Source organism: Tursiops truncatus, chromosome 2 (assembly GCF_011762595.2).
Source record: "Tursiops truncatus isolate mTurTru1 chromosome 2, mTurTru1.mat.Y, whole genome shotgun sequence".
Lineage (NCBI taxonomy): Eukaryota > Metazoa > Chordata > Mammalia > Artiodactyla > Delphinidae > Tursiops > Tursiops truncatus.
In genome coordinates this window covers 95022692-95266484 of record NC_047035.1, presented here as the reverse complement: position 1 = coordinate 95266484, position 243793 = coordinate 95022692, and the positions used below count along the sequence as shown (strand labels likewise).

The following is a 243793-nucleotide window of genomic DNA, read 5'->3' as shown; positions in this document are numbered from 1 at the left end:
CCAAGTGGCCTGAGAAGGAGCAGATCTTCCCAGGCCCGTTTCACTTAAATGCAACATGTGGGGAGCAATCTTGGACCATTTGTTTGAAGGATAGCGGAAGCACAAAACAGAAGTTTCTTTGTCCCTGGCACTGAGATTACCACCCCAACTCAGACTCCTGTGTCCACCTTCTATATGAGAAAGAAATAAGCCTTGCCTGAGCCCTTCTTTTAAAAAAAGAAAAAACTGTAGACACCTAACAGAACCCCGAGATACATGAAGTAAATGTGACAAAATTGAAAGGAGAAATTGACAGCTCAGCAATAATAGTTGGAGCCATCAATATCCTGTTCTCAAAAATTAGCAGAACTAGACAGGAAATTAGCAAGAATATGGAAGACTTGAAAATAATATCAAGCACTTTGATCTAACTGACATTTATATAACATTTTACCCATATTCTTTTCAAGCACACACAGATCATTCTTCAGGATAAATTATATGCAAGACAATGAAACAAATCTTAGTACATTTAACAATATTGAAATCACATAAAGTATGTTCTCTGACTACCATGGAGAATGGAATCAAATTAGAAATCAACAGAATCAAATTAGAAAACAACTGAAGGAAATGTGAAAAATATGCAAGTATTTGGAAATTAACTAAGACACTTCTAAATAACAAAGAAGAAATCACAAAGGAAGTTAGTAAATATTCTGAGTTGAAAAAACAAAAATGCAACAAACCAAAGTTTATGGGATGTAGCCAAAGCAGGTTATAGAAGGAAATTGATTGCCTTTATTAGAAAAGAAGACATGTCTGAAATCAATAATTTAAGCTTATATCCTAAGAGCCTGGGAAAAAAGAACAAACTAAACCCAATGCAAGCAGAAGGAAATACTAAAGGTTATAGTGGAGATCAATGAAATGGAAAACAAAAGAGAAAAATTTATGAAATTAATGAAACTGATGAAAAGATTAATAAAATGACAAACTTTTATCCAGATTAACCACACAAAAAGAGAAAAGATAAAAATTACCAAAATCAGGAATGAAAGAGGGAACAACATTTCTGAGCATCATTTCTAGGGTGCAAAATTTAGAGAGGCAGGGTCAGGCAAATACAAGCTCAGTAACTGAGAATGAGTAACCTCCCCCTAGGCACCTCACTTTAGTCCCGGCCCTGCTACAGAGACTCTAACAAAATGTAAAGAATTATAGTAGAATACCATGAATGACTTCACACCAACAAAATAAACAACTTAAATGAAATGGACAAATTCCTAGAAAGTTACAAATTATGAAAACTGACTCAAAAAGATATAAAACTCTGAATATATGTATAAGTAAAAAATTAAATGAGTAATTAATAATCTTATAAAGAAAAGACCAGGCCCAGATGGCTTTATTGGCAACTCTTATCAAATATTTACAGATGAAATAACACCAACCAACTCTGACAGCAAAGGCAAACAAAATACACCACAAGAGAAGAAAACTACAGACCAATACTCCTCATGAAAATAGAGTAAAAAACATTGCGAAAACCAAAATATTGGGCTTCCCTGGTGGCGCAGTGGTTGAGAGTCCGCCTGCCGATGCAGGGAACACGGGTTCGTGCCCTGGTCCGGGAAGATCCCATATGCCGCGGAGCGGCTGGGCCTGTGAGCCATGGCCGCTGAGCCTGCGCTGTCAGGAGCCATGGCCGCTGAGCCTGTGCGTCAGGAGCCTGCACATTCGGAGCCTGTGCTTCGCAACGGGAGAGGCCACAACACTGAGAGGCCCGCGTACCGCAAAAAAAAAAAACAAAAAAAAAAACCAAAACATTACACACTAAATCCAGCAATACATAAACAGGATTACATACCATGATCAAGTGGGGTCTATCCCAGGAATGCAAAGTTGATTTCACATTCAAAAATCAATTAATATAATACACCATATTAATAGAATAGAGGACAAACCCCACATGATCATCTCAATAGATGCAGAAAAAGCATTTAACAAAATCCCATTCAATGTTTTTTAAAAAATCTTATAAACTAGGAATAAGAGGAATTCCATGAATTAGAATACTCGGTGCTACCAAGATGGCAGTTCTCCCCAAATTGAAATACAGATTCAACACAGTCCCTAACGAAATCCCAAGCTGAAATTAAAATTTATATAAAATTTACATGAAAATGCAAAGGACTCAGAATAGTCAAAACAATTTTGAAAAAGGAAAACAAATTTGGAGGAATTACACCTTCCAATTTCAAAGCTTTGACGCTACAGTCATCAAGACAGGCACGCATGGTACTGGCACGTGTTGACATAAAATCTATGGAACAGAAATGAACATCCTGAAATAATGGTCAACTGATTTTTGACAAGGCTGTCAAGGCAATTCAATACAATTCTTTACAATAAGTGATGCCAGAACAATTCAATATCCAAATGTAGAAAGAGATTAATTTAGACCCTTACCTCAATAGCACACACAAAAATTCACCCAAAATGGATCATAATCTTAAATGTTAGAGCTGAAAGTATGAAACTTGTAGAAGAAAATTTTTGTGACTTTAAGCTAGGCAAAGATTTCTTAGATACAATACCCAAAGCATGATCCATAAAAGAAAAAGAATAGATAAATCGGCTTCATCAAAATTTGAAAGTTTGTACTGCAAAAGACACCATGAAGAAAATGGAAAGATAATCTACACAGTGGGGCAAAATATTTGCAAATTATATATCTGATAAAGGATTTGTGACCAAAATATATAAAGAAAGATGGTGGATTCAATGCTTTTATTGACTTTCCTTTCCTCCTGAAATGCCCATAAATGATGATAAACACAATATGAGAAAGAGAACGGAAGAGAAGTGACAACAAATTTTGGAGGATGAAAAACAGACAATTGTTGCTTATTTTCATAAATGACAGGAAGGCTGAACCTAAAGGTGCAAAGGTGGGGAGTCCAGAAGTAGTAGCCTAGTTCACAGAGCAGAAGTCTGAAACACTCGGGAACAGAACTCAGAGACAGCAACACAAAGTGATGTGGGGCTGAAAATAGAACTTCTGTTTAAATAGCAATCGAAGTGGCCTAAAGGCTCGAACAGATATTTCACAAAAGAGAATACCAATATGGTCAACAAAGTGTCATCGTGGAAATGCAAAGTGAAACCACAATGAGATATCACAACACACTCATCAGAAAGGCAAACATTTAAAAAGCTGACATGTCAAGGTTGCTGAGGATATTAAGCAAATGAAAATTTCATATACTGCTGATAGAGGTAGAAATTGATACGAGTTTTGGAAACTCTTTCAATATCTACTAAAGTTGAGCATTGCATACCTTATGATCCAGCAATCCCATTCCTTTTATGTACCCAACAGAAATGCATAGATCTGTGCATATAAAAAGTTCATAGGCCCATATAAAAAAACCCATATAAAAAAGGTTCCTACCAGCATTATTCATAATAGCCACTTTGGGGAGAGGGGTTTTCTTCTTTTAGTTCTTTGGGCTGGCAATTAAAATGAAATAAAGCTGATAAACAGGAAAAAATCAAACTTATTACATGCGCATGGGGAAACCACATATGCATGAAGAATTCCAAAGACAGCAAGGCAAGATGAGGTGTGTATATATTCTGGACTAAGAAGAAGGAGGTGAGAGTATCTGAGACTTCAGAAGGAAGTAAGGTAATTTCAGGAAGATAAAAATAGTTGATGTTTGGTAAATAAATATTTGCTGGCCCATCCAAAGGCAACTGGGCAGTGAGAGGACTTTGAGTAAACAGACCTTGCTAGGTTCCTCCCTGCCTACCACACCTAATTCATACTTTACTATAGTTGTCTATGGTGATAGCTTCTTCCTGGGACAGGCCTCTATCTTAAATTGTTTCAGGCAGCAAGGGTGGGAGTTCAAAGGTTCTTCCGTAGTCTTTTGGGCCCTGCTTCTTTTCAGCTCAAAATAATCCACACGCCAGAGCAGCACATACTGGGGCAGCTTGCCCAGAGCCTCATCACCACAAACCAAAAGAACCCAAATATTTATCAATAAGAGAATGAATAAATAAATTGTAAACTATTTATACAGTGGAATACTGTACGTGACAAAAGATAGCAAACGACAGCTACATGCAACAGCATGGATAAATGTCATGTAAAAAACCAAATGCAAAAAATTACAAACATGATTCCATTTATAAAAACATCCAAAATAGGTAAAACTAACTCGTGGTGATAGAAGTCATAACTTCGGTTATCTTTGAGGGGTAATGGCTAGAAGGGACATTGAAGGTTTGAGGATGTTGAAAATGTTCTGTCTGGGTTGGGTGGTGGTTACTTGAGTGTGTTGCTGTGTTCCATGTATAAGAATACATTGAGCTATACATTTATTATTTGTGCACTTTCTGTATATAATTTTATTCTTCAGTAAAATTTCTATTTAAAGAAAAAAGTAGGGAAATCCTTGGTGGTCCAGTGGTTAGGACTTGGCGCTTTCACCGCCATGGCCCAGGTTCAGTCCCTGGTCAGGGAACTAAAATTCTGCAAGCCATGCAGCATGGCCAAAAAAAATATATTTAAAAAATTTAAAAATAAAGAAAAAAGTAGTTAGACATTTGGATTCCTTTCTTAACTCTGAGGAACCACGCAGCTGTCCCTACCCACTTTATGCCTTTTCCTTTTTTTATGTTATTTTGAAAAATAAGTGTACAAAATTGAATTGACCATAATTCTCTTTTTCTGGCACCTATCGTGGTTGGTCCATGTCAAGCCCTTTTTCATATTTTTGGTTTCCCTTTTTTCTTTATACCCAGTCTCACTTCCTTCAACCTCATGAATATCCACTTTTATATATTTAATGGATGACTTTGCAAGTTATCATCCAACTTTTATTTACACATGCTGATATGCATGGACAACATATAGTATTGCAGTTTTTGTGAGTTTTAAAATATATATGTTCATTGCAGCACTATTTACAATAGCCAGGACATGGAAGCAACCTAAATGTCCACAGACAGATGAATGGATAAAGAAGATGTGGCATATATATACAATGGAATATTACTCAGCCATAAAAAGAAATGAAATTGAGTTATTTGTAGTGAGGTGGATGGACCTAGAGTCTGTCATACAGAGTGAAGTAAGTCAGGAAGAGAAAAACAAATACCATATGCTAATGCATATATATGGAATCTAAAAAATATGGCACTGATGAACCTAGTAGCAGGGCAGGAATAAAGATGCAGATGTAGAGAATGGACTTGAGGACATGGGGACGGGGGAGGAAGGGGAAGCTGGGGCGAAGTGAGAGTAGCATTGACATATATACACTACCAAATGTCAAATAGCTAGTGGGAAGCAACGGCATAGCACAGGGAGATCACCTCAGTGATTTGAGATGACTTAGAAGGGTGGGATGAGGGGGTGGGAGGCAGGCTCAAGAGGGAGGAGATATGGGGACACATGTATGCATACGGCTGATTCACTTTGTTGTACAACAGAAACTAGCACAGCATCGTGAAGCAATTATACTCCAGTAAAGATGTGTAAAAAAGAAAAAATAACAAAAAATACAGATATATATGACTTGTGCTAGACATCTATTCAGCATTGTTTTTTATATCTCTCGGAGTGGTATAGGTAGATCATGTCCATTCCTACCAGCAGCTGTACAGTTTTACATTGTATGTATACACTATTTTACTTATTCATACCCCTTCTGATGGATATTTAAGTGTTTCCAACTCTTTGATATAGAACTGTGTTGTGATGAACATCTACATAATTATCTCTTTGGGTGACTATGTGAGAATTTTTCTGCCTGAGTTTATTTTCAGTAAATATTCTCAAATTGCTCTCTTAAATAGGAGGATCAGTACAGTCAGCCCTCCATATCCACAGATTCTGCAAACACAGATTCAACCACCTCAGATCCAAAACATACACTTCTTAATTCCAGAAATTTCCAAAAAAGCAAAACTTGAATTTCCATGCTTCAGCAACTATTTACATAGCATTTCCATTGTATTAGGTATTATAAGTAATCTAGAGATGATTTAAAATATGCAGAAGGATGTGTGTAGGTTATATGCAAATGCCATGCCATTATATCAATATATTAGGGACTTGAGCATCCAAGGAGTTTGGTATCCTTGGGTGTCCTGGGACCAATCCTCCCCCGAATACCAAGGGATGACTGTATAGTTCCCAACAGCTGTGTGAGCAAAAACGTTCTTGTTTTCTCACATCCTAGGCAGCATATGATGTTGTCCAACCTAAATATTGTTGCCAATATGGATGTGAAGTGATCTCATTGTTTTCATTTTTATTTCTCTACTAATAAAGTTAACATCTCTTTATATGCTAACCAGCCATTTGAATATCCCCATGTGAAAATTGCCTATTCATTTCCTTTGCCAATTGTCCAATATTTAAAACGGGACTTCCTATCTTTTCTTTAACCAATTTACGGTAGTTTCTTATATACTCTAGATTAATATTCTAGATATTAATCACTTGTTTTTTAAATTGCAAATATATTTCCTAATCTGTCGGCTTTCTTTGCAAATGGTGTTCTTCACTGAACAAAACTCTTTCATTTTGATGACCTCAAATCCATCATTTCCTTCTATAGCCGTGCTACGTTGTATCTTAACTCATTCTTTCTTAACCCAACATTTAAAAGATATTACCCCTATATTTTTTCAAGTAATTTCCTCATTTTACTTTTAAGTTTTAATCATGAATCCATCTAGAGTTTATTTTTGAATGTACTGTTTGCCATGCACTTGCTTTTATTTTTATGTTTTTTTCATATAATGGCCCTTCTATTAAATAATCTTTCCCTTCCTCCTCTGGTTCTCCAGGCCACTATATAACGCAGGGTTCTGTTGGTAGATTCCATTCTGTTCCATTATTCATTTTTCCATTCCCATGCCGGTGTCACACTGTTTTAATGGCTTTGTGATATCCCTTAATACACGGTAGGGCTAATCTCTTTGTTCTTTGTTTTGAGCATTGTCTTAATTATACATGGACTTTTATTATTCCGTAAAAAATATAAAATCACTTTACAATTCTCCAAAAGTCCTGCTAGGATTTTTTTAAAAAATTTATTTAATTTATTTTTTGGCTGCATTGGGTCTTTGCTGCTGTGCGCAGGCTATCTCTAGTTGCGGCGAGCCAGTGCTACTCTTCGTTGCAGTGTGCAGGCTTCTCATTGCGGTGGCTTCTCTTTGTTGGCGAGCATGGGCTCTAGGCGCACAGGTTTCAGTGGTTGTGGTACGCAGGCTCAGTAGTTGTGGCTCATGGGCTCTAGAGCGCAGGCTCAGTAGTTGTGGCCCACGGGCTTAGTTGCTCCGCCCCATGTGGGATCTTCCCGGACCAGGGCTCGAACCCATGTCCCCTGCATTGGCAGGCAGATTCCCAACCACTGTGCCACCAGGGAAGTCCCCCTGCTAGGATTTTGATTCCAGTTGTATTAGGCTTATATATTAATTTGGGTACAATTGACACCTGTACAATGTTAAATATTCCCATCCATGAGAATAGCACGTTTCCCCATTTATTCGGGCCTTCTTTTATACCCTTGAAGAGAAACTCAAAACACTTTCTCCACAAAGGCCAAGTGCATTTTTGTTAGTGGACACTTATAGTTTCGTTTATATTTCAAATATCTTATTTTCTAACCAGTTTTTGCTCATACAAAGGAAACTTATTCACTTTAAAATCTGATTTTGAATATAGCCACTTGGCTGAACTCTTTAACAAGTTCTTGTGGCTGATTCTCTTGGATTTTCTATGCAAATAGTTATATCCTCTGCTCTTTCCAATAAGCACGTTGAGACCCTTATAAGGGAGCTAAAACTTGGGTCGGGAACTCCTCGGAACACACCTGCTTCCTCCCTCGAGAGCCAGCGAATCCCGTGACCCGCGGGCTCTTGGCTGAGCGCTCGGCCCCCGCCAGGTGGACCCACTTCGCCGCGGGCACCCGCCCGGAGGAGGGGCGCCGCGCCCGGAGGAGGGGCGCCGCGCCCGCAGCCCCCGCCCCGCCAATCACAGCGAGGCCTCGCCACGGGCCGGGAATGACCAATCCGCGACTTCTCTCCTCCGGGGCCGCCAACGCTCTGCAAAGTTAGTCGGCTTCTGGGAAACTTCTTCCGCAAGATGGCCCAGCGCTGATTTGCGGGACCCGCGGCGACGGTTACCTGCCCCGGGGCCACAGAGCCGCCGGCCCAGCCCCCAAGCCTTGCACCTCCGCAGCCCTCGAGCTGTCCTCTCGCGCCCATGGCGGTGGCCGAGCTGTACACGCAGGTAGGCCGGGTGGCCCGACCTAAGGGAAGGAGCGCGGGAGGGAAGCGGCCGGGCGCTAGTGCTGACTGTACCTGGCGCCCGGGCCACACCTGTGCACCTGGCGCGCTCGCCGCGGGGAGGGGCCGCGGAGACAATGGGAGTCCGGGGAGCGTCGTACCCCCCGCCCCGCCGAGAGCTCGGGTCCCTGTCGGTGGGGATGGCGCCCCCGGGAGCCTGGCTCCCCTCGGGATGGGAAGACCGAGTGCTAGGGGCTGCTTCTCCGGCCAGACCCGAGCTTCCCGGTGTCCAGGAGTTGCGGGTCCGTCCCTTCTCCCGCGCCACAGAGGGAATCAGACTTGCCCACGGAAACTCAGAAACCTCAGACACGGGCGAAGAATAGTCTGTAATCTTACCCCTTCAACAACTCGGCACAGAAGCTCGGACCGCAGTATTCAGGATGCTTTCTAGAATTCCCGGGTCTTCAAAATACCTGCACGTGCACTTAAGTTCATCTGGTGCCTGAAGCTGCGGGTGCTTGGGAGTGTGGCCCAGGCCTTACCCGTAGTAGAAGTTGAGGGCTCCTGGGAATCCAGGGATCCTGCCTCTGTAGTCACAGGCTCTCTACTCACATTTATAAGGTGCTTTACAGCTTATAAAAATACCTTTCACGTACACCCCAAGTCCGGGAATCACTCTAGAGCATTCCTCTGAAACCTCCTCTTCCCGCAAACGAGGGCTCCCCCCCTTCGCTGGGAAGGCCAGGATTCCCACATGGTGCCCAGAACCTTCTGAGATGAGCTTGGTTAATTATTTGGATAAAAAGTGTGAAAGTGGGGCTTCCCTGGTGGCGCAGTGGTTGAGAGTCCGCCTGCCGATGCAGGGGACACGGGTTCGTGCCCCGGTCCGGGAAGATCCCACATGCCGCGGAGCGGCTGGGTCCGTGAGCCATGGCCTCTGAGCCTGCGCGGCCGGAGCCTGTGCTTCGCAACGGGAGAGGCCACAACAGTCAGAGGCCCGTGTACCCCAAAAAAAAAAAAAAAAAAAAAAAAAAAAAGTGTGGAAGTGTTGGAAAAAATCCACTCGAATAGCCATAAAGCCAGATACTCCTGTACCCCAGTGGGGGAAATATATGGTACCCAGTATTCAGATAGATGAGACTAGAATTCATCCACTTCCCCTGACAAGTGCACTAGCTTTATAATAAAGAGACACTTTTGCTGTAGATATAAACCATGGCTGTAAATAATTTGTTTCAATGGTTTAAGTAAGCATTTTTTCTTCTACTTTGTTTAATTAGTTAACAGTACACATACAAACTAACCAAACAGTATTTCCCCCTCTATTAACTAGAGTTCTAAATGGCAGTGGTAGAATAGTTTTACCAGTGAGAATGTGAGACATCAAATATCCAGCAGTGCTTCTTAGATCTTCAGCTTACTGGAGCTAAAAAAAAATTCTTGAAAAGAGCCAGAAGAAGCCTTGATGGCCATCTCTACCCACTTTGTGTCCAAGTAAGCACCTGTGTCCAGGCACCTCCCTTCCCAGTGGTCGATCAGCCTCCACTTTGTCAGTTCCAGAGGTGGGAAGCTCCCCCATTTGTGTAGCTACCTGTTTAGGTTTTAGGGAACTTCTTTGTTAAAGAGTTCTTCCTTAAACTGACACAAAAATCTTAAGCTCTCTCCCTTGCTTCCCTACCACTCCCTCCCACACTCCCGAGTCTGCAGATCTAGCCATTAGTCTAAGTCAAAGTTTGGGACGGGGGAACCTTGGCCACAGTGAACCCACAGGAGTGTTCTGTTTCCCTGCACAATCTTAGCCACATAATGTTTTAAAACAACCTGAAACCCATTGCTGCACTCAGAGGCAAGTAGTCACCCTGTAGCAGGGTGATGGGTGGGCTGTCCATTCAGGGATCCGTGTGTGGCAGCCAGTTCCTGTGTGACATCCAGACCCACCCTATGATCTGCCCGCTGCCCCACTCACCCACTTTACACTGCTGTTACCTGCCTGGCCCCTGACTAATTTCCCTTCCTGCATTGAAGACAGGCATATTATCTCCCATAAAACATTTGTTTAGCACTTTTTATATATAAAACATTATGCTTGGGGAAGGTTAGAAAAAGAGAATGTAAATGATTAGTCTTGCCTCAGGGAGTTTTCTGATGAGTGAGAAATGAGAAATGTCAAGTAATTCAATCTGCTGAGGCCTGGAAGGCATGGAGGAGCCTGCTGGGGGATGGGGCTTAGCCGGGGAGAGTCGTGGCAGCCAAAGAGTTAGGTCAGGGCTTTATATTCCGTTGAAGATTTTGAATGGGGATGACAGGATCCAGGGTGGTGTAAGTCAGATATGCCAGCGGTGACCATGAGACGCTGTGCCCATGGGAGAGAGGCTGGAGCCAGGTAGCTGAATTCTCAGGTCATCCTAAGTGCATGGGGAAAAAAATTAGGGCTGCAGTGTTAGACATGGAGCATGGAAGGAGCTCGCAGAGAGCATGGAGAGGTAGGTGAGAATGGGAGACGGCACTGGGGCGTGTGAGGAGGAGGGATGACCCAAGGCTGACATGAGGTTAGAGTCTGAAAGATCGAAGCAGGCTGGTGCTGTTGACACAGGGACTTCAGGAGGAGGAGACGTTAGGGAAGTCATGAGGCAAGGTTTGTACCTGCGGGGGTTGATGTGGGGAAGGGGCCTCCAAGGGAGAGTGCCCTGGGTGGTTGGAGGTTGGTATAGAAGATGGGCCAGGAGTTATCCCCATAGGTGGTGATTGAAGCCCAGGCATGAGGGCCTCATCAAGGGAGAGAAGAGGGCTAAGACAGGACACTGGGGATGCATCTGTTCAGGGAGGAAAGGAGGCAGAGGGGCCGCAGATGGAGCCGTCACAGGGAGGGGGACACGGGAGGCCTGGCACGGGAACCACAGGAAGAGAGGTTCTGAGAAAGGGGACACTCCGGAGGAAGTGTGTTGAGAGTAGTTGCTGCCAGTTGAAGTGTGAAACGACCCACCTCTTTTCAAAAGCTCTTTGGCAGCGTGCCTTAGAAACGTTCAGAGCATTTGCTGCTGTTAAGCAGTGCCACTGTTTGAAATCTCTCTGAGAAAAACCGGTCCGGCCATCCTCTAATTGAGCCCCTCTGGAGGCCCCTGCCACTTTCAGACTCACGGACCAGCCGCAAGGCCCCGCCTCTCTATCTTCCCCCGCTGCCTGCCAGCTCCTACCTTGGCTCACCCTCTGCCCAACTTCTTGCCATCCTGCAGTGCATTCCCGCAGTGTCACCACTCTATGTCTGTTCTGCTCACCGGTGCCTGCACCTTTCAGATTCAATGTGAGCAGTGCCTCTTCTTCTTTCCTATTTTTTTAATCAAAGTATAGTTGATTTACAATATTGTGTTATTTTCAGGTATACAGCAAAGTTATTCATATTATTTTCCATGATAGGTTAATACAAGATATTGAATACAGTTCCCTGTGTTATACAGTAAATCCTTTTTGCTTGTCTATCTTATGTATAGTAGTTTGTATCTGTTAATCCCATACTCTTAGTTTATCTCTCCCTCCTCCGCTCCTTTCCCCCTTTGTAACCATAAGTTTGTTTACTATGTGAGTCTATTTCTGTTTTGTATATAGATTCATTTGTATTATTTTTTATATTCTACATATAAATGATATATAATATTTGTCTTTCTCTTACTATGATAATCTCTAGGTCCATCCATGTTGCTGCAAATGGCAATATTTCATTCTTTTTTACTGCTGAGTAATATCTATATCTATATATACACAGTCCATTTTGTGTGAGATATATATATATATATATCTCACATCTTCTTTGTTTGTTGATGGGCACTTTCCATGCCTTGGCTATTGTAACTAGTGCTGCTATGAACATTGGGGTACCTGTATCTTTTCGAATTAGAGTTTTCATCTTTTCTGGATATATGCCCAGGAGTGGGATTGCTGGATCATACGGTAGCTCTGAGGAACCTCCATACTGTTTTCCATAGTGGCTGCGTCAATTTACATTCCCACCAACAGTGTAGGAGGGTTTTTTCCTCCACACCCTCTCCAGCACCTATTAGCTGTAGACTGTTTTCTTTTAATAAATAAATTTGTTTATTTATTTATTTTTGGCTGCGTTGGGTCTTTGTTGCTGCACGCGGTCTTTCTCTAGTTGTGGCGAGAGGGGGCTACTCTTCCTTGTTGTGCGTGGGCTTCTCACTGCAGTGGCTTCTCTTGTTGTGGAGCACGGGCTCTAGGCATGTGGGCTTCAGCAGTTGTGGAGTATGGCCTTAGTTGCTCCGCAGCATGTGGGATCTTCCCGGACCAGGGCTTGAACCCATGTCCCCTGCATTGGCAGGTGGATTCTTAAACACTGTGCCACCAGGGAAGTCCCAGTTGTAGACTTTTAGATGACGGGCATTCTGGTCAGTATGAAGTGGTACCTCGTTATGGTTTTGATTTGCATTTCTCAATTAATTAATAATTATTAATTAATTGCTAGTCATTAGCAATGTCGAGCATCTTTTCATGTGCCCATTGGCCATCGGTTTTTCTTCTTTGGAGAAATGTCTGTTGAGGTCTTCTGCCCATTTTTTGATTGGGTTGTTTGTTTTATATTGAGTTGTGTGAGCTGTTTGTGTATTTTAGATATTAACCCCTTGTCAGTCACATTGTTGAGCAGTGCCTCTTCTGAGAAATCTTTGCAGCCAGCCCCTCCATCCAGGCACTTTTCATGATGACTTGTAACAGCTCCTTAACTCTGTCTCCCCTATTGACCAAGGGTTTCTAGAGAACAGGGAGCAGTAGAGACTCAGTAAATGTTTGATGTGTGCATGCATGAATGAATGAGTTTTTTTGCTTTCAGAAAGAGCTATGGTCATGACGATGACGATGTTGATGATAGTTACTTTTATCTTATAGTCATTGAGTACTTCTTATGTGCCAGATGCCATCCTCAGAACTCTGTGAACTTTATCCGCAGAACGTCTTTCATCTAATCTGAATAAACAATGCCATGTGTTAGTTATTGCTATTCCATTTTTACAGATGGCTCAGGTTAAGTAAGTTGCCTAAGGTTACATAGAAGCGATGAGCTAGGATTAAAACCTATCTTCTTGATACCTCCTACTCTCACCACCTTATTCAACGACCTTATCATCTTCCTTCTCTTCAAGGGATCTGACCTTTCCCCCAACACACAGGGGATTTTTGGAAAGTCCATTCATTTCATAGCTGCCTCCTCCGACATCTGGTTATTTATCAGATTATTCCTTCTAATAACTAAAATGGAACCAACCCCAATGTCCAGGAAGAGGGCTAGAGTTACGTGAATTATATAGAAGAATAGAATAGTATAAAGCCATAAAAAATGCTACTGTGAAGAGTTCATAACAACATGGGAAAATGTTTATGTTACGTGGAAAATGACGGCACAAAAATGCATCTGCTCTGTGATCATAAACATATAAAATATGCAAAGTAAGAAGACCATGTGTATCAATAACAATTCAGCAGTCAGTTCTGTAGCTGCAGAGAAGTCAAGGAGGATGAAGGCTGAGGAAGTGTCATGGGATTTGGCCACCAGGAAGTCCTTGGCATTGCTTCTCTTTTAGTAGAACCGTGCGGGAGAGAGGGGACAGCTGGGCATGGTCACAGGCTGAAGGGATGGAACTGGTGGAGGAATGGAATCTGAAGATTTAAGAAAGGCACCAGGCATGGAATAGCTTCAGAAGGTAATGGTGGACCTGAGGCTGGGTGGCAGGAGTTGAAAGACATGGAGCTCTTTAGAATGAGCTGTGGGCAGGACTGAGAGCTTGAGGAGAGTGATGATACCACCAACTTTTCCTCTTACAGCATCATTCCAGACCCTTCACCATCAAGGCCACCACCCTCTGGGTGAATTTCAGTTCCTTGTGCCCATCTTTGTGGCACTATTCTCTAGATCTGGTCTGCTCAGCCAGAGTACCGTGGAACTCGTGGAGCTGCAGCCTCCTGTGAGCGGCCTCAGTGCAGGCGAGCATTAAGTCAGTGTTCTGTTTGTTTTAAGCAGAGCTGCTACATGCTGCCCCTGGAATGCACATGCACGGTGGCTGGGGCTTAGTCTTGGTTCTGCTAACTGGATGACATTGAGCAAGTTACTTAATTTCTCTTGAGTTTCCACACCCGTAGAATGGATTTAAGTCTTACCAGTCATTGTAAGGATTAAATTACCTGTGTAAAATCCTTAGCACAATATCTGACACATAAGGCTTAATAAAAGTTAGTTGTTTTTTATATTGATGCTATTGTAATACAGTTAATTTTTGGTACCTAACTATTGGACTTCACATTTATTCCTTTTAAATTTTCCGTCTTGTTGTTTAGTGTTTAATGTTCTGCAGCTTGTCAAAACCATTTTGAAGCTTTTAAAAAACCTTTTTGTATCTTGATCATCTTTAGCTGATCATTTTATCTGCATATTTGATACACATGTGTTCTGGTTTTTTATCTAAGATACTGGTGAAAGTGATGAATGGAGGGTGAGGCGGTAGAGCTGTATAGCATGCCTCTAAAGACCTTTCTAATTAACCAGAACTCAGGTTTTAGCCACAGATTCACAAGTCATATTATCCTTCACCCATCTCTTTCTCTTCCTTGTGCTTGAGGAACTCACAAGACATCTTCACAGAAATTCTGTGGAAACTCCGATATGCAAGGTCAAGAGAAATGCAGTCCAGGGCCTCTGTCTAAAATAAGGTCAAAGCTCAGTTTAATAACTTTCCATTTAGCTATTCTAAGCAGCTTTTAGATTTCTATATGACATTAACCACCCTGGAAAATTAGGTTTTTCTATTGTATTATATACGGATAGTTCAAAAGAGTAAAAAAGGGACATAAAGACTAAAATACCAAGTTTATTGGTGCAGACTACTTGGAATTTGAGTTTTTGTTCAGTAGATGTTTTTATGGAGTGCTAGCCGTGGGGAAATCGTTGTATTGAGTTCCAGGGCACAAAGACAAAGCTCTTGAAGCTCACATGCCAGTGGGGGAGATGGGAAGCTACCTGAAAGCTGGGGAGGGAGCAGAGAGCGCTGAAGAGGAAGCATCCAGTCCTGCCTCGGGGCGGGGAGGGTGGTGGGGAAAGTACCGCAGGTGGGAATCCTGAGCTGACTCTTGACTGCTCAGAGCAGTTTGCTCACAGATGGGGAGAGGAGGGATGGCACTGGGGGTGGAAGGAACAGAAGTGCAGAGCAGAGAGCCAGGAAGAGCTTGGCATGTTCTAGAAACTGCTGGTGGTTTGGGTGGCAGCAGGCAGAGGACGGATTGAAAAGAAGGTGAGGCCTGAGTAGGAAAACTGGCCAGGACCGTGGTTCCCAGGCCTGGATGTTCATCAGAATCCATCAGGGGGAACTTTCATCTTGCTGGGCCCCACCCACGGGAATTCTGATTCAGGTGTGGGTAAAGGAATCTGTCTCTCCACGGAAACCGGTACTCAGCCTGGTTGAGGAAGCACTCCGCAGGTTGCGGTACCCATCAAGAGAAGATTGGTGGGCGCAGCACAGGGGGAGCTGATGGATGGCCATGGCATTGCGGGTGGATGGGGCAGACAGGTGAGACCTGTTTACGTATAGGCATCCTAGCACCTGATAACCATTTGATTGTTGGGGGCTCAGGGAAGGAGGGAGAGGGTGTCCAGCGCTGTCCCAGGTTTCTGATGTGACGGGTAGGGAAACTGAGGAGGAAGATTGTGTGTGGGGCAGGCATAATGATCACTCAAGCTTGGGATTTGTGACTGTCAGAGGACATTTAGGGGCTGACGTCTGGGAGACAGTTGGAAATGTGGTCTAGACCCACTGAGAGATCTGGGCTGGAGGCCTCAGTGGTGCACAGGTGCCAGGGCAGTCGTGGGAGCTGCGGGAATGGGTGAAACTCTCCAGAAACAGCCCGTCATGAGGAGAGGCCGGGAGGGATCTAGGGAGACACGGGAGGAGGCTGGGGAGCTGCGAAGGCCTGGAGGAACGAGTGAAGAGAAGAGAGGGAGCGTGGTGTCGCTGCCCTGGCCTGGCTGACGGAGAACGTGGAGACCCCCTTCCAGTCCAGAGAGTGGCTAGGAGAAAACCCCTGTCATCCCATACGCCATGTAAAGTCTCCAAGCCATTTCTGTGGCTGTTGCCGGTAGACCCCTCAAATAGGCGGGAGACATGAGAAGATGCCACTCTGGTTGTATTTGAGCATGTGGGGTGGGTGGGTTTGGCCTGTTCCTGAGGACGTGGCCCTTCCTCTTGAAGCCTTTGCCTCATTCCGGAGCCTTCCCGGACGTGGATGCACCCTGATCTCCCTCCACAGGGGAAGATTCCCAGGACAGGCGTGGGTGGCAGGCCTCGCTGCTCTCCTGGCCCTGCTGCAGGCAGCCCCCGGAGGGCTTGACAAGTGACCTGAGTCAGGAGGCTCCTGCCCCAAGGAAGGAGCCACCCTGGGGAGGTCCTATGACCTCATGTCGTTTGTCCAGACACTGCAGTTAGCTCTCTCTCCGGTTTGAAGCATTGCCTTGTGGGTTGAGGAATGTGAGGCGGAAGGGAGGGACCGAATGGGTGTAACTGAGGTGGAACCAGGTAAACTTGGGCATGTTTACTTACCAGGCTGGGTCTCAGCTGCGGGGCCCTAAATGGCCGACAGCCTTGCCGGCAGAGGCATCAGGCCTGCCGGGGTGTGCGCAGCCTGGAGAATCCGGGGCTGAGGAAGCCATTTGTGTTCACGCCGGAAGAGAAGCAGACTTTTGGTTCCATACGTCCTAATGCATTTAAGGCTACTTTTAGCTGAAACAGACCAGCCTGTGCGCTCTCAAGTAGATGGCTGCAGTTGAGTGTTCAGGATTATTTTCAGAGCCAGACTCATTTAATTAACAAGTGGTTCAAAGAAGGAGTCCCAAGCTCTGGTTACGTGGAGTCCTGGCCTTTGAGATTCTCTGTGTGGTATTTGGTGAGTTATTGACCTCTCTGGGCTTGAGTTTGGGGATCAGGAAAACAAAGGCCTTGGGTTAGCTTAGTGACTCATCACTTCTCAGAGCCTCAGGTTTCCATGGAAGGGCCTGAGAGACCTCAGCTGCAGAACATGGTGGGCTACCACCATTTCATTTGAAGCAAGCTTTGAAAAGAACTTTGACAGCTTGGAGTAGACAATCTCCTGGGACCCTTTCAGCTATAAAATTCTGTAGTGGCCAATTCTTGATAAATGAGATATTCCCAATTATCATAAAAATATTATCCTATAAAAAAGTATTAATGATTTCAGCTTTATGAGGTTCGCAATAAATACTTTCAGGAGCAGACCTGACATGGAAAATAGTAGTCCATGGCAACAAGTGTGTGTGGAGTTTGGGTGTGTGTGTCTGTGTGCTTGTGAGGCTTCTCTCCACCTATTTGCATGGGCGCGTGTCTCTGAGTGTGTCATTGCCCGCCAGGTCATTCTTCCATTTTCTCTCTCTTTCCCTTTCCCTCCCTCTGTCTCTCACAAGTATCACTCATCCCGTGCCACATTTCAGCAAACTTCTGCTCTTAGCTAGCTGTCAAGAATTAAAGCAAACCCAAATAACTTAGGGAGTCGATTGATATTCAACCAATGATATACATATATTTTTTGTTCGATAAGTGAGGCAGCTTATATTAACTAGTAGTTTAATAAATGTGCTCCTCAACCAACTTTGTCCTAGTCTAGTCCTGACACCCCAAACTTTGTTTTATACTTATTCTTTATTTCCTTCAACATCTTATTATGAATATTTAAAGTATACAAAAAAGTTGAAAAAATTCTACGGTGAGTATCTGTCCCACCACCTAGATTCTAGCATGAATATTTTACCATATTTGTTATATCCCATGTCTATCCATCTTTTTATACTTCAGTCCTCAGTCCATCTTATTTTTTGAAGCGTTTTAGGGTAATCGCATACATCAACACATGTCCTCCTAAATAGTAGTATGCGTATTGTTAAGAGTTCCATTGTTGTTTAGTTCTTTTTGTAAAATTTCCAGACAATGAAAGGTACAGATCTTAAGTGTGCGTTCTCTGAGGTTTGGAAAAGGGCTTAACACCTATGTAAGCCAGACCCCTTCAAGGTATAGAATGTTGCCATCGCCCCACAAGATTCCCTCCCCAGACCCTCCTACCCCCAGAGGCAGCTACTGTTCTGATTCTTTTCCCCACGTTGTATTTGTTTTACCTGTTCTAGTACTTCATTTAAAGGACTCATACAGAATGTACTCGTTTGTGTACAGCTTCTTTAACTCAGCCTTTGGAGATTCATTCATGTTCTTGCTTGTATCAGTAGTTGATTCTTCTTATTGGTAAGTAGTATTCCATTGTATGAGTATACTACAGTTTTATGTTTTCTTAATTTACTCTCATATTAGTGGACATAGAGTCTGTTTCTAGTTTTTAGCCATTATGAAGAAAGTTACTATGAACGTTCATGTACAAGTCTTTTTGTGAACATATATTTTGATATTTGCCTTTAAAGATGGCATATTCTGATTATAAAAGTAAAATATGCAAATTATAGAAAGTACATAAAACTATAAAGAAGAAAAGTAAAATGTCATAATTATTGCCCAGAATTTTTTTGTAACTGAAAACTCCTAAAGGTGCGATCTCTCAACCCAAGGGAAGATTTCCTCACAGTGGAAAGGCCCCAGCAGTCCACAAGCCACGTGTTCAGCTGGCTCATATCCGGGTCGTCATTTGGTCATGATGTTTGCCCTCTGAGCTGTTAAGCAGCAGATATTCACAAAGGGCAGTGTCTTGTTTGTGACTATCCCCAGATTCCAGGATGATGCCTGGTGCCAATTCAGTGCCCAGGAACTGTACTCAGAAGGATGGCAGGCACTTAGGCAAAATGCAGCGTTCTTGGGCTTCCCTGGTGGCGCAGTGGTTAAGAATCCACCTGCCAATGCAGGGGACACGGGTTCAAGCCCTGGGCCGGGAAGATCCCACGTGCTGTGGAGCAACTATGCCCGTGTGCCACAACAAGAGAAGCCACCTCAATGAGAAGCCTGCACGCTGCAATGAAGAGTAGCCCCTGCTTGCTGCGAATAGAGAAAGCCCGTGCGAAGACCCAACGCAGCCTAAATAAATAAAATAAATAAGTGCAGCATTCTCTCCTAAAGGCACAAACATTCCCTGCTACAAAAGTTTACACACTCGACAATTACCTTCAGAAGGTCCATTTGTCCCATTGAGGGACAATGCCAGAGGACCAATATTCCTTTGGCCTGTGAATGTAAGGAGGTGGAAAGGAGATGCCACTGTAGGCACCAGCCTGAACTGGGTGCTCATGTCAGCTCTGCTCTTGGAGGACTTGGAGTCCCCGAGGCCAGTTTTCTCTGGGAAATGAGGGTTAGATGCTGCATGGCTTCTTAGGCTTCATCTAGATCTGGGATCCCGAGCTATTAAGCCTTTGGATTCAGGAGCTTTCCTGGGTGCTACTTCATGTCTCCATGTGAGTGCTTCCCAATTCTTGTTCCTTTTGGCCTGGTTATGTCCCAGGACATCAGGGTATCCTGTAGGGGTGCCCCCATTGATAGAAACCACCGATATGTGAGCAGAGAGTTGCAAATATACACATCATGCACATGCAGCTCCAGGTTAAAGATTGGCTGAGTTAGTAGGAAGACCATGATGATTAAGAGGAGATGCCTTTCTTTCTTGGTAATCCACCACTGTGCCAGACGCATACATAAGAGATGCCCAGGTGTTTTTTGTTTTAATTTTTTAGGTTTATTTATTTATATTTATTTATTTATTGGCTGCGTTGGGTCTTCGTCGCCGTGGACGGGCTTTCTCTAGTTGCAGCGAGCAGGGGCTACTCTTTGTTGCAGTGCAACAAAGACTCTCCCTGAGTCTGGTTGTGGCACATGGGCTTAGTTGCTCCTCGGCATGTGGGAATCTTCCCAGACCAGAGCTCGAACCCACGTCCCCTGCACTGGCAGGTGGATTCTTAAACATTGCGTCACCAGGAAAGTCCCAGGAGGTGCCCAGGTGTTGGATGGATGGGATGAATGAATGGGTGAATGAATGAACGAAAGAGTGAATGAACAAACAAACAAATAGATAACCACAGGAGAATATGAAATGTGGGGTTGGGTGAAAGCAAGAGTGGTCAGTGCATGATGCTGCAGCATGCATGCAGGAGAGAGAAGAATGGCTCACGGGGCCCTGTGACAGCTGCAGTATAGAGACGTGGCAGTCACTTTGTGTTTATCTCAAGCTGCATTCAGGTGCCACTGGTGACTTCTGGAGAGTGAGCCTGCCCCCTTCCCAGTGTGTGAGTGTGAATATTAGATGTGTGTCTTGGTCGGCTTGAGCTGCCATAACAACATACCACCTGGGTGCTTAAACAACAGACGTTTATGTTCTCACAGTTCTGGAGGCTGGGCAGTCCAAGATCAAGGTGTTGGCAGGGTTGGTCTGGTGAGGGCTTCTCCCCTTGGGTGCGGACAGCTGTTTTCTCACTGAACTCCCATGGCCTTTCTTCTGTGCATGCAGGTGAAGAGAGAGTGTGCATGCAAGCTCCCTGGTATCTCTTCTTACAAGGACACTAATCTTATCGGATCGGGGCCTTATGACCTCACTTAACCTTAATTGCCTCTTAAAGACCTTATCTCCAAATGTATTCACATTGGGGGTTAGGGCTTCAACATATGAATTTTGAGGGGATAATTCAGTGCATAGCAATGTAGTTCTGCTTAAGGACTTGCACATCAGCCCTGAGCCAGGTGGGACATTGAGCTCGGGACTCCCACATTCCCCACGGTGGGAATCGTTGGCTGCTGACCAGTGTGATAAGACCGTGATAACACTGCTGTAACACTACTTCCACAGTATTTTGCAAAGTGCTGTCAGCTACTCAGTCCAATGTAACCTCCCAGCAAACCTTAAAGTATTGAGTAGGTATTGTTGTGCCCATTTTATAGATGAGAAAAATGAGCACAAGAAGTTAAGTGTCTGGCCCAGAGCCCCATAGTTCATCAGTGGTGAACCACATCCCTCTGCTCCAGCTCTTGTAGACAGTGCTCAGATCTTCCCATTAAGAGACTCACAGATTTCCTTTCCACTCCCAGGCTTTCCTTTTTCAATATGTATTTAAGAGGCTTTGGGAATTCTATTACCTGTGAAATGAAGCAGCTAGGCCTGGTGCATTGCAGATACACTAATGATTACCTCACAAGCAAAAATTAGGTAAAAGTATTCCTAATGAATTTACTGACGTTCGTGGACAGAAAGAAATCTCCCTGAGTCTAATCATCTAACGATTTGTGTTTTGCTTTTAAAGTGCTGAAATTAAGCCTTTCTTATTCTGTTGGTCAGTACAACAGGGTTTGGATTCCTGATCCTGAAGAAGTTTGGAAGTCTGCCGAAATAGCAAAGGACTATAGAGTTGGTGCCAAAGTCCTGCGTCTCCTGCTGGAGGATGGAACGGTGAGGGTCCTCGATCATAACTACCATGATGTATAAAGGAGAAACTGTAGGGTGTGTGTGGGAGGGGAGCACCTTCGGCAGAGGGCATGTGAGGGGGCACCTAACATGGCCAGCTGGTGCTGTGGATCCACCCGTGTGTTTGTACCCCTCCCCACCTCCCTGCCTCCGCCCCCCACTACCCTAATGAAGACATAAAGTGCCCTGCATCAGCTGGGCCTCTCTCTGGAATGAGATGCAGTGGACAGATCTGTGCTCTGTGCTGCCTTTCTGGGGATTCAGCAATGTTGGGAGAATGCTGAAAAATGATTACCATTTTGGTTTTATGGGTCTCAGCACAGAGACTGGGTGAAGATGAGAAACTTGGAGAGGAAGTAGTTTGAGCCCAAGACATAAACTGGTAGAGAAAAACATCAAGATGGGAAGAGGAAGAGATATAGAAGAAGGGAGATAGAAAACAGGAAGGGAGGTCTTCCCTGGTGGCGCAGTGGTTGAGAGTCCGCCTGCCAATGCAGGGAACGCGGGTTCATGCCCTGGGCCGGGAAGATCCCACATGCCGCGGAGTGGCTGGGCCCGTGAGCCATGGCCGCTGAGCCTGCGCGTCCGGAGCCTGTGCTCCGCAACGGGAGAGACCGTAACGGTGAGAGGCCCGTGTACTGAAAAAAAAAAAAAAAAAAAAAACAGGAAGGGAGAGGGAGGTGTGGGAGAATGGAGAGTCAGTCTAAGGATGAATAGAAAGAGGTAAGAATTGGGACCTCCAGGAGGGAGTGTAACAGGGCAGTTGGAGGAGTGATGGGAGATGGGACAAGGGGACAGGAAGCCCAGCTGGGTAGGACATTATGAGGAAGCTCTGTGGTGCCGGTGTGGCAAGGGAGAGGCAAAGAATGACCAGGAGGTTGGGCAGTTGTCCCCATGGTAGAGCGTGCTCGTGAAGAGTTCCTCTCAAAGGCTGGTCATGGCTTTCGATGACCAGTTTCTACAGATTTTATCTCCGCTTTAAGTTTCCATGATGAGTCGTCCTTTCCCCCCATAGCTGTAATGACATCCCACTGGATCCATAGCTAGGCTGACCTTAGGTTTTTAGAATCAAGTATCTGGATGCAGAATTGGACAAAGGATTCATGATCCATCTGGATGTCAGAGTTAGTCCTGGGAATTTCACATGAATATGAAAATGCTGGAATTTCCAAGGCATGGAAATGGTCTCTGCAGAGACAGGACATATTACTGCCAATCAGACTGTCCTGGATTTGGAGTCATCTCCTCAGATCCTGGGAAGGGAGATAAACATAGCAGTTAAGAGCACATCCTCTAGAATCAGACTATCTGAGTTCAAATCCTTCCCAGGCTGTGGCAGACTATCTGGGTTCAGATCCCACTAAGTCTGTGACAGTGAGCCCCTCGGCTTCCTCACATGTCAGATGGAGTTAGTAACAGCATATCACAGGGCGGCTGAAGATCAGATGAGATAATCCCTGGGGGCGTGTGTAAATGCAAGGGGGGAGGCAGAGGAGCTGCTATTTCCATTTAGCCTTTCCCTTCCCATCATAAACTCCTTGGGGGCATTTGTTGAGTATCTCCAGTGCAGTCAAGGTTCTGATTAGGGACCAGATGGCTTTGGGGAGAAAAATCTCAGGGCAGCAGCTGCAGTGGCAGTTTGCTGCTTTAGTAATATGAGCAGGGCTTCTGGAGGCGACATTCCTGGCCCTGAATGAGCTGCTCAGAGGAGGAGGGGGAGAGGCAGGTAAGATGGCAGGTGGCCAGGCTGCCTTTTTTTTTTTTTTTAACATCTTTATTGGAGTATAATTGCTTTACAATGGTGTGTTAGTTTCTGTTGTATAACAAAGTGAATCAGCTGTACATATGCATATATCCCCATATCCCCTCCCTCTTGCGGCTCCCTCCCACCCTCCCTATCCCACCCCTCTAGGTGGTCACAGAGCACCGAGCTGATCTCCCTGTGCTATGTGGCTTCTTCTCACTATTTTACATTTGGTAGTGTATATATGTCCATGCCACTCTCTCACTTCGTCCCAGCTTACCCTTCCCCCTCCCCGTGTCCTCAAGTCCATTCTCTCCATCTGCATCTTTATTCCTGTCCTGCCCCTAGGTTCTTAATAAACTTTTTTCTTTTTTAGGTTCCATATATATGTGTTAACATATGGTATTTGTTTTTCTCTTTCTGACTTACTTCACTCTGTATGACAGAGTCTGGGTCCATCCACCTCACTACAAATAACTCAATCTCGTTTCTTTTTATGGCTGAGTAATATTCCATTGTATATATGTGCCACATCTTCTTTATCCATTCATCTGTTGCTTTTTAACTTAACCCTTTATCTATACCATGAAGGACAAAGCCTGCTTTACGTAAGAAAATATCACCTCTGTTTCCAGCTGTCGATCTCATGTTCTTCACATTCATATTTTCTCCCCTCCCCCGAAGACTGTCTGTTCTATTTGTCTTTCTCTCTCTCTCCTTCTGTTTCTTACACACATAAGACACACACACACACACACACACACACACACACAAAATGGCTGAACTGGAAAAGGAGGTTGTTGATTTAAAACATAATGGAGGGCTTCCCTGGTGGCGCAGTGGTTGAGAGTCCACGTGCCAATGCAGGGGACGCGGGTTCGTGCCCCGATCTGGGAAGATCCCACATGCCGCGGAGCGGCTGCGCCCGTGAGCCATGGCCGCTGAGCCTGTGTGTCTGGAGCCTGTGCTCCGCAGCGGGAGAGGCCGCGGCAGTGAGAGGCCCGCGTGCCGCAAAAAAAACCCCGAAAAACTCAGGGTAAGTATAAATTATGTATGAGCAGCACTTTATCTTCTTCTCGAAAGTGTGTAGGTTAAAAATATCCTGCTTGGGGCAGGTTCATAAATATAATTGCATTGATAATGAGCAGGCAGCTGCTGTGAGGATCCATGCCCAGTTGTCCCGGATTGCCCTGAGCTGCTCTCCTTATGGAAAACAGTCCAACCAGCTAACAAACCAAACCCCTGTCAGTGTTGACCAGGCATCGTGACGCAGGCTTCAGAGTCAGCCAGACCCATATGAACTGTGTGACCTTCAACAAGGAGCTTAACTTCTCTGAACCTGTCTCCTTAGCTCTCATTTAGGGATGTCATGCCCTCCTTAGAAAGCAGGTTTGAGGATCAGATGAAAAACCAGTGCTGAGTCCTTGGCACAGGGCCTGCAGAGTGGGCTCTTGATAAGGGACAGCTGGGTCACTTTGTGCAGCTGGTCCAGGACCAGGTATGGAAAGGAAGGCAGCTTGGGCGGTGGAAGGGAAACAAGCCTGCTGGGTGTCCTTGCTCAAGTCACTTCCCCAAGCTGTGAAGTGAAAGTGAAGGAAGGTAGAACAGGTGGTAATAAGGTCCCTTAATGCTCTGACATCTGCAAGGCCCGCAAGGCATGCTGACCTTGCCTTCATTCTGCTCAGGCAGCTACTTTCGGAATATACATTGGTGAAATCTAGCAGATGACAGGCCATCCTGGGCCAGTTACTCAGCCCAGGGCTGAGAATCATAGAAATACGCAGCCCTGCAGCCCTTGGGAACACAGGTGGCTGCAGACAGGAGTCACCTGTATAGGGGGCCCTCTCACAGAGAGACCATCATCCCACGCAGGCTCCTTTAGACACTTCTCACCACCACGAAAGTCAACTTCCAACAGAGATTCGGCAACCTTAGAGCTTCAAGGGACCTTAGATCATTGAGTCATTTGAGCAACAGAATCCTGTTTCCAAATGAAAACTTTCATGGCACCAGCAGCTAAACCACATGCAAGTAGAGCCCCTGTGGTAGCATTGGGATGGGATGCCCAGGTCCCTGACCATGTAACTTCCCTGCCACGCCTCATTGAGGCCTCTGTAGCTCTGAGGACCCCTGATCTGGTCCAGCCAGGCTTTTTACAGATGAGAGAAGGGAGGGCCAGAGAAGGTGAGTGACACACCCTAGGGCACACAGCCAATACCTTGATCACCTGGCTCCCAAAAGTCAGCCACGAAGATTATTTTCTTGTTGCTATACATAAATTTGTTTTTTTAGAGTGTCAGGGGTCACTCCAAAGTGGGGTAGTTAGGAAAGAGGACAGTGATTCAGCAGAAACACCAAAATACTTTTACTTCCAGAACTTTAATTTCATCTTTGTCCACAGGAGCTGGATTATTCCGTTGATCCAGAATCTCTGCCTCCACTTCGGAATCCTGACATCCTCGTGGGTGAGAATGACCTCACGGCCCTCAGCTATCTCCACGAGCCCGCTGTGCTCCACAATCTCAGAATCCGCTTTGCAGAATCCAAACTCATTTACACCTACAGTGGTAAGGAGAGCAATTCTAGGAGCGCAGGAATGACACTGAAACTTAATGCTCGTTGTCTAGAGCATCCTGATTATGTTTTATATTATGTTTATATTAGAAATGTTGACTCTGTCAAAACGTGTAATCACACCTAAAAATTTGCCCAGGTTTCTATCTAAAAGGTAAACACATCTGATCTTAGAGTTTGTTAGAAAACGAAGTATCTAGGTGGGGAGAGTCTTCAACAAAAACTAAGATTGGACTACCAAGAAAAATATATGTGGTTAAAGCTTGTGTGTGAGTTTCTCATTGGATATGATAAGTTTATTACTTATTTTGGGCAGTGATATTATCATTATGTTTACACTGAGAATTGTAAGAGCCTCTCAGTTTTAGGGCATTGCCATCTGTCATCTCATCTAACCTTCAGAGTAGCCTAGAAATGTAGGTGACCTCGGCAGGGAACTGAGATTCGGAGCATTAAGTGACCTGCCCAAAGTCACACAGGAGATTTAATAAGTGACAGAGCTGCGGTTTCTCAAAAGAACTTGGAGAAAGAGGTGACACTAAGAATCCCATCACTGCGTCTGACATCTTTCCTCAGGAATCATCCTGGTGGCCATGAATCCTTACAAGCAGCTGCCGATATATGGAGATGCCATCATCCACGCCTACAGCGGGCAGAACATGGGCGATATGGACCCGCACATATTTGCTGTGGCAGAAGAGGCATACAAGCAGATGGCCAGGTAGCCCCCCTGCCAGGCAGGGCTTCCTCTTGCTCTCCCAGTGCTTGCTGGGCCTTCGCAGTGGAAGGGAGACATCTGGCCGGGTCTCATTAAAAGTGACCATCAGTCAGACCGGTGGGGGGCTTGGTAGAGCAGACTGACTGTACCAAGCAGCAAATGACTGTTTGCTATATAACTGTCTAAACCAAGTTTCCTGGTTTTGCCCCTTCTAGGTAGTCAGGTCAGTCCTACCAATCTGGGAATAGCCGATGCTTTTCTTGCAGTGTGTTTGGTTGGAAGAAAATTGATTTATTCTTCACTGTGAGATGCTTAAGCATTTTTACCCATCAGTGGCAGCAGACTCTAATGATAGATGAGCACAGGTTTTAGCTGTAGGAGATTGGGGGTTTTATTCTGATTTTGCCACTTGTTTTTTGTATGGCCTGTGAAGTTATTGTTTTGCTAGCAAACAAGGAGGCTTTTATGAAAAGCCTCCTGTGGACCAGGCACTGTGCACACACTCTCACACATCATCTTGAGTGCCCTCACAAGAGCGTGTGATGAGGATGCCTGAGCAGTAGTCAGACGACTGAGATGCGAAGCCATCCACCCAAGGTCACCCAGCAAGAGAAAGGCAGAGCTGGGATTTGTGCTCAGATTTCTAGACTCCACGTGTAATTTCTTTTCCCCGTAACTATCCTATTTTGGCTTCAACATCCTGATCTGTAAAAGGATCTTTGTAGATTCTTACAGTTTGCAAAAGAACTTTCACAGACAGTGGTCTCCTCTGAGTCTTAGAACACCTCTGTGAAGTCTGTTGAACCGCCATCATGCCCTTATTTCACAGATAAAACCTGAGACACAGGACCTGGGTCTGCTACATTTACTTCATAACCCTGGGCACAGCCCTGATCTCCCTCAGCTTCAGGATCCTCATCTGTGAGCTAGATGCTCAGAGAGCACCCATTCCAAGCTCTACTGCTGATAACCAGGAAAAAATAATGGTGGCTTATACAAAGTAGAAATGCATGATTCTCTCCTGCAGAGAAGTCTGATGGGCAGTCCAGGGCTAGCACACCACCTCTACCAAGTCATCAAGGATCAGTGCCTTCCAGCTTCCCAATCCTTGGAGCGGGATCCTTGGCCTCAGGGCCAAGCAAGTACTCAGCCTTCTTTCTGTCTTTTCTAGGCTACAGAGTGTCCCAGGGGAAGGGTGTGCCCCTCCTGGTTAAGGAGCCCTCCCAGAAGCCCCCACAGAGCACTTCTCCTCATAGTTCATTGGTCAGGTCCTACTCACATGACCATGCCTAGCCACAGGGGAGGCTGGGATATGTAGTCTTTCATATACGCAGCAACATGTCCACTAAGAATTGGGGCCTAGTCCCTAAGAAGCAGGGGAGGATGAATGTTGGGTAGAGAATTACTGATTAAAAGCCAGTAACCTGGGACACCCGAACCCCACGTCCTCAGTCTCAGCAGGTGCCCTCCATGCCTCAATGCACCTGTCAGCCCACAGCAGAGTGTGTGACTCCCTCTCTTTTGTAAACACATCAGAGGCTGGGAGCCGAGCCAGGCTCAGAGGACACCAGCTGGACCCGAACCTGCCGTCCCTACTCTGGTGCTGTGACGAATGATGTAAAAGTCTCCCCCCTTTCCTAAGCCCTGCGGGTAGTGTGGAGGCTCATGAGTAGAGGGCAGCCAAGCCCGATGGTACCAGAAAATGAAAGATCCTGGAGGTTCCAAAAAAATTTGCCAGTTACCTTGGCTTCTGCCACAGCAAGGTTCTTTCCAGTGCGAAAACACCCGTGGTTCTGGGATTTACCCTGGCCCCTGCAGGTCTCCAGCGCATCTGCAAGATTAGAGTCTGTGTGGCTCAGAGCCTGACAGGCCAGGACTGCTCCTGGGTGTCAGTAGCATGAGCTCGTTAGAGCTGCAGGACTGAGCCAGGTTCAAGCTTGAAGAGCCAGTTTCCTCTGGAGGTCTGTCTAACTGTAATAGCAGAACCGAACCTAAGGCAGGTTCTTACTGGACTTGCTGATGCTAGACTAGGAGTCCGGAGAGCCCAGCTTTAGTAACCCCAGTCCCACTCCATGCAGCTGAGGGGCGCTGGGAGTGTCGTTCACCTCCTGAGCATCTTAGCTTCCTCACTGAGGCCAGGAGCTGTCTCTCTAAGGTCCTCTCCTGTGTTCACAGGGCGGTTGTGTGTTCTGTGCCTCGCTGAGTCACTGTTCTACTCATCTGTAAAATGGATACACAGTATGTGGCATAGGATTTTTGTGAGGCTTAAATGAGAATCCCGGTAAAGTTTTCACCAAGCACCTGGCACATAAGTGGTGCTAGGACAGCAACTATAATAAGGTTCTGCCATCATGATCTAATGACACAAAAAGTTTAATGCATTTTTTAAGATCTCTAAGTTGTGTAACAGAGCATGTTGGCTTATGGAGCACACGTGTTCCCAAGCACATTTCAAGTAATTGCTCTCCAAATGATGTCTTTAAAATGTTTTTATATTTAAGTGGGGATATACAGAAAGGAGTTGACATAGGCTTGAGACTGCTATCTTTAGAAACCTGCTTGCAGGTTTGACCTGTGGCAAACCTCTGGGAACTTGGATTTCAGGAAGGTTCTCAGCATTTCCTAATTGCTAAGAGTGGCTCACTGCACCTAAACTGTTTGTGTGAACAATGTGGTCCTGCTGAATATCTGCTTTCCTTCTGGGCATCTGGAATTTTGGTGTGTGATAGCAGAGGATGCCTATGTGACCGGCCCCCAGTAAAAACTCTGGACACTGAGTCTCTGTTGAGCTTCCCTGGTAGACAGTGTTTCCCGTGTGTTGTCGTAATTCATTGCTGGAGGAAGTAAGTGCATCCTGTGTGACTCCACTGGGAGAGGACTCTTGGAAGTTTACACCTGGCCTCCTCTGGACTTGGCCCTGTATGCCTTTTCCCATTGCTGATTTGCTTTGTATCCTTCTGGTGTAATAAATCTTAGCCATGAGTGCGAATGTGTGCTGAGTCCTGTGAGTCCTGCTAGTGGATCACTGATCTGGGATTGCTCTTGGGGACTCTCAGCACAGGGGACACAACACGAAACAAAGCTGTGTGTTCAGCAGAATCACAGAGAAAAAGACTAGAAGGAAATTCACTGGTATGTTAAAAACAGTTACTTTCAAGTGATAAAACAAAGTCCCTTCTTCGGGCTTATCTGCATTTTTCTTGATGAGTATATATTGCCTAATAGGAAGAAATGAATATTTTTAAAAATCCTTTTATTTATTTGCTTTAGAAATAATAAAAATCAGTCAATAATTGTAAGCGGGGAGTCGGGTGCTGGAAAGACAGTATCTGCTCGCTATGCCATGAGGTACTTCGCCACTGTCAGCAAGTCCAGCACTAATGCTCGCGTGGAAGACAAGGTTCTGGCGTCGAACCCCATAACTGAGGTGTGTACCTGGTGGGGGTGGGGAGTGGGGACAGAGGCAGAGGCGTGTATGGAGAAGTGGGCTGGTTCGTGTATACAGGCATACCTCGCTTTGCAGATATTGCTTTTTTTCTTTTCTTTTTTAACTAGTCTATCAGTGCATTTTTCCAACAGCATTTGCTCACTTTTGTCTTTGTGTCACGTTTTGGTAACTCTCGCAGTATTTCAAACCCTCCACCAGCAAAAAGATTCTGACTTGCTGAAGGGTCAGATGGTGGTTAGCATTTTTTAGCAATAAAATATTTAAAATTAAGGTGTGTACATTGTTTTTTTTTTAGATATAATGCTGTTTCACTCTCAATAGACCATAGTATAGTGTAAACATAACTTTTGTATGCACTGGGAAACCAGAAAATTCGTGTGACTTGCTTTATTGTGACATTTGCTCTATTGCGGTGGTCTGGAACTAAACCCACCATATCTTCAAGGTATGCCTGTATGTTGTCTTTGCTAACTTGAGTTCCCTTCCTTTAAAAACCAAAGTGAGGGCAGGGAGGGAGCAAGGAAGTCTGTTCTCCGGTGGGATTTGAAGGAGATTGGGGCATAGATTGCTGCTTCCAAGGCCTCTCTCCTCTACATGCTGGGCTAGAAATTCCACCATCAGGATTTCAGGAGTCCCCTGTTTACGTTTATATCCCAGGGGAAATTGCCTCAACCACAGAGACAACTGGTGCACCAAGACCAGTGGTGTTCTCCAGCCAAACCAGCACCAACTTTCATGAGCTGATTGTTAAACATTCAGGAATTCTTTTGCAAGTTATTGTTAAACCTTTGGTAGTTTGAAATCAGTCATGGTGGAAGTATTTACACCTTGCAAATTGGCAAATGTCACATATCCAGGCTGTTCCTCCTCCCCTCCCCGAGGGTGATTCATCAGCACACCACTGACTGGCTCAGATATGTGGGCAAGGCCAACCAACGATAGCACCCAGGGGTAAGGAGACAACCCTCAAGGAAGAAGGGGCATCTGACAGCTCACGAGAGGGCCCAGAGGCCAACTCTGGCTGCCTTGCAAATTGGGAAGGGGATTGATTTGGATTTATTTGGAAGCATAGCAAATAATTAAGAACGTTAGATTCCTAGACCCTTTCTCCCTGTTTTCTTGAATCAGAATCCTCCATGAGTATTTATCAGACCACCTATTTTGTTTAAGCCACTGTGCCGAAATAATACAGGAAGTAATGAAAATAAGGTCCAATCCCCAAGTTTTAAGACTCCTCTAACATAACATATTTTAAATTCGAATAGAAAGATAAATCATGATCCAAGATGGCAGTAAAAAGGTTGTCAGGAAGCACTACCCTGTTAAATGCCCAGTGGATGATATCGTGTGGTTATTTGTTTAGGGTTGGTCTCACCCGCTGTTGTAAGCTCCATGAAGGCAGGACCATGTCTACTTTGGTTTACCTTCGCCTGCCAGTAAATACATGTTGTCCAAAAGCATGATGGCCTGGACAGGAATGCGACGTGTGTGCATAGGAAGGGTACTTCCAGATGGAAGGTGCCCAGGAAGGGAGAGCAGGGTGGGCAAGAGGAGAGACAGAATTCAGTAGCAGAAGTAAAAGGAAAAAATCATGCTCAGTGTGGGAGGGATAGAAGAAGGCAGTTTTTTGGTTGAGTAGAAAGTTCGAGTAGGGAAGTGGTAAGGGATAAGGACAGAAATAAAGGTTGGATGAAGGATGTAGACTTTGAATTGAGCATCTCTAATATTTTAGGCATAGATGAGTTGAGGCACTGTATATTATCTCATTTAATTCTCCCAACTCTGTAAGATGCATACTTCCCCATATTACAGCTAGAGAAATTGAGACTTGGAAAGATGAAATAACTTTTCTAGCATCACACAGATAGTAAAAAAGGAACCTAAGGTCTTGAAACATCAGAACCCGTGTGTTTTCTGATCCCGCTCAGTGTCTACCAGTAAGACTGAGGAGAGCCTTGAGGCGAGACTGAGGAGACCTAAGGATGTGTCTTATTCCCTGCGAGCCCCTGCCTCCCGGCCTCCCTCTATAATCAGACTTTTCCCCAGCATACAGGACTGATTTTACTGTAACTGCTCCAATAATATTGATGCAAAGGTTTTTTTTAATGTTGTTACTATGTTTTGTAGGCTGTTGGAAATGCCAAGACCACCCGCAATGACAACAGCAGTCGGTTTGGGAAATACACAGAAATCAGTTTTGATGAGAGAAATCAAATTATAGGAGCCAACATGAGAACTTACCTGCTGGAGAAATCCAGAGTTGTCTTTCAAGTAAGGATAAAAATATTAAATTTCCTTTTCCCCAACTTTTGTAGTATGGTTCACATTCATATATTCATTAGAAAACCTACATTGTTCTGTGACTTGAAGAATACAGTTTTCCTATATTTCATTTGCAGTTTGGGTTATTTATTTTTCTATTTCTTAAAAATGAAAATTGATGAGTAGGTGCAGTATTAGTGGAATTATATGGTTGAGGGAAAAGTTTATGACTTTCAGTTTTAGGCACGTAAGTCCTTAGCATTTAAAAATCAACTTTATCTTTCTAGAACACAAAGACTACTTGAAATAGCCAAAGCTGTTAGACTGGCTTGTGTATCAGGAAGGGAATGGGATCAGATCTAGAGAGGCGGGGTTTAAGAAAAAGGCTTCTGTCCATAAAATGGAGAAAATTCTCATCATTTTGGCCCAGAAAGAAAGTAACAGTAAACCTTGTATTGCAGGGAGCTTCTTTAAAATTTCACCTGGTACTAACTACATTATTTCCATTTCGTAGAACGTTTCGTTTAATAACATTTTCTCTGTGGTGGTTATTTGGAAGGTGATCTTGGGCCACCAGTTCTCCCTCTGTGAGCCAGTGGAGGCAAGAAGTTGGGTCACAGCAAAAACACACGTAGATGTCCGTGTCCATGAGAGCAGAACTGTCAATCCAGATTAGCCATCTAAGACCCTCTTGTTGAAAACCTCACATTTTCATTTGTAAAGGGCTTGTGTAATTTCAGGGCTTTTCTTTATTTTACAGTCAGAAAATGAGCGAAATTACCACATTTTCTATCAACTTTGTGCATCTGCACAGCAGTCGGAATTTAAACATCTTAAATTGGGTACGTAATGCATGGTGTGTGGAAGAGTCTCTTTTTTACGTAGGAATTTAAATTCTAGGTTAATTTCATCTTCTTATAATATCGTCACTTTAAAAAAAAAAAGTATTCTGTCCAAAAACATAAGATCCTTGGGTTCCAGGGGTGGACTTGATGCATTTAACTAAGGAGATAGATTAGTTAGGGGCAAAGTGAGTCCAGGAATAGGGGACCCCTTCAACTCCAGGGTTCTTCTCAAAATTCCAGAGTGATTGTGGTCCATCCAGCTAGAACTACCTGAAGAAGGCCTTCTGACCACTGGGACTTACTGATCTAAGTCCCCAAACTTTTCTTTTTATCTGAACTTCTTGGATGGTCATTTTTCTAACAGCTATGACATATTTCCGTGTCTTCTGAGACAGAGTACCTCTATCATAATTTGAATTTCCTTGATGACTCAAAATCATTATTAATCATAACCATAATTAATGAGCTATTTGTCGGTTCGTGCAAATGGCCCAACTCCGGTGGTATCTCGGCTCTCCTGTCTTGGTCGTTTGTGCCATGTTGGTAGACAGAATTGTCTAATGTCTCGGAGTTGAATGCACACTCCCTAATCCTGGAGAACTTACTTGCACTTGTAGAATCTAAGTTTCTTCAGATTTCGTATAATGATAATATCCATGCCTTGTCTGCCAAATACAATGTGAAGAGCGAACATGGAAGAGCTTTCTGAAGGCTTCCCTACTATTCAAATATTAGATGCATATATGGTTATTATCTTGACCATAGTGATGTTTTTATAATGGTATATGTTTATCAAAACTTATCAAGTTTTCTACAGTTAATCGTACGTTCAGTAAACCTCAGTAATGCTGTATAAAATTATTAGGTGTGGGAACAAAAACCATGCGCTCTGGAGTCAGGCCGGTGTTTTAATTCTTGCCCTGCGGTCAGCTGTGGGTCCAAGAGCAGGCCATTTCACTTTTCTGAGCCTCAGCTTCTGAGTCAGCAACGTAGAATTCTAAGGAATAAGTGGAAAGACATTTGTAAAGTGCTTAAGATAGCACATTAAGTGTGAACTTTTCTTCTCGCTTCTGATGTACATGTATGTTCAAATTTCTGTGTCACAGATATCACAGCCTTACTTTTGATTTCAGGGAGTGCAGAAGAATTTAATTATACGAGAATGGGGGGCAGTACCATCATTGAGGGCGTGAATGACAGAGCCAACATGATAGAGACTCAGAAGACCTTCACACTGCTGGGTAAGTGAAAGCATCCTATCCCAGGAGTGGCCATTTTCTCCAAAAAGGCTGGGATGCCCAGCATGTATGTGTTCTGAAGACACCTAATAAATTCTGATTTTAGGATGAGCCAATCAAAAACCATATTTGGAGGCCAAGCGGTCAGAAAGGTGCTTTTCCCTTAAAAGATATAGAAATCAACTCTGTGCTCTATGATGACCTAGATGGGTGGGATTGAAGAGGGGGTGAGAGGGAGGGGATATATGTAATACATATAGCTGATTCACATCGTTGTATAGCAGAAACTAACACAACATTGTAAAGCAGCTATACTCCAATAAAAATGAATGAATGAATGAATAAATAAATAATTTTAAAAACCCTATGGCAGGGACTTCCCTGGTGGTCCAGTGGTAAAGAATCCACCTTGCAATGCAGGGGACACAGGGTCAATCCCTAGTCAGGGAACTAAAATCCCACATTCCACCAGGCAACTAAGCCCGTGTGCCACAACTACTGAGCTCATGTGCCTCAACTAGAGAGCCTGAGTGCTGCAAACTACAGAGCCCACATGCTCTGAAGCTGGGCTCCACAACTACAGAGCCCACACACCCTGGAGCCTGCGTGCCACAACTAGAAAAGAGAAAACCTGCACACCACAACTAGAGAGAAGCCCGCATGACGCTATGAAGAGCCCGCTCACCACAACAAAAGATCCCCGATGCCTCAACGAAGATCCTGTGTGCTGCAACTAAGACCCGAGACAGCCAAAAAAATAAATAAATAAAATCCTTAAAAAAAAAGAAACCTTATGGAAGGGGCACCAAATTATAGCAGTAGTCAAAGTATTCTTCACCTCCATGGGCTCACAGTAAAAAAAAGTTTTACTGGGCTTCCTTGGTGGTGCAGTGGTTGAGAGTCCGCCTGCCGATGCAGGGGACATGAGTTCGTGCCCCGGTCTGGGAAGATCCCACATGCTGCGGAGCAGCTAGGCCCGTGAGCCATGGCCGCTGAGCCTGCGCATCTGGAGCCTGTGCTCCGCAACGGGAGAGGCCACAACAGTGAGAGGCCCACGTACCGCAAAAAAAAAAAAAGTTTTACTTAAGAATATTCTTGGGAGGGTGGGATGAATTGGGAGATCGGGATTGACACATATACACTAATATGTATAATAGATAACTAATGAGAACCTGCTGTATAGCACAGGGAACTCCACTGTACAGTAGAAACTAACACAACATTGTAAAACAGCCATACCCCAATTCAAAAAAAAAAGGAAAAAAGAATATCCTTGAAGAAGCAATAAAAATAATTAATTTTATTAAAAAATAAATAAATGATCTTAACTAAGAGTATAACTCTTTGAGGAACAGTGACTTATTGTCAGTGGTTCTGAATACTAGAATGTCAGATCACCTGAGAAGATTTTTTTTTAAAATTCTAATATCTAGATATCACCCCAGACCTACTAAATCTGAATGAGAATATTTGAGGACAATGATATACCTAAAAGAGAGGAAATAATCATGTAGAAGCTTCTCATTCTAATATGTGGACTGTGTGAAAACCTCGAGATAGACCTTTCAAATAAAAAGTGTCTAACTTTGGGCTTCTTCCTTTCCATCAGGAATTTATGAACTAGCATTCAATTTCTACCCTAATCAGTCGTTCTAACAAAACTTCTAATTTTAAAAAGATCAGATCTCTTTTTTGCTACAAAATTTAATTTTGCAAAGTTCACTTAAACTGAACAAAAGAAAATCTTTGTAGAGCAATATGCAGCTCTTAATGTTGCTCCACATGCATGCATTGGACATGGCTATGAGTCCTCTAAGAACAAGAGCTTTATCTTTCTTAAAATGACAATTTATTATTATCTCTTGTGATGCCGGGCTGACTGGGCTCACCTGGGCACTTCTTACTTGGGGATTCTCGTATGATGGTGGCAAGGGCTGGATCAGCTGAGGGCTTCTTCTGTCACATGGGCTGGGATGGCTAGAACTACTGAGGGCTGGGTGGGCATTTCTCTTCCTCCATGTGGCCTTCCTCACAGCATGCCGGTCACATGTGGCTAGCTTCTCCCAGAGCTAGTTCCAACAGGCTCAGGTGGACTCTGCAGGTTTTTTTATGAACCAGCCTCGGAAGCAGTGCAGCATCACTGCTGCTGTGTGCTAATAATCAAAAGCAAGGCATAGGTCCAGCTCAGACCCTTGACCCACGGGGAGAAAACTACACAGGGCATGAACAATGGGAGGGTAATGCATTGGGGGTCATCTTTGGAGAGCAGCCAGCACAGTAGCTGTTGGGGATGTTGTGAGGATTAAGAGGTAACGTCTCTTGGTTTATGAACTGTGGCGTGCTCTATCAGAATGAGAGATCAGTACACATTTAATGAAAGCATGACCTCAAAGTATGAATCACTAAAAAATGTCCTAGGCCAGAGGTTGGCAGATTGCAGCCTGTTTTTGTAAATAAAGTTTTATTGGAACACAGCCACACTCATTTAAGTAGGATCTATGGCCGTTTTCATGCTATGGTGGCAGAGTTGAGTACTTGTGCCATAGACTCTATAGCCTGCAAAGCCTAATAAGGAAACGTTTGCTGACCCTTGTCCTAGGTGATAGAGTGAGCATAGTTGATGGGTTCCTTATAGTTTTCTTGCAATTTGTGAAAAGGTTCGTGGGTGGAGTCATGAAGCTCAGCTTCAACCCCAGTGCGTTTAAACATGGATGTCCCCTGAGGACCCCTGGCCAGGCAAAGAAGTTTGAGCAGGCTTCGGAGGTCTGTTTGCTGCTGTGGAGTAGATTCATGCATGGAATTCACTAACTTTGAGATTGCCATCATCCTGTGACCCCCACAGCCAATAATCTCATGCTGTGTGTTGATTTCATGGTCTCTAAACCTGCGTTGTCCAACACAGTTAAGTACTAGCCACAAGTGACTGTTTACATTAATTAAAATGAAATAAATTTTAAAATTCATTTCTCAGTTGCACTAGACATGTTTCAAATGCTCATAACCATATGTAGCTAAGAGCTGCCATATTGTTCAGCACAGATAAAGAACATTTCATCCCCAAGGAAAGTTCTATCCAATAGCATGTCTCCAACAATGTGAATATCTCGTGTATACTGCTTGTCCCATTGGCTGTGTGCTCTTGTTTGTGTCTCAGTGTTATCATCAAGGGCAGATTGCCCAATACGAATCATACATAGGCTTATAACACATTCGGGCAGATACCTTTTTTAAATGTGATTGCTAAACACGTACTTGTTGGTTGATTTGTCCATTGCTGTGGTTTGCTCTGGAGACAGTTTGGAGAAACAGACAAGGTTAGCAGTGAGGTCATCTAGTTCAGTACACAAATCCACTTCACAACACGCCCAGTAAGCAGACTTCTGGGATCTGCTCAGACTTCTTTGCCTGGTGCAGGGTCATAGGGAACCATCACTTTTATACACCCTGGGGTGAGCTAAGGCAGCTTCATGACTCTGCAGGTCTTTTCACACACTGCAGTGGTCACTGGCAGTACACTGCTTAGCCATGATACACCCGGTGTGTTTGTAACTTTGGCAGGTTCCCTAACCCTTCTATGCCTTAGTTTCCCCCTCTGTAAAATGGGAACAGCACTAGTACTTTATATAGTTGTTGTAAGCATTAGACGAGGTGATATGTAGAAAGTGCGAAGGATAATGCCTGCTGCAGAGCTTCATTTGCTTTCCCTTCTGGCTCTGCTTCTGAGGTACTAAAATGGTTCTGAGACCCAATTCCAGTGTGTGCTGGGGGGGTGGAGGAGGAGGGGAGGGGGGTCCCCACACCAAGCGATTCTCTGGACACCAGCTGGGTGTCCTACAATTCGCCTCAATTCTGACACTATCTACCTGGAGAAAGCCTCAGATCCCACAGGTTGAGGGCTCAGTTCCACAGGACTGCCCCCAGCCCACCCCGCTTCAGATCAGGTTGTCACCTGTGATTGTAACCGAATGGCTGTAAATCACAGGTTCCCACAACCACCTCCTTGGGTTCAATTAATTTGCTAGAGCAGCTCACAGAACTCAGAGAAACATTTTACTTACTAGATCATCAATTTATTATAAAAGGATAGAACTCAGGAACAGTCATTTGGAACAGATACACAGGGGCAACTATGTGGGAAGGAGCACAGAGCTTCCATGCTGTCTGAGTGTGTCACTCTCCACAATCCCCACGCGTTCACCTGGGGGCTTGCAAACCTCGTGCTTTGGGGTTTTTATGGAGACTTCATTACATAGGCACCGTTGATTAAATCATTGGCCGTTGGCAGTTAGTTCAACTTCTAGCCCCTCTCTGCTCCCTGGAGTTTGAGGGGTGAGACTGAAAGTTCCAACTCTCAATCACAGGGTTGTTTCCCCTGGCAACCGGCCCCCATCCTCACATGACCTAGGGGCATTCCAAAATTGCCTCATTAACAAAAGACATCTTAATCTCTCTCAGAAGTTAGGAAGTTCCCCGGGTTTTAGAAGTTCTGTGTGTTAAGAAACTGGATGAAGCCCAAGTATATACTACTTAGTTTAAAACACAATATCACAGGTACTTTAGCTAGCCACAATTTACCCACTGAGGAAGCAGAATGGGGGTGCATTTTGATCAAGAGCTCATTTCCTTTGTTCTTCTGCTGACTCTCATTTAATTCATCCTTTGATCTTTGCCTAGCCATTAAGATCTCTGACAGAAAGAATACTCTGGAAACAGACCTATCCTGGACCTCAGGCTCAAGAAACTTGACCACTATGTTTCTCACTGAAATCTACCTCAGGCCAGTGGCGCTTTTGCAGTGATTTTATCTTACTAAAAGTAATTACTTAAGTGAGGTCTTAAGTTCTTTCTTTGACATCATTGCTTTGCAGTTGTTATTTCACTTTTGTCAGCTTTGGAAAGCATGGGGTAAGTAAGCAATGGATCATACAGAGAGTGGGAGTGCCAGAGCAGATTCCCAAACTTTGTATATTTAGTTGCTTTTCTTCATCACTTACCTGTCATTTATCATGGTGATGCTCAGGGGTTTATTTCTGTTAGAATCGTCTGTCCTTCAAATGTAGGCATTAGCGCGAAATGGAACAGCTGCAGATGCCTGGACTCAGATTGAACTGGAGGCTTCCATGTAATTTTGGTTTGAAATTTTTTTTTAAATTTTTATTGGAGTATAGTTGTTTTACAATATTATGTTAGTTTCTACTATACAGCAAAGTGAATCAGCTATACGTATACATATATCCCCTCTTTTTGGGATTTTCTTCCCATTTAGGTCACCACACAGCACTGAGTAGAGTTCCCTGAGCTATACAGTAGGTTCTCATTAGTTATGTATTTTATACATAGTATCAATAGTGTATATGTGTCAATCCCAATCTCCCAATTCATCTCCCCCCCGCCCTTTCCTCCTTGTATCCATACGTTTGTTCTCTATGTCTGTGTCTCTATTTCCATTTTGTAGATAAGGTTGTCTATACCAATTCGTTCAGATTCCACATGTATGTGTTAATATACGATATTTGTTTTTCTCTTTCTGACTTACTTAATTCTGTATGACAGTCTCTAGATCCATCCATGTCTCTACAAATGACCCAGTTTCATTCCTTTGTATGGCTGAGTAATATTACATTGTATATATGTGCCCCATCTTCTTTATCCATTCCTCTGTTGATGGACATTTAGGTTGCTTCCGTGTCCTGGCTATTGTAAATAGTGCTGCAATGAACATTGGGGTGCATGTGTCTTTTTGAGTTAATGGTTCTCTCTGGGTATATGCTCAGTAGTGGGATTGCTGGGTCATATGGTAGTTCTAGTTTTAGGTTTTTAAGGAACCTCCATACTGTTCTCCATAGTGGCTGTATCAATTTACATTCCCACCAACAGTGCACGAGGGTTCCCTTTTCTCCACACCCTCTCCAGCATTTATTGTTCATAGATTTTTTGGTGATGGCCACTCTGAGTGGTGTGAGGTGATACCTCATTGTAGTTTTGATTTGCATTTCTCTAATAATTAGTGATGTTGAACATCTTTTCATGTGTTTGTTGGCCATCTCTGTGTCTTCGTTGGAGAAATGTCTATTTAGGTCTTCCACCCATATTTTGATTGGGTTTTTTTTTTTTGATATTGAGCTGCATAAGCTGCTTGTATATTTTGGAGATTAATCCTTTGTCAGTTGCTTTGTTTGCAAATCTTTTCTCCCATTCTGAGGGTTGTCTTTTCATCTTGTTTATGGTTTCCTTTGCTGTGCAAAAGCTTTTAAGTTTCATTAGGTCCCATAGGTTTGAAATCTTTTATGACTTTGATTTTGTGTGATCTTAGTAGAGAGAAGTCTCTCCAGGTTTGGAAATTATTTAAGAACGTGACCTAGCTGCTGTTGAGATAGTCCAGATGTCCTCAAGTCAGAAGCAGCAGGTGGCTGCAATGGCTCTTACGGGGCATTTAGGACCTGCTGCTCTTTTGCTGGAGGAGTGGAGGGTCTCCTGTTAACTGAAAAAAGTGCACAACCTAAAAGTTGAGAATTATGTTTTATTTGGAGGACAAAACTGAGGACTTCAGCCTGGCACACAGCCTCTCAGCTAGCTCTGAGGGACTGCTCCCAAGAGGTAAGGGAGGAGCCAGGATATGTAGGAGTTTTAAGTCAGAACATCAAAAGATTACTGTTAATTAAAGAAAACCAGACATCTCAAATTAAGGAATTTAGCACTTTTCTATTTATGGGAAGATACAAGAGTCTGGGTTCATTGAAATCATTCCTTTGATACGCACCTTAGCTATCTAGGACCTGTTTCCTGCTTTTCTCCATCCGGAATCCCCTCAGGGTGCACCATTGTGGGCAGCGATAGTGGCTGATGGTCTGATGGCCACAGCACCCATTGTTTGATGATATGGCAGGCAACATTTTTCATTCACAAGTGATATTCCACATACATTGGTCGGGGTCCCATCGAGGAAACATGGGGCACATTCAAATAGGATAAAAGGAGGAGGGTTTATTTATGAAGGGAGCAACTACAAACTGTGGGGCTAAGGGGGCTCCGAGGAGCAGTAGGGACCTGGAAGCAGCAGCCCTTTCTGTTCAGGCACAGAGCCTGAAGGGAAGGGTGGGGAAAGTCAGCGCTGACTCGGAACAGTAACATTCTGTCAGTTGGCAACACAGCCAGCCTGAGGCAACTTTGCAGGGAAAGAGATGGGGAGATGTACCCAGCACCTGTCTCCTCCTGCTCTCTGATCTCCTGCCAGGGTCCCCACTGGTCAAACCCCACCAGAACCCATTGCCTTGGTCCAAACAGGCCAGTCCCCTGGGGCAGAGAGCAGGGTGCAGAGCTGGAGGGGCAAATGAAATCCTTCCAGCACCCACCATAAAAAGCATCCAGAGAGCTTATGAGCAAAAAAGAAAAAAAAAAAATTAACAAGAAAGCACAGCACACAGAATGAATGAGAGCTGGTTCTCCCAGGAACCCGACATGAAGTCATTACTCAGATACTAATTTTTGTGTTGAACTTCCTAGCAGCCACAGCAAAAGGGAAACCTGGTGGGTTGTACAGCTCACATTGTGTGTCTGCACACGTCAAACTGGAAAGACAGTGAACTGGATTTTCCCCGGGGTCTACTCATTGTTCCCTGTCCCAGCTCTTGGCACTGATGGTACTAGAGTGTCGTGAGAGAATTCAGGTGTTTATCTTACTAATAACTGAGCAAGAGAAGAAATGCAGTGTTCCTAATTTGGGAAAAATTTTGTTTTCAGGTTTCAAGGAAGATTTTCAGATGGATGTTTTTAAGATCCTGGCAGCCATCCTACATCTGGGCAATGTGCAGATCATAGCAGTGGGCAACGAGAGATCGGCAGTCAGTGTAAGATATGTGTTTGCTTCACCCTTCCTGTGTTGGGAGGATCATCAGTAGAAACCTCTCATGGTTACCCTGCTTTTGCATTTTAGCACCAGGCACATTGGGCCTACTGGGGAGACCAGTTTAACAGGAACAAGGAAGGTAGGAGTTTCCATGGGTTACCTTCAAAGAGTAAAGCTTCTTCCCCTTGCAACAGTAGAGAAGGGGAAAATGCATTCTCTGTTTTTCTTTTATTCAACAAATTTTTCCTGAGTGCCTACTCTGTGCCAGACACTGTTATAGGCTCTGGAGAAACAGCAGTGAACAAAACAAGATCAGAAGGCCTTCATGAAGCTTATGATCTGGGGGAAGGAAGTGGAGGAGGGGGAGACACAATAAACAGTTACAGGCTCTGGCAGCTGGCGATAGCCATTAAAAAGGAAAATGAAGCAGAGTAGGGGTGGGGCAGGGCTGTGCCTTTTGTATCTGGCATTCATAGAAAGCATTTCTAATTCCATAAGGAAGTGAATTGTGTCACTTCACACACACGCTTCGAGGAAGAACATTTGAAGTAGAGGGAACAACAGGTGCAAAGGCCCTAAGGCAGGAAGTGTTATTGGAAAAATAGCCAAAAGATTGGTAAATGCAGAAAGGAGTGAGAGAAAGGAGGGGTGGTAGATGAGGCCAGAAAATGGGGGGTAGGCAGGAGGGAAATGTGCAGATCATGCAGGGCCTTAAGGGCACTGGACAGTTTTAGTAGAAAGGACGCCTCCTACCTCCTGACACATGCCTGATTCAAACACCAGTGGTGCTCTCTATGGAAATATATTCCCATGTAAGTTTTGTGACGGATTTCTTTATTTAATGGACGCAAGATAAGTTTATGTGTGTGTCTCTTTAGCAACAAATGTTATATGAGTGGTGATTCTTGCTGGGGTATGTGTTTGCTTATTCTCAACAATATCCATGTAAAGAGGACAGTCACACAGTTAAAAATGTTTCTCTGAAATGCAAAATCTTCTTATCGTTAAAGCTTTGTATTAACATATGTGTCTTAGTCATCTCTGGTTGCCATAACAAAATACCACAGGCTGGGTGGCTTAACAACAGAAACTTATTTTCTCACAGTCCTGAAGGCTGAAGGTCCAAGATCAAGGTGCCAGCATGGTTGAACTCTTGGTGAGGGCCCTCTTCCTAGTTTGCAGACGGCTGCCTTCTTGCTGTGTCCTCACATGGCAGAGAGAGAGAGACAGCAAGCTCTAGTCTCTTTTCTTATAAGGACACTAATCCTATCATGGGGGCCCCATCTGCATGACCTCATCTAAACCTAATTACCTCCTAAAAGCCCCAAATACCATCACATTGGAGGTTAGGGCTTCAACATATGAGTTTTTCATATGACTGAAACAAACATTCAGTCCATAACAATATCTACTTTCATGTCCCCAAAACAACAGATGGGAACAATTGTTAATTTTGTACACCTGGTAATTTCTCAGCTCTGGGACCTGCGGTTTAAGGGGAGAGACCGCTGAGCAGAAATGGAGGGTGTGTTTTTGGCCTGTTGCCCTATGACCAGGAAGTAATTCTCCTCCCTCTCCTCAGATTCCTACATTAAGCGCCCCGCCCCCATCGCCACCAATATCCAGCCCTGACAGAGTCAGTCAGTTCACAAAGGAATGGGAAGTTTGGAGAAAGGTGATGGTAGGCCTGGAATGTGTGTAGGTGTGGTTTTCCCTCTGGATAGTGGCTCATTTACCCCAGAAATGGGCTGCTGCACTTTTTCTTCTGAAACTCCCATGATTTCCACCCAACAAATGCCCTTGCTTTGAACTCTGTCCTGTGAAGTTTGTTGTGAAGGTAGTATTTTGGAGGAGGAGTTAAAATTGATAGACTAAAAATCCTTTGTCTATCAATCTTAGGAGACAGATTCCACAAAAAAGATGTCAAATCTTTGTAGAAAATTATCAGTCCTGTAATTTTCAGTCATTTGCATCAAGAACTTGAAATATTGGGCAAATTCAATCAGATAAAGCCAGCTTACTTTTTATTTTTTTGTTTTTGTTTTTTTGCGGTACGCGAGCCTCTCACTGTTGTGGCCTCTCCCGTTGCGGAGCACAGGCTCCGGACGCGCAGGCTCAACGGCCATGGCTCACGGGCCCAGCCGCTCCGCGGCATGTGGGATCTTCCCGGACCGGGGCACGAACCCGCGTCCCCTGCATCGGCAGGCGGACTCTCAACCGCTGCGACACCAGGGAAGCCTTCTGATGCTTTTTAAGTGCAATCATGTGGTTTTCCCGATTGGCTGAGATGCTGTCTACAGATCAGCCTGCCTCAGAAGTTCCCCTTCCCGAGAGGAATGATGGTGTGCAGTCACATGGGATCACATCTCCTTGCCTAGTGATAAGGACCCCTAGTCCATGCTGTCTGAAGACAAACAGGAGGAGAACTCTCCTTGCCTGCTGGCCAGTGGGGCAGCTCTCCTGCCCAGGCTTGGGAGAGAAATAAGATTCACTTTGTACGTCCAGGAAGAGTCCCCACCACAGCCCTCAAGTTGGCTGGGAAGCTACTTTAGTCCAGGGAGCCCACCATGTTCTCTCTGACAGTGACACCTAGGTACCTCCTGGGCCAGACCCCCCGGGCAAATCCCAACAACACAAGGAGGGACAGGGTGAGTGTAGGCTCTGGCAGGTGGCCTGGATGTGATGCAAAAGGAAGAGAGGTTTCCAGGCTGTGTCCACATGCACAGGAGAGGGGAGAGGATTGCTTCTGTGGCCTAAATCACTACTGACATTCTTTGGCCAGAATGAAAATCCAGGTGGGACCAAGCCCAGGGCTGCCTGGCATCACCACAGCGGTGCCCTGCCAGGTACAGGCTGAGTGCCACTGCAGGTCCTCCTGCTTCACTCCCAGACCTGGCTCTGTGTCCTAAGGCCTGGTCATGCAGAGGCCGAGGGGCCTGGCTGAGTGGGCCAGTGCCGGTTTAGATGGCCCGATGGCCCTGACGGGGCTTGTGTCTTGCTTTTGAAGGAGGACGGCAGTCACCTGGAGGTGTTCTGTGAGCTCCTGGGCCTGGAGAGTGTCAGAGTCGCTCAGTGGCTGTGTAATCGCAAAATCATCACAAACTCCGAGACGGTGGTGAAACCCATGACCAGGTCCCAGGCCATCAACGCCAGGGACGCGCTGGCCAAAAAGATCTACGCTCAGCTGTTTGACTTCATTGTGGAGAGAATTAACCAAGCCTTGCAGTTTTCAGGCAAGCAGCACACTTTTATTGGTGTTTTGGACATTTATGGGTAAGAGTCTCTTCAATGAGCTTGTCTTTCCTCATTTTAATGTCGAATGCCTGTTATTTTTACGTCATTTTGTTCTGGTTGCTCTTTTGTGTTTCACATGATCAGAAAGATGGTGTTCAGGGCTTCCCTGGTGGCGCAGTGGTTGAGAGTCCGCCTGCCGATGCAGGGGACACAGGTTCGGGCCCCCGTCCGGGAAGATCCCACATGCCGCGGAGCGGCTGGGCCCGTGAGCCATGGCTGCTTAGCCTGCGCGTCCGGAGCCTGTGCTCCGCAGCGGGAGAGGCCGCAACAGTGAGACGCCCGCGTACCGCAAAAAAAAAAAAAAAAAAAAAAAGAAAGATGGTGTTCTCTTTTTTTTGCATATATATGGATGTTAAATACAGTCTCCTGGGCTACAGTGTCTTTTTTCTAGGGTATATTAAATAAATTCTAAATCAATAATGACCAACTTCCAGAGCCACATGCCAGCTGCCATGCTGAGTGGTCTCCGTGCACCTTCTTATTCCTCAAACAACCTTATAATTACCCTCGTTTTACAGATGAAACAACTAAGCCTTAGGAAGACACTTTCACAGTTGCTCTGCTGGTAGGAAAACCCAGCACTGTATGAGGCTCTCACCCACTTCTGTTTCCCTATAGAGGCCCTGTGAGGTGTAGCGCCCTGACATACCTTTCCCATTTCATAGGGTGAAAATAACAGCCCCAGCGGTCCTGCACCTTGCCCACATTCACGGGGCCAGAGGTAGACTCAAACCCAGGCCTTTTACCAACCAGCCTCCTCACACCTAAAGTCTTCTTCCATTCTTGGATCATGAGGGTCATGTGTTTGCCCCATTCTCCAAGAATTCTTTTTTTTAATAAATTTATTTATTTATTTATTTTTGGCTGTGTTGGGTCTTCGCTGCTGCACGCGAAGTTGTGGCGAGCGGGGGCCCCTTTCTGTTGCGGTGCACAGGCTTCTCATTGCAGTGGCTTCTCTTGTTGTGGAGCACAGACTCTAGGCGCACAGCCTTCTGTAGTTGTGGCATGTGGGCTCAGTAGCTGTGGCTTGCGGGCTCTAGAGCGCAGGCTCAGTAGTTGTGGCACATGGCCTTAGTTGCTCTGCTGCATGTGGGATCTTCCCTTACCAGGGCTCGAACCCTTGTCCCCTGCATTGGCAGGTGGCTTCTTAACCACTGCGCCACCAGGGAAGTCCCTCCAAGAATTCTAATACATTTGGGGGACCAAGTTCCCACACTGGGGTTTTTTTCTTGCTTCTTTTCATTGCCCAGTCCTGCTTTTCCAGGTCAGACTTGTGCTAAAGACACTTGTAGAACAGCCAGGAAGAGTGACTGAGGCCTGGCCAGCGTGAGGGGAGTTAGCACCCGGGCTTTTGTTTGTTAGCAACTGGCCTTCAGCACCCAACCCCTTCCCTCTCCCAGGACCCACCCTGGTTTCTCAGGGGGAGGAGGGGCAGATGGTCCCAGGGAAGGCATCACGGAGTATTCCACTGAGATTGGGGAGTATCCCCCCACACCCCGAGAAAAGCAGCTCTCCCTGCCCTTCCCATTTGGAGGGGAGAGCTGGCTGGCCTGCTGGGAGGGCAGGCAGAAGGGGCCGCTGAACTTTTACGCATACAGAGAGAAATCGCTTTTCCCACAGCTCTTTAACGTGAGGCTGTGCCTCAGGGGAGTTCCTTGTTTAACTTAGATTCTAAGTTAATACTGTACATATGACTCCCAATTAATGGTATCTGTCAACAGTTATAAATTAGTGATACATTGCTGGGGTAGTCTAGTAAATTATTTACCTTGTCCGTTCAAAAAAAAAGGATTTGAGCAGCCAATAATCATTTAAGCAGACTTCTAAACGGGAATAGCCCTGCTTAACAATAGTCTCTCTCATTGTGGTGGAAATGTGACTGTTATATTTTTTTTATTCTTTTCTGTGTTTTTAAAATAAATAGCCCTTTATTTATTTATTTATTTATTTTTTGCGGTACGCGGGCCTCTCACTGCTGTGGCCTCTCCCGTTGTGGAGCACAGGCTCTGGACGCGCAGGCTCAGCGGCCATGGCTCACGGGCCCAGCCGCTCCGTGGCATGTGGGATCTTCCTGGACCGGGGCACGAACCCGTGTCCCCTGCATCGGCAGGCGGACTCTCAACCACTGCGCCACCAGGGAAGCCCCAGTAGCCCTTTATTTTAAGAATATATTATTTCATTCAAGAACAAATATGCATGTGCCAGGAACTATGTCAGGTGTGATTGTTAAAGAAAGTAGACATGGCTTCTGACCTCTAGGGACTTAAATTTTAGTGGAGGGGGCAGGCAGATACTTAGAGGTTGGGATGATTTCTGGGCAGGGAATAAGTAGATGGATGTGCTGCAGGTTAGCAGGGCAGGAAGAAGGGAGGGGGCAGCTGAGAACAGGGAGCCGTGAGTCAGGAGAATGACAGGGCGGCGTCAGATCCGCAGGCTGATAGACCACTGTCATAAGGAAGTTGAATTTTTGGCTAAGTGGGCAAATCTTTGACAGGAGTAATTGTAAATTTTTAAGAACTTGTTAGAGTAGATCTTAAATTTATATTTTAAAATTAAATTCCTCCTTGGATATTTAAAAAGTAACATGCTCACTGCCACCCATGAATTCATTTCATCCGTCCAAAAAAGTAAGCTCTCCTCTTTAAGTAAGAGTGTTACTGTCTGGGGCGAATCCTTTCACACCTCTCTCCAGTATGCTTATGTCTAGGTGAGCCCTCGTGCATGCACACCTGCAGCTGTTGAGAGAACTGAGCTCAGGGTGACCTGGAAATAAGACAGCCTGAAAAGAAAAGTTACCCTCTGTGAAGGCGATGAAAGCCAAAGCTATGAGCGTTGAGATTTCAGCTTGGAAGAACATGGAGGCCTGTGGTTCCCCAGCCAGTCGGGTATTTATGTTCTCTAGACCCAGAGTTGGAAAGGCCTGGGGCTTGGAGTCAGACCGCAGGGAGTGAGCACGGCACCACACCTGTTGTGTGGCCCCCAGAAAGTCACAGAACCTCTCTGAACCTCAGGTTCGGAGGGGACCTCTCTGGCAGGGTTATTACAAAGGTCAAATGGAAGAAATCGTGAAGATATTTTAAGAACCATAAGGATTGTTCAAATGTGAACAGGAAAACAGTCATTGATGTTCGACATTCCGCCCCTGCCCTAGGAAGTCCAGCTTTTGGCCCCAGCTGCGGGCTGCAGGGCATGATGAGGCCCTTTTGTCTCCCCTCCAGGCCCAGCCGTGGCCTGTCTGCAAGGTCCAGGCTGGCAGAGCCTCTGGACCACCCAGGGCGCGTGTGGAATGGGGCTGTGAGGACTGTGGGTTCTGCTGCTGTTCCAAGTCACCCTGCAGCTGCCCAGAGGACAGTCCGGGCTCTTAACCTCCCCAGGAATTCTAAACTGAGCCAAACGGGCTCAGTCAAGTGAGATTCCCAGGGGACCCATGGCTGAAGCTGGCAGGAACCTCTCGGGATTAGAGCGATTAAGAACTAAGCCTTTAGGGGGCTTCCCTGGTGGCGCAGTGGCTGAGAGTCCGCCTGCCGATGCAGCGGACACAGGTTCATGCCCCGGGCCGGGAAGATCCCACATGCCGCGGAGCCTGCGCGTCCGGAGCCTGTGCTCCGCCACGGGAGAGGCCACAACAGTGAGAGGCCCGCGTACCGCAAAAAAAAAAAAAGAACTAAGGCTTTAGACGCACCAAGAGCTGGGGTCGAATTGCATGTCTGGCACCACATTGCAATGGTCACCATCTCTTCTGACCCTCGTGTGTAACAGTGGGGTCAGGGCAGCTCTTCACTTAGGGCGATGTTGGGTTAAGTGAGGAGATGAGCATTAATGCTAACAGCTAAAGTACTCAGCCTCCTTCTGGCAGGAGCGCTCATCTGGACAGGTGGTGAATTGGGTGCCCCAGTTTTGTTCAGCCCACATCGCAGAGTGGGGTGATTCACATAAAATCAGCGTTCTGGATTCTCTTGAGAATCAGGTGACCTCACATCCTGACCTGCATTAATCCATGGCCACAGCTGGCTGGAGCTGAGTAGTACCTGCCCGTTGGGCAATCCTGGTTATCATGGGCCCCGCACAGTTCCAGCCTGCCCCCCCATTCTGTCATCTACTGGTCTCCTCTCAGCTTGTGAGTTTGCAGCTCCAGAGACAGACACTGAAAGTCTGAAAAAGGAGGTGGGGCTGTCTGCCTTGGACCTAAAGGGGTCTGCTGGGCTATGGGTATTAGATGGCCTTGCCCTTTTCCTCCAAGGACTGTGAAAGCACCCCTTGGGAGGCAAAACCGTGCTGCCTCTGCGTGCAGCAAAGAGTGGGACAACAGGAAGCAGCATTGCTTTTTCACTGGAAACATAAGTGTTACAGTCAGGTCAGCTCACAGCTCAGTCTGACACTGTTTGTCCTCGGACAAATTTTTCAACTTCTCAGTCTTATAAAGTGAGGATAATAGTGCTGATGACAGTGTTATGGTGTGGATTAAATGATATGCCATATTGTACCATGCCTATTTTAATGCCTGCCTCAGGTAGGTGTTTTGTACACACAAGATGCCTTCCTGGGGCAGCCTGGAAAAAGGTGACTTATAAACTGAATGCTAGGATATTTAAACCAGAAGCTTTGAGGCATATTTAAAACTTGCAGAAAACATAGAATACTTTTAAACTGTGAAATCTGTGAAAAAATGCTAACCTATAAATGCATGTATATATCCTTCAAGTTATATCTTAACTTGTTTAAACTGTATTTCAGTTTTGAAACCTTTGATGCGAACAGCTTTGAACAGTTTTGCATCAATTATGCTAATGAAAAGCTGCAACAGCAGTTTAACCTGGTAAGTGACTTTTCTGCCTTCTTGAAACTAGCTCTCAGCCGTGTGTGTGTGTGTGTGTGTGTGTGAGTGTGTGAGTGTGTGTGTGAGTGTGTGAGAGAGAGACAGAGAGACAGACCATGGAGAGAGGCTCAGTCTGGTTCTTTCCCTCTTCAAATCTTGCTGGATCACTCACATGCTGGGTCACTGCACCATCTTGTGGCCGTATCTTGAAACTGCACCTTCCCATCCTATTTCATCTTTGTGGAGCCACTTGCCCACTTCTGTTTCAGTTCATCACCTGCCATTCTTGGACACAGGCCACCCGCCCCGCAGCCAGACCAAACCACTTAGTTTCCTGAAGGCTCCAGTCTTTGTGAGCCTCAGCATCTGCACCTGCTGCTCTCTCTGCCACAACCCACCTGCCCCTGTCCTTTCCCCATCCCTTCATCTTCACCTGGAGAACTCCTGCTTGTCATTTGAAATTCAGCTTCTCCCACACAGCTCATGAGAAGACAGTGTGACATCATGGAGAGCATGGGCTTTTGCTCAAACTGAACTGGGTTTGAGTCTCAGCTCTACCACCTCCTTCCTCTGGGACCTAGGGTTCTCTGAGCCTCATTTTTCTTATTTTGAAAACAGGTCAGTAGTATCTGCCTAATATCCTCGTAAGGAGAAGACCTAACGTTGAATCATACCCAGCAAATGTTTTTTTGCTTTGCTAGTCCTTGCTCCAGAATTAAGTCATGTATAAGCATAAGATTTCACCCTGTTGCGAATTTGTATTGTTAACATTCTCAAGGATTCCCTGGAAGTTTAGCATTTAATAACTGAAACTAAGATTTATTCCAAGTGGGTGTGCAGCATAACTCACCTGAGGTCGAACTGTGTCTGTAGATCCTGCCCCTCCCGGGACGCCAGTGCCGTCTTGGTCCCCGACATACACGTTCACCTCAACCTCAGAATAACATGTGCAAGACACTTCCTGAAAATAGCATGTCAGGGGCTGCAATTCCATTTTTCTCTTTTTTTATTCTGCTTTTCCTCCTCTTCCACTTCATCCTCCTTCTCCCCCGCCCCACTTTATTTTGGGGGGGTGTGGGGTTGAGTCTTATATCAATGTGCAGATCCTCCTGGAAGAGGTAAAACCTTAAAATATCAACATGAAAGCCTTAGTGAGCCCTCTCCTAGCTCCAGTCCCGTAAGTCTGGCCGCTGCTGGACCCCTGCATCTGGGTGGCCTCTGGGAGTTCAGCAGTGACAAAGTGAACCTGCCACCTTCCCTTCCTGGCTCCTTGCCTTCTACGCTCCCTCTTGCGATTAAAGCACCACTGCTGACCCAGTGTCCTGAGCCTCACGTTCATCCCAGCCTCGTTGCTCTTGCTCACCTTCCTTGCACAGTGTCTGGCCTCCACAGAACCCTGGGCTGAATCCTGACGGGGCTTTCTGCCTCCAGTCCTGCCCTCTTCAAAGCCATCCCCACCCCCAAACCAAGTTATCTTTCCAGAACTTAGGTCTCATCGTGAACTCCGTGGATCCTCACTGCCCCTAGGAAAAGGCCACAGGTCTGAGATTCTCTGGGGGTACACAGGGGGCTGATGTGATCTCCCCTCTGCTGTCCTTTGCAGCCCCATCCATTGCCCCCCACCCCCATCACTGTTGTGCTGTCTCTCTGGCCTGTACGGGCGCCGTTCAGTTCTCAACCACCTATTGGGCTTCTGTGCAATTTCCACTGGGATTCTCCTGTGGGCGCCTTTCTCCTCGTAGTCCTTCCCCCTTCTGCCACCTGCAGCCAGGATGAGCCTGAGCCAGCCCTCTGGGAGGCCTCCCTGGTACCCTCGTGGCCCGAACAAGTAATGTACAAAGCTCTCCAAGTTGTTAGCTTCTCATACTGGCCCCAGAGCCAACATTCTCAGGTGGGCTGGTTCCCACCCGGCCAAAGAGGCTGGGTCTGCCTTGGACAGCAGCAGTGGCTGAGCAGGAAGGGGCTCCAGGACCACCCTGAGTGCTAAAGGTGGCAGGCTGGCTCAGGCCTCACACCCCAGGATGTGGGAACCCCCTGCGAGTGGGCTGGAAGATGACAGCTACACCCACGTTAGGACCTCAGCAGCACTGATCGTGGGTAAGGAGGGTGGCGTGCATCTCAGGGTCTTCCATAAACATTCAAGTCAGTCATATAGCTACATTTTCCAAACGTTTATGTCCTGTTCTTCAGAAGCACACTCTAATGTTCTCTTTTACTTTCTATGTTGACTTCCGGATTTCCAGCATGTCTTTAAACTTGAACAAGAAGAGTATATGAAGGAAGATATTCCTTGGACTCTGATAGATTTTTATGACAACCAACCAGTTATTGACCTGATTGAAGCCAAAATGGGTATTTTGGAGTTACTGGATGAAGAATGCTTGGTAACTTTTTAAAATAACTGTTGTTTTCAACTTCTGAGTAGTAATCGATGAGCATATTGCAAAATGGATTTTTTTTAATGTACATGTAAATTCCTGACGTGTTACTATTTGGTTGGATGTTAACACTGAGACAGCAGTCCATAGCAGGAACCCCAGAGGGTCCGGTGAGCCTCCCGCCCTCAGCAGGTGTAGCCCACCCTTGGGTAACATGCATGACCTCTTAGGTCATGTCCAGCAGGGAGGAGCCCTTTGAAGCTGTCGCTAGGTGTATATATAGAGTGGACATGGAAACAACAAGTGACTATACACCAGTTGTTAATGACTAATAGGAACTGAGTTTTCTCTTACTTCCTGATTCCATGAGTCACCCACTGGGAGGTGCAGCTGAAAACTCAACATCATACAATTGACAAAAGAGTCTCTAGAAATTTTCCTATTATTATTACCCTCTGGGAGGAACAACTTCACAGTGAGTCAGCCTAGCAGTGTCCTTTGTCAGGCCACAGGAAAAAATAATCCGTAGGACAGTATTCATTCTTTTGGTTTAAAGGTTATATTTTAACGTTTAAACACACATCTTGTTTCTTTTCCAAAGATTTATTTTTGCCACCCCCAGCCCCAAATGCTTGTAATGTTGAAGACTTACTGGTATTTTCTCCCTAGAATTCTCAACTCCATGGTTCTTCTCAGAGATTAGCCTTTCTGGTGCCACCTACGCTTTAGCCCCTTCAGTGATGTAAGATTAAAAGACAGGCATCAGGGCCAAACATTCTGGACTGATCTACTGGGGGCAGGGTGCAGAGGCCAAGGTAACCTCTAGGAATATTTGTACCCACTCTACAGAGTCATTCCCTATATGGAATATTAGATTCACAGAGTTCAGGCTGAATGTAATTGATAGCTTCACAATCACCAGTATCAAGAACAAGTTTTGCATCTAGCTTAGTTTAAGTAGGTAAGATCTTAGTTCAAGGAGGTAGTTATTAACTAGGCAGTAAGACAAAAGAACAGCTTTCTTCCTGAGGCAGGGGGTGGGGAGGACTACATTTGGGTTCCAATCTTCCCCCATTCGACCAAGAATAAAAATCATGTTCACATAATTTTGGGAGGAAGAAATGTTAAAATACTGCCAATTTTGCAGAAATAAAATCCTTCATTCTTACGTCATTATGTGACCATTTCCTTTTCATCAATAACATTTTGTTCTTCTAAAAGAGCATTGATGGGCTTCCCTGGTGGCGCAGCGGTTGAGAGTCCTTCTGACGATGCAGGGGACACGGGTTCTTGCCCCGGTTTGGGAGGATCCCGCATGCCGTGGAACGGCTGGGCCCGTGAGCCATGACCGCTGAGCCTGCACGTCCGGAGCCTGTGCTCCGCAACGGGAGAGGCCACAACAGTGAGAGGCCCACGTACCGCAAAAAAACAAAAATTAAAAATAAAATAAAAATAAAAGAACGTTGATGTGTCCATTTAAATATCACTGTAAAGAATAAGATCAAAGACAGATTTATGCCTAGAGTTGCATTTGAAACAGGAGCCTCTCATGTAGAGCAGTTCACTCTGAGGTGCAGCTCATCTTGGTTTTTTAGAATTAGCGCTTTTCCTCCCCTCTGTTTTCTTACTTGCTATTTGGTTTGCTTTTCTCTTCCAGTTACCACATGGGACTGATGAAAACTGGCTTCAAAAGCTGTATAATAATTTTGTCAACAAGAACTCTTTGTTTGAAAAGCCCAGAATGTCAAACACATCCTTTATCATCCAGCACTTTGCTGATAAGGTACAGTGAGAGTTTGGAGCAGTGCTGTCTGCCCCTGGCCCACAGCTGTCTCCTGGGAGGAGCAAGCAGGCCAGGGACTTTGCTGGTCAGAACCATCACGCTTAGCACGTAGCTTTGATGAAGGATACCTGTGTGTATGCACGCGCGTGTGAGCGTAACAGTTCTTAATTTGTCTTTATCACAAAATATATGCATTTCAGTCGTACTGCTTTAAAGATAAACGTGTTGCCAATGGACCTCATTTCTGATTTGGGGCTTATTGTGAGTTCATTAATCTTTTATCAGTTTATTTTCTCCGTGATATTGCTATAATCAAGACAGCATAGTTGTTTCCTACATTGAAAGGAATATCTTTTTGTTGACCCTTTCCTTTCTTACTGTCATAATATATTTTTACATTGGTAACAGAGACTGACTCAAGGTGATGGGTTTTCTAAGTGATCTTTATTTTCTTTATATGTCTCCAATTTCTTATGAAAAAAATGTTTAGTAAAAAAAAAATTTTTTTAATCAAATTACAGAAAGCTTAGGAAATGGAAGGAAAAAAAAAGAAAATGTACCACAACCACCTGCCCTAAACATGCTTTCTCATCTTGCTTTCCTTCCTTAAGGAAACTCCTGCCCTCTGTGTTATTGCCGGGTTGGGTGTTACTCCAGTGGCTTGGCCAGCGCCTAGGGATCATGGGGACAGCCTGTGCTTGCCTGTCCTAGAGGCTATTGCTGTGGGTCAGTCTGCTGGTTGTGCCTGAGTGTCCACGGGGGCAGTGGAGGGACAGCCAGACAGACAGCTATAATAACCTCTGTGGGCCAGAGGAGCAGAGTTAAATGTGATCGCCTTTTAGTGCTTGGAGTTTTTCAGATAGGCTCCTGAAGAGACGCACATGAAATGAGTGATGATCTATCAAGTTATATTTTCTAGTTGCTGTCCTTGGAGTTTTTCAGATAGGCTTCTGAAGAGATGCACATGAAATGAGTGATGATCTATCAAGTTATATTTTCTAGTTGCTGTCCTTTATAATTTCACAGTTGTGATCCCAAGGGAAAAAAAAGGATCAGACTTCATGTAAAGCACATATGGGATTTACTTCAAGAGACCCTCTCTATAGTACATGGTGTCTGTACGTTTAATTCTTGTCACCTGGCACTTCCAAGAAGCCCCTCTTAAAAGAACTAACAGTGCAGCATTTTGCATGTACTATGGATGGGTGAAAAGAAACCATACACACTGTAGGGTCCGCTTAGGTTCTCAGTTTCATTAACCAAGGAAATAAAATTGTTTTGAGAGCGAGGCAGCTGTGCTTACATGCAGAAAATCAGCACACTTTGCCATGGTCCCCAGTGCCCCCAACAGAGGCACTCAGGTACCTGCTACCCTGTCCCTGCAAACAGTCTCCTGGGATTGGGAAGGCTCTATATTTGTTATACCTTTGCTCATTTATACTGGTGGCTCACACACCAGCCTGGAAGAATTTATGCAACAGTCCATGTGCTGTACTCACAAGGGCGTGTGTCCAGACAGCCAGCGTTCCTGGTTCATAACCCGAACTGTGCACCAGGAAGGACACTTTCCTACCCAGGGGACAAAGCAGAGTCCTTGCCCTGGGGTCCCTGAACACCCTCTCTGCCTCCATATTCCAGCACCCCTGAAAGCCTGTTTGTTCACAGTTTGTAAATTTTTATTTTTTTATTTATGAAGAATATATATCACATTTTAAAATATATAGTCCAGAGATTTGGCTATTGTAAATAGTGCTGCAGAGGACCTAGGGGTGCATGTATCTTTTTGAATCCGTGTTTTTGTTTTCTTCAGATATATACCCAGGAGTGGAATTGCTGGATCAAATGTTAGTTCTATTTTTGAGGACTCTATACTATTTTCCATAGTAGCTGCACCAATTTACATTCCCACCAATAGTGCAGGAGGGTCCCCTTTTCTCCACACCCTCACCAACACTTGTTATGTGTGGTCTTGTTGACTTTATCCATTCGGACAGGTGTGAGGTGATATCTCATTGTGGTTTTGGTTTGCATTTGCCTGATGATTAATGATGTTGAGCATATTTTCATGTGCCTGTTGGCTATCTGTCTTCTTTGGAAAAATGTTTATTCAAATCCTCTGTCCATTTTTTAATAGGATTGTTTCTCTTTTTGGAGGTGAGTTGTAGGAGTTCTTAATATATTTTGGATATTAATCCCTTATTAGGTATATCATTTGCAAATAACTTCTCATTCAGTAGGTGGCCTTTTCATTTTGTTGATAGTTTCCTTCACTGTGCAAAAGCTTTTTAGTTTGATGCAGTCCCATTTGTTTATTTTTGCTTTCGTTTCCCTTGCCTGAGGAGACATTTACAAAAAAGTATTACTAAGACTGATGTCAAAGAGCGTACTGCCTGTGTTTTCTTTTAGAAGTTTTATGATTTCAGGTCTTACATTTAACTCTTTAATCCTGTCTGGAAACACGCCCTTGTGAGTACAGCACATGGACTGTTGCATAAATTCTTCCAGGCTGGTGTGTGAGCCACCAGTATAAATGAGCAAAGGTGTAACAAATTTAGAGCCTTCCCAATCCCAGGAGACTGTTTGCAGGGACAGGGTAGCAGGTACCTGAGTGCCTCTGTTGGGGGCACTGGGGACCATGGCAAAGTGTGCTGATTTTCTGCATGTAAGCACAGCTGCCTCGCTCTCAAAACAATTTTATTTCCTTGGTTAATGAAACTGAGAACCTAAGCGGACCCTACAGTGTGTATGGTTTCTTTTCACCCATCCATAGTACACGCAAAATGCTGCACTGTTAGTTCTTTTAAGAGGGGCTTCTTGGAAGTGCCAGGTGACAAGAATTAAACGTACAGACACCATGTACTATAGAGAGGGTCTCTTGAAGTAAATCCCATATGTGCTTTACATGAAGTCTGATCCTTTTTTTCCCCTTGGGATCACAACTGTGAAATTATAAAGGACAGCAACTAGAAAATATAACTTGATATATCATCACTCATTTCATGTGCGTGTCTTCAGGAGCCTATCTGAAAAACTCCAAGCACTAAAAGGCGGTCACATTTAACTCTTTAATATTTATTTATTTACTTATCTGGCTGTGCCAGGTCTTAGTTGTGGCAGGCCGGCTCCTTAGTTGTGGCATGTGAACTGTTAGTTGCAGCATGCATGTGGGATCTAGTTCCCTGACCAGGGATCGAGCCCAGGCGCCCTGCGTTGGGAGCACGGAGTCTTAATCACTGCGCCACCAGGGACGTCCCTGAAATTTATTTTTGTGCGTGGCGTGGGAGTAGTCCAGTTTGATTCTTTTCGTATAGCTGTCTAGTTTTCCTGGTACCACTTATTGAAGAGGCTGTCTTTTCCCCACTATATACTGTTGCCTCCTTTGTCGTAGATTAATTGCCCATAAAAGTGTGGGTTCTTTTCTGGGCTCTCTGTTCTGCTCTGTTGATTTATGTCTGTGTCTTTATGCCAGTACAATACTGTTTTGATGACTGTAGCTTTGTGATTAACCAGAGATTTGAATGTTTAAGCAGCCACCCTGGATATGTTGTTTGAGGGATTTGAGAAGCCTTATGAATCAGAAAGGGCTGCATGGAGGGTTTTTCTAAGCCAAGTTCAATCAGGGCAAACACTGACCCACTCTAAACCTGACTCTAAGGGGTTTGTGGTCCTGGAAGGTTTTGTGATCAGCTGGTCAATTTTTCTTTCCTTTCTACCATATTAATGCTGATTCAGGAAAACATTTCTGTTTGACTCAAAGGACACCACTGAGCTTTACTCTTCCTCCTGGTGGCTTCAAAGGCAAAGGGAGCCCTAAGCCAGGTCTTCTTGTATTAGCTGCACATGTTACAGGGAAAAAACAGTCACCTGGGGCCAGTGGGAACTAATGGGTGAGTGTAGAGTGAGCAGCGGCCAGTGAGAAGTCCAGGCAGCGGGAGAGCCTGGCGCTTTGCATCAGATGACTTATTCCCAGCTTCCTAAGCTTTCTGTAATGGCGTTGCTGTGACAAACAAACTGAATCTCTTTTTAAAACATTGCCTTTGTAGCCCCTTCATTAATCTTTCTTTAAAAAGAAAAGAAACCTGTGGTACTTAGATGCTGTCTGCATTTGCCTCTTTGGAACTAATTCCTTTCTTTGCATAGGTAGAGTATAAATGTGAAGGTTTCCTTGAGAAGAACAGAGACACCGTCTATGACATGCTGGTTGAAATCCTGAGAGCCAGCAAGGTTTGTAAAGTCCTAAGAGGTAGTTAATGTTATTCATTGTGTACTTGACGTGGATCTGGATGTGTATCAGGAAAGAGTGAGAAGTGTGTGTGTGTGTGTGTGTGTGTGTGTGTGTGTGTGTGTGTGTTAACTGTCTTGTAACAGCGAATTGTAGCTCCTGCATACAAAAAATGACTGTTTCGGAACTGGCACTAAAATATGTTTCTAGCTTCTGAAAGCGTGCACATTTCCACTATATGCAAAATCAGAAATCAAATATGTAGATGACAGAGATGAAGGACAGATAATACAATCATTTAAAGAATCATAATTCACATTTTGTTCATTCACTCACTTATAAAGCACTTATCATGTGCCAAGCACTGTCCTAGATTCTGGGGATACAGCAGTGAACAGGGCAGACAGGGTTCCTGCCCTCATGGAGCTCACATCCCAGAGGGAGCAACATACCTTACACATGAAAGCAAGCAATGGTAGGTAGTGCCAAGTAAGTGCTCAAGGAAAACCAAAGCAAGATGGAGTGCTGCTCTGCATATGTGAGCTCCTTGAATCCACGGTTCTGTATGATGAAGTGTCACCGTAAGAGTGACTTCTGGCTTTTTCTTTTCCTCCTTAAACATTTCTTTCCATTTAAGAATTTTAAGAATTCAAATTCTTAAAATTTGAGAAAAAGGATATTTCATACACAGTCCTTCATTTTTTATGAAGATTTGGTTATCATATTTATTTTCCTTCTTTTAGAAGGTCCCCAGTCCTTTGCTGATGCTTAAGTATTTTTTTTTCTCTTTTTTTAAATTTTATTTGATCGCAGTATAATTGCTGTACAATGTTGTGTTAGTTTCTGCTGCACAGTGAAGTGAATCAGCTGTAAGTATATATATATCCCTCCCTCTTGGACTTCCCTCCCCACCCATCCCACCCATCTAGGTCATCACAGAGCACCAGATGCTCAAGAGTTTTGACAATTTCCCAAATGAGCCTGAGCACTTCCCACTAATGGTCATAAGTAAATCACAGGCCATGGCAACTTCAGTTATTAAAATTGATTTATGGCAGAGAATTCAGTGTAGAAATAGCCTGTATCTGTGTACAGAATTAGTTGACGTATTTCACCAATTGTTTACCTGGGATCCAGTCTGGAAGAGGGAGACAGATCGTGGTGAGGCGCAGATGGGTCTCTGCACTAAGCCCACAAGCTGTCAGAGGCCTGGGAGTTTCAGATTCACTTGTTCCACAGGGGCTACAGGATGCATCAGGCAGGAATTCTCCCCCAGAGAAGATTCTCAATGTCTGATTTAAAAGAAGAAAATACAAGATCTTCTCCAAGAGGGAAGATAAGACATTGAAAGAAATAAGTGATGCAAGGTAGAAAGTAGTGAGTGTCTTAAAAGAGGTACAGATCAAAGATTAAGGTAACTCAGAGGAAGTTGGGATTAATTCGCGCTGGGACACCAGGGAAGTTATTGTGAAGGTGGTGGGGCTAGAAAATATTATTATAGCACCTTGAGTAATGGGTAGGGTTTGGATCTGCAGGGATGAGAACATGGGGTTAGGAGGGAGGAAATTCCAAGTGCAGAAGCAACGTGAGCCAAGGCGCAGAGGGAGGAAGAATAAATGCTTCTCCTGTTCTGACACTTGGAGCGATACCCACATACAGACATTCACATGCTTTCCCTTCTGCTCCCATTCCTGGGAAAGAAACCGTCAGTCATCCCGAGTGAGGACGACCCCCCTGTGGAACTGAGATTTGGCCAAGATTGTTCCTTTACCCCCCTACTGGTTTAGACGTGGTTGTTGTGACCATTTCCTTGATTGTTCCAGCTAAGGACTGTGGGTGAATACTTTTGACATTGAAACCCTCTCTGTTCTTCCCAGTTTCATCTCTGTGCCCACTTTTTTCAAGAAAATCCGGTTCCTTCTTCACCTTTCGGTTCAGCGATCACAGTTAAATCTGCAAAGCCAGTCATCAGGCCGAACAACAAGCATTTCCGGAGCACTGTGGGGAGCAAGGTACTGAGAGAGTTTTCTGAGGGCGAGGGGGCTGAGGGCAGGGAGCCAGGGATGGGTGGGACCCGTTCCGGGCCTGGACACGGGCACTGGGTTTCTTCAAATCTGTTAAATATAAATGCAAACGCAAAGAAAAGTAGTAGTTCATCATCATAGTGCCTCGACCTCTAAGGCTACACACATCTGAGCAAACCATATGTTTGCACAGTAACCCGAGTCACTAAAGTCCTTTGCTGTTTGGGAGTATTGGATGGAGAACTGCTCTGTCCACAAGAGCAGGATATGCTGATAAACCCAGTCACCGACTAAAACCTTTCATAACAGGTGTTTATGCATGAAGTTAACTTTTCCTCTTCTTGAGTAACTTATCAAGGTTGGACCTTTTTTTAAAAAAAAACATCTTTATTGGAGTATAATTGCTTTACAGTAAGGTTGGACCTTTTTTTTTTTTTCCTTTTAACCCGGATCTAAGCATTAAATTTCAGCACGATGTTTGTCACCTGACCTTGTTTCCTAGTTCCGCAGCTCTCTGTACTTGCTCATGGAGACCCTCAATGCCACCATGCCCCACTACGTTCGATGCATCAAACCAAATGATGAGCAATTGCCCTTTGAGTAAGTGTTCTTCTGCAACAGAGTGGGGAAGAAACACCGAGGAAACGGTTGCTGTCGTGATGTTGGAGAATTTGCTTGCGATTGTTGTGTTTCTCGGTTTTTAAATGTTCTCGGTTTTTAAATGATTCAAAAGAAGCCTGCCCTCTACATATAATGCTTCTCGGTTTTTAAATGATTCAAAACAAGCCTGCCCTCTACATATAATGTTAGCACAACCCCTCTGGCTAAGCCGTCTCATCTCCGGGATTAAGCAAAAGGGTTAGATTTGAAAGAATTATTCTACAGCTAAAGCTTACGCAACTGAGAAAGCCAGAACATTTTCCCTGATGGTAAGAATTTGTATGTGTTTGCAGGAGAAATGCTGTAGAGGGGTCTGAAGTTTTGTCTTCAAACATGCCATGAGGCCTTACTTAGAGTTGTTGTCTGGGGCCCCAGGGAAAAGGCCCAGACCCACGGTGGAAGTTATAGAGAGCCTCTTAGCTGACTCAAGCTGAGAGGTGTCTAAGGGAGCGGTCCGTCTGGAGGTGGTGACTGTGTCCGTGTGTCCTCAGAGGGTCAGGCCTAAGTCAGAGGGCCACCTGTGGGGTGTCTTATAAAGGGAACTCTGCAACAAGTAGGCGCTGGGACGGGTGAGCTTGGACATTTCTTCCACTCTGGTTGCAAGGCTTCTCGCTGTTGCCTCCCTCAGTCAGAATCAGCTGCTCCTTTCCCCTTGTCCTCAGTGAAGCTTTCTGAACTGTTTCACAGAGGTGCTGTCTTCGTTTGACGTGCAACACGTATTTATTAAGTATCTGCTGGGCTCGGGGATTACACAGGCCGGTCCGCTGCCCAGGAGCTCACGGTTGGGGCAGGTCCGCTACACTGTTCATGGGCCTGTTTATCAACTGCGATGGCTTAACACATGATCAGATCGTCTTCATTCAGGTTTGACTCCAAAAGAATTGTTCAGCAGCTGCGAGCCTGTGGCGTTTTAGAAACCATTCGCATTAGTGCGCAGAGCTACCCTTCTAGGTACGTTGTCAGTTCCTTGTTTCGGGGGGAAAAGTGCCCAGCTTCAGGTCTGTGCTGAGATCCAAGGGAGGGGCTGCCGCGTTTTCGTCAGATATGTTCATAAGGTGTCCCGCTGTGCTGTGGGAAGGCCAGATGAACGAGCACCATGTGAGACAGAGGCCACCGTCCCCACCCTCACACCCCACCCTCATCTCCGCACTAGTGAGGGTCGCCCGCTGCCTCCTCAGTGCCCCTGAGAAAGGGAGCTGGAGGGGGAGACAGCTGTTGGAGCGGAATGTTAACAGGAGGCATCCAGGGAGCAAAACCATCCAGGTGTGCTCAGGTGAGGTTTGTGGGCAGTGGGTCAAAGGTCAGGGTCATTGTCCCCAGAACAGTGGCAGGTAAGCCCTTGGGGTCCACAGGCAGCATGCGTTTCCTCCGGCCCGGCTCCTTAGGTCTGCCTTGACTTTCCAGGTGGACGTACATCGAGTTCTACAGCCGCTTTGGGATCCTCATGACCAAGCAGGAGCTTTCATTCAGCGATAAAAAGGAGGTGTGCAAAGTCATTTTACACAGGCTCATCCAGGTCAGTCCTGCTCTCTCCTGGAACCACGGGCTTGCAGACACTGTCCTCATCTCTGCCTCTGTCTCAGGGCTGTAACTGTGTGAATGGCTAAGCAGAAAGGAAACGTGCCCTGCGCGTCTGTGTGCTAAGGAGATCAGAGCAGACCTACTCATGGGGCATCATCTCCTGACAGCAGGAGTTACCTTGAGGGACCCGAATTCAAGCCCTGGCCTCCACCGCCACCGTGTCCTCCTGTCCTGCTGTGTTCTCTCACAGCCTAGGGAGCTTCTGCGGGCCAGGCTTATGTTACACAGTCAGCTAGACGGTCGCTGAGCCGGGGGTTCCTGGTGTGGCCCTCAGTGTGGACTTAGAGGTTTGCTGAAGCCATGACTTGTGACAGAAAAGAAGTGGGGAAGCAGTTATCATGGCCAGGAAGGGGTTGGTAAAGAGAAGCCAAAGGAAGACAGAAACCAAGCCTTTCCAGGTGCCTCTGCTCTTCTGTGGAAACCACCTATGAAAGGCTGGAGCTCCCCGGCAGCCCAGCCAACAATGCACACACCCCTTCCCACCCCACAGACGGATGCCTCACCCTCAAGTCCGTTTCTTCCCCAGAAAGAAGCTTTAAACAAACAAGGCAAAATATAAACTTCTAGGTCATAATCAGAGCTTTTCTGCTTTATGTCAAAGAGGTGTCAGAATAACAATGTTGGTGGCATGTTTGGATCTCTCAACATCTTTTCCAAGTACTGTAGAAAATATGAAAGATTTTGTTTCTGATTATGTCATTTTTCTCTTCCAGGATTCTAATCAGTACCAGTTTGGTAAAACCAAAATTTTCTTCAGAGCAGGGCAAGTGGCTTATTTAGAGAAACTCCGGTTGGATAAACTGAGGCAGGGTTGTGTTGTGATACAAAAGCACATCCGTGGCTGGCTCCAGAGAAGAAAATTCCTCCGAGAGAGACGAGCGGCCCTGATCATCCAGCAGTACTTCCGGGGTCAGCAAACCGTGAGGTATGTTGGAACCAAGAAGACGTGTGCCATCATTTGGCTTTCTTCGCCGTCCCCTCGGGGGGCGGGGCCTCCTTTCTCCTGGGACCCAGGTGCAGATGCGTCCCCCGAGGTGGCCGTGAGCCTCCAGGTGAGATGGGTGTGTCCTCGGGGGCAGGTGGTGCTGACTGCCTGCTGTCCCCACGTGGCAGAGGTGACAACCAGGACCCTGAAGAGGGGAAGCCCTGATCAGCGTGCTGCTGAAGAGGGTCAGAATTCCTGGTGAGACCAGGTAGAGGGGCTGGGCCGCTGGTTCCTGGGAACCGAAAACACCTAAGGTGATCAAGGTCCAAGTGAAGCCTCAGAGTAAAGACACCCGTGACCAGCCTGCCTTGCAGGTGGTGGGGCAAACCATGCCTGAGGGGACCATGGCAAGGCTCTGCCCGCAGGCACAAAACCCCTGGGTGGGGCTGCCTGAGTGGAGGGCAGTTCCGCCGGCCACGCCCACCCCGCCCCTCCTTGAGTGCTCCCAGGAGGCCATGCTGGCCTGGCCAGCAAGACGGGCATCCCTCCTGGACAGCATTTTGTGGTTCTGTGTCTGCCCTGCCTCCCTCCTTCGCTTGCTCTGAGGGTGGTTGAGGGCGCAGGTGTTTAAGGGTCAGGCTGTGTGGCTCAGCCTCCCTTGTCCCAAGCTTGAGCCTGACCTCCAACAGCATCTGGGCTTCTGCACGTGGCTGACACACCACAGCCTTCATCTCGGCACACCCCAAACTGGACTCGCCATTCCACCACCCTACCCCCACCCCAGCCCACTCTCCTCCCAGGCAACCATCTTACACAGAAACACAGCCAGCCTTGCCCTCCTGAGCCTCTGGTGTCAGTTAATAGCAGCAGTCTCGAGGGCAGGAAACTCCAGAGTTAGCTTCTTCCCCAAACTCGTGCTCCCTTTCCGTTTGGGAATCACCGTGGCCTGGGATTCTGTTCCCCACTTGCCTCTTGTGTCTGTCCCGTTCATTTCATTCCTGCACCCGTGCCCTGGACGAGGCCTTCATCATTGTTTGCCTTTCACTCTACAGCACAGCCCTCCACCTGCTGCCTTTCTCTCCCATCTTCCTAAAGCAGGGCCTGCCCTGCTCCTGCCATGAATGCCTCCAGTGGCCCCTGTTTCCCACAGAAGAGCACTCAGGTTTCAACGTGGTATTCACGTCCCCCCATGGCCTGGATGCAGTTATAAGCATGGAAGCTCTGTGGGGACAGGGACCATACTTGTCTGGTTCCCACTGCATCCATCCGTAAGACCCAGCACAGTGATTGTCACATAGTAGGTGTTCTATTCATATATATATATATATATATATATATATATATATATATATTTTAATAACAAATTGTTCCCATCTATCTTTCTCACCTCACAGACTACCGATTTTCTCCATGTGTCTTACATTCTAGCAATTCCAGACAAATTCCCTTTCTCTGAATATTTCAGGCACGGTTAGGCCTTCATGCCTTCACTGGTCCCTTAGTCTGAAATGCCTTTTCCAAACTTCAATGTCTACAGAAATCCTACTTTTCCATTAAGGCTGGCTGACATCTCAGCTCTTCCCAAGCAGAATGATATTTCAATAAGATCTCTCTTACAGATATTTTAGTAGTTATTTTACTTTTCTTCTTATCCCACTTGACCATTTCTAAGTCCTTCTGTTTCATGAGGTTGCAGACATTGAAGGTAAGAACTTTGTGTTCACCCCCAGTCCTTCAGATAGGTCCTTCGAAAAACTTTTTCCGTAAGGGCCAAATATTTGGGCTTCTGGGGTCATGTGGTTTCTCACGCAGCTGTTAAACTCTGCCTTTGTAACGTGAAATCAGTCATGGGCCATTTGTAATTAATAGTTGCAGCTGCATTCCAGCAAAAGTGGACAATAATAGGTGGGAGGCTGCAGATTTGGCCCCCAGGCCGTAGTTTTCCAACCCCTGATCTAGAGCCTCCAGCGTGATTTCCCACAAGAACGACTAGAGGAATGAGCAGGTGCAGTGCCAAAGCACGGTTGTGTTGTCACGGTCTCTGTGGGTATGTGAGTGACAGTGGGGTGATCGGCCTGAATGTGAAGAGTGTGGCAGTTCCCACGTGGTGCTTCGTTCCTGGAGCAGGTCCACGTTCGGATCAGGGTGGAAAGGAGAGGTAATGACACTGATCTTGAGTAGACGTTAGCATAAACCACTTACAGCGTTTAATGTGTAGATTTGCACAACATTTGAACATGCCTTAGTTAAGAGGTGTTGCACAAGCTTGCCCTCTGGAGTAGGTGTCAATGCCCTGTGGGTAACAGATTTACTCTGCATTCTTTTAAACCAAGGAAAGCTGTTACCGCCACAGCCTTAAAAGAAGCATGGGCAGCCATAATCATTCAGAAGTACTGTCGTGCGTATCTTGTCCGCAGTTTGTACCAACTGATTCGCGTGGCCGCCATCACCATCCAGGCCTACACCCGAGGATTCCTGGCGAGGAGGAGGTATCGAAAGGTGCGGTTTTCTGGGATGTGAATGTCTGTTCGTACATGTCCACCACAGGTGGGATTTGGTTATTGTTTCAAAAGTCTAGGTAGGAGAACATTTGCAAATGATGCTACTGATGAGGGATTGATTTCCAAAATATACAAAAGAACTCGTACAGCTTAATATCAAAAAACCAGCCCAATCAAAAAATGGGCAGAAGACCTAGATCGACATTTCGCCACAGAAGGCATACAGATGGCCAGTAGGCACATGAAAAGATGCTCAACATGGCGAATTATTAGAGAAATGCAAATCAAAACTACAATGAGGTATCACCTCACACCCGTCAGAATGTCCATCATTAAAAAGTCTACAAATAATAAATGCTGTAGAGGATGTGGAGAAAAAAGGAGCCCTCCTACACTGTTTGTGGGAATGTAAATTGGTGCAGCCACTATGGAGAACAGTATGGAGGTTCCTTAAAAAATTAAAAATAGAGTTATCATATGATCCTTCAATCCCACTCCTGGGCATATATCCAGAGAAAACTAATTCGAAAAGATACATGCACCCCTATGTTCATAGCAGTGCTATTTACAGTAGCTAAGCCATTGGAAGCAACTTAAATGTCCATCAGCAGAGGAATGGATAAAGAAGATGTGGGTGTGTGTGTGTGTGTGTGTGTGTGTGTGTATGTATATATATGTATATATACAATGTAATATTACACAGCCATAAAAAAGAATGCAGTAATGCCATTTGCAGCAACATGGATGGGCCTCTAGATTATCATATTAAATGAAGTAAGTCAGAGAAAGACAAATATCATATGACTTCAGTTATATGTGGAGTCTTTAAAAATGATACAAATGAACTTATTTATAAAACAGAAATAGACTCGCAGACACAGAAAACAAACCTAGGGTTAGTTACCAAAGGGGATAGCAGGAGGTGGATAGATAAATTAAGAGTTCGGGATTAACATATACACACTACTATATATAAAATAGATAAACAACAAGAACTTCCTGTATAGCACAGGGAACTATATACTCTATCTTTTAATAACCTATAATGGAAAAAGAATCTGAAAAAGAATATATATATAGGTATAACTGAATCACTTTGCTATACACTTGAAACTAACACAGCATTGTAAATAATTACAATTATTTACAATGTAAATAATTGTCATTTACAATGTAAAAAAGAATCTGAAAAAAGATAGGTAATAGTGCTCTGTGGGTTGATTACAAGAAATTCATATTTTACCCTGTAGGAATATTTTGGTAGTTTTATCTCCCAACATTGGAAGAGTTGATGAGAAAAACAGTAGAGACCCAGTTTGCATTTCACAAAATCTTGTTTTAAAGATGCTGGAGGAACACAAGGCTGTGATCCTTCAGAAGTATGCCCGGGCGTGGCTGGCCAGACGCAGATTCCAAAATATCCGACGATTTGTGCTCAACATTCAGCTTACTTACAGAGTTCAGCGTTTGCAGAAAAAGCTAGAAGACCAGGTAGGTGTTCCCAATGCATCTTTCATATTTACTTTTTCTAACAGATATATTTTGTTCTGGGCCAGTTCCCTAGCTATGCTGTTGACGAAATTATTTTAAGGCAGGACAGGAAAAATTGAACATAAAATTTTCTCTACCATTTGAGCCACAACCTTGTCCCCTTTAGCGTGGGTTGTGCGTCTCCGTTATATGTTAACTAGATCCTCTTAGAAGATGCAGGAAAGCCTACCCACCCCCTCCTCCCCAAAAAAGCAATTTCCTCCTGGTGCCAGCCAGGTAGCTGCTTACGAGATAACTTTCCTTCCTTAATGCTATAAAGGGTCACAGTGATCCACTACTTGTCTTGTTGGACTACGTAAACTGTCAATATATTACTTTGACGTATAGCCCTTTGTCTTAAAAACTTATGTAACTGTGCTTTGACCTCTAACAGGCGGAACAGTGCTCAGAGCTTTCTGAAAGATTGTCTCCTGGGTTATAATCCTCAGGTTGGCTCGAATAAAATACTTTATTTCTTTTTTAAATTGAATATTGATTAATTATTTTTTTTTTTTGTCAACACTGTTAAGATTTATGCCCATGTTAGGACGTTCAAACAGTTTACGTGGACCAACTGAGCTAGGAAACAGAAGCGCACTGTGAAGGGCTGATACATATGGTTGTGTGGGTTGTGCACTGCACAAGGGCACCTGCCCAAGAGAGCAAGTGGGGCTGAAATCCAGTCTGGCTTCACTTGCCAGCCCATGTGTCTTGGTATAAAGCTGTACTGCCTTGAGGCATGGGTGCCTTTTTCTAATTTGCACAAAGATGCTACCTGCATGCCAAGCCATGCTCCCTCAGGGCTGCACTGGCCCAGAGAAGTTGCCGTTTTCTAACTTGCCCAAAGGTCCATGTGGTCTAGCTACAGCCCTGCCAAGTTTGGGGAGATTCCCCATACCATTCCCATTGATAGGAAAAAACTTCATATACCCTCAACCAGTGGGAGAGAGCTGTGGAATATGCAGTGTCCAGTTCTATGAAACATACTCCTGCATCTGTCTCAGATAATAATGAGATTCTCCTACAATAAACTTTAAACTTAGCCCTAGGGGTTGTTGGTGAATGGATGAATGTGCAGACAAGAAACTTTAGGTTTTGATAGTTTCCCCTCCTTGTGCTGTTGTGCAGCAGGCCTGCATGTTATATAGCTTGTGGAGAACAGCATTGAAAAACAGCCCTGGCCAAGTGGGAGCAGGGCCCGTGGGAGTGTCCACACTCCCTGAGCTCCTTTCTAGGTGTTCATGTGCTTAGGGCTGCCATAACAAGCCAGCACAGACTGGGTGCTTAAACAACAGACATTTATTTTCTCACAGTGCTGGAGGCTGAAAGCCCAAGATCAAGGTGTTGGCAGCGTTGGTCTCTTCCGAGGGGTTTCTCCTTGGCTTACACGTGGTCGTCTTCTCCCTGTGTGTGTCTGGGTCCTAATCTGTTCTCATAAGGACAGCAGTCATACTGGATTAGGGCCCGCCTGTATGACCTCGTTTTACCTTAATTACATCTTTAAAGACCCAATCTCTAAATACACTGACGTTCTGAGGTACTGGTGGTTAGCACTTCAACATGTGGATTTGGGGGGATGGAGGGGACACAGCTCAGCCCACCACATTAGGGCTGTCCTGGAGCTCCACGGTTGGACTAAAAGAGCCACCCACTCAGGAAGGCATTTGCCTAACTAGCTCTGCATCCCTATCTTGACTAGGTTGAAGGTGCTCATACATGCCATTGTAATGATAACTGTGGACAGTGTAAAGAAACCTCCGATTTAGATGAGAACTTGGGAGGAGCAAATGGAACAGCTTCTTTATTTGGATAAACCCCTAAGTATAGGATGTTTCTTTCCTCTAGAACAGAGAGAACCATGGGCTGGTGGAAAAGCTGACCAGCCTGGCTGCTCTTCAGGCCGGTGACGTGGAGAAGATTCAGAAACTGGAATCAGAGCTGGACAGAGCAGCCACCCACAGGCAGAATTATGAGGAGAAGGGGAAGAGGTACAAGGCTTCCGTGGAAGAGGTCTGTGCTGGAAGTGACTATGGGCATAGGTTGTGAGTCGTGCCGTGAAAGAGATCACAGTGCAGCATTTTCCCACAGAGTAGACTTCCGCAGAGCAAATCAGATTTTGCCATTGGCTTCCATTACCGAAGAGAGCCTGCATTTTAGGGGAGGAGAGATCTGAGGCCTAGAGTCCGGGTGGGGGCAGAAGAGGAGGCTGATGCTTCAAGAAGCACAATATAAGGTTTCCTCTTCCTTTCCACGTTTGTAAAGTGATGAAAGGCCTGAGAAAGAGCCTTGGTCAGGTGCTTCCCTCCCTTCCAGCATGACCTTGATCTCCTGTCACTTGTCCACCTGGTGTGCATCCTGGAAGCATCGTCCCCGGAGCAGCAGTGCAAAGCATGGGCAGGTTTTCATCTCTGTGGTGTAGTAAAAAGAGCAGTAGACATAAAACCCAGATATCCCAGGCTCAAATCTTCTCTGGGCAACCTTGGACAAGTCACTTACCCTCTGTGAATTTTGGTTTCCTCATATGTAAAATGGGAATAACAAAAAGGGACTGACAGAATTATTGTGAAGATAAAATTGTCAGATAAAATAATTTAACCAAGTGACTGTCACAGAGCCCCGCGAAAGCGTGAACTGCTGTTTTCTAAGCAGGTGGTCTTCATTAGCGTCCGTTCTGCACCTTCTGAAGTGCCACAGCACCCACCGTGGTGGCAGCCTGGAGCCCCAGGGCATCCCTCTGCCCTCCCCACGACCAGATGCCTGGCTGCACCAACACGACTGCTGGCATCCCCCTCACTGCCAGTCACCAGCCATCAGCACCCAGGGGCCCCCATCTGCCAGCGCAGCAGGCACTTTACAAGAGAACTTAGGTCGTGATCACACATCCTTCCTGAGTCTCAAAGTGTGAATCCACTTTATATCATAAATTTCTTATATTAAGTATATAAATACCCTGGCCAAGAAAAAGGCAGAGAAGTTTCCTTGACTTTGGGAAAACCTTGGATTTGGTTCTTTCTCCTTGATTTCAGCCATTTCCGGGCGAGGCTGGGAACTAGTGTCTGTCGAAGTCACATGGAGCCCTTGCACGTGGAGCTAAACACAGCGTCTTGCAGTGGGCTGGTGCCGGCTGTTACCTATGGATGGGAGCCGAGACCAAAAAATACTAATTTAAAAATATACAGGCAGTGGGGACAAAACTCAAAGCGAGGTTTTCAAAAAAGCATTTTTTTCTTCCCTTTGCTAGAAATTGGCAAAGCTTCAGAAGCGTAATTCAGAATTGGAAATACAAAAAGAGCAAATACAGCTGAAGCTTCAAGAGAAGACTGACGAGTTGAAAGGTAAAGCCCAAGGTGATCCGACACACATTCACCCGTTCACAAGTCCAGTCATTCAGGAAATAGGTACTGGGTGGGAACTGAGTTTCAGGCTGGACCAGGAGGCTGTGGCATAATGAGTAAACTTTCACTCCACAGAGAATAACTTTATTTAAAATCGTGGCAACTGTACCCTACAGATTCATCCGGTTTATTTCCATCTTTTGTTGGAGCACAGCCGTCCCTGTCTCAGAACCTCCTGGGCCATTTACAAAGTACCGATGGGTGGGCCATCAGCCTGGAGCTGTGATATCAGAAGACGGGGTGGGGGAGTGTAGTGGGCGGTGGTGGCAGGTATGGTTCAGAGTCTGTTTTTTTTTTTTTTTTTTGCGGTACGCGGGCCTCTCACTGTTGTGGCCTCTCCCGTTGCGGAGCACAGGCTCCGGACGCGCAGGCTCAGCGGCCATGGCTCACGGGCCCAGCTGCTCCGCAGCATGTGGGATCTTCCTGGACCCGGGCACGAACCCGTGTCCCCTGCATCAGCAGGCGGACGCTCAACCACTGCGCCACCAGGGAAACCCCAGAGTCTGTATTTTTTTAAACCTTGTAGTCATCCTGATGCATTGTCCAGGGCAGTGTTGGGATAATGTTTGTGGCTTACCAAGCATCTGCACTCAGATTTCAGCTCTGTCCAGGTTACTTAGTCTAAGTGGTACCCAGGTCCTCTGCCACTGTCCTGGCCCTGAACAAGGGGCCCCGCTTAGCGCTGAGCTACATCAGCCCTGAGCTGTCAGAGGCAGGCCCTTGGGACCAGCAGTAACACTTTCCTTTGGAGTGTGGAGCAGCCATCCTTAGCCTAGCTCTGTCCATCTGTACTTGTCCGACTCAAATTCTAATTGCAAGCCCTTGCTAAGTCCCAGAAAAGGCAGCAGGAACGTGAGCCAAGTGCTTCCTCACCAGGTAGTTTAAATCACCACGCTGGATTATCTGTTGTGTCCAGGAGCTATTCCTTAAGCTCCAGCGTGGGGGCAGGGGCGCAAGGGTTCAGGCCTGGGGATCTAGCACACACCTTAGGCCCAGCTGTTGGGGGATGTGCCAGCATCTGGAGCAGCACTAAGCCCTGGGCTTCGGGTCCGAGTGCAGGAGAAGCACATGTCGGGAGGAGGAAGTAAACATCCTGAGACCTGGCCAGCAGAGCAGGCAGGGTGTTCCGGTGATGCCCAGGATAGGCATGACCTCCTGCTGCACATACTGTGTGCCCTGCACCCTGTCTCTAAGGGCTGATGACGTGGGTGCTGAGGCCCACGTACGTGGCAGTGTTGGACAGGAAGAGGTTAGAGGTCTGGGAGTAAACCTTGAACTCGAATTAGGGAAGGACTTTTTCATTACAATCCATTCCTCTTGAGTGTTTGTTCTTCTTTCTAACTTCTTTAAGTGGAATTTCCCACAAAACATTTTAAATTCCCACACGTATGTCCTGAAAATTATATATTTGACAGCATTGACATGTTTGGGTGGGTAATTTTATAACTCCTTCTAAAAAGTGCCTGGAAGCTTTCACACCCCATGTTTATAAACTGCTTATCCTGTGGGTCTCCCTACACGTGGCAAACTGAGTTTTACGAAAGCACCAACTTCCACTTAACTCTTGTGACGTGGGACTCAAGGATATTATCGAATGCTGTTTCCCCTTTTGGAGATTCCACCTTGGGCAAAATCTCATTGCTTTGGGGAAGAAAGTCCCATTTGGACAGCCTCTTTAGCCCATTTGCAAATAGCCCAAGATGGTAGACACCAGAATTGAAGTCAATTCTGTGAATGAATTAAACACTGAAATTATACCAAATACAGTATCTTCTAAATTAAAGCTTAAGCATTTTCCCTAGTGTTTTCTGGATGACTCATGACATTCTGAAGCAGTCATTTTGATTCAGGGACATTTTACACTGCATTAGACAAACTATTAAACTGTTGGCTTTTTTTTTTTTTTTAAACAAAGTCATGTGGAGGATTACTATTGTCACCTCATCCCTGGGCTCCCCTCTGGGGCAGGACTCAGAAATGAGGTAGAACTCAAGGACGAGGTGTCAGCTAAGCACATATCGGGCTGTCAGGCTTTGATGGGCTGCATCTGTTAATCCTGTGCCCATGCTGAAGGGCACACATTGGGAATGTGGAGCTCTCCTAAGCAGACACTGTCTTGAACCCCAGTGATTGTTTCCCAGTGGTCAGGAGCCCACTTAACCTACACCTTGTGTTGGATTCTTGTATTGTATTTAAATGCAACAGTTGCTTTTTAGACTTCCTCTTCCCCAGATGAAGACAGACACTTTATTATTTTCTTGGTTATCATGAATGAGTGATTCTCCACCAAGGCCCTTTGGTTCCCACCCACCCCCACCCCCCGCCAGGGGACATTTGGCCAAATCTGGAGACATTTTTGGTGTCACAGCTAGAGCAGAGGTGCTACTGACCTCCAGTGGGTAGAAGCCGGGGATGCCAGTCAACATCCTACAATGAGCAGGATGGCCCCCTCTCCACAGCAAAGAATTATCTAGCCCGAAGCATCAGTAGTGCTGAGATTGAGAACCCCTGTCATAAATTGATCATCTTCTTCCCAAAGGGTTTCTGTTTATTTATTTATTTTTATTTTTTTTGCGGTACACGGGCCTCTCACTGTTGTGGCCTCTCCCGTTGCGGAGCACAGGCTCCGGATGCGCAGGCCCAGCGGCCATGGCTCACGGGCCCAGCCGCTCCGCGGCATGTGGGATCTTCCCGGACCGGGGCACGAACCCGTGTCCCCTGCATCGGTAGGCGGACTCTCAACCACTGCACCACCAGGGAAGCCCTGGTTTTTTTTTAATAATAATATTTATTGTCTCAAAGCCAACATATCTATTTGAATAAAGCAAATGGTATTCAGACCAATAAAAGTACTCTGAAACTATTCATAGATTCCAACATAACCAATTTGTGAGGGTTATTATTTTGAAACCCCCTTATCTATTTCTAACTTATAAAAAATGACATTTATACTCTCACCTTAAGTCCCATTAATCATAAATACCACGTGATTATTCTTACATTCTCACTTTCTTAAATGTGCCATGAAACAGTCAAGGCATTGCTTTGCGGACATATTTCAAAGGTATTCATTCTCCTTCACAGAAAAAATGGACAACCTCACCAAGCAGCTCTTTGATGATGTGCAGAAAGAAGAACGACAGAGAATGTATGAAATCTCATTTGTCTTAAAGCCACTGCTTTTTTCCCTCTCTGCTCTTTTCTGTTTTGCGTCTCAGCTTGCAGGTAGCAGATCACAGGTACAGGAGAGCAGGGTGTGAATATTTTTAGGAAGTGAGAGATTGAGCTTTGAGAGAGCTAAGTGCCCAGTGTGCACCTCTCAGACACTGCACAGGTTCTGGAGTTGTGGGCACAGTGGACCTTTATTGCCAAGACAGTGAGAAGTTCAGAGACTGCCACCTTTTCATCTTCCATCAAGTCCAAGGATGAAAATTAGTGCCTCTTAAATAAACCTCCCTTCCTTCCCCTCACCCCCCACATTGTATCTGTAAACTTGACTCTTGTCTCAGGTAGTAATGTGTGTAACCCACCTCACACAAATTAAGACAGGTCCCCATGAGCTTGTACTGTACCAGCCCTGCCTTTCCTGTCTCAGTATCAAATCCTTTGCTAAGGTCTAGAGGCTCCAGTCTGTGCCCCCCTCTCTTAAGAAGTCAACTCACAGGCTTTTAGATCTCCAGGTAGGGATTCATGGCAGGCTGTTGGGGAGAGATGGAACATTCTTGCATATCTCTGTCCAAGGCTAAAAGGCACAGGGCTGCCTGGGTGGCAGGATATACAGCTTCCCTGTGAAGTTAGTTAGCAGAAGAACCTGGGTCTGGATGAAGAGGGCAGGATGCTAAGCAGTTAGGGGAGGGAGTGTCACTGAAAATCTCCAAGAGTTAACAGATACATAGAGTGTTTTATGATCCTACATCTGTTTTGTTTGTTGTTTTTGATGTATCGTTGATTTATAGTATTATATTAGTTTCATGTGTACAACATAGTGATTCAAACTTTTTATACATTGTACTCCATTTATAGTTATAAGATATTAGCTAATATTCCCTGTGTTATATAATATATCCTTTTAGCTTATTTATTTTATACATAGTAGTTTGTACCTCTTAATCCCCTACCCCTTTCTTGCCCCTCCACTTTCCCTCTCCCCACTGATAGCCACTAGTTTGTTCTCTGTGAGTCTGTTTCTGTTTTGCTACATTCGTTCGTTTTATTTTTTAGATTCCACATATAAGTGATAACACACAGTATTTGTCTTTCTCTGTCTGACTTATTTCACTAAGGTATTATACCCCCCAGTTTCATCCATGTTGTTGCAAATGGAAAATTTTCTTTTTTATGGCTGAGTAATATTCCATTGTATACATATGCCACATCTTCTTTATCCATTCATCTGTTGATGGACACTTAGGACACTTCCATATCTTGGCTATTGTAAATAGTGCTGCTGTGAACATTGGGGTGCATGTATCCTTGTGAATTAGTGTTTTCATTTTCTTCGCATATATACCTAGGACTGCAATTGCTGGGCCATACTTACATCAGTTTTTAAATAGGGATAGTTAACTCTTTACCTTGAAAAGTCTGTTTTTCACTGAACTCTAAAATCTAGGATAGAGGAGCTCAGCTATTGGCATCTGCTGGTGTTCTCGGGCCCCTTAGGAGTGATCATTTCAAGCAGGGGCTTGGAGAGCCAGCCTGAGGCCAAGTCATTTTGACCCCTTTGCAGTCCTCATCAGCCCTCACCTGCAGCTCCTTTTGGTCCCTGGTCAGCTGCCTGGGGAAGACTTGGTCCTGTCACAAACCTTGAGAGGCTCAGAGGTGCCACAGTCAGTGGGCATACTTCTGGTCAGTTTAGGCTACACGTCTGAGATTCTCTTTACGTAAGATTTCTGGTTGCAATTTGCTTCTTCAAATGTATTTTCCTGGCCTCTTAGGAGCACTGTAGTTTTTTTTTTTTTTAAGTCTGAAAACAAAGTTTAAAAGCTTGTTAATACCTGTAAGAAGAAATGAAACAAAAACCTATTGGGCGTATGACTCTCTTCCTCAGGATTTTCCTCTTTGTGCTATAAAAGCAAGTCATAAAATGGACTGAGTTGACAGCCCAGCAAGTGGGAAGATGATTTCTTAAACTCACAGAGCGCCTAGGATGGCTTCAATTCCGACTGGGCCCCTGTGAGCTATGTAGGGCTGGTCTAGGCTCTGTATCTCTCTTCGGTTATTTTTCTTGGGCTCAATTGAGCAGTCATCGTACAAGGAATTGGCTTTCTGTGGCCTTTTGGGCACCTGGGTTTGCTGCAGTTTATTCTAAGATGATTGAAGAGCTGAACCCTTTCACATCTTAAATGGCTATTAATTTAGTAACCATTTAACTGGTTTAGGACTAAGTATTAACTTGTTCAGGACTAAGCCAAACTGCTCCAAGGATCCTTGGTTCGAGGCAGGGGACAGGACTTAGCAGAATGTGCCACGGTCTTTTCTGAGTGAAGTGGCCCCTTTAGGGGACCACGTGGGACCGGGGCGGCTTGGGGGATACATGACCCCCAACAAGCATTGAGTCTTTACGTTTAGCCTCCCTCTCCTGCGCGTCCTCGGAGTGACCCCTGTAGAGCCACAGTTCTCTGATCAGAAGGTGTAAGAAGAAGCTGCCTTAACCTAAGGGGACAGAAAGCCGTCTGCTAAACAGAAGACCGTTGTCCTCACAATAGGTCTTAACTTGGCTCTTCCTTTCGGAAGGAAGAGCCTCTTATCTTCCAAATGGTCTGTAGTTCTACTTCAGGGTAAAGCCTTTAGAGACGGTTCAAAATTTTCTTTTGCTGCTTAGACTTCTTGAAAAAAGTTTTGAACTGAAAACGCAAGACTATGAGAAGCAGATCCGGTTTTTGAAAGAAGAAATGAAAGCTCTCAGAGATGAGAAGATGCAACTGCAGCATCAGCTGGAGGGAGAGCGGGTCACCTCTGATGGCCTGAAAGGGGAGGTGGCCCGGCTGAGCAAGCAGGCAAAGGTAGGAGCTGCTCACCCCCCACAAGCTCTTTGGCTGACTCGTCTGACCTGCAGGAGTGGGAGGAACTTCACATCCCTGCAGGGTCAGCTGACAGTACCCATGTGAGGGCAGAAAGCCAAAGGACCCCGATTCCTCCAATTCTTCTAAGTGTAAACTCCCCCGCTGCCTTTGACTTAGCAATACTGTTTTTTTATGTTTTAAAAGTCAGCTTTCTAACTTTGTAAAAATTACATTTACATAAAGTTGTTCAAGTATGTTGACCCAGAGAATACTTCCATATTAAATTATAAATTGATGTGAATCCCTGTTATATAATCCATCATGTTGTATATCTGGTAATACCGGTATTAAAATTAAATGACCATATCAGAATCTTCCATTTTAAAGTGTTATCAGATAATCTACACAAGCAGTGGTCCATGCCTGGACGATCAAGGTTTTAACTAAATTCCTTCCCCATTGGAAAATACAAACCTGTTTGTCCCTCTCTTCTTCAAGGCAGACCATTTTAGTGTAAGGTTGGAAAGCTTTTAAGCTTCCACTAGATATGTGAGACACATGTTAGTAGAAAATTGTTATGATTACACAGATATCCTCTGTAATCATCAAGGAGTACCCGTGCATAGTTTAGAAGATGTGTCATGGAATCGTACCTGGGTTGCCTCTGAATTTCTTAGCAGAACTGCCAATATTCTCTGGGCCCTAGTCTCCTATTATTTGAAAGTAGTAGATTGGACTGTGGAATCTGGAAGGACCACATATGCCTATGAGTCCTGCATTCTTAGCAGCCACATAAGACTGATGTCAATCTGGGAGTCACGTCATCTGGCTGCAGTCTATATCTTGGGAAATCATGTGGCTGCCCTTGGAGTACGGCACCAGTGTTTGTCACTCGTTTCCTTTTTGGTAGCTAAAACTATGATCCACACTTTCCAATGTGGTATATTAAGGAGATTAGTCTGATTTTCAAAGAAAATAAACCCATTGTCATCATGATACATGTTATAATAAGCCTGTAAGTAAATACAGATATGACTTGGAACATTTACTGAAGTGTTACCAGAAGTCGGGCTTGAGGGTGGATAGTCCTGGGTCCCCTGTCAGCTGTCCATGTGACCCTGAACGTGCCATGTAACGCTTATGCAGCTTCAGTTTTCTGATCTATAAAAGGTCATTCTACTCACCTTATAGACCTATTACAAGGATGAGGTCGTGTATGTAAAATGATCAGTAAATGCCAACTTGATCTCCCTTTTCACCCCCTGTGGAAACAAGAGCTTTAACCTTTAAACACTTAGGCTGACTGAGAAAATATTCAGGAAGGGTTACTCACCTCTGAACAGCTCCCATAGCTGCAGAAGACAAACCTGAGCTCACATGTGAATAGAGGCAGAATACAGCCTCTTCCCCACAACCAGAGCTGCCCCTCTTGGACCCGGGTCATGTCCTCACTGCCAACTCCCAGACCTCCAGGGCATGCCCTGCCCCTGCCGCTGGGCCACATCTAAACGTACCTGGAGCCCAGACCCTTGACTTGGCCCACTTCCTTGCAACCAAGATTTCATCGTACAGTGAGAGAGCACTTATCCCCTGTGCTTGATTTCTCGCAGCTCCTTCCCCCTCCCTCCCCTCCCCAAGCTTGCAGTAAGTACTTATTTTTTCCCTTTTTATAGTAGGGAAACTAATTCTATTGCTACAACCAAGTACATCTGGGAAGCACAGTATTTTAGATAGTTAAACAAGGTTTTAAGGCCAAGCCTTATGGGCAGCGATGGTTTAACAAGATTTTAACTGAGAAACTGCACTTAGGACAACTTGCACAGATAAATAATACAGTAATAGTGCTCCCTTTGTCTGATGTAAATCACGATAGCTGTTTTTTCTTCACCTGGTTCCATCATTGCTGGGATTCAGACAATCTCTGAGTTTGAAAAGGAGATAGAGCTACTTCAGACACAGAAGATAGAAGTGGAAAAACATGTGCAGTCCCAGAAACGGGAAATGAGAGGTAACGAAAATATGAGTCACTGAGTCCATTGGGGTGCAGGCTGAAATTATCATAGGTGTTGCTGTTAAGGCAGTGTGTCCTTTGATTGGTCTGAGGCTGGTTAGTTAGTTGGTTGGTTGGATAGCTGGTAAGTTAGTCAGCTGATGAGATGGTTAGCTGGAGAGTCTGAAGGGCTAGAGAACTGGGTCCTTAAAAAGGAAATGGGAAAAGAGAAATTAGGCAAAAATGTCATTTATACCAGTTGTGCCTTTTTCTCTCAGAAAAGGTGTCGGAAATCACCAAACAACTTCTTGAGAGCTACGACACTGAAGATGTAAGAAGCAGGTAATCATTTTTGCATTACCAAGCATTTAAAAAAAGGTAACACATGAAAGAGATGATTTTCTTACCCTCCTCATTGTTGCAGGCTCTCTCCGGAAGATTTGGAACATTTAAATGAGGATGGAGAACTTTGGTTTGCTTATGAAGGACTAAAAAAAGCAACACGGTGAGAAATTTCCTTCAGGTTCTTTGTGATTTTTCAGAGATAATGTACTATTGGAAACTCAAAAGTTTATCTTCCATAGATTTGATAGACAAAAGTAAATTCCTTATAGTAGAATGGTCTAATAATCCCTGGAAATATTTCTTTGAAGATTGAGTAAATTAGTTTAATAATGAAGAACAATCTCTTTGTGGGATAACTGGCCAAGTAATAAAACCCATAACCTGTACAATGAAAACTGACTATATCAAATAAGTTAGCCAGTGTTGCTATAGATATATAAATATGTTTATTTATTTATTTATTTTTGGCTGTGTTGGGTCTTCGTTGCTGTGCACAGGCTTTCTCTAGTTGTGGCGAGCAGGGGCTACTCTTCATTGTGGTGCGCGGGCTTCTCATTGCAGTGGCTTCTCTTGTTACGGAGCACGGGTTCTAGGCACATGGGCTTCCGTAGTTGTGGCACGTGGCCTCAGTAGTTGCGGTGTACGGGCTTAGTTGCTCTGCGGCATGTGAGAACTTCCCGGACCAGGGCTCGAACCCGTGTCCCCTGCATTGGCAGGCGGATTCTTAACCACTGCGCCACCAGGGAAGTCCCTATAGATATGTTTAAATTTAAGGCGTTTGCTTTTTTAAAAATTAGTAAAGTATTTTTAGAGCAGTTTTAGGTTCACAGCAAACCGAACAGAAAGTACAGAGGTTTCTCATATACCTCCTACCCCTACACATGCACAGCCATTATCAACACCTCTCACTAGAGCGTACATCTTTTAAAACTGATGAACCTACGCTGACACATCATTATCACCCAGAGTCAATCATTTACCCTAGGGTTTACTCTTGGTGTTGTACATTCTATGGGTTTTGAAAAATGTATAATAACATGTATCTTTATCATTGTTGCATCACACAGAACGTATTTTTTTAATTATTAGAGTAAAAATAGAATTTTAATAATGTCCAAAATAAAATTTCTTATCATTAACTGCATGTTAACACCACATAACACTTCCTAACCAGCTAGAAGGAGTTTATAATTTTATGTTCCTAATTCCATAGCTTGTAACCTTGTGTACACAAGTAAACTTTCTGTGCTTAGCGCCTGGCTCTTAATTGTGGGTTTTCATAACTGCTGCAGAAGTACACACTCAGAGTCATCAGCAGAATAAAGACTGCAGTTAACTTCTTGACACCTCCTCTAACAGCATTTTGGAGAGCCATCTCCAGTCCCAGAAGGATTGCTACGAAAAGGAGATTGAAGCTCTGAACTCCAAAGTGGTGCATCTAAGTCAGGAAATCAACCACCTGCAGAAATTATTTAGAGAAGAGAATGACATCAATGAAAGTATCCGTCATGAAGTCACCAGGCTAACATCAGAAAACATGGTATGGTCTCAGCTGCGGGCCCCAGTCGTGGCCATTATTCTGGAGATGTTATGCATTAGTGGAGTAAAATTCAGTGTCTCAGCTGTAAAACAGATTACATTTCCCAGGAGTGAAATAGCTGGTTCAGAAGATAAAACTATAAAATTACCCCAGGCTGGAAAGCATTTTAAGAGGGTTTACCATAGGATAGGTCCAGATTCTGTGATGTGTGTGCTCTTAAATCTATCCATTTTAAATCTAGCCCTAACCCCTTGGCAAGTAACAAAAAGCATTAAGGTAAAAAGGTACCTCTTGAGAGGGGTGTGCATTCAGAAGGTCAGTCGCCCTGCTCATGCCCTTCATCTCACTGTTTCAACAGCTTCCTTCTTCCGTGATGCCTGTTCTTCTCCACTGCCATTTGTCTCATCCTTTCTTCTCACTCATGTCTACTGGCATGAAGAAATACCTTAGGAACCTTCTCAACAAAAACAATCCTTTCTTAACCCCACACCCCTTGCAGCCACCACCCCATTTCTCTGGGGGACTTGGCCACACTTCTCCATGCCACCTGGCTGTGATTTCTCCACTCACCTCCCGTTTACTCTGTGGCCACCCCATTCTGTGGGCTGCCTCTCCCGCTAACTGAATCTGCCTGCACAGGGCTGAGCACAGAGGGTTCCTTTCCACCCTCGTCTAAGTCTCTCAGCAGCACTTGGTGATGTTAATGACTCCCTCTCCCTCCTTTCTGTTCTGCTGGCTTCCAGGACACTGTGGTCTCCCAGGCTTCTCATCCCGCCTCGCTGGCTGCTGCTTCTCTCCTTCTTTACTGGTCCCTCTTCCTCCCCCTATAGCCTGGAAGCATTAGGAAGTCTCAGTGCTGTGTCAACACGTGAGCATGTGTGACCCTGGGCACAGCGGACATATGGAACGGTAGTTAAGGACCTGCACGTCTTTGTTTATTCCTTGGGTGATGCTTTAATGAGGAATTTGCAGTGAAATCCAATTGCACAGTCAAACAAGTATTTTTCGTTTGGACTTCAGAGGCACGGGTGTTTTCATAAACTTGCACGATAGAAAAACTCTCCGTACGTGACTAGGGGTGGAAATGATGGACATTTAAACAAATATTAGCTAGACAAAGACAGAGGATTATGAAACATATTGGATCATTCCAGACCTCTGCTAACAGAGCCGTGCACAGCCTGGAATTCAGAGGGCACGGTAGAACCCCTTTGAGATGATTCTCCTGTTTCTAGATGAGGAGATAATGTCTCTGGGCCTGGACCAAAGAGACTGGCTGCCATTCCGTCACATCATCCCTCCCTCAACTCAGCAGAGAATTCCCGTATGCCTTCCCAGATGTATACTTCCTTCTCTCCAGGAGACCTTGGAGATGTGGAGGTTGTAGCTATGTGAGAACTGCTCACCCTGAGCATGCTGGTGTTTCTTGTGACTATATAGGTCTTGAGGTTAAAAAAAAAAAAAAAAATTGCATCAATCCAGTCTATGCTTTGGCTAGCTCTCTTACACAACTATACTAGACGTATGTTCCATGGGGTTAATGACCTAGACAGTTTAGTTTGCTTCTGAGCAGCTCTGAGATTTTAAAGTTTATACGTGAAAGTATTCTAATATTTCTAATTCTTCTCTAAAGATGATCCCAGACTTTAAACAGCAAATTGCAGAACTGGAGAAGCAGAAGCAAGATCTTGAAATCCGCCTGAATGAACAAGCTGAAAACATGAAAGGTAACTGGAACCCTCATGAAGCTGCTTTTAATGGTTTCCCGTATCCAGGAAATGACCAAAAAAATCATCATCAAACTGATTCTCCATGGAGTCAGGCAGGTGACATAAATGTGAGAAGTGGGGGCTTCCCTGGTGGCGCAGTGGTTGAGAGTCCGCCTGCCGATGCAGGGGACACGGGTTCGTGCCCCGGTCCGGGAAGATCCCACATGACGCGGAGCAGCTGGGCCCGTGAGCCATGGCCGCTGAGCCTGTGCGTCCGCAGCCTGTGCTCCGCAACGGGAGAGGCCACAACAGTGAGAGGCCCACGTACTGGGGAAAAAAAAAAAAAAGTGAGAAGTGGGCTGGGTGGACAGTACATTAAGGTTCATGGCATTTAAAGGCGGCAGCTGCTTCCAGGGTCCGTTGATTGTTGGCAAGTAAGAATTCGGGCCCCAGTATTGCTTGATATTCCTATTTTTAAAGAAAAACCAGAAATCCAGGTTTTTATGTGAAATATCACAATTTTTAAATAATGGCTTGAAAAGTTTTTAAACACTGTTCAGACCACATAAAACCTAATCTGTAGCTGGGTACAGTTTAGAACCCCGATAACTGAAAATATGAAAATACGGCCAAACCCAAATCAGAATGCAGTGACATGGCCACCAAAGGACTGACAGTTCTTCTCATTATAGGAAAACTAGAAGAGTTGTCTAATCAGTTGAATCACAATCAGGAAGAGGAAGGAACGCAAAGAAAGTAAGTATCATTGTGCATGTACCTCAGGTTCACGTTCATGTAATGCTTTTCTTTTCTGAAATTGTGGGTGATACCAAAGAAAGGTTATTAAACCAAAAAAGCAAGGTGTTAATTAAGATATATAATTTGTTAGCATTCAAGTGTGAAGAAAAGAAATACTTGTGTACACACACACACACCCTTCTCTGGGAGAGTGTATGAGAAATGAAACAAAACGTTGGGTGCCTGCAGGGAGGGTAACTGGGTGGCTGGCGCATAGGGGAGGGAGGAGACTTACTTTTCACTGTGTAGACTTTTATACCCCTAGAACATTATGCCATACACATGGATTATCTCTTCAGAAAAAATTGATAACATAAGATCGTGTGAAAGAGAACAGTTTCTCTCTCAGCAGACCACTTAGGGTAAGGCTTAAAATCCATGTTGATAGAGAATCTTCATCGATAAACCCCCCAGATTACATCCTGACCAACAGAGGGCCTGATAGAGCCTTGTGAGGAAAATGTTTTGCCACCAGCTTGTTGAGATACTTTTTTAAAAAATGATGGGGTTTTTTGTTTTTTGGGTTTTTTTTTTAACATCTTTATTGGTGTATAATTGCTTTACAATTGTGTGTTAGTTTCTGCTGTATAACGAAGTGAATCAGCTGTATATATACATATATCCTCATATCTCCTCCCTCTTGCTTCTCCCTCCCACCCACCCTATCCCACCCCTTTGTGGTCACAAAGCACCCAGCTGATCTCCCTGTGCTATGTGGCTGCTTCCCACTAGCTATCTGTTTTACATTTGGTAGTGTATATATGTCAATGCTACTCTCTCACTTTGTCCCAGCTTACCCTTCCCCCTCCTCATGTCCTCAAGTCCATTCTCTACATCTATGTCTTTATTCCTGTCCTGCCCCTAGGTTCATCAGAACTATTTTTTTTTAGATTCCATATATATGCGTTAGCATACGGTATTTGTTTTTCTCTTTCTGACTGACTTCACTCTGTATGACAGACTCTAGTTCCATCCACCTCACTACAAATAACTCAGTTTCATTTCTTTGTATGGCTGAGTGATATTCCATTGTATATATGTGCCACATCTTCTTTATCCATTCATCTGTTGATGGACACTTAGGTTGCTTCCATGTCCTGGCTATTGTAAATAGTGCTGCAATGAACATTGTGGTACATGACTCTTTTTGAATTATGGTTTTCTCAGGGTATATGCCCAGTAGTGGGATTGCTGGGTCATATGGTAATTCTATTTTTAGTTTTTTAAGGAACCTCCATTACTGTTCTCCACAGTGGTTGTATCAATTTACATTCACACCAACAGTGCAAGAGGGTTCCCTTTTCTAAAAATGTTTTTGAAGCTATTTTAATTCAATGGTTTTGTAATAAAATATAGATTTACTTATTTATACATAACTCAAGTTAGAATTACAGTTTTAGAGTTTCACACTCATTAGTAAGGTACCATTTTATATCCTAATGTTTTTCCATACCACAAAACATTGCTTATATCAAATAATATTTTTTATAGCTTAGATTAGATTGCAGTTTTGTATGGTAAAAATATTTTGTAAAACTTTATAATCTTCAGAGAAGTCAGTTACCCTGACTTCTTCACTGTGAATTTTTTTTTTTTTTAACATCTTTATTGGGGTATAATTGCTTTACAATGGTGTGTTAGTTTCTGCTTTATAACAAAGTGAATCAGTCATACATAAACATATGTTTTCACTGTGAATTTTATTCACAGTCATTTCTAAGTCATCCTCATCAGATTAAAATTGACTCCCATATTATTATTTAAATCATCGGAGGAATAGATGTCAAATTTGTCATCAGTGTTCCATTCCAATTTAAAAATCCTTGAGATACTTGATTTTAAGAACAGTAAACGGACACTCTATGTCCCACCCAGAGAGCATTTTTCATCATGTGACTTCTTTGGTAGGATTGGGGCCAAATGAGGGCCCAAAACAGTAGGAAAGTGGTGAGCACCATTTCGGAACTCTTTGGATGGGTTTTTCTTCTCTCTCTGATCGCTGGGTTTTGGAGTACCTGTTCCCAGTCTTTTCACAAAGGAGACAATTATCGAGCTTTTGGTCATAAGGGTGTAAGTGGGTAGGGATGTCCTGTGGGAGCAGTCAAAAGGTGTAGGCAGGTGGGGACAAGAACTTCTCATCAGGTTAAGGAGACTGGAGCAGACGTGGACTTTTATACCTCACGAACCCTGGTCTCTTCCTCCCACTTTGAGCACTCCCCTATTCAGGTACCACTTGCTTTACACATGAAGTGGCCAAAGTATTTTGCCATCTTTGGAAATATCACTGCCTGCTGTGACAATGAGAGACACTTCCATGACGGTCAAACTGATACCAAAATTTCCTAATCCTTTTCTCAGAACCATAGGAGCCCCAAATGAAATGTATACCAAAGAGAAAGAGAAGCTGATGGATAAGATTCAAGAAATGCAGGAGGCCAGCGAGCACTCGAGGAAACAATTTGAAACTGAAAGTGAAGTCAAGAGTAGTTTCCGGCAGGAAGCATCTCGCCTCACTGTGGAGCACAGGGTGAGGAGTTTTGTCACTTGTTGTGTGATGCCTGCATATGCAGGCATCACTGAAGGGGGTCAGGCCACCTAAAGCATCCGATGAGCAGCATCTGCCTCCCACTAGAGCAGTCTGTTTCCTTATCTCAAAGGACAGGTGGTCTCTGAGGTTACAGCTGCCTCAGGGGAGCCTGGGGATTGACGAGGGCTGAGAGAGGACGGGTGGTGAGGACCTGAGCACTGTCCCATGGACGGCACCCATCTGAGATGACGACGCCCTGGCCCAGAGCACCTTGAGGGTGATAGGCTGATGTGTGACCTTCTCTGAGCAGAGCTTACCCCAACAAAGGCCTCTGCTTGCTTCTGGGGGTGTGTGCCCTTCCTGCAGTTTTCAGAGTCAAAATGTTCTTCTATGCAATGATCATGATAGTAGATGACTTTTTTTTTTTTTTTTTTTTTTTGCGGTTCGCGGACCTCTCACTGTTGTGGCCTCTCCCGTTGTGGAGCACAGGCTCTGGACGCGCAGGCTCAGCGGCCATGGCTCACGGGCCCAGCCTCTCCGTGGCATGTGGGATCTTCCCGGACCGGGGCACGAACCCGTGTCCCCCACATCGGCAGGCGGACTCTCAACCACTGCGCCACCAGGGAAGCCGATGACTAACTTTTTAACTTGTGAGAATCTTCATCAGATTGTCAATGCCCTTGTCAAAATGATATTTGGCAACTCTGTCAGCTTCCAGCAGTTCTTTTGAAATTTTATTGGTGTGTGAAACCCACAAGAATGAGAAGCACCAAAGTAGCAGACTGGGTGCTTTCCTGGGAGGTGGATGCTCACAGGCCCCTTCCTGGCCTGGCATCCTCCAAGACCATGACCAGGGGAGGGCTCACCCAGGCATTGGTCAGCCTGCACATGTCCACAGGCCCTGCTCCCTGTCGTCAGGGTCCCCCATTTCCTATCTCACAAGAAAAAAACATGATAGGGTAAAATCACATTTTGCCATGTCAGGATTTAACGTTGAAGAGGAATCCACAGAGTTTAACATTTAATAGGAAGTAACACATTCCAGTCAGGGCACCTGGATGATGACCATCTTTTTTGAGGGGGGGTACACCTTTCTCAGAGAATAAGTTCTCAAATCACACTGGATAAGTAACTGCCTGCTAAATGTGAGAGGCTGTCCCACCTTCTGCCGCTGTGTCTGCGTGTGTGTCCCTGGGGTCTCAGCAGGAGCCAGTGGTGAGGGAGAGGGTAGGTGGGTGATCATGTGTGTTGCACATCTTGTCCTGTGTGAGCCTTCACTCAGCTGTGAGCATGTGGGTGTTGTCAATCCCTGAGTTGTGTGGGATTTGTGTGAGTTTGTTTCTGATGCTGCGGGAGGAGTGAGGTCCCACTCAGTGCCCCTCCTCAGGAGCCCCCCACCTCGTGTGTATGGCTCTCCTCCCAGGCAGGGAAGGGCTGGACCTGTTTCTTCCCCAGTGCATGGAGCTGGGGACCAGTCATATCTACGTGTTCATTCTAACACACTATTCCTGAACCAGTCAGTAGCTTCAGTGTTACAAGTGAATAGATGAATATGCAACGAAAGAATATAATTTCTATATCTTAGGTGGCGATTTTGCCCACAAATGAGACTAATAGTGTTATTAGTCACAGAAAAAATAAGTAAATAAAAGGATGTCCAACAGTAGTGGGTAGATTAAGTGATTATGTATCATATGACTTAGCCATTAAAATGACAGTTTGGTATATTATCAGTGACGGAGGGAAATATCTGCAATATAATGAGAGAGAAACATAGGATGTAAAACTTTACATGCAGTATGACCCAATTTTTTACAATGTATATGTGCCATATTAGGGGGAAAAAAAGAATGAAATAAATCAAAATGTGAACAGTGATTTCCTCCAAGTTCTCCAGGATTGATGGGTAACTTTTTTATTATTAGATATATTATAAAATAAGCTGAAATAGGAAGAAACTGTACCCACCTCCCCACTTGTAAGGCCAGATAAAGTTCCTCATGTGTTTAACAGAGACACAGAACTGTAGTGGGGACAGGTGGCCACTGAGTAGACACAGCACAACTTCCCTTGACTCTGAGAGTCACCCGAGAACCCAAGCTGCAGTGACTGACTGCGTGGTAGGCATTGCTGGAGCAGAGAAGCCTGAATCCTTTCTGTGTCAAAGCCCTTGGGATTCAGGAAGAACCTAAACACTCTCTGCCCTTTATAGGAAATATTTATAGGCATCCAAGACTCTCCTGGTTCTTGAGCCAAATTCAGCATAGGCTGGGCCACCCCCTTATCAGGAAGGAGACGCAAAGCCAGGACCCAAATCTCTGAAGTTTCTCCGCCTGCAGCTTCTGACATCCAGAGAGCCCATTTGCACACATGCATATTTTTAAATTCTCTACAATGGGCATTACTTTATTAAGGGAAAATTAGATCAAGTTAACTGTGGTCTATCCGTACAATAGGATATTATTCAGCCACGAAAAGGAGTGAAGTACTGATACCTGCTATAGCATGGATGACCCTTGAAAACATTATGCCAAACATGAAAGGCCACACATGTATGATTCCATGTATATTAAATGTCCAGAACAGGCAAATATGTAGACACAGAAGGTAGATTAGTGGTTGCCAAGGGCTGGAAAGGAATAGGAGGACAAAGGGGTGCCAACTAAAAGTTACATGTTTCTTTCTGATGTGATGAAAATGTTCTGGAATTAGATGATAGTGATGGTTGCACAACTGAGTATACTAAAAACCATTGAGTGTACACTTCAAATGGGTGAACTGTTTGGTATGTGAATTATAGCTCAGTAAAGCTATTATCAAAAAATAGGTTAAGGGGCTTCGTTGGTGGTGCAGTGGTTGAGAATCTGCCTGCCAATGCAGGGGACACAGGTTCGAGCCCTGGTCTGGGAAGATCCCACATGCCGCGGAGGAGCTAGGCCCGTGAGCCACAACTACTGAGCCTGCGCGTCTGGAGCCTGTGCTCCGCAACAAGAGAGGCTGCGATAGTGAGAGGCCCGCGCACCGCGATGAAGAGTGGCCGCGGCTTGCCGCAACTAGAGAATGCCCTCGCACAGAAATGAAGACCCAGCACAGCCAAAAATAAAAAAATAAATTTAAAAATAAATTTTAAAAAATAGGTTAAGATGCTTCTGAGCTCATGTCCTTGTTTCTTTTGATTTCTGTAGGATCTTGAAGAAGTGTTAGACATGAAGGACAGAGTGATTAAAAAGTTACAAGATCAAGTGAAGACTCTAACCAAGACAATTGAAAAAGGTAGGAAAAATAACATTCAGTTTCCTATTTTTTGAACTTTCAGCTAAGGTCCACATGTGTTGACATGTTATTTCCTGATGTGGTCCAAAGAATTTGAAAACCAAAGGAATGGGTCTCAACTGGTGGATTTGGGGCTCAGTGAAGGGCTAATGGAAGGATCCTTCAAGGCAGGAAGATAGCTCACCACCTCTCAGATGATACCAGATATGCTCATGCAATTGTAAGGGACACCCTGGAATGACTACTTTTAACCTCTTTCTCTGTTAGCTCTCTCCTTGTAAAAATGAAACTGTGAAAAAGTTTCAAATTTAATGGCTTTAAAATTTATTTCCTCTCTCAGTGACATGGAATCAATATTCCAGTTTCTATTAGAAAAAAGAAGTAGACAACTAAGAAGCTGGACAGCAGTCCTAAACATGGACTGAACTGCACACTGAGTGTCCTCATGAGCTCCTGGGAAAAGGACCCTCTGCCTTTCTTTCCTTCACCCGCTTCTTTTTTTTTCACATCTTTATTGGAGTACAATTGCCTTACAATGGTGTGTTAGTTTCTGCTGTATAACAAAGTGAATCAGCTATACATATACATATATCCCCATATCCCCTCCCTCTTGTGTCTCCCTCCCACCCTCCCTATCTCACCCTTCTAGGTGGTCACAAAGCACTGAGCTGATCTCCCTGTGCTATGTGGCTGCTGCCCACTAGCTATCTATTTTACATTTGGTAGTGTATATATGTCCATGCTACTCTCTCACTTTGTCCCAGCTTACCCTTCCCCCTCTGCATGTCCTCAAGTCCATTCTCTCCATCTGCATCTTTATTCCTTTCCTGCCCCTAGGTTCTTCAGAACCATTTGTTTTTTCTTTATTAGATTCCATATATATGAGTTAGCACACGGTATTTGTTTTTCTCTTTCTGACTTACTTCACTCTGTATGACAGAATCTACGTCCATCCACCTCACTACAAATAACTCAATTTTATTTCTTTTTATGGCTGAGTAATATTCCATTGTATATATGTGCCACATCTTCTTTGTCCATTCATCTGCTGATGGGCACTTAGGTTGCTTCCATGTCCTGGCTATTGTAAATAGAGCTGCAATGAACATTGTGGTACATGACTTTTTTTTTTTTTTTAACATCTTCATTGGAGTATAATTGCTTTACAATGGTGTGTTAGTTTCTGCTTTATAACAAAGTGAATCAGTTATACATATACATATGTTCCCATATCTCTTCCCTCTTGCATCTCCCTTCCTCCCACCCTCCCTATCCCACCCCCACACCACCGAGCTGATCTCCCCGTGCTATGCGGCTGCTTCCCACTAGCTATCTGTTTTACGTTTGGTAGTGTATATATGTCCATGCCACTCTCTCACTTTGTCACAGCTTACCCTTCCCCCTCCCCATATCCTCAAGTCCATTCTCTAGTAGGTCTGTGTCTTTATTCCCATCTTACCCCTAGGTTCTTCATGACATTTTTTTTTTCTCTTAGATTCCATATATATGTGTTAGCATATGGTATTTTTTTTCCTTTCTGACTTATGTCACTCTGTATGACAGACTCTAGGTCCATCCACCTCACTACAAATATCTCAATTTCATTTCTTTTCATGGCTGAGTAATATTCCATTGTATACGTGGGGCACATCTTCTCTATCCATTCATCCGATGATGGACACCTAGGTTGCCTCCATGTCCTGGCTATTGTAAATAGAGCTGCAGTGAACATTTTGGTACATGACTCTTTGAATTATGGTTTTCTCAGGGTATATGCCCAGTAGTGGGATTGCTGGGTCACATGGTAGTTCTATTTTTAGTTTTTTAAGTACCTCCATACTGATCTCCATAGTGGCTGTATCAATTTACATTCCCACCAACAGTGAAAGAATGTTCCCTTTTCTCCACACCCTCTCCAGCATTTATTGTTTCTAGACTTTCTGATGATGGCCATTCTGACCGGTGTGAGATGATCTCTCATTGTAGTTTTGATTTGCATTTCTCCAATGATTAATGATGTTGAGCATTCTTTCATGTGTTTGTTGGCAATCTGTATATCTTCTTTGGAGAAATGTCTGTTTAGGTCTTCTGCCCATTTTTGGATTGGGTTGTTTGTTTTTTTGTTATTGAGCTGTGTGAGCTGCTTGTAAATTTTGGAGATTAATCCTTTGTCAGTTGCTGCATTTGCAAATATTTTCTCCCATTGTGAGGGTTGTCTTTTGGTCTTGTTTATGGTTTCCTTTGCTGTGCAAAAGCTTTTAAGTTTCATTAGGTCCCATTTGTTTGTTTTTATTTCCATATCTTTAGGAGATGGGTGGAAAAGGATCTTGCTGTGATTTACGTCATAGAGTGTTCTGCCTATGTTTTCCTCTAAGAGTTTGATAGTGTCTGGCCTTACATTTAGGTCTTTAATCCATTTTGAGTTTATTTTTGTGTATGGTGTTAGGGAGTGTCCTAATTTCATTCTTTTACATGTAGCTGTCCAGTTTTGCCAGCACCACTTATTGAAGAGGCTGTCTTTTTTCCATCATGTATTCTTGCCTCCTTTATCAAAAATAAGGTGACAATATGTGCATGGGCTTATCTCTGGGCTTTCTATCCTGTTCCATTGACCTATATTCCTGTTTTTGTGCCAGTACCATACTGTCTTGATTACTGTAACTTTAAGTAGTATAATCTGAAGTCCGGGAGGCTGATTCCTCCAGCTCCGTTTTTCTTTCTCAAGATTGCTTTGGCTATTCAGGATCTTTTGTGTCTCCATACAAATTGTGAGATTTGTTGTTCTAGTTCTGTGAAAAATGCCATTGGTAGTTTGATAGGGATTGCATTGAATCTGTAGATTGCTTTGGGTAGTAGAGTCATTTTCACAGTGTTGATTCTTCCAGTCCAAGAACATGGTATATCTCTCCATCTGTTTCTATCATCTTTAATTTCTTTCATCAGTGTCTTATAATTTTCTGCATACAGGTCTTTTGTCTCCTTAGGTAGGTTTATTCCTAGATATTTTATTATTTTTGTTGCAGTGGTAAATGGGAGTGTTTCCTTAATTTCTCCTTCCGATTTTTCATCATTAGTGTATAGGAATGCAAGAGATTTCATTAATGCATTAATTTTGTATCCTGCTACTTTACCAAATTCATTGATTAGCTCTAGTAGTTTTCTGGTAGCATCTTTAGGATTCTCTATGTATAGTATCATGTCTTCTGCAAACAGTGACAGTTTTACTTCTTCTTTTCTGATTTGGATTCCTTTTATTTCTTTTTCTTCTCTGATTGCTGTGGCTAAAACTTCCAAAACTATGTTGAATAATAGTGGTGAGAGTGGGCAACCTTGTCTTGTTCCTGATCTTAGAGGAAATGGTTTCAGTTTTTCACCATTGAAAATGATGTTGGCTGTGGGTTTGTCACATATGGCATTCATTATGTTGAGGTAAGTTCCCTCTATGCCTGCTTTCTGGAGGGTTTTTATCATAAATGTGTGTTGAATTTTGTTGAAAGGTTTTTCTGCATCTATTGAGATGATCATATAGTTTTTCTCCTTCAATTTTTTAATATGGTTTATCGTATTGATTGATTTGCATATTTTGAATAATCCTTGCATTCCTGGGATAAACCCCACTTGATCATGGTGTATGATCCTTTTAATGTGCTGTTGGATTCTGTTTGCTAGTATTTTGCTGAGAACTTTTGCATCTATGTTCATCAGTGATATTGGCCTGTAGTTTTCTTTCTTTGTGACATCTTTGTCTGGTTTTGGTATCAGAGTGATGGTGGCCTCGTAGAAGGAGTTAGGGAGTGGTCCTCCCTCTGCTATATTTTGGAAGAGTTTGAGAAGGATAGGTGTTAGCTCTTCTCTAAATGTTTGATAGAATTCGCCTGTGAAGCCATCTGGTCCTGGGCTTTTCTTTGTTGGAAGATTTTTAATCACAGTTTCAATTTCAGTGCTTGTGATTGGTCTGTTCATATTTTCTATTTCTTCCTGATTCAGTCTTGGCAGGTTGTGCATTTCTAAGAATTTGTCCGTTTCTTCCAGGTTGTCCATTTTATTGGTATACAGTTGCTTGTAGTAATCTCTCATGATCCTTTGTATTTTTGCAGTGTCAGTTGTTACTTCTGCTTTTTCATTTCTAATTCTATTGATTTGAGTCTTCTCCCTTTTTTCCTTGATGAGTCTAGCTAATGGTTTATCAATTTTGTTTATCTTGTCAAAAAACCAGCTTTTAGTTTATTGATCTTTGCCGTTGTTTCCTTCATTTCTTTTTCATTTATTTCTGATCTGATCTTTATGATTTCTTTCCTTCTGCTAGGTTTGGGGTTTTTTTGTTCTTCTTTTTCTAATTGCTTTAGTTGTAAGGTTGGGTTGTTTATTTGAGATGTTTCTTGTTTCTTAAGGTAGGATTGTATTGCTATAAACTTCCCTCTTAGAACTGCTTTTGCTGCATCCCATAGGTTTTGGATCATTGTGTTTTCATTGTCATTTGTTTCTAGGTATTTTTTGATTTCCTCTTTGACTTCTTCAGTGATCTCTTGGTTATTTAGTAGTTTGTTGTTTAGCCTCCATGTGTTTGTATTTTTTACAGATTTTTTCCCTGTAATTGATAGTCATGGTTGGATAAGATACTTGATACAATTTCAATTTTCTTAAATTTACCGGCGCTTCATTTGTGACCCAAGACATGATCTATCCTGGAGAATGTTCTATGAGCACTTGAGAAGAAAGTGTATTCTGTTGTTTTTGGATGGAATGTCCTATAAATATCAATTAAGTCCATCGTGTTTAATGCATCATTTAAAGCTTGTGTTTCCTTATTTATTTTCATTTTGGATGATCTGTCCATTGGTGAAAGCGGGGTATTGAAGTTCCCTACTATGATTGTGTTACTGTCGATTTCCCCTTTTATGGCTGTTAGCAGTTGCCTTATGTATTGAGGTGCTCCTATGTTGGGTGCATAAATGTTTACAATTGTTATGTCTTCTTCTCTGATTGATCCCTTGATCGTTACGTAGTGTCCTTCTTTGTCTCTTGTAATAGTCTTTGTTTTAAAGTCTATTTTGTCTGATATGAGAATTGCTACTCCAGCTTTCTTTTGCTTTCCATTTGCATGGAATAACTTTTTCCATCCCCTCACTTTCAGTCTGTATGTGTCCCTAGGTCTGAAGTGGGTCTCTTGTAGACAGCATATATATGAGTCCTGTTATTGTATCCATTCAGCCAGTCTTTGTCTTTTGGTTGGTGCATTTAATCCATTTACATTTAAGGTAGTTATCAGTATGTTTGTTCCTATTACCATTTTCTTAATTGTTTTGGGTTTGTTATTTTAGATCTTTTCCTTCTCTTGTGTTTCCTGCCTAGAGAAGTTCCTTTAGCATTTGTTGTAAAGCTGGTTTGGTGGTGATGAATTCTCTTAGCTTTTGCTTGTCTGTAAAGGTTTCAATTTTTCTGTCGAATCTGAATGAGATCCTTGCTGGGTAGAGTAATCTTGGTTGTAGGTTTTTCCCTGTCATCACTTTAAATATGTCATGCCACTCCCTCTGGCTTGCAGAGTTTCTGCTGAAAGATCAGCTGTTAACCTTATGGGGATTCCCTTGTATGTTTTTGTTGTTTTTCCCTTGCTGCTTTTAATATTTTTTCTTTGATGTTAATTTTTGAAAGTTTGATTAATATGTGTCCTAGCATGTTTCTCCTTGGATGTGTCCTGCATGGGACTCTCTGTGCTTCCTGGACTTGATTGACTATTTCCTTTCCCATATTAGGGAAGTTTTCAACTATAATCTCTTCAAATATTTTCTCAGTCCCTTTCTTTTTCTCTTCTTCTTCTGGGACCCCTGTAATTCAAATGATGGTATGTTTGATGTTGTCCCAGAGGTCTCTGAGACTCTCCTCTGTTCTTTTCATTCTTTATTCTGCTCTGCAGCAGTTATTTCCACTATTTTATCTTCCAGGTCACTTATCCATTCTTCTGCCTCAGTTATTCTGCTATTGATTCCTTCTAGAGAATTGTTAATTTCATTTATTGTGTTGTTCATCATTGTTTGCTTTAGTTCTTCTAGGTCCTTGTTAAACATTTCTTGTATTTTCTCCATTCTGTTTCCAAGATTTTGGATCAACTTTACTATCATTACTCTGAATTCTTTTTCAGGTAGACTGCCTGTTTCCTCTTCATTTGTTTGGTCTGGTGGGTTTTTACCTTACTCCTTCATCTGCTGTGTGTTTCTCTGTCTTCTTATTTTGCTTAACTTATTTACTGTGTTTGGGGTCTCCTTTTCACAGACTGCAGGTTCATAGTTCCTGTTGTTTTCGATGTCTGCCCCCAGTGGGTGAGGTTGGTTCAGTGGGTTGTGTAGGCTTCCTGGTGGAAGGGATTGGTGCCTGTGTTATGGTGGATGAGGCTGGATCTTGTCTTTCTGGTGGGCAGGACTGTGTCCAGTGGTATGTTTTAGGGTACCTGAGACCTTATTATGATTTTAGGCAGCCTCTCTGCTATTGGGTGGGGTTGTGTTCCTGTCTTGCTAGTTGTTTGGCATAGGGTGTCCAGCACTGTAGCTTGCTGGTTGTTGAGTGAAGCTGGGTCTTAGCGTTGAGATGGAGATCTCTCGGAGATGTTTCGCCGTTTGATATTACATGGAGACGGGAAGTATCTGGTGGACCAATGTCCTAAACTCGGCTATCCCACCTCAGAGGCACAGGCCTTACACCTGGCTGGAGCACCAAGATGCTGTCAGCCACACGGCTCAGAAGAAAAGGGAGAACAAAAGAAAGAAAGAAAAACAGTTATTAAAATAAAAAATTAAAATAAATTATTAAAAATTTTTTTAAATTAAAAAGTAATTTAAAAAAAAAGAAAGAAAGAAGAGAGCAACCAAACCAAAAAACAAATACAGGGCTTCCCTGGTGGTGCAGTGGTTGAGAGTCTGCCTGCCGATGCAGGGGACACGGGTTCGTGCCCCGGTCCAGGAAGATGCCACATGCGCGGAGCGGCTGGGCTCGTGAGCCATGGCTGCTGAGCCTGCGCGTCCAGAACTTGTGCTGTGCAATGGGAGAGGCCACAACAGTGAGAGGCCCGCGTACTGCAAAAAAAAAAACAAAAAAAAAAAACAAATCCAGCAATGATAACAAGCTCTAAAAACTATACAAAAAAACAAAAACAAAAATGGACAGACAGAATGCTGGGACAAATGGAAAAAGCAAAGCTATACAGACAAAATCACACAAAGAAGCATACACATACACACTCACAAAAAGAGGAAAAGGAAAAAATTTATATATATATCTTTTGGAAAGTCTGAGGTCTTCTGCCAGCATTCAGTAGGTGTTCTGTAGGAGTTGTTCCACATGTAGATGTATTTCTGGTGTATTTGTGGGGAGGAAGGTGATCACGTCTTACTTCTCTACCATCTTGAAGGTCTCTCTCCCTTCACCCGCTTCTGTGTCACTGAACTTTTCTGACTTCTCTCTTCTAACTCCCTTTACTCTTTTGTTCAGTATTGCTTCTTCCTCCCAACCTTTATCACTAAGGCTGTATCTTCAGTTCTCTGTTCTTTTTACTATATTCCTTTCTTTGAAAAGCTCCTTTACTATTATTTATTCAGCTCTCACCTCACATTTAATATGTCCAAAACAAAAATGAGGATCTTTCCGCTTCAATAATTAATGATAAAGGTCAGTCTGCCCTCATGAGGGCAGAGACCATGTCTGTCCTTCCCATTGCCCAGTGGTGTCCCCATTGTTGGAATGAATGAAGGAACTGCCATCGCTACATAAGGACTTCCAAAATCCACCTGCCATTCCTCACTTTTCCTGAGTCCCAGTCCCTTTTTGCCTCTAAGACTACTCCTTCACCTTTCTATTATCACCTCCAACCCAGTGTGTCTAAAGTGGAATACATCAGCTTTCCTTCCTGTATCATGTATCTATCGTCATATAACAAACTATCCCAAAATTTAGCAGGAATAAAGACGCAGATGTAGAGAATGGACTTAAGGACATGGGGAAGGGGAAGGGTAAGCTGGGATGAAGTAAGAGAGTGGCATGGACTTATATATACTACCAAATGTAAAATAGATAGCTAGTGGGAAGCAGCTGCGTAGCACAGGGAGATCATCTCGGTGCTTTGTGACCACCTAGAGGGGTGAGATGGGGGAGGGTGGGAGGGAGATGCAAGAGGGAGGAGATATGGGGTTACATGTATATGTATAGCTGATTCACTTTGTTATACAGAAGAAACTAACACACCATTGTAAAGCAATTATACTCCAATAAAGATGTAAAAAAAAAAAAAAAACACAGTTTCTCAGCCTAAGTGTCCATCATCTGATGAATGGATAAAGAAGATGTGGCACATATATACAATGGCATATTACTCAGCCATAAAAAGAAACGAAATTGAGTTATTTGCAGTGAGGTGGATGGACCTAGAGTCTGTCATACAGAGTGAAGTAAGTCAGAAAGAGAAGGACAAATACCGTATGCTAACACATATATATGGAATCTAAGGAAAAAAAATGTCATGAAGAACCTAGGGGTAAGACAGGAATAAAGACACAGACCTACTAGAGAATGGAGTTGAGGATATGGGGAGGGGGAAGGGTAAGCTGTGAGAAAGTGAGAGAGTGGCATGGACATACATACACTACCAAACGTAAAATAGATAGCTAGTGGGAAGCAGCCACATAGCACAGGGAGATCAGCTCGGTGCTTTGTGACCACCTAGAGGGGTGGGATAGGGAGGGAGATGCAAGAGGGAAGAGATATGGAAACATATGTATATGTATAACTGATTCACTTTGTTATAAAGCAGAAACTAACACACCATTGTAAAGCAATTATACTCCAATGAAGATGTAAAAAAAAAAAAACACAGTTCTGAAGGTCAAGAATCCATAAGTGGCTTAGCTGGGTGGTCCTCGCTCTGAGTTGCAGTGAAGTCATCAGCAGGGATGCAGTCATCTGAAGGCTTAGCTGGGGCTGGAGTGCCTGTCTCCAAGCTCATTCACATGGCTGTCAGGAAGCCAGTACCTTTTGGACACTCCATAGGTGGCACTAGCTCCCAAGGAATATGGTCAGGTACAAGTGACCACACTTAAGAATACCCAAAGTATGATGTTCTTATCATGTATTTCTGCTTCATTTATTGTTCTTCCCAGTCCAGATGCAGTTCAGCAATCAGAGGTTATTCTTAGCATAAGCAGGTTGCTTAGTAAAACAGTTAACATTCTACCTTTATCAGTCTCCAAGGGAACAGAGCTAGTAAGTCAACAGGACAGACTCTCATGCAGTAGAAGAGAGAGTTCTGTTAACTCTTTACCTGGATTATCTTCTTTGTCATCCATCAGAGCCTACTCACTTTTCTTGGCCCAACTGGAGTGCTGCCTCCTTCAAGAAGAATTTTTCAACAGTTCCAACCTACCTATGCGTAAAGTCTTATGTCCCCTGTATTTATTTCCTATGGCTGCCTAACAGATCACCATAAAATTAGTGGCTTAATAAAACACAAGTCTTACAGTTCTAGAGGTCAGAAGTTCAAAATGGTCTTCACAGGGTTAAAGTCAACATGTCAGCAGGGCTTCTGTAGGCTTTAGGGGGAGATTCTGTTCTTGCCTTTTCCTTCTTCTAGAAGCCACCCACTTTTACTGACTTATGGGCTTCCTCCACCATCTTCGAATTCAGCAGCATGGCATCTTTAAAGTCTTTCTGACTCTCTAACCTATGCTTCTGTGTACATCTCCTCCTCCCAGAATGAACATGAATCTTTGGGGACCAGAGGGCAGACTGTGGCCCACCCAGAGATGTCCATGTCCCAATCCCCAGAGCCTGTGAATATGTTACCTTACATGGCAGAAGGGACTTTGCAGATGTGATTAAGTGAAGGGTCTTGAGTTGGGGAGAGTCGCCTGGACTATACAGGTGGATTCAATGTACAATAATCACAAAAGACCTTATAAGAGAGGCAGGAATGACAAGGTGAGAGAAGGTGATATGACAATATAAGCAGAGAGAGAAAGATGTGGTGATAGAAGCAGAGGTCAGGGTGATGTGGCCACAAGCCAAATCATGTGGGCAGCCTCTAGAAGCTGGAAAAGGCAAGAAATGAGTTCTCCCCTAGAGCCTCCAGAAGAAACACAGCTCTGCTGACACTTTGATTTTAGCAGTGTAAGATCTATTTCAGTCTATGACCTCCAGAAATGTGAAACTTTTTTAATTATTTTTTTTAAAAATTGTGCTTTATGCTACTGAGTTTGTGGCACCTTGTGATGGCACATAGGAAGCTAGGCCAGCCACCTTGGGATCATGCAGTTTGGTGTTTTGCACACCACATGTTTTGTGAATCTCCTTTCTTTAACTGTAATGTCAGTGTCCTGAAGGCAAGAGCATCATCTTGGATTGTTTTCATATCCCCACTGTGCTGGATATATACCAGGTGCTCATGAGGATATATACCAGCAGCTGTACTCATTGATATACTCACAGATAAGAATCACTACCAGAAGAAATTCTTCAGGATTTAATAAAGTTTGCATTTATCAGAAAGCCACAGGAGTTCATGGGCAAACCAGCCAGTATGGGATGGAAAGAGACAGAGTAGTCTCATGATAATGCTGGTGAAAGTTGTTTTTGTGTATTTAGTTGATTGTTTGCCTCTGCCTACAGCCAATGATGTGCACCTGTCCTCAGGACCCAAGGAGTACCTTGGAATGCTGGAATACAAGAGAGAAGACGAGGCCAAGCTCATCCAAAACCTCATTCTTGGTAGTGAAACCTGGAACTCTGAATCTTCGCTCTATCTTTGAGAACTTGAGCATCAGCCATTGCTACGATCTTGGGCAGGGGTATTTCCTCTTCTTCCTCCACTGCTTCTTCTCAGCCTCACCACTGTTGACCACGTAATTCTTTGTTTGGGGTGGGGAGGGGCTTTGCACTGTAGAATATTGAGCAGTGTCGTTGGCTTCTATTCTGTAGAAGCCAGTAGCAACCCCTAGCCACGACAATAAGAAATGCCTCCAGACATTGCCAGATGCCCTCTGGGGGTACCTTGCCTTCAGTTGAGAAGCGCTGCCCTAACCTCTTCCCAAGTCTCATCACATGGTCAGGGTAGAAGACACATCTCCTCATCTTTGTGTCTCAGCACAGGAGCCATGGAAAAAGTAATTGTGGTTCCTTTGTTCCATCTGACTTCTGCTGAGAAATTTATTTGCAGGCAGTATGGTGGAGGCTTTCCAGCCACACCTCAGTTACAGGAATCTCCCAGTGGGCATACGCTGGGGTTGGTGGTCTTAGAAACAATCTTACTAGACTGTCTTCACCATGAAAACCACGTGGTTTTCCACGGAAAAGGAGAAAAGCTGCCTCCCTATCAGTGGGTTGTAACATCTCAAAGCAGAAAGCCCATATGTAGCCTTACTCCTCTTGTGCTAATTGACTCCCCTCAGAGGACCTGAGCACCCCTACCCTTTCCTTTCCACCCTCACTGGTGCACAGCTGTGGGGCCTCTTTGTTCCCCTGTCTTAATGCAGGCATGGGGAGGTCTGTGTTTGCTTTTTTTTTTTTTTTTTTTGCGGTACGGGGGCCTCTCACTGTTGTGGCCTCTCCCTTGGTGGAGCACAGGCTCCGGACACGCAGGCTCAGCGGCCATGGCTCACGGGCCCAGCCACTCCGCAGCATGTGGGATCTTCCTGGACCAGGGCACGAACCCGTGTCCCCTGCATCGGCAGGCGGACTCTCAACCACTGCGCCACCAGGGAAGCCCTGTGTTTGCTTATTTTAACTTGTTCTATAAAGTTTCTATCTTCCCTTCATTCCCACTCTGCCTTCCAGCCATTCTCCTCCCCTCAAGACCAGCTGGTCCTCCTCTGCAGGACTGCTGTGTACCTGTTTTCTCTATTCAAGGCAGATGCATGTGGTTGCTGAGGTCATATTCCATCCTCATCATAGAGGCTGAAGTGAGGGTGCATGGAACTGGGGTTCCTCTGTTACCTTGGAGATAAGAAATTCTGTCCTTTATTCAACCTTAGAAAAGAGAAGGTACTTTGCAAATGAGAAGTAAGAGAAGCAGGTGGCACCTGCATGTATATTTTTGCCAAGAAAACCACCAGCCTGAACTCCTCCAAGGGAAAAGACACCCTTATGCATTCAGGCACTGCATCAAGTACAGAAAAGCAGACAACCCCTGCCCCATCATTATAGGTTCCTTATCGGGAGAGCTGATCATCAGCTGTAATCCTCACTGACTCTCTCTGCTCCAGACCTGAAGCCCCGCGGTGTGGTGGTGAACATGATCCCCGGGCTGCCAGCTCACATCCTGTTCATGTGTGTACGCTACGCAGATTCTCTAAATGACGCCAACATGCTCAAGTCCCTCATGAACAGCACCATTAATGGTATCAAGCAGGTGGTTAAGGTAGGAACTACCTTTGACATGGCCCTTGGTATCATGGCTACTTTAGGAACACCTGTGGGAATGACCAGTTGCCTGTACTTTTCCCATCCTTCACCTCCAGTCTTTGGTCAACCACATGATTCCTCAAACCAGTCAGAGGCCCAATCAGGAAAAGAATCCAAGCTGTTAGGAAAAGACAACTTAGGTCAGAGAGCCCTAAGGGTGGGGATCTGCCAGTGGACCCCAAATCCTTACCTGCAAGACTACAGCCTGGTAGCCACCACCCCACCACTTCTGTCCCCCGGGGCTGCAAAGAGGGGCTGGCTGCAAGGAGTAGGTGTCTATCCAGATAACAAGTGTGAATGCCAAGGAATGGGAAGGACTGAAAAATTACTCATCTCTTCCCTTGGCATTTATGTAATTCTCCCTTATAAAACCACAGTATGTACTTTTATTCTCAGCCCAGAAACGAAGATAAGCTATATGTAAGGGACCAGTAAAATATAGATCCATTATTCTTCATTTCCCTTCCAAATGGGAAGTAATGTTTGATTTTGAGATATATGTAATTTTTTTAGTTGGGGAAGTCCTATCTCACTTTTAGTAAAATATGTGTTCTAGAAAAGTCGTGAGCAATTAAATCCTATTTTAAATACTCTAGGAAAAGGGAAGAATAAAAACAGTGAGTGCATCAGGCCATGGATAATTCTTCCCCCTATCCCCCCTCCCACCAAATTTTATACTAAGAATTCATTATTCATCAGGAGTTAGGAGTAGAACACTAACATTGATTTGGTCCTGGGTGCTTTATAGTCACTGTCTTCACAGGAGCTACCATTGTGTTCTTAGAAGAGACTTCCATAAATTCATGTTTTCCCTGTCCGTATTTTCATAAATTGGGTTTTCTCAGGGTACACTTGCATTACGTTCCAGGTCATGGGCACACAGTATTTGCCCCATCGTGCTGCTCTGGAATGTTTAAATACTTAGAAACTGAAAGACACATGGCATGAGGAGTGTAAATCCTTCCTTGCCAGCATCTACCATCTCAGCTTCTTCAGTGGCTTCCCACCCCTCCCCCTCCAGTGCACAGCACATTAAAGCAACCCTCACTTGGTCCACATACCCGCTTGGCCACCGTGCCTTTTTTTTTCACCCCTTGCAATCTGGCTTCTACCTCCATTACTCCACAGAAAGATCACAAGTAATTCCTCTTGCTAAATCCAATGGTATTTTCTTAATTTTTATTCTCTTTAAGTGGACTGAACAGTAGCACCATCTCCTTGAAACGCTCTGACATTGTCTTTCAAATCCCAGGACTTTCCCAGTTTTCCTTTTATCTCTCTGGTCTTTATTACCTCTGCTTCCTTTGCTCATTCCTCTCCTTCCTGCCCCATAAGCGGGGGTGTTCTTGCCAACAGAGTCCTCGATCCTGAGCTCTTGTCTGTCCACCCCTTTCCTTCAAGGAGGACATCCTCCCACCTCTCTCCTGCGGTTTGCTCAGCTGTCCACGTTCCACATCATCTCTGCATCCTTTGAGCTTTTGTAGCACAGTCTATGCCCATCATGTAGGCTGTTGGCGGCCTGTTTAACTGTGTCCTATATATGTCATGTCTGTCTTACCAGTCAGAATGTGAACTTTGGAAGGCAAGGACTGAGACATTTCTCAGGCATTCCTGCAGTGCCTGCTTCAAGCATCATAACAGGTGATATAACCTGTACAGAAATACTTTGCAAACCATAACGTGCTAAATAAATACAAGAGCTTATTTTTATAGTAGAAATTTAATAAAGTCTTTAATGAATAAAAAAGGAATTCTTTTCGGTCAAAAGCCACCAGCTAACCAAACAGGTAAGATATGTCTGTTCTTGGCTCAGAGGTACCAAATCCAGCACCAAAATCCAACTTTGTCTTTTCTTGTTGTTGTTGTTTTTTAAAGGAACATTTAGAAGACTTTGAGATGCTGTCCTTTTGGCTTTCCAATACTTGTCATTTCCTCAATTGCCTGAAGCAGTACAGTGGAGAAGAGGTACGATTGCCTGCCCACTCTGTGTTCTATGCTGATTGCCAGTCTCCTACCTCCTCATGAGCCAGAACTCACCATAGGAGTTAGGAATTGGGATGCCCAGCTCCAGGGGCAGCTTCTGCTCCAGCTGGCTTTCTTACTCCCCCCTTACCCAGGAGACCAGCTTCACATCACCAACTGAATGGAAGTCACAGGCAAAAAGACTTCTAGAAAGAAGTATAGACCTTGAGCATGGTACTAAGCCTCAGTTTTCTTGACTTAAAATTCATGAGGTAGATTCTGTGATTTTTCATTTTCCTTCTGGTTGTAAAATTCTGAAGTTTTTAGTATTATCACTCTAAAATACAGCTGTTAGTTCAACATGCCTGTTTCTTCATAGCTGTTCTCACTATGAGATTCTGATTGTTCCTCCATAATCTGCAAATCCTTTGCCATTCTGACTCTGCTTTCAAGGGGCTGACATCATAAAGAAGCTCTTCACCTCCAAGTACTCACAGAGCAATATTTCATTGACCTAAAATAGCAAAAATAACTTTCAGGGTTTTCACTGCTCTGCAAAATGGTTATACCATTTTATAGTCCTACCAGTAGTATGTAAAGGTTCCAGTGTCTCATACCTTTACCAACAGTAGGTATTGACAGACATTTTATTATTTATTAGTCTCATGGTATAAGATGATACTTTGTTGACTTAAATTGTAATTACTTGATCACTAGTGAGGTCAAGCATCATTTCATGTGCTTACTAGTCAGTTGGGTTGCCTTTTAAATTGCCTACTCACATCTGCTCTCCATTTTCCTTAAGGGTGATTATTTTTCTTATTGATTTGCAGGAGTTCTTTACATATTATGGGTAGATTGTGGCTTATCTTCTACTTTTCCTTATGGAGTCCTTTGTCAGACACAATTTTTGAATTCTGATGTACTTAAACCTATCAGTCCTGTTCTTTTATGATACCTGATTTAATGTCTTTTTCAAGAAATTCTTCCCTACCCTGAGATCATGAAGTTATTCTTTCTTCTAAACTGATAATTCAAATTTAGAGTTCATAATTATGCTTTTATCCAAAATTGGTATGATTATTTATCCCAAGTTGACATGTGAGGTAATGATCTCATATCTTCTTCCATGAGGATAGCCAGTTGTCCCAATGGATAGAAAGTAATATAAAAATAATCCTACTGGTAGTATTGAATAAAAGGAGAAATAAGTAAAGAAAATCCAACCTCTAACCAAAAGGAATATTGGGGGGAGGGGAGAAGACCAGCCCATTTAAGACAGACTGGCATCTGTGAGGCCTTAATGGGAGGCATTATTCAACACCATTTTTAAAAATCCTTTCTTTACCCCCTTCTGCCATGTATACAATGTTCTTGTCCCTGTCTGAGTGGTTTTTAATTACTATATTTTTATTTCTAAAATTTCAATGGTTCTTTTTCACCTCTGCCTTTTATAATGTCCTATTCTTAATGTTTTTTTTCTTTTATCTCTTTGAACATGGTAAACATATTTTATTACTCTGCTTGGTCTGCTAGCACAGACTAGGTGGCCTAAACAACAGAAATTTATTTTCTCATAGTTCTGGAGGATAGAAGCCCAAGATCAGGGTGCAGGCATGGTTGAGAGATCACTTCTGGGCTTGCAGACAGCCACCTTCTCACTATGTAGTCACATGGCCTTTCCTCAGTGCATGGGGTAGAAAGAGAGATTGAGCTCTCTGCTGTCTCCTTCTGTAAGAACACTAATCCTATCAGATCAGGACCCCACCCTATTACTTCATTTAACCTTAGTAACTTCCTTAGAGACCCCATCTCCAAATATAGCCACCCTGGAGGTTAGGGCTTCAATATATAAGTTTGAAGCGGGGGACAAATATTCAGCCCAGAACCCACATTTTAAACTATTTCAGATTGGTCTATACTCTAATTATAAAGTTATGAATCTCATTTATTCACCTACCAACCTCTTACAGAAGTTCATTTCCTTGGGTGCTTTGCAGTTTTTTCTGTGAGCTTCCATGGGAGTTGTTTTCCAATGTAGTGTAGCTCTGGAGGCACATATTTGTCAGGGAAATAAACAGGACAGTAATGTTTACAGTTGACCCATCCTCAATCAACTGTGGATCATGTGGTACTACAGTACATATTTAGTGAAAAAATCTACATGTAAGTAGACCCATGTAGTTCAAACCCATGTCATTTAAGCATCAAGTGTAGTTAGTTATAGAAAATAAATGCTACCACAAACATCGAGAAATCATTTGATATAAATCAGACATTAAGTTTTAAAGTATAGGAGTTATAGTAGAAGCTTATTATAATATCATTAGTAGAGATAGTATTTAAATTTTCTACATGTCTACATTCTAATTTTTTTTTTTACATCTTTATTGGAGTATAATTGCTTTACAATGGTGTGTTAGTTTCTGCTTTATAACAAAGTGAATCAGTTATACATATACATATGTTCCCATATCTCTTCCCTCTTGCATCTCCCTCCCTCCCACGCTCCCTATCCCACCCCTCTAGGTGGTCACAAAGCACCGAGCTGGTCTCCCTGTGCTATGTGGCTGCTTCCCACTAGCTATCGATTTTACGTTTGGTAGTGTATATATGTCCATGCCACTCTCTCACTTTCTCACAGCTTACCCTTCCCCCTCCCCATATCCTCAAGTCCATTCTCTAGTAGGTCTGTGTCTTTATTCCTGTCTTACCCCTAGGTTCTTCATGACATTTTTTTTCTTAAATTCCATATATATGTGTTAGCATACGGTATTTGTCTTTCTCTTTCTGACTTACTTCACTCTGTATGACAGACTCTAGGTCCATCCACCTAATTACAAATAGCTCAATTTCGTTTCTTTTTATGGCTGAGTAATATTCCATTGTATATATGTGCCACATCTTCTTTATCCATTCATCTGATGATGGACACTTACGTTGTTTCCATCTCTGGGCTACTGTAAATAGAGCTGCAATGAATATTTTGGTGCATGACTCTTTTTGAATTATGGTTTTCTCAGGGTATATGCCCAGTAGTGGGATTGCTGGGTCGTATTGTAGTTCTATATGTAGTTTTTTGAGGAACCTCCATACTGTTCTCTATAGTGGCTGTACCAATTCACATTCCCACCAGCAGTGCAAGAGTGTTCCCTTTTCTCCACATCCTCTCCAGCATTTACTGTTTCTAGATTTTTTGATGATGGCCATTCTGACCAGTGTGAGATGATATCTCATTGTAGTTTTGATTTGCATTTCTCTAATGATTGATGATGTTGAGCATTCTTTCATTTGTTTGTTGGCAGTCTGTACATCTTCTTTAGAGAAATGTCTGTTTACATCTTCTGCCCATTTTTGGATTGGTTTGTTTGTTTTTTTGTTATTGAGCTGCATGAGCTGCTTATAAATTTTGGAGATTAATCCTTTGTCAGTTGCTTCATTTGCAAATATTTTCTCCCATTGTGAGGGTTGTCTTTTGGTCTCATTTATGGTTTCTTTTGCTGTGCAAATGCTTTGAAGTTTCATTAGGTCCCATTTGTTTATTTTTGTTTGTGTTTCCATTTCTCTAGGAGGTGGGTCAAAAAGGATCTTGCTGTGATTTATGTTATAGAGTGTTCTGCCTATGTTTTCCTCTAAGAGTTTGATAGTTTCTGGCCTTACATTTAGGTCTTTAATCATTTTGAGCCTATTTTTGTGTATGGTATTAGGGAGCGATCTAATCTCATAATTTTTTTGTGTGTGTGGTACGCGGGCCTCTCACTGTTGTGGCCTCTCCCGTTGCGGAGCACAGACTCCGGACATGCAGGTTCAGTGGCCATGGCTCACGGGCCTAGCTGCTCTGTGGCATGTGGAATCTTCCCGGACTGGGACATGAACCCACGTCCCCTGCATTGGCAGGTGGACTCTCAACCACTGCGCCACCAGGGAAGCCCTAATCTGATACTTTTACATGTACCTGTCCAGTTTTCCCAGCACCACTTATTGAAGAGGCTGTCCTTTCTCCACTGTACATTCCTGACTCCTTTATCAAAGATACGGTGACCATATGTGTGTGGGATTATCTCTGGGCTTTCTATCCTTTTCCATTGATCTATATTTCTTTTCTTTTCTTTTTTTTTTTATTTTGCAGTATGTGGGCCTCTCACTGTTGTGGCCTCTCCCGTTGCGGAGCACAGGCTCCGGATGCGCAGGCTCAGTGTCCATGGCTCACAGGCCCAGCTGCTCCGTGGCATGTGGGTTATCCCTGGACCGGGGCACGAACCCATGTCGCCTGCATTGGCAGGCGGACTCTCAACCACTGCGCCACCAAGGAAGCCCTGATCTATAGTTCTGTGTTTGTGCCAGTACCATACTGTCTTGATTACTGTAGCTTTGTAATATAGTCTGAAGTCAGGGAGCCTGATTCCTCTAGCTCTGTTTTTCGTTCTCAAGATTGCTTTGCCTATTCAGGGTCTTTTGTGTTTCCATACAAATTGTGAAATTTTTTGTTCTAGTTCTGTGAAAAATGCCAGTGGTAGTTTGATAGGGATTGCATTGAATCTGTACATTGCTTTGGGTAGTAGAGTCATTTTCACAATGTTGATTCTTCCAATCCAAGAACATGGTATATCTCTCCATCTGTTTGTATCACCTTTAATTTCTTTCATCAGGGTCTTATAATTTTCGGCATACAGGTCTTTTGTCTCCTTAGGTAGGTTTATACCTAGATATTTTATTCTTCTTGTTGCAATGGTAAATGGGAGTGTTTTCTTGATTTCACTTTCAGATTTTTCATCATTGGTTTATAGGAATGCCAGAGATTTCTATGCATTAATTTTGTATCCTGCTACTTTACCAAATTTATTGATTAGCTCTAGTAGTTTTCTGGTACCATCTTTAGGATTCTCTACGTATAGGATCATGTCATTTGCAAACAGTGACGGCTTTACTTCTTCTTTTCTGATTTGGATTCCTTTTATTTCCTTTTCTTCTCTGATTGCTGTGGCTAAAACTTCCAAAACTATGTTGAATAAGAGTGGTGAGAGTGGTCAACCTTGTCTTGTTCCTGATCTTAGTGGAAATGCTTTCAGTTTTTCACCATTGAGAATGATGTTGGCTCTGGGTGTGTCATATATGGCCTTTATTATGTTGAGGAAAGTTCCCTCTATGCCTACTTTCTGGAGGGTTTTTATCATAAATGGATGTTGAATTTTGTCGAAAGCTTTCTCTGCATTTATTCAGATGATCATATGGTTTTTCTCCTTCAATTTGTTAAAATGGTGTATCACATTTATTGATTTGCATATATTGAAGAATCCTTGCATTCCTGGAACAAACCCCACTTGATCATGGTGTATGATCCTTTTAATGTGCTGTTGGATTCTGTTTGCTAGTATTTTGTTGAGGATTTTTGTATCTATGTTCATCAGTGATATTGACCTGCAGTTTTCTTTCTTTGTGACATCCTTGTCTGGTTTTAGTATCAAGGTGATGGTGGCCTCATAGAATGAGTTAGGGAGTGTTCCTCCCTCTGCTATATTTTGGAAGAGTTTGAGGAGGATAGGTGTTAGCTCTTCTCTAAATGTTTGATAGAATTTGTGTGTGAAGCCATATGGTCCTGGTCTTTTGTTTGTTGGAAGATTTTTAATCACAGTTTCAATTTCAGTGCTTGTGATTGGTCTGTTCATATTTTCTATTTCTTCCTGATTCAGTCTTGGCAGGTTGTGCATTTCTAAGAATTTGTCCGTTTCTTCCAGGTTGTTCATTTTATTGGCATAGAGTTGCTTGTAGTAATCTCTCATAATCTTTTGTATTTCTGCAGTGTCAGTTGTTACTGCTCCTTTTTCATTTCTAATTCTATTGATTTGAGTCTTCTCCCTTTTTTTCTTAATGAGTCTGGCTAATGGTTTATCAATTTGGTTTATCTTCTGAAAGAACCAGCTTTTAGTTTTATTGATCTTTGCTATCATTTCCTTCATTTCTTTTTCATTTATTTCTGATATGATCTTTATGATTTCTTTCCTTCTGCTAACTTTGGGGTTTTTTTGTTCTTCTTTCTCTAATTGCTTTAGGTGCAAGGTTAGGTTGTTTATTCGAGATGTTTCCTGTTTCTTAAGGTAGGATTGTATTGCTATAAACTTCTCTCTTAGAATTGCTTTTGCTGCATCCCATAGGTTTTGGATTGTCGTGTCTCCATTTTCATTTGTTTCTAGGTATTTTTTAATTTCCTCTTTGATTTCTTCAGTGATCACTTCGTTATTAAGTAGTGTATTGTTTAGCCTCCATGTGTTTGTATTTTTTACAGATCATTTCCTGTAATTGATATCTAGTCTCATAGCGTTGTGGTCAGAAAAGATACTTGATACAATTTCAATTTTCTTAAATTTACCAAAGCTTGATTTGTGACCCAAGATATGATCTATCCTGGAGAATGTTCCATGAGCACTTGAGAAAAATGTGTATTCTGTTGTTTTTGTATGGAATGTCCTATAAATATCAATTAAGTCCATCTTGTTTAATGTATCATTTAAAGCTTGTGTTTCCTTATTTATTTTCATTTTGGATGATGTGTCCATTGATGAAAGTGGGGTGTTAAAGTCCCCTACTATGAGTGTGTTACTGTCGATTTCCCCTTTTATGGCTGTTAGTATTTGCCTTATGTATTGAGGTGCTCCTATGTTGGGTTCATAAATACTTACAATTGTTATATCTTCTTCTTGGATCGATCCCTTGATCATTTTGTAGTGTCCTTCTTTGTCTCTTGTAATAGTCTTTATTTTAAAGTCTATTTTGTCTGATATGAGAATTGCTACTCCAGCTTTCTTTTGGTTTCCACTTGCGTGGAATATCTTTTTCCATCCCCTCACTTTCACTCTGTATGTGTCTCTAGGTCTGTAGTGGGTCTCTTGTAGACAGCATATATAGGTCTTCTTTTTGTATCCATTCAGCCAATCTGTGTCTTTTGGTGGGAGCATTTAGTCCATTTACATTTAAGGTAATTATCGATATGTATGTTCTTATTCCCATTTTCTTAATTGTTTTGGGTTCGTTATTGTAGGTCTTCTCCTTCTCTTGTGTTTCTTGCCTAGAGAAGTTCCTTTAGCAGTTGTTGTAAATATGATTTGGTGGTGCTGAACTCTCAGCTTTTGCTTGTCTATAAAGGTTTTAATTTCTCCATCAAATCTGAATGAGATCCTTGCTGGGTAGAGTAATCTTGGCTGCAGGTTTTTCTCCTTCATCACTTTAAATATGTCCTGCCACTCCCTTCTGGCTTGCAGAGTTTCTGCTGAAAGATCAGTTGTTAACCTTATGGGGATTCGCTTGTGTGTTATTTGTTGTTTTTCCCTTGCTGCTTTTAATATATTTTCTTTGTATTTAATTTTTGACAGTTTGATTAATATGTGTCTTGGCATATTTCTCCTTGGATTTATCCTGTATGGGACTCTCTGTGCTTCCTGGACTTGATTAACTATTTCCTTTCACATATTAGGGAAGTTTTCAACTATAATCTCTTCAAATATTTTCTCAGTCCCTTTCTTTTTCCCTTCTTCTTCTGGAACCCCTATAATTCGAATGTTGGTGCGTTTAATGTCATCCCAGAGGTCGCTGAGACTGTCCTCAATTCTTTTCATTCTTCTTTCTTTATTCTGCTCTGTGGTAGTTATTTCCACTATTTTATCTTCCAGGTCACTTATCCGGTCTTCTGCCTCAGTTATTCTGCTATTGATCTCATCTAGAGTATTTTTAATTTCATTTATTGTGTTGTTCACCTCTGTTTGTTTGCTCTTTAATTCTTCTAGGTCCTTGTTAAATGTTTCTTGCATTTTGTCTATTCTATTTCCAAGATTTTGGGTCATCTTTACTATTATTATTCTGAATTCTTTTTCAGGTAGACTGCCTATTTCCTCTTCATTTGTTAGGTCTGGTGGGTTTTTATCTTGCTCCTTCATCTGCTGTGTGTTTTTCTGTCTTCTCATTTTGCTTATGTTACTGTGTTTGGGGTCTCCTTTTTGCAGACTGCAGGTTCGTAGTTCCCGTTTTTTTTGGTGTCTGTCCCCAGTGGCTAAAGTTGGTTCAGTGGGTTGTGTAGGCTTCCTTGTGGAGGGGACTAGTGCCTGTGTTCTGGTGGATGAGGCTGGACCTTGTCTTTCTGGTGGGCAGGTTCACGTCTAGTGGTGTGTTTTGGGGTGTGTGTAGACTTATTATGATTTTAGGCAGCCTCTCTGCTAATGGGTGGGGTTGTGTCCTGTTTTGCTAGTTGTTTGGTATAAGGTGTCCTGCACTGTAGCTTGCTGGTTGTTGAGTGAAGCTGGGTGTTGGTGTTGAGATGGAGATCTCTGGGAGATTTTCGCCGTTTGATATTATGTGGAGCTGGGAGGTCTCTTGTGGACCAGTGTCCTGAAGTTGGCTCTCCCACCTCAGAGGCACAGCACTGACTCCTGGTTACAGCACCAAGAGCCTTTCATCCACACGGCTCAGAATAAAAGGGAGAAAAAGTAGGAAGGAAGGAAGGAAGAAAGGAGGGAGGGAGGGAGGGAGGGAGGAAAGAAAGAAGATAAAATAAAGTAAGATAAAATAAAATAAAGTTATTAAAATAAAAAATAATTATTAAGAAAAAAAATGTTTTTAAAGAAAAAATAATGGACGGATAGTACCTTAGGAAAAAGGTGGAAGCAAAGCTGTACAGACAAAATCTCACACAGAAGCATACACATACACACTCACAAAAAGAGGAAGAGGGGAAATAATCATAAATCTTGCTCTCAAAGTCCACTTCCTCAGTATGGGATGATTCGTTGTCTATTCATGTATTCCACAGATGCAGGGTACATCAAGTTGATTGTGGAGCTTTAATCCGCTGCTCCTGAGGCTGCTGGGAGAGATTTCCCTTTCTCTTCTTTATTCTCACAGCTCCTGGGGCTCAGCTTTGGATTTGGCCCCGCCTCTGCGTGTAGGTTGGCGGAGGGTGTCTGTTCTTCGCTCATACAGGACGGGGTTAGAGGAGCAGCTGATTCGGGGCCTCTGGCTCACTCAGGCCGGGGTGAGGGAGGGGTACGGATGCTGGGCGAGCCTGTGGCGGCCGAGGCCGGCGTGATGTTGAACCAGCCTGAGGCGCGTCATGCGTTCTCCCGGGGAAGTTGTCCCTGGATCCCGGGACCCTGGCAGTGGCGGGCTGCACAGGCTCCCCGGAAGGGGGGTGTGGATAGTGACCTGTGCTCGCACACAGGCTTCTTGGTGGCGTCAGCAGCAGCCTTAGCGTCTCATGCCCGTCTCTGGGGTCCGCGCTTTTAGCCGCGGCTCTCGCCAGTCTCTGGAGCTCCTTTAAGCAGCGCTCTTAATCCCCTCTTCTCGAGCACCAGGAAACAAAGAGGGAAGAAAAAGTCTCTTGCCTCTTCGGCAGGTCCAGACTTTTCCCCGGACTCCCTCCCGGCTAGCCATGGTGCACTAACCCCCTGCAGGCTGTGTTCATGCCGCCAACCCCAGTCCTCTCCCTGCGATCCGACCGAAGCCCGAGCCTCAACTCCCAGCCCCGCCCGCCCTGGCGGGGGAGCAGACAAGCCTCTTGGGCTGGTGAGTGCTGGTCGGCACCGATCCTCTGTGCGGGAATCTCTCCCCGCTTTGCCCTCCGCACCCCTGTTGCTGTGCTCTCCTCCGCGGCTCCAAAGCTTCCCCTCTCCGCCACCCACAGTCTCCCCCCGCGAAGGGGCTTCCTAGTGTGTGGAAACTTTTCCTCCTTCACAGCTCCCTCCCACTGGTGCAGGTCCCGTCCCTATCCTTTGTCTGTTTATTCTTTTTTCTTTTGCCCTACCCAGGTACGTGGGGAGTTTCTTGTCTTTTGGGAGGTCTGAGGTCTTCTGCCAGCGTTCAGTAGGTGTTCTGTAGGAGTTGTTCCACGTGTAGATGTATTTCTGGTGTATCTGTGGGGAGGAAGGTGATCTCCACGTCTTACTCTTCCGCCATCTTCCCCTCGTCCCCCGGTAGGCCTATTCTAATATTTATATTCAAAATTACTTCTAGGAATTCATGAAGAATAACAGTCTACGTCAGAATAAGAATTGTTTGAACAATTTTGACCTTTCAGAATACAGACAGATTCTTAGTGATGTGGCTATACGAATATATCATCAGTTCATTATTATAATGGAAAACAACATTCAACCAATAATAGGTAAGAAAAGAATCGATGACCAGGAAATATTTATAATGACACTGAGACCTTAAAAAAATAAATCTGGTGCACGGCATGTGTAATTGCAAAGAACATAATTTTAAAACAAGAAGATTTACTGATGTAAATGTCCACTTTTTAATTCTTTGATTGCTAAAATGATTACATATATAAAAGTACACAGGTCATAGTTTTCTTTCTGTAAGGGGGATCCATCCTGAAGGGAAAGACTTGGGAGAACTGCTGCTACTTATATGGCTAATCCTGGTTCTTAGCCAAGTATTTTTGAAATTCTAAAGCCTTACTCAAATTCTTGTATACTTTCTTCAATTTTCTGAAATTTAAATACTTCAGGCTTTAAGTAGTTCCAGACCGTGGGTTGTCACGCTAACCAGCTCTCTGTCCTGTGAAGTTGAAAGAAGAGGAGCTGTTGCCCTGCTGTAGGTGACGGTCCATCCCCATCCACCCCTTACATCTTGGTGCTCCCCAACCCTCCATTCTTTTACTTCCTCTATCACAGCTATATCCACACTAACTCGTGTGGAAAATGTCCCACCTCCTGAAACAGACACATGAGAGCAGTGGAAATATTCTCTGGGTGTCCCCACTGTGTGTGCAAGGAAATCTTCCCGTTTTTCTCCATAGTGCCAGGCATGCTGGAGTATGAGAGTCTGCAGGGCATTTCCAGCCTGAAGCCCACAGGCTTCCGGAAGCGGTCATCCAGCATAGATGACACGGATGCCTACACGATGACCTCCATCCTGCAGCAGCTGAGCTACTTTTACAGTACCATGTGCCAGAACGGCCTGGACCCTGAGATCGTGAGGCAGGCAGTGAAGCAGCTCTTCTTCTTGATTGGGGCGGTCACCCTGAACAGCCTCTTCCTGCGCAAGGACATGTGCTCTTGCAGAAAAGGGATGCAGATAAGGTAAGACCCATAAAGCACCACTAATCCTGGAGAGGCTGGCCAGAAAGGATGTTCTTAAAGTCCAAGGCCACACACTCTGCCCTCCCTCCACAAGAGCTGCACTGCTGGAGGGTGTGCAAGATGACTCTTAGAACCTTGGAAATGTCAGCTATCTGATGCCAGGCCCTCTTCCCATCACTCTACCCCACGCTACCTTGACGGTCTGGCAGAATGTCTTCTACTAAGAACTAGTAATTGTGTATTTTAAATTCTGGCCCTCTGTGGTTATCATATACTCAACCAGTATTTATAGACCACCACTTCTGTGACTAGCACTGCTGGTGGGGGACACAGGAAACAGAGGAAAGGGTGATTTGATCCCTGCCATTGAGAAGCTAAATGATGATTCAAAACCACTGTAATTAAGTCACAAACAAGTGGTGGGGGAAGTGCTTCAGAGAGGAGAGATTATCGTGGACAGAAAAGTTAAAGAAGCCTGAAAACTGTGTGTGAGTGATTAAAAATGGGAGAACATTTCAGGCAGGGGAATGAGTGGGCAAAGGCACAGTGGTAGGACGGCGTGAGGACCCGTCCTCAGGCAGGAGTAAATAGCTCCGTCTAGATGAAGCAGAGGTTTGTGTCGGGAACAACAGGTCCGCAGTAGAGTGGTAAGTTGGACCCAGACTGGGAGGGTCTGGAATGCCAGGCCAAGCACTGGGAGTTCATCCTGCGGACATGGTCATCCAGTTTTGAGGTGTGTTGACTTCTCTTTGTCTCTAAACCAAGGAAACACAGACCATTAGCTATTGTTTGAATTAACACTGTCACATTATTAGAAAGCATATAATATGGGATAGATATTTAAGATTTTTATAATATGTGCAGGGATTTGACACCTATAGGTGATAGGAGAACCTGGGATGGTGATGATGGCAGTGATACAATGAAAAGTGACCCCAAAAATTTATTAAGCCAAGAAATAAACAAGGGGCATCCATTACATCTTTTCAGCATTAGAGGTGGACATCCCTACAAATCATTGCGGCAAATTCTCATGATACCAGGTTGTGGTTTTCAGATATGAGGGAGTATTCAGGAGGACTGGGCTTTTTTTCCTGTTCATTGAAAGAGAAAAGACTTCTGTTTATTTCCCGAGCACTGAGCAGATGCCCTGTAGCCCTCTGAGGTAGGATTCAGGCCTATTTAAAGTAAAGCCATAAACCTCATGAGCCATAAACCTCAGTCTTTGCTAAACAACTCTCATTCCACCAGTAGGTCCCCAAGTTGAGTGAACATCTGTCCCCATAGGTGCTCAGTATTTTCTCCTCTCACCAATTGAAAGTGCTGTTAGAGAAGTACTGACTTTCCAGTGTGTTGGTCTGTGTAAGTAGCACATGCATTTAAGAGGCATTCATTCATTCAGATATTGACTCAGCTCCTGCCGTAAACAAGGCGCACCAGGATTTACAGTGACTTTACCATGACAACACAAGCAACACAATAACAAAACATGAACACAAGTGGAAAATCAAAACTACAGAAAGAAAAACATAAACAGTAGACAGAGTAGCTTGAAAACTGGGTCTGGGCTTTCTGACTGCCAGGAGAAAAAGCCAAATGTCATAGCTCTCTGGTCTCATCTGGCTTGGTGAGGCAGACCGGTTCCTGGGAAGATATAAAGATTTTCCTAGTATGTAATTCTTTTTTGTGCCTAGTCATGAATTGTAAAAATATTATCTCATGTGGAACTTTATCTCACCATCTCCACAATAGCATTTTTGCTGCAAATTCCACTGTGGCTGATTTGCCCAGGGATCTTTGATAAGAACCTAGGTAGGGGTCCTGGAGATGGAGACAGTTCTGTTAGGAACCAGAATAATGTGGCCCAACTACAAACATTGCTTGCTGGCCTGAGGGAATCTGGGGGGAGTACGAAAGGCATTGACTTGGGTCTTGAAGGACAAGTAGGATTTCAGCTGACCCAGAACCAGAGGAATGAACACAGGCCTCAGTGAAGGAAAACTGAGGGCAGGGTATGAACAGCCCCCTTTGAAAGGAGCACCAGGAGTGATGAGAGGACCTAGAAAGATGGGTTAGAAAGACAAAGCAGAATGCCAGCATGAGAAATGCATGCTTTAGTCCCTCAGGAGTGGCAGCCACCACAGATTTTTTTTTTTCTTTTTTCAGAAGGCTTTAAACTATGAATTCAGTTTCTTTAATAGTTGAAGGAATATTCAGGTTATATATTGCATCTTGGATGAGTTTTGGTAGTGTTTGGTTTTCAAGGAATTGGTCCACTTCATCAAAGTTGAGTTTATGTGTGTAGAGCTGTTCAGAATATTCCCTTGTTATTCTTTTAATTTCTGCAGAATTTGTAGTGATATCCCCTCTTCCACTCCTCTGTGGGTAATCTGTGACTTCTCTTTTCCTTGGTCAGGCTTGCTAGAGGTGTATCAGTTTGGTTTCACTGATTTTTGTCTTTTTTTTAATTTAATTGATTTCTGTTACTGTCTTTATGATTTCATTCCTTCTGCCTACTTTGCATTTATTTTTCTCTTCTTCTAGGTTCCTAAAGTAGAAGCCTGGATTATTGGCTCTGAGACCTTTCTTTTCTAACATAAGCATTTAATGCTATACATTTCTTTCTAAGCACTACTTTAACTCTATCACACAAATTTTGATATGTTATATTTTCATTTTTGTTCAGTTCAAAATATTTTCTAATTTCCCTCGAGTCTTACTCTTTGACTGACCCATGGATTATTTAGAAGTGTGTTGTTTAATTTCCAAGTGTTTAGAGACTTTCTTGTTACCTTTCTATTATTGATTTTTAGTTTAATTTCATTGTGCTTGAAGAACATACTTTGTCAGTCAAACTCTTAGAAACAGAAGGTAGAATGGTGGTTGCCTGGGGCTGAGGAGAGAGAGAAAAAGGGAGTTGTTGTTCATTCAATGGATGTACAATTTCAGTTTTACAAAGTGAAAATGTTCTGGGAATCTGTTATACAACATGGTGCATATAGTTAACACTACTATACTATACACTTACAGTAGTTCAGATGGTAATTTTAGGTAATGCACTTTCTACCACAATTTTTTAAAAAATCTCAAGGTACATCCAGGTTAACATATACCATAGATTGTGATATTAGAATTACCAACCATCCCACTTTGCCCGAGACTTTCCCAGGTTTATTTTTAAAATACAAACTTATAAATATTTTGGGACTTCCCTGGCAGTCCAGTGGTTAAGTCTTCACACTCCCATTGTAGGGGGTATGTGTTCGATCCCTGGTAGGAGAACTGCTAAGATCCCACTTGCTGCATGGCATGGCCTAAAAAAAAAAAAAGAAAAACTTATAAATATTTTTACATTGAAAAAAACAAACTTTGTATGATTTCAGTTATTTTTAAATTTGTTAATATTTGCTTTTGTGACCCAGGTCTATTTTTGTGAATCTTCTCCATGTAGTGGGTTGAAAATCATGTATATTCTGCTTCTGTTGGGCACAATGTTCTATACATGTAGATCAGACCCAGTTTGTTGAGGGCGTTTTTCATTTCTTCTATATCCTTGCTGATTTTCTGTCTATTAGTTCTACTGATTATTGAGAGGAGTGTTGAAGTCTCCAACTATAAGTATGGAGTTGTCTATTTCTTCTTTCAGTCTGTCAGGTTTTGCTTTATGTATTCTGAAGCTCTGTTTTTAGGTGCATACACACTAAGAATTGTTATGTCTTCTTGGTGAGTTAGCCCTCCTGTCGTTATGTGGGATCTCTCTTTGTCCCTCCCTGGTAATTTTCTCTGCTTTGAAGTCTACTTTGTGTGAAAGTCTACTTTTTATTTGGATCAGTGTTTTCATAGTATATTTTTTTCCATCCTTTTACTTTTGACCTATCTGTATCATATCTGAAGTGAGTTTCTTGTAGTCAGCATATATTTTGGTCCAGTTTTTTGTTTTATTTTTTCATCCAGTCTGACAATCTGTGCTTCTTAATTGGGGTTTTTAGACCATTTAAATTTAATGTAATTATTGGTATACTCAGATTTAAGTCTACCATTTTGTTATTTTTTGTTTGTTCCTTCTGGTTTTTATTTCTCTGATTTCCGGTTTCTGTCTTCTTTTGGGTTCTTTGAACATTTTTGGTACCCCTTTTAAATTTTATCTATTTTTTCACTGTATCTCTTTGTATCTTTTTTAATGGCTGCTGTAGTAATTACAGTATACATACTTACCTTTTTCAGTCATTTTAGAATCAGTATCTTATCACATTAAGTGGAATGTAGAAACCTTACCATTACATAGGCCCCTTTCCCCTCTTCGCTTGTTGTCTTATATATTATATCTACATACATCAAAAACTCTGCCAGACAATGTTATAATTTTTGTTTTAAACCATCCAACATATTTTAAAGGACTTAATAGAAGAATGGTCTATTGTATTTACCCAGGTACTTATCATTTCTGTTATTCCTTCATTTCTAATATTTCAAGTCTCATTTTCCCCCCAAATCTCATTTCGATTTCATTTTCCTTTTGCCTGAGGAAATTATTTTAGTAGTCCTTTTAGAGCAGGTTCACTGATGATAAATTCTCTTAGCTTTCTTTCCTCTGAAAATACCTTCATTTCACCTTCATTCCTAAAGTATATTTTTATAGGCTACCAATGTCTGGGTTGACAGTCCTTTCTCTGATCAGTGTAAAAATGTTCCACTTTTTCTGGCTTCCATGGTTTCTGATGAGAAATGCACAGTCATTTGAATTATTATTTCTCTATAAATAATGCATAGTTTTTCTCTGAGTTCCAAGTTGTTTTTTCTTTGTGTTTAGTTTACCACAGTTTGATTATGATGCATCTGGGTGTGGATTTCTTTGGGTTTAGTCTCTTTGAGCTTCTCTGAACTTCTTGACTTTGTAGGTTTGTGGATCTCACCAAATGTGGCATTTTCAGCCATTTCTTCAAATGTTTTGTCTGCATCACACTTTCTCCTTTCCTTCTGGAATTTCAATGACACAAATGTTAGACCTTTCATTATTTTGTTATCCCTAAAGTTCTGTTCTTTGTACTTTTCAGATTGATAGTCTTTATTGATCCCTTGAAGTTCACTGACTCTTTTCTCTGCCATCTATATTCTGCTATTGAGCCTATTCAGTGAGTTCTTTTGTTTCAGTTATTTTTCAGTTGTAAATTTCCATTTTTTTGAAACAGCTTCTGTTTCTTTTCTGAAGCTTTCTATTTTTTCATGTATTTCAAGATAGTTTGTCCTTACTTTTTGGAGCATTTTTGTGATAGCTTCTTTAAAATCTTTATCATATTATTCTAACATCTGTGTCATCTCAGAGTTGATACTATTAATTGCCTTGTTTAATGTGACTTAAGATTTCCCTGGTTTTCGTATGCCAAGTAATTTTGAATTGTATTCTGGACACTTTTTATTATTATATTATGAGACACTGAGTCTTTAAATCCTATGGAGAATGTTGATACTTTTATCTGATAATCAGCTCACTTGGGTTCAGGCTCTGCAGGTTGTGGTTCCTCTGTCAGTTCTGTCTTCAAAGCCTTTGTAATGCTATTTGGTTTTGTCTTTTTTTTTTTTTTTTTTTTTTTTTTTTTTTGCGGTACACAGGCCTCTCACTGTTGTGGCCTCTCCCATTGCGGAGCACAGTCTCCGGACTTGCAGGCTCAGTGGCCATGGCTCACGGGCCCAGCCGCTCCGCGACATGTGGGATCTTCCCGGACCGGGGCACAAACCCCTGTCCCCTGCATTGGCAGGCGGACTCTTTACCACTGCGCCACCAGGGAAGCCCTGGTTTTGTCTTGTGTGTGACACACAGTGGCCAGACTGAAACTTGGGTGGTGTGCCATCCTATAGTTTAGTCCTCAAAGTTTATGTGTGCTCTTGAGGGTCAGATCCATCCCTGGGCTCAGGGGTGTGTCCAAGAATTCATAAATAAATTTAAGGGTCACTTTCCCAAGCTCCTCCTCTCCACAGTACCCCTGGTACTTTCCAGATACCTGGGGATCCCCTCTTTGGTCCTCCAGACAGAAAACTGGGGCTTCACTTAACTCACTGTGTGGCGTACTTCCAGCAAATGTCCCCACCTGGGGTCAAGTGGTGAGAGGAAGAGCAAGGAGAGTTCACGCCGTCCTCTTGAGCCACAACTCCTCCAACTGAAGAAAGTTCCCCTCTCTCAGTTTTAGTTTCCTACTGGACCCTGTTGCCACAACCATAGGACTGTTTGGGGCTTGCACATGAGAGAATGAAGAAAAAGAAAGGAAAAGGAGAAAAAAGAAAAACAGAATTTCCACCCTCTCTCAGAGCATTAGGACACCCCTTTCCAGCACCGCGAGCCAGAACTAGAGGGCTCCTCCTGGAGCTCTTTGTTGGCACCCATGCCCACTACTGAGTTTCCGGCTGCTTTGAGTTCAGGCCAATGAATAGCAGAGGGAAAGATACTGGTAAACTCATTGTCAGTTTGGAGATACTTCAAATTCTGGTCTTCTCTCCCAGTCCACCTGCTACTGTTTACTTTTCAGAGTCCTCAAATAGCTGTTCCAGGCATTCCATCCAGGTCTTATAGCTGCATTCAGTGGGAGAAACAAAATGGAGTGCTCGCTCCATCTTACCAAGAACCAGAACTCCAGCACAGAGTTTAGAGTGGGAGGATTAACATGCTCACAATTCAGTGGATTCCCATTAGGAATCTATTGTAATAAGAACTAGTGGGACAAAATTGACAATGCAAAAAAAGGGGGCATAACCAGTGCAAGAGATGTTACCTCACACTCATTACATCCCTATAGAATACAGTAATTCAGCATTATTGTCCCAATGTTACAACCCATGGGGAGCTGCTAATCTGGAAGGTCAGAGCTGGAACCGACCTTAGAGATCACCTAGTTCAACACTCAATTTTTTTAAACAGCTTCATTGATATATAATTTACATTCCATAGAGTTCACTCATCTAAAGTGTATATTCAGTGGTTTTTAGTATATTTACAGAGTTATGCAGCCATCACCATAATGTAATTTTAGAACAGTTTTATCACTCCAGAAAGAAACCTTACACCCAATAGCAGCCACTCGTATCCCCTACCCAAGTCCCACTGGGGAGTCCCCTCCCCCTCAACCTAACCAACAACAAATATATTTTCTTACTCTATAGATTTGCGTATTCTGGACATTTTTAAAATAAATGGAATCATAAATATGTTGTCTTTTGTGACTGGCTTCTTTCCCTTAGCATAGTGTTTTCCTAGCTCCCCCCGTGGTAGCATGTGGCAGTACCTCACTCCTTTTTATTGCGGAATAATATCCTATTGTATGGATAGACCACAATTTGTCTATCTATCCATCAACTGGTGGACATTTGGGTTGTTTTCTCTTTTGGGCTATAATGATTAATGGTGCTGTGAACATTTGTGTATGATTTTTTGTGTGGACATGTTTTCAGTTCTCTTTAGTAAGTACCTAGAAGTGGAGTTGCTAGGTCAGAAGGTCGTTTTATGTTTAACATTTTGAGGAACTGCCTAACTGCTTTCCTTAGCAGCTGTACCATTTACATTCCCACTAGCAATGTATGAGTGTTCTCAACACTCTGATTTACCAAGAGAGGTTGAGTAACTCTCCAGGCTCACACAATGGATAGGTGGGATTAAAACCCATGGCTCTTAACTCATAAACCTATGATAATCAGTGACAGAAACAAGAATAAAAACCCCAGTGGACTAAAAGAAAGCCTCTACCAATTGAAAATTTTCTGCCAATTTGGGAAAAGAGATCAAACAATTTTTATACCAATGTAAGTCTTCTCTTCAAATACCACTATGATTTTTTCCTTTAATATATTTTCAAACCTATTATTAAGGGTCCTTTAATAGATTATAAATTATTGTAGTCACTGTCTTTGCTCAGATTTTCTCCAAAGTTTATTGCTGTTATGGCCCCTCACCCTAGACCATCATGATCCTTAGAACCATGGATCGTGAGAGCTGATCATCTGGCCCACCCCCGTCTTGTTACAAATAAAGAAACTGCTGGGCTGTAGTCTTAAGGATCTCAGTGAGCTCTGGTACCATGCTGGGACACACTGGAGGATTCGGCACCCTCCCCTAAAGTGTTCTAAGCAGGTCACCCCTCTTCTCTGCTCCTCTGGCGTTTACTCCAGGTGCAACATCAGCTACTTAGAAGAATGGCTTAAAGATAAGAATTTGCAGAACAGCTTGGCCAGGGAAACCTTGGAAGCTCTCTCTCAGGCAGCCTGGTTGCTTCAGGTCAAGAAGACCACAGACAGCGATGCCAAGGAGATCTACGAACGCTGTACCTCCCTGTCTGCTGTGCAGGTGACCAGGCTTGCTGAGTGTCTCCCTGATCTTCACCCACAGATCATGTAATTGGCATTGCCTTTCCTGGCTTAGCCAGCTGTGGGGTGCATCTGCATCTCTCTGTGCTCTTTGGGGAGCATACGTATCTCCCATGGGCTGCCCTCTTATCTAACGGCATTTATTAAATACTAACTCTAGGCCTTAAAAACATAAAAATGCATATGACACATTCCCTGCCCGGTATACTCACATATGTGTATCTGTGGGGAGAGGGGGTGGGAGCAGGGAAGGAGGCTGGAAATGGGGAATTCTCTTAAGGTCATCTAATTATAGGATGTCCTTGCTGCCTTCTGTGCTGTTCTCAGCTTGTTTTCTCTTTTGGAAAAAAATAACACATGGTTCCTAGAGCCAGATTATAGTCTGAAAGAACCACTTTTGGTTCCCGACTGTTCCCACACCACTGGAACCATTATTTCATGGACAGAGTTGTCCTCTTCTGTGGCCTCAAACCATCTTATGTACTGTTTGCAGATCATAAAGATCCTTAACTCATACACACCTATAGATGACTTCGAGAAAAGAGTGACTCCATCCTTTGTTCGCAAAGTACAGGTGAGATCCTTAAGAATGTGCCTTTTAATTTTTAGTATAAGACAGTGTTGTTTAATTACCATTATAGAAATTCAGGATTAAAGTACATGTACCAAATATACAAAGGAAAGGCACCCAGGAAAAGCAGCAGGAATTCTCCCTGTCAAATTCCCTGTTTTCAGAACCCATTTTCCCCCAGGGTGGGAAGGGAACAAAAACACCAAAACTGTGACTCACATTCTGTGTTCTTCAGCATGTCTTGTTTCTCATCAGTCTTTGAGTATATGCAAGGGAGCAGAGGCTGAATGGAAAGAGAGAACCTGTGTGCCCATTTTTTCTTATTTTAATCCCTGAAGTTTCTTGCCCAATGAACTAGGGCAGCAGTTCTCAAAGTTTGGTTCAAGGGTCCTTGGGGGGGGTGATTCTTGAGATGATTTCAGGGAGTCTGCAAAGTCTGCCTTTTTCCAAATACATACCTGTATGAGGCAGACTTTTCTTCATACATTGCAACCAAAATAACATAGCACTAGAGGTGAATGCAGAAGCAGATACAAGATTCCACCTGTCATATTAAGTCATACATTTAAAAGAGTTACAAAATTATGAAACAATACCACTTCAAACTAGTTTTTTGATTTGTTTTCAAAAATATAGTTTTTCAATAAAAATATGTTAACATGTATTGGGCTTGTTATTTTAATGAATTAATAAATATTTAAAATTATTGTTTTAATTACTAATATGATAGATATCAGTAGTTATAACCACATGCACAAAAGCTGTTTGGCGTCCTTGGTAATTTAAGAGTATAAAGGGGTCCGGAAACCAAAAAGGTTTGCAAACCACTGAACTAAAAAGAAATATTAATGCAATAAAAATTTAATACTGAGCTCCACTCGTGTTTGGTCTTAGAATTATGCCATGAGAATGGTGAGAATAGAAAGTAGATCGATTTATAGTCAGTCCATCCTGTGGGAAATTAACTTCTGAAGTGAAACAGAGCAAGTTGAGTATTGATGAGAGCTGATCTGGAAGACCTGGATAAACCATTTCACCTTGGAGCTGTGCTGTTGAAAAGCCCTTTTGTGTGTTATCTCACATGATTTTGAAAGGAGTTTTTCCCTGGAGATAGAGTTGTTGTGTTTTCCTTGCTCTTGACTTCCAGACAGCCATAAAGCAGAGTGCCCTGGTTTCCTTACTCATTTTTCCTCTGGTTTTCATTTCAGGCTCTCCTCAGTAGCCGAGAGGATTCATCACACCTGATGTTGGATACCAAGTATCTCTTTCAAGTCACATTTCCTTTTACCCCCTCTCCACATGCTCTGGAAATGATCCAGATCCCCAGCAGTTTCAAACTAGGCTTTCTCAATAGATTATAGCAGGAAAAAAGAGAATAAATGCGCTTTTCTTTCAAAAGCTAAATGAAGGTCAGATAGAGGGATGTGGCTTATTAATTGGAACTGGAAATGCTTTGGAATGTGATTTAAGGAAGAAAATAAGAATTCTCCCAAATGGGCCACATCTTCTCTCGCGCGTGGTGATGGTGCTGCCACTGTCATCTTGTAAGAATTAACACACACCAGCTGAGGTTGGAAAGGCCACTGCTACCTTTGGAATCTCAGCCAGCTTTTACTAGAATTCCTGCAAGTCTCGTATTTTCTGCCAGGTGCCTCTTGTCTAGATCTATTTTGTGACAGCGGTCCACCCAGAGGGAGTGAGATCCAGGGACACAGTTTATCCTATGTTTTCTAAAGTTCGTGTGAAGCCCAGATACATTTATGAAGCCACAAATGGGTTCTAGGGCTGAGTCTTCCAAATAATCCCATTTGGCCATGGCGGCCTGTCAGAGTCCTTTCACCCCATGCCTGCCTGATGGGGGCAGAGGTGTTTTACCAACTCTTTTTACTAAGAACGCTCCTGCATAAAAAAATATTTATTTCAGGCCCCTCCAATTTTCAAGAGAATATTCAATCTGAAATGAATCATAGAAGTATTTTTATGTATATATCCATTTAAAACTAATATATCAGGGCTTCCCTGGTGGTGCAGTGGTTGAGAATCTGCCTGCCAATGCAGAGGACACGGGTTCGATCCCTGGTCCAAGAAGAGCCCACATGCCGCAGAGCAACTAAGCCTGTGCGCCACGTCTACTGAGCCTGCGCTCTAGTGCCCGTGAGCCACAACTACTGAGCCCGCGTGCCGCAACTACTGAAGCCCACGCGCCTAGAGCCCGTGCTCCACAACGAGAGAAGCCACCACAATGAGAAGCCCACGCACTGCAACAAAGAGTAGCCCCCGCTCACTGCAACTAGAGAAGGCCCGCGCCTAGCAACAAAGACCCAGCACAGCCAAAAATTAAAAAATACAATAAATAAATTTACTAAAAAACCACGAAAACTAATATATCATTCAAGCTTAATTTCCACGCCAATTTACAATTATCTAATCTCGTCCTCCAGAAGATTTCTTTAAACTTTATCTGCCAGCATATTTGCCATAATTTTTCATTGTTTAATATCTTTCATACAATAACTTAAAAAAATAAGTTTGAAAAGGCAACATAGTTGATTTTCTCTGTCTTATCAGCATTCAAATCTTAAGATCTCATAAGAATAATTGAAGAATTTTGTCAGTTCCTCCTTTTGAGAAATCTGTTTCCCAAGTTTTGTGGGAACTATTACTTGTTCCCCTCAGGTTTTCTCCTTTCTTCCTTTCAGAGCATAAAACATCATTTGATAAGCACTCCTGGCCTGTGGCCTCTTCTGCATCACCCCAAAGTCACAGGTCATAGCTGTGATTCTGTAACATGGGCATGTATCTTAGGAGTGGAAATAATACATGATTATGAAGCAACATCACCCTACTAGTACGTAATGTCTTTTCATATTACAAATGATTGAATTTAGTTCATTTAGATACATTGTATATGAAGAAATAAGAAGTAGAACTTTGTGACATTTTAATCAAAATAAATTACCAAATGAATTGGGTCAGATTCTTTTAATTGCTAGGAGATTACAGTATTTTTAAGTGCACAAGTTTTATGCCTTTCTTTAAGGGTCATACTTGAAGATGCTAGAATCTTTATAGATTCATAATATCTCATAAGGGCTTCCCTGGTGGCGCAGTGGTTGAGAGTCCGCCTGCCGATGCGGGGGACACGGGTTCGTGCCCCGGTCCGGGAGGATCCCACATGCCGCGGAGCGGCTGGGCCCATGAGCCGTGGCCGCTGAGCCTGCGCGTCCGGAGCCTGTGCTCCGCAACGGGAGAGGCCACAACAGTGAGAGGCCCGTGTACCGCAAAAAAAAAAAAAAAGCATCACATAATATCTCATAAAACATATATAAGATTTTTTAGAGAGGAAGTAAATATGCCCTCAGCCCTGGCTCAGGCTCTGTCTGCATGGGGCTCCCAGACTGTGCCAGAATGAGGGGCTACTTGGTGGAGAGCTGGCTGGGTTTTGGTCCACACGGACTGCCTTCTCCATGCCCCTTCCTGGTCTCCCCTATGCCACAAAGAGACCATCACCCTTCCTTTTTGGCACCTGTAACTCAGGGCTCCTGTCTGTCTTACAGCATTTATCCTGGGCTATAAGACAGTAATGCTGGCCATTCCCTCCACTACCCTGTGGGCATCCTGACGTGGCGAGCAGAACTGCAGGGGCAGAGTCCTACTGGAGACGGCAGGGCTCGTGAGGGTTCAGTCCTGGGAAGGAGTAGATCCTGTTTGGAGACGGGGGGACCTGCAGAGCCTGAAAAGTTTATGCATGGAGAAGGGGGCAGGGGAGCCCTCGCCCCACAGTCTTGATCAGCTCTACGAAGCTGAATGTAGCAAGAGTGGCCAAAACAACGAGGTGCTGGTGGGGTGAGGACTGTGAAGAGGCAGGAGCTGCTGATAACCTTCAGTTACAGGTGAATGTCAGGGTTGCTCAGTAAAGTGGAGTCTGAATTTACAGGGGCCAACCCTGCTGAACTCTGCTTCCTGCAAAGGGCAGAGAACTGAGCCCTAGAAACTGGTCAACGGGGGTTCTGAGGGCACCTGGCAGCATGGATGGTCAGAAGGTTCAAGGGGTGAGTGAGTGATGCAAACTGCAGTGCGTGCTTCAGACGTGAACACGGAGCTGCAGGTGGGAAGGAAGGGAGCAGCTGAGCTGTCAAGCCAAGGTAAGGAGATTAGTTAGACGGGATGTAATTGCCTTAGCACTTGGAGCTACAGCTCTAACTTCTCACCGTTCTGCTGGTCGGTTCCATGTGTTGAGTCCCTGGAAGGTATGTATGTGTTAACATTAAATTAGAATACTCAGGCTTCCTTAAATGCTCAGAAAATTGTTCAGGTGTGTACACACCAAGGTGTTGACTGTGGTCTTTCTGTGTGGTAAAGAGTATGGGTGAGGGGTGGTATGGTAGTTAGTCTGTATGTTCTAATTTTTCCACAATACATATGCGTATCTTTTGAAATAGGTGCTTTGTTTTCAAAATATATTTAGTATTGGCATCAGGGGAAAATTAAGCATATTTACAATTATTTAATCTGTTAAAAATTGACCCACATGGGACTTCCCTGGCAGTCCAGTGGCTAAGACTGCACTCCCACTGCAGGGGACACGGGGTTCGATCCCTGGTTGGGGTAAGATCCCACCTGCCTCTCAGTGTGGCCCCCCAAAAAAGAGATATTAAAAAAAACTGACCCACGTAACATTTCACATGTTAACGTAAACCTTGGAGTGCAGCTTATGGAATAGACAGAGGTTTCTGACACTAAACATTACATAATTTTAGTTAAGTCTGTGAGATTCATCCATTTACTGCCATATGTATCGGCAGTTTATTCTTTTTTATTACTTAAACATATCACAATTTATGTATCTAGTGTATATTGATGAACATTTGGGTTTTTCCAGTTTGGGGCTATTATGAATAAATCTGCTATGACATTCTTGTTCATGGGGGATTTTTTGAGGATGTAAGTATGCATTTCTGTTGAGTATATATCAAGGAATAGAATTATATGTATGTGTAGCTATAGTAGGTCCTATCAACCAGTTTTCCAATGTGGTTGTACCCATTTATCCTCCCACCAGCAGAGGAGGTCCAGTGCTTTACATTCTCACCCACGTTTCACATCATCAGTCTTTTTTACTGTTAGGTATTCTGGTGGGTAAGTGGTGGATTCACGGTGTGGTTTTAACTTGCGTTTCTTTGCTGCCTAATGATGTTGAGCACCTCTTTATCTGTTTATTGACCATATGAATATCTGCACTTGTGAAGTGTCCAAGTCTTTTGCGCACTTAAAAAATAACTTGTGTTGAGATATGATTGCACGCAATATAAAACTCTCTATTTTATAGCATACATTTCAGAGGTTTTTAGTATATTCACAAGAATGTACATTATCTAATTGCAGAACATTTCCATCACCCCGAAAAAGAAATCCTGTATTCATTAAGCAGTCACTCCCAACCCCCTCTCCCCCACCTATTGGTAACCTCTAATCTACTTTCTGTCTCTATGGATTTGCCTGTCCCGGACTTATCGTATAAATGGAATCACAATTTGTGGCCTTTTGTGTCTGGCTTATTTCACTTAGCATAAAATTTTCAAGGTTCTTCCATGATATAGCACATATCAGAACTTCATCATTTTTTATTGCCAAAGAAGAGTCTACTGTATGAAGAGACCACATTTTCTTTATCCATACCTCAGTTGATGGATATCTTAGTTGTTTCCACTTTTTGTGTTAAATGCTGCTACAAATATCCGTGTATACATTTTTATGTGAACGTATGATATATCCAGGAGTGAATTTGCTTGGTCATTTGGTAACAGCTCTGTTTAACTTTTTGTGTAACTGCCAAGCTGTCTTCCACAGAGGATGCACCATTTTACATTCCCACCAGCAAAGTCTGAGGGTACTTTTGCCCATTTTTAATTGGATCAATGAAGCATTATTTTTGAAGTGAAAACTGGCGATATCCTATATATCCAACAGTAGGAGGTTGGTTTATTAAATTATGATACTCCATTACTCCATAGGATAAAATAATACTGAAGCTATTACCAAAAAACAGATAGCTCTGTAAGCACTAACACAATAAAGTTAGGTGAAAAAGCAAGTAGCTAACAGCCGCATTTATATAACTAACAAAGCTTTGTCTATGGCATCAGAAAAGTCTGGAAGAATAGCCATCTAACTCAGGGAATTGAGTGCAGGGCAGATAGTGGGGATTTTCACTTTTGATTTTCTATCTTGGCACTGACTTTTTAAAAATAATCATGGGGTTTTGGTGATTTTTTGCAACATCTGTTTAAGTGAAACATTTCAAAGAAATTTTGTGCGTGCCTTAGGGTTAGGGAACTCCTACTGCAAAACAACTTCATGTCAAAACTTGTTAAAATGGGGTATTTTTATCTTTAGCTTGTTAAAATGCCCATTGAAGCATTTGCTCTAGCTTGAAAAATTCCCTCATCATAAAAAGGATTATTGTCAATAAGTACAATAGAATGTACTGAAATTAAATTTAGCCCATGTTATAAATATAAATGAAAAACACTAGGATGTAAAAATATAAACAGTGTACATGATCAGTATGACCCCTGGTCCTAAAAATCTATTCTTGCATATGCCGAAATGTGAAAAGGAGTCTCTCTGGGCAATGGGATTATAGGTGATTGTTTTCTTCCTTATACCTTTCTGATTTTTCCAAACTTTCTACAACAACCATGTATAATGTTTATAGTTTAAAAATACTATAATCTTCCAACTTTAGTTTGTAGCTTGCCCATGTTCAACCAACCAGATCTAAGATGCTAGCCATGTGATATGATTTAAGGTTGATATAACTCAAAATTTGTAGTCTCCATTTAAAAATTGGTGTTTTCCAAGAATATGCAATGACATGCAAAGGCGAAAACACTATTAAGCAAAAAACTAAAGTTCAAAATTGCGTATGGCATGTAATTCCAATTTTTTTAATGTATACACATAGGTGCTTATGAAGATACTAGAAGAAAACATAAAATGCTAAGACAGGTCAGTTATTTGTTAGGACAGGGCATGTAGGTGATTGATTTTCCTTCTTTATGTTCCTCTGTTTCCAATTATTTATAATGAACATGTACAGCTCTTATAATTTGAAAAAAATTTAAAGTTCAGTTTGGGAGAAAAAAATTATCCAGATTTGGAATATTGGCAATTTTTCTTTTCTTTTTAATATTTATTGGAGTATAGTTGGTTTACAATATTATGTTAGTTTCTGCTGTACAGCAAAGTGAATCAGTTATACATATACATATATCCACTCTTTTTTAGATTCTTTTCTCATATATGCCATTACAGAGTATTGAGTAGAGTTCCCTGTGCTATACAGCAGGTTCTTATTAGTTATCTATTTTATATATAGCAGTGTGTATATGTCAGTCCCAATCTCCCAATTTATCCCTTCTCCCCCCTTATCCCCTGGTAACCATAAGTTTGTTTTCTACATCCATGATTCTACTTCTGTTTTGTAAATAAATTCATTTGTACCCCTTTTTTTTAGATTCCACATGTAAGTAATATCATACGATATTTGTCTTTCTGTGTGGCAATTTTTCTACTTCTCTCTTTGTAGGGGTCGATCTCCCATAATTCCTAGTCATCCTTTTATTCCTTCTGCCCTTGTTTCCTCGGGTTCCTCTCGCCTTCCATTCCTGCAGCTGCTACTCTGTCCAGTCATTATTTCCTCTTTCCCAGAACATGATAACAGTCTCTTAACCTAGTTGATTTTCCTGCTGTACTTTGTCTCTCTGACCTACTTCTGAAAGTGCAAATGCTGGAATAATCCACTTGAATGACGTCGCTCCCTTGCTGAATAAATCCACGGCTCACCTTCCTAATGCTATTACTCGGAGTCCTCAGCACGACCCCATGACTGGCCGCCTTAGCAGGTTTGGGCAGTGGGGGGCGGGAGGTGGGCAACATTACTAGGGCCCCGGCACGGGCCAGGCTCGGGTGGGCAGGCCCTTTGCCAGTCTTTAACTCGCCCTTTGGGACAAAGCAGAGCGGCTTGGTGGTCTAGCTCTGTGGTAAACGTTGTGGAGTCCCACTACATACAGATTCAGGCTCCGTCACTGACCTTGATCTCATTTAATCCCTCAGCATTTCCTCTGTGGTAACACGGATGTCCTTCCTCCCTCCCAGGGTGGCTGTGAGAGGTCAGGGACCAGCCCTTCGAGGTGATCAGTAGCTGGTCCCCTCCTGATCTCTCATCCTTAGGAGACTGCCCTCTACTCCTTCGTTCCTCAGAGATCTCAAGAACTCCGCCAGCCGGCCCTTGGCTGTAGGAGTCCACCCCAACTCATGAGCTCCCCATTCTCTCCCCAGCCCCATGGTGACCTCTGGTAGACATTCCCCCTCAGCAGTGTCCCCACTGCCACCTGCCCCACAAATACATCCCTCTCATTTTGGGCTCTTCCAAATGTTCAGACCAGGGCCCCAATATCTTTACACTCAGCGGTTCTCTTCTTTGCCCTTGACATGGCCCACTCTTTGGAACGCTTGTTAAATCGGCTCGGCGACAATGGCTGCTCCCTCCCACCTTTACCCCCTTGGCCTCCCTCTCCAACAGTGGCACCACAACCCCTCAGACCCCAGAGCATTGCTTTAGTTCATGCCTTCATCTCGTCTGAACTGTGGCCATAGGCTCCTCTCTGCTCTTTCCTCATCTCCAGCCTCATCCCCCCCCACCCACCCCCGCTGCTGTGGTGGCGGCTGCTATTGTAGCCACCCACAGGGCAGCATAACATCTGTGGAGCTCTGTATTCCAGCCTGGAGCTAAACGCTTCCTGTGCTGTCCCTCAAAATTCCCCTGGTACCCCTGTGATGGTAGATTCCAAGATACCCATTTGACAGACTAGCAAACAAAGATTCAGAGAGGTGAAGTTACTTACACACACATCCCTTTTTCTTCTCTCCCTCTTTTTCAGCTTCATCTTGGGTAAAAGATGTGTGATCAGACCTTTCTCGTTAACGTATTTGGCTCCTGTGACAAATGTTTCAAACAACGGGCTCTGAGACCAGTTTTCAAGAAATCTCAACAGCTCAGCTACTGTTCACCATGTGCAGAAATTGTAAGTGCTGCTCTTTAAAACTTTAAGTCATTACCTGTCTTGAAACAATGTCTAATGTGAGGGCCCTGTGACAGGTGGGTTGCCAGAGAATCAGTTCACGCACACACACACACACACACACTTGCAGCACACCCAGGCTGGGTGAGACAGTATAGTGTGGGGATTTAGGATGTGGGCTCTGGGCTCTCACTGCCTGGGTTCAACTCCCAGTTATGTTACTTGGAGGCCTTGTACCAATGGACCGCCCCTCTCCCAGGAGGTCTGTTTCCCATCTGTAAAACAACAATAATGGCATCTGTCTCATAGGGTTTTGGGAGAAACAAAAGTGAGTTTATTTGAGAAAATGTTTAAAACAATATTCAGCAGAGGAAGTGCTCAATAAATGTTTTAGCTTGTTATTTTTTAGAGCTAATGCTTTTTTCTTCTGTCTTCTCCTAGTCTGCTTGGCAAGCAAGCAAGCTAAAAGGAACTCTGGTAAATAAAGAGCCGGGGAGCACCTTCCCAAAGGCCCTGTTCCAGCTGTCCTTAGGAACAGCTCTGCAGAAGATTGAACCATATAGGGCCTCAGTATTTAGCAAAATCAGCCTCAAGGAAAAGTGCTCCTTGGGTCTAAGCCTTCAGCGAGGGTAGGCACTGAACACAAAACCTGGCACTTTTCAAAGTACGCACATCAATCCGCACCAGAGATGGCTTTGCGCAGGCTTCAGATCTTGCAGCAGAAATGCCCACAGCCGGGCTGAGGCATTAGGAATATCCTGTCTCAGAGGATTTGCAAAGCCGTGTGGAGCCCCCACCTGGTCACAAGTGGTAAAGCACTCTTCCCCACAAGCTCAGTAGGAAATCCCGATCATGGACACGATGAAAAAACAAAAAACAAAACACATATCTAAGGGAGGAAAGATAACGTTGACATTTTATCCAACTGAAGAGGAAAAACCATATTCATCCTTTTGGTCCCACTGTAACCCCTGGCAGTGATCACATTTTAAAAAATTATTCCTATAAAGCAAATTGCAAGTAAGCAGCCTCAGGTGGCACACAAGCTTTGGTACAGCATAGTAATCCTGATGTCACGGGGTTCAGGCTCAGTGTGATGGGCTTCTACCTGCAGCACATTGTGTTCTAAACTTGGATCTGCAAACTGAGCACATTCAGTTCTTAAAATAAACCTGCTTTTTGATGGCCCTACCATCCTGGAGCAGTGCTATTTATTAATCCAGCTCTTCTCCTTTTGAAACAACTTCCTCTGTGGACAGAAGGAGCCCAGAATCCCAGATGTCAGGTCCTCTATAGCATCACAGATTCTTCCCAGGTCAGAACCCCGCCTGGAGATATTCTCAGAGGATTGTCGCCAACTCTCTCCACCACAAGCACCTGGGGTTCCCAAATATTCAGACAGATTCTTTTGACTGTGCAGACATCTAAATGACTGACAGCTAACTTTTTAATCCAGGTGTTTGGGATTGTGTAGACACAGCCCCCCGTGGACACTTTTCATGGATAGGGGCAACCCTGTAACTCCACCACTGCTGAAACGTAGCAGATCTCAACTTTTCTGACCCCCAGCTTCCTCACTTACAAAAAGCAGTGAACAGCAAACCACAGGAAGGCACTTTGCAAACTTTGCCAGCCATTGAAAAGTTACATGGCCTCATGTCTAGATGGTAAAGTTTCCAGATTGGAGGCTGTTTGGGGGTTATTTTACACAAAGAGCCTTCAGAGGAGGGCACACACCAGTATGAAGCTCCACTCACCCCAGGTCTTCACAAACAGGCAGCCCCTGAGGCAGACACACACATCCCACGGTGGGCAAAGAGGTGCCAGCCTGAGGAGGTGATGAGAGGATGCTGCTCTTCCCAGGTCTTCTGAGATGACCCTTGGGAGGAGTGTCCCCCATGATCCAGTGTCTCATTTAAATTACTTCCTGTGAATTGCTCGAGTGTACCAGGCAGCCTTAATGATAACAACCAGCACAGACTGTATGCCATGCTTCACTCTGAATGCTCTGCGTAGTCACTCCTGATGAGGATCCTATGAGGAAGGTGTTTCTGACACTTTCTGGGAGTGTGAACTAAGCAAATCATTTAACCTTTCTGTGCCTCAGTTTCCTCATTTGTAAGATGGAGGTGACAATAGTACCCATTCAGGGTGACTGTGGTGAGTTATTAATGTAAAGCACTTGGAACCGTGCCTGGCATGAAAAGAGACTGGAAAGAACGGATGCTTGAGTCTGCCACAAAGTCACTAATTTGCTTCCTTGAGGGAACTATAGCAACCCTTCATTCTAAGGTGGAGGAAGCTGCCTCAGAAGTGATGTGTCTGAGATCACTGGGCAGGGGCTCAGAAGCCCCGAGTCTGGGTCCCTGTGTGTCCCTGGCCCCACCACCACTTCCTTCTGCTGCCAGGGACTTAACTCCCGAGTGAATAAAAGAAAGGCAAAACCAAGAACGGGCAAAGACCCCACAGCTTCTCAGAAGCCAGAACTAGCTTTGTATATTTAAGTCAATAAACGAGGAGAGTTTTCATTTCGTTGTAGGGGGAGCATCAGAGCTACCGGGGTCAGACCGGGTACCAGTGGCGCGAGCCAGGCCCCCTTAACCTCTCCTCTCTCGGCAGGCAGAAGCGACCAAGGACGGGAGATGTGTGCGAGGGACTGGGGGAAAGGGGTGTTGCAAGGGCTGTGTCACTGGGACTTCCTCAAGCTCCCAGGAGCCGGGCAGTCCTGGGTTGGGATCCCAGCTTGGCCCTCACTAAGTGCGCGTCCTTCAGCAAGTTACGTATCTCCTCCTAACCTCGGTTTTCCCACCCGCAAAATGGGCAGGACACTCCCTGCGCCCCCGGGTGCTGTGCGCTGCAGCGCTAACTCGGGCCTCGCCTAGGGCACTGCGCAAGGGCTCTGCGCCCGCGGACACGTCCGGGGAAGGGGGGAGGGGATCGGCCGCAGCCGCCCGGCTCTCAGCAGCCGGCGTCAGCGCCGAGGGGCGGGGCGCGCTTGGGGAGACGGCTGGAGCTGCGCCGGTGGCGGCTCGGCGCAAGCTCGCCGGCCCGGCCTCCGCCGCCCGCTGACTCGCATCCCCGCTTCCCTCCCGCCGCGTCCCCGCTCGAAGATGGCAACAGACGGGCTGCACGAGAACGAGACGCTGGCGTCGCTCAAGAGCGAGGCCGAGAGCCTCAAGGGCAAACTGGAGGAGGAGCGGGCCAAGCTGCACGACGTGGAGCGTGAGTGCGGGCCGGGGCGGGGCCGGGGTCTGCGCGCCGGGAGGCGGGCCGGGGAAAGGAGACCGGCTCCGGCTCCCGGGGGGGATAGGGGGAGAGGATGGAGGGGGGCGGCCCGGGCCCGGAGCCAGGCCCGCGCCATCGCCCTGGATGAGGGCCCCGGTGCCCGGGCGCCAAATGAGACGCGGGTAGCGGCCCGAGCCCCCGGACGCGCGGGTGGGGGACCCGAGACGGACGCTCGCGGGCTCCCGGCACCTCGCAGAGCCCCTGCCGGCTAGTGGAAGCCAGCCCGCCTCTGGGCGGGGGCGGCCCCTGGCCGCTGTCCTCCTGACGTTGGATCGTGGGACCAGTTACGGTCATCACCTGCCTGCCTGGGAGACGCAAGCTGATCTCATTCCTGCCCTTCCCCAGCGGAGCGGGGTGGGCGGGGCGGGGGTTGGTTGTCAGCAAGGGCAAGCGCAGCGAGCTCTTGTGGACGCGGCCTAGGGTAAACTCCAGGGTTTTTTGGTAAGCGTTTTACTTTCTCCATCACTGTTGTCTTTTCTCAGTTTTGCTTTTGCAAGGACCCAGACTCTGATATAAAAGCTCACTTTTCCAGTCCGAGAGTGGAGAGCCAGATGGGGGAAGGGAAGCAGAGGAGCTTACCAAATCCAAACATTTAGTTCCTTTAAGGCTGTTTAAGAAGCTTTTGGATGGATGAGGTGTGGTTAGCATAAAACAGCAGTAGCAATCTTAAATAAACTTACATTATTGACCACGACCATAATTCAGAACCGGTCTGTGACTTTTGTGAGGGAACAGTTAAATAGCCAGGTTACATGACTCTTAGTGGGATCAGCTTCCCCTTACTCTGTGGGATGCTTTGTGCTCAGTAGTGCTTGGGCTCAGGCCAGGCTTGGGGAAGCGGCTTCATCTGCTTCCTTTTCAGCCCTGAGGGTGGCAGCTCCCCTTTGCTGAACAGGGCCTCCTCATGCGTGGTGTTCTCAGGCACACCTATACATTGTGATCCTGCTCTTTTGGCACCACCCCTCTACATTCACTTTGGAAAAGAAAGACGGGGTTTATGCTAGGTCCTTTAGCACCTGATTCCTTTCTTTGGAAAAAAAAAAAAAATCACTTGATAGAAGCAGGTGACCTGAATTTCAAATGTGCTGTGCTTTTGTAGGAGGCAGGCTAAGCCCCTATATCATTTAGAAATGTATTCAGCTACAATTAGCTATAAACCCCAAATAAAGTAATTAAGCAAATTGGGAGTTATTTTTCTTAACAAGGACAAGGGTAGGCGATTGTCAGCTTTGGTTCAGCTGCCCGGTGTGCTCTCAGGAACCCATGCTTCTTTTGTCTCCACTACCTCAGAGCACTGGCATTTGCCCCACGATTATAACTGCCACAGCGCCCAGCATCACCTCCGTATCCAGGGCAGGAAGAAGAGGGAATGTGGCACCAGCTTCTGTTTCTCCTTCTCTTCAGGAAGGCAAAAGTTTTTTCAGAAACCTCCTTTCTCCCCAACAGATTTCTGTTTGCACTTCATTGGCCAGAACTAGGTCACATGGCTACAGCAAGGGAGGCTGAGAAAGGGAGAAGTGAGCTGAGTACGCTGCCATCCCCAAACAAAGTTGGGTTCTGTTATCAGAGAAGTAGGGAATGGATAATGGGTCTGCCCCATTTCCCTTTGCAAATTCCTACACTCTGCAGATGATAGTGACGATGCTGCAAGCGTGGTGTTAGTGCCTCGGAGGTAGGTCGTCTGATTTCTCCATTTTACAGACGAGGAAACTGAGGCACAGAGAGGTGAAAGGACTTGCCGAAAGATCCCAGCTAGTAAGTAGTGGACCCAGGATTCCAGCCCAGCGAGTCAGAGCTCCAGCCCATCCTCACTTCAGCTTTTTTGCCAAACGTCTTAGTGCTCAGTGCAGAGGGCATTCTCCAGAAACGCTCTGGAGAGTAAAGGCTGCCCACTGGGATATTTTTCAGGCTTTTCTGTGAATCTGGTAAATTGCCTAAGGCAGAGGGATGGTCAAGATGCAGCTTTTCAACAGGGAACCTCTGTCCTGCAGAGAATGCAGTGCTGTCAGAGGTCAGGGCCAAATTTTGGACCCACAGTGGAAGGATTTATCCCCACCCTCATATGTTAGAATTTTTAAGTAGAAAAGACCAGAAGCCATGTGGTCAGGGTCCCCTTTATTCCCTCTGTATCTTCCGGACCACTTCTCTTCCACTCTCATGTAAAGCCCTTGTTCCTTTGAGGCTCCGAGCATTCAACTGATCTCCCTCTCCATGCTGCTGTCTCCTGACCCCCCAGCCAGGATCCCTCCGTTTTTGAGGACTATGGCACATGGCTCAAGCCTTCCTTTTGACCCTAAGCCCTGTCCTATCCCTGGTGTCTTCAGGATCCACAAGGGTGAACAGGAGAGTCACTCCGTCACAGCCCCCCGGGGTCTTGTAAGCACGCAGCACTGCTTCTCCTCTTGTGACCGCAGTCTCTCCCACAGAGATCTCCATGATCCCTGGGCTCTTCTCTCTTCCAGTCTCTCAGCCTCTTCCTGAGCATGCGCGTTTTTGCATTTTGGTGATGTTAAATCATAGGTTGCCCTGTGGCCCCTACCCTGGTCGGGGAAAGGTCTTCAGGCCGTAGCCAAGGTGACCAAGTCATCCTGGTGCACCTGGGACTCTTGGTTTTAAAATGGAAAGCCTTGCATACTGGGAAGCCTTCAGTCCTGGGCAAACCAGGACAGTTGTTCAGCCTTCTGTTAGCTCTGACTTGCCCAAATTCTTGCTGTAAAAAACTCAACACAACAAAACTACAGAGCATAAACTTGGAGGAAAGAGACCTTAACTGAACTTCAGACTCTCAGTTCTTCAGCTCCCATCCCTTTGACCCTCAAACCAGCATCCATTTTGTTGGACCCTCATTCCCCAGTCAGACCCTGGGCCAACTTTAACTACAGGAAATGGCCTTTATGGGTGGCCTAAGGGGAAGCCAGCCTACATCAAACTCCACAGCCCCAGGCCTCGGGCCCCTGCCCTGCCTTTCCCCTCACTCCTCCAGCATTTCCTGCTTCTCTCCACATGTTTTCCGTCATCACCTTCTGCTTACCTTCTCCCATGGGTAGGTGCTCGCTTGTTGGATTCTCAGGCATTTTAGAACCGTGAGGTGGCAGCTTGTGTTAGTTTCCTATCGCTCTTGTACAAATCTCCATAAACATAGTGTCTTAAAACAACATAAATTTATTCTCTTACAGTTCTGGAGATGAGAGATCTAAAATGGGTCGGAAGGGTTGCATTCCTTCTGAGGCTTTGTGGGAGAGTCCATTCCTTGCTGTTCCCACCTTCTAGAGGTTGCCTGCATGCCTTGGCTTGTGACCCCACCCCACTCCAACCTCGTTTCTGTCATCACATCTCTTTCTTTGACTTTGATCCCCCCTGCCTCCCTCTTATAAGGACCCTTGTAATTACTTACATTGGGCCCACCTGTATAATTCAGACTACTCTTCCCATCTCTAGATCCCTAACTTCATCACATCTTCAAAGCACCTTTTGTCACATAAGGTAACATATTCACAGGTTCTGAGAATTAGGATGTGGACATCTTTGGGGGGGCCTATCACACAGCTCTTGAAACTAGAGGGGTCACCTGCTTCAGCCTCAGTTTTCGGGCACAAGAAGTTTTCTTCCCCTCCCAACAACCCTCTCCCCTTTCCTTGGGGCTGAAGTAGCAGCAGAGATCCAGGGAAGGGTTAAGGGATTTCCCAGAGGTTATGCAGCTACTCTAAGGGCAAATGGGGAGTACAGCTCTCCTTCTCACCATGCTAGACGGTCTCTCAGAAGGCTGAGAGTCACATTAAAATGGAAAAAAAACAGAAACGAAAAACTAAAGCTGTGTGCGTGTGTGTGAAGAGGTGTCAGTATTGAGTAAGAAAAAAAAAGCACCCAACAGTGTGTATGATATAGTCTCATTAGCTTAAACAAGAGCTGCTTGTATATGCATTAAATTTGTGGCAGGAGACACAGGAAGCTTGTTATCTCTAGAGAGGGGAGTGGGGGGATGTAGAGGTACGTTTTACTTTATACACGTGTGCATTTATTGCTTTTATAATAAAAAATGAATACTGAAATGGGAGTCAAGATCCAGAGAAAAGGAGAGAGTTCAGTTTTAAAGAGTTCTTAACTTGAAATTAAAGGGACAAATGATCTGGAAGACAGGCTGAAACCAGACAGCAGGAGGGAGGCCGTGTTCATTTTGGCCGACATACGTGGCAGCCTTGTGGGCCTGTTTGGGGATGACTTCATTCCGGTTCCCAGCTCCTTTGGGGAAGATTCTGTTATTATCTAGGAGCAGAGCAGCTCAAAAAAGATTTGTGTAATGTCTTTAGGTTAAAAATCAGACGAAATATGGGAAACCACAGGATTTATCATCTGATGCTATTCCCTTTTCTTTGTGTTCTAAGTGTAACTTTGTGAACTTGTGGCTAGAGCCTTGGGCTATTCTGACTTTACAGTGTAAGGAGAAATTTAGGAAAACCGTATTTCTGGATTAGTCTGAAGCAAATATGTTGATCCACTTTTTCCACGTTCTAAGGAAATATGCTGCGTGTACTGAGGCTTATAAAAGTGAGTTTCCCAGCAGAGTAATCTGCTTCCGGCTGCTCTTCCATGTGTGGCCTGTGGAGTCAGAAGGAGCAGAAAGCAAACTTGCCTTTCATTTCCCCGCCCCTTCCTCTTGCTAGAAAACTGTCATAATACGCTAACGCCACTGTAGCAGATTCAGAAATACAGGAGAACAAGTCATCCATAACCCCACCACCCAGAGGTAGCCACTTTTAATATTTTGATGTTTTCATGTTTGTGTGTGTATTTATGAGCTTACTTGGGACTTTATAGCTTACGTTTTCATGTCTGTGTATGTATTTATAAGCATACTTGGGATTGTAGTAGGTATAGTTTGAGTTTAGTTTTTTTTTTTGTATGAGTCTAGTTTTAATTTAACCCAATGGATTGAATAGCTCCTCATGTCATTTTACAGTTCTTTTTAATGTCAGTATTTAAAAATTATGATTTGGAACCATATAGTATTCCATCATAAAGGCTATACCATAACTTAACCCTTCCAACTTGTAATTCAGGAATTCAGGCTTTTTTGTCTGTGGCTAATTTATGGTTTTGGGGCAATTCAAAAATCTCTGACAGAGTGAAATAAGTCAGATAGAGAAAAACAAATACCGTATGCTAACACTTATATATGGAATCTAAAAAAAAAAAAGTGCTCATGAAGAACCTAGGGGAAGATGGGAATAAAGATGCAGACCTACTAGAGAATGGACTTGAGGATATGGGGAGGGGGAAGGGTAAGCTGCGACAAAGTGAGAGTGGCATGGACATATATACACTACCAAATGTACTAGTGGGAAGCAGCCACATAGCACAGGGAGATCAGCTAGGTGCTTTGTGACCACCTAGAGGGGTGGGATAGGGAGGGTGGGAGGGAGACGCAAGAGGGAAGAGATATGGGAACATATGTATATGTGTAACTGATTCACTTTGTTATAAAGCAGAAAGTAACACACCATTGTAAAGCAATTATACTCTAATAAAGATGTTAAAAAAAAAATCTCTAACACAAGTGAGGTAATGTGCTTATAAATGTTTTCCTTCCATCCAGGTGTGTGAGGGTTTTGTATACATCCCACCCCATTCTACCTTGGGGTAGAATCAGACAGAATGAGTTTTTTTTTTTTTTTTTTTAATTGACTTTTTCTTTGATAGTCTCTCTTTTTTTTTTTTAACCCCATATTTGTTTATTTATTTATTTTTGGCTGTGTTGGGTCTTCGTTTCTGTGCGAGGGCTTTCTCCAGTTGCGGCGAGCGGGGGCCACTCTTCATCGCGGTGCGCGGGCCTCTCACTATCGCGGCCTCTCTTTTTGCGGAGCACAGGCTCCAGACACGCAGGCTCAGTAGCTGTGGCTCACGGGCCTAGTTGCTCCGCGGCATGTGGGATCCTCCCAGATCAGTGCTCGAACCCATGTCCCCTGCATTAGCAGGCAGATTCTCAACCACTGCGCCACCAGGGAAGCCCCAGAATGAGTTTTTAAAAATTAGCTTTGGATAAGTTTTCTTCCTTGATTCCTTTGATCTTCTACCAAATTGTGGCCATCACAAGACTGTATGTTGGTGCAAAATTTAGTAAGTTATTCAAGATCATTTTTTTTTAATATTTATTTATTTTTGGCTGTGTTGGGTGTTCGCTTCTGTGTGAGGGCTTTCTCCAGTTGTGGCAAGTGGGGGCCACTCTTCATCGCGGTGCGCAGGCCTCTCACTATCACGGCCTCTCTTGTTGCGGAGCACAGGCTCCAGACACGCAGGATCAGTAGTTGTGGCCTACGGGCCTAGTTGCTCCGCGGCATGTGGGATCTTCCCAGACCAGGGATCGAACCCGTGTCCCCTGCATTGGCAGGCAGATTCCGAACCACTGCGCCACCAGGGAAGCCCCCAAGATCATTTTTAAAATAGTTCTGTTTTCGTATTTAAGACCTCTCATATGTCTTTGAACTTGTGTTCTGTATTTACAATCAATTTCACAGTGTTCATTTTCAGGGAAATTTTAGAGCATGTTCATGCTGGGGTCATTTTTTCACGGCCTTATGGAACAACAGGAATGACGCTGTTGCATAATTGCACTTTATGAAGTTACATGGCTTGTGTATTGACCTCCACGTTCTACATTTTACTTTAGGTTCCTGTGTGCACTGATTATAAAATAAATAGCAAAACTATTCCCTGCAAGTTGAGAGGAAGCCACATCTTTTTCTTTTTCTTTTTTTTTTTAATCTACATCTTTATTGGAGTATAATTGCTTTACAATGGTGTGTTAGTTTCTGCTTTATAACAAAGTGAATCAGTTATACTTATACATATGTTCCCATATCTCTTCCCTCTTGCGTCTCCCTCCCTCCCACTCTCCCACCCCTTTAGGTGGTCACAAAGCACCTAGCTGATCTCCCTGTGCTATGCGGCTGCTTCCTACTAGCTATCTATTTTACGTTTGGTAGTGTTTATATGTCCATGCCACTCTCTCACTTTGTCGCAGCTTACCCTTGCCCCTCCCCATATCCTCAAGTCCATTCTCTAGTAGGTCTGTGTCTTTATTCCTGTCTTACCCCTAGGTTCTTCATGACATTTGTTTTTCTTAGATTCCATATATATGTGTTAGCATATGGTATTTGTCTTTCTCTTTCTGACTTACTTCACTCTGTATGACAGACTCTAGGTCCATCCACCTCACTACAAATAACTCAATTTCGTTTCTTTTTATGGCTGAATAATACTCCATTGTATGTATGTGCCACATCTTCTTTATCCACTCATCTCCAAAATTTACAGGCAGCTCATGCAGCTTAATAACAAAAAAACAAACAACTCAATCCAAAAATGGGCAGAAGACCTAAATAGACATTTCTCCAAAGAAGATATACAGACTACCAACAAACACATGAAAGAATGCACAACATCACCCATCATTAGAGAAATGCAAATCAAAACTACAATGAGATATCATCTCACACCGGTCAGAACGGCCGTCATCAAAAAATCTAGAAACAATAAATGCTGGAGAGGGTGTGGAGAAAAGGGAACCCTCTTGCACTGTTGGTGAGAATGTAAATTGGTGAGAATGTAAATTGATACAGCCACTGTGGAGAACAGTATGGAGGTTCCTTAAAAAACTACAAATAGAACTACCATATGACCCAGGAATCCCACTACTGGGCATATACCCTGGGAAGCCACATCTTGATGAAAAGTTCATCTTTGTCTGAAGCCAGTATTACAGGTCATTTCCAAGGCCCCATAGATAAACTCTTCACACCCTCGTTTTACAGAGGAGGGCACAGGCTCAGAGGACACATTTGTTTACCTCTAATTTATAAGTGTGCCCTCCTCTCAGGCCTCATTTTCCTTTCTGAGGAGTGACAGGGCTGGCGCCCTACGTCGGCCTGCACGCTTGCTGTTTGGACCTTGGGAGCCCCGGGGCTCGAGGTGTGCAGAGCAGAAGCGCCTCTGAACCCAGCACCTCGCTCGACTGTTCACCAGCCTGACTTTGCTCTGTCTAGTTTCTAGATTGGGCTTCTAGTAAGATTTTATCTATGAGAGAAAGTAGAAGCAGGCAGGGGGAGGGAGCCTTGTACAACTCAAATAGAAGCTTGAAAACAACTGCTCCACATGACTGCCCGACCCCAGGCCCCGGGCAGGGAGGGTTCAGCCCTGCACACAGGACACCCCGCACAGGGTGCCGGGGGATGATGCTGGGCACTGCTTGTCGAGTTGCTAAGGTTTCTTTTGGCTCTAACTTGGCACCCCTCTCCCTGCCAGGTGGTGGCTGAGCCAGGTGAGGGCGGGTTTCTTGACTCTTGGTCTAAATGACCCATTGCTCTGGCTACATCAGGAAGTGGGAGGGATCCAAGGTTGGGGTGTCTTCTGGACCAGGAAGCCTTTGTCACTGCCTCACCTAGTCCTTGATTTTCTAAAGAATCACAGCCACCTGCCCAGAGTTTACCCCACGATGGGAGGTGTTTATCTGTCCTTAGAGGCCCAAGTCTGTGTGTGCATAAGGTCCTTAGCCTCCCTGAGCCTGTTTTCTTTTTGGTAGAAATGGAGATAAAGCCTGTGACCTCAGACCACGTGTAAAGCTCTCAGCCCAGCACCTGTCACGCGGGAGACACACAGTAAATGATGGATAATGGCAATGGGCATTGAAAGCCTTCAAAAATGTGCTTTCTGTTTAACTCAGCAATGCCCCAAATTGGAATTTATCTAAGGAGGTAATGCAATGCAAGGGTGTCACAGTGGCCCTGGAGCAAAGTAAGTGTCCACTGGTTGGGGATTTTTAGTTAATGGTATATTCATAAGTGGAATGTTCTGCCGTCATTAAAAATGACAGGTAATTACGTTTGACATTTCATGGCCCTTCCATTTCAGAATCTCTCTTTCCTCCAGGTCATGTTGTTTCCAGTGTTTTGGTCCTCAGAGCCCTAGTCCCCACCTGTACATTTTTGATTCCTGGCCAGCCAAATATCATTAAGCACTTTAATTTGCTTTCCCTATTAAACCACAGCACACCCCATGGATCAGGTCATGTCTTCCATTTTACTGAATAACGAACAAAAGTAAATGGTAAGAAACTAATTTCCTGCCTCCCCCTTCCCTACCCCAACTCCTATGCATCCTTCAAAACCAGGTTCCTGTGACGTCTCCTCCAATGGCTGCACCTGCAGCATAGTCAGCCATGTTGCCCTCGGCTCCCCAACACCTCTGTTAGCTACCTTCTCACTACACTGCAGTGGTTACCTGTGTGCTGGCCTGTCCGTGCCCTGCAGACTGTGAGCCCAGTAAGAGCAGGAACTGTCTTCTTCTTTTCTGTACCCAAGCATTTGGCGCATAGGAGGGAAACATCATTCAAGCAGTAGACAGTTACTAGCCTATACTTCCAGCTCTATCCCTCTTCTTGAGTTCCAGCCATGGCTTTCAGTTTCCAGCAACTACCCTACCTGCACATCATTCATAAGAAAGAGTGCTTACCATCTTAATTCCCAACCAGCTCCTTTATTTCTTCTTTTTTAAATTTTATTGGAGTATAGTTGATGTACAATGTTGTGTTAGTTTCAGGTGTACAGCAAAATGATTCAGTTATACATATACATATATTCATTCTTTTTCAGATTCTTTTCTCATATAGGTTATCACAGAATGTTGAGTAGAGTTCCCTGTGCTATACAGTAGGTCCTTGTTGGTTATCTGTCTTATATATAGTAGTGTGTGTATGTTATCCCAAGCTCCTGATTTATCCCTCCCCACCACGTTTCCCCTTTGGTAACCATAAGTTTGTTTTCAATACCTGTAAGTCTGTTTCTGTTTTGTAAATAGGTTCGTTTGTATCATTTTTAAAAATTAGCCTCCACATATGAGTGATAGCATATGATATTTGCCTTTTTCTGACTTACTTCACTTAGTATGATAATCTCTAGGTCCATCCATGTTGCTGCAAATGGCACTATTTCATTCTTTTTTATGGCTGAGTAGTATTCTATTGTATATATGTACCACACCTTTATCCATTCCTCTGTCAGTGGACATTTAGGTTGTTTCCATGTCTTGGCTATTGTAAATAGTGCTGCAGTGCACGTATGGGGGCTGGGTGCACGTATCTTTTTGAATTATGGCTTTCTCCCCAACCAGCTCCTTTCTGAATTGTCCGTTGGGGTTTGAGGCATCATTGTGTTCTCAACCACAGACTCTGGAATCCTCCCCTTATCTGCCCCATTTCCCCGCCCCACCCTCCCATCCAAGAAGCTGCCTTTCTGAACCTTCTCAGAGCTGCCCCACCTCCACCTTTAGTGGGTATAACTCACCTGGGGAGTATGTGGAAATGCAGCATCCTGGCTCCATCCCATGGATTCGGACTCCTTGGATCAGGAAACGAGTGAGGCTCCCACTGCCAGTGCTAGCAAGTTTGCGCTGATAAATTTAGGAGTTGGTTGGTAGCTGAAGCAGAGATGATGGGTTAGGGGTAGAGAGAGGTACAGAAAAAGAAGGGAAAGGGGCTGAAAAGTTAGGTTAGCCCACCAAAACCTGGTGCCTAGGATTGCTGCAGTTGACTGAAATTTAGTAATCACTGAGCATTCCCTTTATCCTTTCAATAAATATTTACTGGGTACCCACTGTGTGCCAAGCTGGAGACTAATAGCTAACATTCATTGAGTGCTCCCTTTGTGCCAGGCTGGGATAGTTGTCCCAACAACCCCATGAGGGAAACGAGGGGGCAGGAAGGTGAGCGGAGGCTCACGGTTGCACAGCTGGTGTGCGACTGCGCGGGACTGTGACCCGGAGCCCGGGCTCCTGACCGCTCTGTTGCAGTGAATGCTCCAAGGAGATCCAACAAGACAGCACTCCATCCTCCTGCCACTTACCTTCTAGTGGAATTTCTTAACAGGCTATCATTCTATTCTAGTAAGTTATTATTATAGAAACCAGCTAGCCGTGTTCATCATTTCTTTCTTTAAAAAAGAAAAAGTTAAATCCTGAAGTCATGGTTCATCAGAAGGCAAAGGAGAGAAGCCACATCTGTTCTGAACCAAGCTCCCACAAGTGAGTTACAGAGCATGTTCCACTCGTTCCCAGTTTTTTTTGGTTTTTGTTTTTACTTTCCGGTGTTTAAAGTTTTTAAAAAAGTCTTTAATTCAGCAGATGTGAGATTTGGCAGATAGAAACAGGATAGAGTAGGTTGGGAGTGAATCTATATATGGGAAGAGAAAATGCAGTGAGAAAAAATAATTAATAGTTGGGATGTGTTCAAATTCTTGCTTTGCAGGGAGGCCCTGTTTTGGTTGGTGAGTCATCTTTTTTTTTTTTTTTTTGGTAAGAGTGACATTAAATGGCTATGATTGTCCTAATGCTGAACTGGGGGAAGCAGCACTAATATTGGTATGAAGTTTCAAAGTAAAATACTAACTAGAATATGCTGACAGCTCTGAGCTGGTATAGGCTTGTATAAAAGGCCTATAAGAAATTAGAAACCTTCAGTCTGTTTTTAAATTGCATTCAATACGTTTTTGTAAAGAATGTTTCCATAAAAGACTAACATGCTGTTGGTGGCAATAAAGAATGCGATGTCTTCGCAAAAGCGATGGCATAATAATTGCACACTCGTGTAGCACTTTATAAAGTTTAGCAAGTACTTTTTACAGCGTGGGTTTTCACAAAAACTTTTAACCTGTTCTCTCATTTTTATTTCATCACAAAGAAATGGGGCAACTAAAAGAAACCAAGACTTCTTGGAGAAATAAATGTCTGCTTCCAGGGCTAGGGCAGGGAGGGAACATGAGCCCGCAAGAAGACGTGCTCCGAGGATGATGGGGACGTGTGGGAAGGTCTCGGGAGCCTGCCTGATAGGGCTCGCACTGAGCAAATCAGGGATGAGTTGGGCATCAAAAGAAATAGTAGTAAAGGATTATAACTTCTTGAATAAAATGAGAATCCATGAGTCCCTACTAAGGTAAACGAATGAATAAATACATTGGGGAAGAAGGAACACTTCTCTTCATATTAGAAAGTCAACTAAACAATGCACAAGGAATGATGGAATTAGAAGTCACCACTTACCAACCATCATAATAATTGGTTCAGGCAAGAATCATGAATGGATGTTAAAAGTAGGGTATTCGGACTTCCCTGGTGGCGTAGTGGTTGAGAGTCCGCCTGCCGATGCAGGGGACACAGGTTCGTGCCCCGGTTCGGGAAGATCCCACATGCCGCGGAGCGGATGGGCCCGTGAGCCATGGCCGCTGGGCCTGCGCATCTGGAGCCTGTGCTCCACAACGGGAGAGGCCAAAACAGTGAGAGGCCCGCATACCGCAAAAAAAAAAAAAAAAAAAAAAAAGTAGGGTATTCAAGTTTGAGGAGTATTGTGATGTTTATATATTCTCAGAGTACATCCCCACAAGGTACTTTTTCATGACAGAAGGCAAAATAGTAACTGTACAGTGGAGAACCCTGGCAGCCGCCACCTTGACCAAATGATCCGAGTAAACATTGCTGGTGATGGGACTAGCGAGCTGCCTCCTGACGGGACAGGTGTTCAGGGCAGGACCTCAGCGCTAGTCTGTGGTGTCCCTGCCAAACGTGCATTACCCAAAGCTAATCTTGAGGAAGCATCAGACAAGCCCAGGTTGGGGAACAAAATAACTAGACAGGAAGGAAAGCGACCAGTGACTGCAACACGTGATCTTAGGTTTTCTTTTGCTATAAAGATATTGTTGGGACAAAGGAGAGCATCTCAATAAGGTCTATAGATTAGACATCGTATTGTTTCAGTGTCAGTTCTCTGACTTTGATAGTCTCCTTGTTTTCAGGAAATACACACTGAAATGTTTAAAGAGAAGGAAGGGAAGAGGGGAGGGAAGAAGGAAGGAAGGATTTCCTGAGAAGGGGCACTGTTGTCACAAGGGTTAAAGCACAGAGTCGGCCCCTTAGCCCAGGCTTCAAATGAGGGAGGTGGGCACTTCCCCAGCGAGCACCAGCAGCTCCCTGGGAAGGCCAGAGCCGGTGCCTTGCCTCTCTCTACCCGTGGTGTTCTGTCTGTGCCAAGACACCACACCTTTCCTGGGGCTGTCCCCCGGCCTAGAATGCCCCCTTCCCTCCTCCCCACCTGCCCAGAAAAAGGCCCAGCTGAGAGATTTAGAGGAAGGAGAAGCAGAGCTGGGGTTAGGAGCCCGGCGCAGCCTCCAACCTGAAAGGGAGTGGCGCCGCACAAGGGGACAGAAGCCACGTGACCCCCACCTCAGTTTCCTCACCTCCACAATGACGGCATGGACTGGACCGTTTCTGGGGCCCTTTCTGCTACTTCGCGTGAACTTGTCTCCCTCTGACAGCCTCTCCAAAAGCCCCCCTAAAAGCTCTCCCTTGACCTCAGGAAAGAGGCTATGTTCCCAGCCCCTGAGAGATTGATTTTTGGAGTGCCTTCCTGAGGTATGTACCTTCTGCAGATCATGTGTTCAGACTTGTGGAATGTTGCGTTGATCTCTGCCCACCCTGTGAGTTTTCAGTAAATCCACAGTGTACTGTTTGGAGGGTCAGTCAATTTGCTCTTTCCTGCAGCATGTGGATTGGGCAATTACCATGTCCCAGACCCGTGCCCGGCATGGGGGGGACCAGTGAGGAAACACAGGGCCTGCTGTTGAGCAGATGGTGCACGTCCTGGCACCTGATAGGACGGTTTCTGTAAAGTCACTTGTCCCTGTGACTGGAAAGTAGTAGGTAAAAGAACCAGAAGCCCCCACTTTGCTCCTGGTCAGTTGTATGAACTCGTATCAGCCGGATAACCTCTGTAAGCCTCAGTCTCTTCACCCATTCAAAGGGAATAGCGATCTCACTCCACTGCCTACCTGCCCGCCTTGCAGAGCTGTGGCCCTTCAGTGGGAGAGTTCTATGGAGAGCTTTGCAGATATGAGGCAGTCCTGTCCTTATTCCCTCAACGTGCATATATGGAAGTGCTTTGAAAAACAGGGTCATTTTTTATTGAAGTATAGTTGATGCACGATATTATATAAGTTATAAATGTAGGGTCTTAAACACAGAGAGAATGACAGCATGTCTCTGCCTTCTCCTGAGCTTGAAAGAGACAGCATCGCGAGGGCAATAGGGTGAAGCGCAGGAGAGTGAAGCGCCGATGGCTTCCCTGTGCCAACTTGTGGCTCAGACCTGGTCCTTGGTCACGGGATTGAGTGTGTCTTGTCCTTGCAGTACACCAGGTGGCCGAGCGCGTGGAGGCCCTGGGGCAGTTTGTCATGAAGACCAGAAGGACCCTCAAAGGCCACGGGAACAAGGTTCTGTGCATGGACTGGTGCAAGGATAAGAGGAGGATCGTGAGCTCCTCGCAGGTACGTCACACCTGTCAGGTGATGGTGGGCACATTTCTGATTGTAAGCTGAAGGGAAAGAGCCGTCCTTTTCAAAAGACCCTCTCCGAATGTTATGTCTCTGCCTGTTCGCCAAAGGACACGAGTTACCCCGGTAAGAATTCTCTGGCGTACTTGAAAACTTCACTAATTTGGGTAGATTTGAAATTAGTAATAACTGAAATATTATAAACTCTATTTTACAAACCATTCAAAAATTTTCTTCCTGAGTACATTTCAAGGTCTTATTTGTAAGTGAAACCATTTTTAAATTAGGGGTTTTTTTCCTCCAAGTGGAGGGCGTAAGTGGTTGAAGTGCCATTGTGGCTTCTTTTAGTTTAAGAGTTTAGCAGTTTTTATGCCTTAAAGAACAAATTTAAACTATGTATTTTGTGAAGTATACTTTTTTCATTCATTTTATATAGCTGACATGGTTTATTTTTACATCTTATGTATTAGTTATTAAACTGCTACATAACAGATTACCCCCAGGTTTAACAACTTACACAGTGAATATTTCATATCTTACATGGTTTCTGAGAGTGAGGAATCAGGAGCAGCTCAGCTGGATAGTTCTGGCTCAGGGTGTCTCACAAGGTTGCAGTCAAGATGTTGGTCAGGGATGCAGTCATTAGACAGTTTGGCTAAGGCAGAAGCTCCCTTCCAAAATGGCTCACTCACATGGCTCTTGGCTAAGGCCTTAGCTCCTCACCATATGGACCTTTCCATCGGGCTGCTCACGACATGGTAGCTGGCCTCCACCAGAGCAGGAGAGGGAGACAAAGGCAGAAGCCGTGCTGTCTTTGATGACCTGGCCTCAGAAGTGACATTCCTTCCCTTCTTCTGCATTCCACTGGTCACACAGACCAACACCGATATAATGAGAGAGGGGCCTGGACAAGGACATGTCTTTCAGGAGGCTAGCTACCACTGCTTAGTGCTTTTTATGTCTATTTTGATGTTACATTCGTTGAACATAAAACCATAAACTGAAGTCATATATTTTTATGGCCAGTTTACCACCCCTCTGACCCCTGCCTCTGCCATTAGTCCAGCTTTTTCAAAGGCAAATTTGGTTTTTATTTATAACCCTTTTAAGTATCAAAACTGTACATATTCTGAATAATCCATGAGTTCTAATATCTCTGTCGGTACTATGTTTGATAGGACATGTGTTATTAATCTCCTGTATTACCTGCAAATCTAGTATATCACGTTGCACTTGCTTTTTTAATGTTCATAAAAAAATTTAATGTATCAGTTATGTATTTAACTGGAAAAAAGAAAAGGTTTTTACCCCTACCGCCCTGTTACAATCATTATTATCTTAGAGCACCTCTTTCTAGACTTTTTTCCAAAGGCTCCTTTTTACAAAGTGGTTGTTGAGATGTACGTGTTGCCACCTAGCCTTTTAGACTTTTTTTTTAATCCTTAAAAGGATGCCATATGTTGGACTTTCTGTCGCTCGTGTACCACTCTTACTAGAGAGGGTGGGAGAGGAGGAGGGATGCTTCAGCACTGCTGACTGACTCCATCCATCCACCTCTACTGCAGAGGGAGTCGGAGAGGTGGGTGGGGGAAGGGAGGAAGGTGGGAAACAGCAGAAGGGCTCTGGAACAGACTTTGAGTGACTCAGAGCAGCCTTTCTCCCTTAAAAGGCAGGAAATTCATCTGCCTGACTGAGTGGGTTGGGGTTTGGGGTGGAGGCACAGTCTCTCCAGGTACGTAGGCCCCTGGTGTCTGTGCTCACGGAGGGACCACATTTAGTTATGAGACTGCTTTTAGCTTCTTGGTTGCCTTTCTCTCTCCAGAGCGCACAGTAGGTGGGCGGTGGAGCCAGGCAGGCGGGCTGTGCGGTGGAGGAAGCCTCTGAAGGGAACGCTGACTTGGGTGATACACTGAGTCTCTACCCCCGGCCCCGCCGCAGCCCTCTGCTCTGTTATCTAATTCACCCACACAGCATGTATGGGCGTTTAGTCAGAAAAATTAGAAGCACAAATGTGCTTAGGAGTGTTAAAAGGCCCCAAACAGCCAACTTTGCCTTTGATCACGGCCTCTCAGCCCCACGCAGCGTGAATATGGAAATCCTCCATCAGGTCAAGTGAAGCAGGCAGCTGTGTCACTTTCATTACTCAGACCTTGCTGGCGCCCCTAAGTGGCATTCACCTCACTCACCAGATCTGGCTCCAAATGGCTTGAGTGATTTAAAAAATCAAGCCTGCGGTGGAGACTGCAGATTCTCCATCCCTGAGGATGTGGGGGGGACCCACGTGCTGAAGGAGGTCGGCTCAGCCGTCCTCCTCCACTGCCAGCGGGAGCCTGGGGGCCCAGACAACCCTCACACCACGTTCTGGGTAGACGACTGCGCTGCAGTCACCGGGGCTTACGTGGGTTTACCTCTGATGGGTTTGTGTTACAAACAGATGGCATCATAGCCCCTCCCCACACCCCCTACTGGGGCTGCAGAGCGGATCGCAGTGAAAGTGGCTGTGTTGTCTGTGGCATCGCCCAGAGCTCACCCTCCACAGGGAGTGCTCTTTGTTTCCGGAACAGCTGCCCACGGGGGCCCCCACCATCATAGGTGTGAGTCCCATGTTGTTTTGCAGGGTGGGTGGGGGTGAGGCTGTGATGTCCCTGAGCACCTGGGGGAGTCAGACTGATGTCAGGCCCACCCAGTTCCCCTCCACAGCTTCCACACAGGGAGGGGGGGCGAAGAGTGGGGTGGGGCTCTTACACGATCCTGCAGGGAACGTGGACTCAGGCGAATGGTGGGGAGGACAGGCTGGGGAGGTGGGGTGGGGGGACCATTAGTTACTGTCAGGCATCTGAAGGTAAATTCAGCTTTACCTTATCCCTGTATAACTTACTGACATTCGGGGTACGATGGTGATGACAGTTTACCAACAATTTGTGCTTGGTTTATAATTGGCATAAAAGAAGTGTCTGAGTGTTGCTTTCTGTCATTGTATCTACACAAGGGATGCAAGGTTGAGAACTAAGATTTGCATCATGCTGGAAAGTGCTGTCGCCACCTACTCGCATTTCTTCAAGGATGGGTTGGAGGGTCTTGATTGTCCAGATACTCGCTCTGGCTTTCCACTTGGCACTGCCCAGCTGGACTTGGCTTTCCATGAGGTTCTCAGCAGTTAACGTATTAGGGCTTGTTGACAATTTTTGAACTGTTTACTCTTTTTTGTTTTTCTTCAAGTGTAGTTGATGTACAATATTATATAAGTTACAGGTGTACAGTATAGTGACTCACAAGTTTTAAAGGTTATGTACTCCATTTATAGTTATTATTAAATATTGGCTGTATTCCCTGTGTTGTACAATATATCCTTGTAGCTTATGTTATACATAACAATTTGTACCTCTTCATCCCCTACCCCTATACTGCCCCTCCCCGCTTCCATCTCCCCAGTGGTGACCTCTAGCTTGTTCAACTGTTTACTTATTTCCTTCCAGGATGGGAAGGTGATCGTGTGGGATTCCTTCACTACTAACAAGGTAAGGCATTGTCCCTGGTGGATTGAGGCACTTCAGAACCCCAGCCCTGTCCTCGTCCTCTCCAAGCACCCCACTACTGGTCGCCCTGCCCTTCAGGAGCCTATTTGGGGGTGCAAACACCATGAAAGCCCACCCGTGTTCGGATGGTTCAGCAGCCCACTGTAGCGTTCATTCCTCTCTTGAGCCGAACCCCTCGCCCAGAGAAGAGCATGCAGGGCGAACACAGAGGGTGCCGATACGGAAACAGGAAAGGGCATGGCCCCGAAACTTGTCGCATTCACACATGCTACTACTAAATTTAGGATTCTTCTTCTGGCTGATGATAAGAGGTACCCAACCCCCAGTTTCCTCTCCCCTCTCTGTCTTCGACTAGACTCCATAGCACGTGGACTTGAGCAAACAGTGGGTGGGGAGCTGAGACCTCAGTGGGATTAAACTGCTCTCCACAGGGATGCCGTGGAGTCTCAGCCCCTTGCAAGTCTGGCATAGGCATGTACTGCTCCAAGCGAGACCTAAGTTTAGACTTGTAATGAAACAGAAAGGCCAGAATCTATGTGTAGGTGCGCTTGCATGCCTGCATCGTGTTGGCATTTGCAGTAACAAGTACTGTATATTCAATATGGACTCCAGTGTTTACTTAGAAAGAAAGTCTTCCTTTTCACTGTATAAAAAAGAAACCTATTATCTGTCTCAAATTGAACAGCGTCCTTATTCCGCATTATTGAACGTGTTCAGTAAGTGTCACAATAGGCAGTTGTTATACAACCTGCTCAAGGGGGCCCAGAACCATCTTGTAGAGCAGAGTCTGGAATGGTCAGGCCCCTGGGGAATAATAAAAATGACAACGTAACAATTTGCAGAGGGCTTTCCTATACATCACTCTGCCTCTCCAGAACTCCTCAGCATCTTCAGGGGTGGGGCTAGGGGGTTGCTTCTGCTTATGCCTTAGCATGGCGTAGAGCACACGCCTCCTGATGTCTGGGGAGCCATTGGGTTACCGCTTGTGGTCCCTGGCAGGGCCATAGTTACCACTTGTCAGCAAGGGGGCCGGGATGCCCTGTGCTGAGAGTGGCCACTCATTCGTGGAAGTAGGTTATTCATGGTGTCTGAAGGGCTACTACTCCGTGAGTGACAAAGAACTTTGACAGGCAGTATCAAGGCCCATGTCTCCCCACAAAAACACAGAGAATTATAACAGGAAAGAAGACCAGCACTTGAATGTACTTTACAAACCATCTAGTCCCATCCTCTCCCTTCCCAGACGGAGAAGGAGAATGAGATAAGACAATGGCCAGCCTGTGTGAGGCTGCACATCTCGCTGGTGTTAGAACCAGGTCCAGGGCCCATGGCTCCCATGGAAATAGGGCCACAGACTCAGAAGTTTTTGAATCATGCCTTAGTTGCTTATATGCGTGCAGGAGAATACGGGTGACTCAGACCCCAGCCAGGAGCCGAGGACTTACACCACCTCCGAATGCTTCCATGTTACAGGTTTCCTTTTCTCCCAGAGCACAACTCTAATCCCCCTCCCCAAGCCCACCCCCATTCCTACCTGCCCAGGAATGGTTTAAGACCCACAGAGGACAGAGGCTCGTGTATACTCACTCACAGGTAAACAAACTTGTAACATACATGTAAAAAGATTCAAGAATACGTTTTTAAAATAGAGGGAATCTGAGTAAATAAGGTGAAACATATACGTATGTGAAATGAAATTCAGACAGATCTTTCAAAGAAAATGAGCCCCAGTATTCATTCAGAACAGCAGGGGGAGTATAACAGTAAGAAAGAAGTAAGACGTGAAGGATATTCTTTTGCTAGTTGAGATTTTTAACTTTTAGAATGTATGACATAAAGTTTGGTTGATTATAGAGGATCTGAGTCTCCTCTTCAGTCTCAGCCCAAACCACTGACCTTTGAGACTAGAAAGTAACTTGGTAGATGCTTCAGTGATTTTACTTGGTAAAAACTGACGTTTGTGTAGAAGTGCCCTCGTTCATTGCGTGCATGGTGTGTGCTGTGTTGCAGGAGCACGCGGTCACGATGCCCTGCACATGGGTGATGGCGTGCGCGTATGCCCCATCGGGATGTGCCATTGCATGCGGGTAAGTATGGGTGACACAGCAGCGTTTCACATGTCCTGTTGGCCATAAAATACTGTTCTATGACCTCTCTCCTGGAGGTCAGGTTAATATCTTTAGTCTCTACTTCCGTCAGAGGTGAGAACTCACAGGATGTGTCCCAAAACCTCCATCACAGATCACAGTGTTAGACTGTCCAGTGGCCAAAACCCCAGGCAAAGACACTCCCAACAGACAGGACATTCCAGGGCCTGAGAGATCACCTCCCAGTAGTGAAGGGCAAAGGCCAGACCTTCCATTAAGTAAGGTTAATTCTTCAGTACTCAGTAGGAATGATAAATACTCTACATTTTTAAAAACCCTCAGGTAATATGTTTCTAATCGGGCATTAATTCTAGCAAATGCATAGCGTTGGATGGGTTATATAAATTTCTCAATATTTGCTATTGAGATATCAGATGTCTAGCACCAAATTACAAAAAGAACACGTTGGGTATATCCTTCTGTGATATATGATGAATATAATAATATAGCACACAATGTCTTCAACAGTAGTTCAGAAAATGATTCTGTAGGCTATTTCTTATTTTAACCCTCACTACATGAAACCCAGTGGAGGGATTTCCAGGAGGACAGGGGGACAGTCAGGGGTGAGAATAATTTTACAAGGCCCAGGTAGACAGCTTTTTTGGTGACACCCGGTGCAGAGAGAGTACAGAGTGGAGGAATGGCTGGCGCCTTAATCTCTTGTCATCTCTGTTTCCCGGGTCCTGGCATGTGGTAGATGGTCAAGGTCTGCATTGGCTGTCTTACAGGCTGATATAAAAACCAAAGTAGAAGTTCAAGGTGTGAATATTTGGGAAAGCACTTTTTAAAATATCAGGAGTCCCATGGATGAGGAGAGAGCAGAAAAACTAAACTGAGAAAGACTGAGTCCTCATCTTAGATAAAAGCACCATCTGCCCTAGTCAGACCATGCCGCGATTCGTTTTCAGTTTCCAGTGATAATCTAACATAGTGTTTCCCAGCTATGGCTTGTGACATCCCTGTAACTCCATTATCACACAGATCCACACCTATGTCATATTCTCTAAATGTCGTTACAGGTGACAAAAGGGTGTTTTTCTCTTCCTCTGGGTCTATCTCTCAGTTGGTTCCAAACTTGAAAGCTGAAACTCTACCAGTATTTACACAATTCCGTTCTCAAAAAAATGTGTCAGTTGATTTTATATACATATATGTGTATTTTTTATTTGAAGCCATATCACCAAGAAGCCTTCATTCAGGTATTGTACACTTGCTATGAGCACCTGTGTGCAAGGCACTGGACTGGGTGTCCTAGGGAAATTCAAAGATGAATAAAACGTAGTACCTGCCTCCAAGAAAGAATAAAAAAATAACAATAATGACCACTTCTTGAGCCTCTATCATGTGTCAAGGGCCATTCTGAACTCTATATTATCTTCACAACAGCCCCTTGTGAAAGGTGAGTGGGATCCACTCCATTTTATAGTTAAGAACACTGAAGCTTAGAGAGGCTAAAAAACATAACAAAGGTCACAGAATGAGTTCGGTACTAAAGCAGAGATGCAATACCAAATGCATCACATTGCAAAACCTTTCTGCTTCTCATAGCAATGCAAATAAACCCAAGTGTGAGTGAGTATCCCGACAGAGCTACAGAAATTACTCTGAAGCTTCAGAATAAGAGAACATGTTTCACCTTGAGAGTCAGGGAAGCCCATAGTCTGAAGCATGCTGGTTCATTGTCACAGCCAAGTGCAAATCATTCCCACTCACACCATCTATAAACATGCTGCCAAAGCTAGTTACTGGTAAGAGACTACCCAAGTCTACACCTGCACCTCCAAGCATTTGGAAAGGCAAAGGGGTCCCCTAGGTTCCCCAGGGCCTCAGAAGGGAATGCCCCTCCTAAATGTCATTCCCCACTAAATGGAAGCAGAGCTCCTTGGAGTAAGACTGATTGTAGGTCTGGGGCAGGAAAAGAGTAAAGTGAGCCTAGGATATTTTCTTGTTCCAGAAAGCAAGGGAACACTCAAGTCATATTAATGGAACCTTATCAAACAGAAACAGGAGCCACTTGAAGGGCCCCCCGCCAACTTTCCAAATTGGGATAATTTTAGCATCACATGGAATAATGGTAGTAATGGATCATAACCCAGTTGAAGAGAAAAAAGAATCCATGGGTGTGCAGTGATACTGGGAGGAGGAGGGATTGGATTTGTCTTTACAGAAAAATATCAGCTGATAAATGCAGAAGGAATTATCAAATTAGAGGATCACCATTTTGTACCATAAAGTAATATTTTATTCAAGCAAGGATAATCATGCTAAAGCCATTGTATGATGGTTGTTGGGAACAGGATATTAACATGACCTAAAGGTGTCACACCACAGATTATTATTACAGGCATACCTTGGAAATATTGCAGGTTTGGTTCCAGACAATTGCAATAGAGCAAATATCACAATGAAGTGCGTCACACAAATTTTTTGGTTTCCTAGTGCATATAAAAGTCAAGTTTACACTATACTATAGTCTAAGTGTGCAGTAGCATTATGTCTAAAAAAAAATGTATATACCTTAATTAAAAAATGCTTTATTGCTGGGCTTCCCTGGTGGCGCAGTGGTGGAGAATCTGCCTGCCGATACAGGGCACATGGGTTCGTGCCCCAGTCCGGGAGGATCCCACATGCCACAGAGTGGCTGGGTCCGTGAGCCATGGCCGCTGAGCCTGTGCGTCCGGAGCCTGTGCTCCGCAACGGGAGAGGCCACAACAGTGAGAGGCCCGCATACTGCAAAGAAAAAAAAAAAGCTTTATTGCTAAAAAATACTAACCATCAACTGAGCCTTCAATGAGTCTTAATCTTTTTGCTGGTGGAGGGTCTTGCCTCAGTGTTGATGGCTGCTGACTGAGCAGGATGGTGGTTGCTGAAGGCTGGGGTGCCTGTGGATATTTCTTAAAGTAAGACAGCAGTGAAATTTGTTTTATCGATTGAGTCTTCCTTTCACAAACAATTTCTCTGTCACATGCAGTGCTGTTTGATAGCATTATAGCCACAGTAGAACTTCTTTCAAAATTGGAGTCCATCCTCGCAAAACTTGCCACTGCTTTATCAACTAAGTCTGTTAATATTCTAAATCCTTTGTTGTCATTTCAACCACCTTCACGGAATAGATTCCATCTTAGGAAACCACCTTCATTGCTCATCCGTAAGAAGCAACTCCTCCTTCGTTCAAGTTTTATCATAAGATCGCAGCAATTCAGTCGCATCTTCAGGCTCCACTGCTCATTCTAGTTCTCTTGCTGTTTTCACCGTATCTGCAGTTACTTCCTCCACTGAAGTCTTGAACCCCTTACTGAAGTCTTAAACCCTTCAAAGTCAGCCACGAGGGTTGAAATCAGCTTCTTCCAAACTCATATTAATGTTGATATTTTGACCTCTTCCGATGAATCACAAATGGTCTTAATGGCATCTAGAATGGGGAATCCTTTCCAAAGGTTTTCAACTTACTCTGCCCAGATCCATCAGAGGAATCCTATCTATGGCAGTTATAGACTTATGAACCGTATTTCTTAAAGAATGACTTGAAAATCAAAATTTCTCTTTGAACCATGGGCTGCAGAATGGATGTTGTGTTAACAGGCATGAGGACAGCATGAATCTTTTGTACATCTCCATTAGAGCTCTTGGGTGACTGGGTGCATTGTCCATGAGCAGTAATATTTTGAAAGGAATCTTTTTTTCTGAGCAGTAGTTCTCAACAGTGGGATTAAAATATTCAGTAAACCGTGTTGTAAACAGATGTGTTGTCACCCAGGCTTCATTGTTCCACTTATAAAGCACAGGCAGAGTAGATTTAGCATAATTCTTAAGGGTCCTAAGATTTGGGGAATGGTAAATGAGCATCGGCTTCAACCTAAAGTCACCAGCTGCATTGACCCCTAACAAGAGAGTCAGCCTGCCTTTTGAAGCTTTGAAGCCAGACGTTGACTTTTCCTCTCTAGCTGTGAAAATCCTGGATAGCATTTTCTTCCAATATAAGGCTCATTTGTCTATATTAAAAATCTGTTGTTTAGTGTACCACCTTCTAATTATCTTAGCTAGATCTTCAGGATAACTTGCTGCAGCTTCTACACCAGCCCTTGCTGCTTCACCTTGCACTCATGTTATGGACAACGGCTTCTTTTCTTAAATCTCATGAACCACCTCTGCTAGCTTCAGACTTTTCTTCTGCAGCTTCCTCACCTCTCTCAGCCGTCATAGAATTGAAGAGAGTCAGGGCCTTGCTCTGGATTAGTCTTTGGCTTAAGGGGATGTTGTGGCCGGTTTCATCTATCCAGACCAGACTAACACTTTCTTCCTTTCAGCAATGAGGCTGTTCTGCTTTCTTACTCGTGTGTTCCCTGGAGCAGCAATTTTAATTTCCTTCAAGAACTTTTCCTTTGCTTTCACAGCCTGGCTGTTTTGCACAAGAGGCCTAGCTTTCAGCCTGTCTTGGCTTTCAGCATGCCTTCCTCACTAAGCTTAATCATTTCTGGCTTTTTATTTAAAGTGAGAGGCATGCAGCTCTTCCTTTCACTTGAATGCTTGGATGCTATTGTAGGGTTATTAATTGGCCTAATTTCAATATTGTTGTGCCTTAGGGAATAGGGAGGCCTGAGGAGAGGGAGAGAGAGAGAAGAACGCCAGTCAGTTGGAGCAGTCAGAACACACACAACATTTATCGGTTAAGTTCACCATCTTACATGGGCATGGTTCATGGTGCCTCAAAACCATTACAATAGTAACAGCAAAGATTACTGATCACAGATCACCATAACAAATATAACAATAATGAAAAAGTTTGAAATATTTGTGAGAATTACCAAAATGTGACAGAGACACAGAGTGAGCAAGTGCTGTTGGAAAACTGACACCAATAGACTTGCTTGATGCCAGGTTGCCACAAGCATTCAATTTGTAAAAATGCAATAAAGCAAAGCGCAATAAAACAAAATATGCTTGTAATTACAAACAAATCACCCTTACCATGGAGAGATCTGGTGGTCCCCACTTTGACCAAGTAATCAAAGTTGGCGTCACCAATCTTGACACAAGAGGCATTGCAAGCCTCTTAAAGTGAAGCAGTAAGAAAGAAATAACACAATATCACCTTTATATATCACATTTATATTATTGTTAAAAATGTTATACTTGAGGGACTTCCCTGGTGGCGCAGTGGTTAAGAATCTGCCTGCCAATGCAGGGGACACGGGTTTGAACCCTGGTCCAGGAAGATCCCACATGCTGCGGAGCAGCTAAGCCCGTGTGCCACAACTACTGAGCCTGTGCTCTAGAGCCTGCGAGCCACAACTACTGAAGCCCGTGTACCACAACTACTGAAGCCCGTACACCTAGAGCCCATGCTCTGCAACGAAGAGAAGCCACTGCAATGAGAAGCCCATGCACTGCAACTAAGAGTAGCCCCCGCTCGCCGCAACTGGAGAAAGCCCATGCGCAGCGATGAAGACCCAACGCAACCAAAAATAAGTAAAATAAAATAAAATTTTAAAAAAATGTTATACTTAAATATAACCATTAAGAAACAACATGACAAATCCAGACTGTGTGACATTCTGTAGGACAACTGACCTAAGTTTTCTCATTATAAACAACCAAAAAAATGTGTCTGTTCTCCATTAAAAGTTCTAAAAAAGATATAAAAACAGAATGTAATGTGTGGATCTAAATGGGCCCTGGATCCTGGAGACAGTTGGGAAAGACTGAATATGGATAGCTTATTAAACGGTGTTTGGAATTTTTGTTTTCGCAGATGTGATAATGAGTTAGTGATTATAGAATATGTTCTTAGTTTTAGGAGATGTAAATTTGCAGATTGAAGTATTTAGATGTAATGTGTCATGTCTGCCACTTGTATTCAGATGGTTCAGAATTTGCTCCCACAAATATGGCAAAATGTTAAGTTAGTGAACGTATGTGAAGAGATCTGGGTGTTCATAGTACTATTTTCTCTTTCAATTTTACTGTACACTTGAAAATCTTCAAAGTAAAAGCTGAGGGAAAGGTTATAGCATATGATACTGCCAAAGGAAAACCATTTGAAAAGTTTGTGTGAATGAGAAAGCATATGAATATTCTACTGCCCTATGTTAACATTTGACACTTCTGTCTTTCCATGCTAGTGGCTTGGATAATAAGTGTTCTGTGTATCCACTGACGTTTGACAAAAATGAAAACATGGCTGCCAAAAAGAAGTCCGTTGCTATGCACACCAACTACCTGTCGGCCTGCAGCTTTACCAACTCTGACATGCAGGTAAATAAGGGGATGCATGATGACGGGCCAGCCTGCTGGGGAGCAGGGTTGGTCGTGGAGAGCTAAAGTGGAGTTGCAGGCGAGGAAGCTGTTCTGGTGTCCCTCTTCACAGGAGGCTGTGTGCACTCCAGTTGACTCTAAGAGGAAGCTCCTGTTGTTTTTCATATATATGTGTATATGTGTGTATATGTATATATGTTTATATGTGTATGTGTGTATGTTTATATATGTGTATATGTGTGTGTACATGTATATATGTTTATATATGTGTGTATACGTGTATGTGTGTGTATGTGTTTATATATGTGTATATGTGTGTGTATACGTGTATATATGTGTGTGTATGTGTATATGTGTGTATACATGTTTATGTGTATATATGTGTGTGTGTATATATGCATTTTTTTTTTTTTTTTTGAGCATGCCACTCAGCTTGTGGGATCTCAATTCCCCTACCAGGGATTGAACCCAGGCCACGGCAGTGAAAGGGCCGAATCCTAACCACTAGACCACCAGGGAATTCCTGGTTATATTATTATTTTTAATAAAATCAGAAATGGGGAAATTCAGGGCTGTTGACTGTTGGCAGAGATGAGATGAACTCCATGCCATATTGAACCTCCTCCTCTAATTGACTTGGTGGGGGTGGGAGTGGGTCAAGGAAACTTCTGGGGTGGTGGAAATTCCTGTCTGGGTCAGAGAGGTGGTTCCAAGGTGCCTCCGTATGTAAACCTTCACAGGGTGCTGACTTTCAGAGTTGTGCACGTGACACGCTTCATCGTACCTATTTTTCACTCCTGTTTTAACACATTCGGAAAGAAAAAGCATCAGAGGGTAAATCTGTGCCCTACTTTGAACAAGCCACAAAGTGGAGACAATCCAGCTTCAACGCTTTGGCCACGTTTTCTCTCACAAGTCCTAAAGCATCCTATCGTGTCTCTGTCACATCTCTCCAGAAAGCCTGCACAGATGCCACCACCCGCATTGCCAGATACCAGGGGTGACTGAATAGCAGGGGAGGCTGGGAGTTCAGAGCAGGAGTGGGGGGTCGTAAACGTGCTGCAGGGGCCACCCTGGAGGATGAGTGTGTTGCCAGTGAGGTGGAGGGGAGCATTGTAGGAGGCAGGTGGCCCGAGAGGTGGGCAGGGCCCGATCACAGGGTGCCCTGAGTGGCGGGGCTGACCCTACAAATGGCAGGGAGCCATTGCTGGGGCTGGGGCAGATTGGGTTTGCTTGAAGGAGGAGACTGAGTCAGATTAAAGGCCACTCTGGCTTCAGCTGACTGACGTCAGCAGCGGGGTTGGGGGTGGCAAGGATAGCGGCAAGGAGACCCGGGGATGGGTAATTGTCTCACTTCTGACGGGAGGGCTGTTCGGACTTAGAGGGCAGCGTTTACACCTGTTTTTCGCAACCAGGAGTCTTGCAGGCCTGTGCAGTAGAGAGTGCTGTTGCCCTGGCTGCTGCAGTGGCCACATCGGATGTCTTTGGGCCTGAGGGGCAGCCAAAGCAACAGAGGATGTTTAGTCTCCTGTTCTGGATGGTGAATCCTGAGCAAGCTTTTATTATTCTCTGTGTTTTGTTTTTCTCACTTGCAAGTGAGGATCGTAGTAAATTCCTCCCTCATGAGGTTTTCTGAGGATTAAATGAGATGATTCATCTCAAATACTTAGTAAATATCAATAAACATTAGCTCTTATTGTTTTGTTATTTATATTAACGCAAAGCTTCATGGGTGATTCAGATGCATAGCCTAGTTTGGGTACCACTGAACTCATGAACTAAGCTTCCTTCCAGCTCTGGGATCTAAGATGAAAAACAGAAACCTCAAAAAGCTGTTATAAGACCTACAGATTCTCTACATTCCAGAATAAATGAGTGACAATGAGTTAGAGGATCTGTTTAGTGCATTTATCATAATGAATGTTTGGTTTATAAAATTTATTTTTACTTACATTGTAATGAAGAGCACAAATATTTAAAATATTTTTTAAATATTAAGAAGTTACTGTTAACTTTTAAAGACTATTCATTTCTTTGACTGAAGAGTATGGTATGGAAAATTCCCATTAAAGAGCTAGACCGAGGGAATCATTTCAGGCAGTCATTTGTTTGGACCTGATGTCCCAAAAAAGATTGGCAATTACTGGCCCCTTTGCAAATGTTAGGACAGGACTGGGGTGGAGCATCCCCTAGTGGGTGTGGCCAGCAGAGATTGGAGGGAATTGTAGCACATCACAAAATACAAGTTCTCAAATTAAGACATGGTCCAAGTCTTGTGTGTTCCTAAGCTGCTCTGACCAGCCTGAGTCCTCTTGTCAGGTGTACAAAGGCCTCTTAAGGGAAGTCGAGGCCAGAGGGAGTCCCATGGGCAGCTGCATGGGCTTTGTAGCCTGGAGGGTCTCCAAATTTGAGAGCTGCCTGCAAGTGGGGGCTTTGAGGAGGGCCTTGGGGCCCACACCCAAGAAGCCTGAGAACTCTGGAACTCAGCCAGCTCTTTCTCCATGGAGGGGCCTCTCCTGGCTGCAAGAAGATCCTAGGCCTCCCAGACTGCTGGCAGGAACACACTCCCGAGACGGTGTGGCCAGCAGGTGCAAGGCCAGGGTGGGAATGGATTCTTTCCTTGTAATATGTCCCCTCCCTGCAAGAAACAGAAGATTCTTTTACAAGTGCTAGGCCTAGCGTGTGAGAGGGAAGGGAAGAGAGGGGGAAGGAGGGAGAGGATGAGAGGAGACCACCAGCACGTGGAAACTAGGGGTGCAGCACAGTCAGTGGGTGCACTGAATGCTGGCAGTCCTTTAAGGCCTACTTCCTGTTTTCTTTCCTCAGCCATCAGTAATCTCCACCCACAGAGGGCTCTGTTGTGGGCACTTACACTGCAAGAGCCCCTTCCCACACTGTCTTATCACCTCGTCCAGCCCCTGTGAGCAGCAGGAAGGTGGGGCGTAGGGAGGCTCTGCTTGCCAGGGCTTAACCTTTGTGGGTCCCCCTATGGCTGCTCAGAACCATGCTGGCTCCAGGGCTCTGCGATACCATCAGCTGGGTCTTTGAGGCCTTGAGCCCTGGATCCCCACTGCCTTTCTCCCAATTGCAGCAGAGCCCAAGCCTCACACACACTGGCAGCAACAAAATTTAAAACCCTAGTTCTGGCCACCATGCCTTTCCCCAGGCACCCCAGTGTTCTTCTTCATTCATGGGCCAGCCTTTGTACTTGAAACTATCCAGAGTCTGCTTGAGGGACAGCTGCACTGACCTCAGACAGATTTTCCTAAAATATACCCTTGATTTGGTCATTCTGCTCAGAAGCTTTCCACAGGTCCCTCTTGCCTACAGGCTAAAGTCCTGACTCCGTACCCAGGCACACCTTTCATTCACTGCACAGGTGCGCCTTCCCCTCAGCTCGCTCTGCTCTCCTCCCCTTCCTTAGTGAGTGGCCAGCTCTCAGTCCTCCTCTGAGATCAGCTCACATGTTGCCAAAGTGGGTTTGGTGTCCCTCTCACAGACCTACCTATATCTCAGCACTTCTCACTCTGTCGTAAGTGATCATTGTCTCGTCTGCCAAGACCATCAGAAACACCTGCCACCCAGCAATGCTAAGTTTATTAGACCTACTGCAGCAAGGGAGAACCCCAACTTGACAGAATCACTATACCGTCTCAAAATGAAGAAACTGGGGAAGGGTCCTTAGAGGGTTTCAGGGTCCAGGGTGAGTGGTCCAACCTCACCATGGTTGCAGACCCTGAATTGCAGTTCTCTGTGGGTCCTGAATAAACCCATCTTTGCTGGAGAAATACCTGGCAGTCTATTTGTTTCAGGTCAACAGCTTGCTCACCAGGACTTGCTTTATAAGACCCTTACCTCGCTGGGCTTACCAACCCTAAGCTATTATGTCATAACTAGTTTTCCACCTTAAAAGACCCACCTTAAAATGGGAGGGCACACACCTTGGCAGCGGTTGTGGAGGAAACCGGCGAGGCTTCCGGAAAGAGCTGGTGAGCAAGCTGCTGCCCCTGCGCTTTTTTTGCCTGCAACCATAGCGAGTGGACCATGGCGAGGCATGTGCAAGTCCCCACACAGCAAGGCAAGGAGAACCGTTTTACAGGGTGGAAAAGGAAGTTGGGAGGATTAAACAGAGTTCATGGCTTTTCTTTTTTTTTTTAATTTATTTATTTTATTTATTCATTTTTGGCTGCATCGGGTCTTCATTGCTGCACGTGGGCTTTCTCTAGTTGTGGTGAGCGGGGGCTACTCTTCATTGTGATGCGTGGGCTTCTCACTGTGGTGGCTTCTCTTGTTGCAGAGCACGGGCTCTAGGCTCGCGGGCTCAGTAGTTGTGACTTGCAGGCTCTAGAGTGCAGGCTCAGTAGTTGTGGCATGTGGGATCTTCCCGGACCAGGGATCGAACCCGTGTTCCCTGCATTGGGAGGTGGATTCTTAACCACTGCGCCACCAGGGAAGCCCGAGTCCATGGCTTTTCATTGGCTGAATCCTTCCCAGGAAAGAAGAGAAGTCTGTCTTCTTCCTGTTGGTCTCTATCATCACAGGACATGAAAGCTCCCCCTTCCGGTCTCCCACTGTATTTAATTGAGGCTTCTGTTTCATTAATTTTTTACAAAGCTGTTAGTCTTGATAAGTAAGCTTAGTTGGTTCACAGTTTTATCTTGCAGGAGCAGTTATTTCCTGGAGCGGGCAGCTAGGTTATTTTTACTTGGTTTCTCAGTATTGTCTAATGCAGCACCGGGAAGTGTGCCTGGCCCTGGAATTGATTAACGTAGGGACAGGGAGTTTGGTGGGTTTCAGTCCTTCCTAACAATCCTGTTAACCAAGTTCCAGGAGAGCAGAGACCAAGACACAGTCTTTCTGCAAACCCTGATGCCTAGCGGAGGGCCTGGACATGGTCAGCACACGGCAGATGCTGGTTGACCCTGTGTGTCTGTCAGCACCACTCAGTGGCCCAGGGAGCCTCTGGGGGATCCAGCTACAGGAGACTGTGTTTAGCAAAATCCTGCTCCAGGTGGGTCCCGGCAAGCAACGTCAGCATCACCTGGGAGTTTGTGGGAAATACAGAATCTCAGGCCCCACCCCAGGCTCTCTATTAGCAGCTGCGTGTGGGGTTGCACATTAATGTCTGGGAAGCACGACGCTGGGCTTGGGTGCTTGTGGGAGCCGCTTGAGGTTCTGTGAAGCAAGCGTTCACAGAGCCCTTCCTACGTGGCAGGCAGGTATAGAGCCCCGCAGGTACCACAGAGAGACCTCTGGATTCCATACTCTGCAGGAGGACAGGCACATAAACAGCTCCAGGACAACGAGGGTGTCAAAAATGAACTGTTTCTTTCTCAGTACCAGAGAAAGAGTTCTGTGCTTGAGTCCAGATTTAGCGGGTGTGTGTGTGTGTGTGTGTGTGTGTGTGTGTGTGTGTGTGTGTGTGTGTGTGTGTGTGTGTGTGTGTGTGTGTAAGGAGCCTCCTCTTCCCTGTGGAACTGTAAGCATCTGCTTGGCTTCCCCTGACAGGGACATTAATGACAGCCACACCCTTCCTGTCCTTTCCTGCGGCAGATCCTGACAGCGAGTGGCGACGGCACGTGTGCCCTGTGGGACGTGGAGAGCGGGCAGCTGTTGCAGAGCTTCCATGGGCACGGGGCCGACGTGCTCTGCTTGGACCTGGCTCCCTCAGAAACCGGGAACACCTTCGTGTCCGGGGTAAAGACCCAAGGAAGATCTCTGGGGGGTCCTTTGTCCACTAGGGAGGCTCATGGTAGCACTTCCTGTTAATCTGTGGGACTAGACTGGACACTTCCCTGGATGGGGCCGAGATTCCTTAAATAAGTAGCAGAGAGTGAGCCTCTGAGACCTTTAGAGACAGTCGCTAGGCACCAGGAGGCTCAGGTGGCAGTGGTGGCGAAGCATCGCTGTGGCGTGATCAGAGCTTTGACACTGGTGGGACACTCTCCCGCCCCACCCCTGCCAGTCGCCAGCCCCTCCCACTCTCGGGCACAGGGAACAGCGTATCTGAAGGCTACGAGTCGGACAGGCAGGCCACCATGGCAGAGGACACCAGATGAGCCAGGACACCTGGGACCCACGTTTGCTACCTGACTCTCCATTTCATCCTCTGTAAATTGGGCATAATAAGGCACGATAGCATTTGCCCCCCACCTTCCCCAGGATATTGTGAGCAGTAGAGGGAAGAGTTTACAGTGTGGTATGCAGAGAGGCAAGTATTTCTATGGACACCTGGGAATAAGAATGGAGAACTGAGGTGGCTGGCCTGACCCCTGGGTCCTGTCTCATCTCGCTCAGGAGACAAGTGATGAGAGAGGACAGAGATGCAAACGCTGTCTAATGATGTTTGCTCCGAGCTGCCCACATCTTAGTCCTGGGCCTCAGGTGAGGGCTGTGAGGCCTCGAGTGGGCAGGGACCCTGATTTTCTTCTTGGGTATTTGGCCCTATCTGTGTACATTTCATTCTTGTGTCTTTGTATAACTGTATTTATCCCTACTCAACGACACTCTTTTTTCAAATTGTTGGTATCATTGTGGACTGTATCGTCTCTTTCAGAGTATGAAACTCCATCTGATTTAGGGTCCAGTAACGATTTGAAGAGACTCGCTGATTCCTTTGTCCACATTCTCAGTAAAGATGCTTGGAGTGCTGAACTCCCACAGCAGGTCTCGCTGAGACATCAGTCGTGGCACCTCATCCACCCTCTCCTCTGAGTTGAAACCAACAACTTGGACACTAATTTTAACCCATGACTCCTTCTGTTTGACCTTTGAGAGTCTAATTATACTGCTCATGCTTGATCACGGAAGGCTCTGCAGGAATTTATCAAAATGCTCCCAGAAGCAAGAGAGTATGTGAAAGCCTAGTGTTCATGATTCTCTGGGTCATGGTAGCAGCCCAGAGAAGGTTCACTTTACAGGTGTTGAGGCAGAAGTCCAGGGAGGTGACTTGCCTGAGCCACCCAGCCGACTGCGGGCAACACCCTGACTAGGCTGCTGGGGTGCAGCTGGCCCAGGGGCTGCCCCACACACCTGAGGCAAAGCTGGGAGGTCCCACCACACCCACTGTCCACCTGCCCTCCTCTCCTCTGGGCTTACAGAGGCAGAGATAAAGAGGAGGGGGAAAGAGAGGGAAAAGTGAAGAGAGATGCCCAGGAGGAAGGAGAGAAGGAGGCTCTGGAGAGTTTGCAGCCCCTCAGAAAGGTGGGAGAGAAGAAAACGTGCTTAAAAGGGGGCTGGGTGCCTTCCCTTGCTCGTCACCCTGACCCCAAGACCTCTCTCTGGCCGCGTGAGGGCTTGTCAGTTGAGGAAAGTGGCCTTAGGTAAAGCTAGTGCCAGAAGAGCATATTGTCAGCCATTTACTAATGGGAACCAAAAGGTCTCTGTGACATAACCAGAACTCATGCCTGTCTGTAGACATTCCTTGCATTGTACATAACTCTGGGTAACTTTCTGTTTGTAGGGATGTGACAAGAAAGCCATGGTGTGGGACATGCGCTCCGGACAGTGCGTGCAGGCCTTCGAAACGCACGAATCTGACATCAACAGTGTCCGGTCAGTGAGTAGAACGTTCACGTTGCTCCTCTGTCCTCCAGTATTCCCCGGCCTGGGCTAGCACTTAGCCTCTAGGCTCAATTTACTTGGCCGAGAGAGGCTTTTCCAGCAATAATGGCTGATTTGTGGTGGGACTGAACAGCACTCCCGATTTCTTGGAGAATTTTAATATAATTGCACTAGGGGCAATGGATAGTATCCTGTCTAGGTCAAGTCAGTGTTTCTCATTCATTCATTCAACAAATGTTGATGAAGTCCTTATCTGCGAGACATTATTCCAGAAACTGGGAGTACTGTTTTGAACAAGACAACATCGCTACTGTCCTACAGAAGACAAAGCACAGATAAACGTGCTGTTTAAGTACTGCTAAGTGCTAAGAGAAAGTAAAACAGGGAACTGTGATAAGATGGGGTATTTTTTTGAATGGTCAGGCCTCTCTGATAAATTGATGTTTAAATTGAGACCAGGATAATGAAGGAGCCAGGCTTGCAAAGAGCCGGGGGGAAGATCAGGGAGGTGAGATGTTCAGGGACCTAACAAAAGGCCAGGTCACGACTAGCGAGTCCTGAGTTGGGGAGGTGGCCAGCGTGATCCATGTTTTGCCTTTGAAAGGTCACTCTGGGTGCTGTATGGAGAATGGATTGTAGGGGAGCAAGAATGGAAGTATGACGGCCAGTTAGAAGGTTGTTGTGTGAGTTTTAGAATGAAATGATGGTGGCTGCAACTAAAGAAGACACACAGGGAGGACAGAAATGTCTAGAATTGTGAAGGATTTGAGATTTTACCCTAGCTGCAAGCTATGAAGTAAGGCTGCCACAGATTCATGGATGCTGCTAGAAGGCATGAGACTCCTGGGTTAGAGATGAAGGATAGTTGGTTACTCATAGTGATGGCAGTAGCTGGGGTATCAGCATCTTTTTGCTGGTTACCTAAGCCCCAATTCTACAGGGTCACATGAAAAGGGCCAAATGACACCTGCCCATGCAAAGGGCTGCATTATAGGAGAAGAACCCTCAGCTCAGGGAACCTGTATCTTTTATAAGGGGCAGTAAGCACTGATACATTTGCTAAGACAGGGAGGGTTGGAGGCAGTGCAGGGAGAAGGCAGTGGTTGCATATGGATTCTGGAGCTCTGTCTTGGGCTAGCTAAGTCTGAGACACTATTATACGACCAAGTGGAAATGTCAAGTAGGTAGCAGGAGCTGTGAACCGGATTCCAAGAGAGAGGTCAGGACTTGACATATATATTTAGAAGCTGGCACTGTCAGGACAGCATTTAAAGTATAATCACGCAAGAATATTTATACTTAGAGGAAAGTACTAGACTTATTCCCCTTAAAAGCCAGAACACAGGGCTTCCCTGGTGGTGCAGTGGTTAAGAATCCACCTGCCAATTCAGGGGACACGGGTTTGAGCCCTGGTCCGGGAAGATCCCACAGGCCGCAGAGCAACTAATCCCGTGCACCACAACTACTGAGCCTGCGCTCTAGAGCCCGTGAGCCACAACTACTGAGCCCGTGTGCCACAACTACTGAAGCCTGCACGCATAGAGCCCGTGCTCTGCAACAAGAGAAGCCACAGCAATGAGAAGCCCTCACACTGCAACCAGAGAAAAGTCCACATGCAGCAGTGAAGACCCAACACAGCCAAAAATAAATAAATAAAATAATAATAATAATAATTTTTAAAAAGCCAGAACACAATAAGAATACTTAATTACCTTAGTGGTAGAAATATTAATGAGAATTTTCTAGCTCTTTGACCTCAAATGTAGGAAAGGAAAACAGGGGAAAAAAAACTATCACTTTTTGCAAATGTGCAGTAATTACCCAGAAAATCCAAGGAAATCAATTGAGAAATTACTACAGATAGTAAATGAGGTTTTTTGTGTTTTTTTTTTTTTTGTGGTACACGGGCCCCCCCACTGTTGTGGCCTCTCCCATTGCAAAGCACAGGCTCCGGACACGCAGGCTCAGCGGCCGTGGCTCACGGGCCCAGCTGCTCCGCAGCATGTGGGATCTTGCTGGACCGGGGCACGAACCCGTGTCCTCTGCATCGGCAGGCGGACTCTCAACCACTGCGCCACCAGGGAAGCCCAGTAAATGAGGTTTTTAAGATACAGGATAGAATATAAAGCCACAAAACTAAACTAAATCCCTATATATTCAGGAAATAACAGCTTAAACATGCACGTTCTCTCACCCATGCTGTTCCCTCTACCCAGAACCCTCTTCTTCTAATATCCACCAGGTCTCTACTTAGGCTGCCCTCTGTCCAGAAGGCCTGATTATTTTTCTTTTTAGATATTTATTTATTTTGGCTGTGCCAGGTCTTAGTTGCAGCACGCGGGATCTTCGTTGCGGCGTGCGGCATGCACACGCGATCTAGTTCCCCGACCAGGGATCGAACCCGGGCCCCCTGCACTGGGAGCGCGGAGTCTTACCTACTGGACCACCAGGGAAGTCCCTGAAGGCCTGATTAGAGGAGAGGATGACTATAACAGTAATAATCATTAGTTATTGCATGCTTTTTATTTGGTACCATGCCACGTTCTTTGTATAATATATATAGTGTCTTATTCAGTCTTTACAGCAGGAAATGTACATTATCCTCCTCACTTTTCAGATGAAGAAACTGAGGCTGGGCCAGGTGAAGGCACTTGCCAGAAGTATCCCATGTAGTGAGTGGTCAGTGCAGACAGCTTCCCGTGGCTCTGTATATCTGATTGCAGTGTCTGTGTTTATAACCACTGTCTTATCCCTTAGCTCTGGCCAAGTCTTGGGAATGGGGTATATGACCAAGGGGAAGCAAGGATACAGGGGACCTGCCTGTGTTCGGTGTCTGGTACAGATATACATATTATCTCATTTACTCCTTGCCAATACTCTGCAAGGCCAGTGTCACTGTCCCCTGTTTACAGAGAAGAAAATTAGGTCAATGGGACCTTCCAGATGAGCCTCCCTTTCTGGCCTCTGTAATGAGTGGTCTGTGTATCCCTAGAAGTCTGGGGGACCAGCATGGGACAGCCTTCCCAGATGGTTCTGATGGGCACCCAGGACCACTCTAAGTGCTTTCTCCCCACACTTTCTCTCTGCAGATACTACCCGAGTGGAGATGCCTTTGCTTCAGGATCAGATGATGCTACGGTATGTTTCTAAGTTATTGAGAGCTTTTCCTATCCAAAGGAGAGATATGCTGACCTAATTTTAGTTTTCAAAAATAACTTTTTTCCTGATTACAGAACTGATGTGACTTCAATAAAGAAAACTTGGGGGAAAACACTAAATTATGTTAATCATTATACCCAAGAAAAATCACAGTTCAGTGAATTCCTTTCTGTCTTTTTAGTTTTTAAACAAAATGCTTTATAATTTGCTTTTTTCACTTAGCAATAGATTGTGAACATTTTCCCATGCCAATACATATTTTTCTCCCACATTATATTTTCTTAATGATTGAATAGTTTTCCACGTTATGGATATGCCATCATTTACTTAACCAGTCTTCAAGTTTTGGGTCATTAGGTTTTTTCCAAGGTTTTTTTTTCCTGTTAAAAACACTGCTATAAGCAAATATTTTTGGTACCTCTCTTATCATTTCCTTAGAATTAATTCTCTGACATGAGCTTGTTGAGTTAAAAATCAGCCTAGTTTTTTTTTTGTTGTTTTTTTGTTTTGTTTTGTTTTTTGCGGTACACGGGCCTCTCACTGTTGTGGCCTCTCCCGTTGCGGAGCACAGGCTCCGGACGCACAGGCTCAGCGGCCATGGCTCACGGGCCCAGCCGCCCCGCGTCATGTGGGATCTTCCCGGACCGGGGCACGAACCCGCGTCCCCTGCATCGGCAGGTGGACTCTCAACTACTGCGCCACCAGGGAAGCCCAAAATCAACCTAGTTTTAAGGCTTTTGATACTAATTGTCAAATTATGTTGACCTATATTTCAGGAGAAAAAAAATATCCTCCTGTGCCCTCAAAATAGCAAATATCTTATTAAATAATGAACTGCACTTTAATTTGCTATCCTGGAAGAAATTACAGGGGAATAGATTGAGGGTTTGATAATCATGAAAATTTAAAACTTCTGTATTTCAAAAAATATTTAACAAAATTTAAGGGCATACATTTGGGAGAATTCAAGAGCTTTCAAAACTTCCCTACCCTTTGATCCAGCCATTGCTATTTCTTGGGAACAATTCTATTCTAAGGATTCTATTTTTTAGCTATTCTAAGGAAAATATCAGAGATGCATATAAAGATTTTTATAGAAGAAGGATCATGGCTTCCCCATAATTTTATTTGTAAAAGAGAAAAATCAGACGTAATCAAACACTTAGCAGGGTATAGCTAAGTAGATTCTGATATATCCACATGAGGAATATAACAACCATATTACTCCTGTTTTTTTTTTAAGATTATTTAATGATATGAGAAAATGCTCATAACATAATGCTAATAGAAGCAATAATGAAACATCCTCCCCATTTAAATCCACACATAAAATAGATTAAGGCTGAAGGGAATAGTCCAGATGTTAGTAAATACCTCTAGGATTGGGGGTGACGTTTATTTCCTTCTTTATGCATTTCTGAGTTTTCCTGAATTTTCTGCAGTGAACACACATTCTTTGTCAGAAAAAAAAAGAGGGCTTTCATTTTTATTTTTGTACCTAAAGAAATCTGTATTTGCTGTTTCTTTGAATCTCCAGTAATCCCTGGAGATTGATAGGAATCGGGATTGAGGGAGAAAATACTAGGAGAGAAAACGAAAGAGGTTTTTCCCTTATCCCTCAAACTACACAAGCCACTGGCACCAGCCTGTAGCTCTGTAGCCATCAATGCACCAAACAGGATCCAGAAACAAGTGCCTCTTTGTCTTCTTTGTCACCCCAGTGTCGCCTCTACGACCTCCGGGCAGACAGGGAGGTTGCCATCTATTCCAAAGAGAGTATCATCTTTGGAGCTTCCAGCGTGGACTTCTCCCTCAGTGGTAAGATTTTATTTCAGAAACTTTCCCAGGACTGTAAAACAGGACTTCAATGAAACCCAGCTCTGCCAAGCTTCCCTCCTAGCTAAACTTCCTGTGGGTCCATGTGCTAAAGAGTCTACTTTTGCACCAGTTTTCCTCCACTGCATTTTTGACAGCCCGCTTTGCCCTGCCTGAAGCAGCTTCCCCAGCCCAGTTCACTCCACGGGAAATGAAGGCTGGGCCCACCTAATGCTCTTCTTCAAAACAATGATGTATCAAAACTGCATCTGTGCCTTTAGGCATTTCCTCTCCAGCCTTCCATTTTCCTTTCACACCTGAAAAGGGACCTTTTTTTCCAGAGGTGGGGGGGGGGGGGAGTGAGCAAGAGTCCCTTTCTTAATTCCCTGAAGCTCATGGCACCTCTGCCCTCACAGCTGGGGAGGCTGCCTGTGAAAGTTAAGGCAGCACTCGTATGCTGGGTCACTGGACCATTCAGTTTTCCCAGACACCCCCCGGTTGTGTAGCTGTGCTTTTGTGCATACATGCTGCTACTGGAACGTCTTTTCCCGTCCTTCTCTGCATTGCAAACTCCTATTCAGTCCTCAAAAGCCAGCTCAAATGTTGCTTTCCCTGTAGTGCCCTTTTTTAAAATTTTTTAATTTAATTTTAATTTATTTATATATTTTTGGTTGCGTTGGGTCTTTGTTGCTGTGCGTGGGCTTTCTCTAGTTGCATCGAGCAGGGGCTACTCTTCATTGCAGTGCGCGGGCTTCTCATTGCGGTGGCTTCTCTTGTTGTGGAGCACGGGCTCTAGGTGCGCGGGCTTCAGTAGTTGTGGCACGCAGGCTCATTAGTCATGGCTTGCAGGCTCTAGAGCGCAGGCTCAGTAGTTGTGGTGCATGGGCTTAGTTGCTCCGCGGCATGTGGGATCTTCCCAGACCAGGGCTCGAGCCCGTGTCCCCTGCATTGGCAGGCGGATTCTTAACCACTGCGCCACCAGGGAAGTCCCCTGTAGTGCCCTTCTTGATCCCCCTTCCTCTATGATCACATAACACTTCACACATAGCTGAGCACTTCCATGACAGCCCTTACCACAGGGTGCTGCAATGATTTATGAGTCAGCCTGCCCACCACCACCCTCCACAGGGGCCAGCAACTGTGCTTTCTCCTCTTTGAAACCCCAGGGCAAAGCACAGTGCCTGGCACATAATGGGCACTAAATCACTGTTTATTAAATGAATGAATGAATGAATGAATGAGTGAGTGCATGAGTGAGAGTCACGAAAAGAAAAACAAGAAGGAAGGAACTGGTTTCATAACCATCATATCCTTCTGCTTTAAGGTCGCCTGCTGTTTGCTGGATACAACGATTATACCATCAACGTCTGGGATGTCCTCAAGGGATCCCGAGTCTCCATCTTGTTTGGACATGAAAACCGTGTTAGTACTCTACGAGTTTCCCCTGATGGGACTGCCTTTTGCTCAGGATCATGGGATCATACCCTCAGAGTAAGAGAGAAGTCTTTCTACTTTCCTGTGTGTGTGAGAGCAGGAGTGATTGGCCTTCCTGAAAGCAGAGGGGTCAGAGTAAGCTAGGATGGGCCTGGGCAGCCAAAATGGAGCTCTACTTTCAATTCTGTAGCCACAGAGAAATGATTTGCCTGGGGAGGTAGTGAGTTCCCCATCGATGCAGCTATTCAAGCAGATACCCTAAAAGTCTGATTCCAGCCTTTGACAAGTCAGATTGCCAGTCTCACCTCCCAGTAGTGCTGGGTTCTTAATCTTTGGTCACAGACCCCTGTGAAGCCCACACAGGGGCTTCAGGAGACCTATGAAGCCCCTGCAATTATATGCTAAATTGTGTGTGTGTGCGCGCGCGTGCGCATTTTTCCAGGAAAAGTGTCCTCATGGCTTTTATTAGATTCTCAAAGAGCTCCATGACTTTGTCAGATGTTGGCTCCCTAGAAATGCCACCAAAGTAACCTGTTCATCAAGCAAAGCTTACCTCACTGTGGAAGATCACAAACTTCACAGTCTTATTAGCATTTCAGAAGGGGAGAGCAAAGGCAGGTATTTATGAGGTTTGGGGAGTCTGGTTGAAGGCAGGTCTTTTGATGGAGGGACTTAATTAGGATTGGACAAATTTGTGGCATAGTTTAAGATTGTTGGACACAGGGTGGGGGGAGGGAGAGAATTTCGAAGACCGTCTTGAAAAGTAGGCGGTCATTTGATGCTGTGTACTGTCGTGAGAAGTGTGTCTTTTCTAAAGAGGGTAATTGAGTAGTCTAGTCTTAGGGTAAATAGATAAAAGGATTTTTGCAAAGTTCCTGAAACAAACAGTAAAGTTATCTGTGGCTTCATCATCCTGGGCAAGAGTTTGCTAAATTAATAAACATGTCAGTGTACCCAGTGAGCTGAATGGGTACAGAGGGTTCTGGTTTTCAATCTAAGAGTTACCTTCCCTAGCAAGAAGGCCACAGATGCCCTTCAGATGATTAACTAAGGGAGAGGGGGAGCCAGGGCCAAAGAAGCCCCTTTGAGTTGCTACGAGTAAAGTGTTATCTTTCTAAGACATGTGAATGCTCTATTTTGGATGTCGTGTGTATGTTTGTGTATAGTAGACTTTGATTTTATCTCTTTAAACTCAGGTTTTACAAGTCATTAACTGAAAACAGACTAAAAATTATCTATTTGTGTCTTTGCAGGTCTGGGCTTAATCATAATTCACATATAGGTACCTGAGAATAGAATTTGAAATCGTCACATGTAAATAGATCTTGCTTCTAGAGGATCTCAGAGTTTATTGCAACTTAGCTTAAGGGAGCAGCTCCATGACTGAAAGTTCAGCAAGCGTCTCCAATATTACTGTTAAAACCACCACCTGGAAAGATCCCAGTGTGAGCCTTTAGCACTATGAGAACACCTTCAAGTACAGTGTTTTTCATTTCAAACACTTTTTAAAATGTATCTGTTTTTAAGGTTATTCTAAACTATCGTCTCAACTCATTCTATCCCCAGTACAGTTCAGCATATAATATATTCTATATTGTTTCCTTGAATCAAATTTATTTTTCGGAGCACTTTAAAAGCTGATTTTTCTCAGTGTACACTGTGACTTTTGGAACGTTCCCCTGCAAGTGCTGACTTTAATGCACTGTGTGAGAAGGACAGTGTTAATTGGTCTTTGATAGAAGAGAATGCCAATTCCAAATGTAATTAGACAGAATCAATTTTTTTAAAGTGTGTTTTTATGGTGAAAGTATCCTTTTCAGCCTTGCGTCCAATTGTATTTTTTCAGATAAAACATTTTCATATGTGTAAACAGTTATAAATGAAGCAGAGATATCATAAAATAGAAGGTTTGATGTGTGAATCTTGTGATTGTGGGATATATCTCTGCATCATGGGGACAGGACGTTTTCTTAGAGGGAAACGCTGAATGTTGTTTGTGACACAAATGCTTCTCAGAGCAACCAAAACCTTTCTGTGTAGGAACACAAGACAGTAAACTCATTTAAAAATCTGTTTGTAGTGTTAGACGTATTAGGATTAGTAGCATCTACTCAGGCTAAAATGAATCTTGTTCATATCAGTTATACTCATCTTTATTGCATTGCAAGTGCAATTACATATACAAATTAATTGATAGGTCTCGAATGATAATGTCTTAGTTTCACTTATATTGAGGAAAAATAGCATAAAATATATCTTGTCTTTATGTGAAATTCAGCAGTTCCTTCTGGAAGGTACCAAGTGTTTTAGTTACAGGATCCCTTATTTTCAGTTCTGTTTTGTTTTAAGGTGTAGAGGCTGATTCTTTGCTTTAGAAAACTCCTCACTCATAAAGATGGCATGCACCACTTAGGGAAACAGAAGGTCATCTCAGACCAAAAATGGTGCCTGGGTGAGGCTTGCCCTGTGGGTGGTCTGGGGTCTGGCAGGCCAGGTTCTCCTGGTGCCCGAGGGCTGTGTGTGCTGAGTCCCCTGGATCCTCGGTCCCCTCTCTTGGCCCTGCTCCAGCCTGAACCTTTTCCTAACGGTAGTTCTGGCTTTGCAGGCCCAGCCGCAGGCTCTGCTGCTTGAAGTTGCCCTTCCAGGGCTGGAGCCACCCGATAGGCCTGGACCCAGTGCCCCTGTAAACCTCAGGGGGCGTGCCAGGCCCACCTGCAAAACAACTTGTTCAGGTATCAAGATGGGCCCAGTCAGTCAAAAATTACCCAAGCCAGCTTTTCAATCAACTCTTTTTAAATAAACATAATGATTATATGCAATCATTTGCCAAGAAAACATTTACCAAGGGTTTTACTACACAACAGGCCCTGGAGTAGAGAGAGAAAATATGAAAGGCTCCTGCTCACCCCCCTACCCCCTCACCCCCCCTCCTCTCGCATCCCCCAGACCTCCACCCCGCCCTACTCACCTTGAGAGCCCAGAGGGAAGGGGGGACGGAGCATGGTCCAGAGGGACAACTTTTCAGCCACCTTCTCCCTCTAGTATAGATTCCAGTCTGAACAGGCGCTCAGGGAAATGGGCACAGGGTCTACCCAGCTCCTGCCAACTGCTGAAGGGCTGGCCCCACAATGTGTCCTGTGACATTCTCAAGCTCTGCTCCCAGAATGTTCCTGAGCTTGTTCCTGGGCTCCTAGTTATGGCATCCCCTTCCCTCTCTCCCACAGACCTTTTTGTGCCTCTGCACTCTGACCTGGGCCTCCCAGAAGTGAAGGAAGGCAGGGCAAAGGAAAAGTTACCCAGACTCTGGGGAAGCAAATTCAAGGTTATATGTTTGGAGAGGTGGGGGAGCATCTTCAGTAAATGTGCAAAATAGGCCCTAACTTTCCAATCAAAAAAGTGACCACAATGTGACCACAAAAGTGACCACATTTCAGCCATAAAAAGAAATGAAATTGAGTTATTTGTAGTGAGGTGGATGGAACTAGAGACTGTCATACAGGGTGAAGTAAGTCAGAAAAAAAAAACAAATACCGTATGCTAACACATACATATGGCATCTTAAAAAAAAATGGTTCTTCTAGGGGCAGGACAGGAATAAAGATGCAGATGTAGAGAATGGACTTGAGGACACGGGGAGGGGGGAGGGGTAAGCTGGGACGAAGTGAGAGAGTGGCATGGACTTATATACGCTACCAAATGTAAAACAGATAGCTAGTGGGAAGCAGCCGCATAGCACAGGGAGATCAGCTCTCGGTACTTTGTGACCACCTAGAGGGGTGGGAGAGAGACGCAAGAGGGAGGGGATATGGGGATATATGTATACGTATAGCTGCTTCACTTTGTTATACAGCAGAAACTAACACACCATTGTAAAGCAATTATACTCCCATAAAGATGTTTTAAAAAATAAATAAAAAATAATTTTTAAAAAAGTGACCTTCAAGGCCCTAAGAAAGTATTCCCTCAAACACTCACCCCCATGGGCAGTTAGCCACCTCCCCTATAAGTATTTACTCTCACAGTGCCTGTTGTTTAGTATTTATTGATGAAATACTTGGTTGGAAATATACTACACCACATGGAGACTGAAGGATAAACCCCAGGTAATAAATTATATTTTGCATATTCAAAATAATGCTGAGTGGAGTGTTTTAATCTGGTTTTCTTTCTTTAGAGGACTTGGAGGCAAAGCTACCAAACGATTGTGGTGAAGGGGCCAAATAGATGTGCCCTGAGGTGTGCATAGCCTTGGACACCCCCTTTCCAGCCAGAGAAGAGAAAGGTTAGGCAGACAAGGGGGTTAAACAAGGAGGTATGTGATGACAGGTGTTTGTGGGAAATACCTGTGAACTGAAACCAAGGCAGCTGCTTTGGAGGGAATGGGCAGCTGGCCTCCCAGAAGTAGGGCCCTGCTGCTGGTCCTGTTCTGGAATGAGCCCAAGGCCAGAGCAGGCACCCAATATCCACTTCCCTCTTCCCACCCTGGACCTCCTCTATACCCTTCCCGGGATTATAAGTGGCTTAAAGGCAGTACAGGTTGTAAGGGCCTTAGCATCCTTGCCTCTCATAGTTGCTTGGCCATCTGGCTAGAAGGTGGTCCTGCTGACACTAGGACTCATCTATAAGAGGGGGACAGCATGGGGACAAAGGATGTGCACCTAGTTTCAGACCCAGCTCTACCACTTTTACAGGATATACAATGTCTAAATTTGTCTCAGCCTTAGTTCCCTCATCTAGGAAATGGGACAGTTCCAAGGTATGTAAAGTACCTTCCCCTCCTCCCTTTCCTGTTTCCTTCCTCTCCTTTCCAACTCCTTTCCCTTCTCCCTCCTTCTCCCCACTCCCTTGCAACATCTCCTCCCTCCTGTCTCTTCTTCTTTTTTTTTTTTTTTGCGGGTACGCGGGCCTCTCACTGCTGTGGCCTCTCCCGTTGCGGAGCACAGGCTCCGGACGCGCAGGCTCAGCGGCCATGGCTCACGGGCCCAGCCGCTGCGCGGCATGTGGGATCTTCCTGGAGCGGGGCACGAACCCGTGTCCCCTGCATCGGCAGGTGGGCTCTCAACCACTGGGCCACCAGGGAAGTGCATCTTCTTGTCTCACCTCTTTCCTTATCCCTGTTCTCCTCCCCCCTCTCCCCCTCTTCTTCTCCCCCTCCTCCCTATATTCCCCTTCCTCTTGTTCATTCCTTTCTCTCCTCTCCCCCCACCCCACATAAGCGATCCCTACTCATGTATCAAATTGGTAATTATCATCAATTAGAGATTCATCTGGGCCAGTGGTTCTCAAAGTTTTCCATCTTAGGATCCCTCTAGACTCTTAAAAATTATTGAGGACCCCAAAGAGCTTTTTGTTTATATGGATTATATCTATCAGTATTTATCATATTAGAAATTCAAACTGAGAAAAATCATAAAACACAAGAATACAGAAGCACATATTCCAGTGATGATGCCTTCACCACACATCAGTAGCCTCTGGAAAACTCCTGAGAAAGTGAGTGTTTTAAAAGCCACACATATTATTATGTAATATGTATTATTATGAAAATAGTTTTGACCTTGGAGGATCCCCTGGAAGGACTCCCAGGGTCAGATCAACTTTGAAAGCAGCTTATCTGGGCTAATGAGCCCTTTTCCAGCCCCTCCCTGTGAGACCTCCCTGGGGCGATTCAGGCCCTTGTAGGGGTTTGGAAGTGGAGGAGGAAGGTAATTGAGAGAGGGGGGCTCAAGCGGAGGCTCTGGGGCAACCATATGTGGCAGAGGAGGGGCCCTGCGGGCACAGAGAGGCAGTGGGAAAGGCAAGAGACCAATGGGGGCTGTGAATCACTGAAAATCTCTAGATATTTTCAGTATTTTAAAAACAAAAACAAAACCAGAAACCATATAAGTAAGGCTCACCAAAAATGTCACATCTTGGTTTTTTGGTTAAAAGTGGGACAAGCGAGCCTGGTAACCCTGGTCAACTCATACTAATAATACAAGCTCCTCTGTAAAGAGCTTTTACTATGTGCCAGGTACTATGCTAAGGCCTTTGCACATACCAACTCATGTAATCCTTGTAACAGCCTATTATGCAGTTTATTGCCTCCATTTCATAGGTGGGGAAATTGAAGTTGGGAGGGCTGAATAACTTGCTCATGGTCGCCCAGCTTCTGAGTGGCAGAGGGGGGATTGTAACCAAATCTGACTACATACTGCATAGGAAATTCTGTGTGGAGGTTAATTTATTCATTTGTTGTTTGATTGCACTGATAACTATTCGAGTTAACCAATGGCAGGGCCAGAGGATCTACCACTTAACCCCCAAGCTACTCCAAATCTAAGAAAAAACTGTGTGCTTGCTGCTAAAATATAATGTCCAAAAAGATAAAATCATGACTCCCTTGAAAATAAAACATGAACATATATCAAAATGTTTATTTAACTGAATAATTAGTTAATAAGGGAATTCATAAGATGTCACAACCAGCTCAGCTTGACGTACAGAGATTTATATTCCCTTCGGGCAAAATTCATTTGGCTCACCATAGAGGAATCGCTGGCACTCGCAGATCAGGCACTCAGTAGTGGCATTAGCCAGCTCAGCCTTTGTAAGGGGAGTTCTGTTGTTGCCACATCCTCGCTCCCTGCTGCATGGCCTCTTCATTCACGGTCCCATGGAGCAAGCACTGTGGCAGCTGTGTAAAGAAGCTCTGCGACCTCCACAGAGCACAGGAGTTTGTCTACCTGATTATTAAGAGTCTTCTCTGCAGTGGCTGCCCTTTGGAGGCGTTGACATGGGAGACGAGTATCTTCATTCTGCCTCTTCAGAGGGGTCCAGCCACATATCTCTGTCCAAGATTTCCTTGTCACCAATCTTCAAGGCCCTGACCATCCAGCCAAACCATCAGCAACTGCCCATGAATCAATGTAGATCTGTACTCTGGCCATCTCTCCCCCCAGACATAGTGTACAGTCATATATCCTGTTTGAATTTCTGCCCACTGGGAGGATTTTCCTTCACCATTGTCTTCACAGTCCCCCATGAGTGGGGCTATAATGCTCCAGCTGTCCACTTTCATGTAATACCAGCATATCATACAGACCCATCTATAATCCAGGCTTGAGTTTTCTCCCTCAGTCAGCTGGTCATAAGCAATCCCCTGAAGGTCATAGGCATGGAACAAGAGAAGAGGCAAACAACAGGAGCTGTGTTGCAGGGGTCTGAGCCGCCTACTCACAATTTACTTGTACATCATGGACCCGCCTGAGTTCAGTCTCTCATATACCATTTCCACTTGATGAAAGGTTGCTGCTGTGCACACCCAACCTTAAAACAAGGCATGTCAGACAACGTCCATATTATGAGGAGAACTCAAGCTGCATGGTCACCTCATTCAGCCTCTATGAAGACCTAGTAGCAAGCCAGAACCTGCTTCTCAGAAGGATAGTCATCTGCAGAAGAGGACGTAGATTTGCTTCACAATCCTAGAGGTCTGCACCGTAACTGTATCGGTGCTTGCCAGAGGCTCCATACAGCTTCTCTGTTTGACACTTCAAGTATCATTGGACTCGCTGGATCATAAAACCCAAGTGATAGAGTAGCTTGTACTGTAGCCTAGACAGCTGTAGAGCCTTCTCTTGTTCTGCTTCCCAATCCACCCGCCTGTAGATGGGTTGAGGTTGCGTATGTTGCCTCCAAAGTGACCTACCAAGGGTTGTGCCTCTTGCTTTTTGTCGGTAATACAAGCTGCAGCAATTCATCTTCCACCCTGACGGGGATATTTTAAAATGCTCCAGACCAATGGACCCTCACAAATTTCACTGCTGGTACAATTCTATGTCAGTCTGTGTCCAGTCAGGAGAAAGAAGCCATAGAGTAACATGAACAGAGAAAGATTAGTATAAGAAGTATTAGAAGAAGTAACGGATTGGCCAGTAAAAAGTGGAGAATTCTAAGCAATATAGGGATGGTAGCTTTAAGAAGCAGCCAAAAGCTGGGTACTCCCGCAACCTCTATTTTGGTGATAATTTAACTGTACTGTGATTGCCTGTTTCTTTGTCCCATCGCTAGACTCTAGGGTCCTTGAGAGCAGGAACCACATGCCTTGTTCTCCATTATATCTCCAGTGCTAAGGGGGAGACCTACCACCCCAAAGACTAGGAGTAAATGAGTGAATGAATGAGTGAATGCAGCCAATATTGGCACTCTAGCAACCTGCAGGAGAATCATCCTGTTTCCTGCTACATATCCCAGACCCAAAGAAAGGTACCTCCCACACACACCTGGATGCTTCAGTCCAATCTGAGAAGATGCTGATAATCCTTTCAAGGGAGCCGCCAGTGGAGGGCTGTGTGTAGCCTTTGTCAACCTTTCCTAAAAAGGAGGCAAAAGTCTAGCTCAACTTCCCAGACTGTCCCCACTGGGTTCTTAGTCCCCAAGCCGAGAGCTAAACAATAACCCCAGAAGAGTCTCACTGTGCCCCTGATTGCTATGTGAACACATGCACACAGCTGGGCCTCGCCTATTGGGGCTGGAACAGGTGTAGATGGGATTCCCATCAAAGGCTCCTCTCCGGACCTGGGAAACAACTGCCCGGGGCGGACCGGGCCGAGCCGAGCCAAAGCGGAGCGGGGAGGGGCGGGGCGGGGCGGGGCGCGGGCGAGCCTATAAAACAGGCCGGGTCAGGCCCCGGCAGAGGTGGAGTCATGGGGGACGCGTTCAGGGAGTGCACAGCTAGGCTGCTGACGGACTACCTGGAGTACTGCGCCAGCGAGCGCGGCACCCCCGTGCGGGCGCCGTCCACGCCCGAGGCCGCCGTGCTGCGCCCGTGGCCGCCTGGAAACAGAAGACCAACCTGCACTTCTTGTCGCAGTACCGCGGCTTCCGCGGGAACCGCGTCGAGCTGGTGGCCTGGATGGCGCAGGAGCTAGTCGCCAACAACCGTGGCGGGCCCAGCTGGGGCCGCGTGGCAGCGCTCGTGACCTTCGCGGGGACGCTGCTGGAGAGGCCGCCGCGGGGGGCCCTTAGGCGGAAGAAGACGGAGAATGAAGACGTTAGCAGAGACTGCCGGTTCCTGGTGGCCTTGCTGTGTGCTCAGCTCTCCGGACGGCACCGCGCCTGACTGATGGCGAACGGCGGCTGGGTGAGCGCGGCGGGCGTGGGGACCCGGGGCGGGTGGGCAGCCCGGGACGCGCCCACGCGGCCGGCGCCCGGAGGGACCCTGCGGCGCCAGCCCCGTGGGGCGTTCGTTTCAGCAGGCCTGGGACATTCGTGGTGAAGTCCGGCTTTCTCCTCTACTGGCGGAGTCAGTCACCAAAACAGGCCTAGCTAGACGGCTCTCATACTAACCCATTCTGAAACAGCAGCGCACGACTTGGGTTTGCACACTTCGGCCTTGTCCTTGACCGCCCTCGGGGTTTTAGGGTGAGCTCATGTTAGGTCTGGATGCTTTGCTTAGGTAGAAATTCCCAAAGTGGCGAAGTCAGCAACGGCGTGGCCTGGGCCAGGTGGGTTCTTTCTCCAACACTTATTAGATGCACCTTTCTCCATAGACCCCCACGGCTCTGCAAGTCAGAGCACACCAGCCTAAAACGTTAGAATGAAAAGGCAGCCCCTTGTCCAGCCCCCCCATCCCTCAGGAAGAGCTGAGGCAGAGGTCTCTGGGGGGTGGGGGGGCGGTGGTTGCGCGGGCACCCCGTGGTGCTGACAACTTGAGGTTCCTTAACTGCCAATTCACTGCACCCAGCCCTCAATGGGGAGATAGCCAGGCGCCCTGGCGCGCAGCTGTAAGCCATTGATCTCTGTGGTCTAGGCTAGAGCGGGAGGCCCTTGCACTGCGGCTTCTAAACTGAGCTCATGATCAGCGAGAGTCTGGCCAGCCTTCAGTAAGAGGGGAGAATGCCTCCTGGGTTCTGAGCGAGACCCCTGCTTCTTTCTTCTCCTCCTTACTGGGGTTGAATCAGCAACCGTGGTGACCCAGGTTATAGAAGAAACACAGCCAAACTATTAAAACCAACAATTAAAAAAAATCTAAGAATCTAGGGAAGACACTGCAGGAAACTTAGCCTCCTGTTTTGCAATTTCCTGGTAGACCTGTATTGATGAATTGGGTTCCATTTGTGGAGGAGAGGTAGTATTTGAATCAACCTTGACCTTGCATGAACAGTTTGAGGTGTTAGCATTAATTCCATTCTTTTGGGATGGGAAGGGATCGGGAGGCGGGGTCTTCAACTATTCAGACCTGTGAACTCTCAGAACGCCACCTGAGCCGTTTTTTCTTAACAAGGCATTTGGCCCCCAAGGGCACTCCGCAATAAAGATGAAATTGATAGGGGCGCATTGTTTTTGTTCTCATCTTTTGGCTAATCACCATTGAGTAAGGAACAATCTTTTAACATCAAGAAGCAGAAATTCCACAAATGAGTAAACTAGACATGCCCACACCTCTCTCAGCTGCAGTTAAAATGCCACAGGCTGGCTTTCATGTCCCGCCCCCCCCCCCCCGGCCATTTTTCTGACTGGAACTGCTTGCTTTATTGTCTCAGGGGATAGCTTTCAATTTAGCGATTTGTCAGTTTCCCAAAATGGCATCAGTTCCTTGCTCAGGAAAGAACATGATATAGTATTCTACCTTCCTCTCGGCTTTTGAAAGAAGTGATTGAAAAGATGAGTATTCTTGCTCTAACTGACAAAGTTGTGTCCCCTACGACCTTCTATCCCCTATGTTAGCCTACTTCTTACAAATACTAACTCGAAGCTTCTTAATTACAAGTTACCTATTACTCAGGATTTCTTTTTTTCTTTTTTTTTTTTTTGCGGTACGCGGGCCTCTCACTGTTGTGGCCTCTCCCGTTGCGGAGCACAGGCTCCGGACGCGCCGCCTCAGCGGCCATGGCTCACGGACCCAGCCGCTCCGCGGCATGTGGGATCTTCCGGACCGGGGCACGAACCCGTGTCTCCTGCATCGGCAGGCGGACTCTCAACCACTGGGCCACCAGGGAAGCCCTAGGATTTCCTTTTTTTACATTTTAAATTCAGGAGTTGTCTTAGTGTTTAATTTAGAACCCCTGGTGCATTTTATTGAGTACAGGTTTTGAGTGTTATGAAGCAATCTAGTTCTCTTCTCCCTCCCCTTATGGGATGGATTTTGTCTCTCCTTCCAACGCTCATTGCCGCCATCTTGGGAAAGACAGCTGGTCTGGGTTTTTCTCTCATACTCTACAGCAATGATCTTAATCTACTTCTGGTCAAAATTATCGTGAGATCTAAAATTCTTAACTCATTTCTACCTGCCGAACTGTGACCAGCCAAGCAAATTTGAGATGTGAAAGAACAAACCAGAGTAAACCACCTCCTGAGATATTTTTACCTGCATTCATATGAGTCCTACAGTGATTCAGCCAGCATTTTAACTCCTGACAAGTACTGAGAGATATTAGGACAAAGGCACAAATGGCTCTTCTTTAAATGGGAGACACGGGTCTAAAGGCTTATTGCTCCAAAGAATTACAGAAGAAACTGCTTTCCATTAAATAGGAAATACGGGGCTATTTGCTACCTTTGGATAAGAGTGGATATGTATCTCTCATTTATCCATGATTTCATGTGCTACTGCTGACTAATTTATCAAGGCACTGTGTCAGGGGTGTAAAATGATACTACAAGTCTTCCCAGTCACAGTTTAGTTTAACAAAGAATGTAATAGTAAATACTTTTTTAAGGAATTCTTTCTAAATCCTTTAAAATATAATTTCTGGGACTTCTAGGTTTTTAGAGTTAATATATTGAAATTTTATTTTTCTGACTTCAATAAATTATTAAATCTTTAAAGTTTTAATTTATGCATCTTTAAAAAAAACAGTTGGGGGCTTCCCTGGTGGCGCAGTGATTGAGAGTCCGCCTGCCAATGCAGGGGACACGGGTTCGCGCCCCGGTCCGGGAAGATCCCACATGTCGCGGAGCGGCTGGGCCCGTGAGCCATGGCCGCTGAGCCTGCGCTTCCGGAGGCTGCGCGTCCGGAGCCTGTGCTCCGCAACGGGAGAGGCCACAACAGTGAGAGGCCCGAGTACCGCAAAAAAACAAACAAAAAAATTTGGTTCCGCTTGGGATTCAATAAGCCTTTATTCTTAGGAGTAACTTAATTGATGACAATTTCCTTTTTATTGTCTCTTTAAATACAACACATACAATTATTTTAAACATTTAATCAATACACAGGCACATAACAAGTCCTTCTCTTTCACCTTCCATTCTGTAGTCAACCCATCGCTTGAAGTAGATGGAGAAAGAAAACTTTGCCCTGTACCTGAGCCCTATGAATTTCAAAGACAAAAAATAGCTTAACAGGAGAGAAACATACAAATCTTATTTGATGTTAATGTTTTTTACAGGGACTTCATAGAAAAGAAGTGAAAACTCAAAGAAGCAGTAAGACTTGGGGTTTACATACCATTTTAACAAAGGGTGATAAATTGTGGAGATATGACTAAACAAAGAAAAGGGGTTTGGGCTTCCACGGGTGGTATATTGTGGGACAGTGACTAGGACTATATGGGGGAAACTAATGGAAGATGAGGATTATTTTAGTAAAATTAATGTAGATTCATCTTGGCATTAACTCCCATCGCCAGTGATAAGAGTGTTCTCCCCTTCCTGGTACAAGAAGGCACCTTTCTCACAGGAAATTTATGCCCTGCTTTTAGGCAGCAGGGGGTCAGAGAGCCCTTCCTATATATATTATTTCTCAGTTGCCTTCAGCTAAAATAATCAGTATGCCAAAGTGGCATATTTGGGGGTAACATGTTCTGATCCCCTTCAGTGGTTAACAGTGAACACAGTTATTCTAGTGCCCGCTGGAATCTGCATTCGTCTGTCCTTCGGAGCCCACACAGACCCAACCAAGCTTGCTAGCAGCCAGGGGCAAAGCACCCGTGAGGACAAGAAGCCAGCCCAGATCTGCTTCAGCAGCATCTTCATGGCCAAAGCTGTTGCCGATGCATTAGATCAAGACTTGGACCAAAAGGAATGGATAAAATGATTCAAGATGGAAGAGGTGATGTGACCATTACAAATGGTGCTACCATTCTGAAACAAACACAAGCATTACATCCAACAGCCAGAATGCCGCGAGAGCTAAGGCTCAAGAGAAAGAAGGAAATGACACCACATCAGTGGTCATCGTTGCTGGCTCTCTCTTTGATTCCTGTACCAGGTTTTTTCAGAAATGGATTCATCATTTCCAGATCACTTTAGAAGGATTTGGAAAGGGTACTGAAATCTTGACATGCCGTGACCTGTGGAAGCGAGTGACAGAGAAGTGTTGTTAAACAGTGCAGCCACTTCACTGAGCTCAGCAGTTGTCTCTCAGTATTCAAGTCTTTCTCTTACCTGAGTGTAAATGCAGGGAGGAAAGTGATTGATCCAGCCACAGCTACTGTTGTAGATCTCAGAATAGTTAAGAAACCTGCTAATGCCCTCCAGGATATAATGCTAAGTGAAATAAATCAGAAAGACAAATACTGTGTGATCTCTCTTACTGGTGGAATCTAAAAATAAAAACAAAAAAACAAGCTCATAGATAGAGCAGGTTGGTGGTTTCCAGAGGTGGGGGTAGAGGGGTGAGAGAAATGGGTGGGTAAACTATTCTTGTTTTTTTGCTTGTTTTTAGTTTAAATAAACTCTTTTTTTTTTTTTTAAAGGAAACTTGGTGGGACAATTGATGATTTTGTGTTGGTGGAAGGGCTGGTTCTCACCCATAAGGTGACCAATTCTGACATATCCAAAGTTGAAAAGATTAAGATTGGGCTTAAAAACAGATCATGATAATCAAACAGTTGATTCTTAAGACATATGCTCTTAGTGATCTTGTATTAAATTTCTGGATCAAAATGAAGATTGTGGTAGTTAAGGACATTGAAAGAGAAAATATTGGAACCAAGCCAATTGCTCATACTAACCAACTTGACTGCTGACATGCTGGGTTTGGCTGAATGAGCTGAGGGGGTCAGTTTACATGGTTCTGGCACACTGCTCAAGATTACAGGCTGTATTATCCCAGGAAAAAGTTATAGCTGTTGTTCCTGGTTCTAACACATTGGTGATTGAAGAAGCCGGGCCCTCAGTTCATGATGCCCTATGTGTTATTCATTGTTTAGTAAAGCAGAGAGCTCTAATTGCAGGAGGTAGTGCTCCAGAGATAGAGTGGGCCCTGTGGTTAACCGGATATTCATGAACATTGAGTGGTATGAAATCCTACTGCGTTCATGCCTTTGCAGATGTTACTACGGAGCTCATTCCATCTACACTAGCTGAAACTGCTGGACTGAATCCCATGTCTACAGTCACAGAACTAAGAAAACCGGCATGCCAAGGAGAAAAACTATAGGCATTAATGTCCAAAAGGATGGTATTTCCAACGTTTTGGAGGAACTGGTTATTCAGCCTTTGTTGGTTTCAGTCAGTGTACTGACTAGCAACTGAAACTGTGTGGCCCTGCAATAAACCTTTCTCTGCTCCAAACTCTGATGTTTCAGTTTGTTTTTCACTGTATGTGGGGCGTATGAACTTGCATTTGGTAACAGTATGAAGTAGGACTCACTTCTTATAAAAGAAGAGTTGGGGTGGGTGTTTCAGCACTGTTTATAGATGGTCCATTTTTTCCCAGCTAATTTGAATGTTTAGTTTGTTGACTTATCTTTTTCTCTACTAATAGCACTGTGTCTCAATTACTATATGTTTATGACATGTTTAAACATCTGGTGTTATAGTCTAATTTACCCCACCATTCTTCTTTCTCAAAAAAAAAAAAAAATCCTTGGCCATTTCTGTGAATTGTTTAAGTTGAATTCTGAAAACCAGTTTATAAAGAATCCATTAAGACATTGCTTTAGGATTTTGAATAGAATGGGATTGGATTATAAATCAATTTGGAAAAAAGTAGTAACTTTACAATATTGTGTCTTCCCTTCTTATTTAGGTCTCTTATGGTTTTCTTCATACAGGTCCTGTGTTTTTGCCAGGAGTATTCCAACTCTTTGAGTTCTTTTGCCACTGGGAATAGAATCTGGAGAGGATGTTTTGCCTTCCCAAAGGGAGCCTGCCTTGAAGAGAAGAGCTCACAGGACAGAGGTCAGAGATTGGGGGTGGGATGGAGCATGGAGAAAAAGTTTTGATGACATGACTGAAATCTCACAGTTTGGCTGAGCCTAAAGCTTGTTGGGGCTCAATAAATTTCCGTTTCTTCTTAAACTGATTTTTTTTTTACTTTTATTTTATACTGGAATATAGTTGATTAACAATGCTGTGTTAGTCTCAGGTGTACAGCAGAGTGATTGTTATATACATGTATCTACTCTTTTTCAAATTATTTTCCCATTTACATTGTTACATAATATTGAGCAGAGTTCCCTGTGCTATACAGTAGGTCCTTTTTGGGTATCTATTTTATATATAGCAGTGTATACATGTCAATCCCAAACTCCCTGATGATCCCTCTCCACCCCCCACCCTTCCCCTCTGGTGACCATTTGCTCTGTAAGTCTGTGAGTCTGTTTCTGTTTTGTAAATAAGTTCATTTGTATCATTTGTAAAAGATTTTTTATATAAGTGATATCATATGATATTTGTCTTTCCCTGTCTGACTTATTTCACTTAGTACAATAATCTCCAGGTCCATCCATGTTGCTGCAAATGGCATTATTTCATTCTTGTTAATGGCTGAGTAATATTCCATTGTTTATATGTACCATATCTTCTTTATCCATTCTGTCAATGGACATTTGGGTTGTCTCCATGTCTTGGCTATTGTAAACATTGCTGCAGTGAACACTGAGGTGCATGAATCCTTTCAAACCATGGTTTTCTCCAGATATATGCCCAGGAGTGGAATTCCTGGATCATATGGTAGCTCTATTTTTAGTTACTTTAAGGAACCTCCGTACTATTCTCCTTAGTAGCTGTACCAATTTACATTCCTACCAATAATGTAGGAGGGTTCCCTTTTCTCCACACCCCCTCCAGCATTTATTGTTTGTAGACTTTTTGATGATGGCCATTCTGACTGGTGTGAGGTGATATCTCATTGTAGTTTTGATTTGCATTTCTCTAATAATTAGCAATGTTGAGCATCCTTTCATGTGCCTGTTGGCCATCTGTGTGTCTTCTTCGGAGAAATATCTATTTAGGTCTTCTACTCATTTTTTGATTGGGTTGTTTGTCTTTTTGATATTGAGCTGCATGAGCTGTTTATAAATTCTGGAGACCAGTCCCTTGTCGGTCACATCACTTGCTAATATTTTCTCCCATTCTGTGGGATGTCTTTTCATTTTGTTTATGGTTTATTTTGATGTGCAAAAGCTTTTGAGTTTAATTAGGTTCCATTTGTTTATTTTTGTTTTTATTTCCATAACTCTGGGAGACGGATCAAAAAAGATGTTGCTGCGATTTGTGTCAAAGTGTTCTGCCTATGTTTTCCTTTAAGAGTTTTATAGTGCCTGGTCTTCAGTTTAGGTCTTTAATCCATTTTGAGTTTATTTTTGTGTATGGTGTTAAAGAGTGTTCTAATTTCTTTTTTTTTTTTTACATGTAGCTGTCCAGTTTTCCCAGCACCATTTATTGAAGAGACTGTATTTCCCTCATTGTAGTCTTGCCTCCTGTGTCATAGATTAATTGACATAGCTGCATGTGTTTATTTCTGGGCTTTCTATCCTGTTCCATTGAACTATATTTCTATTTCTGTGCTAGTACCATAATGTTTTGATGACTATACCTTTGCAGTATAGTCTGAAGTCAGAGCGCCTAATTGCTCCAGCTCCATTTTTGCTTCTCAGGATTGCTTTGGCTATTCAGGGTCTTTTGTGTCACCATACAAATTTTAAGATTTTTTTCTTCTAGTTCTGTGAAAAATGCCATTGGTAATTTGATAGGGATTGCATTGAATCTGTAGAGTGCCCTGGGTAGTATAGTCATTGTGACAATATTGATTCTTTCAATCCAAGAACATGGTATATCTTTCCATCTGTTTGTGTCATCTTCAATTTCTTTCATCAGCATCTTATAGTTTTCAGAGTACAGGTCTTTTGTCTCCTTAGGTAGTTTTATTCCTAGCTATTTTATTCTTTTTGATGTGATGGTAAATGGGATTGTTTCTTTAATTTCTTTTTCTGATCTTTCATTGTTAGTGAATAGAAGTGCAACAGATTTCTTTCCTTTTTTTTTAAACATCTTTATTGGAGTATAATTGCTTTACAATGGTGTGTTAGTTTCTGCTTTATAACAAAGTGAATCAGTTATACATATACATATGTCCCCATATCTCTTCCCTCTTACATCTCCCTCCCTCTCACCCTCCCTATCCCACCCCTCTAGGTGGTCACAAAGCACCGAGCTGATCTCCCTGGGCTATCATCAGTGTCTTATAATTTTCTGCATACAGGTCTTCTGTCTCCTTAGGTAGGTTCATTCCTAGATATTTTATTCTTTTTGTTGCAGTGGTAAATGGGAGTGTTTTCTTGATTTCACTTTCAGATTTTTCATCACTAGTGTATAAGAATGCTGGAGATTTCTGTGCATTAATTTTGTATCCTGCTACTTTACCAAATTCATTGATTGGCTCTAGTTTTCTGGTAGCATCTTTAGGATTCTCTATGTATAGAATCATGTCATCTGCAAATAGTGACAGCTTTACTTCTTCTTTTCAGATTTGGATTCCTTTTATTTCCTTTTCTTCTCTGATTCCTGTGGCTAAAACTTCCAAAACTATGTTGAATAAGAGGGTTGAGAGTGGGCAAACTTGTCTTGGTCCTGATCTTACTGGAAATGCTTTCAATTTTTCACCACTGAGGACGATGTTGGCTGTGGGTTTGTCATATATGGCCTTTATTATGTTGAGGAAAGTTCCCTCTATGCCTACTTTCTGGAGGGTTTTTATCATAAATGGGTGTTGAATTTTGTCGAAAGCTTTCTCTGTACCTATTGAGATGACCATATGGTTTTTCTCCTTCAGTTTGTTAATATGGTGTATCACATTGATAGATTTGCTTATATTGAAGAATCCTTGCATTCCTGGAATAAACCCCACTTGATCGTGGTGTATGATCCTTTTAATGTGCCTATGGATTCTGTTTGCTAGTATTTTGTTGAGGATTTTTGCATCTATGTTCATCAGTGATATTAGCCTGTAGTTTTCTTTCTTTGTGACATCCTTGTGTGGTTTTGGTATCAGGGTGATGGTGGCCTCATAGAATGAGTTTGGGAGTGTTCCTCCCTCTGCTATATTTTGGAAGAGTTTGAGAAGGATAGGTGTTAGCTCTTCTCTAAATGTTTGATAGAATTCGCCTGTGAAGCCATCTGGTCCTGGGCTTTTGTTTGTTGGAAGAATTTTAATCACTTTTTCAATTTCAGAGCTCGTGATTGGTCTGTTATTTTTTTCCTATTTCTTCCTGATTCAGTCTCAGCAGGTTGTGCATTTCTAAGAATTTGTGCATTTCTTCCAGTTGTCCAGTTAATTGGCAAGAGTCGCTTGTAGTAATCTCTCATGATCTTTTGTATTTCTGCAGTGTCAGTTGTTACTTCTCCTTTTCATTTCTAATTCTGTTGATTTGAGTCTCCTCCCTTTTTTCTTCATGAGTTTGGCTAATGGTTATCAATTTTGTTTATCTTCTCAAAGAACCAGCTTTTAGTTTTACTGAATTTTGCTATTGTTTCCTTCATTTCTTTTTCATTTATTTCTGATCTGATCTTTATGATTTCTTTCCTTCTGCTAAATTTGTTTGGTTTTTTTTGTTCTTCTTTCTCTAATTGCTTTAGGTGCAAGGATAGGTTGTTTATTCGAGGTGTTTCTTGTTTCTTAAGGTAGGATTGTATTGCTATAAACTTCCGTCTTAGAACTGCTTTTGCTGCATCCCATAGGTTTTGGGTCATCGTATCTCCATTGTCATTTGTTTGTAGGTATTTTTTTATTTCCTATTTGATTTCTTCAGTGATCACTTCGTTATTAAGTAGTGTATTGTTTAGTCTCCATTAGTTTGTATGTTTTACAGATCTTTTCCTGTAATTGATACCTAGTCTCATAGCATTATGGTTGGAAAAGACACTTGATACGATTTCAGTTTTCTTAAATATACCAAGGCTAGATTTGTGACCCAAGATATGATCTATCCTGGAGAATGTTCCATGAGCACTTGAGAAAAATGTGTATTCTGTTGTTTTTGTATGGAATGTCCTATAAATATCAATTAAGTCCATATTGTTTAATGTATCATTTGCAGCTTGTGTTTCTTTATTTTCATTTTGGATGATCTGTCCATTGGTGAAAGTGGGGTGTTAAAGTCCCTACTATATTGTGTTGCTGTCGATTTACCCTTTTATGGCTGTTAGTATTTGCCTTACGTATTGAAGTGTTCCTATGTTGGGTGCATAAATATTTACAATTGTTATACCTTCTTCTTGGATCGATCCCTTGATTATGTGATGTCCTTCTTTGTCTCTTGTAATACTCTTTATTTTAAAGTCTGTTTTGTCTGATATGAGAATTGCTACTCCAGCTTTCTTCTGATTTCCATTTGCATGGAATATCTTTTTCCATCCCCTCACATTCAGTTTGTATGTGTCCCTGGGTCTGAAGTGGGTCTCTTGTAGACAGCATGTATACGGGTCTTGTTTTTTGTTTTTTTAACATCTTTATTGGAGTATAATTGCTTTACAATGGTGTGTTAGTTTCTGCTTTATAACAAAGTGAATCAGCTATACATAAACATATGTTCCCATATCTCTTCACTCTTGCATCTTCCTCCCTCCCACCTTCCCTATCCCACCCCTCTAGATGGTCACAAAGCACCTAGCTGACCTCCCTGTGCTATGTGGCTGCTTCCCACTAGCTATCTATTTTACGTTTGGTAGTGTTTATATGTCCATGCCACTCTCTCACTTTGTCACAGCTTACCCTTCCCCCTCCCCATATCCTCAACTCCATGCTCTAGTAGGTCTGTGTCTTTATTCCTGTCTTACCCCTAGGTTCTTCATGACATTTTCTTTTTTCTTAGATTCCATATATATATATGTATTAGCATACGGTATTGGTCTTTCTCTTTCTGACTTACTTCACTCTGTATGACAGACTATGTCCATCCACATCATTACAAATAGCTCAATTTCGTTTCTTTTTATGGCTGAGTAATATTCCATTGTATATATATGTGCCACATCTTCTTTATCCGTTCATCTGCTGATGGGCACTTAGGTTGTTTTCATCTCCGGGCTATTGTAAATAGATCTGCAATGAACATTTTGGTACATGACTCTTTGAATTATGGTTTTCTCAGGATATATGCCCAGTGGTGGGATTGCTGGGTCATATGGTAGTTCTATTTGTAGTTTTTTAAGGAACCTCCATACTGTTCTCCATAGTGGGTCTTCCAATTCACATTCCCACTGGCAGTGCAAGAGTGTTCCCTCTTCTCCACACCCTCTTCAGCATTTATTGTTTCTAGATTTTTTGATGATGGCCATTCTGACCGGTGTGAGATGATATCTCATTGTAGTTTTGATTTGCATTTCCCTAATTATTAATGCTGTTGAGCATTCTTTCATGTGTTTGTTGGCAATCTGTATATCTTCTTTGGAGAAATGTGTATTTAGGTTTTCTGCCCATTTTTGGATTGGGTTTTTGTTTTGTTGTTGTTATTGAGCTGCATGAGCAGCTCGTAAAATTTGGAGATTAATCCTTTGTCAGTTGCTTCATTTGCAAATATTTTCTCCCATTCTGAGGGTTGTCTTTGGGTCTTGTTTATGGTTTCCTTTGCTGTGCAAAAGCTTTGAAGGTTCATTAGGTTCCATTTGTTTATTTTTGTTTTTATTTCCATTTCTCTAGCAGGTGAGTCAAAAAGGATCTTGCTGTGATTTATGTCATAGAGTGTTCTGCCTGTGTTTTCCTCTAAGAATTTTATAGTGTCTGGCCTTACATTTAGGTCTTTAATCCATTTTGAGCTTATTTTTGTGTATGGTGTTAGGGATTGATCTAATCTCATACTTTTACATGTACCTGTCCAGTTTTCACAGCACCACTTATTGAAGAGGCTGTCCTTTCTCCACTGTACATTCCTGCCTCCTTTATCAAAGATAAGGTGACCATATGTGCGTGGGTTTATCTCTGGGCTTTGTATTCTGTTCCATTGATCTATATTTCTGTTTTTGTGCCAGTACCATACTGTCTTGATTACTGTAGATTTGTAGTATAGTCTGAAGTCAGGGAGCCTGATTCCTCCAGCTCCGTTTTTCGTTGTCAAGATTGCTTTGTGTTTCCATACAAATTGTGAAAAAAATTTTTCTAGTTCTGTGAAAAATGCCAGTGGTAGTTTGATAAGGATTGCATTGAATCTGTAGATTGCTTTGGGTACTAGAGTCATTTTCACAATGTTGATTCTTCCAATCCAAGAACATGGTATATCTCTCCATCTATTTGCATCATCTTTAATTTCTTTCATAAGTGTCTTATAATTTTCTGCATACAGGTCTTTTGTCTCCTTAGGTAGGTTTACTCCTAGATATTTTATTCTTTTGTTGCAGTGGTAAATGGGAGTGTTTTCTTGATTTCACCTTCAGATTTTTCATCACTACTATATAAGAATGCCGGAGATTTCTGTGCATTAATTTTGTATCCTGCTACTTTACTAAATTCATTGATTAGCTCTAGTAGTTTTCTGGTAGCATCTTAAGGATTCTCTATGTATAGTATCATGTCATCTGCAAACAGTGACAGTTTTACTTCTTCTTTTCAGATTTGGATTCCTTTTATTTCCTTTTCCTCTCTGATTTCTGTGGCTAAACCCTCCAAAACTATGTTGAATAAGAGTGGTGAGAGTGGGCAACCTTGTCTTGTTCCTGATCTTAGTGGAAATGGTTTCCGTTTTTCACCATCGAGGACGATGTTGGCTGTGGGTTTGTCATATATGGCCTTTATTATGTTGAGGAAAGTTCCCTCTATGCCTACTTTCTGCAGGGTTTTTATCATAAATGGGTGTTGAATTTTGTCAAAGTCTTTCTCTGCATCTATTGAGATGACCATATGGTTTTTCTCCTTCAGTTTGTTAATATGGTGTATCACATTGATTGATTTGCGTATATTGAAAAATCCTTGCATTCCTGGAATAAACCCCATTTGATCATGGTGTATGATCCTTTTAATGTGCTGTTGGATTCTGTTTGCGAGTTTTGTTTTGTTTTGTTTTTTGCGGAACGCAGGCCTCTCACTGTTGTGGCCTCTCCCATTGAGGAGCACAGGCTCCGGTCGTGCAGGCTCAGTAGCCGTGGCTCGTGGGCCCAGCTGCTCCACAGCATGTGGGATCTTCCCCGACCGGGGCACGATCCCGTGTCCCGTGCGTCAGTAGGCGGACTCTAAGCCACTGTGCCGCCAGGGAAGCCCCCTGTTTGCTAGTATTTTGTTGAGGATTTTTTAATCTATGTTCATCGGTGATATTGGCCTGTAGTTTTCTTTCTTTGTGACATCCTTGAGTGGTTTTGGTATCAGGGTGATGGTGGCCTTGTAGAATGAGTTTGGGAGTGTTCCTCCCTCTGCTATATTTTGGAAGAGTTTGAGAAGGATAGGTGTTAGCTCTTCTCTAAATGTTTGATAGAATTCGCCTGTGAAGCCATATGGTCCTGGTCTTTTGTTTGTTGGAAGAATTTTAATCACATTTTCAATTTCAGAGCTCGTGATTGGTCTGTTCATATTTTCTATTTCTTCCTGATTCAGTCTTGGCAGGTTGTGCATTTCTAAGAATTTGTCCGTTTCTTCCAGGTTGTTCATTTTATTGGCATAGTGTTGCTTGTAGTAATCTCTCATGATCTTTTGTATTTCTGCAGTGTCAGTTGTTACTTCTCCTTTTTCATTTCTAATTCTGTTGATTTGAGTCTCCTCCCTTTTTTTCTTCATGAATTTGGCTAACGGTTTATCAATTTTGTTTATCTTCTCAAAGAACCAGCTTTTCATTTTACTGAATTTTGCTATCATTTCCTTCATTTCTTTTTCATTTATTTCTGATCTGATCTTTATGATTTTTTTGCTTCTGCTAAATTTGTTTTTTTGTTGTTGTTGTTGTTCTTCTTTCTCTAATTGCTTTAGGTGCAAGGTTAGGTTGTTTATTCGAGATGTTTCCTGTTTCTTAAGGTAGGATTATATTGCTATAAACTTCTCTCTTAGAACTGCTTTTGCTGCATCCCATAGGTTTTGGGTCATCGTATCTCCATTGTCATTTGTTTCTAGGTATTTTTTTTATTTCCTCTTTGATTTCTTCAGTGATCACTTCGTTATTAAGTAGTGTATTGTTTAGCCTCCATGTATTTGTAATTTTTACAGATCTTATCTTGTAATTGATATCTAGTCTTATAGTGTTATGGTCAGAAAAGATACTTGATACAATTTCAGGTTTCTTAAATTTACCAAGGCTTGCTTTGTGACCCTAGATATGATCTATCCTGGACAATGTTCCATGAGCACTTGAGAAAAATGTGTATTCTGTTGTTTCTGGATGGAATGTCCTATGAATATCAATTAAGTCCATATTGTTTAATGTATCATTTAAAGTTTGTGTTTCCTTATTTATTTCATTTTGGATGATCTGTCCATTGGTGAAAATGGGGTGTTAAAGTCCCCTACTATGAATGTGTTACTTTCGATTTCCCTTTTTATGGCTGTTAGTATTTGCCTTATGTATTGAGGTGCTCCTATGTTGGGTGCATAAATATTTACAATTGTTATATCTTCTTCTTGGATCAATCCCTTGATTATTATGTAGTGTCCTTCTTTGTCTCTTCTCATAGTCTTTATTTTAAAGTCTATTTTGTCTGATATGAGAATTGCTACTCCAGCTTTCTTTTGCTTTCCATTTGCATGGAATATCTTTTTCTATCCCCTCACATTCAGTCTGTATGTGGCCCTAGGTCTGAAGTGGGTCTCTTGTAGACAGCATATATATGGGTCTTCTTTTTGTATGCATTCAACCAGTCTGTGTCTTTTGGTGGAAGCATTTAATCCATTTACATTTAAGGTAATTATTGATATGTATGTTCCTATTTCCATTTTCTTAATTGTTTTGGGTTTGTTATTTTAGGTCTTTTCTTTCTCTTGTGTTTCTTGCCTAGAGAAGATCCTTTAGCATTTGTTGTAAAGCTGGTTTGGTGGTGCTGAACTCTCTCAGCTTTTGCTTGTCTGTAAAGGTTTTAATTTCTCCATCAAATCTGAATGAGATCCTTGCTGGGTAGAGTAATCTTGGTTGTAGGTTTTTCTCCTTCATCACTTTAAGTATGTCCTGCCAGTCCGTTCAGGGTTGCAGAGTTTCTTCTGAAAGATCAGCTGTTAACCTAATGGGGATTCCCTTGTGTGTTATTTGTTGTTTTTCCCTTGCTGCTTTTAATATGTTTTCTTTGTATTTAATTTTTGACAGTTTGATTAATATGTGTCTTGGCGTGTTTCTCCTTGGATTTATCCTGTATGGGACTCTGTGCTTCCTGGACTTGATTAACTATTTCCTTTCCCATATTAGGGAAATTTTCAACTATAATCTCTTCAAATATTTTCTCAGTCCCTTTCTTTTTCCCTTCTTCTTCTGGAACCCCTATAATTCGAATGTTGGTGCATTTAATGTTGTCCCAGAGGTCTCTGAGTCTGTCCTTGGTTCTTTTCAGTCTTTTTTCTTTATATTGCTCTGTTTTAGTTATTTCCACTATTCTATCTTCTCCGTTCTTCTGCCTCCGTTATTCTGCTATTGATCCCTTCTTGAGTATTTTTAATTTCATTTATTGTGTTGTTCATTGTTGCTTGTTTCATCTTTAGTTCTTCTAGGTCCTTGTTAAATGTTTCTTGAATTTTCTCTATTCTATTTCCAAGATTTTGCTTCATCTTTACTATCATTATTCTGAATTCTTTTTCAGGTAGACTGCCTATTTCCTCTTCATTTGTTAGGTCTGGTGGGTTTTTATCTTGCTCCTTCATCTGCTGTGTGTTTTTTTGTCTTCTTATTTTGCTTATCTTACTGTGTTTGGGGTCTCCTTTTTGCAGGCTGCAGGTTCATAGTTCCCGTTGTTTTTGGTGTCTGTCCCCAGTGGCTAAAGTTGGTTCAGTGGGTTGTGTAGGCTTCCTGGTGGAGGGGACTAGTGCCTGTGTTCTGGTGGATGAGGCTGGATCTTGTCTTTCTGGTGGGCAGGTCCACGTTTGGTGGTGTGTTTTGGGGTGTCTGGGGACTTATTATGATTTTAGGCAGCCTCTCTGCTAATGGGTGGGGTTGTGTTCCTGTCTTCCTAGTTGATTGGCATAGGGTGTCCAGCACTGTAGCTTGCTGGTCAATGAGTGAAGCTGGGTGTTGGTGTTGAGATGGAGATCTCTGGGAGATTTTCACCGTTTGATATTACGTGGAGCTGGGAGGTCTCTTGTGGACCAGTGTCCTGAAGTTGTCTCTCCCACCTCACAGGCACAGCACTGACTCCTGGCTGCAGCAGCACCAAGAGCGTTTCATCCACACAGCTCAGAATAAAAGGGAAAAAAAGTAGGAAGGGAGGAAGGATAAAAGAAAATAAAATAAAGTAAGGTAAAATAAAGTTATTAAAATAAATAAATAATTAAGAAAAAAAATTTTTTTAAAGTAAAAACAAAAAATGGACGGATAGAACCCTAGGACAAATGGTGAAAGCAAAGCTATACAGACAAAATCTCACACAGAAGCATACACATACACACTCAAAAAGAGAGGAAAAGGGGAGAAAATAATCTCTCTTGCTCCCAAAGTCCACCTCCTCAATTTGGGATGATTCGTTGTCTATTCAGGTATTCCACAGATGCAGGGTACATCAAGTTGATTTTGGAGATTTAATCTGCTGCTCCTGAGGCTGCGGGGAGAGATTTCCCTTTCTCTTCTTTGTTCGCACAGCTTCCTCGGCTTAGCTTTGGATTTGGCCCCGTCTCCGTGTGTAGGTCGCTGGAGGGCGTCTGTTCTTCGCTCATACAGGACGGAGTTAAAGGCGTCACTCATTGGGGGCTCTGGCTCACTCAGCCCGGGGGGAGGGAGGGGTACGGCGTGCTGGGCGAGCCTTTGGCAGCAGTGGCCAGCGTGACTCTGCACCACCCTGAGTCGTGCCGTGCGTTCTCCTGGGGAAGTTGGGCTGCACAGCCTCCCCGGAAGGGAGGTGTGGAGAGTGAACTGTGCTTGCACACAGGCTTCTTGGTGGCGGTAGCAGCAGCCTTAGCGTCTCATGCCCGTCTCTGGGGTGCGTGCTGTTAGCCATGGCTTGCGCCCATCTCTGGAGCTCCTTTTAGCAGCGCTCTTAATCCCCTTTTCTCGCGCATCAGGAAACAAAGAGGGAAGAAGAAGTCTCTTGCCCCTTCGGCAGGTCCAGACTTTTTTCCGGACTCCCTCCCAGCTAGCCGAGGTGCAGTAACCCTTTCAGGCTGTGTTCTCTCACCAGCCTCAGCTCCCAGCTCCACCCTCCCCGGCGGGTGAGCAGACTAGCCTCTCGGGCTGGTGAGTGCTGGTTGGCACCAATCCTCTGTGCCAGAATCTCTCCGCTTTGCCGTCCGCACCCCTGTTGCTGCGCTCTCCTCCGCGGCTCCAAAGCTCCCCTGCTCCACCACCCGCAGTCTCCGCCCGCAAAGGGGCTTCTAATGTGTGGAAACCTTTCCTCCTTCATGGCTCCCTCCCACTGGTGCAGGTCCTGTTCCTATTCTTTTGTCTCTGTTGATTCTTTTTTCTTTTGCCCTACCCAGGTACGTGGGGAGTTTCTTGCCTTTTGGAAGGTCTGAGGTCTTCTGCCAGCGTTCAGTAGGTGTTCTGTAGGAGTTGTTCCACGTATAGATGTATTTCTCATGTATCTCTGGGGAGGAAGGTGATCTCCACGTCTTACTCTTCCGTCATCTTCTCTCAAAACCCTGGATAATATATGTTGACCTATAACTATATCTTACTTGTTTTCAACTGGTACTCATTTAAGTCCAAACACACCTGAGAGATGTACATTTTTTTTTACTCCCCTCCACCACATTTTTTGTTTTTGATGTCGTATTTTACACCATGTTTATCCCTTAACTGTTTACTGTAGTTATAATTGCTTTTACATTTTTTTTGTCTTTTAGTCTTCAGGCTGGCTTCTTGAAGTGGTTGATCCTCAGTCCTTGCTCTATATTTGCCTTTCCTATTGGTATTTTCCCTTTCCTCTGGATTCTTCTTTTCATGTAGAGAGGGCCCTTTAACACTTCTTTAACAGTAGATTTAGTATTGATAAACTCCTTTAGTTTTTCCTTGTTTGTGAAGTTCTTTATCTCTCCTATTCTAAATGATAATTTTGCTGGGTAGAGTATCGTAGGTTGCAGATTTTTCCCTTTCTGCACTTGAATATATCATGCCCCTCCCTTCTGGACTGCAGTGTTTCTGCAGATAAGTCAACTGATAGCCTTCTAGCAGGGGTGGTTCTCTTGTGTATGACTCTTTGTTTTTCTCTTGCTGACTTGAGAATTCTCTTTTTAGCTTTAACTTTTGCCATTTTAATTATGATATACCTTGGTGTGGGTCTGTTTGGATTCATCTTGTTTGGGACCCTCTGTGCTTCCTGTACCTGATATCTATTTCCTTCTTCAGGTTTGGGAAGTTTTCAGCCATAATTTCCTCAAATACATTTTCAATCCCTTCTGTCTCTCTCCTCCTTTTGGGACCCCTATAATGCACGTGTTCGTATGCTTAATGTTTCCCAGAGATCTCTTAAATTGTTTTCATTTTTTTTAATTTTCTTTTTGTTGTTCTGATTGGGTGATTTCCATTATTCTGTCTTCCAGATAATTTATGCATACTTCTGTATCACTTAGTCTGCTATTCATTCCTTCTAGTGTGTTTTTTATTCCAGCTATTGAATTCTTCACTTCTGATTGGGTCTTTTTTATATTTTCCAGTTCCTTGTTAAATTTTTCACTGTGTACATCTATTCTTCTGTCTAATTCAGTTAACATTTTTATTACCAATGCTTTGAATTCTTTATCTGGTAAATTACTTATTTCTGTTTCATTGTTTTTTTCAAGGGTTTTCTCTTGCTCTTTCAATTGAGAGCAATTCCTCTGCCTTTCCATTTTGCTTAACTTTCTCTGCCTCTATGAATTTAGGTGAAACAGTTACCTATTGCATCTTGAAGGGGTGTTATTAAGTGGGAGTGTCCCTGTACAGACTGTGTGTGCCCAATGCCTTTGATGGGAGAGCTGGATTAGACATGGATGCATGCTCCCTCTTTCCTCAGGGTGTGCTGGCAGCTATCACCCTGGTAGGGGGTGGGGCTGGAGATGAAGGGCCTGGAGCTGGAGCTTCGTATAAGGCAGGACTTCCCCTCTGCTCAGTGGCTGTCACCACCCTCTCATGGGCAGGGTCTGATCCCAAGGTGCTGGAGCAGAAGCCCTGAGGGTTGGGCTGACCTGGTTGTGTTCCCTTTAAGTGTGTGTTGTCCCTTCTTCCCAGATGGGGACAGTTGCCCCAGAGCAAGGGAGTGCTGAAGCAAATCGGGCCCATGTGGAGCCACACTGCAGGGCAGGAGGGGCCCACATGGACTCTGAGCATGTATTGGGGGGTAAGCTGTGGAGTAGCAGCACCGTCAGAATCTGGGCTGCTTCTGGTATGCCGCTTGAGTAAGCACCAACAGTGGCCACCGCTGCCCTACCCAGGCTCCACCCCAGGACCAGGTCACCTCTATATCCCACAGTCAAGTCTTCTCCCTGGTGATGGCCACCCGAGATCCAGTGCTGCACCGTGACATGGAATGAATGGCGGGCTGACCATTCACTTGGTTCAGGTTGGGGTGCACACCACCATGGTTTCAGGAAACCCAGAAGCTGCTGGAGAAGATCTCTCTCTGCCCTGCCTCAGGGGCAAGCCAGCACATGTGTGCTCCCCTCAAGTGGAGTCCAGGCTTCCCATAGGCCTTCTATTAGTCCCAGCAGTCCTCCAACCAGCAAAGGAGGCTGTTCTCTTCCTTCTGGTGTAGGACCCCAGGACTGGGATGCTCAATCTGTGGCTCTCATCACTCACTCCCTAGGGTGGGTGTCCACCCATGTAATCTCCCTTTTCCTCTGAGTTCCCTCCCAGGGGCATAGGTCCCTACCCAATTTCTCTTCTTCCCTTCCTACCTGATTACACGTGTATCTTTCTTAACGTCCTTGGTTGTATAGGAGTCCTCCTACCAGTTTCCAGTTAGTTGTTAGTGAGAATTGTTACACATGTAGATGTATTTTTGATGTGTTCATGGGGGAAGGTGAGCTCCACATCCTCTTACTCCACACCGTGATTGATCCCCTGCACATATAATTGATTGTATGTATTTTGCAATGTGTCAGTTATCTAACACTCACCTGATTAGTGTGCTCAGCCTTCATGGATTAAGGCCTATGTCCATGATTATTATTTACAACATCTAAAACTTAGAGTAAACAGTTGTATTAGTCCGCATGGGCTACCATAACAAAATGCCATAGACTAGATGTCTTAACAGAAATTGATTTCTCACAGTTCTGGAGGCTGTAAATCCAAGATCAAGGTGTTGGCAGCATTGGTTTCTCCTGAGGCTCCTCTCCTCGCAGATGGCCATCTCTTCATGTCCTCACATGGACTTCTCTGCACAGGCATCCTTGGTTTCTCCCTTCTCATAATGACACCAGTCTTATTGGATTAAAGCCCCACCCTTATAACCTTATTTACCGCTAATTACCTCTTTAAAGTTCCTATCTCCGAATATAATCACACTGGGGGTGGGGGGTAGGATTTCAATATACAAATTTGTCAATATACCAATTTAGTCCATAACAACTGTCAGTTCCTCATTCCCTTTGAAGCAGGACCCAAGAAGCTCAACCCTCCTAATAGTCTTCCATGGGCAGCCAGAAAGCTCTTTCTTTAAAAGCCGGCCTAATGGTGTCCAGCTTCCCAGCTTTCAGATACAGTTTAGACTATCTAAATTAACCCATAAGTGTCTAAGCCATTGGCATCTTGCTGAGCTCTGACCTTATATCCTGCTATGTACAAGCCACCCACCCAATGCTCTGCCTTTTCCTACCCCTTCTCCACCGTGTTCCTTCTTTATGGAAGTGATTATAACTTGCTACCTTCAGGTTTTATCCTGTGCACTTCCATCTGCTCTCCTATCTGTATCCTTTATGCAGCTGAATCTTACTTGTTGTTCAAGACTCAGCTCAAGTGTCTCCTCTTCTAGAGGCCTCTTTACAGGACACTCTCCTGTACAACATCCTGTCTTGTGTGCATATTTATAGCTCAAACTGTGGCTCTTGGCTTGTCTCACCCCATCTGAACCATAACCTCTTTGAGGGCAGGGACTGTGTCCTACTTATTCCATCTGTACTCCCAGCACTTCACACAGTGCCTGGAATGACACAGAGGAAGAAATCTATGGAACTATTTGAATCGTGATGCAAATCAGATACTGTCATTCCATCTCTTAAGCAAATAGCTCTTTTTGAGGCTGTTGTGGATTCCTGTTCAGATGATCATGGGGGCATCCTTTCTTACTGACTATGCTGCCATATTACTAGCTGGCCCAGGCTTGTAAGCTGTTTTGCTAACGGTCCCCACACAGAACTAGAAAAAGAACAAATTAAGCCCATAAGTAGTAGAAGGAAGGAAATAAAGATCAGAGTGAAAGAAATGGAAACCAGATAAAAAGAGGAAGAATCAACAAAACTAAAAACTAATTCTTTGAAAAGATAGCTAGCCTATATATGTGTTGATTGCTAAAACTTTCCTCTCAGAACCTCTTTGGCTGCATCTCACAAGATCTGATATGTTGTATTTGCATTTTCTTTTGTTAAACAACTTTATTTCAATTGCAATTTCTTTGACCCATTGGTTGTTTAAAAGTGTATTGTTTAGTTTTCACATGTTTGTAGATCTCACTTTCCTCTTGATCTAGATTTCTACTTTTATGCCATTGCGGACAGAAAAGGTAGCTGGTATGCTTTCAGTCTTCTTAGATTTACTAGGATTTGTTCTGTGACCTATCATATGCTCTATGCTGTAGAATGTTTCCTGTGTGCTTGAAAACAATGTGTATCCTGCTTTGGGATGGAATGTTCTATGTATATTTATTAAGTTTATCTGGTCTAATGTGTCCTTTAAGGCCATGTTTCCTTATTGATTTTCTGTCTGGATGATCTACCCTTGATTTAAGCGGGGTGTTAAAGTTCCGTACGATTATTGTGTTACTGTCAGCTTCTCCCTTTATGTCTGTTAATATTTCCTTTATGTATTTGGTGCTCCTATGTTGGGTGTATTTATGTTTATAATTTTTATATGTTCTTGGTGTATTGACCCTTCTGTCATTATTTGTCACTTCTTACCATTTTTTATTTCAAGTCTATTTTGTCTGATATAAATATTCCAGTTGCTTGGAATATCATTTTCTGGCCCTACATTTTGAGCCTCTGTATTAATATGTCTTTGGAGCTGAGATGAGTCGCCTTAGGCAGCATCTAGTTGGGTCATTTTTTTTAATCCATCCAGCCACTCTGTACTTTTTGATTGCTGAGTTCAATCCCTTTATATTTAGGGTGATGTTGATATGTAAGAACTTACTACTGCCATTGAATCTTTTTCCTTCTGGTTATTTTGTCACTCTGTTGTTTTTTATTTTTAATTTTTAAAAAAATTTTTATTGGAGTATAGTTGATTTACAATATTGTGATAGTTTCTGGTGTACAGCAAAGTGAATCAGTTATACATACACATATATACAATCATTTTTAGATTCTTTTCCCATATAGGTCATTACAGAGTATTGAGTAGAGTTCTCTGTGCTATACAGTAGCTACTTATTAGTTACCTAATTTCATATATAGTAGTGTGTATATGTCAATCCCAACCTCCCAATTTATCCCTCCCTCCATTTCCCCACTGGTAACCATAAGTTTGCTTTTTACATCTGTCCCTCTATTTCTGTTTTGTAAGTAAGTTCATTTGTACCATTTTTTAGATTCCACATATAAGTGATACCATACGGTATTTGTCTTTCTCTGACTTACTTCACTTAGTATGATAATCTCTAGTTCCTCCATGTTGCAGCAAATGGTATTATTTCATTCTTATTATGGCTGAGTAGTATTCCATCGTATGTAGGTACCACATCCTCATCCATTTCTCTGTTGATGGATGCTTAGGTTGCTTCCATGTCCTGGCTATTGTGAATAGTGCTGCAGTGAACATTGCATGTATCTTTTCGATTTATGGTTTTCTCAGGATATATGCCCAGCAGTGGGACTGCTGGATCACATGGTACCTCTATTTTTGGTTCTTTAAGGAACCTCCATACTGTTCTGCATAATGGTCATACCAATTTACCTTCCTACCAACAGTGTAGGAGGCTTCCCTTTTCCTCACACCCTCTCCAGCATTTATAGTTTGGAGATTCTTTGATGCTGGACATTCTGACCAGTGTGAGGTGATACCTCATTATGGTTTTGCTTTGCATTTCTCTAATGATTAGTGGTGTTAAGCATCTTGGCATGTGCCTCTTGGCCGTCTGTATGTCTTCTTTGGAGAAATGTCCGTTTAGGTCTTCCAGCCATTTTTTTGCACACACACACACACACACACACACACTGTATTTTATTTTTACAAGAGATAAATAAACTGACACCAAGCATTGTAAATGGATGACCACAACAAAAGCAACAATGATTGCAATTACCAAACATGAAACACACTCATACTATGTCATAATATTGACATTCAGTCCAGTAATCCTCCACTGTAACAGCTCCTTTACTTTGCAGTGAAATTGATTTGTATATTTTTTGCCTCTGAGTCCCTGTGGGATTTTTTTTTTATTATTCAAACAGTCACAAAAATTATAATCATCCTCATCAGTTCACTCAGTCCCATGTAATTAATTTTCTTTTCATCTTGATCTTTTGTTAGCACTTTTATGAATTCATCAGTTTTCCATTAGAGTTCTGAAAATGCTTATTCATTCAGTTCACCAGTATAGTCAGTTACCAGAAACCTGTACGTGTCAGTCTTTTACATGATTTCCTTGAAGATGAGACCCTTTTATAGGAATATTTTTGCAAAAGCATCAGAGTACACCCATAACTCTCTGTAAATGACAAAAGACTTAAAAATGACCACAGTTAAAGATTTGATGAAAGTTCATAATAATGCAATTGACAAGGAAATTTAGTTATTTCTGAGATATACACTTTAAAGTAATAACTAGAATTATGACTTATAACATTTTACCAGAACATATAACATTTTTTGAAATTTCATGTAATGTCTGAAACATTTATATTAACATATTGCCATACAAATAACCCAAAGAAAGTTTAGTATTAGTTGTTTTGTTTGTGTGTTTTTTTATACTGCAGGTTCTTATTAGCCATCAATTTTATACACATCAGCGTATACATGTCAATCCCAATTGCCCAATTCAGCACACCACCATCCCCAGCCCACCGCGGTTTTCCCCGCTTGGTGTCCATGTGTTTGTTCTCTATGTCTCTGTCTCAAATTCTGCCCTGTAAACCGGTTCATCTGTACCATTTTTCTAGGTTCCACATACATGTGTTAATATACAATATTTGTTTTTCTCTTTCTGACTTACTTCACTCTGTATGACAGTCTCTAGGCCCAACCGCATCTCAACAAATGACTCAATTTCGTTCCTTTTTATGGCTGAGTAATATTCCATTGTATATGTGTACCACTTCTTTATCCATTCGTCTGTCGATGGGCATTTAGGTTGCTTCCATGACCCGGCTATTGTAAATATTGCTGCAATGAACATTGGGGTGCATGTGTCTTTTTGAATTATGGTTTTCTCTGGGTATATGCCCAACAGTGGGATTGCTGGATCATATGGTAATTCTATTTTTAGTTTTTTAAGGAACCTCCATACTGTTCTCCACAGTGGCTGTATCAATTTACATTTCCACCAACAGTGCAAGAGGGTTTCTTTACTCCACACCCTCTCCAGCATTTGTTGTTTGTAGATTTTCTAATGATGCCCATTCTGACTGGTGTGAGGTGATAGCTCATTGTAGTTTTGATTAGCGTTTTGCTAATAATTAGTGATGTTGAGCAGCTTTTCATATGCTTCTTGGCCATCTGTGTGTCGTCTTTGGAGAAATTTCTATTTAGGTCTTCTGCCCATTTTTGGATTGGGTTGTTTGTTTCTTTAATATTGAACTGCATGAGCTGTTAATATATTTTGGAGATTAATCCTTTGTCCGTTGATTCGGTTGCAAATATTTTTCCCATTCTGAGGGTTGTCTTTTCGTCTTGTTTATGGTTTCCTTTGCTGTGCAAAAGCTTTTAAGTTTCATTAGGTCCCATTTGTTTATTTTTGTTTTTATTTCCATTACTCTAGGAGGTGGATCAAAAAAGATCTTGCTGTGATTTATGTCAAAGAGTGTTCTTCCTGTGTTTTTCTCTAAGAGTTTTATAGTGTCTGGTCTTACATTTAGGTCTAAAATCCATTTTGAGTTTATTTTTGTGTATGGTGTTAGGGATTGTTCTAATTTCATTCTTTTACATGTAGCTGTCCAGTTTTCCCAGCACCACTTACTGAAGAGACTGTCTTTTCTCCATTGTATATCCTTGCCTCCTTTGTCATAGGTGCGTGGGTTTATCTCTGGGCTTTCTATCTTGTTCCATTGATCTGTGTTTCTGTTTTTGTGCCAGTACCATATTGTCTTGATTGCTGCAGCTTTGTAGTATAGTCTGAAGTCAGGAGTCTGATTCCTCCAGGTCCGTTTTTTTCCCTCAAGACTGCTTTGGCCATTCGGGAACTTTTGTGTCTCCATACAAATTTTAAGATGACTTGATCTAGTTTCGTAAAAAATGCCATTGGGGGCTTTCCTGGTGGCACAGTGGTTGAGAGTCCACCTGCCGATGCAGGGGACACGGGTTCGTGCCCCAGTCTGGGAAGATCCCACATGCCGCGGAGCGGCTGGGCCCATGAGCCATGGCTGCTGAGCCTGTGCATCCGGAGCCTGTGCTCCACAACGGGAGAGGCCACAACAGTGAGAGGCCCGCGTACTGCAAAAAAAAAAAAAAAAAAAATGCCATTGGTAATTTCGTAGGGATTGCATTGAATCTGTAGATTGCTTTGGATAGTATATTCTTTTTCAAAATATTGAGTCTTCCAATCCAGGAACATGGGATATCTCTCCATCTGTTGGTATCATCTTTAATTTCTTTCATCAGTGTCTTATAGTTTTCTGCATACAGGTCTTTTGTTTCCCTAGGTAGGTTTATTCCTAGGTATTTTATTCTTTCTGTTGCTATGGTAAATGGGAGTGTTTTCTTAATTTCACTTTCAGATTTTTCATCATTAGTGTATAGGAATGTGAGAGATTTCTGTGCATTAATTTTGTATCCTGCAACTTTACCAAATTCATTAATTAGCTCTAGTAGTTTTCTGATGGCATTTCTAGGATTCTCTATGTATAGTATCATGTCATCTGCAAACAGTGACAGTTTTACTTCGTCTTTTCCAATTTGTATTCCTTTTATTTAGTTTTTTTCTCTGATTGCTGTGGCTAGGACTTCCAAAACTATGTTGAATAATAGTGGTGCGAGTGGACATCCTTGTCTCATTCCTGATCTTAGAGGAAATGCTTTCAGTTTTTCACCATTGAGAATGATGTTTGCTGTGGGTTTGTCTTTTATGGCCTTTATTATGTTGAGGTAGGTTCCCTCTATGCCCACTTTGTGGAGAGTTTTTATCATAAATGGGTGTTGAATTTTGTCAAAAGCTTTTTCTGCATCTATGGAGTTCATCATATGGTTTTTCTCCTTCAATTTGTTAATATGGTGTATCACATTGATTGATTTCCGTACATTGAAGAATCTTTGTGTCCCTGGGATAAATTCCACTTGATCATGGTGTATGATGCTTTTAATGTGTTGTTGGATTCTGTTTGCTAGTATTTTGTTGAGGATTTTTGCATCTATATTCATCAGTCATATTGGTCTGTAATTTTCTTTTTTTGTAGTACCTTTGTCTGGTGTTGGTATCAGGGTGATGGTGGCCTCATAGAATGAGTTTGGGAGTGTTCCTTCCTCTGCAGTTTTTTGGAAGAGTTTTAGAAGGATAAGTGTTAGCTCTTCTCTAAATGTTGAATAGAATTCACCTGTGAAGCCATCTGGTCCTGGACTTTTGTTTTCTGGAAGATTTTTAATCACAGTATCAATTTCAGTGCTTGTGATTGGTCTGTTCATATTTTCTGTTTCTTCCTGGTTCAGTCTTGGGAAGTTATACCTTTCTAAGAATTTTTCCATTTCTTCCAGGTTGTCCATTTTATTGGCATAGAGTTGCTTGTAGTAGTCTCTTAGGATGCTTTGTATTTCTGCGGTGTCTGTTGTAACTTCTCCTTTTTCTTTTCTAATTTTATTGATTTGAGTCCTCTCCCTCTTTTTCTTGCTGAGTCTGGCTAACGGTTTATCAATTTTATCTTCTCAAAGAACCAGCTTTTAGTTTTATTGATCTTTGCTCTTGTTTTGTTTCTATTTCATTTATTTCTGATCTTTACAATTTCTTTCCTTCTACTAACTTAGCATTTTGTTTGTTCTTCTTTCTCTAGTTCCTTTAGGTGTAAGGTTAGATTCTTTACTTGAGATTTTTCTTGTTTCTTGAGGTAGGCTTGTATAGCTATAAACTTCCCTCTTAGAACTGCTTTTGCTGCATCCCATATGTTTTGCATCGTTGTGTTTTCATTGTCATTTGTCTCTAGGTATTTTTTGATTTCTTCAGTGATCTCTTGGTTGTTTAGCCTCCATGTGTTTGTGTTTTTTACATTTTTTTCCCTGTAATTCATTTCTAATCTCATAGTGTTGTGGTCAGAAAAGATGCTTGATATGATTTCAATATTCTTAAATTAACTGAGGCTTGATTTGTGACCCAAGATGTGATCTATCATGGAGAATGTTCTGTGCACACTTGAGAAGAAAGTGTAATCTGTTTTTGAATGGAATGTCCTGTAAATATCAATTAAATCTGTCTGGTCTATTGTGTCATTTAAAGCTTCTATTTATTTTCATTTTGGATGATCTGTTCATTGGTGTAAATGAGGTGTTAAAGTCCCCCGGTATTATTGTGTTACTGTTGATTTCTTCTTTTATAGCTGTTAGCAGTTGCCTTATGTATTGAGGTGCTCTTATGTTGGGTGTATATATATTTATCATTGTTATATCTTCTTGGATTGAGCCCTTGATCATTATGTAGTGTCCTTCTTTGTCTCTTGTAACATTCTTTATTTTAAAGTCTATTTTATCTGATATGAGTATAGCTACTCCAGCTTTCTTTTGATTTCCATTTGCATGGAATATCTTTTTCCATCCTCTCATTTTCAGTCTGTATGTGTCCCTAGGTCTGAAGTGGGTCTCTGGTAGACAGCATATATATGGGTCTTGTTTTTGTATCCATTCAGGAAGACTGTGTCTTTTGGTTGGAGCATTTAATCCATTCACGTTTCAGGTAATTATCAATATGTTTGTTCCTATGACCATTTTCTTAATTGTTTTGGGTTTGTTTTTGTAGACCCTTTTCTTCTCTTGTGTTTCGCACTTAGAGAAGTTCCTTTTAGCATTTGTTGTAGAGCTGGTTTGGTGGTGCTGAATTCTCTTAGCTTTTGTTTGTAAAGCTTTTGATTTCTCCACCGAAGCTGAATGAGATCCTTGCTGGGTAGAGTAATCTTGGTTGTAGGTTCTTCCCTTTCATCACTTTAAGTAGATCATGCCACTCCCTTCTGGCTTGTAGAATTTCTGCTGAGAAATCAGCTGTTAACCTTATGGGAGTTCCCTTGTATGTTATTGGTCATTTTTCCCTCGCTGCTTTCAATAATTTTTCTTTCTCTTTAATTTTTGCCCATTTGATTACCTTGTGTCTCGGCGTGTTTCTCCTTGGGTTTATCCTGTATGAGACTTGCTGTGCTTCCTGGACTTGGGTGAATATTTCCTTTCCCATGTTAGGGAAATTTTCGACTAATCTCTTCAAATATTTTCTCTGGTCCATTCTCTCTCTCTTCTCCTTTTGAGACCCCTATAATGCAAATGTTGTTGCATTTAATGTTGTCCCAGAGGGTCTCTTAGGCTTTTCATTCCTTTTCATTCTTTTTTCTTTACTCTGTTCCGCAGCAGTGAATTTCACCATTCTGTCTTCCAGGTCACTTTTCCGTTCTTTTGCCTCAGTTATTCTGCTATTGATTTCTCCTAGTGTATTTTTCATTTCAGTTATTGTATTGTTCATCTCTGTTTGTTCTTTAATTCTTCAAACATTTCTTGCGTCTTCTCGATATTTGCCTCCATTCTTTTTCCAAGGTCCTGGATCATATTCACTATCATTATTCTGAACTCTTTTTCTGGAAGGTTGCCTATCTCCACTTCATTTAGTTGTTTTTCTGGGGTTTTATCTTTTTCCCTCATCTAGTACATTGCCCTCTGCCTTTTCATGTTGTCTATCTTTCTCTGAATGTGGTTTTTGTTCTACAGTCTGCAGGATTGTAGTTCTTGCTTCTGCTGTCCGCCCTCTGGTGGACAGGCTATCTAAGCGGCTTGTGTAAGTTTCCTGATGGGAGGGACTGGTGGTGGGTGGAGCTGACTGTTGCTCTGGTGGGCAGAGTTCAGCAAAACTTTAATCCGCTTGACTGTTGATGGGTGGGGTTGGGTTCCCTCCCTGTTCGTTGTTTTGCCTGAGGCAACCGAACACTGGAGCCTACCTGGGCTCTTTGGTGGGGCTAATGACAGACTCTGGGAGGGCTCATGCCAAGGAGTACTTCCCAGAACTTCTGCTGCCAGTGTTCTTGTCCCCACGGTGAACCACAGCACCCCCCCCCGCCCCCGCCTCTGCAGGAGACCCTCCAACACTAGCAGATAGGTATGGTTCAGTCTCCTATGGGGTCACTGCTCCTTCCCCTGGGTCTCAGTGTGCACACTACTTTGTGTGTGCCCTCCAAGAGTGGAGTCTCTGTTTCCCCCAGTCCTGTCGAAGTTCTGCAATCAATTCCCACTAGACTTCAAAGTCTGATTCTCTAGGAATTCCTCCTCCCGTTGCCGGACCCCCAGGTTGGGAAGCGTGACGTGGGGCTCATAACCGTCACTCCAGTGGGTGGACTTCTGTGGTATAAGTGTTCTCCACTCTGTGAGTCACCCACCCAGCAGTTATGGGATTTGATTTTAATGTGATTGCACCCCTCCTACTATCTCATTGTCGCTTTTCCTTTGTCTTTGGATGTGGGGTATCTTTTTTGGTGAGTTCTAGGGTCTTCCTGTAAATGATTGTCCAGCAGCTAGTTGTGATTCTGGTGTTCTCGCAAGAGGGTGTGAGAGCACGTCCTTCTACTCTGCCGTCTTGGTTCCTCCCCTGCTCCATTGGTTTTATTCCTCTGTTTCTACCTTTGTAAGTTTTTGGTTTTCATGATGATTTGCTCATTATCCACTTTTTAAGTATTTTGTGTCTCTGATATACCATGAAGTTTAGAGACATCATCTCATAGATAAATTGCTATCAGCAAAAAAATGACAAATTTATCTTCTTTTTTAAAATTTATTTTTATGAAAGTATAGTTGATTTACAGTGCTGTTAATTTCTGCTGTACAACAGAGTGACTCAGTTATACATATATATACATTCTTGTTTTATATTTGTTTCCATTATGCTTTATCACAGGATATTGAATACAGTTCTGTGTGCTATACCACAGAAACTTGTTGTTTATCTGTTCCATATATAATTGCTTACCTCTGTTAACCCCAAACTCCCAATCTATCACTCTCCCAAACTTCTACACTTTGGCAACCAAGAGTCTGTTCTTTACGTCTGTAGTTCTCTTACTGTTTTGTAGATAGGTTCATTTGTGTAAAATTTTGATTCCACGTATAAGTGATATCATATGGTATTTGTATTTCTCTTTCTGACTTACTTCAGTTAGTATGATAATCTCTCAGTCCACCCATGTTGCAGCGAATGACATTATTTCTTTTTATGGCTGAGTAGTACTCCATAGTTTATATGTACTACATCATCTTTATCCATTCATCTATTAATGGACATTAAGGTTGTTTCCATGTCTTGGCTATTGTGAATAGTACTGCTGTGAACATGGGGTGCATGTATCTTTTTGGATTAGAGTTTTGTCTGGATATATGCCCAGGAGAGAGATTGCTGGATCATATGGTAATTCTGTTTTTAGTTTTCTGAGGGACCTCCATACTGTTTTCCACAGTGGCTGCACTAACTTACATTCCCACCAACAGTGTAGGAGGGTTCCCTTTTCTCCACAATCTCTCCAGCATTTGTTAGTTGTACATTCTTTCATGATGGCCATTCTGACCAGTGTGAGGTGGTACCTTATTGTACTTTGGTTTACATTTCTCTAGTAATTAGCAGTGTTGAGCATCTTTTCATGTGCCTATTGACCATCTGTATTTCTTCTTTGGGGGAATGTTTCTTTAGGTCTTCTGCCCATTTTTCGATTGGGTTATTTGTTTGTCTGTTGCTGAGTTGTATGAGCTGTTTGTATATTTTGGAAATTAAGCCCTTGTTGTTCTTACCATTGGCAAATATTTTCTCCTGTTCTGTAGGTTGTCTTTTTGTTTATTTTTTATAGTTTCCTTTGCTTTGCAAAAGCTTGTAAGTTTGATCAGGTCCCATTTGTGTATTTTTGTTTTTATTGCCTTGGGAGACTGACCTAAGAAAACATTGGTATGATTTATGTTAGACAGTGTTTTGCCTATGATCTCTTCTAGGAGTTTTACAGTGTCATGTCTTTAAGTCTTTCAGCCATTTTGAGTTTACTTTTGTATATGGTGAGAGGGTGTGTTCTAACTTTATGAATTCACATGCAGCTGTCCAATTTTCCCAACACCACTTGCTGAAGAGACTGTCTTTTTCCCCCTGTATATTCTTGCCTCCTTTGTTCAGGATTAGTTGACCATAAGTGTGTGGGTTTATTTGGGGGCCCTCTATTTGATTGATGTAGGTTTCTGTTCTTATGCTGGTACCATGCTGTTTTGATGTCTGTAGCTTTGTAGTATAGTCTGAAGTCAGGAAGCCTGATTCCTTCAGCTCTCTTCTTTTTTTTAAGGTTATTTTGTCTATTTGAGGTCTTTTGTGTTTCCATACAAATGTAAAAATTTTTTGGACTTCCCTGGTGGTCCACTGGTTAAGACTCTGCACTCCCAATGCAGGGGGCCCGGGTTCGATCCCTGGTCAGGGAACTAGATCCTGCATGCTGCAACTAAAAGAGCCTGTATGCCACAACTAAGACCCAGTGCAGCCAAATAAATAATTTTTTAAAAAAACTAAAAATTTTTTTGTTTTAGGTCTATGATAAATGCCCTTGGTATTTTTATACGGATTGCATTGAATCTGTAGATTGCCTTTGAGAGTATGGTCATTTTAACAATATTAATTCTTCCAATATCACAGTGTATCTTTCTTTCATTTATTATTGGCTTCATCGGGTGTCAGTTGCAGCACATGGGCTCTTCATTGAAGCATGTGGGCTCCTCCCTAGTTGTGGTTCCTGGGCTTCTCTCTAGTTGTGGCATGCGGGCTCCTGAGCGCGCGGGCTCAGTAGTTGCAGCGCGCAAGCTCAGTAGTTTTGGCATTTGGGTTAGTTGCTCCATGGCATGTGGGATCTTAGTTCCCCGACCAGGGATCAAACCCACATCCCCTGCATTGGAAGGTGGATTCTTAACCACTGGACCACCAGGGAAGTCTGAAGCACAGTGTATCTTGCCATCTGTTATTGTCATCTTCAGTGTCTTATATTGATAGTTTTCTGAGTTTAGGTCTTTTACCTTTTTTAGGTAGGTTTATTTATAGGTTTTTTATGATGCGGTTTTAAATGGGATTGTTTCCTTGATTTCTCTAATATTTCATTGTTATTATATAGAAATACAACAGATTTCCATATATTAATTTTGTATCATGCAACTTTACTGAATTCATTGATGAGCTCTAGTAGTTTTCTGGTGGTGTATTTAGGATTTTCTATGTATAGTATCTCTCATCTGCAAACAGTGACAGTTTTACTTCTTCCTTTTCAATTTGGATTCCCCTTAATTGTGTCATCTGATTCCTGTGGCTAGTACTTCCAATACTATGTTGAATAAAAGTGGCAAGAGTGGGCATCCTTGTCTTGTTCCTGAGCTTACAGAAAATGCCTTCAGATTTTCACTTTTGAATATGTTGTTAGCTGTGCGCTTGTCATATATGGCCTTTATTTTCCTTCTCTGCCCCCTTTCTAGAGTTTTTATCATAAATTCATGTTGAATTTTCTCAAAAGCTTTCTCTGCATCTATTGAGATGATCATATGGTTTTTATTCTTCAATTTGTTAATGTGGTGTATCACTTTGAAGGATTTGCAGATATTGAAAAATCCTTGCATCCCTGGGATAAATCCTACTTGATCATGGTGTGTAATCCTTCTGATGTATTGTTGGATTCAGTTTGCTCATATTTTGTGAGGATTTTTGCATCTATGTTCACCCGTGATACTGGTTTATAATTTTCATTTTTCTGTGATATCTTTGTCTGAGTTTTTGGTATTAATTTGATCATGGCCTTGTAGAATAGTTTGGAAGCATTCATTTCTCTGCAATTTGGGGGGAATAGTTTGAGAAGGATAGGTGTTAACTCTTCTCTAAATGTTTTGTAGAATTCACCTGTGAAGACATCTGTTCCTGGACTTTTGTTCTGTGGGAGTGTTTTTTTTAATTGGTCTGTTCATATTTTCTATTTCTTCCTGGTTTAGTCTTGGGAGATTGTACATTTCCAGGAATTTCTCCATTTCTTCTGTGTTGTCCAATTTATTGGCATACGGTTATTTGTAGTAGTCTCTTATCCTTTCTATTTCTGTGGTGTCAGTTGTAATGTCTCTTTTTTCATTTCTGATTTTATCGATTTGGGCCCTATTTTTTTCTTGATGAGTCTGGATAAGGTATGTCAATTTTGTTTAGCTTTTTAAAAAAACTCTTAATTTCATTGATTTTTTAAATTTTTTGTCTCTATTTCATTTATTTCTGCTCTGATCTCTACCATGTCTTTCCTTCTCCTAACTTTGGGGTTTATTTTTTCTAGCTCCTTTAGGTGTAAGGTTAGGTTGTTTATTTCAGGTTTTTCGTTTCCTGAGGTAGGCTTGTATTGCTATAAACTTCCCTCTTAGAACTGCTTTTGTTGTTCCCATACAATTTTGGATTGTTGAGGTTTGGTTTTGTTTTCATTTGTGTACAGGTATTTTTAAATTTTCTCTTTGATTTCTTCAGTGATCTATTGGTAGTGTAGTAGTATATTGTATAGCCTCCACATGTTAGTGTTTTTTTTTCTTACGGTTGATTTTTAGTCTAATGCTGTTGTGGTCAGAAAAGATGCTTCATAGAATTTCAATTTCCTTAAATCTACTGATGTTTGCTTTGTGTCCTAGCATGTGATCTATTCTGGAAAATGTTCCATGTACACTTGAAAAGAATGTGTATTCTGCTGTTTTGGGATAGGATGCTCTCTATATATCTATTAAGTTCACCTGATCTTTTAAGGCCAGTGTTTCCTTATTTTCTGTCTAGATGATCTTTCCTTTGATATAATTGGGGTGTTAAAGTCCCCTACTACTATTGTGTTACTGTTGATTTCTCCCTTAGTGTCTGTTAATATTTCCTTTATGAATGCTTCTATGTTGGGTGCATATATATTTACAAATGTTATATCTTCTTGGATTGATCCCTTGATCATTAGGTATTATATAGTGTCTTCTTTGTGTCTTATAACAGTCTTTATTTTAAAGTGTATTTTGCTACCCCCAGCTGTCTTTTGATTTCCAGTTGCATGGAATACCTTTTGCCATCCAACTTTCAGTCTGTGTGTGTCTTTAGATCTGAAGTGAGTTTCTCGTAGGCAGCATATTTATAGGTCTTGATTATTGTATCCATTCAGCCACTCTCTTTTGATTGGAGCATTTAGTCTGTTTACATTTAAAATGACTATTGATGTATATGTTCTTATTGACATTTTGTTAATTGTTTTGGATTTGTTTTTGTAGGCCTTTTTTGTTCCTTTTGTCTTTTGTTCTTGTGATTTTACTATCTTTAGTATTATGTTTGATTCATTTTTCTCCTTTGTGTGTACCTATTATAGATTTTTTTTTTGTGGTACGCGGGCCTCTCACTCTTGCGGCCTCTCCCGTTGCGGAGCACAGGCTCCGGACGCACAGGCTCAGCGGCCATGGCTCACGGGCCCACCCGCTCTGCGGCATGTGGGATCCTCCCGGACCGGGGCACGAACCCATGTCCGCTGCATCAGCAGGCGGACTCTCAACCACTGTGCCACCAGGGAAGCCCCCTATTATAGATTTTTGATTTATGGTTACAGTGAGGTTCACATACAGCTAGCTAGCAGATAGATAGATAGATATGCATGATTGTTTTAAGTTGCTGATCTTTTAATTTTACATGCATTTTAACAACCCTGCATTTGTACTCTCCTCCCCTCACAATTACTGTTTTTGATATAATATTTTACATCTGATTGTTTTGTCTTTCCCTTAACTGCTTAATGTGGATATAGATTATTTTACTACTTTTGTCTTTCAACCTTCCTACTAGCTTTATAAGTGAACAATTTCCTACCTTTACTATATGTTTGCCTTTACCAGTGAGCTTTTTCCGTTTGTAATTTTCATGTTTTCTTGTTGTGGTCTTTTCTTTTTCACTTAGAGGTTCCTTTAACATTTCTTGTAAAGCTGCTTCAGTCATCCTGAACTCTTTTAGCTTTTGCTTGTCATTAAAGCTTTTGATCTCTCCAACAAATCTGAACAAGAACTTTGCTGGGTAGATTATTCTTGTTTTAGGTTTTTCTCTCTCACTACTTTAAATATATCATGTCACTCCCTTCTGGCCTTCAGAGTTTCTGCTGAAGAGTCAGCTGATAGCCTTATGGGAGTGCCCTTGTGTGTAACTTGCTGCTTTTCCCTTGCTGCCTTTAATTTTTGCCATTGTAATTAAAAAGAATATTAAATGTTTCTTGCTGTGTTTCTCTTTGGGTTAATCCTGTATGAGACTCTCTGAGCTTCGTGGGCTTGGATATCTATTTCCTTTCCCAAATTTGGGAAGTTTCCAGCCATTATGTCGTTAAGTATATGCTCAGTCTCTTTCTCTCTTCTCCTTCTGGACCCCCTGTAATGTGAATATTAGTGCACTTAAGTTGTCCCAGAGGTCTCTTAAACCATCTTCATATCTTTTCATTCTTTTTTCTGTTCAGTTTCAGTGATTTCCACTACTGTCCTCCAGCTCACTGATCCACTACTTTGTATCATTTGGTCTACTGTTCATTTCTTCTAGTGTGTTTTTCATTTCAGTTATAGTATTCATCTGTTTTGTTTTTCTTTGTATATGCTCTTTGTTAGAAACATCTACTCTCTCTGTGCATCCATTCTTCTCCCAAGTTCTTTGATCTTTACAATCATGACCCTGAACTCTTTCTTGGGTAGATTGCCTATCTCTACTTCACTTAGTTCTCCTGGAGTTTTTTCTTGTTCCTTTGTTTGCAACATACTCATCTGTTGCCTCATTTTGCCTAATTTGTTCTTTACATTTCCCAGCCTAGGAGAAGTGGCCTTTTGTAAGAGATGTCCTATGCATCCGAGCAGTGCACTCCCCTCTTGCCACCAGAGCTATATGTGCCAGGGGTTCCTAGAGAGCTGTGTGGGGCTTTCTGTCTTGGTAGGCTGACTGTGTGGTCAGTCTGGTTGCCAGCTGCTGGTTGGCAGGACTGGGTCATGAGGCGGCTGACTGTGGAACCCCACAGGTTCTCTAGGCTAATGCTGGGTTACTGGTGGGCAGAGTCAGGGTCCAGGAGACCCCAGGGCTGTTGTCCACCCACGGCATGTGAAGCTGCGTCCTGGGGTCTGGTTGCAGGTCCCAGGGGTCCCAGAACTGGGGTCAAATAGCTGGTGAGTGGGGCCAGTTCCTGACACAATTGGCTGTGGGATCTGGGGTGTTTTGAAGCTTGTGTTGGCCTGCTGGTGGCCAGGGCCCAGCTGGTCCCTGGGCAGAGTCTGGCCTGCTGGGTCTGCAAGCTGCAGGGCTACAGTTTTCTTGCAGCTGGTGTCTGTGCCCTAGAGAGTGGGTCCTGGGGGGCCTCAGCTAGTGCCTGCACACTGGCATGCAGGGCTGGGTCCTGGGCCCTCTCATGGACAGGGCCACATCCAGAGGCAGCTGTGGGCTCAGAGGGTCTTAAGGCAGCCTGTCCACTGGTGGGTGGGACTGTGGTCACACCCAGTTAGTTGCTGGATCTTGGGGCTAGTGAGCTAGAGGGAGGATTCCCAAATGGCACTTGCTAGCACCAGTGTCCACATGGTAGAAGGAGCTCCCAAAGATGGCTACCATCAGTGTCTATGTTTCCAGGATGAGCTGCAGTTGTTTCTTGCCTCAAGGAGACTTTCCAAGATCAGCAGGCTCCTATCAAATTACTGCTTCTCCCTGGGTCCTGGAATGTGTGATATTTTGTGCACACCCTTTAAGAGTGAAGTCTCTCTCATTTCCTACAGACTCTGGGACTCCTGAAAGTAAGCACTGCTGGCCTTCAAACCCACATGCTCTAGGTGCTCATCTTCTTGGTGTAGAATCCCTGGGCTAGAGAGTCCAATATGGAGCTCGGACCTCTCACTCCTTTGGGAGAACCTCTGCAATTGTAATCATTCTCCCTTAGCTCGGTGCTTTGTGACCACCTAGAGGGGTGGGATAGGAATGGTGGGAGGGAAACTGCAAGAGAGAGGGGATATATGTGTACATATAGCTGATTCACTTTGTTATACAGCAAAACTAACACACCATTGTAAAGCAACTGTACCTAAAGATATTAAAAAAAATTGTAATTTTTCTCCCATTTGTGGGTTGCCAACCCATATGTAGGGGACTTGACTATGTTGCGACTCTGCCCCCTCCTAACTGTTGTGGTTCCTTCTTTATATCTTTAGTTATAGAAGACCTTTTTAGCTAGGTTCTTCTTTTTCATTGATGGTTGTTCTGCAGATAGCTATGATTTTGGTGTGCCTGTGAGAGGAGGTGAGCTCAGGGTTTTTTTCCTCCACCATCTTGACTGCTTCCCATTTCCAAAGTCCTATCCTCTGGCTTGCTAATTCTCTTCCATGCGATCTGCTCTATTTCCAGTGTTTTTAATGCAGCCTTCATCTCATTTCCTGTGTGAGTTCCTCAGGTCCAGAATTTGTTTGGTTCTTTAGAACTTCATTCTCTTGGTAAAGTATTCCTTCTGTTCATTAATTTCATTCCTCAGTTCACTGAAAGTTCGTTGAATTTCTTCATGACAACTCTTTTGAATTCTTTATAAGGTAGATCACAGTATTCTGTGTCTTTGGGTTCAGTTGCTGAAAAACTGTGATTTTATTTTTACTTTTGCCGTATTACGACGAGTTTTTCATAGTGTTTGATGAAATGTGCCTCTGCACATTTTCATTTGAAGTAACAAATACCTTTCTTACTTAGGTAAGGCTTTGTTTGCTTTGATTCTAATAAACAGGTTGGCAATAAGAAGCCTTTCTTTTGCTTTCCAGAAGGTGGCAATATAGCACAAGTTTGACTTCCTGGAGCTAAGTTGGGAGCATGTGCATAAAAAAGCTGGTGTTAAAAAAAGAACAAAGGCTGGTGACAGACTGGGGGGTGGGGGGGTATATAATAAACACTTGGAGCTTTGAGTATGCCCATGGCCTGGTAGGGGGATCTTCCACTGGGGGAGCTCCAGCAGTGCACAGGGGGACTTCTTGATTGAATTCCAGGACACATGGCAGGAAACCCATACCTTCGGTTGTCTTTGGCTGCCTTCTTTCCTTTCCATCCTCCTGGTTACAGAGGTCTCTCTTTAGGACTCAGGTGTTGCTACAGAACAATAGAGCCCTCCAGCTGCCACCCACATTGCCAGGCAGACTGTCACCCCTTTCACTTTCCACCTCCTCTGCCAGAGAGACTTGCCACCACCACTGCAACTCCCTTGGCTCTGTGGTCTTCTCCAAGATCCAACCCATCCACTTTCAGATGCACAGGTGGATGCATCTCTTGCGTGTCTTGGTGTGTGTGCAGAGGCACTTTCTGTTACAGATGTCTAATAGTTGAAGGGGAGAGAAAAAAAGTAACAACTGTTGCCACCATGATACTGCCCTCACTCCCAGCCTCACTCTTGTGACCAGCTACCAACATTGCATTGTGCCCTTGAGCACATCCTTTCCTTGTATGTAATTAACACCAGATGGAAATCAAATCTATTCAGAAACCATTTTTACTCATTGGAGTTAATGAGCTAAAAGAATAATACCAGTACTGTTGACAACTGCAAGTCCCCCACAGGCTGCAGTCCTGGAAGTCAGGTGGAGAAAGTGCTTCAAGGAGGAAGGAGAGATCAGCTGTCAAATCACGCTTGATGCATCATGTAGGATGAAGACTGAGAAATGACCACTGGATTTAACAATGTGGAGGTCATTAAGTGGTCTTAAGCAAGTTTGCTGAAAAGGTAAAGGAAAGAAGCCTAATAAAGGAGGTTCAAGAGAATAGGAGGGAAAAAAATCAGTCAGTGAATATACTTCAAGGAGTATCACCATAAAGGGAAGCAAAGCATGTAATAGCTGGAGAGAAAGTGGAATTAAGATGATGTTTTTAACCTTTTCCATGTATATTTTCAAGCATGCACAAGAATAGAGGGAAAAGTAAAATGGACCTATTGATACATGTACTCGTTTCCCAGTTTCAATAGCTATTGATATTTTGACAATCTTGTTTCATCTACAACTTTCTGATTGGAGTATTTTAAAGAATCATTGTTTCACCTCTAATAACTTTAGTATATATATATTTTAGATGAGAACTTAAAAATTATAATCACAGTGACAACATTAACAGTAGTGCCTTAATGGCATAACTCATCTGTGTTTATCTCTTTCCAATAGAAAAGAGAATTTTTTTAAGGGAAAAATAACAGCATGTGTGTATACTGATGGGACTGAGCCAAGAGATGGAAGGAACGAGATGCAGGAACAAGAGGAGATGGGCCCTTATGCCCGGATGGAGGAGTGGCCTTACATAGATGCAGAGTGGTCTCCCTGGTTAGAGGAGAGAAGGACGAGTGTGCACACAGATACACAGCATGGGGGAGATGTGGTGGAGAGAGCATGTGGTGGTTCTATTCAGATGCTTCCATTGTCTCAGTCAAATAAGAAGCAAGATCCTTATCCAGAGTAAGGATGGAAGAGAAGGTGTTGGAGGTTTCAGGAGGAGAAAGTATGTGATAGCAGGAGCTGAGCACTACTTACCCAGAATGGGATCCTTAAGATCATCCTTCTTCCTTTGCAGGAGAAGGCAGGCAAGTCACTTTGCTTGGCCACCATTAAAAAACAATACAAAGGAAGCATCTGAAGTAACTGGTATAGAAGCAAAACTTGATCATTTCCAGGTTCAGGAATTTATCTTTATATCCAAAGCAATCTGAATGCCAAGTCACTGGACATTCTAGTTCTGAAGACTCAGTGTTAATGAGTGGTCCATTTCAAGGCCCAGTGTGGTAGTCACTGTAGAAGTGAAAGAAGTCTGAGCCAGAAAGAGAAATTGCTGTTGTCCCCACCTTCTGTCTTATCCCTGACCTTCTGCTTTCTGATTTGAAACTCTGCATTATCAATTGGGAATTTTTCTCAACTTTTTCAGGGCTAATTGGGAATTTAAAAATTATTCAAACTACAGTATGATCTAAGCTCTCCTCTCTGTATATTCACTCCTGCCTGCTTTCACAGCTATTTATACTAATTAACATTTATTCATTATTCACTCTATGCTTTGTACTCATTTGAGGAAACAGACTTTGAGAGGTTGAATGACTTGCCCAAAGACACATTATAGGTAAGGGGCCAGTTCTTGAACCAAGGTCATATGACTTCCAAGACCTCTATCCCAGCCACAATACTGCACCCACCTGGTTATCACTCAGAGTTTCCCCCACAGCCATTAACACAATGACGTGCTGAAAAGCAAACTAAAATGACTGGCTGGCCCCCTGACCCTGCCTGGTCTAATCTCAGCTCTGCCACTTTTTAATTGAATGACATTGGACAAATTATTTAGCCTTTTGTAACATCTGTTACCTCATTAGTACACTCATTAGTACAGAAAAATACCTATTAATAGATTTACAACATAAGGTTGTTTTGAAGATTGAATTATATGAAACATATAAGGTACTTAGAGCCTGCCACATAACACATACTAACTAAATGTTACCTAAAAAATATTGTTCTTACCACTCATCAGCTTTGGCCAAGCGACTTCACATCTCTAAATATCATGTTCCACTTCCCTGATTTGCTTTGATAGAGTTCTGGGAATCACTGAACCATGTAAGGTATACCTTGGGGGACGATGTTGCTGGTTTTGCCCTATTAGGGAAAATTGAGCGTTCTTATAATTTATCATTCTTTCTCTGACCATACCACAAAACTCCTTTCTCCTTTTCTTGCAGTGACTGCATTTGTTCTGGGAAGCTGTTACATGCTATCTGCCTTTTATGTATTTGGGACAACAGTACAGAGACTTTTTATATTTTTGTTAATGCTAATAAAATAGGCCACACAAAAATGATAAAAACAAAAAAAATAGCATTTTTAGGGTGAGAAGTAAATAATATTTAGTTCTCCAGAGATTAAAAACCTAAAAGACAAGTTCATTAGCATACCATTCTGCCCAGTAGTCAGACAAGCAGGGAGTAGAAGGGCTTTGGGTTCAGGGGTGAGGGGATTCATCTAAAGTCAGTTGCTCTTCTACAACGAGGTATCACCTCACACCAGTCAGTATGGCCATCATTAAAAAGTCTACAGATAGCAAATGCTGGAGAAGATGTGGAGAAAGGGAACCCTCCTACACTGTTGGTGTGAAAGTAAATTGGTGCAGCCACTATGGAGAACAGTATGCAGGTTCCTCAGAAAACTAAAAATAGACTTGCCATATGATCATGCAATCCCACTCCTTGGCATATATCCAGAGAAAACTAATTCAATAAGATACATGCAACCCTGTGTTCATTGCAGCACTATTTACAATAACCAAGACATGGAAGCCAACTAAATGTCCACTGACAGAGGAATGGCTAAAGAACTTGTGGCACATATATACAATGGAATATTACTCAGCCATAAAAAAATAATGCCATTTGCAGCAACAAGCGTGAACCTAGAGATGATACTAAGTGAAGTAAGTCACAAAGAGAAATACCATGTGATATCACTTATATGTGGAATCTCAAATACAACACAAATGAACTTATCTACAAAATGGAAATAGACTCACGCCAAGACACATAGTTATCAAATTGGCAAAACTTAAAGAAAGACAAAGAAAAATTATTGAAAACAACAAGGGAAAAATGACTAATAATACACAAGGGAAATCCCATAAGGTTAACAGCTGATTTCTCATCAGAAACTCTACAAGCCAGAAGGGAGTGGCATGATATACTTAAAGTGATGAAAGGGAAGAACCTACAACCAAGATCAAGGTTCTCATTCAGATTCAATGGAGAAATCAAAAGCTTTACAGACAGGCAAAAGCTAAGAGAATTCAGCACCACCAAACCAGCTCTACAACAAATGCTAAAGGAACTTCTTTAGTGGGAAACACAAGAGAAGAAAAGGACCTGCGAAAACAAACCCAGAACAATTAAGAAAATGGTCATAGGAACATACATATCTATAATTACCTTAAACGTGAATGGATTAAATGCTCCAACCAAAAGATATAGACTGGCTGAATGGATACAAAAACAAGACCCATATATATGCTGTCTACCAGAGACCCACTTCAGACCTAGGGACACATACAGACTGAAAGTGAGGGGATGGAAAAAGATTTCCATGCAAATGGAAATCAAAAGAAAGCTGAAGTAGCTATACTCATATCAGATAAAATAGACTTTAAAATAAAGACTATTAGAAGAGACAAAGAAGGACACTACATAATCAAGGGATCAATCCAAGAAGAAGATATAATGATGATAAATATATATATGCACCCAACATAGGAGCACCTCAATACATAAGGCAACTGCTAACAGCTATAAAAGAAGAAATCAACAGTAACACAATAATACTGGGGGACTGTAACACCTCACTTACATCAATGGACAGCTCATCCAAAATGAAAATAAATAAACAGAAGCTTTAAATGACACAATAGACCAGATAGATTTAACTGATATTTATAGGACATTCTATCCAAAAACAGCAGATTACACTTTTTTCTCAAGTGCACATGGAACATTCTCCAGGATAGATCACATCTTGGGTCACAAATCAAGCCTTGGAAAATTTAAGAATATTGAAATCATATCAAGCATCTTTTCTGACCACAACACTATGAGATTAGAAATGAATTACAGGAAAAAACACAAACACATGGAGGCTAAACAATATGTTACTAAACAACCAAGAGATTACTGAAGAAATCAAAAAATACCTAGAGACAAATGACAATGAAAACACGACGATGCAAAACATATGGGATGCAGCAAAAGCAGTTCTAAGAGGGAAGTTTACAGCTGTACAAGCCTACCTCAAGAAACAAGAAAAATCTCAAGTAAAGAATCTAACCTTACACCTAAAGGAACTAGAGAAAGAACAAACGAAACCCAAAGTTAGCAGAAGGAAAGAAATCAAAGATCAGAGCAGAAATAAATGAAAAAGAAATGAAGGAAATGATAGCAAAGATCAATAAAACTAAAAGCTGGTTCTTTGAGAAGATAAACAAAATTGATAAACCATTAGCCAGACAAGAAAAAAAGGGAGAGGACTCAAATCAATAAAATTAGAAATGAAAAAGAAGTTACGACACCGCAGAAATACAAAGCATCCTAAGAGACTACTACAAGCAACTCTATGCCAATAAAATGAACAACCTGGAAGAAATGGACAAATTCTTAGAAGTGCACAAGCTTCCAAGACTGAACCAGGAAGAAATAGAAAATATGAACAGACCAATCACAAGCACTGAAATTGAAACTGTGATAAAAAATCTTCCAACAAACAAAAGCCCAGGACCAGATGGCTTCACAGGCGAATTCTACCAAACATTTAGAGAGGAGCTAACATCTATCCTTCTCATTCTCTTCCAAAATATAGCAGAGGGAGGAACACTCCCAAACTCATTCTACAAGGCCACCATCACCCTGATACCAAAACCAAAGATACTACAAAAAAGAAAATTACAAACCAATATCACTGATGAATATAGATGCAAAAATCCTCAACAAAATACTAGCAAACAGAATCCAACAGCACATTAAAAGGATCATACACCATGATCAAGTGGGGTTTATCCCAGGAATGCAAGCATTCCTCAATATATGCAAATCCATCAATGTGATACAATATATTAACAAATTGAAGGAGAAAATCCATATTATCATCTGAATAGATGCAGAGAAAGCTTTCAACAAAATTCAACACCCATTTATGATAAAAACCCTGCAGAAAGTAGGCATAGAGGGAACTTTCCTCAACATAGTAAAGGCCATATATGACAAACCCACAGCCAACATCGTCCTCAATGGTGAATCCACTAAGATCAGGAACAAGACAAGGTTACCCACTCTCACCACTATTATTCAATATAGTTTTGGAAGTCCTAGCCATGGCAATCAGAGAAGAATAGGAAATAAAAGGAATCCAAATCAGAAAAGAAGAAGTAAAGCTGTCACTGTTTGCAGATGACACGATACTATACATAGAGAATCCTAAAGATGCTACTAGAAAACTACTAGAGCTATGAATTTGGTAAAGTAACAGGATACAAAATTAATGCACAGAAAATCTCTAGCATTCCTATATACTAATGATGAAAAATCTGAAAGTGAAATTAGGAAAACACTCCCATTTACCACTGCAACAAAAAGAATAAAATATCTAGGAATAAACCTACCTAAGGAGACAAAAGACCTGTATGCAGAAAATTATAAGACACTGATGAAAGAAATTAAATATGATACACACAGATGGAGAGATATACCATGTTCTTGGAGTGGAAGAATCAATATTGTGAAAATGACTCTACTATCCAAAGCAATCTGCAGATTCAATGAAATCCCCATCAAACTACCACTGGCATTTTTCACAGAACTAAAACAAAAAACATTTCACAATTTGTATGGCAATGCAAAAGACCCCAAATAGCCAAAGCAATCTTGAGAAAGAAAAACGGAGCTGGAGGAATCAGGCTCCCTGACTTCAGACTATACTACAAAGCTACAGTAATCAAGACAGTATGGTACTAGCAAGAAACAGAAATATAGATCAGTGGAACAGGATAGAAAGCCCAGAGATAAACCCACACACATATGGTCACCTTATCTTTGATAAAGGAGGCAGAAATGTACAGTGGAGAAATGACAGCCTCTTCAGTAAGTGGTGCTTTGATAACTGGACAGGTATATGTAAAAGTATGAGATTAGATCAATCCCTAACACCATACACAAAAATAAGCTCAAAATGGATTAAAGAACTAAATGTAAGGCCAGACACTATAGAACTCTTAGAGGAAAACATAGGCAGAACACTCTATGACATAAATTATAGCAAGATCCTTTTTGACCCACCTCCTAGAGAAATGGGAATAAAAACAAAAATAAACAAATGGGACCTAATGAAACTTCAAAGCTTTTGCACAACAAAGGAAACCATAAACAAGACCCAAAGGCAACCCTCAGAATGGGAGAAAATATTTGCAAATAAAACAACTGACAAAGGATTAATCTCCAAAATTTACAAGAAGCTCATGCAGCTCAGTATCAAAAAAACAAACAACCCAATCCAAAAATGGGCAGAAGACCTAAATAGACATTTCTCCAAAGAAGATATACAGATGGCCAACAAACACCTGAAAGAATGCTCAACATCATTAATCATTAGAGAAATGCAAATCAAAACTACAATGAGATATCATCTCACACCGGTCAGAATGGCCATCATCAAAAAATCTACAAACAGTAAATGCTGGAGAGGGTGTGGAGAAAAGGGAACCCTCTTGCACTGTTGGTGGGAATGTAAATTGATACAGCCACTATGGAGATTCCTTAAAGAACTAAAAATAGAATTACCATATGACCCAGCAATCCCACTACTTGGCATATATCCAGAGAAAACCATAATTCAAAAAGACACATGCACCCCAGTGTTCATTGCAGCACTATCTACAATAGCCAGGTCATGGAAGCAACCTAAATGCCCATAGACAGACGAATGGATAAAGAAGTTGTGGTGCATATATACAATGGAATATTACTCAGCCATGAAAAAGAACGAAATTGTGTCATTTGTAGTGACGTGGATGGATCTAGATACTATCATACAGAGTGACGTAAGTCAGAAGGAGAAAAACAAATATTGTATATTAACGCATATATGTGGAACCTAGAAAATGGTACAGGTGAACTGGTTTGCGGGGCAGAAATTGAGACACAGATGTAGAGGACAAATGTATGGACACAAGGGCGGAAAGTGGCAGGGGGTGGGGTGGGGGTGGTGGTGTGATGAATTGGGAGACTGGGATTGACATTTATACACTGATGTGTGTAAAATGGATGACTAATAAGAAAATAAACATTAAAAATAAATATATGTACATCATTAAGACTGCTGCTTTCATTATGTATTTTCCAATACCAAAATGTAAAATAAAATGAAAACTGCAGAAAAAACAAAACTATGGAATAATGCCAAGATCAGAAGCAGCAAAGGCATCTAAAGAGGGACTAGTGGGCTTCCCTGGTGGCACAGTGGTTAAGAATCTGCCTGCCAATGCAAGGGACCCGGGTTCCAGCCCTGGCCCAGGAAGATCCCACATGTCACGGAGCAATTAAACCCGTGCGCCACAACCAGAGAAGCCACCGCAATGAGAAGCCTGTGCTCTGCAACAAAGAGTAGCCCCCGCTCACCACAACTAGAGAAAGCCCGTGTGCAGCAATGAATACCCAATGCAGCAAAAAATAAAGAAGAAAGATTCTTAGAAATATAGATATATAAAGAGGGAGTAGTGCCTGAAAGTTGGCTGGGCATTAAATAAGGAGTGAAGCACCAGGGCCAGTTTCAAACCCCCAAACATCTGACTCTAGCTTATTCTCCAGTGGATAAAAGCTTAATTACAGTTTCCTGAAATTAGAGTTCTGGCAAGGGAGCCACCACAGTTAGAACTGAAGCCAGAGGAGCAGCAGAACTGAGGTCACAATACACCTGGGAACCTAGATGTGTAGGCAGGCTATCTGGACCCCTGGCGTGGTTTCTCTTCTCAACCCCACCCTCCAAAAAACCTAAGGCTGACATAAGGTAGAGTTTCCTGGCCCCCGCGATCTCCTAAGGTGGAGTTTCCAAAGCCCCTTCATTCACCAAGGAGGAATTTCCTGGGGCCCCGCACTCTCCTAAGTTTGACTTTCCTGGGCCCACACAATCATCTTAACTACAGTTTACTGGGCTCTCACATCACCTAAGGTGGAGAGTATCCTGACTCCATCAACACTGAAAAAAATAGAGAAACCTCAGATAGAGTCAGGAAACCAGAGGGGGGAACTCTCATGTCCTGTGATGATAACAGAGCCCAACAGGAAGAAGACTTCTTTCCTGGCAAGGACTCAGCCAATGAAAAGCCGTGGACTCTGTTTACTGTAGTCCTCCCAACTTCCTTTTCTCCTCTGTAAGAGCTCTCCTTGCCTTGCTGTGTGGGGACATGCAAGTAGTTCCACATAGTTGCACACCCTGAATTTTAATTTTGTGCAGATCCCGAATAAACCTATTCTTTTGCTGAAGAAATAACTGACAGTCTGTTTTAGTTCAACATCACCAAAAGGTAGTTTGTGGACCCCCACAATAACCTAGAGTGGAATTTCATGAGCCCCCTACAATCACTAAGGTAGAATTTCCTGGTCCCCTCACAGTAAGCCAGATTTCCTGGGCCTGCACAATTACCATATAGAGTTTCCTGGGCCCCCACAATCACCTAAGGTAGATTTTCCTGGAAACAAATTCATCTAAAGTAAGTTTTCAGTCCCTCAGAATCACATACGGAAAAATTTCCTGCCCCGCCCCAACACTAACCTAATGTAGATTTTCTTCACCCTCACTCTCATAAGGTAAGAGTTTCCTAGGCCCCAAAATTCATCTAATATAGAGTTTCCAGGGCCCCCAGTATCACCTAAGGTAGATTTTCCTGGGACCCCAAATCACTAAGGGTTAGATTCCTATTCCCCACAATAAACTATGGTAGTTTCCTAGATCCAAATTACCTAACATACAATTCTTAAGACCCCTACAATTGATCACCTAAGATACATTTTCCTAGGCAGCAACAATTACTAAGGTAGAATTTCCCCACAATCATTTAAGGATGAATTTCCTGCCACCCCGTGATTACCTAAGCTTGATTTCCTGGACCAAAACAGTCATCTAATCTTCCTGGAACCCCACAATCACCTGAGCTAGAGTTTCTTAGACCCCAAATCACCTAAGCTTGACTTTTCTGGACCCCCCCAAATTCACCTAAGATAGTTTCCTGGGCCCCCGCAATCATTTAAGGTAAAATTAGTTTACTAGGCCCCCCAAATCACCTAAGGTGGAGTTTCCTGGCCACAGAAGACCTTAAGATAGAATTTTCTGGGGACCTAAAATCATTAAGATATAGTTTCCAGGCCCCCACAATCACCTAAAGTAGAGTTTGGGCCACAGTCATCTATTGTAGTATGTCCTGGGTACCTACCATAACCTAAGGTAGAGTTCCCTAGCCCCCACAATGAACTAAGAGTTTCTTGCACCCACAATCATGTAGGGTAGTTTCCTTGGCCTTCACAATCCACTAAGGTAATTTCTAGGGCCTCCACAGTCATCTTAGGTAAACTTCCTGGGCCCACATAACCTAAAGTAGTAGGTGATTTGGGCTCCTGAGAATCACATAAGGAAGATTTTCCCGGTCCCCCACAATCGCCTTAGAGTTTCTTTGACACCCTCCCCCGCACAATCACCTAACAGTTTCCTGGGCACCAAAACAACCACAGGCAGAGTTTCCCAGGCCTCAAAACCCACAAAGTGTACAGTCCTTGGCCCCCTAAGTCACCTAAAGTAGAACTTCCTTGGGCCCTAAATTCAGTATATTTTCTTGGCCCCCACAATGAAATGACAGAGTTGTCTGGGAACCAGCAAATAACTGAGGTAGAGATTCCTGAGAACTCACAATCACCTAAGAAAGCGTTTCCTGGAACCCCACTAACACCTAAGATAGGTTTTCTGGTCTTCCAAAATCACCTAAAATTAGATTTTGCTGAGGTACCACATTTCCCTAAGGTAGTTTCCTGGGCCCCCAAAATCACATAAACGAGAGTTTATCTGGCTCCCACAATCACATAAAGTAGATTTCCCTGGGCCCACACCATCGTCTAAGCTAGTTTCCTGGGCATCCATAGTCACTAAGCTAGAGTTTCCAGGGTCCCCCCAAATTACCTGAGGTAGAGTTCCATGGGCCCCCAACATTCACAGAAGCTAGTTTCCCGGGCCCCCAATTTTTTAAGTTTCAAGTGCCCCCACAATCACCTATGGTAGAGTTCCTGGGACTTACAATCAACTAAGAGTTTATTGTAAAATAGGCTTCCTGGTCCCCCACAATCACCTAAGGAAGAGTTTCCAGCCGTCCACCATCACCTGAGCTAGAGTCTCCAGGACCCCCACAATGACCTAAGCTAGAGTTTCCCTAACAATAACCTTAGGTAGATTTTCCTGGGCTCATGTCACCTAAAGTAATAGTTTTGGGCCCCCCAGAATCACATAAGGAGAAACTTCCAGGCTCCCACAGCTACCAAAGGTAGAGTTTCTTCAATTCCCACAATCCCCTAACATAGAGTTTGCTGGATCCCCAAAATATCCTAAGGTAGAGTTTCGTAGGCCTCAAAAATCACATAAGGTACAGTTTCATGGGCCCCTCAATCACCTGAAGTAGAGTTTCCTAGGGCCCAAGATTTACGAAGGTAGAGTTTCCTGGGTCCCACAATGAAATGAGGTAGAGTTCTGGGCACCTACAGTCACCTAACCTCAAGTTTCCTGGTACCCAACAGTTACCTAAAGGTATTATTGCCTGGGCAGCAATAACTACCTAAAGCAGAGTTTCCTGAGGCCCACAATCACCTAAAGGTGAATTTCCTGGGTCCACAATCACCAAAAATAGATTTCCTTGGCCCACAACAGCTTCAAGTAATAGTTTTAGGTTCTCCAGTCTCATAAGGATGATTCACTGCCCCCCAACTTCAATCACCCAAGCTAGAGTTTCCTGGGTCCCTACAATCACATAAGTTACAGTTTACTGGGTCCCCACAATCACCTAAGTTACAGTTTACAGCATCTCCACGATCTTCTAAGGTAGAATTTCCTGGGCTCCCACGATTATCTAAGGTAGATTTTCCTGGTCCCTCAGTCAACTTAGGAAGAATTTCCTAGCCTCCTGTATCGCCTAAGCTAGAGTTTCCCTATCCCCCACCATCATCTAAGATAGAATTTCCTGGCCACCCACAATCCCCAAAGCCCGAGTGTCCCGTGCCTCCACAATCACCTAATTTAGAGTTCTTAGCCACCCCCATAATCATCTGAGGTACAGTTTCATAGGCCCCCAACATTCACCAATGGAGATCCCCTGGGGCACTAGAAACACCTAACCCAATGTTTTGAGCGTTGCCCAGTCACCTAAGGTAGTACTGCATAAAGCCTCACTCGTTTGAAATAAATTTCCTAGGATTCCCTCACCTAAAGGAATCGTTTGTTTTTTCTTTTTAAAGTAATAGTTTTTGACCACCAAAATCAAATAAGGAAGAATCAAATTAATTGTAACAGAGTATGTTGGGACAAACGTTCACCTAAGCAAGTTTCCTGGACCCACAAATATCTAAGACAGAGTTTCCTGCTCCTCCCCCGCCCCCCACTCCCCCGCCAAGGGAGACTTCTTGGGACAAGGCATGACTTAAGTTAGATTTTTTTCTAGGCCCTCAAAATCACCTAAGGTGCAGTTTTTTGGGTCTCCACAATCTCCTACTGTCGAGTTCCTTGGGCCACCACCGTCTCCTAAGGTAGAGTTTCCCAAGCTCATAATCACCTGATATCAAGTTTTGGGGAACCCCACAAACACATAAGATAGAGTTTCTCTGGGCAACAATCCCCTCTATAGAGATTCCTGGATTCCCACATTCAACTAAAGTCCAATCTTCAGCATGCCCACAATCACCAAGGAAGAGTTTCCTGGGACCCCACTGCCACCTAAGGTTGACTTTATGGGTCCCAAAATCATTTACGTTGAAATTCCCAAGTGCCCACAATCACCTAAGGAATAGTTTCCTTGGTCCCCGTAATATAAGGTAGATTTTCCCAGGCCCCCACTATCTTTTAAGGGTGATTTCATGGACCCCTCACAATCAGGTAAGCTAGTGCCCTCACAAACAACAGGGTAGAATTTCCTAGCTCTTGCATGATCCAGTCAATTAAGGTAAACCATTCTGGACCCCCACAATGAACTAAGGTTGACTTTCTGGGACCACACAATCACAAAAGGTAAGAGATTCCTAGCCTCACCACCATACCTCCCCAAAACATCACATAAGTCTGAGTTTCCAGGTGAGTTGAGACACATTACCTAAGGCTGATATTCATAGGGCCTTACAGTCTCCTAAGGGGGACCTCCCTAAGCCCCCACAATCACCTAAGGCAAGTTTCCGAGGGGTCATCGTCAGCTAAGGTAGACAATCCTGGCCCCCCACGACCGACTATGACAGATCAGCCTGGTTCACACAGTCACTTCAGGATCAGGTGATTACCTAAGGGTGAACTTCCTGTACCCCGCATTCACATAAGGTAGAGATTCCCGGGCCCCCGTAATCACCTGTGGTAGGTTTTCCTGGCCCCCCCATAATTAACTAAGGCAGACATCCTGGCCTCCCACAATCACCTAAGATCCATATGCATGGTCCTCCACAAACACCTAAGGTAGAGTTTCCTGAGCCCTCACAATCACCTAACATAGACTTTCCCAAGGCCCCTGGGATCACCTACGGTAGAACACCTCAGGTCCCCAAATACCTAAGGTTCAATAATCTGGGCCCCCACGATCAAGTAAGGTCAAGTTTCACGGGTCTCACAGTCACCTACAGTCGAGTTTCCTGGGCCACCTCCATCACCTAAGGTATGATTTCCTGGGCCCCCACGGTCAACTAAAAGGCAGAGGTCCCTGGCCCACAATCAACTAATGCGCAGTTTCCTGGGAACACGCAACCACCTAAGGTAGAGTTATCGGGGAACCACAATCACTGTCATAGAGGTTGCTGACCTCACAATCACCTAAGCTGTTCCCTGCGGCCCTAGAAGCAGTAAGGTGGAGTTCCTTGGGCACCCACAGACATGCAAGCTACGGTTCCCCGGCCCCCGTAATCACCTAAGGTAGTTTCATGGGCCTTCACAAACAACTAACCTAGAGATTTCTGGGACCGCATAATCACCTGAGGGGAGATTCCTGACCCCGTACAATCACCTAAGCCAGAGCATCCTGGGACCCAACATGCGCCTAAGGTAGACTCTCCTGGACCCACAATCACGCAAGGTAGAGGTTTCTAGGCCCCCACAATCACCTAAGCCAGCGTTTCAAGGGTCCCCAAATCTCCTAAGGTAGGGTGTTCTGGGACCCCACAATCATCTAAACTAGTGACTCCTAGGCCCCCCAAATCAACTAAGATTATTTCCTGAGCCTCTACAAACACATACGGTAGAATGTCCAGGCCCCCCCATAATTACGTAAGATATAGTTTCTTGGGCACCCACAATCACCTAGGATCTGTTTCCTGGGCCTCCCAAATCCCCTAAGTTAGAGAGAGGGGTCTCAAAAAATCACCTAATGGAGAGTTTCCTGGCACCCCACAAACACATACTAGTTTCCTGGGCTCCGACAGTCACCTAAGGTGTTATTTCCCGGGTCCCCTCAATCACCTAAGATCGAGTTTCTCACTCCCCAGATCACCTAAGTTAGAGTTTCCTGTGCTCCCAACATTACCTAATGTAGAGTTCCTTGGGACCACACAGTCCCCTAAGGCTGGGTTTCCTGAAACCCCACAATCACCTCAGGTAGCGTTTAGGCCATGATCACCCACTCTAGAACTCCTGAAGCCCACAACACCTAACGTAGAGTTTTCCAACCCCCGCAATCACCTAAGGTGGAGTATCCTCGCCCCATAATCAACACAGCTAGACTTTCCTTGTGAACCCACAATCACCTACATAGCCATTCCTCTGCTACCCTCATCACGTAAGGTAGAGTTTCGTGAACCCCCCAACACCTAGGTCAACTTTCTGGGGCCTCATAATGCCCTAAAGGTAGATTTCTTTAGGCCCCCACCATTGCTTACACAGAATTTCCAGGCACCCAGATCACCTAGGTAGAGTTCCTTGGGCCCCCAACTTCACCATATCTAGATTTTCCTGAGGCCACAATCACCTAAAGTAAGAAGCTTTCAACCCCACACAATTACTTAAGGAAGACTATCCTGGTCCCCCACAATCACTGAACACAGAATTTCCTGGCCCTCCGCACTCCCATAGGGTAGAGTTTCTTGGGCACCAACGATCACCTAACCTAGAGTTTTCTGGCCCCGGTCACCTAAGTTAGACCTTCCTTGGTACACCCCCCAATCAACTAAGGTAAATTCCCTGTGTCCCTCAATGGACTCAGGTAGGGTTCCTGGGCCACCCAAATAACCTAAGTTAGAGTTACCCAAACTACCATGATCACCTACGGTCGAGTTTTCAGAGACCCCATGATCGCATACACTAGAGCTTCCTGGGCACCACAACCACAGTAGATTTTCTAGGGTCCCCACAGTCACCTAAGGTACAATTACCTTGGGCCAAACGATCACCCAAGGTAGAATTTCCTTGGTCCACAACCACCGATCATCGGAACTAGAGTTTCCTAGGCCCACAGTCATTGAAGGTAAGTATTCCTGGTCCCAGCAAAATCACCTAAGGTAAGAGTCTCCTGAGCCCACAATCACCTAAGGTAAAGTTTCCTGGGACCACTTCCACCCGAGGCAGAGTTTCCTGGGCCCCCAACGCCTAAGGGAGAGTTTCCTGGGCCCTCGCTATCACCTGTGGTACTTACCTGGCCCAATTGCCTAGCTAGAGATTCCTTTCCGTTAGAGATTCCTAGGTTCACAGGCACCTACGGTAGAGTTTTTGGCCCACCACGTCCATCTCGGTAAAGTTTGGGTCACAGTCACCTACTTTAGAGTTTACTGGGCTCCCACAATCCCCTGAGGCTGAATTTTCTGGACCCCCTACCATCAATTCTAAGGTAGAAATTTGGGACCCCACAATGAACTAAAATAGATTTTCTGGAGTACCCACAATCACGTAAGCTAGAGTTTCCTTCCGCCCACCCCCGCCAAGGGAGAGTTCCTGGGACACAGCATCACTTAAATTAGATTTTTTTCTAGCCCGTCCAAATCAACTAAGGTGGAGTCTCCTAGGTCACCACCGTCAATTATGGTATAGTTTGCTTAGACGACACTCACCTAGGTACCATCCCCTCGAGCCCACATTCACCTGAAGCCATCGTTCCCGGACACACGGTCACCTAAAGAATAGTTTCGTGCCCACAGTCACCGTAGCGAGAGATGTCTGGACCCCACAATCACTTATGGTACAAGTTTCCGGGCCATCAAAGTCACTTAAGGTACACTTTCCTGGGTCCCCACAATGACATAAGCTACCACCTTTGCATCCACAATCACCAAAGCTAGACTTTCCTGAGACCAAAAGCACCGAACACAGAGGCTCCTGGGGCCCCCATATCACCTAAGCTAGAGTTTCCACGGTGCCACCGTCACCTTCACTAGGGTTTTCTGAGCCCCCACTATCACCTAAGGTAGAATTCCTGAGCCCCCATAATCACCTAACATAGGGTATCACGAGCCCCCGAGAATCACATAAGCTAGGTTTCTGGGCCTCCTAAATAACGTAAAGTAAGATTTCCTGGGGCACCAAAACCACTCTTATACTTCCACGGCCCCCACGGGGAACTAAGGTAGAATGTCCTGCTCCCATAATCCCCTAAGCTCGAGTTTCCTGGGCCCACAATAACCTAAGATAGTTTACTGGGTGGCCACAATCTCCTAAGCTCGAGTGTTTAAGACCCACAAATCACCAAAGGCAGCATTTCCTAGACATACAATCATCTAAGGAAGAGATTTATGGCCCACTACAATCACATGACGTACAGTTTGGGGCCACTACTATAGCGTTTCCTGGGTAGAATTTCTTGTAACAATCATCTAAGTTAGCCTTCCTGGGCCCACACAGTCACATAAGGCAGAGTTTCAAGAGGCCACGATCACCTAAGATGGGTAATCTTGGGTTTACAATCACCTAAATAATTGGTTTGGGCCCCCACAATCACATAGGGAGGAATTTCGAGGCACCCCACCCCACCGCATGAATGAAGACAGGGCAAGCTAAGAAGCACAATCACCTGAGCTAGTGTTTCCTGGGGCCCCACAACCACTTAAGAGTTTTCTGGGCTCCCAATCACCTAAGAGTTTCCTGGGCGCCCAAAGTCGACAGAGGTAAAATTTGATGCCCCCCGAAATCAACTACGTTACACTCTCCCGGCCCCCACAATCATCTAAGGTCCAGTGTCCTGGGCCCCAACAATGGCTAAGGTCAAGATTCATGGATCCCAATATCACCTTTGGCAGAATAGATATATGTTCCCCTACAAACACCTAAGGTCGAGTCTCTGGGGGCCCCACTATCAGCGAAGTCAAGTTTCCGGCACCTCCACGAGCTCCAGAGCTCGAGCTTCCAGCGTCCCCACGCTCACCAAGAAGGAGTTTCCTGGGCATCCACAATCTCCTAGTGGGCAGTTTCTTCGGCACCATCGTCTCCTAAGGTAGACTTTCCCAGGCAAATAATCACCCGAGGTCAAGTTTTGGGGGACCCCACAAACACATAAGATAGAGTTTCTCTGGCCAACAATCTCCTCCGTAGAGATTCCTGGATTCCCACAATCACCTGAGGTCTAATCTTCAGCACCACGACAATCACCAAGGAAGAGTTTCCTGGGACACCACTGCCACCCCCCCCTAAGGGTGACTTTCCTGGGACCCCACTTCCACCCCCCCTAAGGGTGACTTTATGGGTCCCACAATCAATTAAGGTTGAATTTCCCAGGTGCCCACAAACACCTAAGGTACAGTTTCCTAGGTCCCCATCATCGTATAAGGTAGATTTTCCCAGGCCCCCACTATCTTCTAAGGGTGATTTCATGCACCCCCCACAATCACTTAAGGTAGTCTCCTCACAAATAACAGGGTAGAATTTCCTAGCCCCGTCATGATCCAGCCAACTAAGGTAAACCATCCTGGGCCCCCACAATCACCTAAGGTTGAGTTTTCTGGGCCCACACAATCACCAAAGGTAGTCATTCCTAGCCTCGCCAACACCAGCCCCCACCAAGATCACCTAAGGCTGAGTTTCCAGGTGAGTAGAGACACATCACCTAAGGCTGATATTCACAGGGCCTTACAATCTCCTAAGGGGGACTTCCCTAAGCCCCCACAATCACCTAAGGCAAATTTCCGAGGGGTCATCGTCAACTAAGCTAGACAATCCTGGCCCCCCACGACCGACTATGACAGATTAGCCTGGCTCCCACAGTCACTTCAGGATCAGGTGATTACCTAAGGGTGAACTTCCTGTACCCCGCATTCACATAAGGTAGAGATTCCTGGGCCCCCGTAATCACCTATGGTAGGTTTTCCTGGCCCCCTCATAATTAACTAAGGCAGACATCCTGGCCTCCCACAATCACCTAAGATCCATATGCATGGTCCTCCACAAACACCTAAGGTAGAGTTTCCTGAGCCCTCACAATCACCTAACATAGACTTTCCCAAGGCCCCTGGGATCACCTACGGTAGAACACCTCAGGTCCCCAAATACCTAAGGTTCAATAATCTGGGCCCCCACGATCAAGTAAGGTCAAGCTTCACGGGTCTCACAGCCACCTACAGTCGAGTTTCCTGGGCCACCTCCATCACCTAAGGTATGATTTCCTGGGCCCCCACGGTCAACTAAAAGGCAGAGGTCCCTGGCCCACAATCAACTAATGCGCAGATTCCTGGGAACACGCAACCACCTAAGGTAGAGTTATCGGGGAACCACAATCACTGTCATAGAGGTTGCTGACCTCACAATCACCTAAGCTGTTCCCTGCGGCCCTAGAAGCAGTAAGGTGGAGTTCCTTGGGCACCCACAGACATGCAAGCTACGGTTCCCCGGCCCCCGTAATCACCTAAGGTAGTTTCATGGGCCTTCACAAACAACTAACCTAGAGATTTCTGGGACCGCATAATCACCTGAGGGGAGATTCCTGACCCCGTACAATCACCTAAGCCAGAGCATCCTGGGACCCAACATGCGCCTAAGGTAGACTCTCCTGGACCCACAATCACGCAAGGTAGAGGTTTCTAGGCCCCCACAATCACCTAAGCCAGCGTTTCAAGGGTCCCCAAATCTCCTAAGGTAGGGTGTTCTGGGACCCCACAATCATCTAAACTAGTGACTCCTAGGCCCCCCAAATCAACTAAGATTATTTCCTGAGCCTCTACAAACACATACGGTAGAATGTCCAGGCCCCCCCATAATTACGTAAGATATAGTTTCTTGGGCACCCACAATCACCTAGGATCTGTTTCCTGGGCCTCCCAAATCCCCTAAGTTAGAGAGAGGGGTCTCAAAAAATCACCTAATGGAGAGTTTCCTGGCACCCCACAAACACATACTAGTTTCCTGGGCTCCGACAGTCACCTAAGGTGTTATTTCCCGGGTCCCCTCAATCACCTAAGATCGAGTTTCTCACTCCCCAGATCACCTAAGTTAGAGTTTCCTGTGCTCCCAACATTACCTAATGTAGAGTTCCTTGGGACCACACAGTCCCCT

At 43.8% G+C, this 243793-nt stretch overlaps 3 protein-coding genes and 1 pseudogene across 10 annotated transcripts; all 4 read left to right on the top strand.

The window, feature by feature from the left end:
• The first annotated feature begins 8061 nt into the window (after positions 1–8061).
• On the top strand, positions 8062–126941 carry MYO5C (myosin VC). 5 transcript variants are annotated; one of them, XR_004525168.2, is made up of 41 exons: positions 8067–8296; positions 21610–21720; positions 25881–26046; positions 26630–26774; positions 30042–30198; positions 32347–32490; positions 33242–33323; positions 34460–34567; positions 42305–42411; positions 45418–45683; positions 50439–50520; positions 52764–52904; positions 54556–54681; positions 58822–58905; positions 60781–60915; positions 61430–61527; positions 62452–62538; positions 62992–63103; positions 63882–64093; positions 66427–66592; positions 67939–68085; positions 69970–70134; positions 71366–71459; positions 74604–74667; positions 77344–77524; positions 79439–79532; positions 79793–79856; positions 79939–80019; positions 81219–81399; positions 83033–83126; positions 83801–83864; positions 86265–86433; positions 89619–89706; positions 100354–100452; positions 101946–102100; positions 104020–104109; positions 114103–114253; positions 114899–115181; positions 123336–123557; positions 124024–124104; positions 125310–125377. XR_004525168.2 is itself a non-coding variant. In XM_073801016.1 (41 exons), the coding sequence occupies exons 1-41, from the start codon at positions 8270–8272 to the stop codon at positions 125460–125462; spliced, it is 5196 nt and encodes a 1731-aa protein (XP_073657117.1). In that variant the 5' UTR covers positions 8070–8269; the 3' UTR covers positions 125463–126941. The 5 variants fall into 5 exon arrangements, 4 of the variants coding, with proteins under 4 accessions (XP_073657119.1, XP_073657117.1, XP_073657118.1 ...); XM_073801016.1 differs by having other exon boundaries at positions 8070–8296; positions 62992–63070; positions 123336–123510; positions 125310–126941; XM_073801017.1 differs by having other exon boundaries at positions 8070–8296; positions 66511–66592; positions 123336–123510; positions 125310–126941.
• A 4036-nt stretch (positions 126942–130977) lies between these two features.
• GNB5 (G protein subunit beta 5) lies at positions 130978–178671 on the top strand. 4 transcript variants are annotated; one of them, XM_073801019.1, is made up of 13 exons: positions 130978–132008; positions 133047–133190; positions 136298–136409; positions 150696–150832; positions 154315–154356; positions 156385–156461; positions 162647–162779; positions 168333–168476; positions 170242–170333; positions 173432–173480; positions 175223–175319; positions 176641–176807; positions 177974–178671. In XM_073801019.1, the coding sequence occupies exons 2-13, from the start codon at positions 133065–133067 to the stop codon at positions 178013–178015; spliced, it is 1218 nt and encodes a 405-aa protein (XP_073657120.1). In that variant the 5' UTR covers positions 130978–132008; positions 133047–133064; the 3' UTR covers positions 178016–178671. The 4 variants fall into 4 exon arrangements, with proteins under 4 accessions (XP_073657120.1, XP_033707574.1, XP_073657121.1 ...); XM_033851683.2 differs by having other exon boundaries at positions 131383–132008; positions 178004–178671; XM_073801020.1 differs by lacking the exons at positions 130978–132008; positions 133047–133190 and having other exon boundaries at positions 136166–136409.
• A 6751-nt stretch (positions 178672–185422) lies between these two features.
• On the top strand, positions 185423–191978 carry BCL2L10 (BCL2 like 10). The gene is given in 3 exon segments (XM_019946537.2): positions 185423–185555; positions 185558–185874; positions 191732–191978. Coding segments are annotated over 2 exon segments (414 nt in total). The 5' UTR covers positions 185423–185437; the 3' UTR covers positions 185854–185874; positions 191732–191978.
• Positions 185857–190997, top strand: LOC101316314 (T-complex protein 1 subunit delta pseudogene; annotated as a pseudogene).
• Positions 191979–243793: the final 51815 nt, after the last annotated feature.

Bases quoted from the DNA above. Each gene is read 5' to 3' on its own strand.
- MYO5C (XM_019946549.3), top strand. From the start codon at position 8,270: ATGGCGGTGGCCGAGCTGTACACGCAG. The intron at 63,104-63,881 runs GTCAGTCCTGCT...TTTCTCTTCCAG, and splicing joins TTTTACACAGGCTCATCCAG to GATTCTAATCAGTACCAGTT. The intron at 74,668-77,343 runs GTATGAAATCTC...TTTGCTGCTTAG, and splicing joins AAAGAAGAACGACAGAGAAT to ACTTCTTGAAAAAAGTTTTG.
- GNB5 (XM_073801019.1), top strand. From the start codon at position 133,065: ATGTGTGATCAGACCTTTCTCGTTAACGTATTTGGCTCCTGTGACAAA. The intron at 150,833-154,314 runs GTACGTCACACC...ATTTCCTTCCAG, and splicing joins GGATCGTGAGCTCCTCGCAG to GATGGGAAGGTGATCGTGTG. The intron at 168,477-170,241 runs GTAAAGACCCAA...TTCTGTTTGTAG, and splicing joins GGAACACCTTCGTGTCCGGG to GGATGTGACAAGAAAGCCAT.